The 288,358-nt window shown below is 41.2% G+C and overlaps 1 protein-coding gene and 1 long non-coding RNA gene across 3 annotated transcripts; one reads left to right on the top strand and one right to left on the bottom strand.

Annotated features, from left to right (window-relative positions):
- Nucleotides 1-931: 931 nt before the first annotated feature.
- Nucleotides 932-169,197, bottom strand: LOC125466439 (tumor necrosis factor receptor superfamily member 16-like). 2 transcript variants are annotated; one of them, XM_048560929.2, is made up of 6 exons: nucleotides 168,907-169,197; nucleotides 144,731-144,872; nucleotides 110,337-110,702; nucleotides 30,726-30,924; nucleotides 29,129-29,301; nucleotides 932-3,258 (listed from the first exon to the last, which is right to left on the bottom strand). In XM_048560929.2, exons 1-6 carry the CDS (start codon nucleotides 168,940-168,942, stop codon nucleotides 2,957-2,959), a joined length of 1,218 nt encoding a protein of 405 aa, XP_048416886.1. In that variant the 5' UTR covers nucleotides 168,943-169,197; the 3' UTR covers nucleotides 932-2,956. The 2 variants fall into 2 exon arrangements, with proteins under 2 accessions (XP_048416886.1, XP_048416885.1); XM_048560928.2 differs by having other exon boundaries at nucleotides 932-3,261.
- A 1,950-nt stretch (nucleotides 169,198-171,147) lies between these two features.
- LOC125466420 (uncharacterized) lies at nucleotides 171,148-202,077 on the top strand. The gene is made up of 5 exons (XR_007250448.2): nucleotides 171,148-171,356; nucleotides 176,112-176,245; nucleotides 197,128-197,294; nucleotides 200,340-200,415; nucleotides 201,380-202,077. It is a non-coding gene; the product is annotated as an uncharacterized LOC125466420 (long non-coding RNA).
- The last annotated feature ends 86,281 nt before the right edge of the window (nucleotides 202,078-288,358 follow it).

Below are 288,358 nucleotides of genomic sequence, written 5' to 3' on the forward strand. Positions count from 1 at the left end.
AACCTCAGAGCATCCCACCCAGACCCATCCTGCTATAACCCACTTAACCTACACCTCCCTGAACACTATGGGCAACTTAGCATGGCCAATCCACCTACCCTGCACATCTTTGGACTGTGGGAGGAAACCGGAGCACCTGGAAGAAACCCACACAGATACTGGGAGAATGTGCAACTTCCACACGGACGGTGACCCGAGGCTGGAATCAAACCTGGGTCCCTGGCGCTGTGAGGCAGCAGTGCTAACCACTGAGCCATGTCAGTTCAACGCATTTGTTGATGAAGTCAATGGAATGCCAGGCCTTCGGGAATTCCCGAGCTCGTCTCTGTTTAAACCATGTTATCATGGATGTGCTGTCCCAATCGAATTTGTGTCTTTCTTTGTCTGTGCGTATTGAAACAAATACAAAACCAATTGTCACTGGTTTCAATACGCACGGACAAAGAAAGATGCAAATTTGACTGGGACAACACATCCATGATAACACGATCCAAACAGAGACGTGACAGGCAATTCCCGGAGACCTGACATTCCAACTGGAACTCCATTCTACTGGACCCGTCATACAAAGCACTGTAAAACAGAACCAGAAGTGATGCCAATCACCCCAGCAAACTGAGGCATATAAATAACAAGCAGGGCAGAGCACAAACGCTTCACTAGAGATGCACTGATGAAGTTACCTAGCAGGGTGACAAAATGTCTGCAACCAAGCTCTCTAGCTCGGTGAGCTAGTGTACAATCTCAAATAAATGGTGACTTGGTGATGGGATACTGGCCTCTGAAGGGTTATTTATGAATGAGGAACCTCAGCACAAAACTACACTGACAGAATAAAAGTGAATAAAAGAGAATGTTCGAGCAAAATAAAATACGTGATTTTATATAGGTGTCAATTCATTTCTGTGATTAAAAATTCCAATAAACTAGCTTTATAATACTGTTAACTTTATTAATTAGTAAAAGATTTGACATTCAGCAATCTAAAGAAAATCATACATTTCTAACATGGCAATGGAGACTTTGCATGTGAAATATTTAACAACTAATTTGCAGAAATTAAGAATGTTTCCAGAAAAGGTGCAGCTCCTTTTAGCAGTCAATATTAACACCTTTTAACTTGCATTTGGTTCCCTGACATCTGTACAGATTTTTCACTTACAGGATTCTTCCAAAAGAATCTGGCAGCTTAATGGCATCTCTCAGCCATAGGATTGCATTACTGCCACATGTGGCTTTCCTAAGTATACCCAAGGATTAATGTTCAGCTAGTAAAGGAGTCCAATGCTCTCACACAAGCACAGATTGAAAAATTCTCCAATTTACATATTTTTTGAAATTGCCAGGGAAACATCAGTGGAACTTTCATCTTAGCCAACCGATATGGAGTAGTAGACACATCAGAGATACATTATTTTTTTAAAAATCTCTCAAGATGGGGACATCACCCATAAACCCAACATTTTACTGCCTATCCTTAGTTGCCCTGAGAGGGTTTCTGATGCAAATGAATGGCCTATTAGGTCATGTCAGGGGGCATTTTGACTGGGAGATTGAAGTTACATATAGGCCACTCAAGCCAAGGATAGTAGTTGGTTTCCTTCTTTCAAAGGTTATCTCCATGAAGACCTGGGTCTCCATGAGGCACTGAATCAAAGCCCTGTGAGCTGGATCCTTAATGCCAATGTCCAAGTACACCCAAACATTATTAATCTACTCCTGGTCACAGGACTCACATGTTACAGCTATATATGGTTTGAATATTAAAAGAAAACGGTATATTGGCAAAAGTGATAAAGCGAGATAATCATATCTGAGTGATGCACAATACCTTGGGCACTGCCTCACACTGGCATTTCTCAACTAATTTAAAATAACAACACAAAAGTAAACATTGATCCTGAATGAAAAGCAATGTTGGTCATGAGCCTTCTATTGGCCTAGAATCAGGAATAGTCACTAATTCTGTCAAGTGCTCAACCTACTTATTCTTTCAGAAATTTAATTATAGATTCATATTCAGAAGTACAAATTACTTAGAAATTAACATTGTGTCTGACCTTGGAATGGACACTGGAAAAATATTCCTATCTGTTTCAGCCCTACTTTTTGTAAATACAACCGAAATGGTTTCAAGGAGTGAATGGGCCAATTCCATAGTGTGATAAAATCACATCACATTGTCTCTCTAGTCATCAAGTTAGGTCCCTCAGCTCCAGTACATTTGATTTTTAGTGTTTCTCTTCACAATTGAAGCACATTGCAAAGATGTCCCAGACCTTATTAACACTGTGATTAAAATTGTCCTGATCATTTCTGTACTTCGTACGGAATCGCAAATTGTTAGATTATTGTTAAAAATTCCAAAGTCATGTTGCATTGCCTTTTCAGATAAAATTAATATATCTAGGGTTTAAGAGACGTCACAGTGAAAAGACACACAAACATATTGGGCTAAGGATTAGCCAGAACGTCTCTGGTACTTTGGACTACACTAGAATTAGTTACACAAACACTACTTGGATACATGCCGTGGGGTTGCTAACAACGTACAAGATTTGTAACATATTTTTCAGTTCAGTAAAGAGTGCTGAAATACAAGATACAATGTCCATGCTTTTACATTTACACATATGGCTTGTTTAGCACTCGGGTTTAATAAAACTTGGCCCATTTGAAAATGGACGCGTGGCATTTTTTTTCTAGTGGTTACAGAAAAGACAAAATTTGACATTATAACATGAAAGCGCTTTCTGCTTCTGCGGCACACAGTCACTTTGTAAAGGGGAGAAGGCAGGACAATACTGGAAGTTATGCACCAGTGCACATGAGGGTGTTCGTGAGCATAGGACTGAACACCCTTTTCCTTCAGACATTCTGTTATATCCACTCTTTTGTTTCCAATTTCAAAAAGGAACAGTCAAGAGAATTAAGGCTGTCGCTGATTCATTCACTCTCACACGGCGGATGTGGCTGTGGGCTCGCTGTTGAGGGTTTCAACGATGTCATCCCTTTTCAGTTTCCGTAGGGCAGTGCAAAGTGCGTCCGTGGTGGCAGCGTCCTTGGCTGCCCAGTCGGAGAGGAGGGCACGCACTGGGTGTTCTTCCTGCTTGAAAGTGTCTATATGTTCCTCATTATATCCCAGCAAACCAGCCAGGCTGCACCATTCTGCGTCTTCCTCACAATTATTCAGCAGCTGCTCTACCTCTTCCTGCTTGTGCGGAGGGAGAGCAGTGTAAAGGATTGGCCCAGCTCGTGCTGCTACAAACAGAACAGAGAAAGAGAGAGATCATTAAATGACAACAGTAATGAAGATACCTCAGCATATATTTACATATAAGTTCAAACACCTTGCAGCTGTTAGAAACAACAGATATGTCCGATGCAGAGGATAGGTGAATAAATTTAAAAAAAACACTCCCTGGTACATGCACAATCAATGAGGTTACTCCTTAACCACTTCAGTGTTTTAAGAGGCTAACTGGTCAAATCAAACATTCAAGACATCAATAAGCTGCAATACTTTAAGGCTTCCGTGAGACCAGCAGATCAAGTTGTGTCAACACTGTGAATCTGACTTTTTGATGCTATTATTTCAAACCACATTAAGCATCTTTTAATCCATTAATATTTATAAAATTCAATACTCATTACTTTCGGGTTTCAACAATTATCACCCAACATGAGGCACTCACATAGCTTCCTGGCATTGGTTGTGGTTAGTGAGGGTTCCATTCACGAACAAGCAAACATTGCAAGGGGAAGAGAGGAAGTCATTCGTTTACAGGCAGGGGTGAATGGGCAGAGTGGGACTGAAAAGGGATGAATGAGATTCACTAATAACGGACACCCAGGAAGTAAAACTAATGTTTGAGAAAGGTGGGCAGTTGAACGTGTTTCATACAAAGAGGCACAGACCCTTCAAAGTGTGGGTAGCTATAAAGCTATCTAAGAGTCCATAACTTTACTCCCCATGGTTGGGGAGTCTAAAACTAGACGGCTTAGGTTTAAGGTGAGAGGGAAGAGATTCAGAGGGGTCCAGAGAGGCAATGTTTTCACACAAAGGGTGAGAAGTTTCTGGAACAGGCTGCCATGGGCAATGGAGGAGGCAAGTACAATTTTGTCATTTAAGAAACATTTTGACAAGTGCATGGATGGGATAGTTATGGAGGGGTGTGGACTAAATGCAAGCAAATGGGACTAGATGAATTGTGAAAACAAGGCAGCATGGTCAAGGTGAGCCGAAGGGCCTGTTTCTATGCTGTAAACCTCTGTGACTCTAAATGCGAGGGTGTTCTGATTAAAATACACTGAAAATAAATCCAGACATTGAGGTCTGTTGTTGTAAATACAGCAAAAATAATGTATGTGGAGAAGCAAAAACATTCCTGTAATCTGGTTTTTTTTTATTGCCCAAGTTTTATTTAATTAGTGAGCGAATTTGAGCTGTATTGAACATTGAAAATTATACCTGTTTTGAATCAATTATCTTTGGCCAATAGTGTAATGAAAACTATCTGTTTAAAGTAAACAGGCAGGCAAAACAAAAAAATAGAGAGTCAGCTATCCTGTTTCAATGACCCATATGGTTTCTGTTCTTAATCTACTGCCTTATTTTTCATTAGTGCCTCATGTATAAGCAAGGTGATACGTTATTCCTAAACAAAACAAGAACAAAAGAACTGCAGATGCTGGAAATCAGAATTGAAAACAGAAATTGCTGGAGAAGCTTAGCAGGTCTGGCAGCAACTGTGGAGAGAAAGCAGAGTTAACATTTCCGAACCAGTCACCCTTCAAATGGACCATGAAATTTACTTTATTGTTATTAGCATTAGACCTGAAGCCAAAGTGTTACAGTGTTTCCATCTCCAACCAGCCTATGATAAACATTCAGGTGGAGATGGTGTTGTCATTGAATTGGTAATCCAATGGCCCAGGTAAATGCTATGGGGATATGGGTTCACATCCCACTACAGCTGTTGATGAAATTTGGACTTCATTAATAAAATCTGGAATTCAAAGTGAATAATGGTGACCACACGGTTATTGCCAATTGTTGTAAAAACCTATCTGGTTGACAGATGTCCTTTTAGGGAAGGAAATTGGTCATCTTCATCTGGTTTGGCCTACACTTGACTCCAGATTGAATTAACTGCCGTCTGGAAATGGCCTGGTAAAACATTCAGTTTAAAGACAACCTAAAGAACTGTGGTTGCTGTAAGTCAGAAACAAAAACTGAAGTATTGCAAAAGCTCAGCAAGTCTGGCAGCATCTGTGAAGAGAAATCAGAGTTAACGTTTCCGGTCTGGTGATCATTCCTCAGAACTGAGCCTTTCCAGTTTAAAGACAATTAGAGATAAGCAACAAAAGATTGCACAGAAAAGAAATTTTAAAACAAGTTGCGGGTCAAATAGCTTGAATTAAACTTGCAATGCATCAGATTTAATGAGAAACGGGGTCACGCAAATTTTCACCAACCAAGTATTCCCACCCTCTCTCTCCACGAGTGCTCTACAGTTGTCGTAGAGCAGTCTCAAGGGATTTGTTCCCATGCTAACTTAGGAAACAAGCGAGAGCTTCCCAAATTGACTGCCTGCTTTGGGACCTACACATTGGACAGCCTCAGTGTACTTCTTAATAAACCACTTCTCAGCTGAATGTTGACAACAGCTTCCTCACATCTGACAGCTCATTTTCTATTAGTAAGTAACCCGTTAAGAGGTCAGAGCAGGCCATCTGTTTTCAGTGCTTCATTACATGTGTTGGCATGCAGTAGGCACTTGAAGATTATAGAGTAAAAAGACAGCACAACAATTTAAATTGTAGTTAATCAGCATGATCCAATTCTTCCAGGAAATGCATTATTATCAATTGATGGGGTCAGAAGTATAATAAGGGCAGTTTCACAGAACGTCAAACAAACAGTCAACTATTTTGTTAATTACAATGCCAAATGGTGCGTATCGTTTTGTTTTCATTCATTCATGGGATGTGGATATCAATAGTCAGACCACTATATATTGCCCACCCCATGGATGTCCTTGAGAAGGTAGTGTTGAGTCGCCTTCTTGAACCACTGCGATCCATGTGGTGTACACACACCCACAGCAATGTTAGGAAGGCAGTTCTAGGATTTTGATACAGCAACAATGAAGGAATAGCGAAACGGTTCTAAGTCAATATAGTATGTAGTTAGGTGGGGAACTTGAATGTGCTACAGTGTTCCCACATGCCTGCTGTCCCTGTCTATCCAGGTTGGACAAGTCAAGTATTTGGAAGCCTGTGTCAAAGGTAAGTGAGTGTGTCAAGTCTTTCACTTCTAGTTACATCCTATTAAAATCCCTGAACTACATTCAGGAAGAACAGTAACAGTTTTCTTCCATTCTGCTCATTAATCAGACCCAAAAAGTCATTGCAACGAAGCGGAAATTCAGTACTAATTCTTTGCTCCCCTTTCTTTCCTGAATATTGTTGCACATAAACTTCTGCTATATCTTTTCTGAAGTCTGCATTTAAATTCTGTTACACAAGAAGGCATTGTGCCTACATTTCCTCGTGTGGAATTCGAGAGCAAACCATCTCTATAAATGTTTGGTACTTCTGAGCTGATCTTTAGCCCCTGTCAGCCTCAAGAAACAATCCATACCTTCAAGGATTTTTTAAAAAGTTTATTTATTTTTAAGAAAAATCTGAAATGCTTCAGGAATTACTGATTATTGCTCCCTTCCATTGCTCATCTTAAAGTACGATACTAAATACTATGATACACCATTCTGTTTGTAATCTAGTTTATTTGGAGGAATATACAAACAAACAGCTTTTACCATGTCACCTCCCAAACAATGTTCCTGTTTTCATACAAGTTAGCAATGATCTCCATTCTTGCTGATGTTATAGCTTTGACTATCCAATACAGCAAATTGTCAGGTTGCGGAATTCATTTCTGGGATTACTGTTCAAGTTAGAAGCTGGGCCACCTTTGAAGAAGCAGATTTAATAAGTGGATTAAGGAAGAGTGGTTAAAGAAATGTTGGAATGATGCAAATGTATGCAAAATAGGGCAACTTACTTGTATGCATAGTAAATGTATACAGACTGGTTAATGTATTTTAATCTCTGATGCATTTTCTAATATTTCATAACTATAATTCCATAACCACGCTCTAAGTGCTTGGCACCATGATGACATGTCTCATAATCTCCCCTGAAGGCAGATTGTGGAGCACCTGTTTTTGCTTCATTCACAATCTGGAACAACAAGCATCGTGGACACATTGACTAAGGAAGGAGAATTAATTGCAATGTAAGTACTGCATAATTAGTGTCAAAAGATAACAGAGTCAATAATAGTGCCCTGAAATGCATAAATGAAGCTGGTCTTGTTCTACGTTTTGTTTTAATTCATTCCTGACACATGGGTTAGGTCAGATTTATTGCTCATTACTAATTGCCCAAAGGGCAGTTCAGAGTCAATCACAATGCTGCAGGTCTAAAGTCACATTTAGGCCAGACCAGGTCAGGATTGGATTTTATTAATGAACCAAGTGGGACAATCACCCTGTTAATTCCAGATGTTTTTAAAGTGAATTCAAATTTCACCATCTTCCATGTTTGGATTTGAACATATGTCCTCAAAGCATTAACCTGACCTCAGGGTGGCTAGTCCAGTGGCATTACCACTACACCACCATCTCCCTATCTTCAGGGCAGCTGTGTGGCTGGTGTGTTTTCAGTGATGAAATGGGGAATTCTATTTCCCAGGCATGTTGGGAGATCTGGCACACATCTTATGTGGCTTAATCTAAGTTCAATTGCTACGACAGTCAGTGAGAAAGAAATAAATATCCATGTGTTGAAAGGGATTTGTAGGTGTGGCTGAAATGACCGTGTCCCTTTATTGACAAATCCTTTGGAATTTATTGTCACTGGATATCTAACTATAAATGTCTGGGCTTGTGAAATTGGGTGGTCCTAAATAAACTCACAACGACCCATCTGCTATGGCCAGATGGATATCCATATAAGCTGCATGTGATAAAATATCCATTTTGGGGTAGCAGATGGAAAGCAGCTTTAAGAAGCAGATTCCTTATTACTGAACTCAATGTGACTCTGCAGCAAAAAAACTGTTACTAGGGGACAAAAATGCCAAAGCAAATGGAAAATTTCTTCCACCACCCACTCCTCCACCCCCAACAAAATGAGCTCTCCCGAGGAACTGACTATGAGAAACATTGTACATGATACTGCAATACTGCTTTCACCCAGTCAGTGAGCATATCTGGAACACTGGGTCAGTGCCTTCAGAACTTTACGAAGTGTTTCCATAATTTAAGCTATTAATGGCTTTTACTGAGCTTTGAACACGTTAATGCACAAAGCACTTCCGCTCACACTGGCACAGTGTAAAATGCATGTCTTGTATTGCAGTATCAGCTGACAGATTGGGCATTCATGTGTCATTTTCTTTCCCTTAAGGGACAGAGCTTTCAAATTATTCCACGTTAAAAACATTGCAATTCTGGTCAAATTTTGGTGTCCAGTGATGAATAATGATTTCCATTTCCTTCATTTCTTCATTTATGTTCCCTCTCCACATGTTAATCTAGAGCAAGGACATGGGGTTTCAAAAAGAAAACCTGACTTACAGACTGTAAGGGGGCTGCAGCCTCTCATTGTGAGGATGTAAGTTGGCCAAAAGTGATTTCCCTGAATTGGCCAAGTGATGGAAGCTAAGGGAAGCCCTGCTGTCTAATTTTACACACTGGGTGGGCTCTCGAAGCTTTAAGAAGGTGGAGGGCTAATAAAAGGTGCCCAACCGGATGAGGAAGTAGTTCTTCTTTCAGGTAAGTGAAGGTGCTTCAAGCTTAAAGAACCAATTTATACTATCAATAAGATTTATTTGGTGCATAATAACAGGAAATTGAACATTTTGCCCACTTGAATTGTGAAAATGTTTAACGACATTGGAATGAGACTGTAGATTTTGATCTAAAACATTTATCTGGAGAGAGCATTTTAAGCTCTATGATGTTAGGTACTGATGGGTTTTGATCTATTACTCGTGGTGATAATGGTGGCTTCAGTGAGGTATTAAAGCATCATTTAAAAAGCAATAGCAAAGCACAATTCATAACGTTTTATCACATTGAGACATCTCAAATCATTTCAAACAACTAACCTTCAGTAAATGTCATGTAACCAAACTGAATTTTAAAATTGACTCCTTATTTTCAGGTGTATCTTTGAAAAATGTAAATTAAATTAAAAATTTTCATGTTCCAGAAAACTTAAATTATTCTTCAATCATGAGAAATGTTAAATCAGGTTACATCAGTAGAAAGACTTTTCAGAATAACCACTTGCTTTAATGTCATTTTTTGGCCCCTGTTTGACATTGTACCATTTTTTTTGTGTGATTGAATTGTCTGTAAGTCAATATCTGACTCTATTGTATTGAAGAACTTGTTGGATGAGGATTAGTTAATTGCATTAGTTCACATTGGCAGCTTACATGCCTGTTATTTTGGGTCAAATTATTGCAAAGCACTTTATCATCACACCTGGAATTTTCCTATTGACTTAGCACTAGCAGTTTTCCCATAAACTGTTACCAAATCACACACCAGTGATTAGAACATGTTATCTCAGCCAATGCTCCTTCAACCAATTTCAGTAAAATTGAAGTTGCTGGATACATATTGTATTTCATTGCTGTGAAAAGCTGTGCAAACACTAAGAATAAGAAAGGTGAAAGAAAGTGCAAATGGGCAAATTGCTCTCTCAATGGCTCAGTTCTAATTTAGTACATGACCAGCATTTTTCTAAAGATGTACGTGATGCAAATTATTTTAGAATATTCGGTATTTTCATAAATCTGAGAGAAAGGCAAAACTTCTTCTGAACTCAAATCTTGCCTGTGCTTCATTCGCGTTTGTAGTATCATAAAACAATGCAGCACAGCTGGCGGCCATTCAGCACACTGTGCCTGACTTTGCTCTTTAGCTCCATCTCCATATATTTCAATCTGCCAAAGTCTACTATTGTCTATTCTTCATCTCTCCTTTTAATGTTATTCCCCCCAAAATGAAATGCATTCATTTCTGTCAGCGGCTCTTTACAGTTGAAAACCTATAGATCCCATCATCGCCTGCTTTATTCTTCACTAAAATATTCTCAAATGATTCGACACTCTTTAGAGGATCACTAATCAAATAATTCTTATAACAATTTTCACAAACAAAAACAGAAATTGCTGGGAAATCCCAGCAGTCGAGTAGTATCTGTGGAGCGAAATCAGAGTTAATGTTTCAGCTCCCACAACGTCTTCCCACAGGTTCATAGTTCATAGAATCCCTACAGTGTGGAAACAGACCCTTCAGCACAACAAGTCCACACAGCCCCTCAGAGCATCCCACCCAGCCCCATTCCCCCTATAACTCACCTAATCTACACATCCCTGAACACTACAGGCAATTTAGCATGGCCAATCCACCAAGCCTGCACAACTTTGGACTGTGGGAGGAAACCCACGCAGACACAGGGACAATGTGTAAACTCCACACAGGCAATTGCCCAAGGGTGGAATCGAACCCGGGTCCCTGGTGCTGTGTGACTGCAGTGTTAACCACTGAATCACTGTGCTGCCCACACAGGTTCTGGCAGACATGCTGAGCTTTTCCAGCAATTTATGTTTTGTTTCTGAATTCCATCTTCCGCAGTTCTTTCAGCTTTTTATTCAACATAACACATTACATTTATATAATATGTCTAATACAAAAAAAGTCAATCTAGTTAACAAAAATTGTATCCACAAAAGATTTTCGACACCTAGCCACAGAAGGAGATAGTGCAAAAGATGACCACAGGATTGATCAAAGAGGTAAATTTTTAGCAGCAGCTTCATTGTTGGTAAAAGTAACACAGAGTGGACAGGAGTAGGGAGGAAACATCAGAGCATTGCGCAAAAGGGGCTAAAAGAATTGCCTCCAGTGGAGCAGCAATTTAAATAAAAAATGCATAGAGCCCAGAATTGGAGTAGTGCAGTTAAGTCAATATCTACAACATGCTGGTGGCAGAGGTTACAGAGATAGTGAGGTGAGGGCGAGATTTGAAAGTAAAGATGAGAATTTGAAAATTGAGAAACAACCTTAGATCACTGCACAGGGCTCTTGCAGTACAGTGGTATTTGGCATGGAAAGCCACACTGATGTCAGCTCCAGTTCAAGGGGCCACGCATTTCCATCTGTTCAGGAAGGTTGGGGTCTCTGACACTTCAATTGATTCAAGGATGGTAGCAGTGTTGGCGAGGTGGAACCAGCAGCAACTTTGATGTTGGTGGGTCTGGCACAGGTGGTGTCAAGACGTAAGACCCGAGGCGGTGGGTTCAGTAGTGGCAAAGCGATGGTTAGAGCAATGGTGACACAGTAGCGTGGTGGGTTCAACGTAGGCAACACTGGTGAGCCCAGCCCAAGACTCATGGTGGAGGCGGCAGCGCAGATGCTCCAGATGTTTTCTTTTCCTTTTGTTTTCATTTCTTTAACTTCTACTTCCATTTTTGTTTCTAACTATTGTATTCTAAGATGGTGCAAGAGAGTGGCGACTCTACACTTTGCACTCAGCTACGTAGGGCAATGAAATTTTTTTTAAAAAGCCCCATTAGGTGTCCCATTACCTGTCTGAGCAGGTTAATTAAAAATCATTTTTTTTTTAAATCGCTGCACACCGTGTTGTGAGCTAAGATTTTGGTAACAAAACTTTGGATGAGCACAAGTTTATACATGGTGGAAGATGGGAGGCTGGCCGAAAGTGGATTAAGAGTGTATTGTAAATTAACTGTAGGAAGAACATTTTTAAAAAAGCCATTGCTGTATTTTTATGGAAATAGAAGGTTTTTGTTTTAATTAACACATTGAGTTGGCAGGCAGGAGAGGACCATCTGGTCCAACGTGCCTGGCCCACACTGTAAATGGTGGAAGCAACATGACCAGCTAATGATGCACTTGCCATCCCTATATCTCTTAACCACAGCCATGTAATCTTCTTGGAAAATCAAGGGCAATCATAGGAAACAGTTCTGTGTAAAGCTGATCAACTATAGTCCCATAAATCACATTGACCACACATCTGATAAAAAGTCACTGACTTTTTTTGCTAAGAATTAGAGCTGCATAGGGCTGGATGAATATTCTTGCTCTGAATGTGGTTTTGTGTCACAACAATGAAATGATATTTGTTTAAAGTTGCAAATGGGAGAGCTGTATACCAATGCACCTGCATATTTGAGGGAGTATTTTGTATGTCAAATGTCAGGCCATTTAGCTATTATTATAGAACATATATTGCAGTGTTGCCTGAAATAGTTTGAATAGGTTGTAATGTAGAATTTACATTTCTGAATGTCTGAGCGCAAGAAGCAATCGCAATAAACAAATCAAACTTGCAGCAAGTATCCTGAGAAGCTGTCAACATTACTTTTAAACCATACAGGATGGAATTTGGCTTGAGGCAGATGATGTACCAACACTTCCAGGAATAGGCAAATGATTACATATTACTAAGCACTCTTTTGACAAAGGCATTCCTTTTAAGTCCACGCTGCCGCGGTGATTGTAACAAGGTCATCCAGGTGGACCTCATAGAATATGAGTTCACTGATTGGGGCTGCTAATCTGGTCTGATCAGGGAGCTCTAGCTGACAGATAGAAAGAGGAGCATCAGACATTCTGACACTCTGAGGAAGCTGGACCAGCGTAATTAAAGGGTAACTTGGTGATGGGATACTGGCCTCTGTGGAGTTTTTGCACCATGCTTTTAGAGTTACATAATCATATAAACATGAGTAGCAAAAACCTTGAATCTGATGTTAGTCATGTACTTTCTGAAATGTTCTGTTTATTTCATATTTTCCTTCCAATTGAGGAGTTCTTGTGGTGCCTTGAGTAGCATTCCTGCCTTTGAGAGTGCTCCACGTCCAGGATTTGATGACCAATGAAGGTGTGTACATAACATTGCCAAATAGGTTGAGTATCAACCTGAAAATCCAGCCATTGCATATATAAGCCTTCAACAGACAGTTCAACAGTATGTTGCATCTTGTATTTCAAATGATCAGGGAGATTTAACATTTGCAGGAAGTCTTATGAGGCAGTGGATAGCATTTGTATCTCTGGTTCAGAAACTCAAAGGCCAAGTCTCAGCCCAGGATTCGCTGATCATGTGAAAGCTTTTTCATTAAATAGCCAAACAGAGCGCGCATCAACTTGTAACGCCTTCCTATGTACAATAATAGCAGGGGAGTAACAACAGAAGGGTTTCTTGGTCAGCCAGGCAATGGAAAGAAAATGGAGTCTCTACCATCGTGCCAAGCTACAACATATGAACAAAGGCATATGTTGACACAGGGACTCAAGGGGCCAATTGGCTGGGTGGTCAGTGTGGGTCAGATTGGGTGCCAACAACATGGCAGATCGATTCCCTTTTCAACAGAGGTGGATTTGGGATCTGCCTCCCTGCCCATTGTGGAACTCATGACGCTGTACATTGGATCTGCCTTTGGGTAGGCAGCACAAGAAGAAAAGGACATAATGCTTCCCAGATCATGTACAGTACCCAACCCTTCTTTTAACACAGCAATGGTCTTTAACTGGCTCCATCAGCTCATGTTCCTACCCTGCTGATGTTCCTTTTAAAGGATAAAGGATAGATTATAATCCTGGCATTATCCATTATTATCATTTAGCTCTAGTCTACTGTGTTAAATTGACAAATTTTAACCAGTTCCATATTAGAATGAAGTATATGGTTTGCATTGACCAGATACACTGTAATGCTTTCTTCTAGCAAGTAGCTGCCAGATCAATTATTTAGTTGGATCTAAACAGAGACAATAGTTTTGTGAAGTCAGGGAGACTGCGAATATTTTAAAAGCCTTAGGATTTGAGGCATGTTTTATCTGGACAAGTACAGTAAGCCAGGAAACCCTGCTCAAGATTCCTACCTCAGTAGCGAAAATTCAAACCCAGATGTCAGTCATGTTAATTTCATGTCATGCACCATCCACTGTTTTGACTAATATGAAACTTCTTAAGAAATAAATCTGATTGGCTTCTAAAATTTCAGCTGCTAAACTATACTTCTTATGAAGAATTGTTCCTTATTTAAGTAAATCAGATCTGGAGACTTGGCTCAATAAGTGTAAATTTGAGTCCATTTTGTCTGTTATGTATCATGTTTTGCTGTCTATGGATAATAGGCCCTGGACAGTCTCAACCTGCACAAGGAACAGTTTTGAAATTGTTAATACTCATTCAATATGTCACAATGCCTGCCTAACAGTTTGCTATTGAAGTTCATTCAACAGATATAATTTTTACCATTTCCACTCCCCAGCTCATTGTTCTCAGATTTTCTGGGAGTTGTTTTATTCAATAAAGGATGTCATTGCTATGGAACTGAATGCATTTCAGTTTGGCCCAATATCATCAAGCAACTCTCGGTTAAAGATGACACATTATGATACAGTGTAAACTCCCCTCACTCTATTCAATCTAAGCGGCTGCCCCGAAACCTCAGGAAGAACCACACTTCCCTGTAATTTGGGATTGTGGCCTGATATTCTTGGCAGGGATTATATTGTGAAATCAATTTCAAAGAGATCAAATCTAAATTGGGAGTTACTAACGGACCAAATAAAATAATGGAAGCACGTTACCAAATGAGTACCTGCAGTTTTATTATGCTCTTTTATAAAGAATATGTTAACCAAAACTGCTTCAGCCTTATATGTTTTACTGCTGATGTTGTTCTAAATCTTCTCACTGGAAATATGGTACATTTATGGCTTTTCTGAATAGTTTTACACAGGTATCATCCAGTGTTTTTTTTTTAGTATATGTCTAGATGTCAGCCCTATTTATTAACTCTATGCTTCTGATTGTCTAGTTGTGTGAGGCTATACCCAGGATAAAGTTTACAGTCTCCTGGCATCCACTCTGTAGATCTCTGTAAGAATTTTGTATGTCTTCTACTGTGAAGATAAACACAAAATATTTTCTCAATGTCTACCCAACTTTTTCATTCACACATGACCCTCTCTTCTATCTATTTCCAAAGGGAGCAACATTTACCTTGGTTAAACTTTTTTTCTATTTCATATACTTGTACAAATTCTTACATTCTTGCATTCTTGGCTGGTGTCCTCTCATATTTTATGTCTTCCCTTCTTGTTGACCTTTTGTTGACCCTTTGCTGGTTTTCAAAACACTTCCTCAGATTTCTTGCTAAACTTTGCGAGATTGTAAACGTCTTTTCAGCCAAAACTATTCTTAACCTCTCTAGTGACCCACAGGTGGATCTTTCTGGTTAAGTTTTTACTTTTCAATTAAATATATTTTTCCTGACTATTTAGAATTTTTGAGTACTTCCCAATGTTTCTTCACTGCTATATCTTGAAGAGTATTAACTGATTCAATGTTAATCAATTCTTTTCTCATTTCCATATAATTATTTAATGTAATGATTCTTGTCTGGGTTTCAAATATCTTGTTCTCAAAATTGATATGGAATTCATCGGTATTATGGTTACTATTTCCCAGTGAAATTTTACAGTGACATTATTCTGACTCATTGGATAATGCTAGATCTGAAATAGCCTTATCTCTAGTTAATTTCACAAAGTATTGATCCAGAAAATTCATCTTTCAGGATATCTTTGCCCATTTAATAGTTGGCGACTACATGAAGATTAAAGACATCTAAAATTAATACATGTGCTTATTACATGCTCTACTAATGTTTTGCTTAACACATTGTTGAGCGGTGAAACTAGAGACCCTATAATTTACTCTGCTTAGCATTTTTGAACTCGTGGTATTTCAAATTACCATTTCTTGTTGGATATTTTCAACTCATTTTCATCTAGATAACAAAACTACATTTCCTTCCCTCAGAGTCTGCTGCTTTACACAAATCAATAATTTAAGAAATTAAAAGACAGCCAATGTGTCTTACAGAATTTCTTACATCCGAAAGACTCAGTATCATCCTGTAATACCAGACCAATTGTATGGCCCCAATCGCACATCAGTGATGTAGCAGCTGTGGTTTTATCTGGAAATTCATATGCCTTAAGAATTTTGAGTACTGGTGATGTGTAGTGTTAAAAGCCTTCCTAACATTCAGAAATGTAGTAACATGGGATAGCCCATGTTCTTGGGCTTGTTGCGGCCCCTCTAATATTGTCTCAAGTTAACACAAACGAAAGTTCAAATACCTTCTGTTTTGTATTAGCTGTAGCTCAATTACACTCACTGGAATGTACTTGCTAGTGAACCATCAGATAACATACATCTAATCACCTTCATTCATTTATTCTTAGCAATGTACAGCAGATTTCTCTGTAAATCTGACAATTGTAAAGAAAACTGACTTTTCTAATCACTGAATAGTTCTTCCACACCTTCAGAATGGTAAATCTACTGATCTCTTCTGGCCAGTTGGAAAGTTCCTTTGGTGTGAGGTTGAAACAGGCCTGTCGTACTGTAGGACCAGTAATAGTGAACTATGCTACCACAATAAAGTTCAAGAGTGCATGATGGCCTTTAAGGGGCAAAATTAATTTGCCTTCAGGCAGTTTTCAGAAGACAATTACAACATAATTTGGAACAAAAGATAGGGTGAGATGTTTTATCAGATTCATGTGCACAGAATATATGTTGTTACTTATGTAATTAATTCTTTAATTTAAAAAAGCCTTATTCCACTGTGTTAAGTTTCAGAAAAGCTAGTCAGAAACTATGCATGAGCAAAGGAGTTTCAGATTAAAGATTTTCTTTAATTTCAATTGGTAGGTCCAAATTATTGATTGAATTCTTATCTCCTTACAAAGCTTCCTGTGTGCAAATTAGAATGATGATTGGCTATAGATGCAATAGATTTTATTTGTTTTTTTATGTACATCAAAGTTCACATTGGGAAATGAAACAATTCCCTATTTCTGGAATGGATTTTCAGCATTAAATAGTTCCACATTAGGAACATTATAATCAACTATACAGTAAAGCACTCATATGCTGCAAACAATATGCTCAGCTCTAACGTAACAGTACAATTCAGCAATTCCCAGAATGACGTTTTCACTTCTCAAGGTAGCTACCCTCAAGGTTCTTAAGTGAGAGACCCAATTAATATTAAATTGGAGTCATTCTGCATTGTACTTTCAGGCCCATTTGTTGAAATTTCTCAATCAACTGTCACATAGGATTATTACTGGTACCAGAACTGGTACCCACCATGGGGAAACCTTCATCTTATTTAGTTAATTGGATTCAAACTGTGCCTATTCATTTTCAGCAACAATGTGTCAAGCCATTCCAACAATGATAAACCTTGCCTTACACACTTCACATCAACATTTTCCATTATAAAATCTTCCTTCCAGGTTTATGAAAGAAACTACTAGATGGAAACTTGTCACATTGGAATTATCTTATAGAATATGCACTGCAGTGCCACCAAAGGGTCGATTAACAGTGAGACAAGTTTACATAGTGAATTTTCATGATGGATGTGGACAATCAGATGTCTAACAGTTATAATGATATAATTCAGATAGAATGTATAACTTTAAAATGGGAAATGAAATTAACGTATGCATCTGTAAGTCCAATCTGAAGTCTACATTTGGCTCTGCAATATTAACGTCCATTAATACATAAAATTGGAGATGTGTATTGGACTGTTGGATCTGCACTGGCCAGTAATAAGTACTTTACAAGATACAGCAAGTGATTAAGATGATAAATAGAACATTGACTTTTATTGCAAGGGGAATGGAATGTAAGCATATGAAAATTTTACTGTAGTACTACAGAGCCCTGGTGAGACTACATATGGTGTGTGTTGTACAATCTTGATTTCCTTATTTTAAAAAAGGATATGATAGAGTTAGAAACAGTTCAGAGAAGGTTCATTAGATGCATTCCTTCAATGAAGGGCTCACTTTATTCAGGGTTGAAGACACTAAGCCTTTATCAATGGACTTTAGAAAAATGAGTGGTGATCTTATAGAGACATTCAAAAAAATGAAGAAACTTGACAGTGTGAATTCTGAGAAGAGGCTAGAACTTGGGGCGTAAGATTAGGTGGTATCTCACATATTCACTAGCCCGTGTAATATTTTTTCTTAATAAGCACTCATGAGTGGGTTATACAAGCATAGATTATTGATTAACAAGTAACTGAAGGTTAAAGGGAGGCAGATAGAAATATGGACCTGAGACTACAATGGGATCAGCTTTAATTTTACTGAATGGTGGAGCAAGCTTGAAATGCTGAATGAACTGATCTTACATTCCAATAAAATATTTGTGAGAAGGAGTTTGTATTTGTAGCAATTCTGTGAAGATTTGTGTCAATTCACTAGTAGGAGACAAAGCTAATTGTGCAACCATGCAAGCTTCTTTCTTGACATTCTTGAAGAACTCTGTAGATTATGCAGAATAGCCTACAACATTGCCTGTCCCCAATACACTGGCCTAGTCCACGTAACATTTGAAACAGCGCAATACAAACAAATTGCTCTCCTAGATTCTTCAATCTTGGATAGATTGGATAGATTCCCTCCCTATCCCTATCTGCCTTCCACAGGGACCGCGCTCGCTGCGACTCCCTTGTCAGCTCCACACTCCCCACCAGCCTCACCACCCTCAACACCTTTCCCCTGTGACTGCACGAGGTGCTACACCTGCCCCCTCACCTATCCCCTCACCTCCATCCCAGGCCCCCAAAAAACCTTTCACATCAAACAGATGTTCACCTGCGTATCCGCTAATGTGGTCTATTGTATCTGCTGTTCCCGATGTGGTCTCCTCTACATTGGTGAGAACAAGCAGAGGCTCAGAGACCGCTTCGTGGAGCACCTACACTCGGTTCGCAACAAACGACAACGTCTCCCAGTCGTGAACCACTTCAACTCCCCCTCCCACTCCCTGGATGCCATGTCCATCCTGGGCCACCTCCAGTGTCACAATGATGCCACCTGGAAACTGGAGGAATTGTACCTCATATTCCGCCTTGGGAGCCCACAACCCAATTGTCTCAATGTGGGCTTTACTAGCTTCAGAATCTCCTCAGCCCTGACCTCATCCCAAGACCAGCTCCCCCTCTCAACCCCACACATTGGGTTGACGGTCTTCTCACCCACCTATCCGCTCCTCCCACCTCACTGACCAATACCCACCACTATCTACCTACACTCACCTTTACTAGCTACATCCCCGCTTCCTTGACCTGTCCGTCTTCTCTCCCACCTATCCGCTCCACTATCAGCTATCACCGACACTCCCCACCCCTCTCTATTCATATCAGAGCCCCCTTCCCTCTCCGATTTCTGATGAAGGGCCCTGACCCGAAATGTCAACTTTCCTGCTCCTCTCATGCTGCCTGGCCTGCCGTGTTCCTTCAGCTCCACACTGTGTTATCTCTTCTTCAATCTTGGAATGTGAAATTGTTTTGTACAGGTATTTACTATCCAAAGTGGAGTAGAAAAGCTGGTTGGTTTTAATGTACAAAGTGCATTTTTTAAACTTGCTAGCCTCAATGAACATCCAATAGCGCTGCACAGACAGTAATAAGATTAATGATGAGTGTGATTGTTTTTGGTGACATTACGTGATTTTATCCAAAAGTGCTTTGATTAAATGGTACTCTTACAACAGACAGAATATGGTCTCAAATTCATGATCGATCTGAGAGATGGAGCCTCTGACAATTGATGGCTCTCCTCCTTTTGCTATTGGAATGTGAATTTATAGCATATTTGTCAGCTAGTGTTGCCACATGTGTCAAACTGAGAATGAACAATATCCAATAAAGAGGAATTGGTGAGCTGTAAATATGTGTGAATTCATTGTTAACAATAAACGTAGTTCCTGCATTTCTTCAGCCCATTATGTGTATAAGAGTGTTGGAGTCCTGAATGGATCTGCCCATGTCCGAGGAGATTGGTTTAGATGGCTATAATGCTTACAGATTAGACCTTAAATGATCTCCTTTCCATAGGTTGGGGTGAGATCTGCATTCTCAGCTGTAGGCAGATGTAGATTCTATGACATCAAACCAGTGCTGACAGCGGTCCCTATGAATTCCAAAGCAGAGATTTTAAAAATATTTTTGCCAAGAACTAATCCATGAGGCATAAGCTAACTACAGTGTAATGTGCAGGGTCATCTGAATTTGATACTTTAAGTAATTATTCTGGAAGTTGATAAATAGAAGGTGGCATGTCTCTTAAAATGAGATTAATGTTAATCTCTGATAATGGGAACTGCAGATGCTGGAGAATCCAAGATAATAAAGTGTGAAGCTGGATGAACACAGCAGACCAAGCAGCATCTCAGGAGCACAAAAGCTGACGTTTCGGGCCTAGACCCTTCATCACAGAGGGGGATGGGGTGAGGGCTCTGGAATAAATAGGGAGAGAGGCGGAGGCGGACCGAAGATGGAGAGAAAAGAAGATAGGTGGAGAGTAGTGTATAGGTGGGGAGGTAGGGAGGGCTTAGGTCAGTCCAGGGAAGACGGACAGGTCAAGGAGGTGGGATGAAGTGATAGGTAGGAAATGGAGGTGTGGCTTGAGGTGGGAGGAAGGGATGGGTGAGAGGAAGAACAGGTTAGGGAGACAGAGACAGGTTGGACTGGTTTTGGGATGCAGTGGGGGGAGGGGAAGAGCTGGGCTGGTTGTGTGGTGCAGTGGGGAGAGGGGATGAACTGGGCTGGTTTTGGGATGCGGTGGGGGAAGGAGAGATTTTGAAGCTGGTAAAGTCCACATTGATACTATTGGGCTGCAGGGTTCCCAAGCGGAACATGAGTTGCTGTTCCTGCAACCTTCGGGTGGCATCATTGTGGCACTGCAGGAGGCCCATGATGGACATGTCATCTAAAGAATGGGAGGGGGAGTTGAAATGGTTCGCGACTGGGAGGTGCAGTTGTTTGTTGCGAACCTAGCGGAGGTGTTCTGCAAAGCAGCCCCCAAGCCTCCGCTTGGTTTCCCCAATGTAGAGGAAGCCACACCGGGTACAATGGATACAGTATACCACACGGACAGATGTGCAGGTGAACCTCTGCTTAATTTGGAAAGTCATCTTGGGGCCTGGGATAGGGGTGAGGGAGGAGGTGTGGGAGCAAGTGTAGCACTTCCTGCGGTTGCAGGGGAAGGTGCCGGGTGTGGTGGGGTTGGAGGGCAGTGTGGAGCAAACAAGGGAGTCACGGAGAGAGTGGTCTCTCCGGAAAGCAGACAGGGGTGGGGATGGAAAAATGTCTTGGGTGGTAGGGTCGGATTGTAGTTGGCGGAAGTGTCGGAGGATGATGCGTTGTATCCGGAGGTTGGTGGGGTGGTGTGTGAGAATGAGGGGGATCCTCTTTGGGCGGTTCTGGCGGGTGCGGGGTGTGAGGGATGTGTTGCAGGAAATGCGGGAGACGCGGTCAAAGGCGTTCTCGACCACTGTGGGGGGAAAGTTGCGGTCCTTGAAGAACTTGGACATCTGGGATGTGCGGGAGTGGAATGCTTCATCGTGGGAGCAGATGCGGCGGAAGCGGAGGAATTGGGAATAGGGGATGGAATTTTTGCAGGAGGGTAGGTGGGAGGAGGTGTATTCTAGGTAGCTGTGGGAGTCGGTGGGCTTGAAATGGACATCAGTTACAAGCTGGTTGCCTGAGATGGAGACTGAGAGGTCCAGGAAGGTGAGGGATGTGCTGGAGATGGCCCAGGTGAACTGAAGGTTGGGGTGGAAGGTGTTGGTGAAGTGGATGAACTGTTCGAGCTCCTCTGGGGAGCAAGAGGCGGTGCCGATACAGTCATCAATGTAACGGAGGAAGAGGTGGGGTTTGGGGCCTGTGTAGGTGCGGAAGAGGGACTGTTCCACGTAACCTACAAAGAGGCAGGCATAGCTGGGGCCCATGCTGGTACCCATGGCCACCCGCTTTGTCTGTAGGAAGTGGGAGGAATCGAAAGAGAAGTTGTTGAGGGTGAGGATGAGTTCGGCCTGGCGGATGAGGGTGTCGGAGGGGGACTGGTCGGGCCTGCGGGACAGGAAGAAGCGGAGGGCCTTGAGGCCATCTGCATGTGGAATACAGGTGTATAGGGACTGGACGTCCATGGTGAAAATGAGGGGTTGGGGGCCAGGAAATTGGCAGTTCTGGAGGAGGTGGAGGGTGTGGGTGGTGTCACGGACATAGGTAGGGAGTTCCTGGACCAAAGGGGAGAAAATGGAGTCCAGATAGGTGGAGATGAGTTCGGTGGGGCAGGAACAGGCTGAGACAATGGGTCGACCAGGGCAGGCAGGTTTGTGGATTTTGGGAAGGAGATAGAAACGGGCGGTGCGGGCTTGGGGAACAATGAGGTTGGAGGCTGTGGGTGGGAGGTCCCCTGAGGTGATGAGGTCATGAATGGTGTTGGAGATGATGGTTTGGAGCTCGGGGGTGGGGTTATGATCAAGGGGGCGGTAGGAGGAGGTGTCGGAGATTTGGCGTTTGGCCTCGGCGATGTAGAGGTCAGTGCGCCATACTACCACTGCGCCACCCTTGTCTGCGGGTTTGATGGTGAGGTTGGGGTTGGAGCGGAGGGAGCGGAGGGCTGCCCGTTCTGCGGGGGAGAGGTTGGAGTGGGTGAGAGGGGTGGAGAGGTTGAGGCGGTTAATGTCTCGACGGCAGTTGGAGATGAAGAGGTCGAGGGAGGGTAGGAGGCCTGGGGGTGGTGTCCAGGAGGAGGACTTGTGTTGGAAGCGGGTGAAGGGGTCAGTGGAGGGAGGGTTATGTTCCCGGTTGAAGAAGTAAGCGTGGAGGCGAAGGCCACAGATGTTAATCTCTGCTATTCTACTATCGACCTTTCAGGAATTTCATTTGAATAAACTCTCATGATCAAAGCCAATCATTTGCAGCATTCACAGAAAGAAAGAAGACATTATAATCCCCAAAATACATGCAAAAATCCGGGAAAATGTTGTAATTCCATGTAATAAAAATACAATTTGAAAGATTTAGTTAACTGATACCAGTGGCCCTATTCATGAATGAATAGATTTATGAAATGTAATTCCCTACATTCCAAAGGAAATATTTGGCATTTTCATTGCACTCAATACAGGCTTTGATGATGATTCTGGAGTGGCCTGATCTTCTTTGCCGTTAGTCCAAACTATCGATTGACATCATTTAAATATTATAAACAAAACAGAGTTTTCTCGTAATATTTCAATTCCTAAAGTGAACTAATACTTAGGAAATTTACATAACGGAGATGTTTTTACAGAGCTTAAATGCAAAAAGATGACCTATACATTGATGCAGGTGATCATATTACATTGGATCAACATAACAACTCTGAAAATTCTGTGTCAAACAATCGAGGAGTTCATTCATTTTGGTCTGTTTTCCACAAGAACCATTAACTTATAGTCTTAACGCAACCAAAACCTTTCAATGGACAACAAACCCAGAATACCAGAAAAACACAGCATCTGTGGAGGGAGAAATTGAGTTAATTTTTCAACTTCAGTGCGAGTCTTCGTCATGTTGGACTCAAAATGTTAGCTTGGTTTCTCTCTCCACAGGTGCTGCCAGACCTACTGAGTTTCTCCAGCATTCTCTGTGTTTGTGTCAAATGTCTAGTATCTGCAGTATTTTGCTTCTCTTTTTAATGGATAGATGCTTAAAGATTCTAATTATTCACATTAATATTTCTCATTCTTGTTGCATACTCTCTTATTTTCAATGTTTCTTTGTTCTTAGACTTCCTTCCCTATGTTAATGAGCACCATTTGGCACTTATTCCTTAGAGCTGACTTAGAAACTCAATTCAAGTCCCTCAATTGATCAAGACTTTCTGAAGACTGTCTTTCCTGAAATTTTAAAGTTTGATGGCATATGCACCTGCATGGGCTCGGGGATTGAAAAATTGAGCTTGGATACATTTTTTTTCTTGCTTGGTTGAAATAATTCTTTCCAGGACATAAATATCACCAGCTGCGCAAACATTCAGGGGATGAGGCAACTGGATTTCTCAATTATGAAATGCTTAATCACACCCAGAATATTGAAAAATTAAAGGAATGTGTCCATGTATGGAAGAAAATATCAGCACAAGGGCAGGAAAAGCTGGCCACTCTTCCACCACTGCAGAACAGCAGAGAGCAGCAGGAATATGAAGAAATTTATTTTCATTGTATGGCTGTTGGAAATTCAGATCACTGAATGCTGCCATTTCATGTCACAATTTACAGGTAAGGGCACTGTTCTCCTTTTCTTTGTATCTAAGATACAGTACCATAAACACACCAAACACCAGAATATAAAATATGACCATACACCAGTGCAGGTCCCTGATGAGATAGGGATTTACACTTTTTTTTAATTCATAGAATCATAGAATCCCTACAGTGTGGAAGCAGGCCATTTGGCCCATTGAGTCCACACTGACCCGCTGAAGAACATCTCACCCAGACCCATCCCCAACTCTATCCCTAAAGCCTTGCATTGCTCCTGGCCTCCACATCCCTGGGTATCAAGTGCATCTTAATGTGGCCAATCCATCTAATGTGCACATCTTTGGACACTGGGGGCAAACTGGAGCACCCAGAGGAAGTCCACGCAAACACATGGGAAAATGTGGAAACTCTACACAGATAGTTGACCAAGGGTGAAATCAAACTCGGGTCCCGGGTGCTGTGAAGCTGCAGTGCTAACCACTGAGCTACATGCTGCACTCTATTCTTTAATGGGATGACAAACTCTCTGGCAAGGCCAGCATTTGTTGTCTATCTCTAATTACTCTTGATCTGGGTGGCATGATAAGCCATTTCACAGAGCAATGAGGAAGCGTCCACATTGCTTAGTATCTGGAGTTACATGGCAAGTGTATGACTATGACTATTTCCATTCTCTAAAGCGGATTAGTGAACAAGCTTCAAAATTCCAGTTTTTTCCTAATGTCCCACCAGTTGCAGTACGAAAATTTTAACCCATGTCCTGGGCATTAGTCTGGGCCTTTGGATTACTGCTCCACTGACATTACCATTATGCCACTGGTAGAACTACTCATAGCCAAAGAGAGAGTACACTTTAGCTTGTTCCATTTTAAAAAGGTTTAAATTGTTGAATATGTAAAAAGAGAACAAAAGTATGGAATAAAACAATGTGAGCAAGTGTTGCTGGTTCTGTACAGGGCATTGGTGAGGCTGCATTGAAAGTCTCGTGTACAGTTTTGCGGTCCTTACATGAGAGGAGCATTGCTTATACTGAAAGCAATTCAGGAAAAGTTCACTCACTCAATTCCAGGGATGAACCGTTCATCTTATCTGGAAAAGTTGACCAAATGGGGCCACACGCTTTGAAGTTTAAAAGAATGACAGGGTGACCCTACTGAAATCAAAAGGATTTTAAGGAAGTTTGACAGGTTGAAAGTTGAGAGAATGCTCCCCTTCATAGGAAAACATAGAAGTTTTCAAAAGTATAAGGACCCCCACTTACGACTGAGACAAGGGGGTTTTTCTGCTTTCAATAAGACCACAGAAATCAGGCTCATTGAATACATTCGAGACTGAGTTAGATTTGTGTTCTGGAGGTGCTGGCAGGAAACGAAAGTTGAAACCACAATAATATCAGCCACAAATGCTGGCACAAAGGTCCATTTAGCTTAGCCATGATCCTATTATGAACAAGAAAGCAAACTTTTCTCTTTGCACATAGCTACCCCTTGTCTAGCACCTTAATGCTTTCCAAAAAAGCATGTGATAGGGTGGGGTATTCTTGACCTGTAATTTTCACACTAAAAACCTATTGGTTTTCATGAACTTCACTGGCCTAAACAGCACCGTTCCACTTGCCTGCTTTTCACCCTCTCGCTCTGTTTATCTTGAGGTATTTGCCCCTTGTCATTTGCTTTCTCAACCTTACTACCTTCTATTCACTGACCATCATCTGACTCCCTTGCCGCTTCCTTCTCACCATCACCCTCCATAGTCATCACTCACAGCAAGAGCTCAGGACAGATGCAGGAGGGAGGAAGTGAGCAGAAGCAAGTGGCAGGGTTCAGTGAGGCAAGTAGCAGCCAACAAGGGGGTAAGGAGAGATGGGCAATGGGAGGGAGTGAGGTGGCCAAGATGGAAGAGAGCTGGGAAGGGAGCAAAGAGCTTGGAGGAATCAACAACTGAAACAATGAGGTCTTTAGAAAAACAGAATGAACATGCAGTTACAATTCTCGGCACTTGGCTGAATATAAAAATGGGGCAAGTATTGACAGCTAAGTTATGTTACAAACCATACTAAAATGAAACTGTAGAATGAGAAATTCCTTTAAACTGTGAATACCTGTATTTAAGAGCATCGGTTAGTACAGTTAGCTGAATGGCTGGTTTGCAACACAGAGTGATACTAACAGCATAAGTTCAATTCCTGCACTGGCTGAGATTATCATGAAGGACTCTCCTTCTCAACCTGTCCCTTGTCTGAGGTGTGGTGGCCCGCAGGTTAAACCATTACCAGCGTTTTCTCTCCAATAGGAGAACAGCCCAGTGGTCCAGTAGGGCTGTGGCAACTCTACCCTCTTACCTATATTTAAATAGGATTTTCACCCCAACTGAAATGTCTTGATTTTATTTCAGTAACTTTTAAACAACTACCAACCCATACATTGAAGAAGCAGTTGCTCTTAATCAAGTACAATGATCAAAATGATGCCAGCAATTAGGTCAATTAGATTGTTGTATTTTTGCGAAAAACTGTATCTTGTTTACATCAAGGCTTAATCGGGTGGCATTAAATGACAAGACAATTATCGAGAGACATCCCATTGTTATTAAACAGCAGTTTAATGGGCATAAGATTTATTTCTACTTATACATTTCTTGCTGTTGACATCCAACAATCAATTTGCAGACCATCAGGAAAGTTGCCGATTGCTTCCTTTATAAGTCATCCTGTCAAAAGCTCTAAAGATATCTAGCAACAGAAGAAGTGGATTTCTGAAACCAGCCAACTGTGAACATGAACAGTTGCACAGGTTACTAGTCAGGATACAATTGGTGGTAAAGCCAGTGCTAGATACTAACAACAGGAAAAGCTAACCACAGGCCAACTTAGTCTGAGCTGCAGGATTTACAACTCAATAGGACCATCTGTCTTTTATTAGCAATTTAAAATCAGATGATGTATAATCTTGAATTGATTGACCAGAAGGGATTAGTTTCTAAAAAAGACCTTGACCGCTACCACAGGGTGGAATTAGTTTAGGAATGCATTTTCAATTCAAACTTGTAATGTGACCATTGTGTTCTGGTATTGCATTGTCTGATCATGCTGATTCTATGTTTGAACAGAAGATTTATCAAATATAATGAACTCTTAAGGCTCTTCTGACACAATGGCAGTCTCCTAAACTGTGGATCAGACGGCCTGGGTTCAAGTCCCACCTGCACAGGTTGATTTTCAAAAAACCTACAATGAACTTTTGTAACCATGGAACCTCTCTGTTCTGACACAAAGGTCTCATGCTCAATCCAAATAAATAATAAAAATGCATACATGTAATTTCACTTGATCAATTTCAATTGTTGAATTGCCACAGGACTGGACTCCTGACCCAGATAGTTAAATAAAAAGTGCTGATCCACATGTAAGAGCCCCTATTTAATCACTCAATGCTCAGCAAACTGTATTTCGACAACCCACTACCTAGTCTCCACTCACAGCAGTAGAACGTCTAAAAAATATTTTTTTATCAACTGCAAGCAGACTTAACAGTAAAACCTCACCATATACATCCTTCATCAACTGCCTTCCTTAGCAACACCACCAGTATTAAAGGCAATCCTCTCCCCAGCAGCTCACGCTCAATCATGTTCCAAACTGTCTTCACGAGTTAATTTCCTTATCCCATCTGCCCAGCAGACAGCTAGCTGCAAATTGCGCCAGCTATTATAAAATATGAAATCAATTGAGTCTTTGTGAGTTGGAATAGAATAGTGATGTAACCCCAATGACAGAAACTCCCTAAGAGTACAACCGTTGCCAAGGGTAGACCATCGTGAATTTACCTTGCTTATTTTTCCTAGTTTTCCAACCCATTCTTCACATGAAATGTATTCAGCTTTTACTTTGTGAGGGCCAACATCACTACCGAAGGACCTGTGCCCCATTATTTTCATTTAAACGTATTTACAAAAGGCCAGATCAAATGGGATGGAGGCATGAACATAGCAGGATATCTTTTATGTTCACTCCACCATGCTTATATAGTTCACCTTGATCAACCAGACACATTCTGACAAACTGAATTGAGTTTGACATTTCTCAACACTCATTGGTCCAACTTATCTGTACTGAGCAGATATCCTAAACTTATCTAGTGATGTGTGCCAGCATTTGGCCCATTTCCCTCTGAACCTTCCTATTCATATACCCATCCAGATACCTTTTAAATGTTGTAATTTTCCCAGCCTCCACCATTTCTTCTGACAGCTCATTCCATACACTGCTCAGCAAGCTGCAGATATGAGCTGATAATTCTATCAACTGCTCAGAAAAATTCCTGGAGCATGGCTAGCCTTGAGATAGTTGTGGCTATTCAGCAATACTGATGTGAAATGTTAACAATTACATTTTAAAATCCATAAAGGTATGATTTATAATAAGCTCCAATAGATTCATCCTTTGAAACGTGGACATGCATTAATTTTATGACTATTACTTACTATTAGCAAAAGGAGAGCCAAATTTCTTGGCAAAATTTCAGAATAGTGTACCCTGCATAGGATATCTACACTAATATCAAAATTATTTTATGTTCATGGGCAACAAGCTTGACTACTTAAATATCTATGAACTTATAGGTGCACAATTTGAATTAATTGGAATCTCTCTTTTGATGCCTCCTTTTTCTTTAAGAAAAAGAGGTGGTGGGACTAAGTACAACTTTCAAAGAGCCAGAAGAGATGTGAATGATCTGTCTCTGTCCACCAAGCTACAACATTTTGATGGAGTGTGAGTAAAACAGGGATTTAGAAATCATTTTTTTTCACTTTGTGATGGTAGTGTGTCATTAGAATATAGAATTCACAACTAAATATCCATGACCTACCTTGGTCCTGTTGTTGCTGCTGTTGCTGTTGTAGTTTCTGCTGTTGCTCCTGTAGGCTCTGACTGTCTACTGAGATTCCACTATCATTGTGCAGTTTCTCACCCTCTGGAGATGGCGTCTGGTTTACTGTTCTGTTATTGGCTCCTTGCTTGTTTTGCTTACAGCTGTTCCATCTAAGGAAAACAAGCCACACGCCACAGTGAGCTGAGGAACTTTAACATCAACTTCATTGCATAAGAGTGGAAAAGAGAGATGTGACGAGTCACAGAGAAGGAAATACTTAAGGGAGCAGACTCACCCGTGTAAGGAAATGCAATATGAGACAAACTGTAAGCTGGGAAACTGTGCAACCAATTCATTTTGAGGAAAAGTACAAAGAGCAACAAAGATGAATCCAGCCAAGATGACTGAGCTTTGAAGACAATTTGTATTTGTGGGGGTTTCTATACAAAGGGTTCTGTAGCAAGGACAAGAGAATGGCTTTCAGCTCCAGCCCTTTCCCAAAATTATTGTCACTAAATTAGGAACGGAATGTCTTTAAAGGACATGGTGGGAAGGCTGTCCATAACCAATCAAAGTCTTTGGTTCTTGCTGCAAACCCTTCTCCTAATCACAGAGAATATCACTATCAAGGGGAGTGCCTGAGTCTGAACTCAGCTTGGCATCATATGTGACCCTGAGGTAAAGAGTGGATTTTCACAAAGTCAATGTACTTTGCTAATTGGGCCAGCACCTAATGCCCATTCCTAGTTGCCATTGAGAATGTGGTGGCTATTATTGACAACAATTGGCAGCCATGTCTTTAGCTGCTGAAGCACTAACCTCAGAAAATCACTCCTTAAATATCTCCATCTCTCAATACCTCTTGTCCTTCTTAAGAACTATATCTTGAACTAACTTTTGGTTATTTGTCCTAATATCTCCTCATGTGGGCCAACGTCATTTTCTTTTCGATAATGCTTCTGCGAGCATCTCAGAAAAACATTTTAAAGGTGTTTTATTAAACCTAGGCTGTTAATATTATTCTGAGCCAGAATTAAGAACATTGGCCCTCTAGCAATACTTCCAAGGTCACTTTTCAGGACCCAGAAAGAGGTCTGTATGTGAAAATTCTGGAATTAGTAAAGGAGAAGGTCAGGTATATGAGAGCGAATGGAACAAAACAAATCAAAGCAAGTGTGTACAACTGAACAGTTTGTTTTTCATGACCCTCTGCTATTTTAAATATAAGCACAAGATGATTGAGAGAGGTGTCTAAATAGAGTTATGGCCGTAGAAAGGGCAATAGGAAGACTGTGGGAAAAGCTGCAATGAATAAAGCATCAAGCCATCATCAGAAGACAAACAGTCAAATTATGAGAAAAGTAAATAACACAACTTAACAGAGTGAATAAACAGCATGACTTTTGAAATGCTAGTCCATAATTAAATCAACATTGAGCAAATTACAATTTCAAATGCAAAGTTTTAGATTGCACTGTGCTGCATAACCCAGTTTTGGCACATAATCCCCATTCGTTGTAAATTAGTGACCTACATTACATCACTTGTCAACTATACACGTATCATTAAAAATGGAGTTACTGAAAACACCAACCGTTTGAAAGCCACATAGGCCACTAGTCCCACTACCACTGCGGCCAGGATAGAACAATAAACAGGAATGATGTTGTCAGTGTTTCCTTGTCCAATAAACTGTGGGGAGCTTGGCACAGCCGGGGTGGTCATTATCTCTGTTGTTGTGATGGTTTTCGGAGATACATCTGTCTTTGCAGAAATGATTCTTGGATTGTAAGCTGTTTAACAGAGAAAAAAGGTCTCTTTACTTCTTTTTGTTTTTTTGTACTTTTTGTAGCACAATAGATTATATTTTATCTCAAAATGATTTTCTTTTGTAATTTCTATGCGTATATAGAGTAGCATGGTTGCTATATCCTATAATTAACAAATTTAAACTTTGTTAATCAATAGTGTCATGATTCTATCTACATCCAGGTAAATGTCACAATCAGCTGCAATCTTTTACAGACAATTTAATTCCAATAATACACCATTGAAATCACTTAAATAAAATTGGTGATATGATTCCAGCACTAAATTAAAGAAATTAGGAATACGTTGCAAATGTTCACAGCTCTTTATTACTACAAAATTGTAAGCAAGGATGACTTCATCATGGAAATTGACAATAATGTAAAATGATGACTGGGAGATAATGTCAATTATTGAATCTCACATTCAAATCACATTAAACTGAGATTTAGTTGTTTTCATGACTACAGCATCTTGTCATATTGTCTGTGATGAGCAGCCAACCTTTAGGATACAGTGCAAAGAGAGAGTGGACATCACAATAATAAATATTACAAGTTTACTTGGCTATGATTTTATTATGAGGTGTGATTCAGATTGCATAATGTAATAGAAAGAGGTAAGAAAATTATAACTGAAAAAATTCAGAATAAAACTAATATGGACATGAACATAAATATAATTAAAGATGAATGCATTTATTTCGCGCTTTCCTAATTTTTTTCTAATAGGACAAAAGATGACCTAACAGGCCCTTCATTCTGATCAGCTATCACATTCTCAGCTACAATAACACGATAAGAATTCAAGTCTCAACAAGCAGAGCTGCATTCTAGTACATTACAGAGTGAATGCTACACTGTCAGAAGTGCTGATTTTTGATGAAATGTTAAATCAGGTGTCCGCAGATGGACGTAAACACTCACCTGACATCACTTCAAATGAGAGTTAAGTGAGTTACCCGTGATGGCCAGGCTAATATTTATCTCTAGATCCACAGAACAAAAACAAAATGCAATCTTTTAATATCGGAGCTTGCCACGTGTAAATATTGTGCTACTTTTCCTGTGTTAAACAATGACTACATGTCAAAAATACATTTTGTAAAGTGCTTTGACTGTCTTGAGGTCATAAGAGGCACTGTATTTCAGTCTATTTCAGTTCTGAAGAAGAGTCACTGAACTTGAAACATTGACTGTTTTCTCTTCATAGATGCTGACAGACCCACTGAGTTTTTCCAGCAATTTCTGTTTTTGTTTGTTGCAGATCTCCAGCACCTGTAGCGCTTTGTTTAATTTCAGTTTTCTCTTATTCCAATGCAAACATGGATAGTGTTAACCAGTTTGTAGTGAGAACAGATTCAAAGCAGTTCCAAAGAAAAGTTACATTTGACTCAAAATATTAGCTTTTGTTTCTCTCTTCACAGATGCTGAGTTGGTCTCCTACTTTCTGGGCTTTTCTGTTTTGCTCAGTATCCACAGACTTGAATGTTGTATTATTAGGGTAACTGGTTCAAGATGGTGGCGCTTGAATTTGACAAAATGTTAGTATGGGTAGACAGTCAAATCATCATGGAATTCAATGTTCTGGAATTAAGTACTAGTTACACAAAATCATTCAATGTTTACATCTATTGACAAAAGGGGCTTCATTGCTGTTTTAGTAAAGATCAGAGAGCATGAGACTCAAACATTATTTTATATCTCACACAAGTGGAATATCGTTATAATATGAGTAACTTTATTATGCCACTCCTAGACAGTTCCAATTGAAAATTTGAAGCAGTGACATTTCAGCAGGAATGTTAAAATCCTTCATTCGTTTCAAGGATGGATCTTTTCCATAACTTTTGATTCAACTGGAAATAAAACGTAAGCAATTTGACAGCTTCTGTCCTAATCGATTGTGGTAATGCCCATAACAAAAATAATTATCCAGCCGCATTCCTAGGAGAGTAGCCACCAACAATCAAAATTCTGCTCTCCTCAAGTCAATACAGTCTTTCCCCCAGAATGCTAGCTGATCATTCCTGGTTATTTCCCTTTGAGATTTTGGTTTTAATGCACCTCTGACTGTTGTTCATTGTCTGGAGACTACATGGATCGTAATGTGACAAGACCTGAACTCATCTCATTCACTGGGATATTAGTCTGCAACAGATAGCAGATACTAATTTGGCAATCTCACTCCTAAAGACTGCCTAATGCATGGAAATACGTGGAAAAAAGCTCTCAAAAATTTGGACTATCCTTCTGACATTAAGGCACAATGCTGCTTGCAAGGGGAGGAACTTTTAGTCTGCTTCTAACCATGCTACATGCCTGGAAGTATTTGAGATTGGTCACAGGTCACTGCAAATAGAAGGTAATCTATTTTCCAAGCATACAAATTGTGATTTGTAAAATATAAATTAAGTGAAAGGCACCTGAGAAAGGGCCTTTGCTATATCCAAAGCCAATTATTTCAAAGGGAATGAAGTATGAAAACACAAAACTCTTGCTAAAACTATGCAAAACACCAATCAGACCTCAGCTGGAATACTGTGAACAGTTTTGGGCCCCTCACCTAAGGAAAAATATACTAAAAAAAAACCTCCTAACAGTGATCAAGACCAGGGGCGCAAGATGCACCGAGAAATAGATAGGGCATGTCAGAAAGGCAAGGTCACGGTGATCATGGGGAACTTCAATATGCAGGTGGACTGGGTGAATAATGTTGCCGGTGGATCCAAAGACAAGGAATTCATGGAATGTTTGCAGGATGGCTTTTTGGAACAGCTTGTGGTGGAGCCCACAAGGGAGCAGGCTATTCTGGACTTAGTGCTATGTAATGAGCCAGATTTTCTAAAAGACCTGAAAGTAAGGGAACACTTAAGAGGCAGTGATCATAATATGGTAGAGTTCAGTCTGCAGTTTGAAAGAGAGAAGGCAAAATCGGAAGTAATGGTGTTACAGTTAAATAAAGGTAATTACAGGGGCATGAGAGAGGAATTGACGAAAATCGACTGGAAGCAGAGCCTAGCGGGGAAGACAGTAGACCAACAATGGTAGGAGTTTCTGGGTGTAACTGAGGACACAGTACAGAGGTTCATCCCAAAGAAAAGAAAGATTGTCCGGGGTGGGATTAGACAGCCATGGCTGACAAAGGAAGTCAGGAAATGTATCAAAGAAAAAGAGACAGCCTATAAAGTGGCCAAGAGAACTGGGAAATCAGAAGATTGGGAAGGCTATAAAAACAGACAGAGGATAACAAAGAGAGCAATAAGGAAGGAGAGGATCAAATATGAAGGTAGGTTAGCTAGTAATATTAGAAATGATAGTAAAAGTTTCTTTCAATACATAAGAAACAAACGAGAGGAAAAAGTAGATATTGGGCCGTTCCAAATTGATGCTGGAAGGCTAGTGATCGGAGATAAGGAAATAGCTGAAGAACTTAAGAAGTACTTTGCGTCAGACTTCACAGTGGAAGACATGAGTAGTATGCCAACAATTAGGGAGAGCCGGGGGCAGAGTTGAGTACGGTAGGCATTACAAAAGAGAAAGTGCTAGAAAAGCTAAAAGGTCTAAAACTTGATAAATCTCCTGGCCCCGATGGGCTACATCCTAGAGTTCTGAGGGAGGTGGCTGAGGAAATAGTGGAGGCTTTGGTCGTGACCTTTCAAAAGTCACTGGAGTCAGGGAAAGTCCCAGATGATTGAAAAATTGCTGTTGTAACTCCCCTGTTTCAGAAAGGACCAAGGCAAAAGATGGAAAATTATAGGCCGCTTAGCCTAACCTCGGTTGTTGGTAAAATTCTAGAATCCATTGTTAAGGATGAGATTTCTAAATTACTGGAAGTGCAGGGTCAGATTAGAACAAGTCAGCATGGATTAGAAGAGGTAACAAGTATGTTAGACCAGGGAGAGCCAGTAGATGTTATCTATCTAGACTTCCAAAAGGCCTTTGATATGGTACCTCACGGGAGGCTGCTGAGCAAGGTGAGGGCCCATGGTGTTCAAGGTGAGCTACTGGCTTGGATTGAAGATTGGCTGTCTGACAGAAAGCAGAGAGTTGGGATAAAAGTCTCTTTTTCAAAATGGCAACCGGTGACGAGTGGTGTCCTGTAGGGTTCAGTGTTGGGGCCGCAGCTGCTCACCTTATATATTAATGACTTGAATGAAGGGACTGGGGGCATCTGGTGAAATTTGCCGATGATACGAAGATAGGTGGACAGGCAGGTAGCACTGAAGAGGTGGGGAAGCTGCAGAAAGATTTAGACAGTTCAGGAGAGTGGTCCAGGAAATGGCTGATAAAATTCAACGTGAGTAAATGTGAGGTTTTGCACTTTGGAAAAAAGAATACAGGCGTGGACTATTTTCTAAATGGTGAGAAAATTCGCAAAGCTGAAGTACAAAGGGATCGGGAGTGTTAGTCCAGGATTCTCTAAAGGTTACCTTGCAGTTAGAGTCCGTGATTAAGAAAGCGAATGTAATGTTGTTGTTTATCTCAAGAAGGTTGGAATATAAAAGCAGCGATGTGCTTCTGAGGCTTTATAAGGCTCTAGTTAGGCCCCATTTAGAATACTGTGTCCAATTTTGGGCCCCACACCTCGGGAAGGACATACTAGCCCTGGAGCGTGTCCAGGGGAGATTCACACGGATGATCCCTGGAATGGTAGGTTTAATGTATGATGAACGGCTAAGGATCCTGGGATTGTACTCATTAGAGTTTAGAAAGTTGAGGGGAAATCTAATAGAAACTTACAAGATAATGTATGGTTTAGAAGGGGTGGAGGCTAGGAAGTTGTTTCCGTTAGGCAGGGAGACTAGGACCCGTGGGCACAGCCTTAAAATTAGAGGGGGAAAATTTAAAATGGAAACGAGACGACATTTCTTCAGCCAGAGAATGGTGGGCTTGTGGAATTCATTGCCACGGAGTGCAGTGGAGGCCGAGACATTGGATGCCTTCAAGGCAGAGATCGACAAATTCTTGATCTCAGAAGGATTCAAGGGCTATGGGGAGAGTGCAGGGATGTGGCGTTTAAATGCACATCAGTCATGATTTAAATGGTGGAGTAGACTTGATGGGCCAAACGTCCTTACTTCCACTCTTATGTCTTATGGTCTTATACTGACACTGGAGGCAGTCTATAGAAGGTTCCTTAATTGTTGACATAAAGAGACTGTTTTATGTGGAGAGGTTGAGTAGATTGTCCATATATTTATTAGGAGTTTAGAAGAATGAGAGGCGCCTTATTGAAACATCCAAGATTCTTAGGGTGCTTGACAGGGTGGGCATGACAACATAGTGACCAGCCACTTACAGCCTCTTGAAGGCCAGCCCTGGACGTTGATCAGTGGCCCAATTCCATGGAGCTGACACAATATAGACCTAGCACTCTACCTGATCACACGGAGATGCAACGTCGTGGTCCGACCGAAGGGGGAACAAGACCACTAGGCAGCTCAAGGCTGCAACCAGGACCCTACTGGGCACACCCACTTACCTTCTCGAATAGCAGACAGTCCATTCTGACTCCTGGACACCTTACCCAGGAAATGTGGGAGACACACTGGCCTGCAGGTGAGCCTGAAACAACAGTTTCATGTTCCCCTGCCCCAACATACCCCTGGCAAATATCTAAGCCATTGAAAACAAGCTGGACTCACCTATCAAAGGGAACTGAGAGACTGCTGTGTGCTGTATTTTGCAGAGATATGACTCACTCCTGCTTCACCTGACTGTGCCATACAAACTGAGGGTTTCTCAATCCACCCAATGGACTGCATGGCATCCTCAGACAAGACATAGAATGGAGCGCTGTGCCTCCAATCAACACCTCTTGGCGCTTGGATGTGATGACGTTGGTGAGTTACTGCTCCCCAGGCCTAGAATACCTAACAGTGAAGTGCTGTCTCTATTATCTGCTGCAGGAGTTTAGATCCCACCGCATATGGAAGTGGAAAGTACACAAGATGAAATATACACCAGTGTAAATAGACTGGAGACAGAATACCCTGCAGCCTTGTTCCTTGTAACTGGTGACTTCAGCCATACCAACCTCAAGAATATGCTGCTAAGATGCCAGCAACATGCCTCCTGTCCCACTAAAGGTCCAAACACCCTGGACCATTGTTACACAGTCATCAAAGACGCCTACCACCCTATTCCTCACCCACATTTTGGTAAATTAGTCCATGAGACTGTGCTCCTTCTCCTGGCTTACAAGTAGGAACTGAAGTGTGAGAATCTGGCACAAAAAAACTGTACAATGCTGGTGTCAGGTAATGGACAAGCTCCAACATGACTGCTTGGAGTCGATGGATTGGTCCATATTCAAGAACCCTGACCTATACAGGAAATCCAGGTACAATCTTTGCAAAGCCATCAGGGATGCCAAGGGGCAATACCAGACTGGAGTCCCAGACCGCCTACAGGAACACAGTCAACTGTGGCAATGTTTATATGACATAACAGGCTATAAAGCGCAGTCAAATAAAGCTCAATGCATTCTATGCTTGCTTCGAAGGTGGGTGAAATGATGTCATGTACCCCAGAAGCCTGCACTTGTCAGCTTGACCTTCTGGAGGGCAAACTGATGGAAAGCAAATGGCCCAGGTGAAGTCCCTGGCAGTGCACTCAGATCCCGCAGGGGCCAGCTGGTATGATGATTTGCCAACATTTTTAACTCTTCTTACTACAATGGAAGGTTCCCGCCTGCTTCAAGAAGACCACTATCATCCAGGTGCTAAAGGAAAACCAAGTAATGTGCCTCAATGACTACCACCATTATGAAATGCTTTGAGAGGTTAGTAATGGCACATGTCAACTCCAGCCTCCCAGATTGCCTTAATCCACTATAATTCGCCTACTGTCACAAAAGGTCCACAATAGATGCCATCTCCTTGGCCCTACAGTCATCCCTGGAACATATGGATAACAAGGACACCTACTTAAGACTCCTACTTATTGACTACATCATCGTCTTCAACACCATAATTCCATCAACTCATCTTCAAACTCAAGACCTCGGGCTCTACTCCGCCACTGCAACCAGATCCTCAACTTTCTGACCCACAGCGTGCACTCAGTAAGGGTGAGCAACAACGCCTCCTCCATAATAATCTTCCACACCAATGCCCTACCAGGCTGTGTACTCAGCTCCTTAAAATACTCCTTCTGCATACATAACTGTGTGGCCAAATTCAGCCCTAACTCCATTTACAAATTTGCAGATGACACCATTGTAGTGAGTTGGATCTCAAACAATGATGAAACAGAGTAAAGGAAGGAGATGGGCAGCTTAGTGGCATGGTGTAAGGGCAGCAATTCCTCTCCCTCAGTGTCATTAAATGAAGGAGCTGGTCATCAATTTCAGGAAGCCAAGTGAAGGACATGCCCCTGACTGTATCAATGGTGCTGAGGTGGAGGTGGTCGAGACCTTCTATTTCCTCAAAGTAAATATCACCAACAAGCTGTCCTGGTCCATCCACATCGATGCTACAATTAAGAAAACATATCATCACCTCTACTTCCTTGGAAGGAAATTCAGCACATTCACAATGACCGTTTAGCAATTTTAATAGATGCACAATGGAAATCATCCTAGCCAGATGTATCACAGCTCAATATGGCAACTACTCTGCCCAACACCACAGGAAATAACAGAGTTGTGAACACTGCCCAGTCTGTCATGAAAACCCAGCCTTCCTTCCATTGACTCTGTCTACACTTCCAGCTGCCCCAGGAATGCAGCCAACATAAACAAACACCCCTCCCACCCCAATTATACTCCCTTTTACCCTCTTCCATGAGGGAGAAGATACAAAAGTTTGAAAACACATACCAACAAATACAAGAACTGCTTCTTTCCTGCTGTTATCAGCCTTAGGAATGGACCTAAGACCATAAGACCATAAGACATAGGAGTGGAAGTAAGGCCATTTGGCCCATCAAGTCCACTGCGCCATTTAAATCATGGCTGATGGGCATTTCAACTCCACTCTCCCCGTAGCCCTTGATTCCTTCCGAGATCAAGAATTTGTCGATCTCTGCCTTGAAGGCATCCAACGTCTCGGCCTCCACTGCACTCTGCGGCAATGAATTCCAAAAGCCCACCTCTCTCTGGCTGAAGAAATGTCGTCTCATTTCAGTTTTAAATTTACCCCCTCTAATTCTAAGGCTGTGCCCACGGGTCCTAGTCTCCCTGCCTAAACTTCCTAGCATCCACCCCTTCTAAACCATACATTATCTTGTAAGTTTCTATTAGATCTTCCCTATTCCTTCTAAACTCTAACGAGTACAATCCCAGGATCCTTAGCCGTTCATCATACATTAAACCTATCATTCCAGGGATCATCCGTGTGAATCTCCGCTGGACACGCTCCAGGGCTAGTATGTCCTTCCCGAGGTGTGGGGCCCAAAATTGGACACAGTATTCTAAATGGGGCCTAACTAGAGCTTTATAAAGCCTCAGAAGCACATCGCTGCTTTTATATTCCAACCTTCTTGAGATAAACAACAACATTACATTCGCTTTCTTAATCACGGACTCTACCTGCAAGTTAACCCTTAGAGAATCCTGGACCAACACTCCCGGATCCCTTTGTACTTCTGCTTTACGAATTTTCTCACCATTTAGATATATATCAGTTAATCTTCCTCTGCACCTTCTCTGTAGCCATAACATTGTGTTCTGCATTCTGTTCTGTTACCCTCATGTACTTATGTAAGCTACGATTTGCCTGGAAAGCACACAAACAATACTCTTCACTGTATTTGGGTACATGTGACAATAATAACTCAAATGTGGAAAGGTTGCCTCCCCTTGCAGGAGTGTCTAGGATTAGACGGAATCACCTCAGAGTAAGGCTCAACTGTTTAGGACAGAGATGAGGAAGGCTTTCTTCACCCAAAGGATAGTGAATCTGTGGAATTCTTTCCTGCAGAGGGCTGTAGAGGTTGATCGTTAAGAATACTCAAGACTGACAGAGGCAGATTTTTAATCAGTAATGGAAACAAGGGTTATGGGGCAAAGGCAGGAAAGTGGAGTTGAGGATTGTCAAAATAGCCACGATCTCATTGAATGGCACAGCAGACTCGAAAGGTTACTGAGTGGCCTACATGTGCTCCTGTGCCTATTGTCTTAGTTCTGAGTGGAGGATAAGATTTGTGCGGTTGAATGGCCAATTTTATCCATTACTTTTTGATTGTATCTAAATAATGACTCTGATTTGAATCAGTCTTGTTTCCTGTTGTTGTGGTTGTGGCAGTGCTTAGTTCTGGTCTTTAAGAAAGCCTTTACCAACCACAATAAAGTCCTTCTTGCCAGTACTTAATGATGATTTACCACATGTTAGTCTTACATTTCATCTCGCCATTTAATAAGACTGGGTTGACAAGGCACTTGTAAATCATTCTGAACATTTAGTTCTGTGAGAAAAATAGTTCTATGGAATATATATAGAATCCACTAAAATGATCTGGAACACTAACTTTATTACTAAAATCTTGCTTCCAGGGAGAAGTATCACTTAGAACATACTATCTGAAAAATCAACAATTATGAAAATAATAACTTTAATAATCACCACATGTGAGTATAATCTGTGCTTCAGGTAGAATATATTTCCGTTATTCTTGCATTCATCAAATTGAAAGTTTAATCAGATAGGAGCATAACTTCAAATTTGTTAACCTGAATAGGAACAATTGACTTTCTGGCAGATGGTTTCCAGAGGTTTGCTTCATAGAAAGTGTGTAAATGAGGTTCGTGAAATCATAGGATCTCTACAATGCAGATAGAGGCCATTCAGCCCATCAAGTCTGCACTGATCCTCCGAAGAGCATCCCACCATCCCACCCAGCTCCCTACCCTATCCCTGTAACCATAGTCAGTTCACCCAGCCTATACATCTCTGTAAAAAGTTAATAAATGTCTCAACATTCATTAGTTTGTACTCTCACGGTTTCCAATTCTCATCTGTCAAAACCATCAAAAAGACTGCTCAATTATTTACAGCCCACCAGGGCAGCTGGTGGCAATTAGATTCAATTAATAAATTCTGGAAATATGAAAGTTAGTCTCAGCTTTAAAACCAGATGTTTCTGTTGAAATTGTCCTTTGATTTTAGGGCTTAAAACGATAAGCATTTGAAAACTATCACCAATGCATATAGTACATATACAGTTGAGGGGGCCAAAGACCCACTGGTTCCTATTTCATACAGTTGACCCATACAGGTTGGGTGATAAATTGTTTGTATTTGTTAGAATCAAGCATTTGAAAAATTTTATCTGTCATGAAATTTTTATGTGGATGAAACTATTAAGCCTTGAAGTCTGAGGAAGAGTTATTCGATGGTTGAATTGGCCAAAACCATCTTTTGGTTGCAATGTTACTTCTTTCTTTATTTACTTGCAAATGATGCTTGAAAGGGCCTCAGCCCTTTGTGGAAAGAGGTACTTTCTTCAAGTCGTACTTTTGATAAAAGACAGGTTTTTGCAATAAAACCAACATGACAATGAGAAACATCCGTCTAATTTCCCAGTCTCTCCACAGGTTTGTGCTTTCTTCAAGGTCTAAGTCATTAATTGTATCCAAATTTACTTATAGCTGAATATCCTTTCATATATTTTAAAGAAAATCCCAATCCTATTGTAAATTTAAAATGGTCAGAAGATAACCATTCAACTTTTAACTTTTGAATTTTGAGTTTCTTTTGCAGATTTTAAATACAAGTGATTGTTTGACCATTCAAGGAAATAGCAGATATTTTTACTTGAGAGAAACATCTGGTCTGAAAAGCAAAGTGGTTGTAACAAAATCTGTGCGCTTTTATTTGCTTTAAAAGATAAAACATACTCGTAAAACTGCAAGAAACCACTGACAACGCATCAGAGACACAGCAGGGCTCTACATCTGCATCATAAAATCAAAAGGATTTCTTCATCAAGAAGGGAAAATGTTATTGAAATAAGTAGTTCCAACCCAATTAACGTGTTTAAACCCTACTGCTAACGTAAGGAATGCATTGTATACCTGACTGTGAGTGTGACAAAGCCATGAATGTTGTAAATTACATTTGCAGCTTAGTCTTTGTTTTATGTTCATTGACATCTTCACTGAATCACATTGAGTTCTTTGAGCTCATGCACCCTTCATTCTTTGATTTGCAGGCAACCATGAATGTTCAACTCAGCAGTAAGCACTTTGGAAGGGAAATGGTAAGTTAGTTTTCATCGTCAGAGGACTAGAGACTGGGAGAAACTGCACATGGAATATTCTGTGCAATTCTGGTAACCTTACAAATGAGGGACATCTAACTGATTGATTTTAGTGATGGAGGACCATTCTACAAGGAGACACTGAGGAGATAAGGCCTGTATTTGCTGGAGTTTAGAAAAACATGCAAAATTCTTGAAGAACGAGACAGATTAGATGCAGAAAAGATGTTTCCCCTGGCTGTGAAATCGAAAAACAGGAGACACAATCTCAGAACTAAAGGCAAGCCATTCAGGATTCAGATGAAAAAGAACGTCTTCACTCAGCTGGTTGTAAAGTTTGGAATTTTCAATTTCAGAGACCTGTAGAAATTCAGTTACTAAGTGTATCTTCTTTTTTACTAAGTCAGAGTTGTGTCATTTTTTAGAGAGTTTCTCATACTGTAACGCCTTGACTTTTCTCACTGCCTCTTAGTAAACTTGCCTCATTAAAAAATCTGAGTCCTGATGAAGGGTGAACACCTGAAACATCGACTTTCTTGCACTTCTGATGCTACCTGACCTGCGGTGTTTCTCCAGTTCTACACTGTATTGACTCTAACTCCAGCAGCTGCAGTTCTTGCTATCTCCTTGCCTCATTAATTACCGACTCCACCCTTGCAATACCTCGTAATCTAATCTCTGCTTATCTTAACATGCATTCCAAATCATGTTCGCAGAAAAACTCAGCGCTCAGTGGATATATTGGAATTCACCAACATTACTGCGTCCAAGCCTTTTTTAAAAGGCTGCTTTACATCAGGACAAGCAATGTCAGTCCAGAGCTGCTGTGTACAGTTGGAGAAATTGGAATCCTGCTGGGTGTGTGGAGTCTTGGGGAGTGCTACTGGACAAGGTGATGCATCGGCGGGTTTCAATTCCCTTATGACTAGGGATGGAGGATGCCACATCAGATCATGCCAGTCTGGTTCAAGGTTGCCACCCAGGTTCATGCAGTCTCAGCTGTCTGGTGAAATGCCCAATACTGTTGACAGTGAGTCAATGTCTTTCTCCCCTCCACCTGCAAGAAAACACAACAACACCTCTACTTCCTCAGGAATCCATGGAAAGTCAGCATGCGCATAAACAAGACTCTTCCCTTTTTTTACAGATGCATGAGAGTGAGCATTCTATCCAATGCATCGTGGCTTGGATTGGCAGCTGCTCTGCCCAGGACCGTTAGAAACTACAGAGGGTTGTGAACACAACCCAGCCCATTGCACAAGCCAACCTTCCAACCACTGACACCATCTATACTACTCACTGCCTCAGAAAGGCAGCCAACATTATCAAAGGCTCCTCCCACTCTGGTTATAATATCTTCCAAACTCTTCTTTCAGGCAGAAGATACAAAAGCATAAACACACAGACCAACAGATTCAAGAATGGCTTCTTCCCTGTGTTATTAGGTTTCTGAATAGAATTCTCAATTTTTAAATTTAATGTTGCTCTTTGTGCACTTTTTCTGTAGCCATAATGCTATATTCTTCACTCTATTCTATTCCCCCAATGCATTTTGTATGGTATAATCTGCTTGTACTGCATGCCAAACAAAACATTTTACTGTACCATGGTACATGTGAGAATAGCAAATCAAATCAAAGTCAAATGAAAAGAAAAACCAACCTAAGTGTCACCATCTTCTCTCCCGCATTTCACACTCACACTCTCTCTGCTATTGCATCCACCTCCTGCTAAGGCTTATGCACAACTATTCTCACTGCTGTGTGCAGCATCTTTCCAACCAGCCACTCACCCTGACCACCGACACCACCAATCCATCATGCCCTCTGCACTGCCTACTCACTCACTCAGGTCAACACTGCATTTAGAGCAACAGTAATAGCTCTGCCACTCAATGCTATATTGTGTAACAACAGCTTGTGTCTCATTCCATGAAGAAAACAGTTCACATAGGGCAGAAAGATTCAAGATGGGTGGTAGGCTGTCAGTCATTCAGTTTCTCAAGCCTCGACTATTAATGGAGATTAGCCTTATCTTACTGTTCTGGGATCCTCTGAGCGAAAGCTATCCCTTCACTTTACAGGGGCCTGCTGACATTTCTGGAGAAGGGCCCTAACTCAAAATGTCAACTTTCCTGTTCCTCTGAAGCTGCCTGGCCTGCTGTGTTCATCCAGCTCCACATTGCATTATCTCTGACTGCAGCATCTGTAGTTCTTACTATCTCTGCTGATATTCACAAGCATCCTGGTTTTTAAATTTTTGTAAATCTAACATCACTCTTGCTCCTGTATACTTGTTTCTGTAAAACGTCCCACTTGTGAAACGCATTCAAAACTTTTAAATCTCCTCGAACAGATCTCCAAAAAAATAGAAATTCTATACAGAACCAAATCAAAGGCAGCTAATCTTTTATTAGCCACTTCAACATGTTAATTGATCTGTGAACTCAGAACACTCTGCTGAAATAATTATAGCTAATGGCATAAATAGTAGTCATTCAGGAAATGTTAAGAGCACTGTTGACACTGCATAACCAGATAATAGCCTAGCCTGTACTTGCCATGCAAAGTAGTCCAACAGAGGTTTGCTCATTAACAGTTTGGCCTTTATTTTAAAGTTTAAAGAGCAGAGCACTTAAAAACCTTCTGATCAAAACCCTCATGTGAACATTATCAACCTTCCAATTGCATTTCAATCTACTCTATCCATTTGCATTGTTCTTATTAGATTAAGGTCCTCGTGATAACAAAATATTGAGTCTATTAGAACTTATCACTAAGTTGAAATAACTTGCTGAGTCTGGGTTTTCGCCCTGTGTGACTTGCACTGATCTGCCAGAAGGTGGGCTACACTTCCACGTCCGGGTCTTGTATGTCATTTATAAAAATGTCCTTGATGTGTCCTAACTTTGTAAAAATCTAGCTTCTAGTTACAACTTCCTAAACTGTTGTCTTTTTCTTATTGTCACCTGGGTGTCGTACAGCACAGTAGGTTTACCTTTCATTTAGTTTTCCAGAAAATGCATTCACTGTCTAGGCATTTTCTTTCAAATAACTCAGAAATGTAGCATTACTTGCAGGGCAAACAAAGGAAAAGTAACAGACAGAAAGCATTGGGCCAAGTCACACCATAAACCTTGATCTCACAACCTGTTTTACAGTTTATTGCTCTGCATAACAATACAAACTTCAAACATTTTACAGCATTTACTGAACCTCATTAATCTTGGAGATCCTTTCTTAACCTTTCTGTCTTATTTCTCTTCCAACCTTCCGACTGAGACAAATTACAATGCTTGTAATGTTAACAGAACAGACACACTGGAGCATCATACATTCTCCTATGATTTACTCCCCAATTTTCGAAGAATTTAGGCACCAATTTAACTCTAAATATGACAGTGATCCTGTCATCTCCAATTCTTCATATCAATTCTGTAGTTTATTTCAATTTGTCAACGAGGTGGACTTTAAGCAGAGTCTTAAAGGGGAAAGAAGGATATGGGCATATGAGGGTTTAGAAAGTAAATTCAGATTAGGGCTTTCAGTAACTGATGGAAAGGCTGTTATGAGTGGACCAAAAGGGAGGGTGGGGGTAACATTTAGCTAAGTGTGTGATTGAACTGGTGGGTTGGAGACATCAGAGTCTCACTGCAGAATTACCAAAAGACCTGTGTTGTCTCCTTGGGAAAGGCATACTGGTATCAACAGCCATTCAGGACAAGTACAAGCCTTTCCCAAAATTCAGGAACCCCCAAGCAGAATTCCAGCCTAATGAGAGGCTAGCAGAGGCCAGAAGTTGTTTTGAGTGTCAGCACTGTTTGATGAAGCCTTTATTAACATTGAATTGACATCTACTAGGGGCAAAGAATCGGGGGGGAGGGGTCGCAGGACTGTGGGCCGGGGGAGCAGGGGTCCATGAATGAGGATTGAGGGAACAGGGGCCCAGGATTGAGGCCTTCAGGAATAAGGCCACTATCTCAATCAAGCTATGTTTAAGGCACCTTTGCCCCTCCACAACATCACTTGGAGATCACAAACAAACCACAGTTTTACCTTTCATGCATAAGGAGTGTTGCCAGTCCAGAACCCCAGTACTGGATGGTGGCTGGATAAGAACCTTAAGTCATCAATAATTGGTTGTTTAAGGGTTGAAATTGGCATCAAAGCAGGAATCAGGCCTGCCCACTCCTGACTCAAATCCAGCAACAGCAGAAATCTGATGGGATAAGATTACATCATCCACCTAATGAATAGTCATCCCCATTTCCAAACACACCACAAGAGCAAAGACCATACAATTCCATCCAAGAGTAATAGGAGATGGAAACTGAAATTGCTGGTGAAAACTCAGTAGGTCTGGTCGAGTTCGTGGGAAAGAATTGAGTTAATGTCACCAGGCTCAAAAATAACACTGCTCTCTTCCCACAGATGCTGTCAGAAGCACAAAGTTTCACCAGCAATTTCTGTTTTTGTTTCAGATCTCTGGCAACCAGAGTTCTTTGTTTTAACTTATGAGATGAGTTGTTAATTTTCAAGAGATTATGGGCCTGGGATGGGTGTGACCATGAGAGGATTTGAGAATGAGAAATTTCAAATGGACACATTCAGTGAACAGAAGCCAGTGAATACTAAAAAATACAGAAACAAAACACTGCACATGATATGCAGAGCTTCAGATGAGCTGCAATTCTTAGAGATGAAGAATAGAGAGCTGCTTATAGGCACCAATTATTTACAGGTTATCATGTTTTAATTTATATTTTATCAGTCCCCATCTTCCCACATCCAGCCCTGCAAAATAGCCTGCAAAATAAATTTAGTTTATTTGAAGTCTCTAAATCTAGAAAACATAGAGTTTTTTCTGCCATCATTTTGTCTATTATTAAATTCAGGACACAGTTAACTCTCTGTACCGCCCATTCCTAGCTATGCTGTTGTATGAAAGGTCAGCATCTTAAAAGCTTTGCAGATCCACTTGTTAGTATAAACTGCAGTTTTTAAATACAACTGGAAAATGGGAAGATTTGAATTGCCACAAACCACTTTCAGACTCACCAACACACCACTAAAGTATTTTATCTGATAAACACTGTGTCTCCCTTTTCATCTCTTGTTACAGTATGATATATTATTGAGTTGGCAGAGCCAGATTCATCCGCATGTTTCTATTATAACAATAGTGTCCTTGCCCCAACCCCACACTCATCCCCATTCTCCTTATTCCTTAGATGCTAGAGATGCTCTACACAGTTTGCTACATATTTCTCCTTTCAAAGATTAATTCCACAAACAGCTATTTGTTGCCACTTCAAGAGTGTGTAGGAAACATAACGCCTCCCTAAACATTTTAATGCATAAAATTTTGACACATTCCAGTATTCACATCAGCGTCCTAATACCTCCAACATCTCAAAGTGTATACATTGTCTACTTTCCGTTATATAAGAACAGTTGCAGCCTTTCAATATCGGCCACTATAACTATCCAATTCTTTCAACATATGCCAGAGTACAAATGTTCGACTGAATTTTAAACCTTAGGGTATATGATGATCACAACATCCTCTGTATCTCCCATGCATTTCATTGAATAAAACATCACTCAGTGATTAAAGAACTAAGCACTCCTATTTTCGGCTAAAATGAACTCTGGATATGTCAGTGTTTATGAACTATCAGGGTCTCCATAGATTACAAAGTAGCAGACATTGAAATATCTAACATGTGGGAAATACTAAGAATGCAGATTCGGCCACTATTAAGAATGTAATAGATTGGAGTACTTAAAAGGCATTGAACTATTTTATACACTGAGAGCTACGGGTGTCATTGGGATATCTATACAGAGAGGCATTAGGCGATGATGAAACTCAGAATAGTGTACAGTTTGTGGGATACTGAGATATTTATCCATTGTGAAATGTTGAAGGTAATAAGATGCTCACAAAGTAGAGGATTTAATGGATTGCAGCGTACCCATACATTGATATATGTGAGAAACATCAGAGTAGAATTTGAGGGTTCTTTCTACTTTCCACTTTAAGCTTTTCAGAAAACAGGGAGAAAACCTATAGATTTATAGGCTACTGTGATTGCAGTATACTCGAAGATGTTTAAAAGAAAGAGGATAGTAATTTATCTACAGCTTTATTCTGAACCTTCACTTTCCAGAGGGACATGCCCCAGTCTGTTCAGTGTTTCCGATAGTTACTATCTCACAATTTTGGTCTTATTCTCGAAAGTCTTTTCTGCACCTTCACCAATGTCTCTAAACATTTTTATTCATAAACATTGACAATACATATCAGAAAATCATGAGTACCACTTGCACTACTTTCTAATATGAACTTTTACACTGAAGTTGCCACTTTGAAAGTTCAATGTTAGTAATGTTTTATTTCTGTCCTGCCATAATGAATATATTTAGAGACTGCATGTGATTGCCATGCCTGACTGTAAACTGGCATGCTGGCCAATCTAAATCACTCTGTCGGCAAAAGAATTTTTCCAGTTTAATACAGCGAACCCGTTCCAAATGGAAATTGTTTCTATTCTATTGGCCATTACACAATGTTCCAATTTTAGTCACTTTGTTGCGGAATCCTGGTGAAAGTTCATTTATTTATAACATGATACGACATAGAATGTTAAAGAGCATTATTACCTGTTTCAATGTGTCCCTGCTGAAGAAAGGGGTAATCTTCACTGCCATTGACTGTAACCTGGTGCTTTGGCTGACGTAAGACCAAGTGTGGAATTTATCAGCATATCAAAGAAACAATATGAATTTTTAAGCTTAAATTCCACTCCACAGTATACCTGCATCTGTATATCAGTATGTTTATTTGAGGCGATCAGTATTGAATAGTAACAATAACCATCAACACCATTGCCAAGAGAATGTTAACAACAGGGTGGCATGGTGGTGTGAAAGGATGGGCTGAAGGGCTAAACTGACTGATGATATTCGACAGCTGCATGATCTTGAATGAGTCCTCTGAACATTCCTGTACATGCCAAAGCAGACACGATCAACATGTTTTTCTGTAGCTACTTCTCCATGCCTTGTTGCTTGTTAACACTATATAAGAGAGACAGTCTTGTTCCAAGCTGCCGGACTTCACCTCAGACCGGGATCACGAATGATGTCACGAACAAATCTAAGTCTCCAGACCAACCATGACTGAGGAGTCCCCAGTGTGCAGGAGGGCATGAGGCTCACTGCTTTCTTTTCCTTCTTTTTCATGTTATTTTTACTTAATAGATGTTCATAGTTAAGCAAATTGCTATTGTAGAAGTCTTTTCTTAACTACATTTGATCAAATCCAAAAGAATCACTTGGATACATCTTGCAAGCCAAGACAGGTGGCTCAGTGGTCAACACCAGGGAGCCTGGTTCGATTTCAGCCTTGGACAACTGTCTGTGTGGAGTTTGCATGTTCTCCCTGTGCCTGCATGGGTCCCCTCAGGTGCTCTGGCTTCCCCCCACAATACAAAGACGTGCAGGTTACATGGATTGTCCATATTGTCTAGGGATGTGCAGGTTAGTTGGGTTAGCCATGGGAAATGCAGGGGTGGGATGGGGCTGGGTGGGATGCTCTTTAGGGAGTCAGTGAAGACTTGGTGGGTCAAATGGCCTGCTTCCATGCCGTAGGGAATCTATGAGTGATAGACTTTTGAACCTAATGCAAAAGCAATATAAATAATCTAAGTGTATTATACATGGGTCATAAATGCCTAGTTCATCATCTAAATTGTCAGCAGATTTACCCAAATTGAATGAATAATCATTCAGACTATGTTCAGTGATGCTGGAGCAGGGGTATAGTTTAAATTATTCCAGTTTGTCTTCCCTGTTGCACATCGTAGGATCCAAGGCAGTGCTAGGAGAGATCAATTTCCCTGTTATTCCACTCAATTTATTGTCTGTTCTGTCCTTAGTGTTGGAAAATCTGGCTCAAAGCATTTTAATTGAACAAATATCACAGCTGGAAATAGGAAGGATCCATAACTATGTCAATGCAACACCAATCCTGGTGAATGTGCAATTTAGTGACTAGTATTGTCAATGACATTCCCTGTCTAATTGTATCTGTCTTGGTGAAGCTTCATTTATTTCGAGCTGTCCAGGAAGTCACATTAATGAGTACTGCTGAATAGATTTGTGCTGCTTATCTAGTAACAGCAAATAACAGCTGCCTTGTTACTCAATCCAGAACAGAATCCAAAATCAAATATTGAAATCAAAATTTAATTGAGTCAGTTAATTTAACATTATTTTGACGAAGATGCAATTTGTCTATATTTCAAAATAACATTTAAACAACTGAGATTTTAAGGAGCATTTCAACCTCTCTTCTTAGTCCCTGGCTGAAAGGTTAAGAGATAATCAGTAAAAAGGAACAAATGTCCCTTGTTCAGAAATCAACAGAGATAAAGAAAGACTTTGATGGCTAGGATACCAGGTTTCAATGGATTTAATGTACACACTGTGACAGATGGGGATGAAATTTCTGTGGTCCTTCAGTAATTTTGAATTACATTCAGAATTCAGGCAGTGCTGTTATCCATAACTGATCAACAGTTAGAGATCTGTTGTAACAGGCTGGTGGATGACTGGCAGCATTATCACTAAGCAATGTGATGCCTAATACTATTAATGCTGACAGGCAGCATTACTTTCAATGTGCTTGAATTTCAAAGGAAAACAAATCTTTGCAGTATGCAGGGGTACTATTGTTGTCTTCAGTTCTGCATTTGGCAGACAATGGTCGGAGCTCCAAAAGAAATTAACATGCATAGCGACCATCACAGCCGGTGTCCAAGAGTTGGTGAGTTGTACAGCAAGAGCTAGGGATGCAACGGATGAATTCACTGTGATGTGTGATGAAACAACAGTTATTCCTTGACCCAAAATACAGGAAAAATTGTTTTTAGTAGTCTTGTCAATCATTATGGAAGTGTCATTTAGGAATAAGAGTTTTGTAACAATATGGTGCTGTTTTCCACTTGGCATTGATTATAAACCATGCTATTTAGCCCAGTAATTTTATGCTGTATTTGAATCTGCTCTCATTCAACTTCATCAACATAACCCTTTGTTTCCTTCTCTGTTAAATACTTATGTAGCTTCCCACTTAATGCATCTATACCACTGGGAACAACTGCTCCCGAGGCAGATGAGATCCTCATTCTCACCAGGTCCTTCGGAATCCCTGTTGTTCCTTAGTGGCTATTCTACATTTAGAGGCTGAGATTTTGCAAAGTCAAGAAGAATTTGGAGCCATTTAGAAATCATAGGCTGGAGTCAGTTCTGGGATTCCAATCCAATTCCCGGTCTTTGTTAGCACGGGATAAGGGTGCTGGAAGCATGCACAATACACACTGCAGGAATTCCATTCTCTTATCAGCTTAACCTACTTGTTCTGAACAGTCAAGATGAAGGTCAAAATCAACAAAGATCATTATCTTTCTTTTTATTCATTTCCATATGTTTTCACATTTCTTCCTACACCTTTGTCTCACAATGAGGTGGTGTATAGAATACATCAATTAGTGTAATTGATCCTTGGGTATCTCATGGAATCACAGAGTTCCTACAGCATAGAATGAGGCCATTCTGTGTAAGTATGCCAGCAGATACCTGAATCAGGAAGACCTGACTCTGAACTGAGTATCCAGTACTTTTACTGGGAGAGTGAACAGAGAGGACAGATTTGGAATTGTACATCGTTCCCTGGATGCAGCAGCCAGGTAACTCTGCAGCTACCTCCATTCAGTGTGATTTTGCTGATTTAGGTGTCTGAAATCTGAGATACACAGGTTAAACATAGCAGGTCTGAGCATTGTAGATTTGTTTAGCTGATTGGGTATCCTTTCGGAGAGGGGAATAAGGTCGTGGGATACTTCCAACAGATGTCAGGAGTTTGTTGGGGTTGTCAACAAGAGACATGAATGCGGGTGAGAAATGCAAGAACTTACTGGAAATGTCAAGGCTGTCAAGGGAATTAGCTTTGCTATGCTAAAGATTTCTTGATATTTCGTACTGTTAGCATAATCCTGAGGGCTTCCAATATTGGATTGCTACTGCAGAACTAATTTCACTGCTATCCATCAGCACAGTATGATGCCTTACTTCTCACAGTTTGACTGACAGCTTCAGGTGCTTTTAAACTGTTTTATGTGGGACTATCAATTCAAATATTATTAGCATTTGAATTAGTGTTTGCTGATATAGAGCTTTATCTTGTTGAAGAAACATTGATGACGTAAATAGGATTTTTAAATAATTTCTTTCAACATAGTGAAGTTTGCATTAGACATCTAGAACTTCATTTTATTTCTATTTTGCAATGGTGTTGACATATTCCCATGAAAAGTACTAGCTGAGTCAGCATGGTAGGGCAAAGAGAAGTTTTTGGGGGGTCATGGGCTGGGATTAAGTCAGCAAGGAGCTACAAAAGGGTTTGGGGGAGTGTAGAGGTAAAAGTTAGAGTTGCCATAGTCTTACCAAACCATAGGGCTGCTCTCTCATTAGAGAGAGATAACTGGCAGTGGTTTAACCAAAAAGGTCATCGTGCCTCAGGCAAGGGGAGACATTGAGAAGAGTCCTTCATGATAACCTCAGTCAGCACAGGAACTGAACCCACACTGTTATCATCCCACTGCATTGCAGACCAGCCATCCAGTTAACTGAGCCAGCTGACTCCCAATGTAGGAAGGTCTATGGTTTGGCATAAGGGGCAGTAATGGATCATGGGGTGGTATATACAGGGACATATTATGGCATGGGAGTAATGAGGGGCAAAGGAGAAATGGGCATAAAAATGGTATAATTGGGATATAGGATCTATGTGGAGGGTGGAGTGAATTCTAGACCTTTCATATTTTATTCCTTATTTTTAAAATGTTGGACACAGTGCCAGGCCCCTGAATCAGGCCTTCTGACCAGCCCACCTCTACACCCAGCAACCTCCACAGGTCTTCTGGTATTTCCAGATAATATAGCCTGCCTCTCTAAGTCAACATTTGGAAGTGTATGCAATTACTTTTAAAGGTGAACTTCATGGATTAGGGAATTCTCTCTTCTCTGAACACCCAACCTGGGACCCAGGATCCTTTCCTTAATTAACTTTGCTATTTTGACATCAAGATTCAGCTCCTGCTCAAACCAGTTAATTCCCTTGTTCTAAAGGTTCTCTACTGCACTTGATCTTTCTCTTACAATCTGTGTGCATTTATTATCAAAACTTGGCATCATCAAGGCAATGTATATGGATTTATGTTATTTGCTGTTATACTCTTTACTGTGGGACTTAGTCCTTCAGCTAGCTGGTTCTCAATTAAAATCAAATCTGATTGTACTTGCCATCATGAAGAATATAAATTATTCCAGAAACAACAGTAATTCATAATCATTACAACCATGTCATATTTTCTGAATATTTGACCTGTCCATAAAGTTAATTAAAACACAAGCAGGATTTGAGTGAATTAAGCAGCTTTTGCTTAATGTATGTTAACAGTCATCTCATAGGCAGTGGCTAAAAATCTTATAGCAATCAATTTATGATCACACTTCTTTCGAATATTGAGATAATCTAATTTTTTTTCAGTAATAATGGTTGAAGGATAAATTGCAGAATTATAGAATTGTTACAGCACAGACAGCATTGCATGGCTGAACCAGTGATTGGCCAGGAAGAGCTCTCTTTCCCATCATCTAATCTTTTCCATCTGAGATGCAAGACCTCAATTCACCCCCAACAATGTAATACATGGAACTGTTATGACTCAGACGAATACCATTTGGCCCATCTTGTCTGTTCTGTTAGTGTTGGTCTAGATTTTCTGTTCACGTCTCTGAATCCATGGCTTTGTGCCTCAGAGGAAAGAATGTTTACACAGAGCCATTTGACATTGAAATCAATTTAGTTTAATTTACATATCTTTTCTGATATAACTTCCAGGCAGAGATGTTGTTGGCTCATTCATTAATCTAGTGCTCAGCACACAGCTGAAAGAGGAAATACATCTTCAATAGCAATACAGATCTGAAAAATGTTATGAAGTAAAGGGTTGAGCAATCAGCCCAGTGACACAGCTTTGTTAGGTATGTGAATAATCTTCAAGTGCTTCTGACTCAGATGCAGCATTACAATACCACATGCTTGTACCCCAGGAGTCTTTCATACTGTTAAATCCAACTAATTTCAATCTTTTATTGTCACTTTCATCACACTAAAAATTCTGCGTTATTAATTAAGATCCAAATAAAAGTATTTGCATTTTGTTAAAACCATAAAATTAATGATCTAAAAAATATCTTCTGTTATTGAATTTTGTTTTCATGACGATGCTAATGTAGAAGAACTGCACCATGATGTGTACTGAAACTCCAGTAGCGTGGGAACTCTACCTGCAGAGTGTGATGCTGTGCATTGAAACCATATGGACTACATCTATTTACCAATTAGCACTGGGAGGTAAAAATTAGTAAGCAATCAGTGTGAACATTTCTAAACCATTTCCACCACTGGCCCAATTAATGCCAAAAACAAATTGCTCAGTCATACAGAATTTAAACATTGTTAAAGGGAGACAAGGAGTTAAAGTTTTTTGTTTCGGAACTAAGGCACAAGAAACAGACTTGGGATAGGGTCTAGGCCCGAAACGTCAGCTTTTGTGCTCCTGAGATGCTGCTTGGCCTGCTGTGTTCATCCAGCTCCACACTTTGTTATCTTAGACTTGGGATACTACTTGATGCGCAAACAAATTACAGTCAGTGTCTACATCTACAAATAAACAGGACCCTGCTTTATGGAGGCAAAAGGAATTTGTATGTACATTGCACTTTTTCTGATTACAAAGGTATTAGAGACCGTCAATCTCTGCTGCATGCTCATGGCATCATCCTGACCAATGAGAATCCACCTGCTATGAGAATTGAGATTGATAGTTAACTGTACTACCTCTGTCTCTATGCCAGTGATAACCTAACCAATCAACACCCTCTTCTCATGCTGTACAAAATGGTGCCCCTTTGTTCACATCTGTTTCTTGCATCCTACTTTTCATGGGTGTAAGATGAAAAGCTGAACTTCTCATCTCCTTTAAACGGTGTTTAATATCAAATTATATTTGCATAGTGCTTTTACGTGACTGCGTACTGTAAGCCTTTGGAATGAGAGTGATGCTGCTTATGGCAAGGCCTGCTTAATGTGGGGAAGCTGCTGCAGTGCAGTTATTCGAGATAATGGGAACTGCAGATGCTGGAGAATTCCAAGATAATAAAATGTGAGGCTGGATGAACACAGCAGGCCAAGCAGCATCTCAGGAGCACAAAAGCTGACGTTTCGGGCCTAGACCCTTCATCAGAGACGGGGATGGGGAGAGGGAACTGGAATAAATAGGGAGAGAGGGGGAGGCGGACCGAAGATGGAGAGTGAAGAAGATAGGTGGAGAGAGTATAGGTGGGGAGGTAGGGAGGGGATAGGTCAGTCCAGGGAAGACGGACAGGTCAAGGAGGTGGGATGAGGTTAGTAGGTAGATGGGGGTGCGGCTTGGGGTGGGAGGAAGGGATGGGTGAGAGGAAGAACCGGTTAGGGAGGCAGAGACAGGTTGGACTGGTTTTGGGATGCAGTGGGTGGGGGGGAAGAGCTGGGCTGGTTGTGTGGTGCAGTGGGGGGAGGGGACGAACTGGGCTGGTTTAGGGATGCAGTAGGGGAAGGGGAGATTTTGAAACTGGTGAAGTCCACATTGATACCATATGGCTGCAGGGTTCCCAGGCGGAATATGAGTTGCTGTTCCTGCAACCTTCGGGTGGCATCATTGTGGCAGTGCAGGGAGCCCATGATGGACATGTCATCTAGAGAATGGGAGGGGGAGTGGAAATGGTTTGCCACTGGGAGGTGCAGTTGTTTGTTGCGAACTGAGCGGAGGTGATCTGCAAAGCGGTCTCCAAGCCTCCGCTTGGTTTCCCCAATGTAGAGGAAGCCGCACCGGGTACAGTGGATGCAGTATACCACATTGGCAGATGTGCAGGTGAACCTCTGCTTAATGTGGAATGTCATCTTGGGGCCTGGGATAGGGGTGAGGGAGGAGGTGTGGGGGCAAGTGTAGCATTTCCTGCGGTTGCAGGGGAAGGTGCCGGGTGTGGTGGCGTTGGAGGGCAGTGTGGAGCGAACAAGGGAGTCACGGAGAGAGTGGTCTCTCCGGAAAGCAGACAGGGGAGGGGATGGAAAAATGTCTTGGGTGGTGGGGTCGGATTGTAAATGGCGGAAGTGTCGGAGGACGATGTGTTGTATCCGGAGGTTGCGAAACCCCGCCCACGGCCGACGGAACCCCGCCCACGGCCGACGGAACCCCGCCCACGGCCGACGACCTCATCGCTCCGCCCACAACCTCCACAGCCAGCAACCCCAGAGAAGATAGCCACACTGAGCCCTGCTGCACCTTCACCATCCCCCCAGATCTCCCACTGACTGAGGACGAACGGTCAGTCCTTAGTAAGGGGCTCACCTTTGTCCCCCTACAACCACACATCAACAAATACCAGTCACGGTTGGACATAGAGCAGTTTTTCCGCTGTCTTCGCCTCCATGCCTACTTCTTCAACCGGGAACCTAACCCTCGTTCCACTGACCCCTTCACCCGCTTCCAACACAAGTCCTCCTTCTGGACACCACCCCCAGGCCTCCTACCCTCCCTCGACCTCTTCATCTCCAACTGCCGTCGAGACATCAACCGCCTCAACCTCTCCACCCCTCTCACCCACTCCAACCTCACCTCCGCAGAACAGGCAGCCCTCCGCTCCCTCCGCTCCAACCCCAACCTCACCATCAAACCCGCAGACAAGGGTGGCGCAGTGGTAGTATGGCGCACTGAACTCTACATCGCCGAGGCCACACGCCAACTCTCCGACACCACCTCCTACCGCCCCCTCGATCATGACCCTACACCTGAGCACCAAACCATCATCTCCAATACCATTCACGACCTCATCACCTCAGTGGACCTCCCACCCACAGCCTCCAACCTCATTGTTCCCCAACCCCGCACGGCCCGTTTCTATCTCCTTCCCAAAATCCACAAACCTGCCTGCCCTGGTCGACCCATCGTCTCAGCCTGCTCCTGCCCCACCGAACTCATCTCCACCTATCTGGACTCCATTTTCTCCCCTTTGGTCCGGGAACTCCCCACCTACGTCCGTGACACCACCCACGCTCTCCACCTCCTCCAGGACTTCCAATTCCCTGGCCCCCAACACCTCATATTCACCATGGACGTCCAGTCCCTGTACACCTGCATTCCGCATGGAGATGGCCTCAAGGCCCTCTGCTTCTTCCTGTCCCGCAGGCCCGACCAGTCCCCCTCCACCGACACTCTCATCCGCCTAGTTGAACTCGTCCTCACACTCAAAAACTTCTCTTTTGACTCCTCCCACTTCCTACAGACTAAGGGGGTGGCCATGGACACCCGCATGGGCCCCAGCTATGCCTGCCTCTTTGTAGGTTACGTGGAACAGTCCCTCTTCCGCACCTACACAGGCCCCAAACCCCACCTCTTCCTCCGGTACATTGATGACTGTATCGGCGCCACCTCTTGCTCCCCAGAGGAGCTCGAACAGTTCATCCACTTCACCAACACCTTCTACCCCAACCTTCAGTTCACCTGGGCCATCTCCAGCACATCCCTCACCTTCCTAGACCTCTCAGTCTCCATCTCAGGCAACCAGCTTGTAACTGATGTCCATTTCAAGCCCACCGACTCCCATAGCTACCTAGAATACACCTCCTCCCACCCAACCTCCTGCAAAAATTCCATCCCCTATTCCTAATTCCTCCGCCTCCGCCGCATCTGCTCCCACGATAAGACATTCCACTCCCGCACATCCCAGATGTCCAAGTTCTTTAAGGACCGCAACTTTCCGCCCACAGTGATCGAGAACGCCCTTGACCGCGTCTCCCGTATTTCCCGCAACACATCCCTCACACCCCGCCCCCGCCACAACCGCCCTAAGAGGATCCCCCTCGTCCTCACACACCACCCTACCAACCTCCGGATACAACGCATCATCCTCCAACACTTCCGCCATTTACAATCCGACCCCACCACCCAAGACATTTTTCCATCCCCACCCCTGTCTGCTTTCCGGAGAGACCACTCTCTCCGTGACTCCCTTGTTCGCTCCACACTGCCCTCCAACCCCACCACACCCGGCACCTTCCCCTGCAACTGCAGGAAATGCTACACTTGCCCCCACACCTCCCCCCTCACCCCTATCCCAGGCCCCAAGATGACATTCCACATTAAGCAGAGGTTCACCTGCACATCTGCCAATGTGGTATACTGCATCCACTGTACCCGGTGCGGCTTCCTCTACATTGGGGAAACCAAGCGGAGGCTTGGGGACCGCTTTGCAGAACACCTCCGCTCAGTTCGCAACAAACAACTGCACCTCCCAGTGGCAAACCATTTCCACTCCCCCTCCCATTCTCTAGATGACATGTCCGTCATGGGCTTCCTGCACTGCCACAATGATGCCACCCGAAGGTTGCAGGAACAGCAACTCATATTCCGCCTGGGAACCCTGCAGCCTAATGGTATCAATGTGGACTTCACCAGTTTCAAAATCTCACCTTCCCCTACTGCATCCCTAAACCAGCCCAGTTCGTCCCCTCCCTCCACTGCACCACACAACCAGCCCAGCTCTTCCCCCCCCACCCACTGCATCCCAAAACCAGTCCAATCTGTCTCTGCCTCCCTAACCGGTTCTTCCTCTCACCCATCCCTTCCTCCCACCCCAAGCCGCACCCCCAGCTACCTACTAACCTCATCCCACCTCCTTGACCTGTCCGTCTTCCCTGGACTGACCTATCCCCTCCCTACCTCCCCACCTATACTCTCTCCACCTATCTTCTTCACTCTACATCTTCGGTCCGCCTCCCCCTCTCTCCCTATTTATTCCAGTTTCCTCTCCCCATCCCCCTCTCTGATGAAGGGTCTAGGCCCGAAACGTCAGCTTTTGTGCTCCTGAGATGCTGCTTGGCCTGCTGTGTTCATCCAGCCTCACATTTTATTATCTTGCAGTGCAGTTATTGCACAGTTCTGGCCAACCAGGGAACTCTTCTGGTCTTACTGCCTGTTATGGGTGTATTGGAAAGATTCATAGATTGGTAATCAATCTATTTAGTAATGATAACACTTATCTCCCAAGGCTATCAGGTCCCAGAAGGGGACTTGAATGCAGAGCTTCTGGCCCAGAGGTAGGAATGCTATAATTGCTTCACAAGGTGCACTTTAACTCACTGAAACAATAAACCATTCCAAAATTCTTCATGGGACATAAGGAAAAAAGTGATGCAAAGCAGAAATTTTAGGAGGCAGTCCATAAATTGTTGAAAGAGGTAGATTTTAAAGGTCAAGGAAATTGATAAGCCAAGCTGTGGACAAAGTCGTCAACATGTGTGTGAGACATAAACAGAAGGGATGTACTATGTGCTTTTCCATTCATTGTGCAGTTCAGAGATCTATTAACAGGTTACATGGGTTCAAATCTCAATCTGGAAAGCAAAACCTAGGTCTATACAATGAAACATTTAACCTCAAAGAAGCCATAATCATGACCAACATCTAATGTAATCTCACCAATTGAGTATCGATGTTCTCCTGTATATACTCAACCTTTCCCCATCCTGGTTCTACCAACTGTATGAAAAGCACAAGAAAAAGCTTTATGATAACCTTAATATACCAATGTGGAAACCAAACTGCACAGTAACTATTTACGCTTCATGAAAGGTGATGAATAATAAATAAAGCACAGAGGAAGCTATTGGGATTCATCCTTAGACTGTTGTTAGCCGCTGTCAAGACAGTATTTTGGTCAGGCAGTTAATATTAATACTTGTCTGATGCAGTACATTATATAATTTGCTGAAGGGATAAATGGAATCCAAGCAGGATTACCAGGCAGTAATTGCATCAAGGCAATCAGACAACATCATAAACTGAAAGAACTAAACCGCAACATTTTGTAATCAGCATGTGAATGATTCTGAGATTATAGCTTTAATGATGCGGACGGCAGTGTTGTTATTAAGTCTTGCTTATGTCACTTACAACCCTCATGGGCAAACTAAAATCCAAAATAATGGATGTTACTGAATGGCCATCAAATGAAAGAGTCCACTATTTGTAGCTTTTGCTTTGAATCAGAGCTATTGCAAATGGCACATGAATCAACAGACAAATGATACTAAAAATAAAAAGATAAATATAATTTTTATTAGTCATTACAACAAAGATACATCTTGTGCCACCATGGCCACAACCAGCCACATTACACACACTGCCATACTTGAGAGAGGAGCAGTTTGATGGGTAGAATCTTCTAGGTGTCTGAGTGGCCTGGCCTATGATAAAATGTGTGGGCAGATTCGGGCAAAGAGCGCAGTCAAGCCCATCTCACTCCATCTTTATGCCTTTTGACAATAAGCATGGTACAATTCTCACTTGACAGTGGTGAGATGTTAAATGCTAGTCATTATTGCGTGTTAAATGCATCATTGACACAACAATTTGCCTTACTCATATTCAGACTTCTTTCTCACCATGCACGCTCAACAGTATTGACAAGTGGGGAAACTTGACAAAGATGCCAGGGTGTAAGCCTCGAGTGGATACAATTCACACTTACTCCAAATCACCATCTTGTTGGAAATGGAGCACCAGCATCTCAGGTCACACTCCATGGGCATCAACAATATGCTTCCCATATCCACAAACATTGACAGCTGACTTACGTCAATCTCTGAAACTCTCATGTACATCTCTGATCCACTCACAGAACATTTCTGCACTTCAGTAATACTCAGATTGCATCAGCAGCTATCATGGTAAAGCTGTAGCAAGGGCACTCCATTTAGGGATACACATCCTGCAGCAGGCTGCACCTCTGGGCTCTTCATTCACTGTCATAGTATTCACTCACTCTAAGATGATCTGAGTGCTTACAGAATCCTGTCTTGCTTTGCTATACCTTTCTGCACTTGGGCCCCTCAGCTGCAGAAACCAGGATCAAATAGCTGCTGCCTTCCCATGCCATTTACACAGACACTAAGCCAGGAAGCAGGCTGTCATCAGGCCTCAGTCAAGTCCAGGGGAATAGCCTTTGCTCAGAGAATCCCAGAAAAGTGATTCAAGTATAGCCACACTTACCAATCCAGGCCCTGTTCAGGATTGGTCAGAATCTCCAATTCATTCAGGGATGAGGTGCTGAATGACAGGAAGCAAACCAGCCATCTTAATTTCTTCTGCTATTTGTGGGCTTTTGTTTTTCATGGAGTGAGAGAGAGGCAGATTATTATGGAAGTCAATATTGTAAATTGTCGGTACTGTTCTGCTTCCAGGTCAGAGGTCATCATAGTCACATGCTGGATCATTCACCTAGGGCATCATTGCCACATTAATAAAAGGAATGGTCCGTAGAAGTTCAAATCCACCATAGGTTTACTTGGTAACAGGAGGTGCTAAACACAACATAAGTTTAGTCTGATATTCCATCTTCACCCTCTGGCCAATCTGATAGAGCCAAATTACTCACTTGCTATACAATCTGCAGAATTTTCATTCCATTGATTCCAGGGCCACACTTTTGTTTCTATCCTTAATAATCTCATTGTAGAATCTTTGATGGAGTGTGCTTTTTGTCTGCTCTTCTAAGTTTTGACATTTAGCTTCTACCTAATTGCTGAGCTGTCATTCAGTTGTCACGTTGCACAAATATCTATCTCCACTTTAACTGTTGTTTAATCACATTTATCAAAAGAATCAAACTAATCATATTGTAGCTGTGAAGGATTTTCAGCAGAATATCCACGTGGCCCTTCGTACCTTTGTCTAATTGGATACGAAAAGCTTTCAATGAACGATATAGCTTTAAATGCTGGGATTTGTGGTATGGGTGGGTTATTACAGCTCTCTGAATAACCTGTACCAACCTGAAAGTCCATTTAAAGCATGTTCATGTAAAGGTGTGTTTATCTTCATGCTTGACAGCAGAATAAGACTAGCCTCGCTTCTGACATTCCAAACCTATTAAATAAAAACTAATGAAAAGGGAATTGTGAACAAACCTGGCTACCAGTGACATTTAACATGTTGACACTTCTGTAACATGCAAGTGTTCGGTTATTTCTGCATTTGTTCTAAGTTGATCCCAATTATATGTTTGACTCAGTGCAAAATTACTCAGTCTTAATGAATGCATTAGCTCCACTCAATAATTTTTTTGAGAACTTAAATTTGAAGGCGTTACACCACATTGGAGTTTCACATGAGAAATCAAACTTAAAAGTTAAGGATTTTCCAAAATATGCAGAATTCTCCAACTTAGACCCAGATAGACAAAAAGCATGGACCACACTTCTGACTTAATACAAAGAAACTGATTCTAACTGCAGATAAACAATTATGAACAACTGGCATATAACTCTGCTACTTAAATCTTTAACTCCTTATAAATTCATGCTCATACATATTCGTGTACGCACACACACATTTGCACACGCGCACACACACAAACACAAAAACATAGATGTTACGGTTCGAAGGGAAGACTGGGAGGGTGGTTCAATGGTTCCTGTCCACAGGGTTTACTGAGATGATCCTTTTGGCTTGTTGGGATGCTGTCTCCAGTTACTGTCACTTGCTTTCGGGAGTCTTGTTCACATTTATAAAAGTCTCTAACGGACTAATTACTTCCAACGTTTCATGAAATCTCTTGCCAAGGATTCTCAAAAATTGTGCAACTGATTCTCATGTTCAATTCTCTTCCTTTGCATCCAGGCATATAGCAAAGGAAATTCAGCCCTACTGTCTTGCCATTTGTGGGATATGGGGCTAAAACCATTCCTGAATAATGGTGGATGAAGTTCTCTATTTCCAGAGCAGCTGCAACACTGCTCACTGAGTGAAGATAATGACAGACTATTTTACAAGAATTGTAAGTTCACAGCATTCAACAATGACTTACTGCCATTGGACAGTAGAAAGATAGACAACGTAATAGGAATGATCCATAGTTGTGCTAGTGAAATGTGTTTTTGGAGGCAAAACAAAAGATACTTTAATTGCATTTTAATCTCAAGGCTATATATGGGAGTGCTTCATACTGACCTGAGGCAAGAAATTGTGTAAATAAGGTTTTTCATTTGTTTTGGGTGCCTAAGGGTATAAACGTAACTATTTTAATGTTACAAACCAAGTGCATTAAACAGTTTTGTATCAGTTATTAAAACATTTTGTTCGATAATTTTGTATTTATTAAAAGAAGCCTGATTAATTTGTGTTTATCAATTTCAGGTCTAATACAGGAAAAGCAAATGATTGGTCATATGAAGAACTGGGTAAAACAATTAAATTTATGTTGTGAACGGTGAAGTAGTAGGCAGTGCACTCCTCTCATCTCTGTCACAGCAGTATACACACTGCACTTATGTAAACATTAAAGTAATTGTAAGCATTAGTATTTTAACCTACGTAAGCATTTTTTAAATTCTGGCAGCTAATCTTATATATATCCTATATATTTCACATGCTTACCTATTTTGATACTTATTACATATTATGAGTGCAGGGTAAGTTGAAGACTTCATTATGGACTCAACTGGTCTGAGTTGTAGCTGCAATTTTCTCTATTAATTTTGATACTCAACTATTATTTTTCCATTTTATCAGTAAGGGATATCCATTCCAACTGGATAACAAAAAACATTTTGTGCAGTTGTTAGTGTAAGTTTTGCCTAAGTTGCACTTGGCTTCTTATAAATTTTCAATAAAGAACAGTTTTTGTTGTCGAGACTTGTTCAAATTGCCAAAAAGGAGGACACCTTTTCCTGTACAAACAAGGGGTGGCGTCTCAGGTCCATGTTTCAGAAATTCCAGACTGTGTCTACCCTTTGCTTGGCACCAGTTCTCCCAGATTTATCCAGTATCGACATCAACCAACTTATACAGGGGCTTACAGATGTGGCTGTGTTACATGCTAGAAGCCAGATATAATACTGAATGCATGTTGTGCTTTCATGCTCTATTTCTTAATGAAAAGTATGACTGTTGCCTAATGCCCACAAAATATCTGTGACCAGGATTTGCAGTGCTCAAGTGTACTGCCAAAAGAAAGCATTCAAAAAAATTAGAAATCTTTCAGACTGCATTTTATACCAGAGTTTATGCTGAATGCAGACACAGTGCTACATTGTAAGTGCGAAACTTAGAAGTGTGTTTTTCTAATTATGACCTCTGTGTGCTAAAATGATTGAGTTTAGCTCTGTGACCTACACTGTGTTTAGAATCTTTATCCATCCAACTTTCATTTAAACCTCCTCCAGATACAATGTTTCCTGATGTTGCATTAATTAATATGATAATATTAAGTTCTTTGTCTTCATTTTGTTCAAAAACTAATTTTTGCATGCACTAGACGAGGCTGAGAGTGCTAAGCCGGAAAAATGTTTCCTTCCCCAGGATCAGTACAAAGCATTCCCTGATATAGCACTGGAATGGAAATAAGACTGTAAGAGTAGACCGCCCAGCCCTTGAGCCTACTGAACCATTCAATAGGATTGAGCCAAAATTCCTCAAATCCACTTACCTGCCCTTTCATCATAACTCTTGATTCCCCTACTGATCAGGGATCTATCTATCTCAGTCTTAAATATACCCAAGGATACTTCCCCCACGGAACTCTGTGACAAGAAATTTCAAAGACTCACAATCGTCTGAGAAAAGAAGTCCCTCCTCATCTGAATCTTAAAATTGGCACTCCTATATTCTGAAGCTACGCCCTCTGGTCTTAAACTCTCCCGTGAGAGGAAATATCCTCTCAGCATTTACCCTGAAATCACCATTGTTCTGCGTAGAATCCCAACCTGTTTAGTCCTTGCTCGGAAGATAATTCCTCCAAACCAGGAATTATTCCAGTGAACCTTCTCTGAACTGCGTCCAACGAAATTATATCTTTTCTTAAATAAGGAGACCAAAACTACGCACAGAACTCCAAATGTGGTCTCACCAGCGCCTTGTACAGTTGCAATGAAACTTAGTCACATTAATACTCCAATTCCCTTGAAAAAAAGACTAATGCTCCATTCACCTTCCTGATTACCTGCTGCACCCTGTGTGCTAGTTTTCTATGTTTCACAAAGTGAAGTACTTTCTGTTCTGTTTTGCAAACAGCATTCCACTGGCACAAACGTGTACATTTCTGATGCAACGCCTACTTCTCTGGTGTCCTATGACAATAAATCTTTGTACGCTGTGAACTTACAATTGGTTTGCCATTGGTTATACTCACTTCAGTGAAAACCCATGCAACCATATAGAAACATAAGACTTCAGCACTATCATTCTGGGTGAGATTCAAACCTGGGTCTGACAAATGGGACAAGTGATTGATTTTCCTTTGCTGTGTGCCTGGGTACAAAATGAGGGAATTAAAAATGAAGATCCAGTGCACACTTTCTGAGGCTTTTTTTGGCTAGAGATCTCCAAAACAGCAGGGAATATTTGTATTACATCGGGTGCAAGAACACAATGAAGCAGGATGAACACAACATTATTCCAAACCCACATTCCTGTCTGAGGGCTGAATGGGAGTCCATTCGGCATGGCACAGAACAAAAAAATTGGTCCAGCCCCACTCTGGTCAGATGGCTTCAGGAAGGCAAGCAGCAGCGCAAGGGAAGAATGAAAAAAAATGAGTGTCATTTCTTTTCAAGATTCCCAATTAGATCCTTTGTGCATGAAGGCTTCTGGCTGCTATTTTGGACAGTTAGCAGGCTTTACAACCAACAGCAATGATATCCAGGGACAAGGTCTAGGCAAAGAATGAGGTTACACCTTAGGTTGTATCCAAGACCCAGAGACAGAGACAGATTCAGGTCAGGTGGAGCACATTTCAGATAACTGCAGAAATGAAGGATGCAAGTGACCAAAAACCACCCAACACGGCCTACAGTGGTTACTTATCATTCCATGCTTTTGGACCAAAATATACAGAGGATAATAGCTGATGACAATTAAATTGTTGACCTGTAATTCAGTCAGGCAGAAGTGATGATGCTACAAATAATGAAAGTGAAAATTGTCTGATGAATGTCAGCAGCAGTATAAGGTTAGGTTACTGCCATAAAACAAGAGTTATCTGTTTTCCATTTACAGAAGCAAATGGAAAAGTGAGGTGTCAGAGTTGTGAATTTGATATAGATAGCATGACATTGGTGAAAAGGTACAAATAACAGTGATTTAAACATGAATATATTGTATTATATAATAGATTTGAAAGGAATACAATTTTTGTCCACACCAGTTCATTACCGGGAAGCTTTTGCAACCTTATGACCTTAAAGTCTTATTATTGGTTTGTCCTATATTTGATTTATTAAAACATCATACATTACAGCTATTGAAATACAAGATACATTGTTAATTTGCGCTTTGGTCAAGGTATTTTACCAGGAGATAGAAAAAGTGTGCAGCCCCATTTATTCATTCATCAGTCTGACTTTTCTCTACAATTAATCGTCCCATTAGTGGCAGCTTAACCTGATTTTAGTTGAAAAGAGTAGAAAGAATGAATGGTAGCAGCAAGGGATTGAGAAGAAGAATGAAATGCAATCATTTGTTCTGAGAGGATTGAACCCAAAAGTCAGAGGATCCATTCATTTTGCATATGGATATCTGGGTTCTTATCACTGAGTTATCACAACTGATCATCTTATGTGGTGTTACAGTAGCACCATAATTAAGTAGACCAAGTTCTTTCTAAACTTTAATAAGTGGTGGCAGATTACCATTTTCTTCCTGGGTTATATGTGACAACAATCTTTTCCAATCATGTCATTTAGTGGTCATTTAGCCCCTTCAAGGGTTACAAATATTTTTAGAACAGTGTCATGAAAGACTGATTACCTTTGATTTCCTCGGCTTCCAGGAAATTGTCTGCAGCAAAGTCACATTGTCATCCTTCTATATCTGACTGTTGTTACATCTTTACAACATCAACAATGTTTCATTTTGTTTAAACTGAAAAACGGATACACACATGAGCCTGAGAGTTACATCCATTGTTTAGCTTATTTCCAGTATGCTACACAAGAAGTCATTTCAAGACAGCACTGAAAGATAATGAATAGCAATCCTAATTATGAAACTTGAAATGATAAATACCAGCATTTTCAAGATGTAACAGTGGATAGATTTCGATATCTGCCTGATTTACCAAAACATTGGTAAGTATCAATAGGAAATTCTGAATGACATGAGTCACTGATGAATCTTCTTTTTTCTGTAGAGAAACAGCAAGTCTAGAACTTGAAATGTTAGCTAGCTCTCTCTCTCTCTCTCCATGGATGCTGCCTTACCCACTGTGATTTCTAACATATTTTGTTTTCAGTACAGATTCCAACATCTGCAGTAATTTGCTCCTATATCTTTTCAGCCTGTCTGCTTAATTTCTGTCCCTGACAATTGAAGCATTTTAAGGTGTTGGCTGTATTTCTCTTTCTTACTTAACTTACTTACCCTAATAAACCTCTTTAGGCATGTTTTTACAGTCCTCTGGAGCAGGCTGGTCTTGAACCTTGGCCTCCTGGTCCAGGGGTAGGGGCATTACCACTGTGTCATAGTGCCCACTCCTCCAGCCTAGGCAGCTGTGGGGAGTTAAATGGGATCCAGGCTGTAGAACTGCTTGTCTATTATCAATGCAGCTAGAAGCATGCAGCCTTTGCACTATCTGGAAAAAGTCAAGTCTTAAAAATAATGCAGTGCCCTCCACTGGGGGCCAGAGTCTGCTATGTTCACCAAGCTCCGAAAATGAGTGGACACCTGACCTTGGCAATAGCCGCTCTGGTTCTAACCACCGAGAGTACTAGACAACTGGACTTTGTTCATGATCAGCTTTCTAATGAGGCAAATATTTCATCTGTTGCACACCCCTGTTCCCTGTATTTCAAGGGCATTTATTAGGCGAGTTACACCTTGCAGTCAGTATGCCTGCATGTTTTAAGAAAGAGGCTCCTGGCATCATCACCGCACCATAGCATGTGACCTCAGGGTATAAAGGTCCCATTCTCCATTGTGCCTTAGGATCATTTGAAGCTTGACATGCTACTATAAATATTCTGCTCCATTGTAATCAAATTTGTCTGCAGAATCCCTTCAATGTTCTCTTGGGGAGAGAATTCTACAAACTAATTACACTCTAAGAGAAATAATTTGTCCTTAATTGTTTTAAATTGTTTTAAGTTGTGTTTCCTAGTTCTAGTCTCTTCCATTTAGGGAAATATCCTTTCAGGAGCCATCCTATCAAGTCCTTTAAAGATCTTGTATGATTCAACAGGATCACCTCTCATTCTTCCTGGATCCACTAGATGCAAGTCCCACCTGTTCAATAGTTCCTCATAAAACAGAGAGACCTTTTCAAAGAGATCAAAGCAATGCACTGAACTGCAGATGTGATCTCTTCAATACTATATACAACTGTAGAAAAACTTCCTATGTTTGTATTGCATTCCCTTGGCAAATAATATGCCTCAATCTAATTCCTTTTATTCATGTATCTGGACTCCCAGATCCCTCAATACTACAAGGCTCTGCAAACTTTCTACATTTAACTGATATGCTGCTTTTCTATTTCTGCCAAAATGAATAAGTTCACATTTTTTCACATCATACTTCATCTGCCAATTTTTGCCCATTGACTCATTTATGTCCCTTTGTAGAATCTTCATATTCTCTAGACAACTTATTCACCTATCCATCATCAGCACATTTAGCAATATACATTTTTGAATTATTTATCCAAGCCATTGATGTAGATTGTAAACAACTGAGGCTCCAGCACTAATTCCTGCGGCACTCTGCTTGTTAGATATTGCCAACGTGAAATTTTTTTCTTCCCCTCTCTTTCCTGTTAGCTAACCAATTCTATGTCCATGCTAACATGTTATTCCATACCCCCCAAGCTCTCATTTTATGTAGTTACCTTTAATGTGGCACCTTGTCAAATGATTCTTGGGAATCCAATGACATCACATATAGAGGCTTCCTTTTATCCATGTATGCTACTTTCTCAAAGAACTATATTAACCAGTCAAACATGAATTCCCTTTCACAAAACCACATTGACACTGCCTGATGTCTTAAGATTTTCTCAGTGCCTTGATTTTCAAAGTGCCTCAAAATAATAGATTCCAGCAATTGTGTTTTCTGGCCTGTGGTTTCCAGTTTCCCAAATTTCTCCTTTCTCAGATGGGTGAATTGCATTTGTTATTTTCCAGTATGATGGGCTCTTTCCAGAATCTAGAGTAATTAAAACTGACTACATCAGCATCTACTACTTCAGCAATTGTTCTTTTAATGCATTCTTTTAACTCAATCACACATCCTTTTTTTAGTCCTTCTGCTCCTAAACTAGGTAGGTACATTTTCACTGAATTGTGGAGACTTGTGAAGGACTAGGTTCTTCTGTAAACGCAAGTGGAATCTAGACGTCCTGGGTGATTGGGATATCAGAAAACCTCTAGGAATTTTCAACCTGATGCTGGAGGTTAGATTACTTTCCAATTGGATTCAAATTTACATTTTGCTTCAACTTATCTTTGCAAGTGCATCAGCCTGTGTGTGCATTGTTACAGCAAAGACTTATCAGGCCACTTACATACTTTATATTATTCCTGTCAGTAACAATCAGAAATGCTAAAAGGGATCTAATGGTTCAAGCATTAATATTTCATTGCTGACTTGAGAAAGTAAACACTGATAATAAAGTAATTAGCTTGGAGTTTCAGGTTGTCACTGTTCAGATCTGATCCACAGCAGCTGTTTTTTTTTAATGTAGACTGCACAGAAACCTTTACATTGTTAACTAGAGAGTGATGATCTATCATCCTGAATTGATGTGGTTGACAGTAAGTCAGGAACACTTAATGCATCCAACTGGAACTCCTATGACATTTTCATGTAAGCATTTTCCATTTAACAAAAACACATTAAAATAATGGATGAAGGAATTTCATAGAAACGATTAATGTTAAGAACCGACATTTTCCACTTCAACATAGTCTATTGTGAAGGAGTTACATATTAGCTTTTAATTAAGTTAAACATCAGAATTCATGCTGTACAAGCTTTCTATCAGTGAAAGAACAGAGGAATGGGACTGTTTGAGCAGACTTTACAGAGTTCAAGCACATAACAATCTTCTATGCTGTCACCATCCTATGTTCCTGTAATTTTACACCCCATCCCATTCCCCAAAATATTCCTTTTTCCTGGTTGGATTTAATTCTGGGAAAATATGGGAGGCCTCAATTTGGATTCATTTTTACCAAAGCTGAATAAGTTCATACCCCAAGCTTTATCTAACATGAATAATACTGACAACATATCACAGAATTTTTCACTTTTCCATTTATGGTACAGCTTCAATTTAGTGGTCGGCTTTCTGGTTAATGGAACATGTGCATGAGCTAGATATTAGCTCGTGTTACAACAACCAAAAGTGCTAGAGAAACACAGCAGTTCTGGCAGCATCCATACAGAAAGAAACAGAGTTAACATTGTGCTTCCAGGGATCATTTGTGAAATTTCCTGGATATGCAATTCTATGCTTTATTTTAGCTTGTGATAAATTGGCAAACTACAGACCAGCATACTCACAAACCATGCTTATGTCTAGTGGACTTTACACAAATGGAATCAAGGACAAAATTAACTGGAAACTTCTTAGAATTTATCATTTTTCACTTTCACATGAAATATGTTTTCAAACAAAAGGGAATAGAGTCCAATTGATTGTGATCAAAATAGCTGAGACATAAAACGACCTCAGGACTTTGAAAGATTCTTTTAGAATATGTATGGTTGAGAGGTGGAAAGACAGGGTTGGGTGGGGGGTTGTATACAGTGGAAGCAAAGAGGGAGCAGGGTTTTGCAAAATGAACAGAGGACCCGTATATCAAAATTGGTATTCAAGGTGAGGTGTACCCTTTCCATGTACCCTTTCCATCAATTTCTAAGATGAAAGGTTCACACTTTTTTATTGGAACTTTCCATTTACAATGGCCTGTGTATACATCTGACAAAGCCTCATTAGCTCCATTTTTATAGCCGAGAATACTATTCCAGTCAGTGTGATCACAACAGCATGCTTCACTGTGCATAGACCTATTTTTGAGGTTGGTTGGCTCAGTTGGCTAGACAGCATATCTGTAATGCAACATAATTCCAACAGCATGGGTTGAATTCCCAACACCGGGTGAAGTTAATATGAAGGTCCTAACTTCTCAACCTCACCCCTTGCCTGAGGTATGGTGGACCTTGGGCTAAGCTCACCACTGGTTGTGTTTGTGTTTTTCTCTCTCTCTCTCTCTCTCTCTCTCTGTCTCTCTCTTTAATGAGAGAACAGTCCCTCTGGGATTATGGTAACTTTGCCTTCATCTAGATTGTATCAATGGAATAAATGAGGCACAGGAAGTATTTGCTCATTAACGTGTAGGAATACCAACAATTCTGATCTCTTAATCTGTGTGCAAGTGTATGCAAAGAGATATTTTGCTTTTCCATTATTGCATAGGCTGAAATGAACTGAACAGGAATATCATGAAGCTGACACTGCACGGTTGGCTGTAAGCTTTGTTGTATGTCTGCCCTCCCCACCTAAATACAGGACTGTACTTACTCTTTGAATATTTCACATTGAGGGTTACGTTAAATCATGGTAATAATTATCTCTGTCCTCTTATACACAGCTCCACTAGCTGATCTTACAGAGTGTAGCGAAGAGACATACTGGTTGTACTCCAGGCTCCAGAGACTCAGAGGAGAAAATGATCTGCTGTTCTTGCTGCCTCAATCAGCTAGTGATTGGTATGGATGGAAGCAGTATCTCACTGGCCAACATTCAAGATCAAGGCCCATACAGAGATAATTGACATTTGTACAAGATTCTAGAGGGCAATTGGTACTCATGTTATATCAGGAGCAAGAAACAGATGGAAAGATTCCAGCAGGACAGCTTGATTGTATTATCCATTTTCGGATAGGCAGACAGCCTCACTACTTAATGTCATACAGGATAGGTCTCTGAAAGTAGTCAACATCCAGCAGGGAGCACTTTAATCTTCAGATTAAAAACAAGAGACAACATGCTGGTGATTGCTGGTGTGTGTGGAGGGAGAGGAGGGGTAGGGCAGTAGATACCTTTTTAAAAGAATTTCTTTCATGCTTTGTATATCGTTGACAAGGTTAGCATTTGTTACACCTCCTTAATTTCATCTGAATCGAGTAGCTTGCTCAGTCATTTCACATAATCATAGAATCCCTGTAGTGTGGAAACAGCCATTCAGCCCATCAAGTCTCCACCAACCCTACGAACAGCAACCCATAAGACATCCCTACCCTAATGCTGTAACCCTGCATTCCCTATGGCTAATCCAGCTTGCCTACATATTCCTGGACACTGCAGGGCAATTTAGCATGGCCAATCCACCTAATCTGCACATCTTTGGACTGTGGGAAGAAACCACAGCATCTGGAAGGAAACGGGCATAGGGAGAATGTGTGAAGTCCACACTGACAGAGCGGTCTGTATGAGGAGTGATATTTCACAGGGCAGTCAAGAGCCAACTACATTGTTGTGGTTCTGGAGTCATACACAGGCCAGATCAGGTAAAGATGGCAAATTTCCATCCCGAAAAGGTCATCAGTGAGTCAGATGCATTCATGCAATGATCAATGACAGTATCATGGGCCTTTACCCAGAATAGCTTTCAATTCCAGATTTTATAAATGAAACTTAAATGATATCAACATTGTGGTGTATGTGAACATACATCCTTCTAGCATTAGCCTGGGCCTGTGGATTACTAGTCACATTGTGAGTATCCTCACCTGTTCTCATGAAATGAACACATATACATTGTAAAAATGTAGCAGAATTGGCAGAAGAATCAACCATTTGTCTACCATCATGGAGCCTTGAAGGCTGTAAGAGCTGCGACCATTCAAAGGGTTTCACCACTATCTTTTCTGGATAATTAGTAATGGATAATAAATGAAGCCTTGTCAATGTTACCCATATCTTATGAACAAAGGAAAACAATACTGAGACCCCCATGTTGTGTCTGCATCAGACAAGATTGTGCCATTAATATGGCAGTCGATATCGTCTCTCAATGCCAGCATACCGAAGGTGTCAACACTGTGGATAGGATATATAAATCTGTTTTTAAAACCAAAGGGTTTCATTGTTATAAGAAAGGTAAAGACCAGTCTCCACAAGAAGTACCTATTCTAGTTACAAATTTAGGTGCTAGGCACTTTCACACAGTTCCTTCTGCAAAGACCAAATCACCTCTTGCTATGATGCACCGTCACTTACAACAGGCAAAACCGGATTGGTCACTGCTTTGAGATTTTGTTTTGAAGGAGAAATTGTAAATTACAGCTCCTATAATTTTGGCACACTTTCAGGAGATTATCTGCAACTTAAAACGTGCATCTGCTTCTGGCATTTCTACTCAATCACCACAACAGGAAAGAATTCTAACAACACCTTCGTTCCAGAGCACTCCTATCAAAATGTTGTGAACTTGCTCTTTGCTTTGTCCTCGTGTTTCTCATTGACTAATGACTCTTTGACCCTTGCTTCAGGAGCTAACTGGACTATAGACTGAATTTTCCTGACTTCATCCACCTACATAAACCATCTAAACCAAAGAATTTGTTCAATTATTTAAATGTGGTACATTTATTATTGTGCAAAAGGCTTTGTTCACACATCCCAGTATTTCTTCATCAAGGGAGGGAGCAAACATAGGACATTAGTAGCTGCTTGAGCACACCTCCCACTGGCCAGTTTTGGAGTAACACTGCCTGCAGGTTCAGATCATCAACAAGGTAAGATCTCTCATGAATTGACAATTTTTTGGAGTGTTATTATATTATTTGACACAAACAAGTTCCTACTATAAATCCTTTGGTTTTTCACATACTGGGAACATCATAAATTACTTAGTACGACACAGTGGCTTAGCGGTTAGCAGTGCTGCCTCACAGTGCCGGGGACCTGGTTTGGATTCCACTCTCAGGCAACTGTTGGTATGGAGTTTCCACGTAATGCCTGTGTCTGCATGGGTTTCACTTGGGTGCTGCGGTTTCCTCCTATTGTCCAAAGATGTGCAGGCTATGTGGGTTAGCCATGGGAAATGAGAAATTACCAAGATAGGGCACGGGAACTGGTCTGGCTGAAAGAGTTGATGTGGACTTGATGGACCAAATGGCCTGTTACACACTGTAGGTATTCTATGGTATGATTCTACTGCCGAGCCTCTGCTGTTTTACATGCAAGACCTAAATGTTACCAAAGACAAGGGTTTCTGAAAGAATGCCTGCAATAAAAATCATTCATTGGAAGAAGGTGAGAGAGAAAATGGGTGATAAGGTGGGTGGAAGAGTATGATGAATGGATCGGAGGATTGTAGTCAGGGCACAGGAGGAGTACGGTAAGGTGGGAGATGCATGTAGTAACATGGGAGATGAGTGTGGTAAGGTGGGAGGAGGAGAATGATGAGGAGGGGAAGAGCATGGTAAGGGAAAAGGAAGGAATAGTGAAGATAACCAGCAGAAAATCCAGAACCAAACCTATTTCAGGTGATAACAAGGTGAAGAAGGGTCTAGGCCTGAAACATCAGCTTTCCTGCTCCTCTGATGCTGCTTGGCCTGCTGTGTTCATCCAGCTCCACATCTTGTTATCTCAGATTCTCCAGCATCTGCAGTTCCTACTATCTCTATTTCAGGTGATGATGCTTGTCCACGACCTTTATCTCCTGAACTGGTGTGTGTCTTTAATCAGAAGAAAGAGGCAGAACTCATTGTGATGTTCTGAAAAAGGATTATGCAGCCCAAAAGCCACATTGCAGTACACTGTGCTTCATAATTGTAATTCAAGTCACAGCATGGCTACCAGTACTGGGGCTATGGCCAGTCATGCAAGAAGAAGTTATGAAGACTGAACTAAAGGTATGTCTGTGTATTATCAGGTCCTGGGTGGCAGTCCCAGTGAGGTGAGTAAGAAACTTTGGAAAGCCAGGAAGTAGTTAAAAGAGGCTATTAACTCTGGGTAAGGGTAATGATGAGCATTGGTGAACCCCTCACCCACCTCCTTGGCAAACAGCAACCCGCCCAAAAAATACTGTCTGTGTACCCACATGGATCATCTTCTCCCAGTCATGAGGAAACAAGTGGTGGGTGAAGATAGGGCCTCAAGGCCACCCGTCACTTCCACTACTCTCCATAAAATAGGAGGATGGTCAGGGTGGCCTGGCCACATATTGCACTTCACTAGACCTCAGTTCCCCTGACTTCAAGTTCACTAGAGGAATGTAAAATTTACTCCAATATCTCAGCTCAGGACTAAGCAGTTATTGATAGAGGTTTAACACTGCTCAACGCCTGTATTTACAAAACCAAAATCTATGTATGATTTGTTAATAACCACATGTTACCTTCATCATGGCCTCAAAACCCTGTTTTCTCTTAACACTATTTTTCAATTTAGAAACACATTGAAGGCTGTGTGTATTTCTTCCTGCTAATTTTAGCAACAAAGGCTGAATTAAGAAATGATATTGGCACTAGGGACCAAAATGTTGAATCAGTCTGGGTGGAAATTAAAAGCAAGGGAAGATAATCCTTAGTAGGAGTAATTTACAGACCGCTGAACAATCCTTCTGAAGTAGGACATAATATAAACTAGGAAATAATGAGGGCTTGCGAGAAGGGCACAAGTGTAATTATGGGTGATTCAAATATGCATATGGATTGGATTAATCAACTTGGCAAGGGTAGCCTCAAAGAAAGGTTCATAGAACATTGTTTCTTAGAGCAACATTGTATAGAGCCAACCAGAGAACTGGCTACTTTAGATGTGGTATTGTGTATTGATAAATGGTCTTGTCATTAAGGATCCTCTGGGAGGAGTGACTACAACAAGCTAGAGTTGCAAATTCATTGGAAGAGTGAAGACAGAGTCATTTCCTGGAGTTTTAGTGTCAGATAAAGGTAATTATAGATGCCTGACGAAGAAGCTGGCCCAACTGGACGAAGCAAAAATATTAAAGTGCAGTACAGATGAAGTACAGAGGTAAATGTCTTGGGAGATACTAAATATCGTTCAATAAAAGGAGGAAGAGGTATTGTAAAACAGTGAAGAATCATCCATGGCATAAGCAGGAAGTCAAGGATAACAGAAAGGCAAAAACTAGAGCATACCATACTGCATAGGTGAGCGGCACTCTGGAGGATTGGGAGTAGTTTAAACATCAGCAAAGGGTTATTAAAGCAAAATCAAAAGAGCTAAGATGAACTACACGAGAAAATATACATACTGATACTTAAAGCTTCTATAATTATATGAAAAGGCAAAAGAATATCAAAAGGAAATGTTAGCCCTTTAAAGAATGACAATGGTAAGATGATAATAGCAAGCATGAAAATGGCAGCAGCACTAAATCAATATTTTGTCTCTGTTTTCACAGCAGAAGATAATAATTTCTTCCAAAAGACAGCAGTTAAAACAGGGGAACTTGGTGAAATTACTCTAACTAAGTAAAGGTATTGAGTAAAGTAATGAAATCAAAGGCAGATAGGTCCTTAGGGTCTGATGGCCTGCACTCCAGAGTATTAAAGGAGTTGGCAGCAGAGATAGTGGATGCATTAGTTATAATTTCCAAAGTTCCCTCGATTCAGGAAAGGTACCAGTGGATTAGAAACATGCTAATGTGACACCCATACTCAAAGAAAGAGTTAGGAAAAAAGTGGGAAACTATAGACCGGTTAATTTGATCTCTGTAGTGGGAAAGTTGCTGAAAGCAATCATCAAGGAGAAAATGACTCACCACTTGGAAAAACAATGCTTAATTTACCAGTGCCAGCACTGTTTAATGATGGACAAGTCATGCTAGACAATTTATTGGAGCTCTTTGAGGATGTTAGATAATGGGGATCTGGTAGATGTGATATATCTAGCCTTCCAGAAAGCATTTGACAAGGTGCTACATAAAAGATTGATCCAGAAGGTTTGATCCCAGGGAGTTAGAGGTAGAGTATTTGCCTGGATAAGGGATTGGCTAACTGATCAAAAGCAGAGGGTTAGGACAAAGCGTTCTTCTCTGGATAGTGAACTGTAACTGGTGGGGTGTCACAGTGTTCAGTTCTCAGATCTCAACTATTTACAATCTATGTAAATGATCTGCGAGCAGGGACAGTGTAACATAGTAAAGTTCATTCATGGTACTAAAATAAGTGGGAAAGAAGACAGTGATGAGGAGATAAAGAATTTACAGATGGATATGGCTAGGAGGATCAGCCAGAATCTGGCAGATAGAGTTTAATGCGGATAAATGTGAGGTTGTTCATTTTGACTGAAAAAACAAAAGGGGAAATTATTATTTTAAATGGAAAGCAGATTCTATGTGCATCAGTGCTGAGGGATCATGCCATTGTGCATGACTCACAGAAAGTGATAATGCAGGCACTGCATTTATTGTAAAAGGGCTGGATTATAAAAGTAAAGAATTGCTGTTATAACTACATAAGGCATGGATTAAAACAATATCTAGAAAACTGTGTCCAGTTCTGGTCACCTTAATTGAGAAGGATGTGGTGACAATGGAAGCAGTTCAGAAGAGATTCACAAGATTGATTCTGTGGCTGAAAGGGCTGTCTTATGAGAAGCTGTTGAATAGCTTGGGCTTATATTCGCTGCAATTCAGAAGAATGAAGGGGGATCTGATTGAGATATATAAAATGCTAAAGCGGAATGGTAAGGTGGACACGAAACTGATGTTCCCCCTTTGGGGATCATCATGAACAAGAGGACCTAGATATAGAGTGAGAGGAGGTAGGTTCAAAACTGATGTGAGGAGAAACTACTTCTAAGTGTTGTGACAGCATTGAACCAAACCTGCACAGAAAATGAATGATACAATCGCATGCCCATAAGGCATCCCAGACCTTTATACGCATCACACCAACCTGTCTCCAAGATCTCTTATAGGAAAAACTAATTTCTGCACCACGTACCTCAAATAGCCATCAAATGCCTAACCAAAGTAGAAATCCAATTGTTAGCTTTTCCACTCATATGAAAATTGGATTCTAGGTCTAATGTTAGTGACCTTAAATGAACGGGAAGATTTAAAAAGGTCAACCAAGCAGTACCAGTCATAAGATCATTGAATAGGAAGTGGATTCAGGTACAGCAATTGGTTGCAATAAAGAGTGTGGAAAATGCCAATTTTTAATTCATGTCTGCAAACAAAAAATGTATTTCTAAAAAACAGATATTTTTAAACAGGCTAAAGTGATTTGAACCTATATCAGGATTACCGACACTCATTCATATTAATTTTATTTCACATTCCAAACACGTGGAGAGATGTCAAGTCTATAAAACTCACCCGAGACAATAAACCCGACCGCAATGGGAATTATAAAAAAACTTCTTTCCTGCTTTATTGGTTGGACACCTATGGAAAACACCTAATAATATACAACCACTGAAATCAAACAGTCCAGAGATCAATGACAGACAAAAAAACCTGATTTTTTTAGCTAGCTGTCTGGATTAGATCTTTGAGTTATAAGGGGAGGGCTAATAATGCATAATTAGAGTATATTAACAGCGACTGGAAAGGCAGATCACATGACCAACCCGAGTACTTGGTGTGGTTTATACACGTCATTCTGAGCAGAACTGAGCCAACAGTGAAGGAGCTCAGTGGGGCTGCGGTGTCTCTCTCTCTCTCTCTCTCTCTATACCCAACTGGCAAAGCTTGAATCCTGTCTACTTTGTCTCCATTGTTTCAGTAGATCTTTTCTTAAAGAATGAATTAAACTACTAGGCAGCATTTCCAGGAGGCAGAAATATTAGTTACACTTTTAAACAGCTACAGCACTCGAGCTAGGACCACTGTATTTTTTGTATTTATTCATATTGTGGGATATAGGCATCGCTGGCTGGCTCGTACTTCTAAATGTAAGTGGTCATGTGTTGGAAGTTGCTGTCTGAGGATCTTTGGTGAATTTCTGCAGTGCATGTAGATAGTACACACTGCTGCGACTGAGCATCACTGGTGGAGGGAGTGGGTGCTTGTGGATGTAATGCCAATCAAGGGGGCTGCTTTGTCCTGGATGGTGTCAAGCTTCTTGAGTGTTGTTGGGGCTGCACTCATCCAGGCAAGTGGGGAGTATTTCAAAACGCTCCTGACTTGTGCCTTGTAGATGGTGGACAGACTTTGAGGAGTCAGGAGGTGAGTTACTCGTTTCATTATTCCTAGCTTCTGACCTGCTTTTGTAGCCACTGCATTTATGTGGTGAGTCCAGTTGAGTTTCTGGTCAATGATAACCCCTAGGGTGTTGATAGTGGGGGATTCAGTGATGGTCACACCATTGAATGTCATGGGGTGGTTGATAGATTGTTTCTTATTGGTGATGGTCATAGCCGGGCATTTGGGTGGCACAAATGCTACTTGGCACTTGTCAGCCCAAGCCTGATATTGTCCAGATCTTGTTGAATTTGGACACAGAATACTAGTGTCTGATAAGTCGTGTATGGTGCTGAACATTGCGCAATCGTTGGCAAACACCCCCAAGTCTGAACATATGATGGAGGGAAGGTCATCGATGAAGCAGTTGGAGATAGTTGGGCCGAGGACACTACCCTGAGGAACTCCTGCAGAAATGTCCTGGAGTTGAGAGACTGACCTCCAACAACCGTGGCCAGCTTTCCATGCGTCAGGTATGACTCCATCCAGCAGAGAGTTTGTCCCTTGACACCCATTGATTCCTGTTTTGCTTGGGCTCCTTGATGCCACACTTGGTGGAATGCAGCCTTGATGTCAAGGGCTGTCACTCTCACCTCACCTCTGGAAGTCAGTTCTTTTGTCCATATTTGAACCAAGGCAGTAGTAAGGTCAGGAGCTGAGTGACCCTGGTGAAATCCAAACTGTGCATCACTGATCATGTTATTACTGAGCAGGTGCTGCTTGATAGCACTGTTGATGATACATTCCATCACTTTCCTGATGATTGACAGTAGACTGATGGGGCAGTAAGTGGCTGGTTTGGATTTGTCCTGCTTTTTATGTACAGGGCATGCTTGATCAATTTTCCACATTGTCAGGTAGACGCCCGTCTCTCATAATATCCAACTTGGACTGACCTATGGCAAGTTGACTAAACAAATGTCAAGCAATGACCATCTTCAACAAGAGATAATCTAATTACCACCTCTTGATAGTCAATGAATTTACTGTTGCTGAATCACCACTTTCAACATCCTGGGTGTTACCATTGACAAGAAATTGTTGTGGACTTGTCATATCAATACTCTGGCCACAACAGCAGGTCACAGACTAAGAATACCGCAGCGAATAGGTCACCTCCTGAGTCCCCAAAGTTTGTCGACCATCTGCAAAGTGCAAGTCAGGAGCCCCCACCTTCCTAGATTAGTGCAGCTCCAACTATGTTCAAAAGCTTGACACCATACATGACACAACAGCTGCTTAACTGGCAGATCCACAAAATCTCAGTCCTTCTACCACCGATGTTCATTAGCAGTACTGTGTACGATCGAGGAGATGCACTACAGAACTTCACCAAAAGTCCTTAGACAGCACCTTCCAAGCCCATGACCATTTCCATCTGGAAGGACAAGGGCAGCACATATATGGAAACACCACCACCTACAAGTTCCTCTCCAAGACATTCAACATCCAGAATTAGAAACATACTGCTAGTCTCCAGTGCCATTAAGTCAAAATTGTGGAGTTCCTTCCCTAACAGCCTTGTGGGAATACCTACTCCAAACAGAGTTACATGATTCAAAAAGGCAACTCAAAACCAATTTCTTCAGGATAATTAGGGGTGGACAATAAATGCGGACCCAGCCAGCGATGCCCACATGACATGAATGAAAACATTCCTTTGCAGTCAGTAGAGGCACCAAGCCAAGAACTGTGAGCTTTGTATATTCTCTACAGACTTACAGACTACTCAGACTATAAGATTGATTTGCTCAAAATAATCTTCTCCTCCTCTGTAACTAGTAGTTTTCAGTGTGTGGATTTTGTACGTATGTGGACAGATTGGAGTGTGTATCACTTTAGGGAGATCACTTTTAGTGCAATAAGACTAACCTTTCTTTGTTAAACTCAATAAAACCTGTCTGTCCAGTCCTTTACCATTACAGAACTTTAATAGTTAAGTGTGCCCCACATTGCAAGAACATATTCATCGAGAAAAGATAACCTATTGCGGTCAAATGATTAGAGGGAAAAGAGGGAGCCCCACGATCCTGGTCATAACATTATGATGGAAAAGCCAATGGTTATACTGATCTAATATCCTCTGTTAGGTACAGACTGAGGGACAACATTCTAATGTACTGTCACTAACATAACACTATCATACAAATTACCAGATAAAATGTGTCTCTAATGCCTTATCAAAGCTGATGCTCACAATTTTGATTTTGTGAACAATGCAATTGGAATCATTGGTTTGTAATCTGACATTGCCTTGTGGAATAACAGAATTGGAAAGAAGTTATATTAAATTTTTATAACACCTTGGTTAGATTATACTTGGAGCATTGCTCTCGTCTCCATTTTTACAATAAAATTATTAACAAATTGTTAATTGCTGCAACAAAGTAAAAGAGAAAGTGCAGATATATATTTGGACAAATTCAGGACATCTCAAAGTGTTTTAGAACCAAGTAAGTACTTTTGAAGTGTAACCATTGTTGCAAAGTTTTAAAAAAAATGATTTGCATGCAGCTACCAGAACTAAAAGAATAAACTATCAGCAAACTCTAAACACTGTAAGAAAAGAAAAACCCAAAGCAAGCTCAAAGGTAGGTGTTTAAAACTAAGAAGGTGTGTGGCAGGGTAAGTGTAGGTTAAATGTTGTTGCTTGTGGGGATTGAAAACGGAGGATCATAAATATAAAAACAGTCATCAATAAATTGAGAAATGAAATCAGAAGAAACTTCTTTTTCTAAACAGTGAGATAATGGAATTAGAATGTAGAACACTTGGAATAGTTGGCATGAATATGCTTGCATTTGTGGGGAAGCTAGATAAATACTTGAGGAAGGAAATAATAGAATGCTGTGCTGATATGGTTTGGTAGACTATGATGAGCTGAGTCCCATAAGGACCATAAAGGCAGGCAAAGAAAGGTTAACTTAAGTGACCTATTTCTGTGCTGGAAATTCAGTATGACACTTACCCCAATGAAATGTTGAAATGTTCCAATTTGTTTTTGACTCTGGAAAGAAGTTTTGATTATTATGGTGTGGACCACGCTCAATTCTGCTCCTATATCTTATGGTCTTATAATCCCTAATAAAAGGAAGTAGCTCATCAAAATACAGCGCCCAAATTGTAAGATTTAGCATGCTATCATAGTATGTGGCTATGCTTAACCAGATACATAATAAAAATGTAGATGTAGAAATGGCACTGTATTCTGAGCACACTCTACTCACATAATTTACTGGACTGAAAGTGATACAGGCAAAATATCAAGCACATTGATCCCATATCCAAATTTCAGACACTTCCATTCCCACAAATGCAATTTACCCCTATTTACATGTAAACTTGCTTCACTCAAGTTGTGCTCTTTCCTAGTGGTTATAGTGATATAGCCAAGCAGTTAAAGCCTATCTACAAGGAACCATTATATTTCACCGTAGTGCTGAGCTACCTAAATAAATCAAAGTGCCTAGGGCAGCAGGATTGTCAATATTGAAGGATTCCTTTTAACATTTCTGATGCACAATATCACTAAAATGCATTTTTCTTTGAAGATGCAAACCTCAGTCTGATTAAGCCAATTAAGTAACAAATCATGACTGTTAAGACTGAAAATGCAGAATATAAAAGTACAAACAGAAGCTATTAGAGAGATCTATCATTCTAATTATCTCTGCCAAAACCATGGTCAAATCTTTTGTCAGCAAATATCTCTCATCCTCCTCAACAAAGGCAACTTATCCTGTCAGCAGATCCCTGCCCCTGAATCTGACCTGGCAGGACATGCCCTTCTCTTCCGTACCTATCAGATGTGGTTGAACCTGAAGCAGGTTACTTTGAAGTGGTGGTTTAATAGCACAGAAACTATTGAAGGTGACAGCTTTCCTTTAGCTCAAAAACTTTTGTGAATGGCACAATTAATGCATTTTGACAGAGCGGGTGCACTTGCTTTCAGTTCAGAAAAACACAGTTTAGATGTACCTACATGATGTTACTACAACATACCTTGAAGGTAACAAGGTGTGGAGCTGGATAAACACAGCAGGCCAGGCAGCATCAGAGGAGCAGGAAAGCTGACGTTTTAGGTCTGGACCCTTGTTTCATTTTAACTTTGACTTCTGAACAGGTTACATCCATTCATGGAGACCTTTAAGCTTCCAACTTCCTCAGTGAGGCATTTGTACTCTGCCGGGCTCACAAACTAAGCAACTCGTAAGTAACATTGTTGCTCATCTCTTCTCATTTGTAATCCTGGTCGCTTTTGCCCACTTTCAAACTCTTTGGAAGAGGTAATGACATTGTGATAATTTCACTGGATTAGTAATCCAAAGGCACAGATAAATGTTCTTGGATTTGAATCCAACTGTGAGGGATGGGAAAATTTGAATTCAATTTAAAAAAATTCCCTAGTAACCTTTTTGAACATTTTTTTAAAAAGCCATGTAATTCACTAATGTCTTGTAAGGAAGGAAATCTGCCATCTCTGCCTGTCCTGGTCTATGTGACTCCAAAGCCACAGCAATGTCTTTAACTCTTAAGCACCTTTCCTGGCAAATAACTCAGTTCAAGAACAATTGAGATTAGATTAGATTCCCTACAGTGTGGAAACAGGCCCTTCAGCCCAACAAGTCCACACTGCCCCTTGGAGCATCCCATCCACACCCATTCCTCCTATAACCCACACACCCCTGAACACTACGGGCAATTTAGCATGGCCGATCCACCTAGCCTGCATATCTTTGGACTGTGGGAGGAAACCGGAGCACCCGAGGGAACCCACGCAGACACAGGGAGAGCATGCAAACTCTGCACAGACAGTTGCCTGAGGCTAGAATCGAACCCGGGTTCCTGGTGCTGTGAGACTGCAGTGTTAACCACTGAGCCACCGTGCTGCCCTATGGGGATAACAATAGTCATGCTGATATCCCATGGAATTAGAGCTGGAATTATGTTTTATTGTCACATGTACTCAAGTACAGGGATACAGGAGTACAGTGAAACGTTTACAATGTCACCATTCATGGCACCATCTTAGGTACAAGGTATCTGGATACTAAATTTCAAGCAAAGAGTAGAAAAATAAAGAAATAAGTTAGAAGTTTAACATTACTGATCATGTCAGTATAAAGTAGTGAATAGGAAATAAAGTTAAAAGTTCCAAATTACAGTCATTCATTAGCCATGGGCCTGCAGTTACTCCACACTCAGCTCTCCCCATGAGGACTCGGTCTCTCCCACACTCTGGGCTCAAACTCTCTCCTGCGCTGTGCTCACTCTCTCTCTCCACCCTGCACGGGGCTTGGTTTCTCTCTCTCCCGTGCTGAGCCTGATGTCCTTCCCACTGCACTGGGGTCAATCTCTCTCTCCCTGTACTGAGCTCACTCTCTCTCTCTCTCTCTCTCTCTCCCCCCATGCTGGGCTCAATCTCTCTTACCCCCACCCCATGCTGGGTTTGATCTCTCCGTCCCCCCTCACAGGGCTCCATCGTTCTCAATCCCTGCACCTCTGCACTGTTGGTCTCGTTGTGGACTGCCAGCTTCTGTTTCCTGCACTGGGATCGTTATCTCTCCAAAATGTATTATCTCTCCAAAACTTGTTATAAGATAGTTATTTCAATCAATGTGTTCAGACATGTTTTGACATGACTACAAATCGAGGTGGGGACTTAAACCCAGACCTTCTGGGCCAGAGTTAGGAGAACTACCAATGTGCCACAAGACTCTGTGTTATTACATGATATAACTTGTCTTGGAAGCAGTGTGCAAAGGTTCTCCAAATCAATTCCAAGGTCAAGTGAGCTGCTGTATGACAGGCTGAGTAAATTGGGTTTTTAATCTCTGGAGTCAAAAAGATTAAGAGGCAATGTCTTTGAAACATGCAAGATTCCAAAGGGGTTTAACAGGTTAGGTACCGAGATCAAAATCAGAAATTGCTGGAAAAGCTCAGCAGGTCTGGCAGCATCTGTGGAGAGGAAGCAGAGTTAATGTTTCAGGTCCAGTGACACTTCCTCAGAACACAGTTGCTGCTAACTTTTTTCTAGCAATTTCTTATTTTGCTTCTGATTTCCAGCATCTGCAGTTCTTTGTTATTTTTTTGTTTAGACTCCAGGATACCATTTCCATTGGCTGGAGAATCTAGAACATAAGGGTACAATCTTAGGATAAAGGGCCAAATCAATGAGGCAAAATCTTCTTTGTCAGAGGGTAGTGAATCTTTAGAATTCACTACAACAAAAGATTTTGGCTGCGCCATCGTTGAAGGATGGGATGGACATATTTCCAAAATTTAAGGAAATGGAAAATGGAGGGGAGAGCCGAGTTTTGGAGTGAAGCAAGACAGCAGCTACAGTCAAATTGAAAGGGCAGGCCAGACTTTAGACCAAACAGCCATCCAACAGTCACTGTTTATGTCCTTAACCAAATCCAAAAGCCATTAGTTCTGAGGAAGGGTCACCAGACCCGAAGCATTAACTCTGTTTTTTTCTTTCATAGATGCTGCCAGACCTGTTGAGCTTTTCCAGCAACTTTGCTTTTGTTCCAAAAGCCATTAACTTGGCACAAAACCTTTCAGCGATTTCTCTAGCATTGTTTTTCTCTTGTGATTCACAAAGTCATGATGGTCATGCCATCTCACAAAACATTGTCAAATTAACAATGCTGATATTACTTATTTGTGAAAATTTCAACTGAGATTATGTAATTTGTACTTTCCCAGATTCCTACAGGTAGTCATTTGACTTTCTTGAATGCTGAAATTAAGCTTGAACTAATTCGGTGCAGTTTAATCTTTTCAATCCTTCTTTATTGCCTCACAGTCACATATTACACATGCATGGTACTGCCTTTGAATCAAACGTCTGTCAGGAGATCAAATCAAATTATTCTTGACCACATAACCCTCAAAATCTGAACCACGGACGTTATCAAGATCTTTGCTAATCTTAGTTCAAATGGGTAACTACAAAGCAAAAAAGAAAAACAACAAAAAATGGTTCACAACCAAGGAAGTCTTAAGTGCTACGTAAACCAAAGCCTCAAATCTTTGAAGTCACAGTTTGGTTATTCAATTACTTAATTTGTTGAAATCCCTCTTGACAACTTGGTACATCCAAGGACAATAGCAGATTTACTGTTAAATAAATGCGCCCCACATTCCTCCTTTCCCCACTCCCCATCAGTAACAGTCTTCCGTAAAAATTCCACTGAGACGTGCCAAGAATAATGCTAACTGAAATAATGGGAACTGCAGATGCTGGAGATTCCAAGATAACAAAATGTGAGGCTGGATGAACACAGCAGGCCAAGCAGCATCTCAGGAGCACAAAAGCTGACGTTTCGGGCCTAGACCCTTCATCAGAGAGGGGGATGGGGGGAGGGAACTGGAATAAATAGGGAGAGAGGGGGAGGCGGACCGAAGATGGAGAGTAAAGAAGATAGGTGGAGAGGGTGTAGGTGGGGAGGTAGGGAGGGGATAGGTCAGTCCAGGGAAGACGGACAGGTCAAGGAGGTGGGATGAGGTTAGTAGGTAGCTGGGGGTGCGGCTTGGGGTGGGAGGAAGGGATGGGTGAGAGGAAGAACCGGTTAGGGAGGCAGAGACAGGTTGGACTGGTTTTGGGATGCAGTGGGTAGAGGGGAAGAGCTGGGCTGGTTGTGTGGTGCAGTGGGGGGAGGGGATGAACTGGGCTGGTTGAGGGATGCAGTGGGGGAAGGGGAGATTTTGAAACTGGTGAAGTCCACATTGATACCATATGGCTGCAGGGTTCCCAGGCGGAATATGAGTTGCTGTTCCTGCAACCTTCGGGTGGCATCATTGTGGCAGTGCAGGAGGCCCATGATGGACATGTCATCAAGAGAATGGGAGGGGGAGTGGAAATGGTTTGCGACTGGGAGGTGCAGTTGTTTGTTGCGAACTGAGCGGAGGTGTTCTGCAAAGCGGTCCCCAAGCCTCCGCTTGGTTTCCCCAATGTAGAGAAAGCCGCACCGGGTACAGTGGATGCAGTATACCACATTGGCAGATGTGCAGGTGAACCTCTGCTTAATGTGGAATGTGGCCATGGGCACCCGCATGGGCCCCAGCTATGCCTGCCTCTTTGTAGGTTACGTGGAACAGTCCATCTTCCGCACCTACACAGGCCCCAAACCCCACCTCTTCCTCCGGTACATTGATGACTGTATCGGCGCCGCCTCTTGCTCCCCAGAGGAGCTCGAACAGTTCATCCACTTCACCAACACCTTCCACCCCAACCTTCAGTTCACCTGGGCCATCTCCAGCACATCCCTCACCTTCCTGGACCTCTCAGTCTCCATCTCAGGCAATCAGCTTGTAACTGATGTCCATTACAAGCCCACCGACTCCCACAGCTACCTAGAATACACCTCCTCCCACCCACCCTCCTGCAAAAATTCCATCCCCTATTCCCAATTCCTCCGCCTCCGCCGCATCTGCTCCCACGATAAGACATTCCACTCCCGCACATCCCAGATGTCCAAGTTCTTTAAGGACCGCAACTTCCCCCCCACGGTGATTGAGAACGCCCTTGACCATGTCTCCCGCATTTCCCGCGACACATCCCTCACACCCCGCCCCCGCCACAACCGCCCCAAGAGGATCCCCCTCGTTCTCACACACCACCCTACCAACCTCCGGATACAACGCATTATCCTCCGACACTTCCGCCATTTACAATCCGACCCCACCACCCAAGACATTTTTCCATCCCCACCCCTGTCTGCTTTCCGGAGAGACCACTCTCTCCGTGACTCCCTTGTTCGCTCCACACTGCCCTCCAACCCCACCACACCCGGCACCTTCCCCTGCAACCGCAGGAAATGCTACACTTGTCCCCACACCTCCTCCCTCACCCCCATCCCAGGCCCCAAGATGACATTCCACATTAAGCAGAGGTTCACCTGCACATCTGCCAATGTGGTATACTGCATCCACTGTACCCGGTGCGGCTTTCTCTACATTGGGGAAACCAAGCGGAGGCTTGGGGACCGCTTTGCAGAACACCTCCGCTCAGTTCGCAACAAACAACTGCACCTCCCAGTCGCAAACCATTTCCACTCCCCCTCCCATTCTCTTGATGACATGTCCATCATGGGCCTCCTGCACTGCCACAATGATGCCACCCGAAGGTTGCAGGAACAGCAACTCATATTCCGCCTGGGAACCCTGCAGCCATATGGTATCAATGTGGACTTCACCAGTTTCAAAATCTCCCCTTCCCCCACTGCATCCCTCAACCAGCCCAGTTCATCCCCTCCCCCCACTGCACCACACAACCAGCCCAGCTCTTCCCCTCTACCCACTGCATCCCAAAACCAGTCCAACCTGTCTCTGCCTCCCTAACCGGTTCTTCCTCTCACCCATCCCTTCCTCCCACCCCAAGCCGCACCCCCAGCTACCTACTAACCTCATCCCACCTCCTTGACCTGTCCGTCTTCCCTGGACTGACCTATCCCCTCCCTACCTCCCCACCTACACCCTCTCCACCTATCTTCTTTACTCTCCATCTTCGGTCCGCCTCCCCCTCTCTCCCTATTTATTCCAGTTCCCTCCCCCCATCCCCCTCTCTGATGAAGGGTCTAGGCCCGAAACGTCAGCTTTTGTGCTCCTGAGATGCTGCTTGGCCTGCTGTGTTCATCCAGCCTCACATTTTGTTATAATGCTAACTGAACATTTCTTTCCTTAATAGCTTGTAGCCATAAAGCAGAATGATCAATAAACATAAATAAGGAGCTTAGAAGAAATTCATGTTGATAATTCAATGGTAATCGTGCAGCATTTATAGAAACCTTTTTTAAATACAGTGCATTTTCTTACCTCTCATGAACATTTTATTGTGGCCAAATTCTTTACACAACTACTTTATTCAAATTAGGTTTTATCAAGTGTTTGTGAAAGCCAGTAACTTTGAGACATAGATTGATTGAAACTAAATAATAGGTGCACAAGACAGCTCCCAGCAATTACCTGCCTTTAGGTTTACTTTGTACAACTTTCAATCAACTTGTGCCAGAAGGGATAAGCTGAAACATGTTGTATGAAATAACAAAGTCATGTAAACTTCCTCAAGGTTTTTTGATGAAATGTAGCAAATAATATATTGAGTGACTTTACACGTCAGTTCCAAATCAGAAAAGCCCCAGAATCACAGGGACTAGCAACCTTGTCTATTCTCAGCTCACACAACCCTATGTATGTTCCTGCGTAACACTTGACTTGTATGGAGCTTGCTGTCCAGTAAGAATGTTAGAATTATTTCCTTCATACAAGATCAAGGCAACAGGAGACGTGTTCTTTATGCAATGAATCTGCATTCATGTTCATCATTACTATTTTCAGACAACAAGATAACTCTCAGTATTGCTTCAACATACAAACGGTTGGAGTTTTGCTCATTTTCTGATACTGTCTCCTGAATCATTCAGTCCCACACTCTGTCTTTCCGTTCATGCCTTCTCCTCCCAGATCAATGTCACGTTGCTCATCATTTGTTTGTTATAAATTCTGCAGAAAGTTATGCTTCCTACCATATCTAACTGACTGGAAGGCTTTGTGGAATGTAAGCAGCTCCCAATCTCAGGGAATGCTCAGGGCTAACTACAGTAAGTTCTTGACCAGTGTGAAGCACATGAAGGTAAATAAAGAAGATCACATTAAAGAAAACTTCTTTTCATACATCACTAAGTTCTTATGTAGATCACCAGCAATATGCTGATGCCAATGTAAAGTTTACATTAGCTATGTCTTTTCATGTTGTGCAGGCACATTTCTGCCTTGAAGGGATTTTGAGATTGACAATAAAAAAGATTGACAACTGGATGTAAAATACAGAGCAGAAGATGATTAAGTAATTATTTATGCAGTCATTGACTCTGCTAGGAATTAATCAGCCCCTGCGTGAAACTGAACTGCAATGCTTATCGTTAAAATTTTAGCACAGAACATTTAGGAGGGAAGTTAACTTGTTTGGCAAATTTAACGGGGGCCAATAGGCTTCCAGGTCTCAGGCAATCTGGGAAATTCAGTGAAGTAAGGAAACCTGTATGGAGACACTCATGGCTCTCTTTGGAAGTTCAGGGACACTGAAGGAGCCAGAAACAGTATTAACAAAAACAGATGGCAAGATATTGATTTTACCTTTTGGCTTCACAATGACTGTTTGGCTAAGCTTCAAGGCCAATGCTCCTATAAAGAGTAGCACAAATTGAAAAGCTCTTCATTTGCTGCACCGACATCGAGAGAACCTCTCCTCATAAACCGGATCCTCATTCTGTTCATTGGGGCTAGCAGGGAGTGCAGATGGAGCCAAGCTCACCATCCATGAATGCAAATCAAAGATGATCACAATAGCTGCCAAGTGCCAAGGTAGCCTGTATATTAGGTCCATTTTGATTCTCTGGATCTTCATACCAATTGTTTGCTCAAATTTTAGACCCCCTCACCCTCATTCCCCACAGCCCCTCATCTATGCCAACATATGCTAATTCACCCCACTTAACCATCCTTAATGGTCCCTCATGACACTCATACCATCCATGTCCCCCACCCTCCTCCATGGTCCCTCATCTCCCCAATACCAATTTAATACCAACTCGTGCCAACCCACCCACCAACCATTGCTCTTACACGCTCTATGCCAATTCACCTAATATCCATCATGCGTGGGTCTCAGGAGTTATGCTGACAGGAAATAAAATTAAGATCTAAATATCCTAATCATAAAGTCTCGTTCAAAACTTTTAAATCCCAAGTATTTCGACCCTTACAGAAAACAGTATATCATAGACTCACACCAAAGACAACTAAGCCTGTCATAAACCATTTGAGTTGCCCATTAAACTGTGAATTGTTGGGAAACTTCCCATCTTACTGTTCCATCTCAATGGGGGAAATATATTCCCTAGGGCTCTCCTTTATGAATGATACTTTGAGTAATTTCCACTGATGGATTATTTGAGCCCCAAATACCCCATAGTTCACATACTTCCTCATTCCACTATCTTTGCTACAACATAATTAAACTGTATTACACTGTTACCAATTCAAGCTTGTGTCCTTCAATTCAAGATTGTGGAACTCAACATCTCCCTCTGAGCTGTTTGTAGGTTTTGAAAACTCTAGGCTTAGCATGACCCTCACATCTTCTGAATTTATTTTGGTACCATTCATGCTTTCTTCAACATTGATGATCTTCTGGCTACAAGTGGCTTACTTCAGCATTCCATTCATACTAATAAAAAAAAGTCTCATAAGCTGTTCCATGACCTCCCAGCCTACATTCATTGCATTCACTAATACATCTGAAATCACAGAAGCCAAGAAACTATAATTGTATTTCATTCATCTGTGTTTAAATGCAAGAATTTTTAATTATTTCACCAGTGATTCAACCATTTTGTAGTATCAGAAAGAACTGAATATAAACAAACAGATATAAAAATAGAGCTTAAAAATTACACTCCAGTTAAAATTTGTGAATGGATTAGTTGCATTAACAATATTTAAGACATCTGATATTTAACAAAGAATGCTGATCATAGATATGTGGGAATAATTACAAGGTTAAGATCTAACAGCGGTTTCATGTAACATCGTAAACTGTGAGGGCAAAGATTGAATGGTTTATAGCCATCCAGTTACATTTAAGATTACCTTACAGTCTTAATCTGTCAGGGTGGACATGCATGTGTGTGTGTGTGTGTGTGTGTGTGTGTGTGTGTGTGTGTAGTTTATAAGTGCTTTCTTTAAAATAAAGATATCTACAGGTATTGCTTTTGCTAGCACAAACTATTATTGTGCACATTAACCAACTCTGACCTCCAGGTCTTTAATGACTCTTAGGTGTGAAATGTCATTAAAACATCAATACTGTGTCCATTACAGTGAGTAATGATTTTCTTAAAATGGATAATATTTTCACTGCTGAAGATTTCTTGGAAAAAAATAATCTACAGTTCACTGTTGGGAATTCTGTCTCGATAAAAAGCTAGCATTCAAACAAAAGTGTAGTATTTTGCAAACCTGGCTTAAAATTTAATGTAAATAAGCAGCTGAGTCCTTATTTTCTACAACTACACAGAAATAGTCAAGTTAATTTCAAGTCATTCCAATCCAAACCCTACTGAGTGCAAACGTACAACACAAATCCTAAGCACCAATTACTGCCAAATGGGCATTTGAGACGCCAAAAGGCATGCTGCTCTGAGAAAATGGGAAACAATATACTGGCTGCAACCTCACCCTGCTTTATGTAGGATTGGTCCAGAAGCTCAAAATGACCGATAATAAGACACAAAATTGCCAGTCTCCTTCAGGGACATTCCCAAAAAAGCTAGCACAGGTATGAAAAACATACAAGCTGAGGTAGAGGGTCTAAGGACAGTCACTGAATCAATTTGCAATCAAGTTGCATCACCTATTTTGTACTAACAATGTGCCATAAGTGGCCTCATTCTATGCATGATGCTCAGTGCTCAAAGTTTAACATCCTACTCTTGCTATAAATGAGCACCAGTATATGCAATGCATGACTGATCATATACTGAATGTTTGGATTAACGTCATGTCAACTTCTAAGTGTGTTTTCAACAAGAAGAATAAACAACATTATAATTGAGAAATGCGAGATATATATTTGCCATTCATTTGAACACCAAGACCCAACACTAAACTATAGTCCTGACTGCAGATTCCTTATCAGAATGAGTCCCATGTCTGGATTCATGAAAACAAGAAGTGAAGCTGACAGATACAATACAGTCATTCTTAGGCAACATTTCAGTAAGACCCAATTTTATAACTGGCAGCTAACAGTTGATGCATTTAAATCGCATCAGTGGACAAAGATCGCTCTTCAGTGACCTCTTAACCCAGAGAGAGCAATTTGGTAAGGTTATGTACCGCATCCATGCTGCCGCAGTAGATTTTAAAGAAAAGGCAGGTTATGCCAATTGATGGGAATTCAGCTCACAGCAGGAGCTTTGTCATGCAAAAATGATCATAAAATCAATTGGCCTTTACTTGAATAGGACAAATTAATGGCCACTCTAGATATGCTATGAGTGCTGTATATGCTACAGGACAATTCTACTCTTGTCGCATGTATCTTACAAACTGGTAACAATCTGCTGACACTCGAGACATCCTCGCATGTGTCCTATGGTGGGGAGTTCAACATATTTGCCACAATGAGTGACCATATGTTTAATGCAGATATAAATTGAGTACATGGTGTTTGCCGGACTAAAATTTTCAATTTCATGATATTTTATGGAATGTGAACTTACTTGAGCTGAACCAAACTGGCTTGGGTGTGACACCAAAATACGATTTTGGGAAGAAAGCGAGGTGACTCATTTTTATAATGTAAATAAAGAACCAGGCTTTGGGGTGATTTTAGTGGGTTCTGGTGACCATAATTGGGGAAGGTGAACATTCCAGTGATCATAACTCCCCCTGGTGGCTAACTGCCACAATATACATGCTCCCAGAAATAAATAAGGAGTCAAAATTAAGACTCAATCTCCCTTAAATAAAAACCGAAAGAACTCTAGATGCTGTAAATCAGGAACAAAAACAAATTTGCTGGAAAAGCTCAGCTGGCCTGGTAGCATCTGTGAAGGAAGAAACAGAGTTAATGTTTTGGGTCCGGTGACCCTGCCTCAGAACTCACTGAATCTGAAACATTAACTCTGTATTTTCCTTCACAGATGCTGCCAGACCTGCTGAGCGTTTCTAGCAAAACTTTTTTTGTTCAATCTCCCTTAAACTGTCCTCGAAATATATCATCCCTCAAACAGTCAAAATACAGACATAAAAAGTTATCATACTGGAAGAATGTGTATGAAAGTATAGAAACCTGATTTTACCCTTGGGGCTGGTTCCACCATTTAATTAGGTCCTAGCAGATCCAAGTGGCAAATTGGAAGATATATTTGCCTCTTTGTGCCTATTCCATTATTTTCTCAAAGTATAGAAAACCACGGAGCAAGCATTTTTTGATGGTCTAAGTTTTTTTAAACTTGAACTTCTTAACCAATACTGAGGATATAAATTGGAGTAAATGCACCATCTGATGTCCTATCCTCCTTCATTTTAGAATGTTGCTATTCCCTGTACTTTGTATTCCTGACAATCTTTAAAGTCAGTGAGTGGAGATTTCTGGAGTTATACGCTTTCATTCCACGAGCAGCAACGTATAAGGGATGTATTATTTTACTATCTGTTTAACCCAAACAAAACCTCTTTTGGAATTTCTGCTTCCTGACAAGAATATAATCAACATCCCCTATAGCCACAAACACCAGATCATCACTTTGGTTTCAATATGACCAGGATCTGTATGTATCCTGGACTATGTTTAAAACAAAAGTGGAAATCCTACATAAATGTTCTGATTCAGGCAATATTTGGCAACTAATCTCTCATAATGCTATTCAGAAGCCCTTTGGGATCACAAAAATGGCAGATACTGCATGAGTGGAGTCAAGTGTTAATTATCTGAAGATTTATCTTTAAGCCAAATAACTCAAAGGGACCGTATTAGATTTTATAACGTAATAGAGTAAAAGCACTGATACAGGTTTACAAAGTAAGGAAGTGAAGTGTGAACCGTGCAGTAAAACATGTCTGTTTTATAGAAAACATAAGACTATGACCAGCTGCTGCTGTTAATGATGTGCATGAGGCCCAGTCTCAGTAATCCAAGTTCAAATTGGGGAATCATGGTGCAATGTCAGTCTTGCAACCTGGAAGTTATGGACTGCCAGGGACTGATGTAAATGCACAGGTGACAATTCCATCCTTAACTTTAATATCGGGGGAAGTACCAAGGAAGGGATCTACCGCTCATTGTATCGTGAAATCAAACAGGTGACAAATTGCCTAGAATATTCCTTGCACACATTCTGGCAGGCAATAGAGCCGAGAAATTTAGGAACATTTCCACTTTCTTAGCCTAATGTGGAAACTGAAGGCAGCAAAAGGTAGAAACAAAGCAAAATAGAATGAAAAATATACCACAAAACTGAAAGATTTTTGAACATTTGGGTAACTGGTTTTGGATTAGAGCTTCTAGTGACAGCACTTAATGGTGATGCAAGTGATGTATCACTTCTTTAATGGTAATGGATCCATTGCCATTGCCTGTGCAGACAATTAAATTATTTCCAGCTAATTCATCAAGCAATCTTCCATCTCAAATATCCCATCATAATTCACAATTGGTAAGGATTTTTGATGGACAGTTTCACACACCCAGGCCTTTTCTTGTTGTGAATATGACACTACTGCATTACAGTGTAACGGATTTAGCTCGCAATCGTTCCTAATTGTGACTAATGTGTGGTGAATTTACTCACACCATAAGGCAAGGGAGATCTTTACAAAGACACTGCAGCAAGAGTTAGTAGTAGGCAGCCTTTTATGTTGTAAGATGATGATTTGAACTGTCAAAGTCAGTTTCTATGGCATTTGCTGTACAATGTAAGTTTGCTATTAGTACAAGAAGGAGTAGCTGTTCTTTCAATACTGTGTCTCTCAAGTCAGTAAACTGCATAAGATATTCTATGGCACTTCAAAAGGAAAAGCCTACTTTCTGAACTATTCTTCCTAATATTGAGAAAATCATACTTTAATTTGAGTCCATGCATCTTAACAAATTAGAAAATATAAATTATGCAATAGCGCAATTAAACAATAACAGAAGAAATAATAACCAACGATCTGTGAAAACCTATAAGGGACTTTTAAAGTGTGTCTACTGTTGCAGAAATGCAGCTGCCAAATAATGCAAAGCAAGATCCACAAACAATAAATTAATATCATAGTCATTATTCTGCTCCATTTTAGGAGTTCCTTTTTATTATACCATTTCCTGTTCAATGAGTTAATTATTTGCAACTAATTTACTAACAATGAGATTGTAGATATAGAAATATGTAAATAATCTCCACAACTTGCAGAATGTATGACTGTCACATTCCGTACAGTTGGCTTTAGTTAATTTTTTTCTAGTAATGCTCATGTGGAATGTTTATGCTAAAGGAGGTGTGAAAAAAACAATCCAGTTTCATTGTTGATTTTTTTTAAATTTTAAAAATCTTAAGTTAAAAAAAAAGTTCTTTCATCTCACTTCAGACAAAAATATCAGAACCTCTTTGGCCAATTTCTTGGCACAAAACACTGAGGAGACAAGTTCACTGAGCAAACAGCAAATCTTCCATTTGATACACTTATACATAAGACCATCAGGAAATCCACATTTCTATCTCCACTGTCCTTTGTCTTTTGATACAAAACTTTATCCAAAATGTTTGGGAATGAATAGAGTTTAAGAATTGATGAGAGAGACGGAAGGCAGTGGTTACTTGTGGGAGCTGAAGCACCATTGTAAAGATAGTCAAAATGTTCGCAGAACTGTGAGAATATAAAATACACATAATCTTGACCATTTCAAACTCTGAGACACATGAGAGAAATCATTGCTACCTCCAAAGTGCACATTCTTTTGCACCCTTGTCCGTCAAAGGCTAGCCATTGTGTTGATGTGAGACAAATGTAGTGCTCTAAAATCATATATGGTGGCTTAGATAAATGATGGGCGATCATTTTGAAACATATAAGGTTCTCATAGGACTTGACAGAGTAAGTGCTGAAAGGATCTTTCCCCTCGTAGGGGTGATCTAGTTAAGCACCACTTTATTAAATTATTTTCATACTGAGTTGAAGGGAAATGTCTTCTCTCAGGGACTCATTAATAAATGGAATACACCAACCCAGAGTGCAGTGCCTGTGAATATATTCAAGGCTCCATTGACAGAACTTTGATTGACAAGGGAATTATTGTCAGCAGATGGGAAAATGGAGTTAAGTTCACAATCAAATCAGCCGGTATCTTGTTGAATAGTAGTGCAGTCTTGAGGAGCTCTTCTGACAGCTCTTTCAAAGAACTACTCACTTCATTCCATTCCCCAGCTCCTTTCCCATCAGCCTGCCTTGTTTATTACCCAATGAAGAATTGATCAAATGTCCTTTCAAAAATTGTAACTGAATTGGTTTCCTCAACTCTTTCATCTTCATCTTCTTTCCGCAGAGGTATTTACGTTTTATGTATTTTTCCTTTGTTTGTTGATTAATATGTCTGAAAAAACTGCAAAAAATGTTTTGTGCCTAATATTGCATAGTTTTATTTGGTGCAGTTGATTGTTATTTGGAAGTTAGGAAGGTGGATCGTCAGTTGTGTGTTTATATTTGGAGGGGATTTGCTGGGAGTGTTAAGGTTTTTTTAATGTGGTTCACGTACATAACTGTCTAAAAAACACTATTAGTAGTGGCTAAAGTAGCTGTATCGGATCTGAGTTGCTTGTGAGTGCAATTGAGCAGTTGTAATGTTTGGATATCTGATTTGCAGGTAGACTAACGCATAGATTGACATTGAACCAAAAGTCTAAAAGTTCTGTATCAATGGATCATTTTGTTTGTAAAATGCAGGAAAGTGGTGGAGACAGGTATTAAATTGTCACATTTTCATTACACCCTGTTCTGTGAATATATGAAGCTCTGAACTGCAATATGGTTTGTCTTTGATGATTGTTTTTCCTACCTTTTATTTCTGTCATACTTCAGTTAAAACAAACTTGAAAAAAGTCAGAGCTCCTTCTCAGTGGGAAAAACACAGCTTTCCTTCATTATTAACCAACTCTAACTCCACATTCACAAACTTGGAGCACTGGTCTCTCAACCTCACAAAAGAATAATGAAGGTTCAAAACATGTAGCCAGTGTTACATTAAATACTACTACCATTTGTAACTTGCCTAGGATGATGAGACTTTGCTAATAGTGTATTTTTCTTTTACTTTCCTGTTTCCTTTATATTGTACGAGCAAATGTTTGTGAAAAAGTTAATGTTGGAGGCTGAAGAAAGCTCCATCCAGTCTTAAGGTATCATACAGTCTTGGATGGAGAAACTAGGAGAATCTCGCTAGATCTCATCACCTATCTCTCCTGATAGTCTTTGAAATAGTCTAACTAATTGATATACCTTGTACCTAATTGCTACCACGCGATTACCTTTCTAAAATCAGAACCTCTTCTTTAAGACTCACTAGCAACCATTCTTTTGCTAATGCACACCAAATAGCTCTGAGACCAGTCAAGAAGAAAAAAGCAATGGTGGCAGATTCTTCTGTATAAAAATACCAAATCTTACTCTTCTCTTACGAGCAAATTATGAAGATTTACTTTTTTTATGTCTTAGATAAGATCCAATGCCTTCTTTCCAGCCTTAAAGTCTAAATCTTGTTTAGTCTTTGTTCATAACAAAGGAATTTAACATAGGTTAAGTCTTGTAACTCTGCAACATACTGTCTAAACCTCCTTTGTGACAAGAATTAAATAGAGTGCCGTAGTTTACCTGTGGCCTCCTTCATCAGATTGGCCCACCTATTGTCAATTTCTCACCAAGGTACAGGTAGCCAAACTATGAATGATTCTGTGGCACTAGTTTATGTTACAGAGGGTCAATGAGTTCAGCTGGCTTGATGGCTACAGTGTGATACAGAAAGATGTTAACAATGGCTTCTGTGCCTTCCACCCCATACTAGCTGTGATTGTTCCTGGAGACATGTTGTGGAGGTGCCAGTGTTGGACTGGGGAGGACAGGGTCAGAAATCAGGCAAACTTAGGTTGTAGGTTTATTTGAAGTCACAAGCTTTTGAGGCATCTTCACCTGGTGTCATCTGTTTTCTGATATAGTTCCTGCAGGACTTTCCTTTTTGCATTTCTTAATTGATGTGGAATAGTGACTCTCAAAGTATACTCATATCAACCCAAATGGCTCTTGAACGGTGAGACATACGGTCAAAAGGTCTTTTGTAACTGATGGTCAATTACTAGCTTAAAATTTACTCAATTACAAAGAATGATTCTATGATTATAAATTATGTGCGATACAATGAAATTACCTAATTAATTTGCTATTAATTTCTTGCTTTCACATGATATTCCTAATTTTGCCAAACAATAAGACACATTTTGTTATGAGGATAATACTTCACTGATTATCCCACAAGGAAATGTTCAATCACTGAGAGGAAGTGCAGGATTTCCCGGCAGGAGAATTTATCGAGCTCTGAATAATTCACAATGTAATTTCAGTTGTCACAATATGTTTGAAGTTAATGTAAGTTAGAAGCTGGTCTCACTTTGAGAGGGCATTACTGTCATCGAGACCTATAAAAGAAACCCAAAGTTAAACTTCTACAAGTGAGGCATCAACCTTTTGTACCTGCTCATTCACTGTGAGGATTAGTATACAGGTTTACAGTCCTTCCTATGTGTCCATGTGACAAGTTTTGTGATTTCCTAACCGCTGCTCTCATCATTCACAAAATAACTTGCTCTTCTATTGATAGGGTACAGTAAATCATGTACAAATACCAAGGGGTTGGATGTAGTAAAATTTACATTTATTCTAGAGCCTAGGATTCATATACATGTCAATCATTGTCATTTCCTATTTGATAAAATGGCATTTGCAATAAATGCCATCTTTGTAAATGTGAGAATTACTTCCACTAAAGATCCTCCTCCATTGGCTGATGCCTGAGTTAAGGATATGTATCTTCCTTAACTTCTTTCTCCAACAGTAAAGGATTTTTTTTTACAAATCTGAATTGTTACATCTGGCCACAAACTATTGACTATGTGTATTCCCTGTGTTACTGCCATATTATTTTCACTCCTTCATGTTATGATTTTATGTTGGATTTTGCAAAGGTTATGCAAATAGGAAATCTGACTATATCATAAATGAATTATTTTGAATTATTTGCAAAATTCTTTCAAATGAGGTTTACATTCCCGTCTCAGCCAGTTTAATCCTAGGCCTACTATGTGAGTTGAACTATTAATAACTATTGGGATTAGTTATCTGACACGTTGGCATGATGATAAATGGACTGAAGTTTGAGAAAAAAAATGCAAATGCTTTTCAAGTTTAATCAATAAACTTTGGAAAGTTTCAAAATGCAAATGAAATTAACTGCAGCCATGGCCACTTCTTTAATCACATATTATTATCTTGGGGACTGAGTTTTTATTCAATAGTGTTACTGCCATGAATGAGCAAGTTTTTAAAAATGATGCAGCTGTTTGATTCTAAAATATGACAAAGAACTGCAGTTGCTGGCCATCTGAAACAAACAGAAACAGCAGCTACTGTAGAAATTCAGTAGGTCTGGCCACATCTGTAGAGAGAGAACACAATTAATATCGAGTCCAGTGATCCAAACAAAAAGAGCATTAACATTTTGAGCCCTGCGCCCTTTCTTCATTCTGAACACTCTGAAGAAGGGATATTAAATGTGAAACATTGTGTTCTCTCTCCACAGATACTGCCAGACTAACTGAGGTTCTCCGCAATTTCTGCTTTTGTTTGTATCAGGTGTTTGACTCATTCTGTTAGCCAATGACTCTGGGTTCTCATCCCAATCTAGGACTTGAGCAGAAATAAATTGAGTCTGTCACTTAAGTGCATTATAGCAAGAATGCTGCACTGCCTGAAATGCCATTGTTTAGATCAGTTCTCATTGTCCTCTCAGATGATAATAGAAGGTCCCACAGAAATCTTTTGTAAAGGAGGAGGAAAATTGACCCCAGTCATCTTGCCAATATCACAAAAATCAACAAATAGATCATTTGGTCACGATCACGTTGTTGGTTGTGAGAGTTTATACTGTGCAAATTTGTTGCTGTGTTTCCCACACTACAGTCATCACTATACTTCAAAAAACATGCAAGCTTTTATTTACTTAATGTGTTACTGTTCTCTTCTTTTGCATTTCTTCATATATTAGTGCTTTTCAATAAAAGTATCAAAAGTCATTCTTACTTGGAAAAACTAACCACATGTTACCTTGAGGAAGGGTCATCAGACCTAAAATGTTGACTCTGTTTTCTCCTTCACAGATGTTCCCAGACCTGCTGAGCTATTCCAGCAACTTTATTTTTGTTCCTGATTGACAGCATCCGCAGTTCTTTCGGTTTTTACACGTTACCTTCCTCTAAAAGCATAAATGCTGTTTTTAAAGTATCTTGTTATTAAGTTATTTATTCTGAAAGGTGTTTGATCAGTTGATTAAATTAAATTTGTTTTTGTAGGGGTATTTCTTAAGTGTCACAGAAACCTGAATGAATGATTTATTTATTGTCACTTTCATTTTACAGTGAATACAGAAGGAAAATACAGTGGAAATCTTCAACAGTGTCCATAATCTAGTGTCATTTTGTATAGTTTATGAATAAAAAGAATAAAAGATATGACAGAAAACAATAGTTTAAGGATAAAAGTTACAACTGAAAGAGAACCCTGAGCCCTGCACTGCCACACTTCTTCCAACACCTTGCCACCACCTGCACCAGACCCACCAACATAGGAATACAGAGATAATGGGAACTGCAGATGCTGGAGAATCCAAGATAACAAAGTGTGAAGCTGGATGAACACAGCAGGCCAAGCAGCATCTCAGGAGCACAGAAGCTGACGTTTCGGGCCTAGACCCTTGAAGGGCCTATGCTGGATCCCATGCTGAGTCCATACTTGCCACACAACCATGAGTCCTTTGCTCTGCTGCTGCATCGATGACACCTATGTGATCTTTCTGCACTCAGCTTCCTCAACAGCAGCAACCACAACAACACAACGAGATCGCGCGAGCCTGAGGCCCGGCCACGGCCAACACTGGTGCGACTGAGAGCTCTTCCTCATTCCGGCCTCCTCCTCCTCCCTGTCCCTTTCTCTGAACAAAACCTTATACCTACGGCTACAAAAGCATCAAACGTGCAGATTCATATGATGACCTTGGTTTCAGGCAACTGAGGATTAATAGAAAATCACCAGGGCTCCACTATTCACTCATCCAAAGCTGCTAAGCGTGCCTAGCAGCTGAGGTTTTCCAATAATACCTCTCCCCATCTGAACTGCAGCCAATTTGAAGGATCTATCCTTCTCTGCCAAACTGTACATTGTGATTATACCGTGACCGTTTCATGTTCTATTTTCTCAGATATCTAGAGAGCAATAAAAATCCTTCAATTGGTAACAAAAGACATCAGGACTGGCTCCTTACCCTCAATGACACTGCATTAATTATTAAATAAAACAAATGGCACACTTTCAGCTTCAACAAATTATAACGTCACTCATCATACTTAGTCTAACTTGCATGCACAGCTTTTTAAGAACATTTTCGATTTCCTTGAATTTTTTTAAATGGCTCAATAAATGATGCAAGATATGAGGTCACAGTGGACGAGCCAATGCTCGTCTCCTCCTTATTATTGGCTTACCGCCTCACTGTTTGAGAGTGAGAAGAAAAATCTCAGCCTGAAAATAGTTATCTATACATGCCATCTCAAAATGATATTGCACAGGTCAGAAAACATGACCGCACTCAGAAAACTATTCAGAATGTTTGACACTTAAACATCATCTAAGAACCACCACTAAATCTCAGTCTAGTCATGGTCATAGCATTCTGCTTAACCTATCAAAAGCAACAGTAACATTTTAGCATCTGACTAAGTATGAAGTTCAGATCATCGATTTCTCCAACATAGAGAGCAGAGTATTTGACTAACAGTCTCTATGGGAGCAATAGAGATAAGCCTGCAACAACATAAGTGACTTTATACAGACAATGGTTTATTGAGATTCAGTACTAGTAAATGACTCATGAAGAGTCAATGTTTTACTGGAGGCCAGAGATCATGCCTAATTAATGAAAGCAAGTTTTAAATCAGTATGTTCCTATCATATTTATTTCAGATCATTTCTGCCAATAACCTATCTTGAGAAAGAGTATTCCTGAGAAAACAATTCAAGAGTTCATGGAATTCTACCCGAGAGGGAGAACGAGACTTTGTTTTCTGCCTGTTCAATATCATATCAACTGGTTTTATTTTAGATTGGGGTCAAAACAGAATATCTGAAGCATGTCATTAGAGCTCAGCACCAATGTTGCCTCTGTGCTGATTGGCTACATGGCTGTATGACTCCTTAGAAGGTCCATGCATGTCACACAGTGTAGGCACATTGACTTCCAGTCCCAGACATTGCTGGTACTCTGTTCACATGGCTACTTGAACTGTGTGTGTCACTTCACATAAGGTCAGAAGTCGAGATGTTTGCCAATGATTGCTCAATGTTCAGCACCGTTCGCCATGCCTCAGATACTGCAGCAGCCCATGTCCAAACGCAACAAGAAACAAGATCTGGACAACATCCAGCCATGGAATGACAAGTGGCAAATAATATTCATGCCGCACAAATGCTAGGCAATGACTATTTTCAATAAGCGACAATCGAACAACTGTCCCTTGACATTCCATGATGTGACCATTACTGAATTCCTCCACAATCAACATCCCAGGGATTAGCATTGACCAGTAACTCAGCTGGACTTGCCAGATAAACAGAGTGGCTACAAAAGCAGGTCAGAGGCTAGAAATACTGCTGGGAATAACTCACCTCCTGACTCCCCAAAGTCTGTCCACGATATACAAGGCATAACTCAGGAGTGTGATGGAATATCCTCCCCACTTTCCTGGATGGGTGCAGCTCGAACAACATTTAAGAAGCTTGACCCACCATCCAGGAACGAGTAGTCTATATGATTGGCAGCACTAACATCATTCCCTCTACCATTGATGCTCAGTTGCAGCAGTGTGTACTATCTACAAGATGCACCACAGAAATTCACCAAAGATCCTTAGACTGCATCTTCCTAAACCCATGACCACTTCAATCTAGAAGGACATGGGCAGTAGATACATGGGAACACCACCAACTGTAGGATTCCCTCTAAGAAACTCACTATCCTGTCTTGAAAATATATCATTGTTCTTTCAGTGTTACTGGGTCAAAATTCTGGAATCCTCTCCCTAAGGGCTTTGCAGGTTTACCTACAGAACATGGTTCAAGGAGACAGCTTACCACCAGCACCTGCTCAAGAGCAACTAGGAACAAACAATAAATGCCATCCCAGCCAGTGACACCCACATCCCATGATTGAATAAAAACAGCATTAAAAACGATACATATATCATCAGGCTGGGCTGAGCTTCGAACCTACTCTGAGGGGTAAAAAGTAACCCATTCAGCCATGAGCCCCAATTTTCTAAAATATATTGTGTTATTTTATAGACAGCAAGCCCTTCAAAGATAACCCCAAGATTACATTACAATATAATTGTTGACTCATATTTAAGGTCTATTAGAGCTACGGTTCAAGACAAATGATTCTCAGCATCAATCACAATCTAAATAAATAATACATGAAACAAACACAACTAAATAGCATGTGAGGCTCAAAAAGCATCTCAGAAATCTTCAGTTGCCCTGATTTGGGCCCAAATCCTGCAATCATTTGCCAAGTCACCTGCTTTACAGCTTGCAAGAGATAGCACACAGCAACTACTATTGGCAGTGCTCATGTCATAGCAAGTCAAAAGGAAACAGAAAACTAACAAAGAGGTGGAAAACTGAGAAGGAAAGAAAAGGAGGAGCAAGAGAAATGAAGGGGATGAGATAAATGAAACTTCATGAGGTCAGAAGGGACTGATGTGCTATAAAAGAGAAATAAATGGAATTGAGGAAATTGACGGAAGGCAGGATTAGCCCTGTAGGGGTGGGATGCAGAGTTGGGCATTGTTTTCAGTGTGGTCAACTGTGATTGAATCTATTTCCTGGAGACTTTCAACATATGATCTGCCACCATGGTCTATCCATCAGTCAACCAACCCATCCATTCTTGTGATACATTGCATTGCCATGTCAATTAGATGGCAAAAGACTCATTAATAAACTGGAGAATGCTTAACTGTTAGCCTTTCCTTTCCCCATTTTAAATATTCCCCATAATGGGCAAGTAAAACAAAAAAAGATGCCAATCATTTTATTTGTCCCTTGGATTTTTCTTTGGAGTTCCACACAACAATGTCTTGAAGATTGATCTTCAATACTTGGAAACTCCAAGCCAGTCCTGGAGGGTTAGCAAGCCCAGGTCCTGAGCTAAACTCATGTATGAGGAGTGGACGTGGCTCCCTAAAGGCATAGATCAGACTCACAAGGCTGACAAGTTCTCAAAGCTGATGGACCAGACATTGTCTGGCTAAAAAAGAGGAGCAGATTGCAGTAGAAAGTAAGAAAAAGACAGAGATGCCTCCTTCCTACTTTATTAAAACTAAATTAAGCTTTTTGTAGCTAGGCTATCATTATTGGAAAATCCCAGTCAGAGTCTTTTAATTAGCCTTAATTGGGTCAATAAAATACAGCACACAACTAGGAGCTCTTGTGGTGCCGTAGTAGTATCCTTACCTCTGAGCCAGGAGGTCTGGGTTCAAAGCCAACCTGTTCCAGAGATGTTTGACAATATCTTTGAACAATCTATTAGAAAATATCAAGGATATATTCCTACCATTAAAAGAATTGAAAGATCTCACATATCTCAAAAACGCCTCAAGAATATTTTGCCTTCAGTAGATGGCCATCATTATATGGGCAACGCTGTGTGATTTTTCTACACAGAAGGATCCCACGAATAGATTGACAAGTTAATTCGTTTTAGGTGATGTTGACTGATGAGGACAGGTTGTCCAGATCTTTAAAAGACTTCTTTTATTCCTTCTTCAAAGAGGGCAATGGGGTGCATAGCAGCTATCAGAACCATGGTGAGAAAGTGAGATAGAGCCCTTCTTTAATATTTCATCGAATTATAGTCACTTAGACATTTATTATGATCATAGTGAAAATGGACTATCAATATTCAACTTTCATGTTGGACTTTGTTCCTGATGCTTTCATGGTCTAAAATATGGTTTAAAAAAGGACACAAAAAGGAAACTGACCTAAAATGACTGCTTTGATCACATGACAAGTGCAGGCAACCCACAGGAAACATACAAAATGGGTTGTATTGAGACTTTCATTTGAATCAAGTGGGACAGGAACACTGTGAGGCATCAAAAAATTTGCATCTCCTGCTTTATTCACCCTTGTACAATAAATTCACGCAATAAGAGATAAAGTGTTGCCTGCGACTAGCTACTTTTGGATAAAACGATGACACAGGCATCAGAAGACACAACAGCAGCCTTTGAGCAACAAAAGAAACAGGCAGCAACATTGACAGATAACAGCAATGCTACAGAAAGCTTTTCTCTCCCTGTTATTCTGTTCATTGTGCCTGGGAATGTATATGATGACACATTTTTATTCCTTTTCTTGAAGGTAGTAGGAAATAAAATTATTTTCCTTTCAATCGAGAAAACCTTACAATTGTATCCTATATTTTGATTAATGAAAGTGTGACAGCCACATGCTTCAAAAAGTTGTTGTGACTTTGCTGGAGAGGGTTAAGTATAGCAAAGCAGAACAACAGCCCTGCTCAACACATTATAATATTCCCTCAGGACTGCATTTGACACAGGCTCAGATAATGTGCTTAAATTTGAAGCAGAACTAAACTCCTGAATCAACTAAGAAAAATGAATATCAAAGACCTATTTGAAATTCAAGTGTCAATGTGTGGGAAACATTTGGGTATTGACCAAAACAAATATCCCTGGCATAGTGCAGTAACAGGTTAGGACTCTATCACACCTGCAATGATGTCATTTTGTGTGTCTTGCCTGCTCAGAGGAGATTGTAGGGAACTGTAGAGTAAGCAGTTAATATGGACAAATCTCTCAATGGCTGGCTGTTGCAGCTAAACTCTAGTCAATTAACTGGGGATTGCCAGAGGCCAGAGATGGCATAGCAAAACCATTCGTTCAAAGTGACCGTGGGCAACAGCATTCAGATAGTGTCAACTGCTTTTGTTGCACTGTGGCAAAAATAAATAGTCAAAAACAGGGCAGCATTCCTGTAGAATACTGGACTGGTGAACTATTCACCCAACACAGTACAGTCTCTAGAAGCAATATTGACCAGCATTAATATGTAGCTACTGCTGAGAGGGGAAAAATGTAACAGAAATGGAGATTTTTACAGAGCTTAATAGTTCCCAATATATGCTTGCCAATTCATACCCTCATGGTTCCCTTAATTCAGATTGAGGAACCTCATTGCAGAATCACCTTTTCTCTCTATCTTATTGAAGAATACTACTATATTATGACCATTCCTTCCTAAGGGACTGTACTCAGCAAGACTGTTAATTAATCCTTTCTCATTGCACACTACCCTACCTGTTCTCTGGTTCCTCAATGTATTAAAAAGAAAATCACATAAACATTCTATGGAATCTTCCTCCGCAATACCATTGCTAGTTTGGCTTATCTAAGCTACCTATAAATTAAAATCACCCACAATTACTGTTGTATACCTATTGTATGCATCTGGTTTCTTATTCAGTGCTGTCCATTACACCTCCACTATTGTTTGAGAGCTTACTGACAACCCAAAACAACATTTTCTATTCCTTGGTATTTCTTATCTCCACCTATACAGATTTCACATCATGATTTGCTAAGCCAGTATGCTTCCTCACTACTGCAATTTCTTCCTCCACTAACAACGCTACTTCACCCACTTTCCCTTCTTTTCTGAATAATGAATACCCCTGGATGTTCAGTTCCCCTCCTTGGTCACTACACAGTCATGTATTTGCAATCGCAGCTATATCATAACTGTTTATTTTTATTTGTGCTGCTAATTCATCTAACTTATTGTGAATGCTCTGTACTTTAAGACAATGAGGCCTTTAGAATTTCCTTTTTAACCTTATGAGCAATCTTAACTTTAGTTTACACAATACTCCATTTGTTTTTTTGCCCTTGTTTTTTCTGTCTTCCACCGTTGCTTTTTACTTTTTTATCTTTTGTTTCTATCCCTGTTTCTCCTTCATCTGTCTCCCTTCTCAGGTCGCCATTTTCCAGCCATTCTAGTTTACATGGTCTCTGACAATCCCAGCAAACAGCAACCCCTCCGCTACCCCTCTTCTGCATGATAGTGGTTTTAGTCCTGCCTGTTTGCACCAGGGCTATCATCCCCAGAACTGATTCTAAAGGCCTAGGAGTTTGAATGCCTCTTTCCGACACCATTTCTCCAGCCATGTCTTCATCTACTATAGCCTGTTACTTTTACTCTCACTAGCATGAAGCATGAGTAGTAGTCCAGAGGATGTGGTCTTTAAGGTCCTACTTTTTAAACTTACTTCCCTCTATTCTGTTTGTAGGTCTTCATGCCTTCTTTAACATTTATCAATGGCACTGATATACATCAGTAACAACTGGTTTTTCACCGTCTCCTCTCCGCTTCAGTCATTCTGAAGCATCATTGGCCCTGGGACTAGACAGTCAACATTCCATCCCTTTTTGCTGTTTCGTCTCTTTTACTGCAGAAATGCCTGTACGTTCCCTTTTACTATTGAATTCCCTATCATTATAGCCCTGCCATTTTTAATCCTCTCCTCAGGTAGATACCGTAGCGATAGGAATGAGGTCAGCCAGGTGGATCTCAGAGAATAGGAGCTCCCTGATTGGGACTGCTAAGCCAGTCCAGTCAGGAAGCCCTGGCCAACAGATATAAACAGGAGTTTCAGAGGTTCTGTTCACTCTGACATTTGGCTCTGATGAAGTTGGATCAGTGTCAAGGACCTTCACAATGTCTTGGGTGACAGGATACTAGCCTCTGGAGTTATTTCGGGCACAGCTTGTAGAGTTGCCACCACCATTCTCTTTCCTGGTGGAGATGTACAGGGTCTGTTAGGTCTGGTATAATAAAGGAAAACCACCTTGTGGTTTACAGAGAAAAGGCTCTGGTCTTAAATAAGATTAGTTTATATCTTGATATCAACTATTTATATAAATAATGTTACATTGATATTATAGACACTGTTGCAAATACTATGAGGATGATTTCAATGTTAGGTCTTATTCTATTGAGGTCCAAAAGATAACCATCAACCAGGGTCCACAGGCAATATCCTATTGGATGGTGCTTCATGCAGTCCACATCATTATTCCTTTCACACCCTTGTACAATAATAATTTCAGTTAAAATACCAGTTAGCCCATGACCGACCATTATTAAACTCCACATTGGCTAACACCTCCTGGTGCCTACACATGCCCAGTTCAACCAGGAAGTAACTAGTTGCCTTGCTCATCCAGAAGCTGTACTGTACTGCACCAATATCTCAACAAGAAGTTCAGCATTGTAATACAAGGAAGGATGACAATCATGAACTGGAGAGGCATAAAAATACAGAAACCATTCCAACTCGTCCAATCTTGTGCCAGGTAATTGTTAAAGATTTCACAGATCCTAATAACTGTCACACAACCTCTCTGAAAATGAAAATTAGTTCAAAGTCTCATTCTTAACAATTGTGATTTTAAAACACTTGTCAATTTTTTCCTTAAATATTTTCTTTTGCCTTTTCATTCCATTTACATCTCTGTCTTAATTTCACATACTGACACTGAGTTAACCATTCTAATAGATATCGCCTGCTTCAGGCTGTGTGCCTCATATTAACTGATTGGATAAAGAGATATAAAGTTGCTGCCCTGTTACACAGGTTCCTGATCCTCTGTAAAGGGCATGGTGTTGAAATGGTTTTGTAATTACTGGAAATTCCACTGTAAAAGTTCATAGAACCACTGTAGACAAGTGTAATTGCAATGAATGGCTCTTGACATTTAACTACTGCTGATCACAAAATCCAGCCCATCATTTAAAAAATTTCCAGTGAATGACACATATGATAAAATAGAAACTTGACTTACTGGTGCATGATGCATCTTTGATAGGCGTGCATTCTGAACTCAGCATTTCATTCTCTTCACAGATTGTGCAGGGGAGACAAGGATCAGCACTGCTCTTTTGGTCAGAATAGGTTTCCAGAGGGCATTTCTCACAGATGGTATTCTGTTTATCAGTACACAGTTGCAGTACCCCATATCCCTCTTCACAAAGATCACACTTAAGGCACTCTCCGCCCACATTATCAGGATCCTCATAGTAGCCGTCCATGCAAATGCAGGATGTATCAAAGTTATCCATACAAGGGATTGCAATGGTTCTTGTACCTAAACATTCTGTGCAAGGTTTGCAGGGTTCAGTGTGGCTTGAAATATCTGAATAAGCAACACCTAGGATAAGAGAAAAGCAAAAGTAAATAAGTGAAAGAATGTGTTGTCTTCATTTTTCATGCTCCTTACGTCGGTATTTATTTCCAAAACAGGCACTTTGCAACACCTTAAACCAGTTAGCAACAGGTGTATATTTTACAGCAAACTCTTTATTGTTCTCCTACATCAAGATACCAAACTTGGTGAGCAAATGGACCAAACAACAAATGGGCAGAGAGATGGCGGATGAAATGTAGGAAGGAGATGTTTACAGTGATACATTTAAAAGATCAACAATATGCAAGCCCTCCCTAAACATGTAGGAGAAACATGTTCATGTAAGGGTAACCCAGTGGTTCAAATACAAAACTTGATGAATTTGTGAATGCAGATGGATCAAGCCGTATAATATATTGACCTTTGTAAGTGGAGGCCTGGAGTACAAAAAAAAGAGGTAATGATAAACCTGCACAAAACAATGATTAGGCCATAGTTAATTGAACATTCGCAGTTTTTGAGTATACAGTATTTAAAAGAAGAGTTAATTAACATTTAAACTAAAAAAGGATACAGAATGTTGGGGTGAAAACAAGGCAGTTAGGTGAGATTTTAATATACCAGCAACATATTAGCTAACAGTTGAACCAAATAGTCTCCTATTTGGAGATCTGTACAGCTTACTCTTCAATTGTAAATCTTTCTCCCAAGATACATACTTCTGATTCACAGCCTTGTCTCATGCAGGTTACACTTTTGCCCTAGGCAGGGAGAGAGAGAGAGCAGCATTCCCAATCGGAGATGTTGCAACACAACAACTATGCACAAGATTCTGAGATAATAAAATGTGAGGCTGGATGAACACAGCAGGCCCAGCAGCATCTCAGGAGTACAAAATCTGACGTTTTGGGCTTAGACCCTTCATCAGAGAGGGGGATGGGGTCAGGGTTCTGGAATAAATAGGGAGAGAGGGGGAGGCGGACCGAAGATGGAGAGAAAAGAAGATAGGTGGAGAGGAGAGTATAGGTGGGGAGGTGGGGAGGGGATAGGTCAGTCCAGGGAAGACGGACAGGTCAAGGAGGTGGGATGAGGTTAGTAGGTAGGAGATGGAGGTGCGGCTTGGGGTGGGAGGAAGGGATGGGTGAGAAGAAGAACAGGTTAGGGAGGCAGAGACAGGTTGGACTGGTTTTGGGATGCAGTGGGTGGAGGGGAAGAGCTGGGCTGGTTTTGGGATGCGGTGGGGGAAGGGGAGATTTTGAAGCTGGTGAAATCCACATTGATACCATTGGGCTGTAGGGTTCCCAAGCGGAATATGAGTTGCTGTTCCTGCAACCTTCAGGTGGCATCATTGTGGCACTGCAGGAGGCCCATGATGGACGTGTCATCTAAAGAATGGGAGGGGGAGTGGAAATGGCTTGCGACTGGGAGGTGCAGTTGTTTATTGCGAACCGAGCGGAGGTGTCCTGCAAAGCGGTCCCCAAGCCTCCGCTTGGTTTCCCCAATGTAGAGGAAGCCACACCGGGTACAATGGATGCAGTGCAGTTTTCAACGTGTTTCATTGAAAATCCTGTAATACCAGCGTGCATCTGAGTTGACTCATTTCTAGATGGGGCAACTTTGTGTCAGCTGATAATCTGACCAGCAGTGGACGCTTACTTTGCAAATACACAGAGGCTGGAAAATGTTGATGACTACAATTCAATCTACAATCTAAAGAGGAAGATGGCAGAGGCATGGTGGCAATGTCACTGAATTAGTAATCCAGAGTTCCCGGATAATATTCTGGAAGCATCAATTTGAATCCCACTGGACCAATGGTGATATTTCAATTCAATTTAAAAGTATGGAATTTTTTTACGTAATCCTAACGATGATTGTGTAATTTCTGTTGTTTGCTGTATCTGTTTCATTATTGTACTTTAGGGAAGGCAACTGCCATCCTTACCTGGTCTGACCTACATATGACTACATTCCCACACCATTGTGGTTGCCTCTTAATTGACCTCTGAGTAATTAGAGATGGGAAATAAATGCCTGTCAAGCCGATATGCCAAATGCCATGAATGAACAATTTTAGAAAATCAGAATGACAATTCAGCAAATTATATGGATATATTTGTCGATGTTTGAGACCATCCTTTCCTCTCTGAAATTCTAATTTAGCGTTTGGAAAAATTTGTTACTCATTGCTATAGCTAATTTACCCTGTGACATCCTTGAATTGCACAAAAGAATAATTATTGGACATGAGAATCTCTGAAACTTACAAAAGATCTTAAAAAGCAGTCAAAGCAGAAAGTTGAGATAACAAAGTGTGAAGCTGGATGAACACAGCAGGCCAAGCAGCATCTCAGGAGCACAAAAGCTGATGTTCGGGCCTAGACCCTTCATCAGACCTCCTCTGATGAGGGGTCTAGGCACGAAACGTCAGCTTTTTTGCTCCTGAGATGCTGCTTGGCCTGCTGTGTTCATCCAGCTTCACACTTTGTTATCTTGGATTCTCCAGCATCTGCAGTTCCCATTATCACATTACCAAAGCAGAAAGTTTCTATCTCTTGAGTCTAAGCTGGATCTGAAACAAGACATGAAAGCCAGTACCCAATACACTGTGCTGAATAGCTAATTGGCTTGAATCAGGGAATACAGGGAAGTCATTTTTCTTTATCCAAAGTCTCCTAAAATGTGGAATTCGGGATTTCATGGTAAGGTGAATAACTTGGATGTATTCACAGGGAAATTAGACAAGCACACAAGAGGGAAAGGAATACAAGAATATAGTTTTATACGGGGAGATTCTTGTGGAGCAGAAACATGAAATCAAATTGGTCTGAATGGCAAGGTTCCGTGAAACTGAAGTTATTCCGCCTTTTTCCTCCTTAAGGAACAGGTTTTTTTTATATTATGGCTAGACAGAAATCTTATTAATTGTATCCAGCAACATTCATTTTCAGGTTTTGCCACAAGATTACCTACTCCCCCCTGACCCATACATAATGTGTCATGTAAGGAGAAGGAGATTTGTGGACATTTTTCCCTCCAATTTGGAATATCATTAGTGGTTTCAAGGATCTATTGTACACTGTGAGCTTTATTCAAAGCAAAATTAAAGAAATATTAACTCTTGCTGAAATACAACCCACCTTGAAGACCAGGTGAAATTTATCCCTGAATGGAAAGTTCAATCGCTACTTGCCCCAAAAGCTAACGTAGCCAATTCCATCTGAATACATTCCAAGAGATTTGAGCACTCAAGCATCATGTACATCATAAGACCCTGGTTTACAAACCTAAAGGCCTTTTCACCGAGTCAGACAGATATCTAGTGATTAAACCTTGCGGGAGATTGTGTCAGCCTTATAGTTATCAAAAATAGGGCAATTCATTGCAGCCTACTGTTCTAAGTCTGCACCATTCTTCAGAAAACTTTATTTATTTAGAAAACACTGAAACTAAAATGCAATCAAATCAGAAGTTGTAAGAACATTTTAGCATGAAAGCTGGCTAAACAGTGAGAGTGATCTTCTATCCCCTCTGTTAGCATGTTTGGAGGTTGGGAAGGACATTTCTTCAGGCAGGAATTGTGGGTTGATTACCCCACTGCTTTCTCACGTCTATCCCGGAACAGAAAGGCCCTTCATCAACCTATCAACCCACCAACAATTGAGGCATTTGAGCAGACAATTAATCACCGCTGAAGGGTTCTATCCCACCCCCACTAGTATCAATCTAGCTCCAATTGGACCTTTTGCCATCTATCATGCAAGTAATGTCATGCAGGCTAGTTATCATTTCCTCTTCCTAGGAGGAGTTGTTCCTCAGTACTTGCTCAGGGGGTCCAGTATCAGAGAAAGGGGGCTCAGTAAGAGCCACAGCCTCTGATCTTTCTGTGAATCCCCTCTCACAAAGTTTAGACTGAAAAACTTTTCAGCTATTGTTTAGCTGCAGCCTGAATCACTCTAGGATCCTTGGCCTCTCATGATTGTCTATCCTACAGGAACCTTTGCCTCCCCTGTGCCACTACTGAGCAACTGAAGTACCAGCCTCTGACTACCAGTGATACTGGGAACTGCAGATGCTGGAGAATCCAAGATAACAAAGTGTGGAGCTGGATGAACACAGCAGGCCAAGCAGCATCTCAGGAGCACAGAAGCTGATGTTTCGGGTCTAGACCCTCACTACCAGTAGCTTTTGGTTAGAAGGACCTCCACTCTTGCAATCTTGATCAATCCTTGTCCATGGTGGCCTTTCCCCTGCCTGATTAATTCCTGGTTCTACGGGATTTCCTTAGAATTGGCAGGGGTTGCTCACCATCTCCCCACATTGTAGGAGAGACACCATTACGTCCACAAGATTCCTCCTCACAATTTAGAACATACTGTTGTTAACTCAAAATGAAATCCAGCAACAGAATTAGCTAGTGAGTCTTGTATTGCTTTTGGCTGATACCCATCAGGAAATAAATTACTTTAAAAGTTTTTATTATATTTGAAAGCCAATGCCAAGAGTTCATTGTGGTGCATTTTATGGATGTCAATGCAAATAACTTAATGGTCAACTGCTGAGTAAATTAGGGCATGTAAAATTGTTTTATAAGCTGCTTTAGCTTTTTGAGATTTATGATATCAAAAATACTAGAGTAAAACCATTAAACTGGTTGCCAAATATTCTATTTGCTTATTCCTTATGCATTTTGTGACAGAAGATCATTTTAATTATTGAAGATAATCTTCAAAATAATTGCAGCTTTTAGCTTGGAGCTTAAGGTAGGCCAACAAAAATGGCTGTTTCACTGAAAATCTAAAGCTACCTCAGGGTAGAGATAATTGTAGGCACTAATATGTGAATTATTTTGCTACTTCTCTTGTTTTCACAGTGAAATTAGTGCTTTAGAATAAATGCTAAAACTGAAAGAGGGTATTCAGCTAACATGTTGAACAATTGTCCCGTGGCTTTGTGGACCGACACTTATTTGTCGCAAAACAAGTTCTTTTACTTTTAGGTTACATTACATTTGTTCTCGTGGTGCTACTGCCAGAGGCTCGTGTATAAATGTCTCCTGACATTTGACTTCTAAACTATTTCAGAGAACTTATATAGGATGGAAATTGACAGTTTGAAAAGGCTGTTCACAAGCTTCTCAATTTTGACTTCTAAAGTCACACCAATGGAATGAATTCAGATGATATAGATTCCATGATTCTGTCGTTTTACAGAAAAAGTGGCATTACATACTGAAATATAAAACACATTTTGATAGAATTTAATCAGACCCATAAAATGAAACATATCACCCAGGTCTAACGATGAGGTGGGCGGAAGCTTAAACATTAAAGAGGAGAAGAGGGCGCAGATGTTCAATGCATCAATTGAGGGGGTAACTGGAGGTGAGGACTGACTGTACATTACATAATAAGCAGCTGATTGGCAGAGTCAGTTTACACCAGAGCATCAAGTTTAAATCTATCTAAAGAACTTACAGCATCATTCAAATTTGGTCACACCAACGTTCAAAATGAATGTGGTTGGAATAAAAACAGAAAAGATTCCAAAGAAGAGTCAGATCGGACTCTTTGTTAATTTTTTCACTTTCCACTTAGATTAGACATCTGAAAACTCTGATGATGCCCATGTAATCATTGCCAGTTGTCATAAAACCCACCTGGATCACTAATGCCCCTAAGAGAAGGAAACTCCTGTCTTTACCTGATCTGGCTTATATCTGATTCCAGACCCACAGCAATATTGTTGATTCTGAACTGCCTCTAAAATAGCCTAGCAAGCTAGTCAGTTGTATCAACCAGTAGAAAAGGAGAAAAAGGGTTGAAGATTGAACAAGATCACTTGACATCAACTAAGGTGCAAGAAATGGGAAAGGTGCACACAGCCCTGACAATCCCGCAAAATTCTCCTTACTAACATTTGGTGGCTTGTGCCAAAATTGGGATAGGTCTCTCACAGACTGGTCATGCAAAAGCCTGGCAGTCATACTCATAGAAATAAACAATATCCCAGAACCTGGTCATCACCATCCTTGTTTATGTTGTGTCCCACTGGCAGGACAGACCCAGCAGAGGTGTCATCACAGTGGTATGTGGTCAGGAGGGAAGTCCTAGGAATCATCAAAATTGACTCCGGACATCATAAAGCCACATTGCATTATGTCAAGCAAGGGTAAGGAAATCCCCTGCTGGTTATTATGTATGGTTTTCCCTCAAATGATGATTCAGAGGTCTTCCATATTTAAGAGCACTTGGAGGCAGCACCAAGGGTGACAAGGGTGGAGAATGTGCTCTGGATTGGGAACTTCAATGTCCACTACCAGGAAAGGTTCATCAGTACCACGACTGAGCTGCTTGAGTCTGAAAGGACATAGCTGTTAGGAGCAAATTATTGCCCGTATCTGTTGAAAACAAAAAATGCTGGAAATCTCAGCAGATGAATCAGCATCCGTAGAGAGAGGGCAAGCCAGCATTTCAAGTCTAGATGTCTGGTGGTCTAAGGCAGGTTGTGGGGAAACTAACAAGTGAGAAAAATATGCTTGACTTTATCCTCACCAATCTGCCCACCGTAGATGCACCTGTCCGTGACAGCATTAGTAAAAATCACCAAGGCATAGTGCTTGTGGAGACAAAGTCTTGGTTTCACGCTGAGGATACCCTCCACCACCTTGTTAAATGCAATTGACCTCAAACAGATCTAGCAACTCAAGACTGGGTTTCCATGATGCACTGAGAGCTATTAGCAGCAGAATCATACTCCAGTGCAATCTGAAACCTCATAGCATATCCCCACTCTACCATAACTATCAAGCTAGGCATAAAACCCTGGTTCAATGAAGAGTGCAGGCAGGCATGCCAGGAGCAGTACCAGGCAGATCTAAAAATGAGGTGTCAACCTGGGGAAGCAACCAAACAGAGCTAGTTGTGCCAAACAGCTTTAGCAGCATGTGATAGGCAGAGCTAGGCAATTCCATGATCAGGTCTAAGCTCTGCAGTCCTACCACAGCTAGTCATAAATAGTGATGGTCAATTAAACAATTTCACTGGAGAAGAAGGCTACACAAACATCCCAATCCTAAATAACTGCAGCCTAGTATGGTGTTACATAAGACAAAGCTTAAGCATTAGCAACGATCTTCTGCCAGAAGAGCTAAGTGGATGATCCATCGCAGCCTCTTCCAGTGGGCCAGAATCATAGATGCCAGTGTTAAGCCAATTTTATTTGCTCCACATGATGTCAAGAAACTGCTGGAAGCAGTGGATACTACAAGGGCTATGTGAGCTGACAACGTTCTGGCAACAATACTGAAGATCTGTGCTCTATAACTCGCCATACTGCCAGCTAAGCTCTCCCAGTACAGTCATAATGCTGGAAACCACCCAACATTGAGGATCGGAGGAAAATTCTCTGCTGGTTGGCGTCTTATCTAGAATTAAGGAAGATGGCTGTGGTCATTGGAGATCAGTCATCTCAGCTCCAGGATATCTGGAGTTGGAGTCCCTCAGGATAGTGATTTTGGCCTGAACATCTTCAGCTGCTTCACCATGACCTTCCCTCTATCATAAGGTCAGAAATGGGGATGTATGCTGATTGTGCAACGTACAGCTCCATTCAGAATTTATAAAATGCTGAAGTAGTCCATGCATAATGCAGCGAGACCTGGACAATATCCATAGAAACATAAAAATTAGGTGCAGGAGTATGTCATTCAGCCCTTCCAGTCTGCTCCATCATTCAAAATGATCATGGTTGATCCTCTAATTCAATATTCTATCCAAACTTGGGATGACATTTGGTGTGTAACATTCATGGCACCCAAGTGCCAGGCAATGACCATCACCAGCAAGAGAGAATCTAACCATTACCCTTAGCATCACAGGCCTTACTATCACGGAAATCCCCCATGACCCATATCCTTGAACTTACCATTGAATAGAAACTGAACAGGATTAGCCATATTTAATATGGTGACAAAAGACAGGTCAGAGACACAGAATACTTCAGTGAGTAACTCACCTCCTGACTCCCCAAATTTTGCATACAAGTCAGGAGTTTGAAAGAATATTCCCCACTTGCCTGGACGGGCGCAGTTCTCACAACACTCAAGAAGCGTGAACCTTCCAGGAAAAAGCAGCCTGCTTGTTTGACACCACATGCACAAGCATTCACTCCCTCGCCATCAACACTAGCAGCAGCAGTATGTACCATCTCCAAGACATACTAAAGAAATTTGCCAAAACTCTGTAGACAGCACACTCTAAATCCAGGACCACTGCCATCCAGAAGGACAAGGGTAATGGATACATGGGAATATTTTGTGCATCAAGCCATTGACCATCTTCACTTGCAAATATATCAGACTTTATTCAGTTCTGCTAGGTCAAAATCTTGGAACTCCCTCCCTACTACCATTGTGGATTTACCCACAGTTAATTGACTGCAGCGGGTTGAAAAAGCAGCCCACCACCACCTTCTCAGGGCAGCTAGGGATGAGTAATAAATGGTGGCCAAGCCAGTGATGTTAACATCCCATGAATAAAATAAAACTAAAGTTCTGCTGAACCAACTAGGTTTTCTGAGTACTTCCTGTTTCTTTCTCATATCTCAAGCAGCTGCAACATGTTGCTTTCATTGAAATATGTTTCTGTTCAGTTAATCTGGTTCTAAGTATGAGCTAACGTCCTTTTAGATTAAAAGAGCCAATTTTTAAATAAATATGCCTAGTAGCCTTCAAAAGGGTACTGAATAAGTATTTGCAGGTATACAGGCAAAGAGCAAAGGAGTGGGGTTATCTAGATGCTCTTCTTCTATCACTGGATTATTGTAGAATTCTATGAGATGCTAATTATCGTCTTGACCTTTATCGCAGAAAGGGGTTTATGGATTATAGACCAATGAATGGGAGTCTGGTGCGTGGAGACAAAGGATTCCAGAGCTATAAATATTCTGATGTATTAAAATAGGGGGTAAAAACCTGTTTGACTGAGAAACAATAATGAAATATGATGTGCAGAAATTATTTTAAACCACTGCTTGTCAGTAACATGGCTTGTATTCGTACACCTGGCTGTGGGTGTTAAAACTTTCTGGTAGTTGCTAGAAGAGAACAGCCAGTTGATCCAATGCCTTCAGGCTGTCCGAGCAGGTTTCAAAGTGAAAGAGCCACCTCATCCTTTGGGTTGCCCTAGCACCACCAGCTCCACCCCCCCCACCCCGCCCCACCCCCAAAAGAATCTTTAGTTGATGGAGTTCCCTACATTACCCTAATTCTTGAATTCATTTTAGGGCTATGGGATTCCCTCAGTTGGGAAGCCAAAGCTCTTTGTTGCAGAGATAATCACTTCCTTCCTTGAAGCCCTGTGGGAAAGGTTATTCATTGCAAAGAGATCAAAAAATCAGTCTTTTTATCTGTTACCGGCATCTGAATTGACCATCAAAAGCTCCAGGTATAGATTTGGTTCAGCTCAAACACATTGTCATTGTCTACAGTGCTTTATTCAAGCTAACCTTTAAATCACTGGCTTTAGAACACAAGATGTAAAACCTAGAGTAGATAATAAAATGTGAGGCTGGATGAACACAGCAGGCCAAGCAGCATCTCAGGAGCACAAAAGCTGACGTTTCGGGCCTAGGCCCTTCATCAGAGAGCTCTCTGATGAAGGGTCTAGGCCCGAAACGTCAGCTTTTGTGCTCCTGAGATGCTGCTTGGCCTGCTGTGTTCATCCAGCCTCACATTTTATTATCTTGGAATCTCCAGCATCTGCAGTTCCCATTATCTCTGATACTATTTAAACCTAGAGTAGGCTGTTTTGTATTTTGAACCCCCTCTGTCATTCAATAAGATCCTGGATGAGCTCTTATGTCAACTCCATCTTCTTGCCCTATCTCTATTACCCTTAATCACCAAAGTATCCATCCCAGCCTTAGGTATTCTCAATGGTTAAGCATCTCTGCTCTCACTGGCTTAGAGAGTTCCAAAGATTCACAACCTTTTGAGTGAAAGAATTTTTCCTCCATTGGCAACTCCTTATTTTAATATACCTAGTTCCAGATACTGTAACCAAGGGACACACCCTCCCACTTCTATCAGAACAAACACCTCAAGAATTGAATGTGTTTTAATGGAATCTTCTCTCATTCTTCTGAATTTAAGGAATACTAGGTCCAGACAACTGAATCTCTCTTTATTAGATGAATCTCCTGCCCCAATCTAAGGTAAGTACCTCCTTCTTTTGATAAAGTATTCAAAACTGTACTCCAGATGGGTTCTCATCACAGACTTATAAAATCATAGAATCCATTCAGAACAGAAAGAGTTCATTGGGCCCATACCAAACCACCAAAAAGCATACCTCCTAAACTCAATGCTTCTCATTTCCATAACCCTACTTTTAGCACAGCTAATCCACCTAACCTGCATATCTCTGGACTGTGATAATGGGAACTGCAGATGCTGGAGAATCCAAGATAATAAAGTGTGAAGCTGGATGAACACAGCAGGCCAAGCAGCATCTCAGGAGCACAAAAGTTGTCGTTTCGGGCCTAGACTCTAGGCCTGAAGCATCAGCTTTTGTGCTCCTGAGATGCTGCTTGGCCTGCTGTGTCCATCCAGCTTCACACTTTATTATCTCTGGACTGTGGTAGGAAACTGGAGGACCCAGCAGAAAACCCCACAAATGTGGGAAGAATGTGCAAACTCCACAGTTGGACACTCAACTAAGGCTGGAATCAAAGCTGGCTCACTGTTGCTGTGAGGTGGCAGTGCTAACCTCTGAACCACTGTGCCTCCCATTTTAACACAGCAAGAAGAATTCTTTAGAGATGTACTTCAAAGTTTTTGTGATAAAGACTACCATGCCACTTGCTTTCCTAACTGCTTGCTGCACCTGGCTGTGACTTCAACATTGTGTTTCATATAGTGGAGCCCCCAGGTCTCTCAGAATGCTAACATTTCCTACTGTCTTACCATTTTAAAACATTCTGAAACAATTTGTTTCAGGGTAACTAAAAGGAATGACAAACTTGGAGCAATTTAACAGAATTGCTCTCCCAGCACAAAGCCTTGCTGGCAGGATTTTCTCTAAGGAATCTAAACGCTTTCTCCCCATGGTCTTCCAACCAAAAGAATGAGGTACAGAACTGCAAATCCTGTTAAATATTATGGGTAGGAGGTGTGTGTGTGTGTGTGTAAAAAGACTGATAAACAATGGGAAATCTGTTTCCAAAATAAATTCAACTTCTCTATCGCCTCTACAATCTTACACACTCCCTGAGTACAACCTCCCATCAAAGGCTTTGAATAGACGAATTAGCCTTCATACCCCACACCTTTCTTGGTCGGATAGAATGTATAAATAACCTACTAGCCAAAATCACACTTGTATCCCAATGTCTGCAACTACAAGCTGCATCACTTAGTTAGATCAATACCTACCAAGGAATAGTCTGAACAAAGACAGGTAATTGGCCAAGAGGATGAAACTGCATGATGTCTCCTTGAAAATATCTACTCGATGACTCATCTATTTCAGAGGTTCCTCTCAGCTGGCATCACTCAAACTTGGTTAAAAGCTGAAACTTCCCTGTCAGCTGACCATAACAGAACAAATCAGGCCCAAATAGTGAAAGACAAATATCCTGGCTACACTCTTGCGGAATGAGAATGTCAGTGAAAGAGAAGCTGTAGCAATATCTGTCAGCCAATCTGCTCAATAACTGCGAACCTGACTTCAGATGACTTAGCCAAACTGGGTAGCATTCAGAAACAGTAAAATAAGTAATTTACTTTGTAAACAAAATTCATGCCAGAATTCAGAGACTCCCTACGGTATGGAAACAGGCCCTTCAACCCAACAAGTCCACACTGATCCACAAAGCACCCACCCAGGCTCATCCCCCTATAACCCACCTAACATACACATCACTGCACACTTCGGGCAATTTAGCATAGCCAATCCATGTAGCCTACACATCTTTCGACTGTGGGAGAAAACGCAGACCACCCAGAGGAAACACGAGCAGACGCAGGGAGAATGTATAAACTCCACACAGACAGTCACCTGAGCGTGGAATCGAACCCACGTCCCTATCGCTGTGAGGCTGCAGTGCTAACCACTGAGCCACTGTGCTGCCCTCAATGACAACACTTGGCATTTTAAGAATTGTTTCATGGTTTGCTTGCCAAATTGTCTCAACTGGCATATCTATTGAATTAGATACACATTGTTTATCAGGGATTGAAACATTTGCTTATTATAAATGACTGTTTGTACTTTTACCACAATTTCTGTGCCAAGACTCATGAGGGAGCATAAGATAACACAGTATGGAGCTGGAGGAACACAGCAAGCCAGGCAGCATCTAAGGAGCAAGAAAGCTGATGTTTCAGGTCCGGACCCTTTTCAGAAATGCTTTGATCATTGGCGACAGAAATGTGGCTCTTCACATTTTTTACCAGTGTTATAGAATAGACTGAGATGACCAAAGAAGGATTACGTTGAAACTGCAGGGAGAGAGGGATTTGGTAAAAACATTGTTTGAGCAAATATTGTTTCTACACGAGTTTTCAGAAGCTTTCACAGGATTGCAATAAAGAAAATCTTTGCCCACATAACATATCACTGGGCTCAACAGACGTATGATCCATTATCTTAAAACGGAACTCAATTTTGATGGTATTGCATCTGAAAAGTATCCCATGAAAGTATTGGGTCAACTTAATAGACTTGACACATTTAATCATAAAATCTGGGAAAAGGTACAAATATATAAAAGCTATAACTAATTAGCTAATATATTATTGATTAAGAATTTTTGAGTCATAACGGACAATGACCACTTCACCACCAACATTATCATTTAATCCACAGATGAGAAACCAGTAAAACAAGGTATGCTAGTGCAACTCATCTTATTTATTTCACTGTGTGAGTCTGGTATGATCAGTGCATCTATCTCCAGATATTCATACTTTTTCATTGCTTTCTTCTTTCTTGTTTATATAATAGGCAAGCTACAACTTAACTCCAACTAGTTGCTTTGGTTGTGTAACAATTTAAATATTTGCCTAACAAAAATCTTTTGACATTTTCAATTGAATGAGCCGAGAAGCTTTAAAGAGAGAGAATTCTTGACTACCCACTTTTTTTTATTTAAGTAAGAGACATCAACATCAGTTTTTCCTGAAATTTAATCTTTTAAATCAGCTCATACATCTTGTTCCCTTGCTTTTAACCTGGAAATGATGGCTGAGATCTTTCAATAACTTCAAAAGGTTTTAATGTATTCTGCAATCTTTATTTTTACAGCATTTCAATGGAATGGCATTGTGGATGTCTAGCTGAACTCCAAGACTGCATAACCGATACAAGTTGACAGATTGAAATCAATTTTTTCTGAAGAAGGATCATTGGACTCAAAATGTTAACTCTGCTTTCAGTCCACAGATGCTGCCAGATTTGCAGAGTTTCTGCAGCAATTTCTGTTTTTATTTGAAATCAATTATTATATCTTTTCTTTTGTGGAGAAAGTTTATTGACTTTCTCAGCCTTATCCTTCTGTCCTACACCCCATAGCCAGTATTTTTACGCACAACCAGAAATAAAGATATCAATAATATGAGCAATGTTGTTGACCAAACACCAATAATAAATTTAGCCTGTCAAGGCTTATTGAGGCGATCATTTTATAACTACTAACAGGAATAGAGTCATGGAGATGTACAGCATGGAAACAAACCCTTCAGTCCACTTGTCCATGCTAACCAGATGTCCTAAATAAATCTAGTCCTACTTGCCAGCAGAGGAGTAGCTATCCTGAAGTGTTTTTGTTTTGAGTGAATATGTGCTTGTATTGAGAATTTCTTGAGCATTTGAAAAGCTTCCCAATGCTACAATGAGGATCTGGGTTTCTGTATGCTTTGGACACTGGGTACTTGGGCAAGTTAACCCAGTGGAGATTTGGAAGACCAAGATGTTCATGTAATGTGAGGGGAGCATGGGGATTGATCAGTGGGTGAAGGCAACAGGAAATATACAGCTAGGGGGCTTGACATTCAAAATAACTAAAAGAATTGATTCTTTTAAATTATATTTGCTTCATGATGTAATGTTCTGTAACAGCTATAATCAAAGCTTCAAAGTTTTATGAAATACATGAACTCTATCACAAAGTTATGTTAATTGTGAGACTTGAATCTTAATTATATTTTAAGAAAATGGCTTATAATGAACATAGAGGGGGCTTGTGGACCAAAGACCTCTATAACTATGGTACATTCCCCAGACCTTGAGAAGCCTTAGGGACCAGACATTTCTAATCTCCTGACAGACCTTGGAAAGTGTGACTTTCTTTTTTCCAAAATGTATCTGTAGCATCAATACTGACCCTTTATCCATTTTTTAGGCAGAATTACCATTTCTCAAAGAAAGAAAAGCATATACAAGCATTAGAAGTGGTAGACACTAAAGCAGACAGTTATAGAACATAGAAAAGTACAGCACAATACAGGCCCTTCGGCCCACGATGTTGTGCCGTGGAATAATCCTAATCCAAAAATAAAATAACCTAACCTACATTCCCCTCAATTCACTGCTATCCATGTGCATGTCCAGCAGTCGCTTAAATGTCACTAATGACTCTGCTTCCACGACTTCCACTGGCAAAGTATTCCACGTGCTCACAACTCTCTGGGTGAAGAACCTCCCTCTGAAGTCTCCTCTACACCTTCCTCCTAACACCTTAAAACTATGACCCCTCGTGGCAGTCAATCCTGCCCTGGGGAAAAGTCTCTGGCTATCGACTCTATCCATGCCTCCCATTACCTTGTACACCTCGATCAGGTCACCTCTCTTCCTCCTCTCCAGAGAGAAAAGTCCAAGCTCAGTCAACCTCTCCTTGTAAGACAAGCCCTCCAGTCCAGGCAGCATCCTGGTAAACCTCCTTTGCACCCTCTCCAAAGCCTCCATATCTTTCCTGTAATAGGGCGACCAGAACTGGACACAATATTCCAAGTGTGGTCTCACCAGGTTTTGTAGAGCTGCAGCATAACCTCGCGGCTCTTAAACGCGTTCCCCCTGTTAATGGAAGCCTAAATGCCAGATGCTTTCTTAACAGCCTTATCCACTTGGGTGGCAACTTTGAGGGAGAAATGCACTTGAACACCAAGATCCCGCATTTCCTCCACACTGCCGAGAATCCTGCCTTTAATCCTATATTCAGCATTTAAGTTCGACCTTCCAAAATGCATCACTTCGCATTTATCCAGGTTGAACTCCATCTGCCATTTCTCAGCCCAGCTCTACATTCTGTCAATGTCTTGCTGAAGCCTGCAATAGCCCTCGATACTATCAACGGCACCTCCAACCTTTGTGTCATCAGCATACTAACCCACCCCTCAACCTCCACATCCAAGTCATTTATAAAAATTACAAAGAGCAGAGGCCCAAGAACAGAACCCTGCGGGACACCACTCAGCACTGACCTCCAGGCAGAATACTTATCATCTACAACCACACTCTGCCTCCTGTCAGCCAACCAATTCTGAATCCAGACAGCCAAATCACCCTGTATCCCATACCTCCTGACTTTATGAATGAGCCTGCCATGGGGAGCCTTATCAAATGCCTTGCTGAAGTCCATGTACACCACATCCACTGCTCGACCCTCATCAACCTGTCTCATGACCTCCTCAAAGAACTCAATAAGATTTGTAAGGCATGACCTGCCCCTCACAATGCCATGCTGACTCCCTTTAATCACGCTACGCTTTTCCAAATAGTCATAAATCCTATCCCGCAGAATTCTTTCCAAAACCTTGCTGACCACAGACGTAAGACTGACTGGTCTGTAATTTCCAGGGATTTCCCTATTCCCTTTCTTGAGAAGAGGAACAACATTTGCCTCCTTCCAATCTCCCGGTACGACTCCCGTGGAGAGTGAGGAAGCAAAGATCATCACCATCGGGTTAGCAACCTCCTTTCTCATTTCCTGGAGCAACCTAGGATAAATCTCGTCTGGCCCTGGGGACTTATCAATCTTAATGTTTGCCAAAATTTCCAGCACATCAACTTCCTCAATCTCAATCTGTTCAAGTCTATTTTCCTGCTCCTCAAAGTTCTCATTCACAACAAGGTCCCTTTCCTGAGTGAAAACTGAAGCAAAAAACTCATTTAGGGCTTCCCCTATCTGCTCAGACTCCACGCACAAGTTCCCTACGCAATCCCTGATCAGCCCTACCTTCTCCCTGATCATTCTCTTATTCTTCACGTACGAGTGAAATGCCTGCCGGTTCTCCCTAATCCTTCCTGCCAAGCCTTTCTCGTGCCCCCTCCTGGCCCTCCTCAGTCCACTTTTGAGCTCCTTCCGACTAAGCCTGTAATTTTCTAAAGCTGCGCTAGACCCTTGCTTCCTCCACCTTATGTAAACTGCCTTTTTCTTTTTGACGAGAAGCACCTCTGTTCCTGTCATCCAAGGCTCCTTAATCTTACCCCTTCTAACCTGTCTCAGAGGAACAAATTTATGCATCACTCGCAACAACTGCTCCTTAAACAGTCTCCACATGTCTGCTGTGCCCTTTCTGTGGAACAGTTGTTCCCAATCTGTACTTCCCAATTCCTGTCTGATAACGTCATAGTTTCCTTTTCCCCAGTTAAATATCTTCCCCTGGTAACTGCTCCTTTGCCTTTCCATGGCTATGGTAAATGTGTGTTGGGAACCATCTATGAGAAAAGATTAGAGAAACTCAAACTCTACAGTCCTGAAAAATGATGACTAAGAGAGAGCTTCACCTATCTAATTTAATGAAAAAATCCTCAACAAGAATTTTACTCAAAACTAAGCAATGTTTAAAATCATAAGGAGATCCTGGCAAGCAAAAATACTTGGAAAATAAAAAACACGTAGCCCATTTCTTTAATGAGAATGTGTTAGAGAACTAGAGAAATGAAATTATCTTTGATGAGTTTGCAAGCCATTTACTTGTCCTTCAATTTTCTTAATTTCTTCAAACAGCATTACAATAATGTTCCCATTGGAGAATTAAGTTCATAAATGCTGTTACAACAAAGAGAGCACTTACTGCTTCAACCCCACACGTTATTTTCCAGTAACTGAAATAAGCACAAGGACAGCAAACAATGCAGTTTTTGGTAATGCAAGAAAGCATGAGTAATTAATGCCTCTGTGTATGGTGGGTGTAGCACACTGTGGGGTTAAGAAAAATGTTATAACTGCGCGAAGAACCAAACAAAGATTTTTGTATAACATAAATTAAAAATCCCAAGCCACTGTTAAAATTTTTAAATGAGATTGATTAATATTTTAAATTGATCCTATGCAGGAAATTAAATGCAAAATGAGGAAAAAGTATTTTTTTCCTTCATATAGCTTCAACCCAGAATGCATCTGTAGTTTATTGGATTATGGATTTTTCTCCCTTCACACATGCTGACTTTCTACTTTAAGAAAAATATCTTGCCAGGTCCATCCCCGAACAAAATCCTACTACCTTTGTAGCTGCATTTTGCTTCCCAGTATGTATCAATTCAGAAACTTTTACAATATGTACCAATGAATCCTGCACGAAATAATCTTCCCAGGGAATTGCTCACATATCTGCCATTCTGTGAAGAAATTATAATCGTTTCAATGAGCTCACCCTGACCTTTTCTTTCAGATGCTGTCTAAGCCGCTATATATTTCCAGTTACTTCATTTCTTTTATTGATAAGTAATAACAGAAAAATACAGATTAAATAAGATTGAGACGTGAGATTGCAATGCAGTACAAAGTCAGAGCCAGGGTGCAAGTTTTAATGATGAATAAGCTAGATTTAAATGGAGAGAGACTGTGATGTTTGTCTTTTTAGCTTTGCGTCTTGATTTTCAGACTTACAGTTAAACTGTTTATAGCTGTAATGTAATGCATTTCTTTTCCTTCAGTTCTCTATTCTGTAACTACAGATTGAACTTAGGCACCTTTGTGCCCAAGACTGCAAATCATAAACTTTTCACTGTACTCATTTGAGTACATGTGGCAATAAACCTAATTCAATTCAATTCAAAACTAAAATGGCTTTAATTTTGTTACATGAGTTTGGAGTCTGACCAATGTTGATATTTGCTTGCAATGCTGATGTGCCATCATGCTTTAAATTCAGTTTGATCTTAATCTACTACGGCTCAGTGAACTCCGTTAAAATAGAAATGGTGAAATGATGATTCTCCCATCAAGTAAATAAAATTAAATAGCAAGTCAGCCATTGTAGCCCACTAAACTTTCAGCAACATTTTCTTGAAAAGTCCCTTTCATGGACTAAAACCATGTTAATATCAAAGACTGACCTGGGATTGCTACCATGTTCATCTGACAACAGATTAAGGCAAGTCCAGGGACCCATATGAAATAAATAAAACTCTCTACATTGAAATTACCATCTTATAGAAAGATGTTAAAATGAAGCAACCATGTCAGCATCAAGAAATCTACACTTTCTGTTTTAGCTTCTTCTTGTATGATAATCTACAATATTGGACAATGAGAGTCTTACCTGGCAGTTGGCCAGCTTGGAAATGCATGGAAGCCAGGCTTGGGAATATACAACATACTATATTTCAGAAATTGGTGCTGAGATACCAATCTCAAAGGGGGAAAACACACACTCCATCTGTATCAACAGAGCTGAGGTTGAGGAGGTTGGGAGTTCCCAGGAGTGAGGATAACTGACAACCTGTCCTGGACCTCCCATGTAGATGCAGCTGTCAAGAAGACACAACAAAGCCTTGTCTTCTCCAGGTGGCTCAGGAAATTTGGCACATTCATAAGGACCCTCACCAACTTTTACAGGTGCACCACAAAAAGCATACTGTCCACGTCCATAATGGCCTGGTATGACAATTGCTCTGCCCAGGACCATGAGAAACTACAGAAGGTGGTGTGCATGGCCCAGACCATGTGGAAGCCAACCTTCCATCCATGGATAACAAAGTGTGGAGCTGGATGTACACAGCAGGCCAAGCAGCATCTTAAGAGCACAAAAGCTGATATTTCAGGCCTAGACCCTTCATCAGAAAAAGGGTGATCATCTGCTGAAGGGTCTAGGCCTGAAACATCAGCTTTTGTGCTCCGAAGATGCTGCTTGGCCTGCTGTGTTCATTCAGCTCCACACTTTGTTATCTCGGATTCTCTAGCATCTGCAGTTTCAATTATCTCTTCCATCCATGGACTCTATTTACGTGACTCGCTGCCGTGAAAAAGCTGCCAACATCACCAAAGACCCATCAAACCCTGGTAATGGTCTCCAACAACCTCTTCCAATAGCCAGAAGGTGCAGAAGCTTGAACACATGCACCAGCAGGTTTAAATACAGCTTCTTCCTTGTTGTTATTAGACTGATAAATGGAATCTCTAACTTCAAATGATGCTGAACTTGTCTGGTGCACGCCCTGTGTGATGTAATGCCTCTGCCCACCCTGAATGCCTCTGTCCAAGTTTGTTTTTCACCCTAGGATCTGTATGTCCTTGCTTACAATGATCTGCCTGTACTGTTCAAAAAAAAACTTTTCACTGTACTTCGGTACACTTAACAATCAATCAAATGAATTAAATTAGATACAAATAAAATAGATAAAGATAATGGACTGAAAACAGCAAGGATTGAAAGACTCTCTCTCTCTGTGTTTCTCTCATTGTTTCAGAAGACAGCACCCAGTGAAGAAGCAAACTGGGGAAACAATCATTCATTGAAAACTCAAAGACATCTACAACCATTGAGACTGTTGTGCGCGCCAGTTAATAATTAAATAACTGTGGTCTCAGGTTATGACTCTAACACTTCAAGGACTTTAATGACTTTTAAACTGTGTAGTCTTTATGCTTCTTCTCTGTACCAGACATTCTTTTCTTTTAAATAAAAACCAAAAGAACTGCAGATGCGGTATATCAGAAACAGAAACAGAAGTTGCTGGAAAAGCTCAGCAAGTTTGGCAGCATCTGTGAAGAAAAATCAGAGTTAGTATTTCAGGTCTGGTGACCCTTCCTCAAAACTGCATAGTTCTGAGGAAGGGCACTGGACCCAAAATGTTCACTGATTTCTCATCACAGAAACTACCAGACCTGCTGAGCTTTTCCAGCAATTCCTTTTCTTGACCATTTTCTTTTAAACATCTTACCATGATTTCTGTGCCTGTTTGCTGCTGCTTTTCATAGCTTTTTGTTTCCCCTTTGAAGTTGGTAAATGATAAAAATTTATCTTTCTTCCACTCAAAGAAATCTTAAAATTGGCTTTTTAATTTTGATCCACTTCATTGAATCTTTAATGGGATTGTGACAGGTGCATGCTGAAAAGAAATATTTGTTGCAAAAGACTGAAGGTGAAGAGTGGGTTAAAAAGAGAGGAAATGACTTACCACTGCTCAGATTGACATAGCAAAAGAGATTTTAGGGGGCACGGCCACTCATTGGTTAGCACTGCTGCTTCACAGCACCAGGGACCTGAACTTAATTCCACCCTTAGAGTTTGCACATTCTCCTGTGTCTGTATGGGTTTCCTCCTACAGTCCAAAGATATGCATTTAGGAGGACTTGCCATGCTAAATTGTGTACGATGTCCAGGGATGTGCAGGCCAGGTGGATTAACCATGGGAAATGCATGGTTACAGGTTAGCATTGGATATTGGGTCTGAGTGGGATCCTCTTCAGATGGCTGATGTGGACTTGATGGGCCAAATGTCCTGCTTCCACACTGTAGGGATTCTATGACTTTCAAGTGCTTTGTGAACCAATGCACTATGAACATTCTGTACAATACACTCCCATTACCCTCAATGCCATGAAATACTGAAAAATAGTTTCAAGGGTGCCATTCTCCCAGAGAATTCCTGCGCTGCCCACCTCTTGCTATCCTATCAGATGGCCGCTACTCATATTTCTCCTGTTCTCTCTGTATATGCAGACTGGCCATCTCCTGGAATGTGTGCCCAGGAAATCTTCATACTTCCTTACAACAGGAACCATGAGCTTGAGAGTATGCGGCTGGAGGCGCATCCTGCCTGTTCAGTTACTGAGTGGACACAAAACACCATGATATTCCCTGATGATCCAGCAATTCAGACATTTGGATCTCTGCTGTCCCATTATTTTGCTCTAGAAAATCCCTTCAGTTCTAATCGATTGCTCTGATTATTTATAGATTCGTCCTTCCTTGTCTGGCTGTTTCCAGGCAATGGAAGTTAATACATTGAGCATTGCCAAAAGCTTTGAATGTGGCTTGGTGCCAACGAAGTAAGACCTGCCATCACCAATGTCTTGAAAATTAAGTAAAGCAACCTTGAAATGCAGAGAAACAAAATATCATATTGTGGTAAATGGAGACTTCTAACTGTACATTAAATCCAGGCAATAACTGGATTTTGGTGCTAAGTCAACTGTAGCTCTGAGCAAATGTCAGGAACAGTTTCTCACTATTTCTACTAACTAGAATTTTCAAAAACATGATTAAAGCAGATTATAAGGTAATGCAAGTTAAATTATGAGACACATTGCATTAATTTTTAGATTTAATGTGAACTGTTTTGTTAAACCATCATAATTTTTCGTATCAGAGAAAGTAGGAACTGCAGATCCTGGAGAATCTGAGATAACAAGGTATAGAGCTGGAAGAACACAGCAGGCCAAGCAGCATCAGAGGAGCAGGAAAGCTGACGTTTCGGGTCTGGACCTTTCTTCAGAAATGGGGGAGGGGAAGGGGATTTTGAAATAAATAGCGGGGGGGGAGGCAGATGGAAGATGATTAAGGAGCAGATAGGTGGAGAGGAGATGGACAGGTCAAGGAGGCAGGGATGAGGCTGGTAGGTAGGAAGTGGGGGAGAGGGTTGAGGTGGGAGGAGCAGATAGGTGGGATAAAGGACGGATATGTTAGACAGGCAGGTATGAGCTGGGCTGGTTTTGGTCAGGGGCGGGGAGATTTTGAAGCTTGTGAAGTCCACATTGATACCATTGGGCTGCAGGGTTCCCAAGCGAAATATGAGGTACTATTCCTGCAACCTTTGGGTGGCATCGTTGTGGCACTACAGGAGGCCCAGGATGGACATGTCGTCCAAGAAGTAGAAGGGGGAATTGAAGTGGTTCGCGAGTGGGAGGTGCAGTCGTTTGTCGCAAAACAAGCGTAGGTGTTCCACAAAGCCATCTCCAAGCCCCCGTTTGGTTTCCCCGATGTAGAGGAGGCCACATTGGGAACAGCGGATACAGTATTCCACATTAGCAGATGTGCAGTGAACTTTCTGAAGAAGGGTGTCATCCCAAAACATCAGCTTTTCTGCTCCTCTGATGCCACTTGGCCTGTTGTGTTCAACCAGCTCTACATCATGTTATCTCAGATTCTCCAGCATCGGCAGTTCCTACTATCTGTTTGGTGTGATTGGTTTTCTTTGGGCCTGGGGTGGGGGTGAGGTGTAGGGGCAGGTGTAGCACTTCCTGCAGCTGCAGGGAAAAGTGCCGGGGTGGTGGGGCTGGTGGAGAGTGTGGAGCAGACAAGGGGGGTCACACAGAGAATGGTCCCTCTGGAAAGAAATAAGTGTGGGGAGAAAAGGTTGTCTTTGATAGTGGAGTCAGATTGCAGGTGGCAGAAGTGCCAGAGGATGATACCTTGGATCCGGAGGTTGGTGGGGTGGTACGTGAGGATGAGGGGGATTCTGTTTTGGTTGTTATTGCAGGGAGGGGGTGCAAGGGATGCAATGCAGGAAACATGAGAGATACAGTCGAGGGCCTTTTCAACCATTGTGGAGGGTAAGTTTTGGTCCTTGAAAAACGAGGGCATCTGGGGTGTCCGGGAGTGGAATGTCTCATCTTGGGAGCAGATGCGGCAGAGGCGAAGGAACTGGGAGTAGGTGATGGAATTTTTGCAGGAAGGTGGGTGAGAGGAGGTGTATTCTAGGTAGCTGTGGGAGTCGGTAGGCTTGAAATGAATATTGGTTTCTGTGTGGTTGCCAGAGATGGAAACAGAGAGGTCCACGAAGGAGAGAGAGGTATTGGAGATGGCCCAGGTGAACTTAAGGTTGGGGTGGAAGGTGTCAGTGAAGTGGAGCATGAGGCGGTGCCAACACATTCATCAATGTAATGGAGGAAGAGTGGGGGATAGGGCCAGTGTAGCCTCGGAAGATGGGTTGTTCCGCATATCCTCCAAAGAGGCAGGCATAGCTTGGGCCCGTGCGGGTAGCCATGGCCATCCCCTTTTGTCTGTAGGAAGTGGGAAGAATTGAAGGAGAAGTTGTTAAGGGTGAGGACAAGTTCAGCTGAATGGACAAGATGTCAGTGGAGGGGGACTGGTTGGGCCTGTGGAACAGGAAGAAGCGAAGGGCCTTTAGGCCAATAATTTCTGTATTTCCTTGAATGGCCCTTTCACTGTTTTCAAAATTCTGACATCTGCAAGTTTGCTCCTGTTCTTAAGGAGTTGTGAAGTGAATATTTCATAATTCTATTTCTTTGTTCAAATCCTATGCTTCTCTCGCATCTCCTTGTGGCCTTTGGCCAACTTCAGGAGTAGAAAATGCTCCTATAAGATTTCCTTGTATGCTTTAAAAGCCTGAGATCAGCCCTGATATTACTATTTGAATGTGATTACACAGTGTGGAGCTGGAAGAACGCAGCAGGTCAGGCAGCATCAGAAAAGCAGGACAGTTGATATTTGGAGTCGGGAACTCTTCTTCAGAAATACGGGAGGGGACATGGAGCTCAGAAATAAATAGAGAGAGGAGGAGTGGGGCTGGGGAAGGTAGGTGGGGTGGTGGTAGGTGAGTGCGGGTCGGGAATGGGGGCGATTAGTCAGTGGGATGGGTGGGGCAGATAGATGGGAGAGAAGATGGACAGGCTCTATCAGGTCAAGGAGGAGTGGCTGAGAGGGATGGTTGGACATGGGATGAAGCCAGGGTCGGGGAAGATTTTAAAACTAGTGAATTGCATTCTTAGGCCATCAGTCTGTAGGGCCCCCAAGATGGAACATGAGGTGTTACTACTCCAGTAGTTGAGAGACTGGAGGAGGCCCAAGATGGACATGTCACCCAGGGAGTGGGAGGTGTAGTTAACGTGGTTGGTGACCAGAAGGTGTTGTTGTTTGTCACCTAAAGAGCGCAGATGCTTTACCAAATGGTCTTCAAGTCTACGCTTGGTCTCACCAATGTACAGGAGGCTACAATGGGAGCAGTGGATAAGGTAGACCAAATTGACGGATGTGCAGGTGAATCCCTGTCTAAAATGGAATGTTTGCTTTGGACCGTGAATTGAGGTGTAGGGCAAGTATAGCAGGGAAAGGTGTCGGGGGCTAGTGGGGAGTGTGGAGCCGATGAGGGAGTCATGGAGAAAGTCATCCCTACGAAAGGCAGATAGGGGTGGGAAGGGAAATATCTCTCTGGTTGTGGGGTCGGATTGTAGGTGGCAGATGTGGCAGAGAATGATATTTTAGGTGTGGAGCTAGGTAGGGTAATATGTGAGGACAAGGGGGATTCTGTCTTTATTTTTGTTGGGGAAGGCATAAGTGAGGGAAATGCAAGAGATGCAGTTGAGAACATTTTCGATCACTGGAGGGGGGATGTTAAGATCCTTGAAATAGGAGGAAATCTGGGATGTGCGGGAATGGAACGCCTCATCTTGGAAGCAGAGCCGGAGGAGTTGGGAGTGGGGAATTGATTCTTGCAGGAAGGTGGGTGAGAGGAGGTGTAGTCTAGGTAAGCTGTGGGAGTCAGTGGGCTTGAAATAGATGTCAGTTTTGAGCCAGTCCCCAGAGATGGAGACAGAGAGATAGAAGGAGGGCGAGGGAAGTAATGTAGATGGTCCAGGTGAATTTGAGGTTGGGGTGAAAGGTGTTAGTAAAGTTGATGAACTGTTCAAGCTCCTCATGGGAGCACGAGGCAGCGCCAATGCAATCATTGATGTAGCGGAGGAAGACTACATTGGCCAAATATTTCCTCTTGAAATGTTTGAATTTAGGCAGAATGAATGCCAATTGTAGTCTCATTAATAGTTACCATTGCTCTACTGTAGATGCAAAAATTGAAGTTGAATTCATGTTTTCTGCGCTGCTATCAGATTTTTACATCCAGAGGACATTCAAAAGATGACACCAAAAACATCAGCAGACTGTGAAGCAGACAAAGATTTGTAAAAATACAATTGCACCTATCATTTAGAAAAGGACTCAATTCCTATGTCACACTGTCATTATGCCTTCCCTACTGAGCATTTGTTTTCATGAAACTAAGATCACTTAGTCAGCTGTGTCCCTGGCTTTTCCGTACCCAAGATATTGAGGAGTATTATTCTTGCCTCAAAAGTTTGATACTAACCACTTCTCTAAATAATACTCTTACAATTACTTCTCAAGTCAAACTACAAAACAAGTTATGTAAGGTTCAAACTCCATATAATCTGCTTTGACATCTGGAAACAAATTGTACTTGCCCTGAAGGAAAGGAGAGTGTCGAAAAACAGAATTGTTGGCACTCTCTATATGAAGACTGATGGACTGCATACCTGTATAACACTGAAGCTTAGGCAATATATATTTAAGAAAAAATAAACACCAATTAGGCCAATTTCACAGGCAAATAATCTGAAAAAACTTCACTTTGATCTTCTAAAAAGACTAAAACTAAATCATGAGATTATAGTGGCCTTGAGACCCATACGCATTACTTAACCTCCATACACTGAGCTACTAGAAAGAAATTGTCCAGCTCTCTAATAAAGTGTTGGAAAATATCTACACTTACCAAAATAGCTGGCAATATCTTCTTAAAACTTATAATAATTACAGAAAAATCAGTCAAGATCTGGTTAGTTGTAATTCTATAGGCTTTGCACATGCTTCCCAGCCCCTTTTGATTTTCCTAAATTTATCCAGCATTCCATACTTGAACAGACAGACATCTGTCCGTAAAGAAGCCACACTTACCCTGAACTTCAGCAGCAGGAGGGAGAATGCGGCGTCTGAGGAAATGTACCTGCTACTAGATTTAAATTTGCAAACCTCGAGTTAGTTCTTTCCATTTCCATGCTGAAGCAATTTAATCATTGCTTACCATCACTGTAGCTGCTTTTCTAATTACTTACAATATTTAGTGTTCAAGAATTTGACAAACTTTAAACAGTTGCTGTGCATGCATGAGGCAAATTGACAGGTGTGCAATTGTTCAATGTTTTGATTCAATGCCATGCCACAGGTTGTGAAGTTGTGTAGTTAGCAATCAGACAGAATCCCAGGAACTGACTGGAGAAAAGGTGTGATTTTCTTAACATCATTTAAGAGGATAAGAAACAGAAACTGGCTTAGGCCCGTCAGCCCTCTCTCCACCATTTAATAGGGTCAAGCTTGCTATGACTGGGCCTTAACTCTACTGTTACCAAGAAAATGTAAAATAATCAAAGTAGAAATGAATCAGTAACAACTTTATGCATGATACAATTGGCTTTGTTGATGTTCTGATACAAATGCTTGACATTTATTAAATGCACTTGTTTGAAGAGTCATTAACTCATTAGATTTAGGAGGAAAATTATTGTTTATATATAAGTGCATTAAGCAATGGCACAATAACATCGGCAATAGCGTTATGTGATTGTGATTGTTTTCAAATCAAGCATTTTGTGTATCACAACATGAAATCAAAACTAATTGATTTAAATTGCGCATGCTGAAAATACAATAGTTCTTTTTATGCATGGTCTGTCTTAACACTTGCTATCTAGCTCAGTGATTCCCACCCATTTCAGTATTAACGTACACTTCAATGTGACAAACAACCCTATGGCACATGTGTGTCCATGCATGCACAGTGTTGAATCTTCACGTATATGAGGGTCCGGCTGTGGCTTCCACATGCACAGTTGGTAGTGGGTGCTTGGTGTCAGGAGATACTGCCTTCAATAAAACGGCTCCAAAGCTCTGCAGGAGATCAGAAGCACGGATGCAGCCTCGATATGGAGCTAAAGTGGCTCTGCTTCACAAAAAGTTCACATCATGCTTTTCAGCCTGCCATCACACACCAGTGGGAAACCACTAAAGATTTTAGCTATTCCCAAGAATTAAAACAGCTGATGTGAGGACTTGTATGAAATTCTCGGCTGCAAGAGATGTACCTTGTAATGAAGCTCAGTAACATCTGCTGTTCCTGAACGGTTCACCCCCAAAATTATAAGCACAATCTCATAGTTAAGTAAGCCAGTGTCATTATGTGGTTATATCACTTCAGTCTCATACTTTGCACCACTGCAGTCAACTCTTTGTATCAAGTATCAGCTGGTGTGGCTCAGAAGGCTCACTCTGACATGTCCAGTGTCTGGTACATTTGTTGCAGAGAAAGACAGGGGCCAAGAAATGGCTCAAATTACTGATCTGTTTTCTCTGGGCCATTTTGTCAACAGCTGAGCTTTTCATTTCCGTTTTCCTCTCCCATCAGCCGCCAGAGGTCACAGCTGCCAGCGCCTGTCTCCCAGCTGCCTGTGTCAACAGTCCCCTACTTTAGATCTCACTTGAAAGTTCCCTTGTCAAGGAGGTACAGATGCCCAGGTCATGACCCAGTGGCCAATTCACCATAATGATTGTCTATGGGTGTAAATCATGATAGATGCTTGAATTAGCAAATTGCAGATGTCTCAGTTAGTGGACAGACGTTGTCCTGCCAAGAGATGCCAGGGATACAATTGAGACAGCAAAAGTGCAAATTGTTTAGCTATTTCACCTGCACAGTAGATACTGTCCAGGTCTCAAAGCAGCAAAGGAGTAAGGATGCAGGCTTGGCAAACTTGCCATCAGTCGAGTTGCTTCTGTTTCACACACTTTTACTCATCCTGGGAATAACTGCAAAAGCCTTTGTAATGCATGTCTAATGTCAGCATCAAGTAACAGGTTGCTGGTGATTGTAGACCTTAGACAGAGCTAGAAAGGGAAATCATGTACCCAGCTGTTTCCTCTGATTCCTGGCCTCATGCTTCCCATCACCCTTTCCTCCACTTTTAATCCTCAACATCTTCTGTTTACCACCTTTGTGATGCACTTTGGGTCCTATAGAATAAATTAATCTGGCACAGAAGGAGGCCACTCAGCCCATCAAGTTTGTGCCAGTTTTTTTAAGAGAAATCCCATCAGTTTCACCAGTGCCAAACTATCTGTTATAGCTATTATTTTCTCATAATGTACTTATCTAATTTCTTATTGAAAATGAATTTAATTCTGAATCCACTTCATTATCAGGAAGGAAGTGAATCCCAAATTCTAATCGCTGTTTGTGTAAAGATCCGTGTCCTGTAATTGAAATGTTTGCCAATTAACCTGAACATCTTATTATGAATCACAGTTGTAGCATTGTACGGCATGGAAACAGACCACTTGTTCCAATTGTTCATGCCAATCAATATCCTAAATTAAGCTAGTCCCATTTGCCAGTATTTGGTCCATATCCCTGTAAATCTTTCCTATTCATATACTCATCCATTTAAATGTAATTATGCCAGCCTCCACCACCTCATTCCATACACGCACTACCCTCTGCATGAAAAGGTTACCCCTTCGGTCTCTTTTACATCTTTCCCCTCTCACCTTACATTCAGGCCCTCTAGTTTTCAGTTCCATTGGAAACATTTTATTTTTGTTCCATTTAAATCATAATTTTGAATGCTTGCATCAAATTCTCTCAGGCTTATTGCCTCTAAGGGTCAACAGACCCAGCTTGTCTTCAGTCTATAATAAAACTCTTTGAAACCCTCTACAAATCCTTCAAATTTCATAAAAACTGAAAAACTGCAAATGACATAAATCAGGAGCAAAAACAAAGTTGCTTCAAAAAGCTCAGCAGGACTGGCAGCATCTGTGAAGGAGAAAAACAGAGTTAATGCTGGACCCAAAATGTTAACTGTTTTTCTCTTTCACAGATGCTGCCAGTCCTGCTGAGCTTTTCCAGCAACTTTTTTTTTTGCTTTGCATTTCATGTCCTTCTCATACCCAGAACTACCGACAGTTATAGTAAAGTTGAACTGCTCTAAATAGATTCAACAAAACTTCTTCACTTTTGCATTTGATGTCTGTTTTTATAAAAACACTGTCACAAACCCAGGTTATGGTTTGATACATTTTCCAGCCACTGCTTCGTCAGACAACTGAACTCAACTTGCTCATTCACATTGTGCAACTAGCTCTGCTTCTTTAAACCTGGTACTAAGCCTTTTAACCTGGTCAAAATAATATCTTTGAGCCTTCTTATTGATGCTATTCTTTGGATTTTATGGGCTACTTATTCATTCTCATTCGATCATCTATTGAGTAATTCAGGCACAATACTTTCTATAACTGAGTTCATGTTTGGACTCACACAGAAGTAAAACTAGAAGAGTTCATCAATATGCTCTATTATCAACCCTGTATTAAAATTAAAGCTACAAACACAAGGAATGTGTTAATGTTCAAGGCAACACATTATTTAAAATCGCACAAGATGTCAGGCATAACACAGGAACTGAGGTTTTTCTTTCAAAATAACAGACATACAGATAACCTCCTACAACCTCACCCCACAAACACTTTCAGCACATTGAGTGACTTTCCACTGCATATGTACAAAGCTGGATGATTTTAACCATGTAGTTACTGCCATATTTACTGCATCTCAGATTTCAAACCCTCGATTTAAATTTAACAATTTTCATAAGGTTCATTATAATAGCATCCACAACATTTTAAATACGTAGTAGTCGCTAAATATATATCACTTTAAGCTGGAGATTCCACATTCTTTTTCAAGCAATTCATTATCTTAACGATTTTGTGTCTGCTTAGCTTCTCGTTAGTTGGGTATTCCTTTGTGGACTATTAAAATTATTATCTCTCAACTCTGATTGATTGTCACTTGAAATAAGGTGTTGTGTTCTCTAAGCTTGCGTCCCTCTAATGGCACAGGCATAGGCTCCTGTGATTAGCATCAATACTCCCCCTCCAGGGTCTGAGTTGAGATATGTGAAGCTGTCAACAACCTCCTGCATCACATCTTCAACACTGACAGAAGATAGGGCTCTGATGTCTTACTAAACCTCAGTCTTAGATCTCAGGCAAGCAGAGTTAGCAGTTTTCTAACAGCTCTGTTCCGGCATGAGACATTGTCTCTGTAATTCATCTAAAGGCAGCAACAATGAGAAGAATATGCCAAAGACTACCTGTGCCAGAACATCATCCTGTTTGAACCCACTGCAGACCTCAAAGAATTCCAAAGCTCCGAGGTGTTACAATCATAGAATCTTAGAATCCCTACAGTGTGGAAACAGGCCCTTTGGCTCAACAAGTCCACACCAAGTCTCAGACTGTCTTGAGGAAACCTGTAAATCAATGCCCACAGCAAGTAGTCAATAACTTTGGAAAGTTTCTCCTCAGGGAGGAGGGTAGAATATTCACAGGGGATTTTTATGTTATGTTATGGTGGTAGATTTATCTGTAGATTACAACACCAGGTAGTGTTCCACCCTTGTCTCCAACTGTTTATTGCAGTGGGGATTGAGGTGTTTGCTTTGCCGATGGACCTGTTCCCATTTTCATCACCTACAATTCCCTCTGTTCAACAATGCATCTAAATATCCTGACAAAATTGTAACCAAAGGTTATTAGTGTATCAGACAGATTATTGGATAAACACCTCTCAGTGCATTCAGTTTCATCTTGCCTACACCTTTCTCATAATTAACAAGGCTGTTTGGATTCAATTTTAGGTACTGTCATAATGATGTTAGCAACAAACCAGTCAACACTTGTTCACTTCTACTTCTCACACGTTGAGAGTATGATATTGTAGATGACAGATCCAAGAGCTCTCCATTTCACTTCTGCACTGTGTGTGGAAAGCTGGAGAAAATGTGTTCAAACTGAGTCACAGCTGGTCTTTCATCTGGGTAGGCTGTATGACCAACATTGCTACAAGGACGGTATTCTACTTTGAATATAAAGACTTCATTTGCATTGTAAGCCTGGTGCACACCCGGGAGTGATCTGTATTGCAGTCAGTACAGGGGCTGCTGTGTGTGTTGAGAATGCTGTTCTGTAGGTCATGTTTGGTGATGCTCAGATCCGGTTGGTGCCAATGCCCTGATCTTAAGCACTTCCAGGAAAACCAGTAACGTGGTTTGTTCAGAAAGTGGCTACATATCCTGACCACCGTACAAGAGGGGCACTCTTTGTGGGGTAATCTGAGCTTCTCATCCAAAAGCTCTGGGCTGAAGTCCCACTCCAGAATTTGATGGCCGAAGAAGCCATGTTCACCCTATGGTGAAACAGATTGAGCGTCAATCCGCAAGTCCTTCCACCATACACTAATAGTGGGTGGTAAGAACAGGAGAGACCGCTGGTTAGACACGATGAAGAGAATTGAGAATCCCGATCATCAGTATCCACAGCTCCAGGCTTCAACATTAATGTAAAAGAGTATGTTGCCACAGAAACTTGGGCTCCTTGGTGGGGGCTGGGGGCATGGTTCCTGGGAACGAGGGGGCTTATCCAGTTGACTGGACAGCCAGAGTGGCTAAGATTGGTGCCAACAGCATGGGGTTCAAACCCTATTCTGGCTGGAATTGATTCGCGGCCTGCCTCTTTGCTACACATACAGTGTGGATCATGGGGCCGAGAATCAAACCTGCCCTCCAGCACAAAACTAAAGCACAGGAATATAATAATGACAGAAACTAAAATATAGGAATGCTCCTACATTTAAATTAGCAAGAATTGAATACTTTCAGTGCTGTAAAGACTTTTCAAAAGTGGAATCAGTTTCAAAAATGACCAGATTTTGTTTTATAGTTAATTGTGAGAAATACTAATAACTTCAAACAATACGTCAAAAGCCAACATCCCCATACTTCAGTGTGATAATCTGCTGAAAGTGCTGTAGAGACTGAAAACCTTGGCTTATGGGTTTGGATGTTGGTTTCATTTTAAGGATCAACTCAGGTTCATTAATGCAATGGAATTTCTGAACAGTCTCCAATTCAATAATATCGTTCCCATTGTAGGGCGACCAGAACTACATGCAATACTCTAGAAGACACGTCAACTCACCTCACCTCACCGCTCTAGTACTACCTCAACATATCATGCCAACTCCTCTACTGAAACGTCAAAGCAATGAAGTCAAGTGCGCTAAATGCCTTCTAACTCATCCTGTCTACCTGTACACAAGTAAGCAGAATCAAAGAGTATTCAAAAAGGTACCCAAAAATGAATGAGGCACCATGACAGTGATGAGGGCTGAGCAGTAGACATTGTTTATATGGACTTTAGTAAAGCCTTTAAAAGGTTCTGCATGGTAGACTAACTAGTAGAGTCAGGTCACATGGGATTCAGGGTGAGCTTGCCAATTGGATACAAAATTGGCTTGATGGTCGGAGACAGAGAGTGGTGGTGGAAGGCTGCTTTTCAGATTGGAGGTCTGTGACCAGCAGTGTTCTGTAGGGATCAATACTGGCTCCACTTCTGTTTGTCATTTATATAAACAATTTGAATGAGAATAGAGGAAGCATGGTTAGTAAGTTTGGGGATGACACTAAAATTGGTGGTGTAGTGGACAGTGAAGAAACTTATCTAAGAGATAAAGAGGTCTTGATCAATTGGGACAACGGACTGAGGATTGACGAATGGAATTTAATTTGGATAAATGCAAGGTATTGCATTTTGGTAAAAGGAACAGGGGCACAACTTATACAGTTAATGGTAAGGCCCCGGGTAGTGTTGTAGAACAGAGAGATATAGGGATTTGCTACATAATTCTTTGAAATTTGTGTCACATAGAGACAGGGTGATTAAGAATGCAATTCGCATACTGCTTTCATAACTCAGGCCTTTGAGTATAAGAGTTGGGATATCATGTTGAGGTTGTACAGGTGAGGCCTCTCCTGGAGTACTGCATGCAGTTCTGGTCACCCTGCTATTGGAAAGATATTATTAAATTGGTGAGGGTTCAGAAAATACTTACCAGGATTTTGCTGGTAACGGAATGTTTGAGTTATAAAAATAGGCTGGACAGGCTGATTCATTTTTCACCAGAGTGTAGGAGATATGGGGGTGACCGTGTAGAGGTTTATAAAATAATGAGGGGCATAAATAATGTGAATAGCAAGGGTCTTTTCCCTAGGGTTGGACAATTCAACATGAGGAGGCATATTTTTAAGGTGAGAGGAGAAGGTTTCAAAAACAAATTGATGGCAACTTTTTGTTACAGACAGTCATTCATGTGCGGAATGAACTTCCAGAGGAAGTGTTAGATGCAGGTACAGTTACAACGTTTAAAGGACATTTGGATGAGTCATCAATAAAAATGGTTTGGAGGGATATAGACCAAGCACAGGCAAGTGGGACTGGTTTAGCTTGGGAACATGGTTGGTGTGGAATAGTTGGACTAAAGGGTCTGTTTCCATGCTATTTGACTCTATAACTCTATGACTTGATGACACCCTGATGGAAGGAACTCAGAAAATCAAAGAAAATCTGGAAATGACACTAAAGAGGGTCTTGGCAAAAGTAATTAATCCTCTCTCAGTCCTCAGCTGGACCGTACTAGTGTGTAGCAAACAGGATTCTCAAGGAAGCTCAGGCATGACTCCTCACCTCAAATTCCTGGCAGACACAGAGGCTCCAATACTGGCCCATTTGCTCCCTTTCCCACACCTCCCCCAACTCCGGATCCCTATAACAACTTCCTTTTGTTCCATGCAGGAGCAGGAACCTGGAGAGACTGGATTTCTCCCAAATGTGTACTGACACAGCCTCTCACCTCCCCTTGCTGGTCCCCAGAACATTATTTCTGGATTTACTTTGTTTTGAAGCAAAGACTGATGTGTCAACCTTTTTATTTTCTTGAAACCATTACTTAACAAGAAATTGGAATTCGGATTGTGAATTTTTATTATTGTGAGCAATTATCAGCAATTCATTTTTGCATCATTTTTCCTCCCAAGTGGACAGTCCTTTGCTCAAGTATGCTGGGCCCCAGCAATAGAACATGACTGAATAAGGCATCAAAGTAGAGAGTACTTACTGTCCATGCACTGCTGACATTTCGTGTCCTCAGCTCCGCATGGGGTAACCACACCTTCCCCTGGAGGGCACATGGAACAGCATTTCCCATCATGGGTATATTGCCCGCTCTCACAGAACTCCTCGGCATTGTACAGAGACACCTTTATCAGAAGAAAAAAAATCAAAAGACATGATATAATGATGCACTTCACAGAATTCACCATTTCAGGTGTCAGCATATGTCATTAATAGCAATGAGTCAGGGTAATTCCCAAAATATTCCAAGAAAGAAAATATCAGAGGTGCTCAGGCGCATTGGCAGCATTCAGGGCAAGATGGTTCACGCTTCAGGGTGAATTCTAACGGACTGCCATTGATCGGAAATATTGAACAGAAGTTTGCCTTAGCCAGGGTAGCAAGCTCGAAGGTGAGCTGTGCAGACGAAGCAGGAAACTTGTGGGAGGAGCAGAGGTGATCAGCTCAACCAATTCTTTCTTGGCACTGTACAAGGTTTCCAGGTGTGGGCAGGATCAGGTCCCTGGGCCAGGGAGTCAGGCAACTATGTACGTATTTAAGGCTAAATTTAAAAAAACTAAAAGAAATTTGGATGATGGAAATCAGAAACAAAATCAGAAATTGCTGAGAAAAGTTCTCAAGAAGGGTCACTGGGAACAAAACATTAACCTCTGCTTTCTCTCCACCGACCTGCTGAGATTTTCCCCAGGGATTTCTGATTCTATTACTCATTTAAGGCCCCAGCTAGGGGTGATTTTCTGGCCTTAAATTGGTCCTCTGCCCCTGGAGCAGACACCACCATTTCTGGAGGCCGGCAGCTTAACGGAGGCGTCCATCATGCACAGGTAAGGGATGGCACTTCAGATCTACTCACAGAGGTCACTGGGAGGTCACTCTATTTCACCCCCTTCTAACTCCCAGTGGCCAAAACCATCCAAGCAGCCCACTGCCTTCCCAAAGCCCTAACCAAAATTTTTTTTTAATTCTTCTATTACTCTGTAAGTGACTTCAGGCTGAGGTAGTTTCATCTCTGATCTGCTTCATTAGCATCTACCTCTCCCAGTCAGGCTCCAGAGGCTCTTGAGTAGCCATCCCTCTGAATCCTTTGCCCTTTAAGGCGAAGATAGATTTTTGAGCAGTAAAAGAATTAAGGGTTATGGTGAGCGGGCTGGTAAGTGGAGCGGAGTCCATGAAAAGATCAGCATTGATTTTGCTGAATGGTGGACCAGTCTCGACAGGTCTGATGGCCTACCCCTGCTCCAATTTCTTATGTTCTCATGTGGAGCTCCTTAACTGATTTCTGATTAAATTCACTGTATGTTTACTTAACAGTCAAATCATACCTTTAAAAAGGGACACTTGCAATTTAGCAGAAGAATAAATTGAGTTTACAAAGCAACACATTGCTTCAATTAGCATGAGCAGAGCCAAAGGATATGTGTTAGTAATAGACTTTGGAACATTAAATGGGCACAAATTCACCTCAGAACCAGAGTTGCCTGATACAATAATAATTCTCACTCTAAGGTGCCATCCAAATTACCTTAAGCAATGTCATAATCCTATTTGGCCAGCATGCTGTATTGTATCAGAGGCATGTTGAATGGTTCATGTGATGTTGAGCAAACAGACAATGCTCTGAGTTTGTTGCAGAGTTTCAATCCAGCCACATATTATTGTAGGGGCAGCACGGTGCCGCAGCGGTTAGCACTTCTGCCTCACAGCACCTGGGACCTGGGCTCAATTGTACCTTTTCTGAAGAAACATCAGCTTTCTTGCTCCTCTGATGCTGCCCGGCCTGCTGTATTCATCCAGCTCCACACCTTGTTACCTCATGTGCTATTGTACTTTTTTAAGCTAATTATATGAGTAGATAGCATTGATTCATAAATTGCGAATTGTAGCCTCACTTTAGGACTTAAATACCTAACTTACAGACAGGAGTACTGTATTGGTATATTTTATGCTAATTTGGAGAACCTATCTACCTGCACAGCCGAACATAAAAAAATGCACGGCCCTATGTGAAGGAGAGTAGAAGGTCATTCCAATCAGTATACCTGCTGTATCTGCATGGCTATCGAGGGTGTACAACAAAAATGGTGCATTGGATATGATGTACTTTGAGATTTTGGGATATTAGAAGGAATTCCTCTTCGACATTTTCTGCACAATTAGGTATTTGAAAGCCTTTGTCTTATTTTTCCATGGCTGTTACACATTATTCAGAGACAAACTAAGAGACTCAATTGCAAGCAGCCATTCAGCAGCTTTATTTACACCTCCTCAACAGAGGGAGCTCAGAGGCAGAAGTAATACAAAATGCTCGGTAATTATGTTATCTTACAATTGGAAATTACAAACTCTGGGGCTACCCTATGATTCAGAACTTTAACGTTCTGTTTATTGCATCAATGAACGTAAACTGAACAAATCTTACTCTTCATTTTGAAAAGTTACTTTCTCATTTGTCCATGATGTTAAAACTATTTATGAGCAAATGGCATAGCAACCTCTGGCAAGAACCTACTGCACAGTTAAATACGAATATCCAAACTGTAGTGATTAGAATGAGGCTGACCAGATGCGTCATTGAGAAAGAGATCCCTGATTGGGGCTGTTAAGCTAGACCAATCAGGGAGTTCTGGCTGACTGATATAAACAGGAGTCTCGGTAATCTTAAGGTCTGGCTCTAAGCTAGCTGGTCAGAGTCCATGTACTATGCATGTGTAAATAAAGGATGTGTTGGTGACGGGATACCAGCCTCCATGGAGTTACTTCATAAGAATTGTCATCCGAGTTGGGTGGTACTGCTGTTAGCTTTAAGATTTTTTTCCTATCAGTCTCAGAATGGTGTCGTGAAGTTGCTGTATTTGCATGGTAGTCGCATATACAAGCCATCCCAGTATTCAGGCCTAATTATTAACAGGATAAGCACTCCATTTAACAAGTTAACAATTGTAAATTACTGCCAATCAACATCTCTGGCACAAAAAATTAACTTTTTTAAATATGGAGTTTTATTCTTGGGATTTTGAAATTTGGGAGCTGCTATTTCAAAAATGCAAATTGGATTTTTATCCACCCTCTCTCAGTACAGGTTTTTATTTCGTTCTCTGTTTTTCTGTATCTAATTTAATGTCGAGTTTATCCACTTTAACTCATCTCTCTTTTCAGTCCTCCTCCTGTTTATTTCCTAATCCTTCAGCTTAATGTTTGAAGGAGCTCACCTGTGCCTCAAAGCCCTGCAATGATATGAGCTGCCTTTTTTGAGATTGTAAAGTCACCAGTGTCCTGCCCTGTTATTAGACAGAGAGGCGTGGTGACAGTTTAACCTGAGAGTCAGTGAACCTCAGGCAAGGGGAGAGGTTGAGCAGGAGAGTCCTTCATGGTAACCTCAGCTGGTGATGTGAATTGAACCCATGCTATTGGCATCACTCAACATGATGAACCAGCCATCCAGCTAAGTCAGCTTACCAACTTCCAAATTTGTGAGATTATAGTGCAGAGAGGAGTCTGACTAGATGTAAATGACTCTACCGCAAAATTTTCATTATTACTCAACTTATACGTAGCTGCAAGTCGAGATTTGGATGTGTACACAAACCAGTAAACTACCTCAAACTAAAAGTTAAATTGGTGAATTTAAGAACACAACTTCGCAGAAACATCCTTAAAATGACTTAAAGGTCATTTCAATTGATTGGCAGCTACTACTGCAGCTACAGCTGGGAGAGCACAAAGAACCAGCAAGAGCTAATGACAGAAAGGCAGCCCGCAAAACAAGTGTGGGAGTGCAGGAAAATGACTGAGCGGGCACCAGACTGCTGTGCTGCTCAATATCAGCTGGCACGGAGGTGGTATTCCCTGAGACAGCCATGAGGTACATAACCCTCTGCACCTTAAAGGTGAACATGCATATGCTTTCCAATATGTGGAGAAAGATGTGCAGATGAAGATTTTATAAAAATTCATTCTTGCTATCACTGGCTAGGCCAACATTTGTCACCCATGAACGAAGTGACTTGCTTGGTTCAGTTTTGAAGTAGCCGTACCGTTGTGGCATGGAGTCACATGTAGGCCAGACCAAAGAACGATGACTGGAGATTTCTTTCCCTAAAAAGAAAATGATTGAACCAGATGTCTTCCTTTTTAATACATTCTGTGCTCATTGTCATGATCACCATTACTGGGAATAATTTTATATTCCAGATTTGTCGTCCCAAATTTTTTCGTCAGTGTCAGAAGCCCCCTTTCCAACACTAACCAGACAAAGGAACTGTCAATTTAACTCAGTCTGACATTTCTGGCCAATATTCTGATGAAAAGTCCTGCAAAACCCTTTCAGTACTGAAATCCTTGCAGAGGGCAAGTGCCATGCTCATTTGTCACAGTGAATCCATGTTTGTTGCTTCCAGTTGCTACTTCGCTGTGATAGGTTCATTTTTTTCCAATCACCAGAATCCCTCTGTGTCTTAGCTTTTGTATTCTAGTAAGTTAACAGGTGGGGGTACCTAGAACATCTCTGAGCATTAGTGAGTGAGTGTTAGTTGGGTAAGGTTCAATGAGGTAGGTAGCAAGTAGGTCAATAATGTTGGAAGGAGATGTCAGGCAGGTGGTGGAACAAATTCAGTTCATCCTGGGAGTTTGTGGATGTGCAGGATGTGAGTTGCTTTGTGAGCTGTACTCAGTCAGAAGGTTTGACTGGGCTTGTAGGGTGATGGGGTCTAAATCAGGTTGTGCTAGTGGTGGTTTGGAGGAGGAGGTGGCAAAAATCTTCATCTCCACATTTTTCTCCACATATTGGAAAGCATATGCATGTTCACCTTTAAGGTGCAGAGGGTTATGTACCTCATGGCTGTCTCAGGGAATACCACCTCCTTGCCAGCTGATATTGAGCAGCACAGCAGTCTGGTGCCCGCTCAGTCATTTTCCTGCAATCTCACACTTGTTTTGCGGGCTGCCTTTCTGTCATTAGCTCTTGCTGGTTCTTTGTGCTCTCCCAGCTGTAGCTGCAGTAGAAGCTGCCAATCTTTTGAAATGACCTTTAAGTCTTTTTAAAGGTAGTTTCTTCCATGTTGTGTTCTTAAGTTGGCTTCACCAATTCTTGATGGTAACTCAGTTAGTGAAAACTAACAACCATCTATAAATATTTAAACTATGTGCAAACAGAGGCTTCAGCAAAGCATCTCTCGAAGCTTCTACACTCAGGTTCCAGCTCTATATGATCTGATATCCCTGATGATGCAGACTGACAATTATCATATACAGTCACTATTAATCCCATTCAGGCTGCCTACTCAGCTTCGCCAGTGTCAGGAGGCCAGGAGATCTCCTGTACTCAGCAGTAATACAGGCAAGATAGTTGCTGAACTCTGTACTATACCAATCCAAGGCCATGGATTGAGGAGGGACCCAGGTACAGGTGAGTGACGTTGGACAGGAGGTCTCAGCTGCACATGCAGGTTGTAGCTTTCAGCAAACTGCCTCCCCAAACCCTTTCTGGCATAATTCTCTTGATTAGGCATCAGGTATTTTCAGACAAAGGCTTTCCCACCTCTGGGAGACCACAAGCAAACATGCCAGGATCACAACCAGCAGTGGTAGTACGTGACCTTTAAGTAGGCAGGCCTGACAATGGGTAAGCCATCCTTCGGCCACTGATTTGATCAGAGTTGTGCCAGGAAAGTGGTAGAGTCCCCCATGGCCCATCTTTCCAGCTGATTTAATGGTCTCCTATACCACAGGGTAAATTCCACCCAAATGTAGGCAATGAATCAACATTTCTCTGGCCTGAGGGAGAAGCATCTGACCACTGTTAACATTAATTACATATCCCCAGTATTCATTCAGTTTCTGTTACCGCATGTTTAACTTTATTTTTTGCAAAGCAATGAAAAACCTTACATTTAAATCGACAATGATTTCTTTTTAAACTAATTTAAATTCCATTAGCCATTTAGGTGCATCCTCTGCTTCTACTTATCACACAATTTTAACACAGTTAAGCAAACCTAACTTTTCACAGTTGACACACTGGAATACACTCAGAGTGGGATTTTTGTGTTGCAGTTGTAGAATCCCTACCTTTGAATCAGGAGGCCCAAGTTCAAGTCCTACCTGCTCCAGAAGTGTGTAATAGCATCTCTGAACAGTTTGATTAGGGAAACACCTAGCCTCAGAAAGGATTTGAAAACTAGCTGCTGAAACTTCGATGCTGCATCTTAGCCTGGCAAAAGACTTGTCCTGAATGCTCACCTGTTTCTTATTTTGTATCCAGCTTGCAATCCTGCTTTAAATTTGAGACTGCCGAGGCTTTCAGTTTAATTAAAAGTCTTTCATGTGGAATGCAGCTCTAAGTCTCTGATAGGGATATTAAACATTTGCAAGTATGAATGGTTGAAGTGGAACAGAAATATTATCACACAGGGCCATGCTTGTAAATTGTTAATTTTACTAGACACAAGTGATTTGTTGGTGGTTTAATTAAAAATAAATTGTCACACATTCACTAAATTTAGATTCCATAAGCCAAATTTTACCAGAAATTGGCCAAGTGCCAATTTTGCTGAGTTTCATGGAGGGTCTCTCTCCCTGAGCCCTAGTGAGATTCCTCACACTATCTTTCAAACTTGTCTTATACACCACATCCTTTGGCATCCCACTTGTCGTACCTACCCGCTTGCCACAGGCAGAAGGGCTAGCCACTGCTGAGACCTCACAGGATTTTTGGTACCAGCACTGCTTTTGAAGCCCAGTCATGCACTTGGTCAAGAGCTGGCAGCCCTAGGTGCTCTGCATGATTCGTGCCAATTGCCTCAAACATATTGGGCTGAAGGAAAATGGCACTCTGTTTTGACAATAGAGAAACTGACCTCCTGGTGCGAGGGTTGGGGTAATTTGGAATGTGCTGTACTTAGATTTCCAGAATGCATTTGACAAGGTGTCACACCTAAATAAAAGCTAATGGTGTAGCAGGTAACATATTAAGTCAGACAAAGGATTACTCAGCTAACAGGAAACAAAGCACAGGCATGAATCAACAAAGTGTGAAGCTGGATGAACACAGCAGGCCAAGCAGCATCTCAGGAGCACAAAAGCTGACGTTTCGGGCCTAGACCTTCCCATTATCTCTCACAGGCATAAATCAGTCATTTGAGTTGCCGAGTTATAGCAAATATGGTGCTATAGGGATCAGTGCTGAAGCTTCAATTATTTAACATTTGTCTCAATATCTTGGATGAAGAAACCATTTCATTTTAGGGGAGAGAGATGCAGAGCTTGAGATACAGAGGTTTCTGGATATCCTTGTTCGTAATCACAAAAATTAGTTTGCTGGTACAGCAAGTGATTAGGATGGCAAATGGAATGTTCTTTATCGCATAAAGCAGAGAATGTGAAAGGTGGCATGTTTTGCTACAAATGTATTGAGTGTTGGAATATTACATCAGGAGTACTACATACAGTTTTGGTCTCTTTATTTAAAGAAATCTAATAAATGATTTTGAAGAAGTTCAAAGAATATTCACTCAACAGCTTGCTCAAATGGGGTTGAGGTGATCTTACAAAAAAAATGTTAGCCCTGTATCCATTCAGTTTAGAAGAGCAGAGTTGACTTATTTGAAACTCAAATTTGTGAGGGGATTAGACAGGGTGGATGCTTCCTCTTGTGTGACAGACTAGAACTAGAGGACACAGTTTAAAAATCAATGGTTATTCTTTTAAAGGTGGAGATGAGGAGAACTTTGTTGTTTGCTTGTGACGGATCTATGGATCTTTCTTCCCCAGAAAGCAGCAGAGGCAGATTCACTGAATATTTCTAAGACATAGATAGACAGCTTCTTGACTAATGAAGAAGTTAAAAGGTTTCTGAGGTCGGTCAGAATGTGGAGTTGAGGCCACCAGCAGACTGGCCAAGATTGTATTAAATGCCACAGCAAGCTGGAGGGACCAAATAGCCTTCATTAGTTTGTAATTGATTTGCATGTTTGTATTGATACCACTCCATCCCCCAAACTTTAAAGCCTCCTGGACAGTCAAGTTCTGAATTTCTGAGATGGACTCACAGGAGAGCTTTACATGGCAACAGCTCATGTCCGAAAACTGGGCATGCAGTCTATGCAACTTGGCATAAAGACAAAAAATTAAGAGGACCACAAGTCTGATTTCTAAGTATATCTTTCTAATAAGCGAGATTCCCCACTGAGGGCACAATTTCATAAAATGAACCTGATGAATCTTCTTTCGTGTTTCTCCAATCTTTCTATGGCATGTTCCAGATATTTCAATTAATTTCCATCTGTGCTAGTCAGGTATGGTTCTATAATCTTTAAAACCTCAATTTCCTGGTGCTGTTAGTTGGCAGAACATTGTGTCAGCCTTTGATTATTTCTTAGTTCATGTATTCCGAGTTTGTGCTTACATTTTCTTGTTAGCTCAGTCTTATGTAATTCTCATCCTTCCTCTTGGAAAACTTCCAAACTTCAATTATCCATACTTAAAGTCTTAACACTTTCCTCTCCATATTTAGTTTGAGAAAAAGAAAGGTCAATCCCTTTCACTGTTTAGGTGAAAAGATTTTACAAGTCCCTGGCCAGAGCAATGTAGCTCAACCACTCTGGGTATCAATTGGAAAATCATGAGTCCATTGTCCGGGACTTTCCATTTATAGACTTCAATGGAAGAGACATCCTGTTCAGCAACTTGTATTTTTCTATCCAAGATTCACAATTGTTCAGTGTTTGAACAATCTAGCAAATCTGTCAGATCCTGCCCAATGTAGATGCATCCCACTTTTCCAGTAATAAGCACAAAAACTTCAGACCTTTTAAAGCTGAAATTATCTTCCAGGTACTCATTATTTAGTCAAACGTGAGATTTGACAATTGATTAAATAAATTAATCAGAGCATTTCTAATATCCAACAACACATTATTGCCAAAAACCAAGTCTCTATCCACCCAAATCTCAAGTGAGCTGCTTTAAATTGTTTCTATTTTCTATAATGATATTTTCACAAAGAAATAAAGATTTAATTGGAACTAACAACAAGGGGCCATGGTGCCCAGAGCAATATAATGCAGTGGGTGTTCCAGGCTCCATCATCATTCTTATAATTAATCCAAGTAATTTATAGGAACGGAGACATTGTAAAGCAACAGATAGGTTGTGAAATCTAGAAATAAAGTTAATGGATGTTTCACTCGACAGGGCTTTGAATGCTTTTATTCTTCAGTGTCAAGCTAACTCTTTTGTTACAAATGAACTCTCGCTTTACAAGGCAATAGCCAAGTTGGCAGCGAGTCGAAATGGCCAAGCCAAAAGAGAACTGGCATGTCGCTCTCGCTATTTCTATTCAGCTTGCACCTATCAAAATTACCTGTCTGAAAATGTAACAATACTCTGTATCAGGTACCTAGGTGCCAAAACTGATGATAAATTGAAAGGAAATTCTTAAAAGTAGAATCCAGCTGGCATCAACTTCGAAAGATTAATCAGTTATATCTGGTGTTACATCTCTCAGTTAGTATGAAATATACTTTTTAAGGGACATGCTCAATAGATCACTGTATCATGGCATGTGACTTGATGATACAAAGGTCTCAATCTCCATTTTACTGTGGCCATTTGCAGTATGACACACTCAGAGAAGCGTGCCACAATTTGTAATCAAATTGCTCAGTACAAGCCGAGACAGGGCAGCCATGGTGCCTAAGAAACTAAGTGCTTGACCTAAATAGTAAGAAGTTAGGAGCTATTGATGATCATAGCCATTTAAGGTTGGAATTCATGAATCATTAGAAGCTGACAGACTAAAAAAATTAAACTAAAAACGCAAAGGTTAAGAGACTTCTGGACATTATTTTAAGGCTGCTGCCAAAAAAGGGTGTAAGTTATGTTGCAGCTGTGTGGAACACTGTTTAAACCCTATCTGGAGTTTTGTGTTTAGTTCTGGTCATCATAAAAAAGATAAATTGGCATTGGATTGAATGCAGTGCAGATTGTACAGAGCAATATTGGGCTGAAAAAGTTATCAGGACATGTTACACAAAATACGCTTGTATGTGACTTGAATATTGAACATAAATGAGTTTTTAAGGCTATCATAAAAAGTGAATAGATTAGATGGAGAGAAAGCATTTCTTTGGTGGGGACATGTCAGTTCAGCAGCATTAACTTAAATTTAGCTCAGTCATCTGAGCAATATCTGAAAGAACATCTTCGTATAAAGGGCAGTGAAAATCTGGAAATATTGAGGCCATGTCAACTGCAATTTCAAAACTGAGATTGTTAGATTTTTGTTAGGCAGTGATAGCTAGGGTCACAGAACCAGGGCAGGTAGTTAGAGTTAAGATTCAGCTCAGCGATGATGCAAGTGAATGGTGAGAATGGCTAGCTCCTGATTATGTGCGATTAAAAATGACTTGCACTTATATATCATCCGTTGAAGTCTGAGGTATTTAAGAATACTTTACTCTTTACAAAGAGCTTTAAAGTTTAGTCAGTTTAGTAGGAAAGGAAGGAACCAGTTTGAACAAAGCAAACTCCTGCAGAAAGCAATAACATCATTATCTTAACCAGATGATCTAGTTATGTGATGTAAATTAGGAAGGAAATATTGATCAAGATGCAACAGAATCTTACATCCACCAGTCGGGGCTTTGGCTGAATATTGTATCTGAAAGATAACATCTCCCTCAATGTAGCATTCCTTCAGTATGTGCTCAATTGTCAAGTCTACATCAGTCACAAATGTTTCTGCAGTGGGATTACGATTCCACAGCTATCAAATCCAAAGACAATACAGCACAGCTGACAGAACCTGGGTCCTTCAGAAAGCAGAACTGGGAGTTTGTCTTTCAAATTAATTAGTCTAATTTTCTTTTTAAGGAATCATGCAACGTGCTGCCATATCTACCCACACAACGAGAGGTAATTGTATTTCAAAAATGATTAATTAGTTACAGATTGCTTTGGAGACATGAGTGCACATTGGAAAAAATAGTGAAGGATTGTGAATGCCATCTGAAAGAAATATATGTTTGTCTAAGTCTTTTCTTCAATAGGATGATTGGAACAACAGATGATATGTTGGAAATGTTTAAGGTTATGGAAGGATCCTGCAGAGTCGATGGAAGTAGACTGTTCACTGTAATTGAGAGACTTAGAACTACATACAAGTGTTTACTGGAATTCCAAGGATTAATTTTAAAGGAGAGATCAGGCAAACAAAAATTGTATTCCTTTGAACATAAGGGGTTAACAGAATTATATGATTAATGTTTTCAAGATATCAAGGAAAGTATATAGGATACAGAGAAATTATTGCTGCTGGTTGTGGAGTCTACGACCAAAAGGCAGAGGGCAGAGTCTTGGTGTGTCAGGGATCTCTCTGACTGGCTAGATAGCCATTGACAGGTCCATTCTGCCTCTTTTCTCAAAGACCCACCAAATCACAAGTCATCAGGATGAGGCAACCAACGGCCTTTGCCTGGTGTCAAAAATCCCAGTAGTGGGAGTCTCACCCAGCGACAGCTGCTGGCATTTCAATTTGTCGAGTTTTAAAAACATATACATAGCATTGATTTCACAACCAGTCTTTGGATTGCAATCAGCTTCATGGTTTAAGGCAATTTGAAGTTGCAAGAGTGTACATAACCTTTAACTATTTCAAATTAAGTGTCAATTATTTCTAAATATTTTTTGAAGTTTTTAACCACAGCCATGAATGTTGAATTCATTTTGTGCAGTAATTTTAATCCAAATGACAATGTCTCCATTTGTTCCTGTTAACCTGTGGTGAATGTGTAAAACTGTAAATCCAAAAATCATGTACATTCATTTTGGTCAAATGTATAGCATCGATGCAACTGTTGGTTTTGACTGTCTAATAAAGTGAGGACTTGTTGTTTATTCAGAAATGTACATAATATTGTAAAGTGTTTTGCTAGTTCAAGCATGACGTGAATACATGACAATAAGTACAGAAAATAAAACCTAACAGTCACTTTGCTCAAGCATAGCAGGATTTGTTGGTCATTGCTGTTTAGTAAACTAACTTGTTCTAGTAACTGTGTTACTGGATATAAACATGTTCCCAAGTTTTTAATGTTTGTTAGAATCAATTCAGACAGAGATTTTCTCAAACATGTCTTCACAGACACTTTCGGAACAGTGGAGAAATGGTAGAAAGGTTCCACAGCTGATTATCAGCTCTTTCAATAACATCATCAGTACTCCTTTCATGCCCAATAAATCTTGGGACTTGAAATCAGAGCTTCTGGACCAGATATGGGGACTGCATAACTAAACTTACATTTGTAATTATACCTCAAAACAAACTCATTGAATACTCAGACTCAGAGCATCCCGTTCCTCCCATGGTGGACATTGAGGTTCAGAAATCCAAAAGGGAGATAAATTGCCATGTGGGGCTGGTGTACGCTTTCCACATTTCTGCCTCAGATCAGCTCAAGCATTCGGTAAAATTGAGTATTTTTAAGAAATTTTAAGTGGGGTGACAAAAGCAATTGCCTAATTCAAATGGAACATACAAAACTGCAAAAATGTATTATTCATCTGTTTTGTCTTGTTTTTTTTTCTTTTTTCTTTCTACCAATGGATTCACCAGCTGTAGCTCCATTTCAATATTTTGTGAAAGGTTTACTGGAACCACAAAAAATCCTTTCTTCTTGCTTCTCTAAGGCAGTCTTCATCAGAATGCAGTACACACAGCGATCACTTTTAAAACCTAATAGCTTTTTCATATATTCCATGAAGTGTTATTCCACTGGTTAAAATCTCAGGATCCAAATAAGAAGGTTATTGTGCACAAAACCTTGCCCATGAAAGCCTATTTTAATTCAAATAGGAATTCTCCATTTTTGGCAAAAACTGACAAGATTAAACCAAGATGACACATCATTCATTGAAAAATTAGCCATTAAATAATCTATTAAATGACATACCTGCAGGTCTAATATCAGCAAAAATTTGAATTTTACTTGATTAAAAGTGATTAAAGGAAATTGCCAATGATAATTAGTGGTAACTATCAGGCTAACCAACTGACATCCACACTGTTTTGTCCTTATCACACCTCTTGATGTAATACACCCACTGTTAGAATATACCTTCATAAGCAGCCACTGAGCCTCAGCATGTCATTCCATGTCACTAACCAATGAAAACACTGCTGCTCACTTTTAAATGAAAGTGGTTGATTTACAATGTTATGAATTCAAGTTCCTCTCTTGACTGACAACAGCTCGTGATAAGGGGAAAATCTCTGTGACCAACATTTTGATTTTGAACCCAAACAGAAAGCAAGAATGGCTGGATGTGACGAAAGAGAAAATTAATGTTCCAAGGGGAAATATAAAACAAAACAGAAGTGAAGAAGAGTGTAACGGGGTCTGGGTAGTGAGGTTGAATAAAAGCCACTTGCTTCACCTTTGCCATGCAGGCTGCACTGTAGGGCAGAGAGATGGATGTAGCAAACTGAAAGCGTTGTGTTGGGACAGTAGAAAGTGCTCTACTGACATGTTGGCTGCAGTCATTTGATTCAAAATGCAACCAGGTTTGGTGTAAACATTTAGGAGTCCTATTTGCAGTGACTACTTTTGAGAATCATGAAGAGGCAAAGAGCTACTCACCACAATCTGTAAAAATTTCATTCAAATTATGGAATATTCACTGTATCATAATGCAGAGCTTACCTGGCATTGTATCATAGTCAACATCTGAGTACTTCTCAAGTTGCTTTGATCAATCGTTGGAAAACAGCATTGTTTGCAATCAAGGCAGAAAGGTGAAAGCTTTTAACAATGCAGATTAAAACACCTGAATCATATTCAGCTATAGTTCTGTGCCATAACATCTTCAAGTTCATCAACTACAACATATCTAAATATAGTACTACAATGTTGTGCATTTTATACTCCAATCCCTCATGAATCCAAGCCAATCTTCAATTTTTAACCAATACTCTGCACCTTATGTGGTCATCTCCTCTGTTTGTCACATTCTTCATTTACAGACAAAGAAATAAAATTTATAGTAAAGTTTCTAAGTGAACAAAACAGACAAAACTTCTTTCTAAAGATATGAGGTAGCAATTTAATATCTAAGAATCTTCTAAGACCAAGTCTTTTTGTGGCAATGATTGCAAGATTTTTCTGAATTAAACTGTAAGTGAAGAGATTTTTCCCTGATAATGTATTTCCTGGCTATGTTTTTCACTTGTTTGCAAGAACACAAAAACATTGCATAAATAATTTGAAAGGCACCCAAGCATAAATCCTTTGGCTCCACTTTGTTATCAAGCAAGAAGAGACTGTCCAATAGCATTTCTATACAGTCAGTATTTTTAAGTCTCCTTGACAATATATGATCATATAACATTCGTGTCTTTTTCAGTCCAAATGCTATAAACTTCCTGTAACCCCACTTCCATATCAATACTGGCAAGACCACCCTGATAACTCATACAAAATATGCAAAATGATTAATGCCCTAGGTATCTATGTCAAACATATTAATTTGCGCCAAATTCAGGACAAATATGAAGAAAAGGGGATAAAGAGATGCCTGGTTTGTGTCTTTTAAAGGTCAACAAAAAAGCATATTCAAACTTCTTTTTAAAAAGCAAAGCATTTCTGGGAAAATACGTTGTTACAAATAACTACTGGTCTTGAATGCTGAAACTCTCTTCAAGAAAAGCAGTTCACCATTTTATCACGAGGTTTAAGGTTGCTCTTTTCTAACAGTGTTTGCAGGCTTGGAGTCTGTGTTTGAATTTTCAGCTAAGAAAATCTGCTGCTGTAAAAATGCTTAGTTTATGTCTTCTGCCTTTTAAATACTGTTGCTGGAAGAATAAATGACTATTGTCTTATAAGAGCAAGCTGTGTCTGCCAAGACTCCAGAGACAACTGTAAATGATTAATGGTTTAACCACACATGCAAGAATACCAGATCAATTAATTTATGAACATTCTACGCCTTTTTTTGCCTTTAACAATAAGCACCATTAGCCAGAAAGGGGATTTTTAAGTAAATCTCTGCAGAAAGAAATCCATTTTGAATCCAGTATCTGAAGAATAAGTCTGTTTGTGTATGTGTGCATTGGGTTATATAAGAGAGGTTAATATTTATATTTTAAGTTACAGATTATGTGTGCTAACCAATTCCGCATCGTATTGAATGTTTTCTTTATTATAAAATCAATAATTTTGTATCTACTAAAGAAACTTGATTGATTAATCCTTTTATTGAAAGTTTATTGCAGAGAAAACATACAATTGACCATATTGAAACTTGTGTATATTATTGTTGATTTACACTGTGACTCATGGAGTTGTGGGATTCGATCAACAGTACACTCCAGTCATTTCAGATATGAAAATATTTAGAAAGTTGAAAATGGGAGAGTGATTATTAAAAAAATTGTTATTCCCTGTCAGTTTTAATTTTAATTCCAAAAATAAAACTTTGAGTATGGGATAAGTGGGTTGTAGAAGTGTCTTATATGGTAATCCCAGAGCAAAATAATCTTAAAACTTCTAATTCTAGGGACAAGCAAGTTATCTGCTTCAATTCGTTCATTTAAATATTTTAATGAGATCATGCGCCTTAGATATTATCTCCATTTTAATTGTAACTTTTGACAACTGGGTTTCCCGTGTTTTGGGAAAACTGTCGCCTTAAAGGTGAGAACTGCTGTAATGAACGGAGAAGTGTTTTTTTAAATACTGCTATTTGTTGGCCAGCATAAAACAGAGATATTTCATCCACAGTGCTTTATCCTCAAGTTATGTTCTTTCCCTTCATATGATAAAACCCCACCCCCAACATGAAGTCCTCTCCCAATCACTGACTCCCCTACCTCAGCTTCTGACCTATCTCCAACTTCAGCCCCAATCACCCCCCCAACCTAACAAGTCACTCTGTTCACATCCAAACCATCTACACAAAAGTCCCTGCTGTAAAATCTATTGCAGCATACCCTGCTTGATAGAAAGTCAAGTCCAAAGTGGGGCAGGGAATGGTGGGAGCTCAGGTAGGAAGGACAGAGTTAGGTAATCCTGTTTTTAAAGAAAAATAATGTGGAAGCACATCTTCACAACACATGGAGAAACATCACATTTCTGCTTTCCATTTCTGAAAATCTTGCCTGAATAAATACTGGGTAATCAATGTCAGCTACTGTCATCTGTTTTCAGACTACAGGCAATGAACAGTGTGCAAGCTTAAAAATCATCACTGAACAATGTGTCTTGGGTCTAGATTATTTGATAAATGTGTTGATGCTGAAACATTGTTTATGAATACATTTTATTGGACCAAGGGTAGAATTAATCCAAAGCAAGTCAATGAAAAGGCAACTTCTGAGGAAAGAAAATTAAATAAACAAAATGATTAAAGGGTCATTTCCTGGACAAGACAGATGGAGGTCATCACACCTCTGTCAGATTTCTGGAAATGCTACCAATTAGCCCCAATCTCCTGCTTCTTCACATGCGTTTCTGTTTTAAGCGTAGATCCATGATAGCTAAAGGTAATAAACAAAATTGTAGTAGAAAACATGTTGAGAGATGCCACAAAATACAATAACTCTTATTTAACCAAGATCTATTTCCAAAGAAAGAATAATCAACAACAATTTCAATTTTTACTGGGATCAAATAGGAATTATTTGTATAAAATATATTTCAATGTCTTCTTTCAAGTTATAGTTTTAGCTGTTTCTCAACCCTACCTCTCAATGAGTTGACAAATACTTCCCTTGTATATTTCTGGGTAGAATCAATCTTGTTAGCATAGCACTTGTTAAATAAACTGTTACATCATGACATTTGTTTGAAAGTATAGTTGTTAGAAATTAGATCTGATTCACCTTTAAGTGTAGCTTCAGTAAAGATTTGTAGAATTTATTCAGTTTGTGTGTGCAATTTGATTTTACTAAGCCAAAAGTGGCGAGATTGCTGAGGTAGTCAGAGCAGTGTAAACACCAAATCAAATGATATTTCTATTTTGGTAATTGCTTTGAATATTTACAAATTTTAAATGGATTTTAACAGATTTATCTTGTTAAAAGAAATACCTTCAATGTTTCCAGAATGGTGCTGTCATTTGTGAACTAATAGTCAGGCACACTATATTTTTCACTGTCTCTCCTCATTCCCCATACACATTCTCGCATATCTCTTTCCTAGCCCAACTTGGCATGTTCTAGCTTGGCACATATTCTTACCAGTGCAATCCACTGGATTTTTTTTTGGTATTTTACACAAGGACAGAAAGGAAGGAAAGGAATTTTCAAGTTATAAATTCCTTTTTTTAAAAATCAAAGATACTGACTTGATGTTCTGTAGCTCAGTATTCAATTGGGAGTCTTTCAGCTGGGTGATAGTGGAGCAATTTCTTTTTACGCTGAGAGCTAAGATACAGGTGGATGGCAGTCAAGGGTACCACAATATGGGGATACAACAATATTCATGGGAAGGCATGGGCTTAGTCGTATTATCAGTGGACTGTTTTTTCCCAGAGACATAGATGATGTTCTGGGCACGTGGGTTTGAATCCTGCCACAGCTGATGGTGGAATTTGAATTCAATAAATATATGGAATTAAGAGACTAATGATGGCCATGAATCCATTGTTGATTGTCAGGAAAAACCCATCTGGTTCACTAAGGTAATTTAGAGAAGGAAGCCATCATCTTTATCAGGTCTGGCCTACTTATGACTCCAGACTCATAGTAATGTGGTTGACTCTAGGGATGGGCAAGAAATGCTGGCCTAGAGAGAAAGAGAAATGGGGACCAAAACTTCTGGCCGTTAGGGACTAGAGTTGCTTTTCTTGTGACATTAAGACAGCAATTGAAGTCATAAGTCAAAACTGTGCACTTAAGCAATTGAGCAAACACAGTTCCCAGTCATAGGACAGGGTGGTTTCTGCTAAGCCATTCAAAGGAGCAAGGTATTTTACTTTCCTTCAAAATGGCATTGTGAGGTGAACAGGTACCTGTAAAAATATTAGTGCCAAAGTCACATAATGAGTCTTTACATTTTCTTTTGTTCAGCAGACAGCTCATCTCCATGACACTTGAGTCAGCTTTAGTTAGAATACCAATGCAATATAGGGGGTTCGGAAACTTTTGTAACTGTGGTAATTCAATCAGCCTCAGCCATTTTAAAAATGAACAACATTGGTGGATTTAAAAAAAACACAATTCAAACAAATGTAAAATAAATTTTTCTTTGAGATTTCTCTGCATGCCATCCAGCCACGACAAGCACATTAACACTGAATTAACACAGCGCTGACAAATTAAATTTGGAGAGACACAACACCGGCTTCAATTGTTTATACACTGCCAAGAGCAAACTAGCCTAAAAAATTATTCTTCTACCTTCCAGATATTTGCTGTATCCCCATTGCATTCTCATTAGTTTTAAATTACAAACCAAACAGCCATTGTCTGATCAAGGCACTTATGTGACAAAGGGTATCCAATTCGCTCAGGTCTCACATTATACAGGTGTACTAGATTGGTAAGTAGAACAAGTGTTCTAATTTAATTTCATTGTCTTTGCTCATGGTAACAAAGGCTTGGAGAAGAACCAGTGATTATATCTATATTTGCATGTTTAATTGCACTTACCACTACTGTACCTCCCTTGAATTTATAAATTTAGGTGATCTGGAGGTTTCTGTATAGTTTAATTTCTACATATTGCATGGATTTTACATAGTTAAACTCTTACAATTGAAGAAATCCTGTCCTACTTAAGAGTAGAATTCCTCATTTTAAATTACGTTTAGGTTTTCTACTATTTGACATTCCCTATATTGGAGAGTTGTTTGTAGAACACATTTAATCGAAGCGCTATGCCTCCTAGACTATGTAGCTGCACTGTTGTCAGCTGTAGACAGTCTTCTTAACCATGACTATCTCATGCTAATAGTAACACTCATACAGTGTTTGAAATTCATAAGATGGCCATTACATAACTATCTGCTTGCAAAATGTACAGTCCCATTTCCCCTTGAAACACTTTCACTTTTCTTCTGTTGTAGATTTTCACACCTCACAGTGTTGGTGGCTGTTTGATTTCTTGCTTTTCTGAAAATGTATCCTGCTTCTGCATGTTTTCTGAAAGTGTGATAGACAAAGCATCCACTTTGCTGGCTATTAAATTGTCTATTCCAGTGAGATTTCTTTGCTCCACAGAACGAGAAAAGGATTTTAGTCTCTGGCACCAGCCTCGTAACTGCTGTACTGCTTTCTTATGTGCATCATTTGTGGTTTCATATCTGAAGAATCAAATGAACTCCATTGGCTTCCTGTGCCAAGTGAATAATTTGCTGTTAAGATTGATCTGCATTGCTTCCAGACTTTGTTTCACTCACAGTCTAAATGACTTTCTCTAGAGTCAAGATTTCTTTGGGAATAATAAATCCAATAAGAACTTATTAGCAATTCCTACAATTCTGTCTAATGAATTCTGATTTGGAACCATGATAACCACCTTTCTCCATGAACCTCAAGATATCAACAATGAAAGCATCTACCAATTTTCCTGGATGCTGTACTCTTCAATTGAATCTTGTTCTTTCAAGAATTTCTTTAGTTTTGAGGTTGAAGTAATTGTCAAAGAATTTCACTGCCTCTTCTCCTAGTTTTGTCTAGAAGTGTAATTACTTGTCCATCTTCTAATTTAGTACTTATTTTTGAAGCCGTTCTGTACCTCAGAAATTGTTTTCTCCAAGATATCCAATTTTCTGTTCGATTTCATTGCACTCTTTTAAAGTTTCCCCTGGTCTGTCAAGGATATTAAGTTTTCATCACACAGCCTGTAATATGCATTTGCTCTTCACTAAACTCAGACTTAAGATTGTACCTATAGGCCACCACCTCATAATACAAACTGCATCTGCTTTCCAGTTACAAATTATCTTTCTCTGTGGAGCTGGTAGTTTTCTTGTTGCAGCTCATCTCTTCCAAGGTCTGAAAAGTTATTATAATTCACAGCTATTTTTTCCCTACTGAGGACTGGCTTGGTGATTTCTTCTGTAGGGTTCTTGCACCTTCTGCTGACTGGGCTGTATTAGCAGGTGGCTTCGAGCAGAGCCTGAAGATCTGCATGTGTTGTATGAACAGTCAAATCAAGTCTGCATTGGTGCCAACGATGTTGTATGGACATGCCAGCTTAATACACTGGGTGACTTGCTGCTTGTGATGGAAGTTGCTATAACCATCCACTTTAACTGTAGGAAATGGTAAGCCTGCTTAGTCTAGTATGGAAGAAGAACACCATTTTCTGGTCCAACTAGAAGAGTCTCTTGTAGTTAACAAGATATCGTTTATTGCATGTTAGCAACTGGTTCCAGGTTATATTAATATGATGGGCATTGCTACAGATGCTTTGAGGAGATCCAGATGTTTGATTTTATTTTTCTTACAAATAAGACCATAAGAAATAGGAGCAGAATTCAGCCACTCGTACTTTCCAGTCTGTTTCACCATTCAATCATGGCTGATATGTTTCTCAATCCTATTCTCCTGCCTTCTCCCCATAATCCTTTATCCCCTTACTAATCAAGAATCTATCTGTCTCTGCCTTAACAATGCTCAATGATTTGGCCTCCACAGCCTTCAGCAGCTAAGATTTCCATCAATTCACAACGCTCTGGCTGAAGAAATTCCTCCTCATTTCAGTTCTAACAAGCCATCCCTTCACTCTGAGGCTGAGCCCTCGGGTTCTAGTCTTTCCTACTCGTGGAAACATCTTGTCCATATCCAGCCTCTCAGTATTCTGTAAGTTTCAATTAGCTCCCGCTCATCCTTCTAAACACCATCAAATACAAACCGAGAGCCCTCAATCGCTTCTCATATGACAAGCCCTTCATCACCAGGATCATTCTTGTAAACTTCCTCTAGATCCCTTCCAATGACAGCACATCCTTCTCTAGATATAGGATCCAAAACTGCTCACAATATTCCAAACTTATCCTGACCACAGCCTCAGAGGTACGTTTCTGCTCTTGTATTCTGGCCCTCTTGAAATGAATGTTAACACTGCATTTGCCTTTCTAACTGATAACAGAACTGTATGTTAACCTTATGAGGATTCTGAACTAGGACTCCAAAGTCGCTTTGTCCTTCAGATTTCTTAAACCTTTCCCCACCCAACCTGTTCTACCTACAAGTCCAAATGACATCTCCATAATGGGTGGTATTTATGGCACTCCTCAATATTAACTCAATCAAGACCCTACCATAACAATGACCAGGCAGCTAAGAGCACTTCGGAAGAAGGGACCAAAAAGTTAATTCTGATTTCTCTCCTCAGATGCGGAGCTTTTCCAGCAAATTCCGATTTAGTTTCAGTTAAGCTTATAAAACGAATGTAGATGCAGCTTATGATTTTTCGGAGATGTTCTTCAAAAGGGCAAGGAATGTGTTGTTTCAGAAACCGTTTTATTTCAATGTTTCCAGTGATTCCTACCAACTCGCAAAAGAATCTTAAAACGAGGTCATTTGAAATTGCGCCCCTTGCCGGTCAGATCAGTAATCGCGGGGATCGGAGTGTGCACGACTTAAAAGAACAGACCAACGCAGTTGACCCTTCCCAGAAATGTTCGGGACCTGATTCCGAATTATGAGATCAAGGAAGCCGAAACATGACAAACTAGATAGATCTTACTACTGTAAAGAGAAATCTCGGAGCAAACCCTGCCTTCTTTCTATCCTGCATTGTGACTTCAGGTTTCGGCTGGCATCAGGTTTTACTGTTTGGTCTCAGCTCTTTCCCCTTCGTTTACTTTCGATCTCACGGTGTCGCTGAGAGTTGAATTAACCAGTCAGCTGCACTTCCCTTCGTCCGAAGATATCACATTTCTTCCGGACTGTGAAATAAGCTAAGGGACTGGAATATTAAATGATGCGCCGGGTTGTTTTGTTTTAGCACGCCTGTTTCAGTTTCCACTTCAGAAAAGACAGCGCGCCGACTCAGTTTCTGACTCCTTGATAGTGTGAAAGTCCCTGTGACCATCCTGCCTTGCTTTTCGAACTGGACAGTCCGCCGAGGCGCGACCACAATTCAGATACAGCTTCCTACAAGAGCTTGAGATCAAACCTGCTTTCCCAGGGCTCCCACTGCACTCTTCCCCTGCACCAGTTGAATGCTTGCATTTTTATTCAGGCCAATACATACAATGCACCTCCCAGTCGCAAACCATTTCCACTCCCCCTCCCATTCTCTTGATGACATGTCCATCATGGGCCTCCTGCACTGCCACAATGATGCCACCCGAAGGTTGCAGGAACAGCAACTCATATTCCGCCTGGGAACCCTGCAGCCATATGGTATCAATGTGGACTTCACCAGTTTCAAAATCTCCCCTTCCCCAACTGCATCCCTCAACCAGCCCAGTTCGTCCCCTCCCCCCACTGCACCACACAACCAGCCCAGCTCTTCCCCCGCACCCACTGCATCCCAAAACCAGTCCAACCTGTCTCTGCCTCCCTAACCGGTTCTTCCTCTCTCCCATCCCTTCCTCCCACCCCAAGCCGCACCCCCCGCTACCTACTAACCTCATCCCACCTCCTTGACCTGTCCGTCTTCCCTGGACTGACCTATCCCCTCCCTACCTCCCCACCTACACTCTCTCCACCTATCTTCTTTACTCTCCATCTTCGGTCCGCCTCCCCCTCTCTCCCTATTTATTCCAGTTCCCTCTCCCCATCCCCGTCTCTGATGAAGGGTCTAGGCCCGAAACGTCAGCTTTTGTGCTCCTGAGATGCTGCTTGGCCTGCTGTGTTCATCCAGCCTCACATTTTATTATCTTGGAATCTCCAGCATCTGCAGTTCCCATTATCTCTAATACATGGAGCAGCGCGGTCACAATGATGAGCCAGTGATTTTAATAATAGGGGTCTAGGCCCGAAAAGCCAGCCTTCCTGCTCCTCTGATGCTGCTTGGCCTGCTGTGTTCATCCAGCTCTACACCTTGTTAGCTCTTGGAAATTCGGCTGGATAATGTGAATAGCAGAATCCCAGTTCCTGAGCGAGAGGCCCCATCAGTCAGTTCTTCACTGCTGAAAGTCAGCAGTATGGTTGAGTATAAATGTACAGTCAAAGTTTAGGGTTCACTGGACTCCGTTTCTCTTTCTTCCTCCCCCAACACGCCCCCCCCCCCCACCACTCCACTGCTACCAGACCTGCTAAATTTCTCCAGCATTTTCTGCTTTCGTTTCAGATTTCCAGCACCTCCTGCTGTCTCTTTACACAAATATAAGCATTATCCTCTGGCCGGTATGAGTCAGCCCGCGGGTGGTGGGACAGGGCAACAGAGAGGCAATTTCAGCAGGACTTGTTCTTTGTAAATACCCCCTTTCCCCAAATGGAGCACTGAGCTGAATTGGAGGTTCGAAGGGACAGCTCATAACTTGCTTAAACTTTTCCAAATATTTCCGACAGAGGGATTTCAGAATCTGGGGAGAGAGACGATTCTTACTGTCTGTTGATATTGGGTATAGGACGAGAACTGCTTTTTTATTTTTTCCCATTTGAGCCCACATTTTAAATTCACACACCCCTCCAAACAAAACAAAAAGCAAGCCGATAACAGCGGGAGTTGGGATTATTCAGATCTCTCGGTTCAGTCTGAAGTAGGAAGCTGAGAGTGGGCTGCACTGTTTAAGAGCGAGGGGAGGACTTGCTTTCTCATCTTCAGTGAGCGGCTGGATTTCACTGTCAGATCCCCGGCTGCCGGGATCGCCCTGGGTTTTGTTTTCATTCAAGAGAACGAGCGAGCGAGACTCTCCCATACACTGCGCCAGCCTGCACCGGCCCTGGGGGGTAGGAGTGAGGTTCAAAAGAACACGGCTGTCCCCAGTTAACTGGTCCATTTTCAAATGTTCCCCCTGAAAATGTAATAACCATGGAATTGAGTACGATGTGAAAAGTCTGCTGTCTTAGCAGTTTAAGTGGCTGTATTCACAGGTAGGAGAAACACACTCTCCATATAATGTCAGCTTCCAACATTTACGCTCTAGTGCAGTTAGCAACCCCCAGACCGCCTGCCTTTCATGCAATTTTACCTTGAGCTGCTGTAGGGAGGGACAGCACCTACAACACAGTCAGGATAAGCTCTGAAAAAAAATCTCACTTACCACCGCTAAAAGCAGAAAGAGCCGTGCAGCTCCCATCTTTGCTAAATTCCAAGCTGGTCTCGCTATTTTCTCACTGACCAGCTGCCGCTTGGCAAAGTACGAGGGTCGCTGGCGATCCGGTTATGACAGTCCCATTGCTGAGAGCTCGGTCAGTAGGTTGAAGGGGAGGGGAGATTGTGAGGGAATAAACAGTAACTGACTTCAGGTCCCAAGGCTGCGCCTCTGGGTTGGGACTAGCCGCTTTTACATTGAAATAATCTCTTGCAGCTTGCCCCTGGTTGGCTGCCTAGAAACCACATCCATCCCCAACCCCCAACGCCTCCCCCCCTCTCCACCCCGCCCACAGCGAGCTGGCAGATTGGAAACTAGATCGTCAGCAACTACCTCCGGAATGAACGGCTCTGATAAATACAGGTTACTCGAGCACCGGCAGTCTGCAAATGGACAGACGTGTGTGTTCTGTAGAGAAAGACATTATTTATTTATTTTCAAATGAAGCAGTGCCGAGATGGGGGGGCTGTCAGTTTTTTTTTGACCGAAGCTTTCTCTCCGCAGAACATTTCACATTGAGATTGGGCATCTTTCGGTTGTCCATGCTACCTCGGGGTAATGTTTAAGCTGAACGAGGTGTTCAGTATCATCCTGGGCTCTACACGGAGTGGAGAGAGGTTCAGAGCTCCTGACGGGATCAGAGGGCGGAGATTGAAAATAATTTGGCGATATAAGTAAGACGACAGAAAATGGTCACAGGCAATGTTTAATGTCAGAGATGCACTGCCTGAGATTGCGCGGGAGGCAGTCTCAATCAATGCATTCAAGAGGGGATTGGACTCATCGGCTAACAGGGTCTCAGGGAGAAAGGTAAAGGCTTGAGTTATGGCAGTGCCCCCCACTTCTGGATCAGAATCTGAAGTCGCACGACACCAAGTTATAGTCCAACAGGGTTTATCTGAAACCACAAGCTTTCTGAACATCGCTCCGAAAACTTGTGATTTCGAATAAACCTGTTGGACAAGATATAAAAAAAACAAAAGAACTGCGGATGCTGTGAATCAGGACCAAAAACAATGTTGCTGGAAAAGCTCAGCAGGTCCTGCAGCATCTGTGGAGGAGAAAACAGAGTTAACGTTTGGGGTCCGGTGACCCTTCCTCAGAACTGATGGCTTTTAGTCTATAATCTGGTGTATGGCTTCTGAATTTGTCATCCCCAGTCCGACATCGGCACCTTCACATCTGGGTCCGAAGGCCCAGCTTCAAGTCCCACCTGCTCCAGAGCGTGTGTAAAATTTGCCCACAGGAAAACAGCCAGAGGAGAATGGTATCAAGTACATTGTTAATTTCGAACGGAGGTCAAAGGGGGGGAAAAACTGTGGGTGCTGAAGGTCAAAACCAAAAACAGCAAATCAGCAGGGCCTGTGCAGAGAGAGCAGGGTCCAGTGACTCTTACTTATTCAGGAGCTGCTACTTTAAATAATGGCTTTCTGCTCTGTAAGAATGATGAATTTGCCCCATGTTCACAGGAGAGCTAAGAATATAATGCAGTTCATACAAATGTTAACAAATATGTTAATCGAAGCAATTAATTCATAACTCATTGGATGAGAGCAGGGTCCACGTGGAAGCGGATCACTCCGTCCAGTTAGACCGGTACAACTGACTTCCACTGGGGCCACTCTACGGTGGGATTCTCGCTGCTCCGTGGGGTTAATTCCACTGAGTACACAACCCATACATCTCTCGGTAAAGTGTTAAACTGGGATCTCGTCTGCTCTCTCAGATTGGCATGAAGGTAGTGGAGGAGGGGTTGAGAGATGGTGAAAAGGGAGGGACGGTGGGCTGGGCGCAAAGGGAAAACGAGATGCTTGAATATAGACTGGAGTGTTGTCAGTCGCTGTGTTGCGGGTCAGTACCCCCGGGGACGAGTACCGGCCAAGAGTGCCAGCAGATTCATTCACCTGGGGTGAAGTATGGGGTCCGGATAAGGAGAGCAATGTGCAACCAGGGGTCGGAGACATTGCCCGGCGAGCGGGGCGAAGGAGACAGGTGTTACACCGAGAGTTCGGTTTGTGTAGATCTCAACATTTCCAATATCGGAAAACAGGAGTACATATTAACTTGTGAATGGCCCTTTAAACAGCCATCGTTTTACACAACAGAGTTCCCTCCTCCTTCTCTCTTAACAGCCTGATCGTCTTGATGATCGAATGAAGATTCAGTATTGCGTGCGCGTTGCGGCTCTCCCCATATTGCAGTGGTTGATCGGGTCATCGTTCATGTCGCCTGGGGCTCGACCCGTATAAACACAAAGAGTGCGGCTCGAAATTGTCCTCTTCAGATCATTCTGAAGCAGGAGAGGACGGGATGGTGAGGGCTTTATAAGAATCCCCTTGTTGCACTGCAGCCCCGATTTCTCTCCTGTCCAGCGCCCCCCAGTTCACTCCGGTCTATAGGTGAGTGAGATTAAACAGGGCACTAGTCATTTTCAAACTTGTACCTGTGCCATGTAGTAAGCACTGGTATCTCGTTTCCGGCGCCAAGCACAGACATTTCACTCGACAAGCTATTTTATTCCGGCTTCCGGGTAACCACACTATCATTGTGGGAAGCGCAGACCCTCTCCCTCAGTGGAAAGGGTAACACCGGTGTTTCCAGTGTTGTACTGGCCGGGAAGTGGCGCTCAGGACTCGGTGCTCTCGACAGTATTGATTCGCTGTTGGTCATGGGACTCGGGTCATAATGAGTTATAACAGGGCAGTGTTTAAATGCCACAACGCCAAGGTTAAAGACCAAGTAGGGAGGAAGTCCAGCTGGAGAGATGTGTCATATATGTTCATTGTCCATAACGATAAACTGCTGAACCCGAAAGGCATCACATTAGGAGTATTTCATAGGAACATTGGACTGAAGAGCAGGGGCAGGCCATTCGAGCCCGTTCTGCCATTCAATAAGATCCTGGCTAAAGTGGTTATGTTCTGCACTCCATTTTTTCGGCTGGACCCCATAACCCTTGACTTCCTATTGGATCAAAAATCCATCCGAGGAAATCCCCACAATAATAACCAAAACAGGATCCCCCTTGTCCTCACATACCAAGTCACCAACCTCCGGATCCAACGCATCATCCTCCAACACTTCCGCCATCTGCAATTGGACCCCATCACCAAAGACATTTTTCCCTCTCCACCCTCCCCACCCTTATCTACTTTCCAGAAGGACCTCTCTCCCCATGACTCCCTTGTCTGCTCCTCTCTCCCCTCCAGCCCCACCACACCTGGCATTTTTCCCTGAAACTGCAGGAACTGCTACACCTGCCCCTACACCTCCTCCCTCACCCACATCCCAGGCCCCAGGAAGACTTTCCACATCAAGCAGATGTTTGTCTGCCAATGAGGTATACTGTATCCGCTGTACCCATTGTGGCCTCATCTACATCATTGAAACCAAGCAGAGGCTTGGGGGCCGCTTTGCAGAGCACCTAAGCTCAGTTCGCAATAAAGAACTGCATCTGCCTGACGCGAACCATTTCAACTCCCCCTCCCACTCCTCAGACGACATGCCTCCTGCAGTGCCACAACGATGCCACCCGAAGGTTGCAAGAACAGCAACTCATATTCCGCTTGGGAACCCTGCAGCCCAATGGTGTCAATGTGGATTTCACAATTTTCAAAATCTCCCCTCCCCCTACTGCATCCCAAAACCAGCCCAGCTTGTACTCGCCTCCCTAACCTGTCCTTCCTCCCACCTCAAACCCCACCCCCATCTCCTACCTACTAACTTCATCCCGCCCCCTTGACATGTCCATCCTCCCTGAACTGACCTATCTCTTCCCTACCTCCCCAGCTACACTCACCTATACTGGCTCCATCCCTGCTTCTTTGAGCTGTCTGTCTCCTCTCCACCTATCTTCTCCTCTATCCATTTTCTATCCGCCTCCCCATTTCTCCCTATTTATTTCAGAATCCCCTTCCCATCCCCCATTCCTGAAGAAGGGTCTAGGCCCGAAATGTCAGCTTTCCTGATCCTCTGATGCTGCTTGCCCTGCTGTGTTCATCCAGCTCTACACCTTCTTATGTCAGATTCTCCAGCATCTGCAGTTCCTACTATCTCTGCGGAAATCCATTTCAGGCTTCCGTTAAACCTGTTGTGAAGAAATGGACAAACAGAATGAAAAGACACTCAGTTTACTACAGAAGTAAACCAGATTTCTTTTATTTACAGACTTCAGCAGAACTCTGCAAAACATTTCAAATTATTTTTATACAGTTGACCCTTTTCATCCAACCTGTTTTGAAGATATAACATCTATATTCTGAAATGTTTGGCAGACTTGACCAGAATGATAGACTCTCCCAATAAAAGGCTGGGAGTTGAAATGTTAACTCTGTTTCTCCTTCCTCACATGCTGCCAGACCTTGGAGTGATGAGTATTCTCTGTTTTCAATGGCTTTTGGAGTGTGGCTATTAGATGGTTAGTGTGGACAGGATATTGACAGTCCAGGCTATTGTTTTTCTACTGTAGATAACACAGTTTTGTGCTGGAAGAACACAGCAGGCCAGGCAGCATTGGAGGAGCAGGAAAGTTGACATTTTGGGTCGGGACCCTTCTTCAGAAGGGTCCATTTTCTGAAGAAGGCCCCCGACCCAAAATGCCAACTTTCTTGCTCCTCTAATGCTGTTTGGCCTGCTGTGTTCTTCCAACTTCACACTGTGTTATCTCTGTCTCCAGCATTGGCAGTTCTTACTGTCTGTTTGCTCTTCTTCTCCCAGTTTCTGGACATGGACAGGAACAACTTCTTGAAATTCCCTTCCAGTGCACATTCCAACCCAACTTGGATGGCAAAATAATACAAATGCTGGAGATCTGAAATAAAAACAGAAAGTGCTGGAAAAACTCAGTGGGCCTGGAAGTATCTTTGGAGAGAGAAGCCTGCTCACATTTCAAATCCAATATAATTCTGCTATGTAGCCCTAAGTTTGAATAGCTCCTTCACGTCCAACAGCAACATGGAGCAGTTTCACTGTACGGACTGCAGCACTTCAGAAAGATGGCCAATGTCAATTTAAACGTGTCGAGTAGTCAATTTGGCAAGTTACTTTCCCACAACACGCGTACCCTCGGTTAAAGGGCAGTAGTTCTCTGCAACCAGTTACAGCCATGAAATTGCAGATAACAAAGTGTGAGGCTGGATGAACACAGCAGGCCAAGCAGCATCTTGCAGTTAAGTGGACAGCGAATTTGGTCAGAAACCTGACCTATTTCTTTTTAAGAAAAAGATAATTTGAAAATTAGAAATACTGAACAACTAAGCAAATGAGTTTGTGGAGAGAGGAGGATAACATTTATTGTTCCCTGATCCCTAGAAGCTGTCTGGTCTTGCTGATCCTTTCTGGGGATTTCTGTTTATTTGCCTCAAATTTACATTACAATGATTACACGTTGTGTAGTGTATATATTAAATGAGAAAGCATCTCTGAAAGCTGAACAAAGAGACCATTTATCTATTGTGCAGTTGACCTTTAAAGACCAAACATATCTCAGGCTGGCTGGCTGATTTTGTTTTCATAAGAATTAATGATTCTGAACAGCAGAGAGAGGGAAAAAAAGCACCATTATGCCCATCCTTGTTTAGGAATCAATCTCACTTACGAGTTTTGTCATCATACTTGCACAATCGTATCTTGCTTCAGAAATTGTCACTTGATCCCAATTACAGTGTCCTCTTCAACATCCTTCTCTGTTAACTTAATCTCTGTAGACAATTTAGAGGTAGAAGTCCCCAACCAGATTGCATGTTTTGCCCAACTCTGAGCTGCTGCCATTCTCATTTACAAAAACATATTAAAAACCAATGAAAGGTCACCAACCTGAAAATTTAACTCCATTTTGTGTACATGCTGCCAGGCTGATCAAATATTTCCAGAATTTGCTGTTGTTATTCCAAAAAAGTTACATCTAATTAGATTATGTTACCTTAATACCCCTGAGGACTGTAAAACACGCTGAATGGATTGACTAACTGTATCAGCTGTGACCTTCTGCGGAATGCAGATCAATTAAATTCTACTACCTTACACTACAGTTTCAAACCTTTCAGAGTTCCACTTGTCTTTTCATCAGCTAATGGCGGAAATCAAAACACTTAGGACATAATTTGAAAAATAATCTGGTCCTTTGAAGTCTGCCTGATTTTAAATGACACCACTTCCCATCCATTAATGTTAGCTCAGCATTTGAAAGATTGCTGCTAGTATCTTTTAGAATATTCACTGGATTTTTTTTATAAATCATCTTCAGATTTAGAGTAAGTATGAAAGCAGCTGAACTGAGAGTTATTCAATCTTTCATGGAGCTGAGATTTTTTTCAGTTTGCTTCTCTGTGTCTCTGGGATTTTTTGGGAGTCAAACAAACCATTGCTTTCACTATGCACAATTTGGCAGGAATTGATTAAAGTTCTGCTTGGCCATTTAGAAGGCTATTACATTTAATTTTCATTTTTTGTTTTAGAATCCTTTTTTGACTAAAATTACACTTAGATTGTATCCCATTTTAGGATAACTATGCTTCAACATGCATGTAAGAGAGGTTTAATTTTTGTTTGAATTGTAATTATTATAAATTTGAATATCCTTTCAAACCCTTCTGCTCTCCGATAAAGGGATTAATCAAACCATAAAATGCTGAAGCAGGAATAGACCATACATCCCCTCAAGTCTGCTTCACCAATAAATGGGTAGATCCTGACTGATCTCATAATACTAAACTCCACTACCCTGCCTTATCCCTTTAATCCTTAATTCCTTTCCTGATCTATCTCACCCTTGAACATACTTAAGGACCAAGGCTGGTTCTCTGCAGTAAAGAATTCCACAGAGTGACTGCTCTCTAAGAGAGAAAAATATTCTCATCTCTGTTTTAAATGGGCAAGCCCTGAGACTACACCTTCTGGTCTGAGACTCTCCCACAAACTGGAAACAACCTCTCCACATGTGCCCTATCAAATCCTGTAAAACTGCATATGTTTCAATAATATCTCCTATCATTCTTCTAAACTCTAATAAGTACAAACTCAACCTACCCACCCTTTTCTCGGGAAAAAAACTCCTACCATTCCCAGAAATACACAAGTGAGTCTTCCCTGGACTGCCTCCCTTCTCATAACTTGGAGCAGTGAAATGTAGTATGCCTTTTTGTTTTATTTTCCAGGATTCTCTCTGCATTTCAGTACTCCCATCCAACCATTTCAGAATGGGATGAAGGAGCAAATCACATACTAAGCAATGAAGCAAACCAATCTGCACTCAACAGCACTGACACTGCATTCTGGATATTTACCCCTGGTATGTTTGTGATTTAGATTATTAGTCTGTTAGAAATAAAACTTCACCCATTTAGATAAAATATTCTTTTGGAGACAAAGGAACATAATAGCAATTTTGCTTACAAAAGTCTTAAAAATATGTTTATTTCAAAGTGTGAAATGATAATAAAAGGTTTGGCACATCTTTTAAAAATCTTAGGAGATGATGACTGGAGTACTATGTTATACTAGAGTCCTCCTTTATATGATACCAAAAGTAATCCATTTCATGCCCCAAACCAGCTAGGATTATGATCTCGCTGAGTGAAAATGCCAGTCAGTGGACTGCTGTCAGCTGGAGACTGCATTGAAACATTCCAATTTCACTTAACACAGAGCTCATTAAAGTGCCTAAAAAAGAAATAAAAACAAACTTAATCCTGCAAAAGTCTAGTTTAAATTTCCATCCCAAGCTGGATAGACAAAAAATGTGGGTAACCGAGCCCGTTGCCTAAAATTTAACATTAACTAGATTTCCTTGCAAATGGATTTCCTAATTATATTTTGTCTTCATTTTCCAAATATTATTCCACAAATAATAACATTCAAATGGAGTCTTCATTTAATATTATCTCAGCACTTGTACAGTTTCCTGTTTGTCCAATCCATCCATATGTATTAGTAAAAGTAAGACATCCTAGATAGTGAGTGTAATTTACTCTTGGAATTCAAACAATATCCATACATCATTGACATCACAGTATGCAAACATGATAATAGTGGCATAAGATTTATTTATATATTTGCACGAAATGAATGGGACAAAGTTGTCATCTATTACATACACTCATTGTTTTATTGAATTTTTTAAAAAAACTACAGTTTTAACCTTGTGGTTTATTAAATCATCGGAAGCTCTTGAGTGTTTCCCAGTTGCAAAAACACACAACCACTCAGCTTTAACTGTATACCTAATTAGGAAAGTGCAGTGAAAGACAGGAATTGGTTGAAACCATTAATTCAACAAAATCTTTCAGTCAAGTACCCACACATTCTACATTACTTCCACCTTCACAATCCTTAATTTAACAGTTTGAATATCATTTGCGCTTAACAAAAAATAAAGTCAAAAGTATAAGAAACAGGAACAGGAGTAAAATCTGAAAGAACTGCGGACACTGTAAATCAGGAACAAAAACAAAGTTGCTGGTCTGGCAGCATCTCTGAAGAGAAAAACAGAATTAACGTTTCAGGTCCGGTGACCCTTCATCAGAACTGATGGTGGCTGGGAAAACATCAGCTTATTTGCAGAAAATAGGGAGGTAGGTGGGGTAAGGAGTAAACGATAGGATACAGCCCAAAGAGAGAGCAAGACAGTTTAACAGATAAAGGAGTTGCTAACGATCAGGCTGTCAGGATGAATGGTTTTTGCCGTTTGATTTACTGAGCCTGATCCAGCAATCAGTAGAATGATCGAATAATGACATTTTCTTCACTCTACTGTTTGCACCCCATAACTCTTGACTCCTTTGTAGATCAAAATCTATCTAACTCGGCCTCGAACATATCCAATGACTCAATATCCAGTGGTCTTTGTGGAAGAGAGTTCTAAATAGTAACAATACTTTGAAAAACTAAATCCCCCCTGTCCTCTGTTTTATATGAGAGATCCTTTCTTTAAAACTTACCTTAAGTCTACATTCCCTCAAATTTTGTCAAGCCTCCTCAATTTTATATGTTTCAATTAGATCATCTCTCAGTATTCTAAACTCTAATGAGTGTAGACCCAACCTGCTCAACCTTTCCTCATAAAACAAAACGTTCATCTCATGAATCAGCCATATTCCCTGAACTGTTGATAATGCAAATATACACATCCTTAAGTATGGAGGCAAAACTGCACATCATATTTCAGCGGTAATGGGAACTGCAGATGCTGGAGAATCCGAGATAACAAAGTGTGGAGCTGGATGAACACAGCGGGCCAAGCAGCTTTTCAGGAGCACAAAAGCTGATGTTTCGGGCCTAGACCCTTCATCAGAAAAGGGGGATGGAAAGAGGATTCTGAAATAAATAGGGAGAGTGGGGGAGGTGGACCGAAGATGGATAGAGGAGACGATAGTTGGAGAGGAGAGAATGGGTGGGGAGGTAGGGAGGGGATAGATCAGTCCAGGGAGGACAGACAGGTCATGGGTGGGATGAAGTTAGTAGGTAGGAAATGGAGATGTGGCTTGAAGTGGGAGGAGAGGATGGGTGAGAGGAAGAACAGGTTAGGGAGGCAGGGACAAGCCTGGCTGGTTTTGGGATGCACCTCCCCACCTCTACTCTCCCCTCCACCTATTTTCTCCTCTATCCATCTTCGCTCCGCCTCCCCCTGTCTCCCTATTTATTTCAGAATCCTCTCCCCATCCTCCTTTTCTATTGAAGGGTCTAGGCTTGAAACGTCAGCTTTTATGCTCCTAAGATGCTGCTTGGCCTGCTGTGTTCATCCAGCTCCACACCTTGTTATCACCATATTTCAGCAACAGTCTCACCAATAGTTTGCACAGTTGTAGCAGGACCTCCTGCTTTTATATTCCATCTCACTCACAACAAAAGCAAACATTCTATTTGCCTTCCTGTTTACTTGTACCTGCATATTAATTTTGTATGATTCATAAATAAGAACACCCTGATCTTCCTGTACTGCAGAATTGTACAGTTTTTCCTTAGTTAAAAAAAATTGTCATTTGATTCTTCCTGCCAAAGGGAACAGCTCCATATTTTTCCACAATATAATGCATCTGGCAAATTTTATGCCCACTCACTTAACCGATCCATAGTCCTTTTTAGAGTCTTTGTATTCTTCACAAAATTGATTTTCCTACCTATCATGTATCATCAGCAAATTTGTCTGCGCTACAGGCTGTTCATTTATCAAAGTCAGTAATACGTGCTAAATAGCTGAGGACCCAGTATTGGTGCCTGTGGCACTCCACTAGTTACAGTTTGCCAACCTGAAAATGACTCATTTACCCCAACAGTTTCCTACTCTATCTATGCTAATGTATCATCCCCAAATCCACTCTTATCTTGTTCAGTACACTTAGCAATTGCCTTTTACAAGTCCAAAACCACAACATCCTTGATCTCCTTTCCCCTTTATCAACCCTCCTTTTTACTGCCTCACAAAACCTTTAGTAAATAGTAAAACACAATTTGACTTTCACAAGACAGGTTGACTCACCCTGATTCCATTTTGAGTTTCTCATTATTATGCTATAACTTCATTGATAACAGATTCTAGCAATTTCCCAATGACAGATATTAGGCTGCCTGGTCAAACGATTTTGTCTTCTGCCTCTCTCCTTTCTTGAAATTAGATATTACACCTGTAGTCTTCCAGTTCACTGGGACTCTTCCTGATTCTGGGAATGTTGAAAGAATACAACCAATGCAAGCACTGAGATAAGCATTATCTCTGCAGTTATTTCTTTTAAAACCCTAGGACATATCAGCCTTTAACTGATCGCTTTATTCTCATGATCACGACTGTCTTAATTTCTTCCCCTTTCTCTTGTGATTTCCTCTCATTCTTGAGATGCGATTTTGTGTCCACTCATGTGAAAACTGAAAGACAGTATTTGGTCAAAGCCTCTGATATATCCTTGTTTCCCATTATAATTCCTCAGTCTCACCCTCTGAGGGAACAGCATTCACTTTAGCTGCTGTTTTGCTTTTCACATACCTGTAGAAATATTTGCTGGCTTTCTACCTTTTGCTAGTTTTCTCTCTTACTCTAAGTTCATTTTTTTTAAATTCAGCCTTACTGTTTCCTAAAAGTTGTCTAATTTTTTTGGTCTACTATGAATCTTCACAGCATTGTACATCTTTTCTCTCAATGTACAATTTTATACCATCCTTAACTTACTTAAGGATGCAGCATCTTTTCATAGGGCCTTTCTTGCTCAATGGAATATATCTTTGCTGAGCATTACAAAATACCTCCTTAAAATTCTGCCACCACTTGACTCTCATTTTACATTTAAACCTATTTTCCCAATTAATTTTAGCCTACTCTGTCTTCATATCCATAGCCTTTATTCTTCAGCCTTAAGTTGAAGGCTGAGGACACTGGTTCTCAATGATCACCCTCAGATTAAATTTAATTTTCTATCATGTTATAATCATTCTTCTTCCAAGAACCCTTCTCTTTGAGTTTGTTAATTAATCCTATCTCATTACGCATTACAATCTTAAATTGGTCTGTTCCCTAATTCGTTCCAAAATGTATGATTTTAGGAAATTGTTCCAAACACTTAACACATTTGCAGGCCAATTTAATTCATCCAATCAAAATGAAGATTGAAATCACCCATGTTTATAGCAGTACCTTTCCTAAAAGCCTTAATTATTTTTTCTTTTATGCTTTGTCCCATAATGTAACCACTGTGTTACCAAGTTATTGCCCATGACAAGTTATTGGCTCAACCCAAAGAGAACAACAGTCAAGTCTAGAGATAATGGGAACTGCAGATGCTGGAGATTCCAAGATAATAAAATGTGAGGCTGGATGAACACAGCAGGCCAAGCAGCATCTCAGGAGCACAAAAGCTGACGTTTCGGGCCTCTCTCTGATGAAGGGTCTAGGCCCGAAACGTCAGCTTTTGTGCTCCTGAGATGCTGCTTGGCCTGCTGTGTTCATCCAGCCTCACATTTTATTATCTAACAGTCAAGTCTATATCACCCAAAAACTAACTTTATTAATTTAGTTAAAACAGATATACAATTCACACCGTTTGGTTAGGAAAAGGTTAACAGCAATTTATACAAGGCTAAAAGCTAGGTGCACACCCATTGGTTTCCATGATATTCCCACCTGAACAATCAACAAAAATAAAGGCTAAAGACCTGAGAGTAGAAACTCAAGTTGGCCAGGTGATTTCTCCCAGATCTCAGGCTTGTGTCCACGTTTACAACCATTGATCCGCAACTTCATGAAAGTTGCTCTCCGGCATTTTGGCTGCTGGCACACTGAAATTTTTCATGTTTATCCATTTTCCTTATCTTCCCGAACTGTGGTGTCTTGTCCTTGTTGTTTCGTAGCTCGTCTGACAAGCTGGTGTCTTTCCAATTTAGGATCATTCGAGGAAACCATTGGGATTACTTCATCATTCTTCCTCCAAATAAGGATCCGCTCCTTATCTCGTTCTTTGGAGCTGATCTGGTTCGAGCCAGCCAATGCCATTGGCTGGGGATTTGGTAACTTCACAAGTGGCTATTTTTATGTGTAAGCAGCTCCTGGCCAACCACTAACTGTTTATACTCACCTGTAGACCAGCCCACCAATGACTTTTTTCCTTTGTTATTTCTTATCTCCACCCCAAACTGGTTCTACAACATGCTCTGCCCATGGAGGTTTTTATTGTTTTCTACTCTTTTACTTAATTTTTCCCATTTTAAGACCATAAGACATTTTACCAAACATAGGCCATTCAGTCCATCAACTGCATTCTGCCATTCAGTGAGATCACGACTAATCTGATAATCCTTAATTTCAATGTTTTGCCTTATCCCCTAACTTCTATTCAATTTTGCTTTACTCTTCTCCTTTATTTCCTGATTTACGTTGGGATATAGCTGTACAAATAATGTCCACCATCTGTTACCTTGTCCAAGTGACCAAGAAGACTGTCCCCTCCCTAACCCTAAATAGATTATGAAAGTATGATCTAACTATAATCACCTTACCAAATAGAGACTAGGTTGTGTTTCAGATCTCGCTGATCTTTAGAGCTCAGCATCACAGATCATGATGCAATTCCCCACAGAGCCATCATTGAACCACTGATTTAAAAGATATTTATTCAGCTTCTTAACTCCAAAATGCCTAAAATGACCAAATAATATCTACAACTTTCAGTTCGGCACAGAAGATTTGCTTTCTCATTTTTCTGACTTTTTGGTCTAACATCATGGCTAAGGTTTGCTTCAAAGACACATTAAATTAATCATTAAAGCACCTGTGGGGTCTGAAGTCTCAACTACACAAACAGAATACTTGCATCTTTTCATTTTAGTAAAAATATTTGTTGAATATTAACATAATCTGGAATTGTCATTCATCCTCACTGGTTGAGTATTAGGGATGGGGTCGGAGGAACAAGGACTATCAGACAGTCACATTTATCCACTTGTTGTACCAGCTGCTACATTTTCATTTATGCCATGAGTTCTATAAAGATGTTAACCATTCTGTTGCCCAGGCTCTATATGGACACATGTATATAGGCACAGGGATGTATCTGCTATATGTTTGTTTATTCCAAAGCTGGAATTCTGGTTCCAGTCCTTGTCAAAACATTCTGCATTTGATGAAAGCACTAGATGATATGGGAACAAAATTTTCAATTTAGTGATAGCTTTTTGAGTGTTTAGTTCCAAACTTTTATCAGTTATTCTTTGCAATTTGCATTTTCAACCACATGCTTTTGCATGACACCAAGTGGAGATGTTGAATGATCGACTGAAATGTTGATTTAACATATTATCATGCCCCTAAACTTTATTACATTGCATTTCCATTGGCGTCTTCAGTTTAATGATGCTTTTTATGATGTAACTTTACATTACGTGTAGGATCGCATTTCTGTTCTAATTCATCTTAAGTGCTTTTATTTCTTCAGGTCTGCTTTTCCTACTATCTTACCACTGTAATTATTCGCAGTACTAAGTTTCCTACAACAGAGCCAAGTCACTTACAAGGGTTAGTGATGTCTAACTGGGATCCATACTGTAATACACCTTTCCTGCTTCTTGTGCATTGTATCTATAACGGAAAGAACAATTGAATGTCAATAAAGCTCAAAGAACATTTTAGATCAATCTGACTACAGTATCCAAGTGCACTGAGTGGTATATGGTGAGTTTGCACACAATCTGTTTGCTACTTAAACCTAAGTTCCAACCAGATGGATAGACCGTGCAAAATGAAATTTGAATGTTTAATGAGATCGGGAAATGTGAATCGAATTAAGTGTTGTTCGGTCCATTTATGAAAGATACTAACTACAATCAATTTGAAATCAGACTGGCAGACAGTAAACAGAATAGCAAGGGTGTTTTGTATTGCTGGAGATAACATTTTGGAAGGATATGTTAAACTAAAGCATGGTCTATCTATCACTAGTTCAAGTGGATGTTGGAGATCTCAATACTCAATTTGAAGGGCAGGGAGTATTATTAGTATCTTAACCAACATTTATCCCTCAACCAACAGCACAAAACATGCAATTTATCATCCCTCTAGTTTTTGTTACATGAACCGGACATTACTATGCTCATATGGCTATACAATTTACCTGCCTATCCACATGGACTGTACTTCAAAGCATAACACTTCAGGTAATGCACAACTCCTGTGTTAGTTCACCTGATGTCAGCTGAGTCCAACAACAAGCAGACTGCAGTTGATTATTGAATAAGCTAAAAGAGATTCACCTTGATTTACAGATTACTGTCTCCTGAAACCTTCCAATCTCATTTCAGCTCTGATCCACTTTCTAGACCAACGTTGTAAAGATAAATTTGAAACATATTGTTAGGAGCTTTTGTTGTGTCATGGTCGTGTCTCTATCTGAATCAGAAAGTTTGGATTAAAGTCCCACCTACACCACAGAGGTACAGCATTACATGTCCAAACAGGTTGATTAAAATAATTTCATACATGTTGGGAGTAGAGTAGCAGAAACATTATCCAATATCTGTTTTTTGCACGAAGTCACAATTTTTCTTTACTATTGTGTCCATTGGTAAAAATGATCAACGTTACAGGTTTTTCATAATTTTCCAACGCTGAGATTTAACATCTTGATATTTCTTAGGTGCTTGCAAGGCATTCAACCATGAGTGGAAAACTGCTAAAAACAAAGTGTCCCTTCTTCAGAACTGGGAAAATTAAAGCTTGTCAGGAAAGAAAGAGTTTTTGAGGCCAAAGCTAATTTTCTACTAAGTATCTGTAGTAGCCTAATCCATAAAAGAAAGGTGAGAACTCATTTACTGTAGGGCAAATAAACCTCTGACGGAGTATTGAAGCCATGACCGAAAAATTGAAGTTAATAATTTGAATGAAGTTATCATATTCATTAAAGCTTATTTGACCAGTACTCCACAAACGCCTACTTGTAAAAAAAACATTCACTGACATCAGTGATTAGCTGGAACAGTGTTCTTAATTGGCTGAAATGTCTTCTACTGCATTATTGAAAATTAACCACAGTGGGGCAGAACAGCTTGAATCATTATGCTGAGTAGTCAGCGCTATGCAGGGTTTTTAGGTCTGATCTAGTTAAATAGCCACAGAGTTTGGTTTGAATACTTTAAACCGAGGAGCCCATATTATTCAGCTTGATCCGAGTAAACGCGTAGCTCAATTGCTCAGAAAGATTTTGCTGGAGTTAGCATTTCTACTAACTACAAATAAAAACAGGCTGACAATAGATTTCTATCATAGCATGTTCAATAATTTTACTCAACTATTCCACTAAACTTTTGAAGAACATAACGCTATTTCCATGTGTTTAGTGCTTTCAATGAATAGTCTGAAAGATAATTAGTGAACATTGTACTTTTCAGTCAAAGCTTTGCAGTTTTTTTTCCACACTAACAGACAATTAGCCATTCATATTCTTTGTTTGCATTGAAATTTAGCAGCATTCGGGTGTGTCTGCATCTAGACCTGTGCTTAATGTGTTTGCTATACACAGTTTCATATAGTGAGCACTTCAAAACTGGTATTACATCTGAGCACTGCTGCACCTCTGCAATATAGCTGCTAAAATTTATGTAATTAGCACTCTAAAACTTGTCTTGTTCCTGTGCATTACCCTAAAATAATACTCACATCAAATAGGAAGGCATGTGCTAGCAGAAGTCCAAATGCGAAGGGTAGAGGTGGAACTAATATAGCTAATAGACAGCTGAGGGATATCAGTTTCTTAAAGTCTGTCAATCCATGACACATGCCAGATTTCAGATGTAAATAAACTATTGTATGGAATGTGGGAGAGGAGACCATTTACATTTGGGCAAAGCTCATGTGTAAACCAGTGAGTCAGTCTGGATAGAGATGAGAGATAATGGGAACTGCAGATGCTGGAGATTCCAAGATAATAAAATGTGAGGCTGGATGAACACAGCAGGCCAAGCAGCATCTCAGGAGCACAAAAGCTGACGTTTCGGGCCTAGACCCTTCATCAGAGAGGGGGATGGGGGGAGGGAACTGGAATAAATAGGGAGAGAGGGGGAGGCGGACCGAAGATGGAGAGTAAAGAAGATAGGTGGAGAGGGTGTAGGTGGGGAGGTAGGGAGGGGATAGGTCAGTCCAGGGAAGACGGACAGGTCAAGGAGGTGGGATGAGGTTAGTAGGTAGCTGGGGGTGCGGCTTGGGGTGGGAGGAAGGGATGGGTGAGAGGAAGAACCGGTTAGGGAGGCAGAGACAGGTTGGACTGGTTTTGGGATGCAGTGGGTAGAGGGGAAGAGCTGGGCTGGTTGTGTGGTGCAGTGGGGGGAGGGGATGAACTGGGCTGGTTGAGGGATGCAGTGGGGGAAGGGGAGATTTTGAAACTGGTGAAGTCCACATTGATACCATATGGCTGCAGGGTTCCCAGGCGGAATATGAGTTGCTGTTCCTGCAACCTTCGGGTGGCATCATTGTGGCACTGCAGGAGGCCCATGATGGACATGTCATCAAGAGAATGGGAGGGGGAGTGGAAATGGTTTGCGACTGGGAGGTGCAGTTGTTTGTTGCGAACTGAGCGGAGGTGTTCTGCAAAGCGGTCCCCAAGCCTCCGCTTGGTTTCCCCAATGTAGAGAAAGCCGCACCGGGTACAGTGGATGCAGTATACCACATTGGCAGATGTGCAGGTGAACCTCTGCTTAATGTGGAATGTCATCTTGGGGCCTGGGATGGGGGTGAGGGAGGAGGTGTGGGGACAAGTGTAGCATTTCCTGCGGTTGCAGGGGAAGGTGCCGGGTGTGGTGGGGTTGGAGGGCAGTGTGGAGCGAACAAGGGAGTCACGGAGAGAGTGGTCTCTCCGGAAAGCAGACAGGGGTGGGGATGGAAAAATGTCTTGGGTGGTGGGGTCGGATTGTAAATGGTGGAAGTGTCGGAGGATAATGCATTGTATCCGGAGGTTGGTAGGGTGGTGTGTGAGAACGAGGGGGATCCTCTTGGGGCGGTTGTGGCGGGGGCGGGGTGTGAGGGATGTGTCGCGGGAAATGCGGGAGACACGGTCAAGGGCGTTCTCAATCACCGTGGGGGGGAAGTTGCGGTCCTTAAAGAACTTGGACATCTGGGATGTGCGGGAGTGGAATGTCTTATCGTGGGAGCAGATGCGGCGGAGGCGGAGGAATTGGGAATAGGGGATGGAATTTTTGCAGGAGGGTGGGTGGGAGGAGGTGGGAGGAGAAGTCTGGATAACTAACTTAGATCAAATAGGCAGTGGACCTCTGTTGCATTTGCCTTATGTGCCTTATTTGTGTGACTAGATCCAATTTTAAGTGATTGGAATGAGGTCAGCCAGGTGGGCCCATGGAATATGAGTTCCCTCTTTGGGCCTATTAACCTGGTCCAATCAGGGATCCTTGGCTGACAGATAAGAACAGGAGTGTCAGGGATTCTGTTTGCTCTAGGAAGACAGGCTTGAGCTAGCTGGGTCAGTGCCAAGCACTATGCATGTGTAAGTAAAGGATGACTTGGTGGCAGGTTATCTCACATGCAGTTGCCAATGCTCGTACTCTATACAGGTAGCTCACTGACTGGAGAGGAAGATTGGTGGGTAATTGCTACTTCAATGTAAGAACACAGTCTTGTGAAAAGAAACTGTAACTTTCAGTCATGATTAGGACAAAATGATTTTCTGCAGCAGGGCCAATAACTTCTTTGATGCACAGGTGGAGATACTCATGAATTAAATTAGCAACAGAAAGATGCTTTATTTCCTTTTAAAAGGAAGCACTGAATATAACAATGTAAAGTTAAATAAATAATAATAATAAATAGAATAATAAATAAATAAATATTCAAAATGGCACAGTGGCTCAGTGGTTAGAATGCTGCCTCACATTGCCAGGAACCTGGGTTCAATTCCACCCTTGGGCAACTGTCTATGTGGAGTTTGTGCATTCTCCCTGTGTGTGCTAGGGTTTTCTCTGGGTGTTCGGGTTTCCTCCCATAGTCCAAAGATGAGCAAGTTAGGTGGATTGGCCATACTCAGTTTCATCATAGTGCCCAGGGATGTGTAGGTTAGGGTGAACTGGCCATGCTAGATTACCCCATAGTGTTCAGGGATGTGTAGATTAGGTGGATTATAGGGAGATGGGGCAGGATGGGATGTTCTGAGGGTTGGTGTGGGCTTGTTGGGCCAAAGGGCCTGATTCCACCCTGTAGGGATTCTATGATCTTCTATGATCTATGAGTTATGCAACAAACTGCCAACTATTATCATTTTTCAATATCAATATAATGATACGATAGAACAAATAAATGCCATCAATGTTGTTCCCAAGTTGTAGTGCAGGGAAAAAAGAAAGGCACCATGAAGTTTGCCCCAAGACCAGATTCTCTCTTAGGCTTTCACTTTGCATCACTGTACCCTGATAGCTTTATCTTCAGAACCCTTCCTTTCTCCTCATTCTCCTCTTTCTAACCAGACTAGCAATACTTTCCTGCATCCCCTTTTGTGTCCATTCACACACCCAAAATCTGCCATCGTTCCCTTTCCCAGCCTTGTTGTGTTTTTCCTTTATACTATACACTATGCTAAACTGCCTCAAATATTGTCAACACCTTTCAAAAGCTTGGAGACTAAACCTACTTCTACTTTTCTTTGCAAGAATAGCTGATACACACAGGTAGGAAGTAACAGAAGTTCCTGCCTCTCCACCGATCCTGATGCTGTTGGAAGAGGTCACCATCATATTTGGCCGAGAGGGGGAATGCAGTATTGGAAATGGTCAGGCTGGAAGCCATTCACATCAGTAGCTGAGTAAATTCTCTTCAATTTCACATTCAGTGTAATGTCCTTGCTCATACTTGGGATGACATTGTCTTTTGACCACCTGCTGCTCGTTACCCCTGTTATTACACAAATGTGAAACAGTCCAATGTGTGAGGGAACTGGCACATAGCATCAACATCTTCAAGTACATCATGGAGTATACTTACCCAAATGCTAAGTAATTCTGTCCCAGTTATAACTTCTAAAACTTACCACAACATCAATGCTTAATTGATGGGCTGCATTTGTCAGAATTATTGCTCTGCCCTTTTATGAACAGGGTGTGACATTTGTAAGCCACCAGTCTCGCAATCTTCTGGCACCAACTCATTTACATGGAAGATTTTAAAATTGCAGCCAGAGCTTCTACAGTTAGATCATTACTTTCCCACTAGTACCTTGGGATGCATCCCAGCTGGACTGTGTGACTGTATTTCGAGGACTGCCAACCTTTTAAGTACCTCCTCTTAATCTATTTTTATCCATTCAATGTCATTACTGCTTCCTCTTTTCTTGCAAGTTCAGCACATTGTCTTCTCTAGTGAAAGTATTTATTTCACATCGCAAACAAAAACAGAAATTGTTGGAAAGGTTCAGCAGGTCTGGCAGGATCTGTGAAGACAAATCAAAGTTAACGTTTTGGATCGAGTGACTGTTGCTCAGAACTGGTTTTCTGTTTTAATTTATTTCAAATTTCTGCATCCACAAAAAGATATTTTTGACCTTAAGTAGATTCCACCTTCCAATTTACTGTGTTCATAAAAATATTTTATTATGTCATATCATTTTTCTTATTTGGGCTGTTTGTCCTTCTCATACTGTGCCTTTTCCACTGTATCTGTACTACCTGTTCTTTCTGTATTCAGCTTTCTTCTTTAATGTACAATGAACTTCGCAAATGTTACAAGCTTGGGTTTTCTGTTTCATTACAACGGTTGCATTTTCCATCATTTGAAGTTTATACTATCCTTTTTCCCTCATAGGAATGTGTGTACTCCGTACCCAAACCCTTTGTTCTTTGAATGCTTCCTATGTATCATTTACTGTTTTTTCCATGAAAGTATGATTGTAAACCATGTAGGCCAGATTCTTTTTCAACTAGATAAAGTTAGACCTCCCCCTGTGGACTACGTTTTTATAATCTTGAATCTACCAGGTTCCTTCCATTAAATACTCTAATCTTTATGATATTATGATCACTGTTTCCTAACTTGGTCCCAACAAAATATACTGTACATGCCCCACTTCATTCTCCAAAAATGAGACCCAGAATTTCTTCCCTCTCCATTGAGCTAGAATCACACTGATCAAAATTGCTTACTTATACACATTTAAGGAGATCTCCCTCCCACTCCTCCTTTTGTTCCTTACACAGTACCTTTCCCAGTCTATACTAAGATTAACCATAATAGTTATGGATTACTCCACAGGAGTGCTCTTCACTGAGCTGCTAATGAACATATCTTGCCGCAGGTCAGTGTTAAGATTTTTTTTTCCCTTCATTATCTTCCATTTCTTCAGTTTCATTTGGCTTAAAATGTGGAATTCCACCCCCCCCCCCACCCCCCCACCAACCCCCCATAGTGTACAGTATATTACCTCTATTGAAGGGTTTGGCAACACTGCAGACTCAAAACTGTTGTTATTTTTTGCTGAATTAGAGGAAGCCAGTAAGTTTGCCCAAGCAGCTAAATTTACAACGTGTAGAGCTGGATGAGCACAGCAGGCCAAGCAGCATCAGGCCCGAAACATCAGCCTTCCTGCTCCTCTGATGTTGCTTGACCTCCTTTGTTCATCCAGCTCTACACCTTGCTATTTCCGATTCTCCAGCATCTGCAGTTCCTACTATCTCTCTCAAGCAGCTGAATTGTTGCACAAAGTGGGTTCTGTTTGAATATCAAACTTGATTGTCATACAGCTTGATTGCTGAGTACGGGTTCATGAGAAGTGTCATGAGCAAAATGTCCACAGATCATTCTTGTCTCCGAAGTTTCAATCCCTCTCTTATATCAGTGGAAAGTGATAATTGTGTGCAGATGTGATACGGCCAGAGAAAATGATAAAAGAGAGACAACTGAACAGCACTGGGAGAGAACGGAACAAGTATCTTGGCTTGAATAGGTAGAAGCTGACTGAAATCTAATACTTACTTGTTAACAGACAGGAAGGGCGAGAAAGAGGGGTATGGCAAATACTGTTCTGTCCTGTGACCAAATGGGTAACATGTGATCTGTTTGATCCTGTAACTAGGCTCAAATATGAAAGGAACAGAAAAGAGACTGTAAATGTATTACTATTCGTCAATGTTGAGTTAAATTTTGGCCAGACCAGAGGCCAACTCTGTTGACCATAAAAACCTGTTTTGAGCACCAGCAATATTTTAAAATAGCAGGTGGCTTCCTGGTGTAAGCTGAAAGGCTGGTCTTTCTGGCTTCACTGTGAGAAGATATCTTAGACAATATACACCAGGGACACCGGGGAAATGCAGACACAGGGCTCAGTCATCAGTATGGTGGCCAACGATCTCAAAAGAGATTTGATGTCTCATAGCTGACCGTGAATTTTGCCATTCACAAACTTAACCATAGATAGCTACCCCTTTCTCCAACAAACTATGAGAACAGACTTATTCATATTGGACAGGAAGTCATGTTTTATTACTGTTTGCTATTTTTCATAGCAGATAGAGGTGAAAAATTACACACCACCACTTTAGATTGTCAGAGGATCTTTCATGAAGTGGTTGTAAGGCAGGTGATATTGTAGATATGGTTGTGTCGGACATTGGACCATATTTCACTATCGAGTGCTTCAATCACTCTGTGGCCAGTCTGCGTTTGAATTTGTCACAGACTTGCTGAGATATCCACAGTTGAATTAAAAAGTTATTTGTGGGGTATAGAGAGTGAAGTCACTTTGAAAGAAAAATGCTGATGTTTATACCGCATTGCTAAATTACTGATCTGTCCTACTCCAGAGTGGTTCCACTGTCAGATGGGTAGAAAGTTACTCTGTTACCTATCCTATGTAAAAAGTTGACCCTGTATTTACACCCAATGGTACTATCAAGATGTATATATGAAGGAACAATCCTAATTTGAGCGACAGGTCACTCCCTGTAATAGACACCACTGTACACAACATTGACACATTAGGGCCAAGGACATCAAATGCAGATATGGGATCCAAACAGGAAAGGTACAGTCACTGTTGTGGCTGCAGACAACTTTGTACATTGTATATTGTTTCAACAGCTGAGAGAGTTGTGTGATGAAACTGCAGGGACATCTTTCAATTCCAGATCAATTAGCCAACATTACTTGATTGGGATGAACCCAAAGAGGCATGTCATAATGTAAGTAACTTATAAACCTCAGAATGTCGACAGGAGATTCAAGGTTAATGGCTTTCAATCCAGATATCTTTTATTCTTCCACATTTAAGAGTACATGTTCAGGGAGAATAATGAAGTCTCGAGACCAGATGTATAATGTTAATAAAAGGGAATAATCTTTGTGGAGGAGTTATGCAATGACCTGAAAAGTTGAATGTTGAGGGGTGCATTAAGCACAGCTCAATACATGATGTCACATGGACACAGGTGGGACAGTCTTCTGACTCTCAGTGGAGTAAGAACAAATATCAAGGTCTCCCTCATTACGACTATGACAATGTCTATCATACTGACGTGATTTATACTTGAATGCTATCCTGCAATAAACTAGATGTTGTTTAAGTAAAAAGATTTTCCTGATCAGACAGACAGGTAGTTTCCCTTACCATGATAGACCAAGCAGGCCCTGGAGACCCCTATGAGCAAAGAGACGGTGGCAGCAAATCTACCAAATAAACCTCATCTCATGATGAACTTTAATGAGGATTTATCTTACAACAGTTCCATTTGACACTAAAAGATTGACACCAGTGACATACAGATAAGACTGAATGATTTGGAAGTTTTGCATCAGTCTTCCTTCTTTAGGACTGAATCACTCCAAATGTCACCTTTTAGTTGCTAGCAGTACTTTACTTCCATTTTGTCCCTCATCGGCTCCCTCTTGAATACTAAGGCTTCACCAGCTAAGTGCAGCTTTTGATCATACTTAACCACTCCAGCTAGTCAAGAAACAAAGATGTGGATGCAATGCCTTAAGAAAACCCTTGAATTTATATAGTACCTCTCATAACCACTGAATATATCAGTATCTTACAATCATCAAAATACTGTTAAAGAGTAGCCATTGATGTAATGATGGAAATACAGCAGCTAATTTGTTCACATTAAACTCTGACAGAGAGCAATGTGATATTTACCAGGATTTTTCTGTAATGTTGCTCTGTTCATCTTCAAAATAATGCCATGAGATCTAATGAGAGGGCAGATGGAGCCTTGATTTAATGTCTCTTCTGAAAGACAACACTTCCTCTGTACCTTTCCAAATTGTTATGCTCAAATTGTGGAGTAGGACTTCAACCACAGCCTTTGCAACTCACAGACAAGAGTGTTAACAATTGAGCCATGATGATGCACTTAAAAAGCAACAGGAAAATCTTCTCCATGAACTTCAATGTTCTTAATCCACTCCCAGTCTACACCACTACAAGAAGTCAAAATATTAAAATTCTCAAAATAATTACAAAACCATTATGTAATCCAAGCCGACTACTTGTCAAAACCTTTCAGCATTTTACCTGGGGGCAGCAGACCAGTTTAAATAACCCTCGGAATTGCTTCTTGACTTGGACTGCCTATTGTATTTGAAAGGAATCAGCAACTGTTGGTATCAACGCAAGTTTTGCAACACTGGCTTTGGGAAACATCAATTAATTCCAATTTGTCTACGTCCATTAGCCTCCACTTCTTTCTGGCAGGGGATTCGTTTTCCTAAATCAAGGAGTGGGTCAGCAGCAGTGATAATGGGAACTGCAGATGCTGGAGAATCCAAGATAATAAAATGTGAGGCTGGATGAACACAGCAGGCCAAGCAGCATCTCAGGAGCACAAAAGCTGACGTTTCGGGCCTAGACCCTTCATCAGAGGGGGATGGGGTGAGGGTTCTGGAATAAATAGGGAGAGAGGGGGAGGCGGACCAAAGATGGAGACAAAAGAGATAGGTGGAGAGGAGAGTATAGGTGAGGAGGTAGGGAGGGGATAGGTCAGTCCAGGGAAGACAGACAGGTCAAGGAGGTGGGATGAGGTTAGCAGGTAGATGCGGGTGCGGCTTGGGGTAGGAGGAAGGGATGGGTGAGAGGAACAACAGGTTAGGGAGGCAGAGACAGGTTGGACTGGTTTTGGGATGCAGTGGGGGGAGGGGAAGAGCTGGGCTGGTTGTGTGGTGCAGTGGGGGGAGGGGACGAACTGGGCTGGTTTTGGGATGCGATGGGGGAAGGGGAGCTTTTGAAGCTGGTGAAGTCCAAATTGATACCATTGGGCTGCAGGGTTCCCAAGCGGAATATGAGTTGCTGTTCCTGCAACCTTCGGGTGGCATCATTGTGGCACTGCAGGAGGCCCATGATGGACATGTCATCTAAAGAATGGGAGGGGGAGTGGAAATGGTTTGCGACTGGGAGGTGCAGTTGTTTATTGCGAACCGAGCGGAGGTGTTCTGCAAAGCAGTCCCCAAGCCTCCGCTTGGTTTTCCCAATGTAGAGGAAGCCACACTGGGTACAGTGGATTCAGTGTACCATATTGGCAGATGTGCAGGTGAACCTCTGCTTAATATGGAAAGTCATCCTGGGGCCTGGGATAGGGGTGAGGGAGGAGGTGTGGGGGCAAGTGTAGCTTTTCCTGCGGTTGCAGGGGAAGGTGCCGGGTGTAGTGGGGTTGGAGGGCAGTGTGGAGCGAACAAGGGAGTCATGGAGAGAGTGGTCTCTCCGGAAAGCAGACAAGGGTGGGGATGGAAAAATGTCTTGGGTGGTGGGGTCGGATTGTAGATGGCGGAAGTGTCGGAGGATGATGCGTTGTATCCGGAGGTTGGTGGGGTGGTGTATGAGAACGAGGGGAATCCTCTTTGGGCAGTTGTGGCAGGGGCAGGGTGTGAGGGATGTGTTGCGGGAAATGCGGGAGACGCGGTCAAGGGCGTTCTTGACCACTGTGGGGGGAAAGTTGCGGTCCTTGAAGAACTTGGACATCTGGGATGTGCGGGAGTGGAATGTCTTATCGTGGGAGCAGATGCAGCGGAGGCAGAGGAATTGGGAATAGGGGATGGAATTTTTGCAGGAGGGTGGGTGGGAGGAGCTGTATTCTAGGTAGCTGTGGGAGTCGGTGGGCCAGCTTCAAAATCTCCCCTTCCCCCACCACATCCCAAAACCAGCCCAGTTCGTCCCCTCCCCCCACTGCACCGCACAACTAGCCCAGCTCTTCCCCTCCACCCACTGCATCCCAAAACCAGTCCAACCTGTCTCTGCCTCCCTAACCTGTTCTTCCGCTCACCCATCCCTTCCTCCCACCCCAAGCCGCACCTCCATCTCCTACCTACTAACCTCATCCCACCGCCTTGACCTGTCCATCTTCCCTAGACTGACCTATTCCCTCCCTACCTCCTCACCTATACTCTCCTCTCCACCTATCTTCTTTTGTCTCCATCTTCGGTCCGCCTCCCCCTCTCTCCCTATTGATTCCAGAACCCTCACCCCATCCCCCTCTCTGATGAAGGGTCTAGGCCCGAAACGTCAGCTTTTGTGCTCCTGAGATGCTGCTGGGCCTGCTGTGTTCATCCAGCCTCACATTTCATTATCGTGGATCAGCAGCAGTTTGGCAGTAGTTTGTGTGTGGTGCCACTAAAGCAATTTTTGTAACCAGTGCAAAAAAGCAAAAAGAAAGTCAGCTTTGATATCTCACCATGTCCACAGGTGTTTAGGTACATGAAGAACATGGCAAAGAATTAGTAAGTATCAGCAATTCTCAATTTAACAATTCATTGACCTGAGCTGACCTGGACTGGAGAAATAATAAACAACAGATGAAGGGGAGATGTAAAAGGAAATTAATGAGCAATTAGAAAGCAACACAGGTGAGTAAGTAGAATCCATTCCTAAAAACCTAAATGGTATACAAGTTTTGACAGCAGGCATGCATTAGACCAGTTAAGGTTCAAGGGTGGAAGATAAAAGCTGGAACTTGAGGAGGAACGGAAAGAATTATCTCCTTAAGCAGCTTTTCCTTTCTTCGCCATTCTGATTATTCTCTTTTGCTGTCTGTGGCAGTCTATGTTGTTTTCTGCTGCGGCTATATTTCTGTGAACCATTTCTGTTCATTTCTCTCTGCCATTCCTGTTTTGTTTCCTCCCTTTGTCATTTTCCTCCTTTAGTTCTCTCATTTTCCCGAGTCTTCTTATTCCCCTCCTGTCCATTCAAGCTTGAGGAAGTCACTGCTGAGGGATATTTCCACAAGATTATTAACCCAGAGATAAAGGTAATGTTCTTGGGACTAGGTTCAAATCCTTCCGTGACAGTCGATGAAATTCAATAAAAATCTCAAATTAAGCAGCTAGTGATGAATATTGTTGATTGCTAGCAAAAACTCATCTGGCTTACTAAGATTTTACCACCTGGTCTTTTAAGGAAGGAAACTGTCAGCCTTATTTTGTTTGGCCTTCACATGACTCCAGATTCATAGCAATAACTCTGAGCAGTTAAAGATGGACAATAAATGGCCACTGATGCCTATGTCCTCTGAATGAATTAAACAAAATTTCTATGCAATCCAATTCCTTGTCCATTTACCTCTCATGCTTTAGGCAATAGTGCTAAATTGGAGCTGTTTGTTGAGGGAGATGTGGGAGCAGCAAAGTGGCCTCGTGGTCAGCACTGCTACCTCCCAGTGCCAGTGACCTGGGTTCACTTCCAGCTTTGGATGATTGTCTGTATGAAGTTTGCACATTCTCCCCATGTCTGCATGGGTTTCTGCCGAGTGCTCCAGTTTCCAAAGATGTGTAGTTTAGTGGGTTTGGCCATGCTAAATTGCCCACAGTGTTGAGGGATGTGCAAGTTAGGTGGATTAGCTCTCGGGATGGAGTTGGGTTTGCATGGGATGCTGTTTGGAGGGTCAGTACAGACTCAATGGGCCAAGAGGCTTCTATCTGCACTGTAAGGATTCTTTGAGACAGTTGATAAGTGGTCAATCTGTCACCATCTATTGTTGAAAGTCAAAAAAACCCTAAGCTATGGCCTGAAAGCATTTTTCTTGCTCTTTAATATCCTCTTGTGCCTGGAGATGTGCTGCAGACTGTTGTGATCTGTTTTCCCTTTTCTGTGCTGCCCAGTGAAGTTCTACCATGGACCCTCCATTCTCATGATGTTTTATGCTACTAGCTGGCTTAGCTCATGACGGTGATATCTTTTAATAGTGTCAACAAAGCCCTTTTTCCTTGTCAGATTTCCGTGGTTTAGCTCTCTGAGTGTTCTGCTCTTCCTCTTTCCTCTAAAGACCTCCAACCATTCATAATGTTTTATTCACCATGTCCAACTAAATTGTTCATTGCTTACAAAGTTTACCGCTATGGCCTTCCTCCTGCCCTTTTTTTACTTTTTGTATGAGCTTTCCTCTTTGGGGCACAGTTTCTATGTGGACCTTGGACTCAGTTGCTGTCTGCTTTCTTTTTCTGCTGTGTTTCTCTTCAGGTTTTTCATTTACTTTAAGGGCCAAGATTTAGTGTCTCATCTAAAAGACAACACTTCCTCTGTACCTTTCCAAATTGTTATGCTCAAATTGTGGAGTAGGACTTCAACCACAGCCTCTACAACTCACAGACAAGAGTGTTAACAGTTGAGCCATGACCAATTGATAATGCAGTTAAAAAGCAACAGGAAAATCTTCTCCACGAACTTCAATGTGTAGACTCAGTTACTGTCCGCTTTCTTTTTCTGTTGTGTTTCTCTTCAGGTTTTTCATTTACTTTAAGGGTCAAGAGTTGCTGGGTTGTCCTTGTCCTTCAACTGTAACACTGTCCTATCAGTCGGCTTCCCATCATGAGCACCTTGTTGCTTGGGTTCAATTTTCTGGATCTGGTGACTGCCTGCCACCATGTAGTAAGACCAGTATGAACTGTGGTAAGTGAATATTTACAGGCTCTTTTCAAAGTAATTACATACAAGGGATGTTGAGAGAGACCATTTTCTGGAGTCTTACAAACCCAGATCTGATGTCTCTCTGGCATGTGCAAAAGAGGCTGTTGTTGGCGTAAAGTTTCAGTTGACCCTTTACTCCACAGTTCTGCAGCCAGACTGGAGATGATGATGTAGTGGTAATTTCATTAGATATCAAAGGCTCAGGTTAATGCTCTGGGATCATGGGTTCATATCCCATTACAAAAGCTGGAGAATTTTCAATAAATAAACTAACTTTTTTCAAAAAAACCTGGAATTGAAATTTTGCCTTAGTAATAGTAGTCTTGTAACCATATTCACCTGTCATTTTTGAAAAAAAATGTATTGGTTTACTAATACCCTCCAAAGAAGGCAATCTGCTATCCTTACCTGGTCTGGTCTTCACGTGACTCCAGACTCACAGTCATGTGGTTGACCGTTAACAGTTCTTAATGACAAGGCAATGGATATTGGCCTTGCCAGAGACGCTCACATTCCATGAATGAACTAAAAAGAAATGTCTTTCCAATTGCCAATTTAACCTAATTTCCCCAGGTTTGAGATGGCACCAGTATTCACTGTCTTGCCTGCACTAGTGGCTATGTTCCAAAGCTGTCATCTGATGTCTGTGCACACATATGTCATCCTTTTTATGTTAAAGTCTGAATGAAATGTTATTATAATTGGTAAATTCAGTCTTTTGGGTGTAAAAAGCTTGGAGAAAATATAAAGACAGTTTCTCATCTCAACTTATGAAATGTAACCCAACAACATCATTCAGCCCAGTTACATAAGCTAATACAGAATTTTGTATTGATCATTTCCATTTCCATTTCCTTCCTGCCTTGGCAATGATCCCATAACTCTTTACTCTCCCTTTATATTACAAATATTGTTGGTGACAGTCTGTTTCATAAATTAACAATAACCGAGAGTCATCCTACTGCACCAGAATTCAGTTTCTATCATAAGGCAGCTTTGTGCTAAAATGGGACACCATGTCCCTTCTTCTCATCTATGAACCTTAACACCATGAATAGACAATGATTGTTTCATCCAGGGGGTTTAGAGATCTTGTAGGACACTGTCTTTGAACCATATTGCATGTCCCTCCATAACCAGCAGTCACTGTTCTGATGAAAGGTCGCTGGAATAGAGATGCCTGTTGTTATTCACTTTATAGATGCTACCATACCTGCTGAATTAATTACTGGGAGATATTTCTGAAAATCACCGTCATATTTTATATAAATGTAACTAGGGTTTTCTAGCTTTTCATTTAGCAGTTGGTGTAAAAGCAACCATTAAAAGTAACATATTTATTCAGACTACAATGTCAAGTGTCAAACCCTTTTAATAGAGCAATTGTCATCACAATTTTCGTCCCTCAGTGCAGAATCATTTTGTCAGAACAGCATCTTGTATTATATCCCAGAGCGCTGATAATAAAAGTCACATATTATTTGGCATCACAATTATAAAAGTCAGAAGTATTTCAAATATAAATGTATCAAGTGACCAACATTTCTTATGACTTACACTGAGTCCCACCCAACAGCTATTTCTGTCATGCTCATATCATTGCAAAACACTGGCATTGACACATATATTTGTCCCTCAATATTTTTCCTGCACCATTTGTGCATTTACAAGTTTCTATCACAAGGCTGTTTCCACAAGTCAGGGAAAATGAATGTTGTAACACAGTATAGTGAAACTAAAGGAAAGGCTGTTCCTGGAGGAATTTGCCATTACAGCACGGGTTAGTATTGCAATGCATTCTAGCACAGACCATGAAACTATTTCCCTCAGAACAATGAAAGGACACCAGCCTGAAAGATTGACACTGTTTCTGTCCACAAGCACTGCCTGACCTTACAGCATTCTTTGTTTGTGTGTCTTCTAACTTGGATCCCTGGTTTGGCTGATAGAAGTCAGACCTTTAAGGCCCACAATAGGATGTAATTCAGCTCCCATTTCCCTACAGATTGGAGAACTGAGATAATGTTGTTGTGGTCTCACAAGCGTGCTGTAAAACCAAGATGCTGAACGAAGGAATAATGTGGCAGTGTTCTAAATAATGCAGCTCCATCGCTCAATCTCACAGGAGAAAGATTAACTGCTTTTTCATCTCATGTTCTGTGTGAGATCTTACTGTGAGCTAATTGGGGGCTGTTTGTGTCTTTATAACAACAGATTATGTTTCAAAAATAGTTCATGGAGTATAAAGCAATTTGGGATAACTTCAGAATACCAGAAGGTTGTATTTAAGTACAAGATTTTTGTTGTTCAGAACATTTACAAATGCTTTCTTTATTCAAATTACTCAAACAGGAGACCAAATACTGACCCCTAGAATGCTCCAATAAGAAACTTCCGATGTGGTACCACATCTCTCACAAGTGCTCAGTATTTCCTGTGATTAACGAAGTTCTTATCCAGTCCTTCATTTTACCCAAGTTTCTATTCTTTCAGGAAAAGAAACATTTACATTTCTGTCATAACTTGAGGATGTGTTTCACAGCAAATGAAGTATCAGCCCAAGTGTCATGTATATATACCTGAAGTAGGGTTTAACCCAATGATTATCAGATTCAGAAACAAATACATGGCCACTAACCTTATCTTCAAAATCAGAAACAAATGTGCTACCATTAAGCCACAGCTGACATTCAATATACTTGCACATGAGATTTCTTTTCACGTGAAATGGATCTGACCAGAAAAATATTTATTTATTTATTTTGAATGCCAAGAATGATGACTAACAGACCAAAGTAATGAAAGGATTTCACCCAAGACAAGATTCTATGTCTCTAAGACATTTAAAATAACACAATTTTTGACGACAATGCTGAATGATATCAGTGACAGATTTCAGCAGATTTGATTAAATTATAGCCATCTCTGTATTGTGTTACATTGTTTAAAAAACTGTAAATGCATTATGCATATGAAAAACAGAGTCAAGCAAAAATCACTAATTGCTATTACAAATTTAATTCATAGATTCACAGAATTGTTACAGTGCAGAGGGAGACCTAGTGTGCAATAACAGGCTGTTACTGTCTGCGACATAGGCTGGGTGAGTATTATTTTCCCTCCAAGAGTGGCATAAAATATTTGGAAGTTCAGGCCTTACTAGCGGCATTTGCAACAATCATGCCTCCACTGATTCAGTGATGCCAGCATCTGTCTTTAATTTGCACTTCATCATCAGGTCGTTTATTGTTCAAGAATGCAAATTTAAGAATTATAGCCTCAAGCAAACCACAAGACAATAAGAAATAGGAACAGGACTATAGCCTTAGGTCCCTCAAGCATGTTCTGCCAGTCTGTAGGATCATGGATAATGCAATATTCCTTGCATCCACCTTCCTGACCATTCCCCATCATGCATGATTCCCAGTCTGATCTATCTCAGCCTTAAATATACACATGGATTCTGCCCCAACAGCTTTTGTGGCAAGGAATTCCAAAGACTCTCAAAACTCAGAGAGAAGAAATTCGTCTTCATCTCAGTTCTAAATTGGCACCGTTTTGTTCTGTAAAATGACCTTGCATTTGTGTGCTTTCGTTGTTTCTTTGTCTCATTGGCTAAACTAATTGTAATCAAACAGGGCACTTCAATGCAGGACCTGAAGTTTCCATTTCACAAACACATTTCAAAGCAAGCCCTGAAAGACATTACTTCAGAGCTGTCACATTCACACACTAAATTTTAGTTACACTAGCACACATTCTGTGTTGTGGAAGGGAGCCTTGTCTTGCAGAGGGACGTTGTTATCATGATGTTCTACTTGCAGAAATCTTGTCCCCAACACTCGTCCCACTCTGCCAAAATGTATCATGAAAGCATTGGATGTACAATTTTTTTGGATAGGGTCACATACCTGACAGCTCTTTATGGAGGCATGAGAATGACCATCTAGGGAATCTTCCTTGCCATGCTTTTTGTGAGGGCATAACAAGAGGCTTTATTGTCATTGATGTGATAGATCAGGAATTTCTTCAATAAAATTGAATTATCTTTCTGACATTTTCCACAGCATATCTACTCATATATTTCACGTCTCTATGAGAGCTCAGTGACTGGAGTCCTTGTGGCCTTGTTCCAACCACAAAGGCAATGCACAATGATATAGCAATTCTACTTCATTAGCAAGTCCAGCAATAGCAGCAACCTGCTACATGGCCTCCAGAGGGAGAAGTAGCTGTTGAAGACCCAACAAGAAGGTGGAGGAAAATGATGAGAACTGTCTGGAGGAGACTACAAAAAAACAACTTAAGGATGTCTTGCGTCATCATCACAAAATTGTTGTCTGCTGAAACGGGACTTGCACTGTGAAGGAATGGATGGTAATCCCATCCCAGTGGTCACCAAGGCCTGCATTTTTTTATGTTAGCAGCTCCGTTCAGGAGCAACTGGGGACCTGTGTGTTATCTCCCAATTTTCAACCCATAAATCCACCTGATTGAGAATCCAGCAGTTCAAGGAGTAGGAATGACCAACATCACTGTCTTTCCCTGCTGCAGGCGCTATCAACTGCACCTACATTGTTTAAACAATGCCCTATCACTGAGGTGTAGTGTCAATCAACAGAAAAGACTTCCACTCCATCAATTGTCAAATTATATGAGACCATTGATGCTAGGTTTTGGTGGTCTGTAGTAGAGATCCGGGAAGCCCTTAAGGCTCTTAAACACTAAGTGGATGGATGAGAAGTTAATGGGGGGTGCAGGAGCAGGAGAGGTGGTGGGGTGCCCCAGCGGGTGAGTAGGAAATGCAGAGGGCGGGAAGGGATAATGGGAAGGTGAAGTGGGTGAAAGCCATTGAGTGGAACGATGAGAGTTATAGTCCACGATCCCCAGTGAGCTACCTGTGCTGTGCCAAAGTTCCAGTGAGGGATGGCCTTGGACATGTGAAGGAGCAGAGAGAAGTTGGTGTCACCTAACCCTGCGAGTCACAGAAAACTATTGACCTTCTTCCTGAGTCAATTAACACAGCTGGTCAGACAGCATCAAAGGAGCAGGAAAGTCAATGTTTCAGGCCAAAACCCTTTGTCAGGACTGGGGAGGGGGAGGGGAGCCCAGAACTAAATAAAGGTTGGGGGATAGGGCTGGGAAAGTAAGGTGGAATGGTGATAGATGGATGCAGGTTAGGGGTTATAGTGAGAGGCCAGTGGGAAGTGTGGAGCGGATAGATGAATAGCAAGATGAACAGGTTCGGACAGGTCAGGGAGGCCCTACATTGAAGAAGTTTTCCTCTTCCCTCTGAAGAGAACTCAGTAAGTCTCTCTCCCATGACATCCAGTCCAGAAAACTCCATCCTCCTGGATAACCCCTCCTGGCCTCCTACCCTCCCGCAAACTCTTCATCTCCAACTGCTGCTGTAACATCAATTGCTTGGATCTCTCCACCATCCTCCTTACTCCAATCTCTCCACATCGGAACACGCAGCCTTCCACTCCAACCCCAACCTCACTGTTAAACCCACCGGTAAGTGGGGGCATGGTGGTGGAATGGCGAACTTACCTCTACATCATTGAGGGCAGGCGGCAATTCTCTGACACTTCCTCTTAACGCCCCCCTTGATCATGACCCTACCTGTGATCACCAAGCCAGCATCTCTTAGATCATCAACAACCTCATCACCTCAGGACATCTCCCATCCACAATCTCCAACTTGATAGCTTCCCAACTTCACACCGCCCATTTTTATCTCCTACCCAAAATCCAATATAAGGGTCCTAATCATTTGCCATGAGCACATCCAGTATAATAATAGGGTAAGTGTCTTCTGCAATAACCAGAGCAAAAACAACTGAACCAAAAAGTGTATGAAATAGTAATTAAACAAACCAGTATTGAGATATAACTGACCTCTAGTTCTCGGGTTAGTAAGTTATCTCAATTTCTTTTTTTATTTATCCCTTCATATATTCTTCCAGATTTATCTCAGCATCACACAATTACTCATAAAATGGTCAACAAGCTGTTTTCTGAATGACCTAAGTCTTCTGCATCACATTGATACAAAGGGAGATATTTTTGAGGCTGGGACAGATGTCTCGCGTCGAGGCACTGTAAAAAACAGTGTTTGCATTTTATTTGCATTTTACCCATAACCTGTAATTGTATGCTGTTGACACTGCGAAAATAATCAATAATGCTTTATTAATATCTCCAGGTTTAAGAACAACAAAATGTTTTTAGAAGTATAAAACAGGAAATACAGATTCCATATTAAAAAATGAAACATTTTAACTACTTGGAGCTCACTAATGTTTAAATTAATTTATTATCATTTGATCACATGCATATATCTTACTTAACTTGATATAAATTTGGCTTTGAATGGTTGTTAAATGTATTTTTCAAACAACCTTAGAACATAACCCATTGTGCTCAACTGGTCAGCAAACAGTGACCTTGAAATCTTCTTGGGAGAGTGATTAAATTACTACCCATGTTCTTTTAGCAATTCATTTGCAAATAAGGTGGCAAAGGTCATTTTAAAATATGTACAAGTTCAAATAAATACATGTGCTGTTTTGTATCAATTTGCATATGTTCCTGTTTATAAAAAGCAGAGTAATTTGGAAATGAATTCTACTGGCTTTGTTATCTTGTATTTCCACATGGTTGGCCCCTTTTAATTAAAACACAGTAATAGTGCTTTTTGGAATCAGAACCCATTTGAAAGCCAGCACTGTGCAAATATTCCATGAATAAATTTGAAACCGGTTAACCAATTACTGCTTTGAAGTTGAATTACTTTGAAACTCACTGAGGTAGCTAGATGACTGAAAACCTCTTTTTGGTTTCTGTTTCATTAAAGAAAGAGTTGGGCTCAGGACCCAGGAGATTGGAGTACCTGAGGGCTCAAAAACTAGAGCCTGGGGCTCTCGGTGTCCTACAGGGCTGAGGTCAGGGGCAGGGTCTCTGGCCCAAGACTAGCCAGCACCAAAGCGCATGAACCCTGCCCTTGTCTCTACTTGGGCTTGCATTTATATATCTTTCACAACCTCAGAATGTTTCAAAAGCCCTTTACAACTAATAAACTACTTTTCTCAAGTGCACTCTCTCTTATGCATTTGGAAATACAACAGCCAATGTCTGCACAGCAAGCTGCTATTAAGAAGCAGCTGGACAATGACCAGATAATGATGTTAATTGAGGGATAAATATTGGCCAGGATACTAGGACTAGAACCTCTGTTTTAATCAAAATAGCGCCATAAGACAGTTTATGGGAGAGGGCAGATAGCACCTTGGTTTACAATCCTATCCAAAAGACAACATCTCCAACAGTGCAGCATTTCCTCATCACTGCATTGAAGCATCAACCTTGATATGGCTCAAGGGTCTGGAGCAGGACTTGAACTCCCTGACTCAAAGGGAGGCACTTGATTAATTGGAGATTTTGAGATGTTCGACATTGTGCAAGGGGTCTATACAAATGCAAAGTTTTCTTCAGTAATTCCTAAATAGTTGTTCATTCCGTCTATGTAAGAGGAAAATCAAATCTTCCCCAGCTGTGGTTATACAAATTACTTGCACAAGTTGGAGTCAGCAACTGAGGCATTCTCATTGTTGTCAGAGTCATATATTGACAAAAATGCAGGTGAATAGCAGCAAACACTGTGTGTGTTAAATACTAAATATGGAATTCTTTAATAGTTATTACAAAATCACCATTTCCGTATAACTGCACTTACCCAATGATGATGGAATGTGTGTCTCTATTTAAATTGAGCATTCTGATCTGCAGTCATTTAGTTGACTTCAAACAGCGGCTCTTGTCTGTCATGTTCTTTGAAGTTGTTAATGCATATTTAGAGCATTTCCTGAATAATCAATCTTCTCTTCATGGGGATAATGGAATTCAATAAACAGAAGCCTATGACAAAGACAGATTTACAGTTAAGGAGTACACAAAAGCATCTGGGAATACCATTTTAACCTCAAGGATCATGTGCAAAATGCCTCATATTTTGAGGCTGCATTAGGTGCTAGGATTTATAGTTTTGTGTACAGTACGGATATTGTGCTATACTCTCAGTGGATTATCAGGATTCATATGTAGTGTTATGATAATATGAGGCCATATCAGATTAAGTAACCAAATGTGCTAGTTTGCATTATAGTTTTGATGCTAATGGCAAACCCAATTGCATTGATAATGCTGTAATGTACAGAAGGCAGCACCACAAAACTGAAACAAGTTTTCCAAGATTTACGTGGAAGCAGCACTGAGACGTTCTTGGGAAATGTAAGTGGCTACAGAATGCTGTTTGCTTCATTCAAGCATGGTCAGAAGTTTCTGCCCAAGCAAACAGACCCATGATATTGCTGCAGGAGTGATAATGGGAACTGCAGAAGCTGGAGAATCCAAGATAACAAAGTGTGAAGCTGGATGAACGCAGCAGGCCAAGCAGCATCTCAGGAGCACAAAAGATGACGTTTCGGGCCTAGGCTCTCTGATAAAGGGTCTAGGCCCGAAACGTCAGCTTTTGTGCTCCTGAGATGCTGCTTGGCCTGCTGTGTTCTTCCAGCTTCACACTTTGTTACCTTATGTTATATTGCTGCAGGAGTCTGTCCAAGCAGTGTCTCAAGCACAATCATCTTCAGCTGCACTATCATTGACCTTTCCTTCCACTACAACTTCAGAAATGAGAATACTCACTAAGAATGTCTTCTTGGATATGTACATGATAGATAACAAAGAAAAAAATTCCACACACAGTGACAAAACTTAACTGAAGGGATTTGGTTATCTGCAATGCAGTACTTGAAGTTTGGTTATGGTTCGTGGAGACGGTCAAAGCTATTGCAATCACATACACCTTTCACTTCACATTGTCAAACCTTTAGTCATGTAAAAACATCACAATTTTTCTTTTACTTTTCTTATTTTTTGGTTTGGAACTGAGAATTAAAATTGACCTTTGAACAGTCAACAAAAGCTTAATTTAAAAGAAAAGAGAATGAAGACAGAGTTTTCCATAAAGAATTGGCCCAGGAAAATAATCCAGTTGAAATACTGATCTGCATACCAATCAATACGTTGTTGCTCTGCTCAGGGTTAGTAACTAGTTGGATCTTGATTTGAAAAATCACGATTTAGCCAATTCTGTTTGAGTTTGGCAATGGACCGTTTGATTTTTGGAGACTATTTACCTGCATTTTTGAAGACGGTGCTGTTTGGTTTTTCTCTCTGTCTCTTTAGTTTCTCTGCAGTTATTGAATTGTTGAAGGTGCTGAGAAAAGAGTCAAAGTCTGTAAGAAATAGGTAAATATCTCTAGAAATTTGCTGAAGCTGTTTGCATTAACCAATGATTTTGGAATTCAGCAATATATACAGTTCTACTAGCCTGTATACAACTCATTTTTTGAGGATTTCTTGAAGGTTTAGATCAATAATTGGAAGCAATTTATTTATGAAATTACAATTCTTTTATCTTCTTTCTTAATTTATCGCTTAACTGTTTCTGTTCTAATGAATGTTATGATCAAAGAAGATTGGGCTTTAGATGATAGACATGAATTTGATTAAATTCTTTATTTGTGTTCTGCTAAAGTAACATTATTATTAACAATAAATTGTGAATTTTTAATTTAATTATAAACTTGATGTCCATGATCTGTTATTCATAAAGTTTGGTGAGGAACAACTAGGTAGTTTGATGGTTCATTAACTGTTTTCGTTTCACTGTGTTGTGAATCCAACAATGTAAAAGCTGATTTGGTTTGTCTTGCTATCCCCATGTTGTAATAAATGTAATAAGACTTAAGTAAAACAAGGTATTATATCAAAAAAAAGGTGAAGCAATGTATTTTGTCTCAGAAATGCCATTGGCTAGATAGTCTTTGCAGCAGCATAGACTGGAGGGCGATACTGAAATCTCAACTCAGCAGACTGCAAGGAAATTCCCCATGAAATTGAAATTGACAACTGTCTATACTGTATCTAAAAAGGCCCCTGAACAGGTCCCTTAAAGGTATATATTTCATTTAAGCTTAATAGTTACCTGGGAAAATATAGAGGATTAAAAATCTACTCTAAGTCTCGGGTACCTGTTAAACTCAACCTTCAACTCAGCAGTGATCAAATGCCTCCTTTTCCCCACAGCAATGCTAGAACATGACACATCTGGACCAACTGGTCCAGTCCGGGTACGGTAAGTGATGGCCTAGTTGTATTATCACTAGACTATTATTCCAGAAAACCCAGCTCATATCCTAAGAATCCAGGTTCAAATCTCAGCATAGCAAATGGTGGAATTTGAATTCAAAACACTTTTAAAGAAGTCTGGAATTAAGAAGCTGCTTGCCACCATGAAATGATTGCCAATTGTCGGAAAAACCCTTCTGGTTCACTAATGTTCTTCAAGGAAGGAAATCTGCCACCCTCACCTGGTCTGACCTACATGTGACCCCAGACCCAGAGCAATGCGGTTGACTCTCAATTGCCCTCTGAAATTGCCTAGCAAGCCACTCAATTGTACCAATCGCTACAATATCTCAAAGAAATGAAACAAGACAGATCACCTGGCATCAAGCTAGGCACTGGAAAAGACAACGGCTGAACCAGCCCTGTCAACCATGCAAAGTCCTCCTCACTAACATCTGGGCGTTTGTGCCAAAATTGAGAGAGCTTTCACGTCGACTATTTAAGCAACATCCTGACATAGTCATACTCACAGAATCATACTTTACATACAATGCCCCAGACACCCCGATCACCATCGCTGGGTATGTCCTGTCCCACCGGCAGGACAGACGCAGCAGAGGGGGGCCGCACAGTGGTATACAGTCAGGAGGGTGTTGCTCTAGGAGTACTCAACATTGATTTCACATACCGTCCTCCCTCAGCTGATGAATGAGTACTCCTCCATGTTGAACAACAAGCAGAGGAAGCACTGGGGATGGCAAGGGCTCAAAATGTACCCTGGGTGGGAGATTTCTATATCCACCAATAAGAGCGGCTCTGCAGCAGTACTACCTTCCCACCTTCACATTGAGAATAATTTCCATTGTGTTGTGTGGCACTATCACTGTACTAAATGGGACAGACTTTGAACAGATCTAGCAACTCAAGAGTGGGCATCCATGAGGTGCTGTGGACCATCAAAAGCAGCAGAATTGTACCCGAACACAATCTGTAACCTCATGGCCTGGCATATACCCCACTCAGCCATTACCATCGAGCCAGGGGATCAACCCTGGTCCAGGAGGACATGCCAGGAGCAGCACCAGGCATACCTGAAGATGAGGCATTAATCTGATGAAACCACCTAACAGGACAACATGCGCACGAAGCAGCAAAAGCAGCAAGTAAGAGACAGAGCTAAGCGTTCCCACAACTAACGGATCAGATCTAAGCTCTGCAGTCGTGCCACATCCAGTCGTGAATAGTGATGGACAATTAAACAACTCACTGAAGGAGGAGGCTCCACAAATATCCCCATCTTCAATGATGAAAGAGCCCAACACTTTAGTGCAAAAGTTAAGGCTGAAGCATTCGCTGCAATTTTCAGCCAGAAGTGCCGAGTGGATGATCCATCTTGGCCTCCTCCAGTGGTCCCCAGCATTACAGATACCAGTCTTCAGCTGATTCAATTCATTCCACGTGCTATCAAGAAACGATTGGAGACCCTGGGTACTGAAAAGGCTATGGACCCTGACAACATTCCGGCAATAGTACTGAAGACTTGTGCCCCAGAAATTACCTCTTCCCTAACCAAGCTCTTCCAGTACAGTTACAACACTGGTATCAACCAACAATGGGGAGCATTGCCCAAGTATGTCCTGTACATAAAAAGGAAGACAAATCCAACCTGGCCAACTACTGCCCCATCAGTCTACACTCGATATCAGTAAAGTGATGGAAGCTGTCATCAACAGTACTATCAAGCAGCACCTGATCAGTAATAGCCTGCTCAGTGACGCCCAGTTTGGGTTCCGCCAGGGTCACTCAGCTCCTGGCCTCATTATAGCCTTGGTTCAAACATGGACAAAAGAGCTGAATTCCAGAGGTGAGGTGAGAGTGACAACCTTGATATCAAGGCTGTCTTTGGCTGAATCTGGTATCAATGAACCCTTGCAAAACTGGAATCAATGGGAATCAGGGGCAAAATCTCCACTGGTTAGAGTCATTCCTGACACATAGGAAGATGGTCATGGTTGTGGGAGGTCAATCATCTCAGCTCCAGGACATCTCTGCAGGAGTTCCTCAGGGGAGTGTCTTGGGGCCAACCATCTTCAGCTATTTCATGAATGATCTTCCCTCCTTCATTAGATCAGAAGTGGAGATGGTTGCCGATGATTGCACAATGTCCAACCTCATTTGTGGCTCCTGAGATACTGAAGCGGTCCATGTTCAAATGCAACAAGATCTGGACAATATCCAGGCTTGGGCTGACAAGTGGCAAGTGACATTCGCTGAGCGCAAATTTCAGGCTATGACCATCACCAATAAGAGACAATCTAACCACGGTCTCTTGACAGTCAATGGTGTTAGCATCACTGAATCCCACACTATCGACATCCTGGGTGTTATCATTGACCAGGGACTCAACTGAGCTCAACACAATGCAGCAGCTAAAAGAGCAGGTCAGAAGCTAAGAATACTGCAGTGAGTAACTCACCTCCTGACTCCTCAAAGTCTGTCCACTATCTACAAGGCACACATCAGGAATGTGATGGAATATTTCCCACTTGCCTCAATTTGTGCAGCTCCAACAACAGTCAAAAAGCTTGACACTATCCAAGACAAAGCAGCCCACTTGATTGACGCTACATCCACAAGCATCCACTCCCTCCACCACTGACGCTCAGTAGCAGCAGTGTGTACTATCTACAAGTTACACTGCAGAAATTTATCAGAGATCCCCAGACAGCACCTTCCAAACCCACAACCACTTCCATCGAGAAGGACAAGGGCAGCAGACATTCGGGAACAACACCACGTCCAAGTTCCCACCCAAGCCACTCACCACCCTGACTTGGAAATATATTGCCGATATTTCACTGTCGCTGGGTCAAAATCCTGAAATTCCCTCCCGAATAGAATTGTGGGTCAACCCACAGCAGGAGGACTGCAGTGGTTCAAGAAGGTAGGCCATCACCACCTTTTCAAGGGCAACAAGGGATGGGCAAGAAATGCTGGCCAGCCAGCGATGCCCACATCCCACAAATGAATAAAAAAAACTCCATTCACCCACTGACCTGACCCTACTTCCTCCCAATGTGACTTCTCTAGACCTAACCTCCCTCAACAACCTAGCCAGAACCAACCCACTTCCCCAACCTAACAACCTCTCACAAGGTGGCACCACGCTATTGTACTAACATCTTTGGAGCGTTGGTTTTTGAAGGGCTCAACATTCAAATAGGCCATGTAGCTAGATGTTATCACATGACCACAGTCTGTCTCTGGTGCACACGAGGCACAGGCTCTTTAGAAATTATTCTGGACTTTGTATGTAGGTTCCTTGTAAATAAACCCACCAATGATCTATAAGTAAACATCATTCATGTTAAGTTTAGATCATGCAAGAATATTATTACATAGAAACTCTACAGTGTGGAAGTAGGCCATTCAGCCCTCCAAAGATATTCCCACCCAGACCCAATCCCCTACCTTATCTTATTCTTGTAACCCTGCATTTCCAACGGCCAATACGCCTAACCTGTACAACTTTGGACTATGGAAGGAAACAAAAGGAAACCCATGCAGACACAGGGAGAATGTGCAAACTCTACAGAGACAGTCACCCAAGGGGGAGGTTAAGCCCAGGTCCCTGGTGCTGTGAAGTGTCAGTGATAACCACTGAGCTATCCTGCCACTCATGATGCACTGCTGGGGTTTCTTTCTTTAAATAAAAAGCAAAGAAGAAATAAACCTTTCAATTTTGAAGGCCAAAGGGAGTAACAACTAAAATATGACGGCAATCCAGAAGTTCCCACAGTAAACAAAACAGGAGAAGGTAAGATTTCTTCACAAATTGTCAGTATCTCTGAATTGTCTATCTTTTTGCAAGCAACCAACTGATTCAAACCAGTCCTGTCGAAAGACTGTATCAAATTTGAATACCGTTGTGAACCAGACACCACAGTAAACTATTACAAGTTGCAACTAAATTTAATTAACCAAAAAATACATTAGCATTCAGGAATAGTGCAGTGTCAACAGAAAAAACTACAAAGCAAGTTTCAAGTTAAAAAAATAAAAATGAGGCCTAGGTATGATGCTGAAAACGCAGAGGAAGTGCACAAAAATAAATATAAGGTAAAAATACTAAAGAACAACAGAAGGATGTGCTAATTCCTCAGCATGAACTAGAAAACCATCAAACAGTTGTCTGAGTTCCAATTTTTTAAACAATGGATTCAGCTCTGCTTGTAGTCTAAGAAGTAGCAGAACCACTTAAACAATCTATTAAGATACCAAAAGCATTTGGTAACCAGGAATAGCTCAGAGTCAATTCTCAATGTTCATTTGAAGAGAACTGGCAATATCCCACAAAAATATGAGATATGCTCAAGGACCAGCTTAATTTAAGAGATGACTATAGAAATAATTACTTAGAGCTAATGTCCTGCAGACAAAAGCCATAGGAATCAAGAAGGCAATTTGTCAGTCAACACCATAATGAGGACAATGAATAAGATTTTTCATTGTCTGAGTTGTCTGAGTGAATAATCGAGTTGACGATTGCCTCATCACTTATCAACACATTTCAAACAGACTTCTTGGATAAAAAGAAAAATCATGCATTGATTTACTGCTAATAAATGGCAGAAAATATGAAACCATTAAAGTCAGACAAAGCACCTGCAAACATTTAAGTGCAGCAAACAGTATTGATATTAAAAGCAGGACACAAAAGACAAATAAACAACATGGCAGTCACCATAAAACTGTTCTATATTCAGGGATCTCTACAAGGCATGCAGTACAAAAGGACACCGGATCCTTCTATACAAGAAACCCGGCTTCAAAGATGCAGCGAGTGGCTACAAAGGGCACAACCACCAGAAGGCAGGCCCAGTAGTATGGCAAGCAGCAAGGAATCCAACTGTGTAAATGTAAGTTCAGACAGATCTGAGTCAAAACCCCAAGTGGAACAACTTCCTACCAGAGGACAAAACAACCTTACCACACTGTGAGTGTAATGCAATCTGCAGTAAATCGATTAGTAGCTCTCACCATGATCAAATGGCAAACAAAAACTCAAAACCAAGACTGACACTGGAGCCAGTGCAAATACCCTACCAGTCCAAATTCTGAAGGGCATGTATTGAGGTTGTTGGAACTCACCATTCATCTGGCAGCCACTAAATTGGTTGCATACAATGGGTTGCCAATCTCTGCTACACTAACAATGCAGCGCAACTGTGGAAATCTATCATGGAAGCCATCGATATTTTACATGTAGACACGAGTTAACTAGCCATGGCAGGATGATCAGCGTTTATGGCTTACACCATTGTCACAATCCAGGGTTTCACAAAGGTAACAGTAATGGCAAGGAGGTGAGGAATACTCACATTGAGTTTAAGGAAGATTTGTAGCAACTGTACCCAGACAGGCTCAACACTATCAGAAATTTTAAAGGTAATGTTGTATTGCACTTCAGAAAAGATGCAACTGACTTTTCAGAAGTGTACAATATTCAGATATAAGAAATGTTGAAGTGAGAGGCATGCCACATTTACCATCGTTAGCAATGTAGAGAACCATTATATCGACACAAGATTCAATTAATCCCTTGGTCCAAAATGACCATAATTTACTTACTGGGAACAAAGAGGGCTTCAGCTTATTTGTCGGCACTGTTGCCTCACAGCACCAGGGACCCAAGTGCGATTCCAACTTGGGTAACTGTCTGTGTGGGAGTTTGCAAATTCTTCGTCCGTATGAGTTTTCTCTCAGTGCTTTGTTTCCGCCCACTGTCCAAAGGTGTACTGGTTAGATGGATTGGCCATGTTAAATTGCCCTGTAGTGTCCATGGATATGCATGTTAGGTGGATTTGCAGACAACTGCACCTCCTCCACGATAACCCTCAACACTGGAGCCCCACAAAGATGTGTTCTCAGCCTCCTGCTGTACTCTCTGTACACCTACAACTGTGTAACCAAATCCAGGCTACACGGCCAAATTCCAAACGAATGCCAGCAACATGTTTGCTGACAATACCACCATGTTAGGATAGATATCAAACAATGAAGCGTCAGGTTACAGAAAGGAGATAGAGGGCTTGGTGACGTGGTGCAATGAAAGCAACTTCTTTCTCAATGTTGGCAAAACAAATGAACTGATCGTTGACTTCACAAAGAAAGGAGGAGGCCACACCCCTATTCACATCAATGGAGCTAAGTTTGAGAGGGTTGAGATTGTCATGTTCTAAGGAGGGACAATAAATGACAACCTGGACTTCCCAAATAGAGTTAATGGTCAAGATGGCACAACAATGCCCCTACTTTCTCAAGCAACTTAAGAAATTTGGCACGTCCATAATGACCCTCACCAACTCTTACTGATGTGCCCCTGAAAGCATACTGTCCAGGTGCATAATGGCCTGGTAGGGCAACTGCTCTGCCCAGGACATTTAGAAACTTCAGAAGGTGGTGTGCTCAGCCCAGGCCATCACAGAAGCCAAACTCCCAACCATGCATGGCATTTACATGGCTCGCTGTCACAGAAAGTCTGCCAACATCAAAGACCCATCTCACCCTGAAAGTGATCTCCTACAATCTCCATCAGGCAGAAGGTACAGAAGCTTGAACACGCATAGTGCAGCAGGTTCAGGAACAGCTTCTTGCCTTCCATTATTAGACAAATGAATGGACTCTCTAACTTAAAATAACGTTGATCTTGTTAATGTTGATCTTGTTTTGCATGCCTCCTGTTCAGCATAACCTGTATGCCTCATTCTGTCTCAGCATCTATATTGTCCTCGCTTACTATGATCTGTAATGATATCAGCCAGCTGGGCAACAGAATGTGAATTCCCTGAGTGGGGCTGTTAATCTGGTTCAATCAGGGAGCCCTGGCTGACTTACAAAAGGGGTGAATGTCAGAGATACTGACACTCTGGAACCTGACTCTGAATGAGGCAGTACTAAAGTCAAAGTCTGTTCATGTGTAAATAAAGTGTGACTTATGGACAGGATACCAGCCTCTGTGGAGTTGCGTCCATTTCAACAATAATTTCCACTAGCAGCAAAATTTTCTTCTTCATCTGACTACACTCTATGTGAATCACCATGAAAGAAGAATGTGTTTAACAGAATCACACAAAGTCATTTCACCATAATGTGTTTTTTTTATTGATTGTGCCAAGTTTTGGAAAGTATGATATTCTCAGCATCAGCCAAGAAATTCGTAACAAATAAATTTATTTTCCCTCTTCTCTGAGCAGATGGTTTTATTTTAAATTTGCTATTGCAGAAGGACAGAGAATCGGTTGAGTTTTCTAGTTGATATGTCTTTGTGATCAATCACTTATTACCAGTGAATTATTAAGTGTGATAGAGTCATCCAGGAGACCATGGAGCCCAGTGTCACCTCTCTCTGCATGAGAGAGTAAACCATCTCCCCACAGAACCTGAATTGCTGATCCTATGTGAAATTAAAGTTTACTCTGTGAGAAAAACTAGGTGTAAGCCTGAAACCTGCAATCTTGTGCTGAAGTATGCAGATATACCGAGGTAGAATAGTTGTGTCATGGCATTTTTCAATATTGGTATCAGTACATATCAGACAACAGGCAACTGCCTGAAATGAGAGTGAGTGGAACAACAAAGGTTATCAGATGAACGCATCAAACAAGTTGAGAGTTATGAGTCATATTTCTCCTACTCAGAGTTTAATATTCCAAAACAAGATCCATTGGACCAGAATGTTTACCTTTCATACATATCCATAAACCTATCACATCATCAGTCTCAAATAAGACAGCTTTGTACCACTAAAATAAATCAGGCTTGACGTAGGTGTAGTCCTTTTAGCAACTTGTTGTTTTAATTGTAGAAAATGGATGTCGCCAGTTTATCCACCCCTATTTGCCCTTGAGAGGGTGGTGCTGAGCAGTCTTCTTGAACCAGAGTAGTCCATGTGCTGAGACAGACCCACAATTGCCCCAAGGGGGAGAACTCCAGGATTTTGAACGAGCAACGGTAAAAGAGTTTCCAAGTCAGGATGGTGAGTATCCTGGACGGGATTGGGCAAGTGGTGGTGCTGCCATGTTCTGGTGCCCTTGTACTTCTAGATGGAAGTGGTTGTGTGTTTAGAAAGGCACTGTCTGAAGATCTGTGGTGAATTTCTGCAGTGTATCTTGTGGACGGTAACCTGCTGAGTTCGGTGGTGGAGGAATTGAATGCTCATGAATGTGGTTTCAGTCAGGCAGGTTATTTTGTCATGGGTGGTGTCAAGTCTCTTCATTGTTGTTAGAACTGCATCCATCCAGGCAAGTGGGGATTATTCCATCACACTCCTGACAGCCTCTGGGGAGTCAAGAGGTGAGTTATTCATTGCAGTATTCCAAGCCTCTGCCCTGCTCTTATAGCCTCTATGTTTATGAGGTGAGTCCCAGCTGAGTTTCTGATCAATAGTAAGCCCCAGGATGTTGCTATGTGACATTTGGTGATGGTACTGTCACTGAATATCAAGGGGTAGTGGTTATATTGTCTCTTATTGGAGAATTCCCATTGTTCTAAAGGCTCAATGTCACACCGTAACCAAATGGAGTAATAACAACAGTTAGTGCACCAACAGTACATACCTGAGGAACAACACACGTCAGGGATTTGGAGTTGGTCTCACACTCTCATCAACTCCAACTGTGTGCTGAAGACCCAAAAACAAAAGTTGAACCCAGAACCTTCTGACTTAGAGGTCACAGTGGTACCAACTGGGAAAGTCAATATTGTTTCAGTCATTAGGTTTATAAGAATTCAATGTTTTGGAATTGTCTTTAAATTCAAGGCAGAATAAAAGGGATTATTTAACCTGCTCTGAATGCTCCTGACAGGGAAATTGAGTGAATTAATGGTTAGAAATCAAAGGAAAGCTTAGATTACTCTACTAGGAGAAGGTGCAGGGTATTTACCCTTGGCAACTGTTGTATTATCCAATATCAACACAACCAGCATGCCATATCATCTTATAGCCAACCACTGGTAACACGTGGCTGGGATAGCTCACTGCCCCCAATGCTCCTCTCTATGCTGAGTACAAGGGCCTGTCTAAGTATCAATGTTGGAGGATATACCACCAGACAGTCTTAACAAGAAGAGGCACTTGGCTTACGTAACATGATATAGTGCAGTGCATGATAAAGAGAGATGTAATTAAGGTGAGCTAACTAAATGTATTTTGTGCTATCATGAGCCATGGATGTTACATCTGACCCGATCAGGAGCTCACTCAAGACAAATCACTTCTCCATCCAAAAACTGTGACATCATCATGCAACTCCAGTATTAACCATTTCATAAATGTTAATTTATACTAGAGTAACAACAGCTTCTGTATTAACAGTGGAGACTGTAAGTTTCCAGAGTCCCAGAAAAGTCATGCGAATGTTGAGTTGTAAACAGTTGTCCTTAAATCTGCCCATTTAATTCAAAGATAAAATATAGTAAGGTTCTTAAGATAGCCAATTAGCAATTCTGCACTGATACCAGATCCATGTAATTCATGGTATCACGAGGAGAGATACGTTGCAATCTTTCCTAAAATATCACTGTATTTGGGAACTATCTGGATCAAGAGAGATTTTGGAGCTAGAGGTCAAAACCTCCCATGATTCGCGGAGTATGAGTATGTATCAAAGCTCACATTGGGATTAAAGAATGTAAATTTGCATAGAGTTAAAACATTACTAGAAGATGCACTAGGCTTGGGCTTGTATGAGTGTCTCTAGAGGAAAAAAAAACCTGACTGTAACAGACAGTCTAAGAATGCAATTTATCAGTCGAAGAAAACAACGGAACAGGAATAAATCTTTGAACTAGGAACCACTTTGCACTGTTTCTGAGGTGACATCTTTCGGATGAAGCATTGAACAAAGGTTACATCTATTATAAACGGGGTAATCTCAAGTTTATCCTTGCCTTAGGGTAACTGGTGTGGGGAAATTTCTCAGCTCTATCATCACTGGCTTTGAGAAATACATGTATTACTATAGAAGAGTAAAGTGAAACAGCCTATCCATCCATAGCCTCAGCCCATCTTGAGCCTGGTCTAACGGAGTGCTACTCTTTCCTCAGTGCCTGGTGTAGCCCAAGATGTTCCCATTGTTCAAGGGTGGGACTAATATAAACAGGAAAGCCTTCAAATGGTTCAAAATATTCACTTTTATTCCAGATAAGAAAAGACAAGCAAGAAACAGACAGAAAGCAAATAGGAACAGCGTACCTTACAAGCACCAACACACTGTCTGTCACTAAGTGATCACCGTCTCCAGCCTACATCTACTGGAACTGAATGTTAACTACATCTTGTCTGGTTTGTTGGGCCTGATGCTAATGCACTGTGTCACGCAGAAGGTGATGCTCCTCCTGCTTAATGTTCTCACCCGTCTCCTCGGAACTCAGCTGCTGCTCTCTCAGCTCTTTTGTAACCAGCAGTATCGCACCAACGCACCCCCCCCACCTCAAACACCCCCGCCAACCTTTACCTGCTTTAGTGTTCTAGAGTACGGTATGGTAGGATGCTTCAGCGCATTGTCAGGAGTATATTGCAAGACCCCAATCAAGAACAAGAACAATGCATTCATCAGAACGTCATGTTACACATGGCTATTGTCTACTCCACAATAGTCCTGTTTACAGAAGGTTCTGCATTGTATCTATGCTGGGCCTCAGGCAGGGATTGTGTAATGGTTTCATTTGCCATGGTCGCAGAGGGTAGTCCTTGTCTCCCAGCAACCATCCAGTTGTTGAAATGAATCAGGAGCATGAGAATATAGGTACCGTAGCAACTACTAGGATATCTAGTTCAGTCCTCTAAGATGAGATTCCAATGATCACAGATTACAAAGAAAGGTGCCAGTGCTCAGCACTGAAGTGGGAAACTATTTTGCAAGTGGAACAGAATTACTCTGTGATGGTGCAGTGAGAATGGTGTGTGTTGGATGACCTCTATGGATGGTGGGATTGCCTGGTCACTGCCTGTAGAGTGCGCCTTGAGATGCTTTGAGTGGGGCTCAAATTCCACGACCAGAATTGAAAACAAAGATGGGGTGACCCAGATAACTGCTCAGAGTTTCATATTGGGAAATGTCAGTATTTAGCTTCCATCAGATGGTTGGGAGAATAGGAAATTGCATAACTATGAGCCAAAATGAATTAATAATGAGATTGTAAAACATGCTAATGCATGAAAATGGACTTTTTGACTTGCTGCGCAACCCTTGGTTGGAAAATGGGACTTGGTCATCTCAATAATGAGAAATTCCTCGCTTACGATCTCACGTTATTTTCTCAACTTACTTGCCATTGTCACTGTTCATCCCAGTGTCTGGGAAGATTCTACCCATCACGCTTATTGTTATATTTTATATAACAAATAAGACAATGATGCAAAAGTGTCCAAGCTGTACAGGGTCGAACGTCTTAATAAAGCATTAACACATATCCACTGAGGTTACAGTAACACAGTAAATACTCATTAAATGATCACATTGGTGTAAAATGCAGACTATTGATTTCTGCATTCCATTATCTGCTTTAGTCCCTGGGACTTTTGTGGCCAAAATGCATTGATTTAAAATATTCACAACCACCATCTGACAACACAAATGGCCAAGCTTCAGGGAACCAACACGGCATTGAAAATCGGCAGCAATGCTAAAATTAACACTTTATTCAAAGACAATGAAACCAGAGAGCAATCGCAGCTGAGAAGGTACAGAAAAGGTCTTCATCTCCTATCTCCATTTACACCTTTATGAATACATTCACATGTTGGAGCAGGAACCATATCAACCACAAATATGGAATACGCAAGTAACTTTACACTTCAAGATTTTTTTTTGGCAGAGAGGTAGGTGAAACTAAGGATATTAAAAAGAATAACTTGGTAGAATCTCCCAGTGCTCGCATTTACAGTGGCATGTTCAGTTAAAAGTTAACATTCATACAACTCAACATGAAGCAAGCTGTTGCAAAAAATGTTGTTGAAACAAAACTGCTCCTGGTGCATTTTCTCCCGTATCTTCCCTTTGATACTATCAGTTTCTTAACATGCCATACTAGGCAAATTAAATATGTTGCAGCTCTCTCACATGGCTTGAGTTATCTTGCCATAATATAGTCATCTTCTCAAAAAATTGTGAGAGCCCTAAGTGTATATGTAGTGCAGTGGTGGTGTGCCTACCTCTGGGATATAAGATGTGTGCTCAAGTCCTACCTGCCCTGGATGTGCATCGTGACATATCGAATAAAGATAAACTCCTGTGGATGCTGGAAACCTGAAAGAATGCTGGAGAAACTCAACAAATTTAGCAGCAACTGTGGAGAGAAAATAGAAAGGCTGTGACCTTTAACATGAGACACTTTTTTAAGGGTTCTTTGGAGAGTATGGGAGAATGTTGCAACATCTGATGAATTACATAGTTGCAACTTTTCAAGAATATTTCCACACTTTACTTCCTGATTAGTATTCCTTTGAGTGAGATTCCCTGTTAGATGCAGAGTATTGCAGTGACCAGTGTCCCAGTTTCAAAGGACATGATAGAAATATGTTGGATTTAACAATCTCTGTACCATTAAATGGCTTGTTTAGCAATATGACTCCTGTCTTTTCATTTGAGACTTGCATGCAACCTAATGCTTAACATTTAGCAGGTATGATACTTTATTTTTTTCATTTTAACGTTCATTAGTATTTCCTTTTGCTGCGTTGGTCATTTTAAGAGGAAGTTGCTATCTTTAGCTATGCTGTTGTAAGATTAAAGTCAGCAAACCAAATCATCAAATTTTAATGACCCTAATTTACTATCCACTGTAGGCTCAGGATAATATTAGGTAAAGTGTGGATACAGCAAGAAACAACCTTCATTTCAAATTAAATTAAAGTCTTCTTTTTTCTTAAAGACATCTTAAAACGAATTAGAAATAATTTAAATATCCCCTTGTTTCTTGTCTATGCCTCCCGATTGTAACAATCAAATAATTGGAGAATACAGCAAAGTTTACCAAACAACTGCTGTGAAGAGGTTGGATGATTAAAAGTAATGGGGCACTTTTTAGTGGACAGTTAGTTTTCCATCCCGTTATTTCAAAGTTATAAGTAAATACCCCTTTACCTGATTTGTCACGGAGGGTTCATGAGTGGCTTCATGTTCTTTGAATTATACGCTGCTGTAATCTACCAAATAGGGAGAAAGACTGAGATGTTTATTTTGTTTGAATAAAACAAAAAGCTCAATTTGTTCAGGCTGTCCCAGTAGCTGTGGAACCGTATTAGCAAGATTAAAAGGAGAGAAAGTTTGGAACAAGGAGCAATAGAAATTTCTTTAGTCAGGCCATTGTGCTATTTGCTTTTAAGATTTGTGGTTGAGGCAAAAGCTATAGGCAGGAATTTTGAGGCCTTCTGAGATTGGGAACAGAAGTGTACAGTGCCTGAAAATACTCGAGCCAACCAGAGTGCCCATTTCTTGACACCAATCCCAGCTCTGGCCAATGTAGGGGAGGCCATTTTAAGGCCTGGCAAGGCTGCCCATCCCCTTGAGGCAGTTAGCCAACTCGACTCATTAGGAACCTTGTTAAAGGAGTGTTTTACTCTCAGAGGAGGTTAATTAGAATTTTCCAGTCAGACGCTACTGCACTAATGCATCAGGGAACAGGTGGAGATGGTCACCTAGTGGCAGGCCATGGTGTGTGCACTCTAGGCGGACATAGATGTTCCTCTATACCTCCTCCACAGTAATGTCCTGGCTGTTTTCCTATTATAATCTCCAAAAGGCTAATGAGAGGGCAGTTGTACGTTGAAGTGCCCTCACAATTATTTCTCCTTAACTATAACCTGCCACTACACCAAAGTAGAAAGGCCTCTGGCATTGCAGCTTTGAGAATCTCCCAGACCCCTTTAAGTTATCAGGGGCCTTGGTTCCATGCCAAATAAGCAGGTATTTTGGTTAAAATTCAAAAGAGTGACTTCCAAACGATAAGCCTGTCTGGAAAGCAGAGGAAATATAAGTTAGACAAGAAAGAAATGAGGTAGACAAGAAACAAATGGAATGCTTCAATGCAAGGCACCTCAGCAATAAGATAGACGAGCTGACAATATAGATAGGCAAGTGGACATATGATACAATAGCTATAACAAAGACCTGGCTGAAAGGTAGGAATACAGGGATACAGGAACAGGAGTAGGCCTTTCAGTCCCTCGAGCCTGTTCCACCATTTAATTTCATCATGGCTGATCTGTGGCCCAATTCTATATACTGGCCTTTGGTCTATATCCCTCAACACTTCCACATAACAAATACTTATCTATCCCAGATTTAATTTAGTAACTGATATAGCACCCATTGCAATTATGGAAAAGAGTTCCAAACATCTACCACCCATTGTGTTAGAAGTGCTTCCTACATCTTTCCTTTGCGGTCAGGTCCTAATTCTTAGACTCTGCTCCTTCGTTCTAGAATCCCCAAACTGTAGAAGTAGTTTAGCTTTATCTACCACATCTTTTGTTAATATCTTGAAAACTTCAGTCAGATCTTTCTTTACCCTTGTAAATTCTGGAGAAAATAGATCTAATTTGTGCAATCTCTCCTTGTAACTTAACCCTTGAACTCCAGGTATCATTCAGGTAAACCTACATTGTACTCCCTGCACAGCTAATCTACTTTTCTCAAGTGTGGTGCAGATTTCTGCTCACACTTCGCAAAGTGGGATCTAACTAGGGTTTTGTATAACTGCAGCATAGCATCTGCATCCTTGTACTTCAGCCTTCTCAATAAGAAGGCCAGGAATCCATAGCTTTCTTGATTACTTTTTGTACTCATTGGTGACATTTTCCCAGCCACGTGAGTAATTTTCCCTCAAGTCCCTGAGTTGATAATCTCTTATGTGGGACTTTATCAAATGCCTTCTGAAAGTCCAAACAAACAACATCCAAAGACATTGATGGACAGTATTGGCAGCCCAATATTCTCAGTTATAGGATATTCAGACGAGATAGAGAACAGTACAGAACAGGAAGGGAGGATGAAATATTGATCAAAGAATTGTATATACCAATGATGAGGGATGATCAAATGAGGCCATATAGATAGAAGTAAAAAGTACAAAAGCGGAAAACATACTTTTGAGTGTGTATTATAGACCACTGAATTATCAGAGGGAGATAGCGAATTGAAAATGCAATCACGTTTCTCAGAAATTTAAGAGTAATAAGGTAGCAATAGTTGGAGATTTTAACTACCCAAACATTATCTGGGATAGTTTTAGAGTGCAAGGATAGGGACGAAACAAAATTCATCCTGTGCATCTACAAAAATGTTTTTAATCACTAAATAGAAATTCTAAGAAGGGAGGGAGGAGTTCTGGACCTGATTTTCACAAATGTACCTGGGCAGGGAAAGGCATATTAGCAGGGGAGTGCTTTGGAGATGGTGGCCATTACTCAATTAAATTCAGGATAGGTATGCAAACAGATGGACTAAGCATAAAAGTTTTAAACTTGAGAAAGGAAAATTTTATTAAAAGAGGTTGCTTTTCTTTTATTCACTCATGAAACATGGCTGGGCCAGCATTTATTGTCTGTTCCTAATTGCCCTGAAGAAGATGGTGGTGAGCTGCCTTCTTGTCCACACACAATAGGTTGACCCACAACTGCTTTAGAAAAGGAATTCCAAAGTTTTGATCCAGTATCAGTGAAGGAACAATGATATATTTCCCAGTCAGGATGGTGAGTGGCTTGTAGGGGAATGTACTGGTGTTGCCATGTATCTGTTCCCCTTGTCCTTCCAGAAAGAAGTAGCAGTGTGTTTGGAAGGTGCCATCTAAGGGTCTTTGGAGAATTTCTGCAGTGCACCTTGCGGGTGAAACACACTGCTGCTACTGAGCATTGGTGGTGGAGGAAGTGGATCTTGTAGATGTGGTGCCAACCAAGTGAGCTGCTTTATCCACGATGCTCTCAAGCCTCCTGAGTGCTATGGAGTTGCACTCATCCAGGCAAGTGAGGAAGGTCCCATCACATTCCTGACTTGTGGCTTGCAGACAGACAGGCTTTGGAGAGTCAGGAGGTGAGTCACTCACCAAAATGTTCCTAGCCTCTGATACAGTCCTGTAGTCACTATGATTATGTGATAAGTCCACTTGAATTAAAGGTCAATGGTAACCCAAGGATATCACGAGTAGGAGATTCACTGATGGGTAACACCATTTAATGTCAAGGGAGAGAGGTTAGATTGTTTCTCATTTGAGATGTCATAGCTTGGCATTTTTGTTGTGTGAATGTTACTTCCCAGTTATCGGCCAAAGCCTAGACATTGTCCAGATCTTGTGCTTGAACACGGACTGCTTCAATATCTGAGGAGTTACAAATGGTGCTGAACATTGTGCAAACATCGATGAACATCCCCACTTCTGACCTTATGATGGAGGGAAGGCCATTGATGAAGGAGCTGAAGATAGTTTGGCCTTGAACACTACCCTGAGAAACTCCGACAGAGATATCCTGGAGTTGAGATGACTGAGCTCCAACAAACACAACCATCTTCCTTTATCCCACGGATGACTCTAACAGATAGTTTTCTCCTGATACCCAATTTTGCCAGGGCTGCTTCATTCCACATTTTGTCAAATGCAGCCTGGATATCAGGGGCTGTAACTCTCACCTCACCTCTGAATTCAGTACAGTTCTGCTGCTGTTGATGGCTCAGAGCACCTCATGGATGCCTAGTTTTGAGTTGTCAGATCTGTTAGTTGTTAGTTAAGAAGAAGTCTTGTTGATAAATTTGATCAAACCTTTTGAGGAGGTAAAGCAGGAGTGTTGATGGGGCCACAGCATTTGATGTGGCTTACGTGAACTTTAACAAGGCTTTTGATAAGGTCCCTCATAACAGCCTGTTGAAAAATTAAGATGACACAGATGACATAGAAACTATTAGAGTCATAAATCGTGAGAAGGATAGCTGAAAAGTGCAAGAGGGTAGTAATAGACTGGTCAGGTGGGCAAAAGAATGGCAAATGAATTCAACCCAGAAAAGCATTTTGGGGTGGGGGATGTACTAACAAGGCAAAGATCGACATTATCTTTAGTCAAACACTGAAAAAACACTGAAGAGGGATATGGGTACGCATATCGACGGATCTCTGAAAGTTGCAGTACAGGTAGATAAGGTAGCTAGAAAACATGTGGGATACTTATCTTTAATCAACAAAACATAAAATATAAGAGTAAAGAGGTTTTGTGATAGCTTTGTAAAAACAGTGGTTAGGCCACAGCTGGTTTACTGTGTGCAGTTCAAGTCACCTCATCATAGGAGGGATGTGATTGCACAGGGGAGGTTAGAGAGGTTTACCAGGACTGGAGGGTCAGAGCTATGAGGAAAAATTAGACAGGCTTGTTTATTTTCCTTAGAGCAGACAGGTTGGAGAGGAGACCTAATAAATGTCCCCAGGATTATGAGGGACACGGATCAGGTACGAGGAAGGCATATTTTTTCATTATTAAATAACTCATCATACATTACTGGAACTAAATATATCTGTAAATAGAGGCTGTATCCACCACTACATTTGGATTTTGTAGCCAGAAGTAGTGTTAAAAAACAGACTGAATGTTAGCAACAAATTACATTTTTACCAGACCGATGCAAGAGAGTCTAGATACTTCACATTTCCAAAGGCTGAGAGGATGTGGGATTGGGGCTGGGGTTTGGGGAGTGGTGTTTGGGGAGGGTTTGTTATTTGGTATGTGATCAATCCATTCAATTTAACTTTAACAATTGACTTTTCTGTTTCTAGACAGAGGTTCAGTCTTCATCTTTGGAAATAAATAAACTATTAGCAGCTCCAGATTTTGATGTTAAGCTTCTATGGCCCTGGTCGGACCCATTGTGCATTGTGTGAGATAAATGGTGAGCTAGTGTTGCCATTTCAGACATAATAGGTTTCAATCACTCACCTTTATTCTCTGACCCTGCTGGAGAGACATCGTGTCTACTGCTTTTATGTGCCTTTTGACTATAAGGTTGAAATGCAAAGATGTGGGATTTTAGGAAGATGTTTGTTTCATCCCTGTCCCAGTAGTTGCTAAGTGGAATTTTTTTGTCAATGCATGCTTTCCTGAGAAAACAAAGACGTAAAGAGGTATACATTCATTTTCCTATTCTCTTTTGAAAGCCAGACACACAACTAGCACATGCAAGGTCAGTTCCATGATGGACTTTGAAAGCTTACACATGGGATAATGTATCAGCAGTGATATTGCTATCTCCTATGATTGATTTTTAGGTTATAAATCTGCAAGCGTAAACTCCAACAGAACAATCTGCTTAACGCTTTTCCAAAATTGTGAAAACATTGTGGTCTGTGTAAAGCAGGATGGCTTTTAATTTTTTGGAATGCCTCTATTCACACAAGCTGTGATCTTTTTCCCTTCGTTGCTGTACATTATTAGTCATCCAGGTACGCCATACAATTGCTGAGTCCAGCTATTACTTGTTTGTCAGCCTCTGAAGATAGATGGGGCACCATTAATTCAAAGTGTAAGATTTTCCACTGGTATTGTCTTTTCAGAGTGACAAAGGCTGAGATTTCTCTCACCCTTAGGGTCACAAGCACTTACCTTTTTAAAATGTAGGTTTTGCTGAGGTAGGCAGAATGGTCCACTTTGTCTAGACACTTCACAATACACGGGCTTGGGTAGGAGTCCGGTTTGATCACTGTGTTTATTTCCCAGAAGTAAGAGTAGAGTTGTGGTAATCTGCCCATCGTCGGATCCTGTGCAGTGTGGGAACTCCATCTGCTCTGGCTAGGTTTGTTGTTTCACTTCTGCTAGAATTCCCTAGTGATTTGTCTCAGCTTGTCAGGACTAAACTGGTAAGGCTTTTGAATTGTTGGCGGAGCTTACTGTGCCTCGTTAGTTATGAAGGGAGATCAGATAGACTTTTGTTGTATTCCTTGGAGTAGAGCAGACTTAGTGGGGGAGACAGGATTGAGATGTCTAAAATTATGAGCGACATAGGCAGAGTGGGCTGGAAGAAATATTTCCCCTTGGAGAAGGAATGAATGACCAGGAGCATGGAGTTAAGGGACGGAGTAGGTCGATTAGAGGAGATGTAAGAGAAAATGTTTTCATCCAAAGAGAGTGTGGTGGGAATTCTGCGCTTACCGACTGTAAGGGTAGTAGAGGCAAAAATTTTTTTAATTTAAGAAGCATTTAGAAGTGCACTTGTGATGCCAAGACACACAAGGCTATGTGCCAAGTGCTGAATAATGGGATTAGAATAGTTAAGTGGTTGTTGTACACTGGCACAGGCTCAATGGGCTGAATGACCTTTTCCTCTACTGTAGGCTTCTATGACTCCATGACTCATTATGGACCCCCTGCGATCACTAACCACTGCGCCAACAAATTCAACAGGAACAAAAAAGACTGACCAAGAATGTGTTACCATTCATCAGTATTGTGTTGAAGAATGATCAGACCAAAAGTCCTGTGAGTCAACTGAGGACAAAAGCTTTGAGCACTGACAGCATTTTGCATTCATAGATGACTTGCTGGTGTATGTTAAAAGACTTGTCATTCCAGCTGTCTTTTAGGAAGATGTATTGAAAAGGATGCACGGCAGGCATTCAGGGAGCTCGAGGTGTATAACGGGGGTTCAGTCATCAGTGTGGTGGCCGGAGATCATAAGGAAGATTAAAGTACCCATTCTGTAATCGTAATTGGGCGAGATTTTTATGTCTAGAAAATAGCCCCGCCATCAGTACAGAACTTTCAGGTCACAAAAGCTAGCAGCTTTTGCAAGAAGATACAGATGAGAAGAAAGAAAATGAGCAGTGCAATGTACTCGAGCTCATCGATCACTAAAATTCTTCTGGTATCAGCACAACCTGGTGAAGAAATTCAAATCGTAATTCAAATTGGATGCAAATGATAGAATAATATAAGATCAAGAGAAAAGCTTCAACTTTTCATCTTCCAAGGGAGAATGATCTATATCAGTGATGGAGCTAAATCAGCAGCAGTCCTAAAATTGCATGTTTGAGGATGTGAACATTTCAAGTTCACCACTATAGACCTGTGAAGTCAGGCCCGCATTGCAATTTGGAGCAAGTGAGACATGAAACTATTAATTACTTCTTCTCAACAGTTCTGTTCCCTTCCCCAAGATGTGTTCCCGGTGCAGTCCAAGGGAGTCTTAATTAGATTTCTATGGGAAGTAAGCTGATGCTTGAGAAAGTGTTCTTTTAAAGTTGTTTCAGTCAGAAGAAGTTGCAGTGCATTGCATCGATTACATTGCCCTTGGCCTCTTTGGGTTGAAATTCAGCTATTTGTATATTAAAATTAAAGAAGTCAGCACTTTGAATTAGAATATTTCTATGAGGCATTAATTGCTCAATACTAATGCTTATAAAGTCCTTCGTCAACCTACTTAATATTAAATTCACCCAGAAAGCCAAAGGATTACATATTTTTAATTTCTTATTGCTATATTGGATCTTTGATGATAGCAAATTAGACAGTCTTTATCCATGTCTTAGTGAAAACAATTGATGACCACAGTCAAGGCTGCGGTCCAATTCAATTTGGATCCTTATTAACTTGGCAGAGTTTCAAGAGCAAGAAACAGAGGGAGAGATCGAACTCGAGAGGCAGCACTGGGGAGGGCAGAGCTTTTCACCCAGCCGCTCCTCAGCGTTTGCAAGACAAAAACCCAAAAATGACTTTCTGTCTTTCATCCGAATAAGTGTTTTTACACTCAAGCAAATCATTCAGTCAATAATCAATCACATCCTCGAAAGCAGTGCGGTTATTGGATGAATTATGCTGAAGGGCAGTGACCCAGTCTGTGTTTTAATTTCTTACAATTGTTAAAAGGGCCAGGAAGCTGCTTCTGAAAGTATAGGATATCCATCTTCATATGGTGATTCTTGCGTGTGATAAAAATCAATACATTTTAAAGGATTTGAGTGGAACAAAGCTACAGATTCTTTTTACACGGCGTTCTTAAACACTGGAGCATTTAATTCAAATTAAGTTTTTATTTCATATTTGCCATTAACCTTTCATAATCCTTAATGTTATTTCTATCTTTGAAATGTTTTCCATCAAGAGAGCGTAAAATAAAATCTTGGAATAGTTATAGCATAGAAGGAGGGTATTCCATCAGTCATGTTTGTACTGACCTTCTGCAAGATCAAATTAATTTGTGCCTCTTTCCTGCATTTCCCGCTAACCCTTTCACTTTATTCTTGTCAGATAATGATCCAATTCATTTCCGAAAGCCACAATTGAAGCAGCCTCTACCAAACTCTTAAGCAATGCATTCCAGGTCCTAACATAAAAAGTTTCTCCTCTTGTCAGCATTGCTTCTTTTATCAATCCCCTTAAAACAATATCATAGAATCCCTACAGTGCAGAAAGAGGCCATTAGACCCATCAAGTCTGCATTGACCTTCCACCCTATCCTTGCAACCCACATTTAGCCACTTAACCTACACCTCCCTGGACACTATGGGCAATTTAGCGTGGCCAATCCACCCAACCTGCACCATCTTTGCAGCTGTAGGAGGAAATTGAAGCACCCAGAGGAAACCCATGCAGACAGAGGGAGAACATGCATACTCCACACAGACCCAAGGGTTGAATTAAACTTGGGTCTCTGGCACTACAAGGTATCAGTCCTAACAACTGAGGTGCTGTGTCCTCTAATTCTTGATCTTTCAACAGTGGGAGAGATTTGTCCCTATTTTACCCTAGCCAGACCTCTCATGTTCTTGAACTCCTCTTTCAAATCTCCTCTTAAGGCTTTCTTCTCCTCTCTTGCTTAATAAGGCCAAGGAAGTTAGCACTGAGCCCCTTGAATACCTACCAACTGCTTGCCAACAATGGTTCAGAGATGTTGTAATCTAAGAGAAAAATCTGTAGAATAAATTTAAAAAATGAAAAGAAACTGAGAAAAATTGGTTCTGTTAAACCCATAGATCCTGGAGAATCCAAGGTGTATTGCAATGTGAGGGCATGGTTTGAAAAAGATACGACTGCCTCACTACTGCTGTTAATCCAAAACCTTGGCCCACGGTCTGATTACCAGATGAACCCATCAGATCCCTGGGTATGGTGTATTTGAAGTTTTTATGTTACATAGTTTTGACCAAGAGATACGTACAGTCCAAAAAAATCATTGTTATTTTTCCTGAAGATCCTACTGGAGCATACAATTCTACTTCCAGAATAAATCAACACTGGAATCATTATGCATCAAAATTTCCCATCTGTTTAATCCAGAAAATGAATATAATCTACATATAAAAAATCTACACCAGATATTCCCCTTAATTTCTCTTCATTCATTCATGGGATGAGGACATCACTAGCTAGGCAGCAGTTATTTCCCATCCCGAATTGCCCAGAGGGCAGTTAAGAGTCAATCACATTGCTGTGAGTCTGGAGTCTCATGTAGGCCAGACCAGGTAAGGATGACAGTACCTTCCCTAAAGGGCATTAGTGAACCAGGTGGGATCTTCCCCAACAATCAACAGTAGATTCATGGTCATCATTAGACTCTTAATCTGAGATTTTTTTGAATTCCAATTCCACCATCTGCCGTGGTGGGCTACACACCTGGGTCCCTAGAACATTATCTGGATCGGTGGATTAACAGTCCAGCAATAATACCACAGGCCACCTTCTCCCCAGTTCATTGTGACCAGGTGGACTCCATTCCCCTATTACTGCTCAAAATTTATCAGCTGGAATCTGTACTACCAAAACAGATACCACACACAGGAACTGAACATTTTGTGATTTGGTCACTGGGCAGGGAAAGGAGAATATAACTTTGAGTGGAGCAGGTAAGGGGTTCTAGCAGACAAACTGCGGGAACCTCAGCCTTAGCAATTTTCCAAAACCTTCTGCTTTCTTTGAATGGCTGCAGGCTAGTTGTATGAACTTACCACAGCACCATGCAACAGAAAGTCACTTGGGGGGAGGATATACTGGTAACAGAGAACAGTGTAGTGAGAGGGATGGATACTGCCCTCTGCAAAATAGAGTAGGCAGTGGTGTTGCCTGTTCATTGCCAATGTTTAGGACATCTTTTCATTATGGCTGGAGACAAACTTAGAGTTGGAGGGACAGAATCCAGTCTTTTTGATCCACTTAGAAATCAACAACATGGGCAGGACATAAAGAGACTCTGTCGAGTGAGTATGAGGATCTAGACACCAAACTAGGTAGCAAATTGTCAAAGTTAACAATTTCTGGATTATTACCTGAGGCAAAGGCAAATTAACAGGACAAGTAAGATTAGAGTATTGAAGACATGGCTCAAAGCCTGGTGCAATGGGTGTATGGGCCACTTGCTCTGATATTTGGAAAGATGGGATCTATACTCTTAGAATTATCTAGAAATGAAATGTGCTAATGATGGTGTTTTGGGAGCTGCATAACTAAAGAATTAGACAGCCTTTTAAACTAATAACAGAGAGCAAGGAATCCAATTTGGGAAGATGTGCTTAACCAATGAGTAGGGAAGAGGCAAACAAAAATGCATAAAACACAGGAACAAACAGATTGACAGGAAGAAATAAAAAGTATAAACCTAAGACTGGATCAACAGATCAGGTTAAAGAATACAAAAATAGGAAAGCGCTAAAGCTGGATGCTCTGTCTCTGAATGCGCATTATTACAACACAATTGATTGAGCCCTATTTTCCCACAAGCCATCACAAATGCATGAATGCCAATTAAACCATCAAGGTGATCAATTTGCTTGATTGACTGCGATCCAGGATAAATGTAATTTACAACAGGTTTTGTTATTAACAGTAAAATAAAACAGGTGACGAGTAATTGTATCCTTAGCCATGCTCCTGATCAAACTGTGAATTTGTGTTTCTATCTGACTCGTCTGATTGAACAAATGGATACACGGATAGTAACTTTTCTTTCTACAAGTCAGCTTCTGACTAAGACTCCTTCTCCTCCCAGAAATCATCTTCTGGACTGACGGCAATGACTAGACAAGGGTTCAGAGAGAAATTTTCAAATTCTTTTTGCCCCTGGTTGATCCTTAATTCTTATCTAGTTTTTTGTTGCATCTCCCAGAAATTAGATGGTTGGTTGTGGGGATAGGGGCATGTCTGGTTGATGATAATAAAAAGTGTCTGATTCTAATACACTGATTATCGTAAGTGTGAAATAATTATTTTGGACAGCCTGGTCTTTTTGTTCTAATTCATTCTTTAATGTTCACATGTTAGGACTGTTCTAGCCCAGCAAAACCAATGTCATGGAGTCATTACAGTCATAGACTTGTACAGTGTTGTTTTTGGACCAGCCTACACTACCTCTTCTGGCACCACTCTCTGCATGAAAAAGTTGCCCCTCAGGCCTCTTTTAAATCTTTCCCCTCTCACCTTAAACCTATGTCATCTAGTTTTGGACTCCCCTCCCCGGGAAAAAGAAACATCTTTCTTATTTACCCTATCCATGGCCCTCATGATTTTATAAACCTCTACAGGGTCACCCCTCAGCCTCCGACACTCCTGGAAAAATAACGCACTCTATTCAGCATCTCCCTATAGCTCAAACCCTCCAACTCTGGCAACATCCTTGTAACTCTTTTCTGAACCCTTTCAAGTTTCCCATAGCAGGGAGATCAGAGATGCATGTAGTATTTCAAAAGTAGACTAACCAGTCTCCTGTACAGCCACAACGCGACATCCCAAAACATATACTCAATGCCCTGATAAATGAAGGCAAGAATGCCAATCACCTTCTTCACCATCCTGTCTACCTGTGACTCTACTTTTAAGAAACTATGAACCTGTACCCCAGGGTCTTTTAGTTTGGCAACACACCCCAGGGTCCTACCATTCACTGTATACGCCCTGCCCTGGTTTGACTTACCTCACATTTATCGTAATTAAACTCCATCTGCCACTCCTTGGACTATTGGCCCATCGGCCCATCTGATGAACGTTCCGTTGTACTCGGAGGTAAGCTTTTTCACTATCAACCACACTATAATTTTGACATCATTTGCAAATTTACTAACCATTTCTCCTATATTCAAATCCCAAATCACTTAGATAAATGACAAAAAGCAGAGGGCCCATGTGTGAAAATGCGCAGAAACTAAATCATTATCCAGAGTCCTCTCACTCATGAGTCAATAGTATATAAAAGCAAAGTCCTGCAGATGCTGGAAGTCTAAAATAACAACATAAAGTGCTGGAAAAACTCAGCAGGTTTGACAGCATCAGTGGAGAGGAACACAGAGTCCAGTGTGAATCATCCTCAGTCAAATTGAACTTGGAGCACTAACTCTGTTTCTCTCTCCACAGATGCTGCCAAACCTGGTGAGTTTCTCCAGTAATTACGTTTTTTTTTGTCAATGACATATTTTGAGATATGTCAGCTGATAAACTCGGTAACAGTATTCAGATCTGAGGGACTGATAATAGGGTTCTTGAAATAAATATTGAAAATACTGAAAACAAACAGAAAAGCTGTACTGTACTTCTTGTTCTAGAAATATCGCAGGAGACCGCATAAAACGCATCGCAGCAGTTTGACCTAAGCTAGGAACAGTAGCTCTCTGAAAAGCTTTCTGAAGTGTCTCAGTGGAATAATCTGCAACTACAAAAAAACTGAGGGGATTCCTTCTGGCAATCGACCATGTGCAGAACAAAAAAAAATGATTCTGCTGAACCGGAAACATCTTACAGTCTCCTGAGATTCTTTCTGTTAGCTTGACTCATATTACATGCTCTTCATAATACGACACAGGGCATACATTCACGTGCCAAAAATAAAGCTGAGGTTTCTTGTTCATTCTGTTAAAATGAATGCCTCATAATCTGTCCAGTCCACTGCTGATAATTCTAATGATTTTTTTTTAATTGTGCATGGGCAGTGGGCACAGCTGACGAGATGAGTGTTTGCTATCCATTTCTATTTGCCCTTTAAATGAGTAGTTCACCTCACAGGATGGTTAAGAATCCAGCACACTGCTTTGGAGTCACATGTGAGCTAGAGCAGGTGAGGATGGCAGATCTCGTTCACTGAAGGACATCAATAAACGGGATGAGTTTCTCTGACAAACAGAAACGGTTGCTATTAGAATGTTTTTGTTTTAATTCCAGATAGTAGTGGTGGGATTCAAATTCATGTCCCTATCACAATGGTGTGGGTCTCTAGATTACATTCTAGTTACATATACTTATATACTTATACATAAGCTTATTTCAGTTCTGAACACAGGTGAGTGGAGGCGAGTTTCCATCAACAAACACATTGATTTAGAGCCAATCTCCCATCCCCTGAGAAAAAGAACAGGAAATGACCTCACCAATGCAGGAAATGACATCACCAACCCAAGGAAACCTAACGAGGTAAATAGAAAGCAGGACATAACACCAGTGCTTCGTCGGAGGCTCACTGATGATGTTACTTAGAGTGGTGACGAAATGTCTGAAAACGAACCTTCCAGCTCAGCGAGCAAACTCACATTCAGAACAGGTGAGTGGACTCAAAATGTTAACTCTGTTTGCTCTCCACAGATGCTGCCAGAACTGCTGAGTTTTTTCAGCAACTTCTGCTTTTGTTTCAAATTTTGAGCGTCTGCAGTTCTTTGTTCAATTTCAGTGATCTGTAACTATCTTCTTTTGAGGTTACGAAGACTTGGATGAGGTTTTCATTGGAATGTAAACTGAGGCCAGGGGATGGCAACAGTGTGTTGCAGAAGCAGAAGCGATGGAGATGATTTAGAGTTGAAAGTTCAGCTTGTGACTGAATAGGAAGTTTAAATTTGAACACTCAAGTTCACGTAAATTCCACAAACTAAACATCGAAATGCCAATATGCTTGTAACCATGCATCATGTACCACACACAGCATGAGAACTGTTTGCATTTCTTGGGCAGTACAAGGTCCTACAAAGTGTAATCACAGGGAACAGTTGATGTAACCTTATGGATAGCAGTTAAATGTATGTGATTGGTGTAACTTTATCACCGCCCAGATGCAATACTTAAAACATTGGCAGAAAATTTACAGCAGTTTGTAGATAATTATTTTTTAAAACTGCATTTATCAATTCCAACAGTTTTGTCTGAGCCAAGCCACGTTCCTTCTTCGTTATAGAATCTCTACAGGCCGATCAGCCCAACAAGTGCACACTGCTCCATCGAAGAGCTTCCCACTCAGACCCATCCCCCGACCCTTTTCCCTGTAACCCTGCATTTCCCATGGCTAATCCACCTAATTTACACACCCCTGGCCACTACATGCAATTTAGCATGGCCAATCCATCCAACCTACACATCTTTGCACTGTGGAAGGAAACGCACACAGACACAGTGAAAACGTGGAAAGTCCACACTGACAATCACCCAAGGGAGGAATCAAACCCAGGTCCCTGGCATTGAGAGACAGTAGTGCTAACTACTGAGCCACTATGCCGCCCTTATAAATACTTGTAAATTATAGGCTTCAGGATTCTTGGTTTGTACCCTTAATATATTTTAACACTGTGGTGATTGCTTTAAAGTACAGCTCATAATGAGAAAAAGGTTTAGCTCTTGGGATTGTGTTAACATCAGGGTGGGCAACAGAAACATTATGCATTGTAGGTTTATAAGATTGCAGCATATTCAATAATTAAATAAAACTAATTCGACATCATTGTTCCCTGCTAGAGGTGAGCCCTTAAGAATTTTCATACTTATTTGCCACTTAAAAGTGATCAAATTTGCTCCTTTGATGATTTCCAGATTAAGGCAATCACAAAATATCTGCATTTGTTGACATTTTTTATCCATTATCTTAAGCATGGTTGGGGCATTTTGTTGACTAAAAGTAAGCGAAACAGGCTAGTGGCTTGATTTATGCTGCCCTTAAGGCACTCTGTTCACTCATGATAGATTTATGTTTTCCTGTTTCAATACATATATGACTAAGATATTTTAAAACCTCCTGTCTTTGCCATTTTCAACTTCTTCTCTTCTTAAAACACAAACTTCGACTGAGCAAACAATGATTTTCCACCAACATCCTTGAACATGACATTTTAGAAACAGAAGCAAATATGTTTTGTTCCTCATGACTTTTGGAGCCCACACATCCCATTGCTGCCAAGCAATGCCCTTGTATATTTACTCACTCCAGGCTTTGTTTGTTATAGAGAGTTTTTAGCTTAAGAATAGGCACTGCTAACTGTAAGGGGAATTAAATTGAACAAAAACTTAAAATAGGGCCAGAGACTCAATGCGAGGTTAATCCATCCTAGCTTATTATGTTGCTGGAAAAATTGTAAATTCATACTGCCCTGAAAACATTCATGACTGCTGCTTGCAACTAACATGTACCAGTGCTGTTCATTGTCTGTAGGCATCAGCAGTATCACTAATAGGTAGAACCGGTTAAAGGTAAGCCTCCGAGGAGGAGATCTGTTGTGCCTACAAGAAGTAGCCTGAGTCCATGCTGTAAAAAATGAGGAACAACCAAAATGCAAAAGTGAATGTATCATTTGCAATTAAAGCACTGGAAACCTCAACAGAAGAAGTGAAAAGGAGGAAAGATGGCTTGTATCCAGAGGGAAGCAAAGGCCAATCTAGATGCATGTTCAGGAGACAGGGTTACAAGACATTACTAGGAGTTCAGCACCAGTAATGTGAATGCAATGCGGAATTAAGTTTGATGATCTCACGTATTAGGAAATAAGTTAAAGGGAGGAAGTGAAGAGCTGTTAATAATGGAGGTGAAAGGATCCAAAAAGACGGTGCGAAAACTCCAAAAGAGCACTTTATCTGAATGCTCGGAGTATTCAAAACAAGGTGAATGAGTTGACGGTGCAAATCGTGGCAAATGGGTATGATTTACTGGCCATTAGAGACATGGTTGCAGGATGGTCATGACTGGGAGTTAAATATCCAGGGGTATCAAACTGTTTGGAAGGACAGGCAGGAAGGTAAGGGAGTTGGTGTCACTCTGATTTTTAAGGATGATGTCAGGGCAGTAGTGAGTGATGATATTGGCTCTACTGAATAAAACGTTGAATCCATTGGGTGGAAGTTAGGAATAGCAGGGAGAAGAAGTCACTGATAGATGTCGTCTAAAGGCCACCAAATAATGATATCGTGGTGGGGCGAGCAACAAACAAAGGAATAGCTAATGCTGTAAAAATGGTACAGCAATTATCATGGGGGATTTTAATTTACATATCGATTGGTCAAACTAGGTCAGTCACAGCAGCCTTGAGGAGGGGTTCATAGAATGCACCTGCGATAATTTCCTTGAGCAATATGTAATGGAACCTACAAGGGAGTAAGTTATCCTAGATCTAATCCTGTGTAAGGAGACAGAAATAATTAATGATCTCAGAGTTAGGGATCCTCTCGGAAGGAGCGATCACAGGGTGGTCGAATTTAAAATACAGACAGAGCGTGAGAAGTTTAAATCCAGTACCTCTGTCCTGCGCTTAAACAAAGGAGACTATGAAGGAATGAAGAAGGAGTTAGCTAAGGTAGAATGGGAGCAAAAACTTTATGGTGGGTCAATTGAGGAACAGTGGAGGACTTTCAAGACACTTTTTCACAGTGCTCAGCAGAAGTATATTCCAGTGATAAGGAAGAACTGTAGGAAAAGAGAGAGCCAGCCATGGATGTCTAAGGAAATAATGGAAAGTATCAGAATGGAAAAAAACACAGACAAAAAAGCAAAGAGTAGTGGGAAACTAGTAGACTGGGAAATCTTTAAAGGCCAACAGAAAGCTCAAAAAAAGTGATAAAGAAAAGTAAGATAGATTATGAGAGTAAACTAGCTCAGAATATAAAAACAGGCAGCAAAAGTTTCTATAAGTATGTAAATTGTAAAAGAGTGGCAAAGGTAAACATTGGTCCTTTAGAGGGTGAGGAGACCAATTTAGTAACTGGGAATGAGGAAATAGCTGAGACAGTAAACAGTTTTTTCGTGTCAGCCTTCACAGTGGAAGACACAAATAACATGACAAAAACTGTCGGCAAGAAGGTTATAGCTGGTGAGGACCGAGAAACTCTCATTATCACTAGGGAGGCAGTGCTGGGCAAGCTAATGGGGCTAAAGGTAGTCAAGGGCCCTGGCCCTGATGAAATGCAACCCAGGGTACTAAAACATGTGATGGGGGCAAATAGCGAACACACTAGTAATTATTTACCAAAATTCACTGGACTCTGGGGTGGTTCCCACAGATTGGAAAACAGCCAATGCAACACTACTCTTTAAAAAAGGAAGTCGACAAAAGACAGGTAACTATAGGCCAGTTAGCTTAACTTCATTAGTGGGGAAAATGCTGGGAACTAACATTAAGGAAGAATTTGCAAGCCATCTAGATAGAAATTGTCCCATCGGGAACACCCAGCATGGGTTCATGAAGGGTTTAATTAACTTGGTGGAATTATTTGAGGACATAACTTGCATGGTGGACAATGGGTAACCTATGGGTGTGGTGTATCTGAATTTCCAGAAAGCATTTGACAAGGTGCCACACCAAAGGCTGCTACATAAGATAAAGTTGCACAGTATTACAGGTAATGTATTAGTATGGATAGAGGATTGGTTGGTTAGTAGAAAGCAAAGAGTAGGGGTAAATGGGTGTTTTTCTGGTTGACGGTCAGTGGCTAGTAGTGTGCCTCAGTGATCAGTGTTGGGACCTCAATTGTCTCCAATTTACATAAATGATTTGGAGTTGGGGACTAAACGTGGTGCGTCAAAATTTGCAGATGACACTAAGATGAGTGGTAGAGCAAAGTGTGCAGAAGACACTGAAAGTCTGCAAAGCGATATAGATAGTCTAAGTGAGTGGGCGAAGGTCTGGCAGATGGAGTACGATGTTGATAAGTGTGAGGTCATCCATTTTGGATGATGGTAGTGCCTTGGGATGCAGTGCTGGGATTACCGCTGTTTCTAATTTGCATCAATGACTTGGATTAAGAAAGTCAATGTAAATTAATCAAAGTTGCAGATGTTTGTAAACCAGGCAGGCTGCTGAAATCGGAGGAGACAGCTCAGAAATTACAATGTGATTGGACAAAAATTTTCATGTGGGCAGAGCAATGGCCAAATAAATGTAATGCAAAGTACAGCTGGAAGGAGAAGCAGACAGTGAACAGATACCAGGAATGGCAGTTAAATGGCTATGCATGAAGTAGATTGAGATCTGGGAATCTCATTGAATTTAACAAATCACACACCTAAACAATGCAAAACAGCAATCAACAGAAACTTTAGAATACTGAACTACAATGGCAAAAGAGTCAATTTAGTGGAAGTTGGGATCAAATTATTCCATCTTGGTCAAATTGTACCTTAAATTTGGGCAGAACGTTTTCTTCTTAACATGGTGGTGACCCGTGTCAGATGGGCAAAGAAGAGTTAGGTAGCACCTGACTCCTGGATTCCAACACAAAAGTGCTGACAATTTTGATAGACGAGTGAACGGATGCAGACTCAAATATAGAAAATCACAAAATGCCTCAATATACTGTTGCTCATTACATGACAGCAGTGTAACAGTAAATATGGCACTTTGGATGTATATCTGCATATCAATTCATTCCTAGATCTTACAAACAATATAACAACATTACAATGTCTATGGAACATAAATTAGACTGCATTGTGTCACTTGGTCTGTAAAAAGGCTACTGTTTTTGAGACAAACCCAAGTGCTTCTGGAAAATATCGTTCCAAAATTGGCAAAAGTTAATTTAAAAACCATTTTAAAAATGACTGGAATCTCTGGTAAACTATATAGGCTGCATTGAAAAAGATGTTTGATTGTCTCTTCGTTCATATTTATCTTGTGCTCCTGTAAGTATCAAGGTAAAATATGGTGTTGATGACAAATGTCCATACCAAATTGTCTCAAAGTATATCGACAACAAAGTAAAGGATATTTAGGGAAATTAAGAGTTTCTGTATTTTTCTGATGATCATGTTACAATGAAGTGCATCAGTAGTGAAAACTGTACATTTGGTTCTGTTAGTGTTTTAAAATATTAATAATGCTTCCACTGAGCTCTGGCCCAAATACAATCTTCTATGATAACAGCAGTATTTTCTGCAGTCTATGAATTCAAACTACCCTGCTATCTGTCTGAAGATTGTTGCAAAAATCAAGCTCTTCTTTCTTAAAAAGAAAACAACTTTAATTGCATTCATATTCAATAACGCTCATGCCAGCCAGCGCACAGTAAATTTATTTTCAAATAATGTACAAATATCCGTCCGAGATCAAAATTGATTTCATTGGAGCGTTGAAGAGAGAATTAAGCCATACTGCGAAGATATGTGTAATACTTACAAAAAGAAGTTCACAGACAGTGAACAGGAGCCAATTGTCACTCCTATCATTACAAGGCCACCACAAACTTTAAAGATGTGTGGCTTGATTCTAATGAGAATTATTTGTTAAATTACTATTTTATTTAGATTTATTCAAGACTTTTAATTCTGCAATGAGTGTTGTTTATGTTCTAAACACCATGCAGTACATCCAGTACAATGTGTGTGAATAGACTATGACAGAAAATTACTGCATCTCATGAACTAATAAGACTGATTAAGATTAATACAGGAAAACAAAATGTCACATTTGGAGCAAAATCAATGATAATGCAGAACATGCAGGGAAGAGTTATGAACTATATTCTAACAGTAAATAGTTGCATCAGGGAGAAGGGCTTGAGAAACATGGCTGTTTTGAAAATGATTGATTAGGAGATAGAAATATGCGTGATCGTAAATAGCAATGGTAAAATTAATCTGCAGCATAGCATACACCAGTTTAGTAGAAACAGGAGGTATTTCAAAACCTGCACATAGTAAGTTCAGCAGAGACCAAGAAGAATATTTTCAACAAAATGTGTGCCTTTGAATGTATTACAGTGTTAAAAGTAGTATCTAGATAAGGGGGAGTTGGTAAGCTCAGAGGTGGGATGGTGGCTCTGTGGTTAGCACTGCAGTCTCACAATGCTCGGAGCCCTGGTTCAATTCCACCCCTGGCCGACAGTCCTGTGTGGACTTTGCACACTCTCCATTTCTGCTGAGTGCTATGGCTTCCACCCAAAGATGTGCAGGTTAGGTGGATTGGCCAAGCTAAATTATTATTAATATCAAATGGTGTGCAGGCTAGGTGGATTAGCCATGGGAAATGCTTAGTTATGGGGAGAGGGTGGGTCTGAGTGGGATACTCTTCATAGGATTGGTGTGGACTTCATGGGCCAAATGGCCTGCTCCCATATTATAGGGATTCTAAGGGCTGTATGAACAACTGGTTTGTGATGCAGAGTAATGTCAGAAGCATCATTTCAATTCTCTCAGCAGCTAAAGTTATCACAAAGGGCTCGCTTCAACCTTTTCTCCACATCTGAGGTAAGGTGACCCTCAGGTTAAACTGTCATCAGTCTCTAATGAGACACCTACCTTAAGATCCAGTAGGACTACAACAACTTTATCTTTACAGATGTTACTTGTTGCTGCTGTCATTGATCCACACTTGGAGTGACTTTCTGTGTGAAACCTTTGGATTATTGCAAGAGTAAATGAAGATAAAGTGGTGGGCATTTTAGGTTATTTATTGTGATGTTATGAGCTAAAAATCAAATGGCCTCCCAATTATCTCATGAGCATAGAACATTGTGGAATTAAAAAAATGCAAGTAGCTCAGAGACACCAATCTCTTTTCCACAATTTAATCATGAATATTAAAATTGAATAACATTGTCATAGTAGGTGACTTTAATTTCCCCAGTATTGACTGGAACTCCCTTAGAGCAAGAGGCTTAGACAGGGTGGAGTTTAAGTGCATTCCAGAGGGTTTTTTGAAATGGTATGTGGATGGTCGAACTTGAGGAGGGGCCACACTGGACCTTGTATTGGCTAATGTGCTTGGCCAGGTGACTGGCATTTCAGTGGGAGAGAATTTTGTGAACAATGATCACAACTCCTTTAGTTTTAAGATAGCTACAAACAAGGATAAGTCAGGACCTTGTAAGAAGGTACTAAACTAGGGGACGGCAAATTGTGTCAGAAATAGGTAGGCGCTAGGGAGTGTTAATTGGGAGGAGCTGTTGTCAGGCAAGTGCACATTTGACATGTAGGAGCTGTTGAAAGACCTGCGGGGGAGAGTTTTCAAGACCAGTATGCTCCAGTAAGGAGGAAGGACAAAGATGGCAAGGTGAGGAACCGTTGGATAACAAGGAAGGTTGTGAATTTAGTGAAAAGATGAAAAGAAGCAATTGTAAGGTTTAAGAAACTAAAATTGGAAGGGGCCCATGAGGAATATAAGGAAAACTGGAAAGTTCTCAAACAGGGAATTAGAAGAACAAGAAGGGGCCATGAAATGACCTTGGCACGTAGGGTTAAAGAGAATCCCAAGGCATTCTATAGATACGTTAAAAACAAAAAAATGACTAGTGAGAAGGTAGGACCACTCAAAGGTAAAGGAGGAACTTATGCTTGGGGGCAGAGGCTCTGGGTGAGATCCTAAATGATACTTCGCATCGGTATTTGTTCAGGAAAACATATGAAGGATTGTGAGATTTATGTGGAGCATGCTACTATGCTAGGGCATTTTGAGATCAAGAAAGAAGTGCTGTTGGATCTCTTGAAGAGCAATAAGGCGGATAAGCCCCTAGAGCCTGATGATATCTACCCCAGGTTATTGAGAGAGGCAAAAGAGGAGTTTGCGGGAGCCTTGACCAGGATTTTAATATCCTCACTAGGCACTGAGAGTTCCTAGAGGACTGGCAACTAGCTAATGTGGTTCCTCTGTTCAAAAAGGGAAATAGGGATAATCCAGGAAACTACAGACCAGTGAATTTCTCATTGGTGATTGGAAAGCTATTGGAGGAAATGGTTACGGAGGGGATTTATATACATCTGAAAAAGCATGTCCCAATTAGGGACAGTCAGCACAGCTTTGTGCAGGGCAGGTCACATCTTACTAACATGATAACGTTTTTCAATGTGGTGACAAAGCTGATCAATGAGGCTAGTGCAGTGGATCATATTTACATGGGTTTTAGTAAAGCTTTTGACAAGGTTCCTCACATAGGCTGTTGCAGAAGATTAAGATGCATGGGATCCATGGTGACTTGGCCACGTGGATTCAGAATTGGCTTGCCCATAGAAGTGGTGGAAGAGTGTTTTTCAGGCTGAATGACTGTGACTAGCGGTACAACACATCTGTCATTATTAAACGCAACAGACTAGAAAAGACTCACCACCTCATCAACAACATATTCGTGGGGATTAAATTCACAAGAGAAGAAGAAAGCAACAATCAGCTTCTGCTTCTGGATGTCAGAGTTGACCCCAATGACCACAAACAAAGCTGCATTAGGACACCACTCACTGCAACGTGCCAGAACTACAGAGGAAAGAGGAAGAGCACCTAAACAAAATCTTCACTCTGAATGGATAGCCCTGCAACTTCATTTGCAGGTGCCTACTAAATAGACAATAGGAGGGCACAGTACACCCTAACACAGTGACCACACTGCCCTACTTCAAGAATATATCAGAACTGACAACGAGACTCCGAAGACCACTAGGAATCATGGTGGCACACAAACCCACAGCCACTCTATGACAAGCACTCACAAGGATTAAAGACCCCATCCCCACAGCATGCAGAACCAACATAGTTTACAAAACACCCTGCAACAGCTGCCACAAATATTACATTGGACAGACAGGAAGGAAACTAGCCATCAGAATACACAAACATCAACTAGCAGCAAAACGACACAACAAACTTTCCTTAATATCAGTACACTCGGATAATAAAGGCCATCGGTTTAACTGGGACAAAGTAACCACAGTAGCCCAAATCAAACATAAACATGTACGAGAATTCCCAGAGGCATGGTTCTCAACCCAGAATGCAATCAACAAACATAAAGAATTGGACCCCACATACAAATCCATACAGAACAAAACCAGCAATGACATTACTCACCATAACAGACCAGACGGTAGAAATTCTGAGCGGAGTAGAACAACGTCACTTCATCAGAGGCTGCAGTTATGATGCTACCTAGTACAGTGATGAAACACCTGAACAAAAACAAGCCAGCTCCATGAGCATGTCAACAACCTCACACTCAATCCAAGCTACAGATCTTTGCTCAAACCCTAAAGTTACCTTTGACTTTTTCTTCACAGATGCTGCCAGACCTGCTGCAGTTCTTCCAGTTTTTATTAGAGGAATGAAGTGAATGTTGATGATACTAAAAGCTTAGTCATCTGTGAAAGCTCAAACAGCCAGCCAAGCATTAACCTGAAGAAAACTGTAAGTGCACAGTTAAATGAGTTTTCCCATTTTGAATTGCAGAATAGTATGTTATGCAGTGGAGAATACAATGCAATTCATCAAAATATATTTCCAATTTCACAATGTTGTTTCATTTAATGGTTTCTTCTCGTTTTTACAGCAAAGCTTTAGGATCAATTGTTGAAGCAAAAATGATATATCAGATGTTAGAGTATTGCATAATGACATATGACATTTGCAACAAGTTTTGTATTGACTTGTCCTATATTTCCCAAATCCAAATCATGTTCGCCACATGATTCCTAACACCGCTACGCTAGAGTGTTATCTTTTAAAGCTGGTTTGACTCCCTCAAATATGATGAAAGGCCTGAAGTGCCAAAGTCTACATTGCAGCTGACAACTGAATATGAGCTTATGACCTGCATCCCTTCAGTCTTCCATCAAAATTGTCAGCACTGGGGATTGTGTTGGAACCCAGGAGTCAGGTGCTATCTAACTCTTCTTTGCCCATCTGACATGGGTCACCACCATGTTAAGAAGAAAACGTTCTGCCCAAATTTAAGGTACAATTTGACCAAGATGGAATAATTTGATCCCAACTTCCACTAAATTGACTCTTTTGCCATTGTAGTTCAGTATTCTAAAGTTTCTGTTGATTGCTGTTCCGCATTGTTTAGGTGTGTGATTTGTTAAGTTCAGTAAGATTCCCAGATCTCAATCTACTTCATGCATAGCCATTTAACTGTCATTCCTGGTATCTGTTCACTGTCTGCTTCTCCTTCCAGCTGTACTTTGCATTACATTTATTTGGCCATTGCTCTGCCCACATGAAAATTTTTGTCCAATCACATTGTAATTTCTGAGCTGTCTCCTCCGATTTCAGCAGCCTGCCTGGTTTACAAACATCTGCAACTTTGATTAATTTACATTGACTTTCTTAATCCAAGTCATTGATGCAAATTAGAAACAGCGGTAATCCCAGCACTGCATCCCAAGGCACTACCATCATCACTTCCCTTTACAGGAAACTCAATTCTTAACTTACTGGATTAAGTTGTTAAAATAGGAATTGACAAAGGTAAGAACTTCCATTGCCATGGGCATACCCATACCTATTTAACCCTTACAGAGCTGGCAGCTCCAATGAATATTCCAGCCCATGCTTATTGTTAGAAGTTTAATGCCCCTGAAGGTCACAGTGTTAATACCACCAAGTTATTGGAGTAGATTTATTGCTGCAATGCCAGTGCAGTGGTCACAGAATGTATATTTTCAGGCTCTATTTAACTTTGCCTTTTTCTTCTAAATTCATTTCTCACTGGAGAGGGTGATTTGATAACCACTGCTAGATCATTTATTCTTGTTGAAATTCAATGAGACTTCAATGGGGGGCCGATAACCACATCAAACTCATTCAAGTCACGGATGAACACAATGACTAGCACAGGGCAAATTGAAACTGATGTGTGATTGAGTATTCTGTTAAAGTTACAACAGCAGACTTCTGCTTTGATTTAAAAAGTCACTGCCCCCAATATCAAATTGGCTGGTTTCTTTCAGTAAATGCATCTTGTTAGGGAATGTGGTCAGAAATGGCCCTTCATTGAAGACAGGTTCAGATGTTCCCCTGGTGACAGTGTAGCTGGCCAAAGTAGGATAGAAGTAAACATTCCTCTGTGTCAAAGTGTCCAGCAAAGGTCAGAAGTGACTGATGATTGCACATTGTCCAGTACCATTTGTGACTCCTCAGATACTGAAGCAATATGTGTTTCAATGCAACAAGATCTGGACAATATCCAGGCTTGGGTTGACAAGTAGCAAGTGACATTCACTCCACACAAATATCACGCTATAACCAATACTAATAAGAGACAATCTAACCACCACTCTTTGACATTTGATGGTGTTACCACCACTGAATACTCCACTATCAACATCTTAAGGATCATCATTGACCAGAAACTCGACTGGACTCACCACATAAACATGGACTACAAGAGCAGTACAGAGGCTAGGAATACAACAGCAAGTAACTCACCTCCTGACTCTCCAAAGCCTGTCCATCAGCTTCAAGGTGCAAGTGCCTCAAATTTTCCTTCTTCAAGGAGAATACACCTGACTTTTCCAAGCCACCCACTGTGGACTGCAGCAGTTCAAGTAGGCAGCTCACTACCACCTTCTCAAGGACAACTGGGGACAGGCAACAAATTCTGGCCAGCCAGCAGTGCCCATATCCCACTAATAAATAAAAGAGAGCAGCGAAAGGTTGAAGGCAAAGTTGTTATTGGCACCCACAACCACAGGTTGCAGGAGCAGTTGGGAACTTGATATTTGGACTGAAATGTTCCTGGGGACATTATTTACTAACTGTGATGGAGGTGATTACCATAGCAGGTATTCTATAATCATTGTGCTCTAAGCACGATGTGACACCACCGTAGGACACACTAATATTAACCTTCTCATCCTTTGTACTTTCACTGCCACATTCATATTGCTCAAGAGTTTAACCTTAAAGCTGACACCTAAGAATGTTTTAAATTGCTTTTCACTGACAGTAGGATCAGTAATCAAAGAATACGGATTTAAGAAAATTGGCAAAACATCAGAAGAGAGATGAGGAAACATGTTTTTAGACAATGAGCTGTTATATGCAATGTTGCCCAACAGGGTGAAAGAAACAGATCGAATCATGTATTAATCCAATGTCCTTTTGAAAATGTATACTTTTTCTGGGCTACTCAAATAAAGTCAGGGAGTGGCTCTGAATGGATAGTGTTTTCCAAGAGCCAGTAAAGATATGATGGACCAAACGTCACCTCCCCACCCAGTTCTAAAATTCAACATCACGAACAGGTTCTGACAATACAATCATTCATATTTTCCATGGTATCACAATACTTAGAGTCAAAGAATCCCAACAGTGCAGAAGCAGGCCATTCGGCCCATTGAGTCAATGTCATCCCTCAGAAGAGCATCCCACCCAAACTCACTCCCCTATCCTGGAACCCTGCATTTCCTGTGGCTAATCCACCTAGCTTGCACGTCCTTCAACATTATGGGCAATTTAGCACGGCTAAGCCACATAACCTGCACATCTTTGGACTGTGGGAGGAAACCAGAGCACCCAGAGGAAACCCAAACTGTCACAAGGAGAATGTGCAAACTACACACAGTCACCAGACGGTGGAATCAGACTCAGGTCGCTGGTGCTATGAGGCTGTAGTGCTGACCGCTGAACCACTATGCCGCTCTTGAGTATTCTTCGGAAATAGGTGCTTCAGAATGCATGGATTATCTGCCAAAACCAGCAATGGTCATCTGTCTCTCAAGAGGTGGATACGATGCTTCTCATGGGTGAGAGCTGAGCATCTGTCACATTACCTAACCTACCTGACCTCCATATGTAAATCATCTCTCCCTCTTCCACAAACCTCGGATGTATGGATTCAAGTTAAGAGAAACAGTGCAGCCAGAACTGGTGCTGGGATCTTAATTTTAAAAAAACAGGCTAGTTTCTCACACGCTTGTGTGATGGTGGCTCAAAATATTGGTGGGTAAAGAAAATACCAAAAACAGCCCAAAAAAAGTGAAAAACTGCAAGTCGAATTTACATAATTCGATTAATGATCTGTTCATTTTTTTTGATTTTGATTTTGTTTTGATTTGATTTTTTTTATAGCCACATGTACTTTGGTACAGTGAAAAGTGTTGTTTTTTGTATGCAATACAGGCAGATCATACCACACAAAGTGCATTAGCATGATAGAACAGAGTGAGGAATACAATGTTATGGCTGCAAAGAAGATACACAAAGAGCAAGATCAACATTAAGTTTAAAATTTGAAGGTGCATTCAGAAGAATAATAACAGTAATGCTGGACACCTATTTTAAATGACCATCCTTTCGAAGCAATATTCCCAACGTTCACTAAAGGCAAGAATTTGGTGTGATGTCCAAAGGTGGCAGCAAATTTTCTAGGTGTCAGTGTATGTGCATCAGGAAATTTTATTTCGCACACATCGTTAGCTTACTCTGACATCAATTTTGTCCAAAGTTAGCAGGGTGATGACACTGGTAGCAGATGTAATTTGGAGATGACCACATGTGGGAAACCGTGGAAAATATTTCCAAGAAGATGAGGGGAGGGCTTGGTGTACCTGACCTAGTTTAAGTCTCACTGCAGATAATATAACAGCTACACCCCAGCGATTTAGGCCAGGTCCTCACTCTTCATAAACAACTGGCCTTCCTGTGCCTGGCCTTAAACACTTCAAATGGAAAGCATGTGATCCTCTCAGAGTGAAGGCCTTTATCAACAGTCTACCCACCAACTTACCCAGGCACACCCGACTTGCCCACTTCAGTATCCAGGATTAAGATGTAATGTCCAAACCTAAGGAATTATTGAAGGATATAACTGCCCATTTAAGGTAGACTAAACTGTAAGTTCCCACAACTTAGAACATTTGGTGCAACATATAGTGGCTAGAGTTCTGGCAAGACCCTGCCCCTTTTTCAGTTCGTACACCCTAGAGACGGGAGCAGAATAAATCAAAATCTCCAAGTGCCTTCTGCACTGCATTTAAATTACCAATGTTCAAAAAAATGTGATTCATTGTCAATCACTTGTCTTATTCAATTTTAATGAAATCTCAAAGAAAATAGATTTTATAAAATCAATTAATGTTTTCAATGCTAAATCACCTATGTACTTTGCAGTAATCATTTAGGGCACTAAGCATACATTAGAGGCAAAGGTTAAGCTCAAGGCAAAATATAAGGGATAGTGCTCCCCTCTGTGTGCCCTTCTGCCGTTTGACCTGTGAAAAGCAACTGCATGAGTGAGGACAATATTTGCTAGAGTTTAGAAGAATAAGGGGGGAATATCAAAGAAACCTATAAAATTCTAACAGGACTAGTCAGGGTAAACACAACATTGATGTTCCTAATGACCATGGAATCCGGAACTAGGGTCAAAGTTTAAAGATATGGGGTAGGCCTTTTAAGACTGAGAAACAAAGAATTTTTTCACTCAGAGTGGTGAGCCAATGGAAGTCTCTGTCACAGAAAGTGGTTGATATCAAAATATTGAATGTTTCCAAGAAGCAGTTAAATATAGTTCTTATAGCTAAAGTGATAGAAGAAAGCAGGGACAAGGTAATGAGTTGGGTCACCAGCTATGATCATATTGAATAATGGAGTAGGCTCAAATAGCCAAGTAGTCTTACTCCTATTCCTATTTTCTATGTTTCTATGGTTACAGGATATCCAGAGAAACATGACTGTAGAATTTGTTCCTATTTTGTCACTTTTTTGGAATACACAAGCAAACAGATTCAAGAACAGCTTCTTCCCTGCTATTATCAGAATTTTGAATGATCCTGTCAAACATTAATGTTAATGTGTCTCTATGCACCTTCTCTGCAGCTGTACCACTGTATTCTGCACTCTGTTCTGCTACCCTGATGCACTTTGTATGGTACAATCTGCCTGTAGAGCACACTAACAAATACTTTTCACTGTATCCCAGTAAATGTAACAACAATAAATCAAATCAAATTTATCAGCTCATCTGCTGTTGAAATGCTCATCAATGACTTTGTCACTTACTATAACAAAGTAAACTTAAGCTCATTAAGGGCCCTGGCTCACATCAACTCATAATCAGCCATCACTGTGTTCTCAATGACTCTGCTTCCTGTAAAACAAAGCCGTGATTTGAAATTTCGCATGCGCTTTCAAGCCATCCACAACATTGTCCTTCTACTTTAATACCTCACCTCTGCCTATCTCTGCAATCATTTCCAACTCTACAAACATCCAAACTGCCTGTCCCCCTCTAATTCTGACCAATGTTAATTGTTGCACCATTAGTGTCTGACACCACTCACCGCAGCTGCCTTGGGTCTAAGTTCTGGAATTTCTTCACTAAACCCCTTTTTTCCACCTTTAAGACATGATATAAACACCATTTTTGACCAAGCTTTTTTCCTCTGGCTTAATATCTTCTTAGGTCACTCGGTGTCAAATTGTGTTTTGATAAACCTAATGTTAAGTGCCTTGGAACATTTTACAATATCAAAGGCAATACATAGATGTATGTTGTCGTTATTGTTCAACAAGTTCACATATTGGTGTCACACCCAGGCTCTCCTGTCTTTGCACTTCGCCCGTGCTCCCTAATGAAATGCTGACCTAAAACAAACAGAAAGCTCATTTAAATAATATATGGAAAGGAAGATGTCTTGCATACCAATTCCCAAAACATTAATGTCGAGGACATTCTTTCTTAATTTCAATCTTGGTAACTGGGCAACCAGAAAGTCCAAGGAGACTGAAGTTAATTTAAAATCCGCTAGGTAAATATTTCAGTTATTTCTGATGATTTTTATTCATATATTTTCATGTCACATTTAATCAGCCACTATGGCAGATGTTTTGTCAATAACATAATTAGATTTAGATTTAGTTTTTGGATTTTATTGTCACATGTACTCAAGTACAGAAATACAAAAATACGGTGAAAAGCGGATAATGTCGTCACTGAGGTGACAAGGTACCCAGGTACAAAAAAGGCTTAGGTACAAAATAGTAACAGAAATGAGAGTTAAAAAATTAAGCATTACCTCATAGAATATTAGAAAAATAAAGAAATAGGCAATAGTTTCCACCAAAGCCTTTCATAGTTTAAACTTGGAAAATAAAGGAATAAGCTAAAAGCTCAACAGTCTTTGATGAGTCGTCCGCTTATGTCATTCTGCTGCCTGTTCTCGATGCTGAAGCCGCAGGTACCATCATCACTGCTGACACCCCTCCGATCTCTTCCGGTACCTCAAGAACATGCCCAGGCAGGATCCACTTGCATGCCGAGCCCTGAGCCGCCGAGAGACCAGCCGACATACTGCTGAGAGAGCAGATTGAGATCCGCTGAGGGATCAAGCTGGGACCCGCCACCCAGCCAAGAGGCAAGGACAGGATTCACCACAGAGAGACCAGGCTGAGAACTACTGAGAGACCAAAAGTGGATACAAAGAGAAAAGGAAAGCTAGGATAAAAGAGAAGGACACAGAAGGAGTGGAGGAGCTCCAGTTGGAACGTCCTGGCACTCTCAGATTTCCCATTGGCAATGACTCCTCTATGAAGTGTTTTGGACAGGATGAAGGGAGATACGCAAATTGGGTTACACAAGTGATATTCCACGCTGACCACGGATTTGCATGATTGCAGAGGTCTAAGATATCGGATAATCAGACGTATTTACTCCTGTTTCTGCCTCAATGATGTTTTTGCTTAACATTGAAATGTTAACAAAGAGATTTACCTCATAAACCACTAATTTAGAGCAGAAGTAGTTCATGGAGCCATTTGAACTTCAATAGGTTCATGACTGCTCTGATTGTGCCTGAAAACAATTCAATGACCTTGCTTCTTCCTCTGTCAGAAGAGAATTCCACAGATTCATGATCCTCTGTGAGAAGAAACCTGACTTAAATAGAAGACTCCTTATTTTTAAACGATGCCCCCAGATCTAATATTTCCCCGTGTGCATTCACCCTGTTTTTATATGTTTCTGTTATTACTTATATGCGAATGAACAATCAATAGTCCAAGCTGTAGGACAGGACAAAAAGTGAGTAGAATAAGACATAAAGTTTAATGAGGACGTAATAATTTGATAGCTAACATAGTTTGCAAGAAAACCTGAAGATTTGCGATGGAATTGCAGACCAGGTGGAGCAGGGTGGGGCTGGGAATAAAAATTCCCCTTAATTTTGAGATTTTGGGAAAGGCTGGGTTTCAGTTTCAACATAATGTCAATCTGCAGTGAACACGGAGTCACTGAATTTTCTCATATTAGTCATAAATTATGAAGAAAGCCTTTGTGCCAGAAAATCAAGCAGAAGGCATTAGATATTCATGAAGTACCCTTGCTTTTTTCAGTTGTCTTACAATCTATCTATTTAATCATAAGTAGCTTCAATTTGAAACATGATATTAAGCAGCAGCAACATTGCAGTTCATCACCACATTCTCCAGGCCAATTAAGGATGGACAATATATTCTGGCCGAGACAACCATGAACAAATATTTTGAAAAAGCTCTACTATTACTTCTTTTGCTCTCACCTTGTACTCAAGGTAATTTAAACAGACATTTGTGCATCACAGTTGCTGCCAGTTTCAACTGGTATAACCCAACCCATCCTTGGATCCAGTGTTTTGTTTCAGGCAGATGAAGAATTGCCTTTAGTTCCTTCACCTTCCAAATGGAAGCAATGGCTTTAATTGCCTTGGCCCTCATCATGGAAATCCTTTTCTAAGTCTCTCTGCTTGCTCATCCTTTAAATTGTTTCATATAATCTAACTATTTCTTCAAGCTTTTGGTACATGCCTTCATGCTCCCCTGAGCTCAGTGTCATTTTTTTGGAAATATATTCTCCTGAGTGTTTCCTGTGTCCAAAACCAACCTCTACCAGCTAATGGTTGGGGTAGAGTGCTTCCACCAGGGTAGTGGGCACACACCTCCAGGAAGTAGAGATTGCCCCAGCATTAATCAGATGGAATCTCTCCCGGCTGATGAATTTCATGAGGCTGTGATACAGTCCTCTCCGTGCCACAGTTCTATAGGTAACCTGCCTCTGGGGGAGCTCAATTACACTCCCATACTCTACTATCCGGGCTGGTCATTCAGAAAGTATATGAACTGGTATAATTTTGCACAGGTCAGTCACTGTCCTGACACATTGTGGGAGCACAACTGAGTAATCCCACACAGGTCACCTAGGGTGGGAGAGGGGTGGTCAGCTCTTCAGAGGGTCAATGTGGACTCAATGGGCTGAATAGCCTGCTGCTGCACTACAGGGATTCTATGATTTGATACCTTGTCCTTCTCAATTCCTGTGCAGGAAAGATTTTTTTTTGGCTTAATCTTTCTGTGTGTGGTTGTATGTATGTTAAGTTATTTAAGAATTTGCAAGTTCAAATTTCAAACTATGTGCTGATCAGTGATACAACTTTGTTGAATAAACCTTGTTATAATAAATCAGTAATTTGTAAAATAAAGAATCCAGGTTGATGTTTCTTTTTACATTCTGAAACTAATGTAGAAAAGTATATTTTTGGTCAAATCAGTTACGGTTAAAATATTTAAATACACATTGTGACCAGTGAAGTGGTGGAATAGGAGAAAAGGAGCCCATATAGGTATCAGAAGATTTCAGCAGGCAGATAGGCAGCTGAGATAACTGATGATTAGAAGATTGGCTACAAATTCAAACATTTCTTCCATCAAATCAACAAACCCAACAAGGGTAGAAGGTAGGACAGTGAAAAGAGGATGACTGCAATATACAATATAACACAGCACAGGAACAGGCCCTTTGGCCCACTAAACCTAAGCTGATTCCTATTGCTTATTTAGACCCACTACTTATTGCCCATGCATGGTATCTATCCCTCTGTTTGCCTCATATTCTCGTGTCTGTCAAGGTATGCCTTAAGCGTTCCTAAAGTGCCTGCTTCCACCACCTCCATTGGCAGTGCCTTCCAGGCACCCACTGACCTCTGGGTGAAACATTTACCCCACACTTCTGCCCTCAACTTTCCCTCACTCACCTTGAATCTGTGACCTCTTGTGGTTGACCTTTCCACCCTTGGAAAAAGCCTCTATCACCCTATCAATGCCTCCTATAATTTTGTCAGGTCGCCCCTTACCCTCTATCTTTCCAGTGAATAACCAGGGATGAGAAGGGACAGCCTGGAGCTTCTCCTCAGGCCAGAAAGAAAGATGTTGAGGGTGAAGGTGAAACCCAAAAGTTTCCATCGCCACAAGGAGGACACCTTGGTGTGGATGGCCTGCAAGTTGCCCTGATAAACCAATGGGACGTATTGGTACACAAGGCCTATGGAGTGGCCCTCATGAGAGTATGACAGAATATGTTGTGGTTCTGACTGCAGCTGGTAGGCGAGGGCACCACTGTGGGAGCAGGAGAAGTGTACAAGCTACCTGAGGGTTACAGAGAATTCTTGCCAAAAGGAAAAATGACTCCTTATTTGTCAAGTGAGGCAAGTAAACTCTTAGCTATACATAGGAATATGAAAGCTACCCAAACTCTTCTACTGGGTAAACGCATAGTTTTTCTACCAAAGAATTAATAGAATACCAAACATTAGTAAATGTTATTAGTGCAGGTGTATTTCCATATCTCTGTATTGAGTGTGATCTATTGTTTGGAACTGTAACTGTAAGGGGGTAGCCACTGTTTGTGTGTAGACAAAGTTCACCCACATCTGGGAAATGATTTGTAGCTTCTCCACGGGTGGTGCAAGATCATAGAATCCCTACAGTGTGGAAGCAGGCCATTTGGCCCATCAAGTCCACACTGACCATCTAAAGAGCTTTCCACCCAGACGTACCCCTCTCCATCCTATCCCCATAACCATGTATTTCCAATGGCTAATCCACCAGCCTGCATATTCCTGGACTCTACGGGCAATTCAACATGGCCATTTCACCCAGCCTGCACATCTTTGGGCTGTGGGAGCACAGCTGGAAACCCACACAGAAACAAGAAGAATGTGCAAACTCCACACAATCACCTGAGCCTGGACTCCTACCCATGTCCCTGGTGCTGTGAGGCAGCAGTGCTAACCGCTGAGTCACTGTGCCACCCCATGGAAAGGCTAAGTGAAGTCAAGCAGTCAGAGAAATTGCAGGAAAAGATTCCAAATCTTCTGCTTTTTTTTGTGTTGTGTACATTTCTATGACTCTGTGACCTAAGAAATCTTCAAAAAAAGTCTATCCATTGAGGTCAAATTGACCACACAGACAGAAATAAAATCAGAAATTGCTGGGGTATCTCAGCAGGTCTGGCAGCATCTGTAGAGAAAAAGCTGAGCTAACGTTTTGGGTGATCCTTCTGCAGAAGGCAGGCAGAAGGGTGACAATCTGAAACTTCCTTTGGGAATGTGGATAATCCAAACAGGATGCTCAATAAGTTTACTCTGACCAATGCTCAGAGCAGCAAACCAATCCAGAGTTAATCAAAGTAGCACAATTGTTTCAACTGAAGCTGAAACAGAGGCTCTGCTGGAATTTTATTGCATTGAAAATGGAATTCTAATGAGAAGTGGAGCCTTCCTCATGAACCTGTAGATGAAGAGTGATCTGTGGGTCACCGGAAAGTGGTGCTGCCCAAATATTTCTAGAGATATTAAGGAGAGCTCATCTAGTGACTATGGTGTGACATACAGGGATCTACAAGACGCGAGAATGTATAAGTCACCATTTTCAGCAGCTAGAACTTCGCAAGGATGTAATGCAGCCTTGCTAAACATGTCGAATGTACCAGATTTTGGGAATGCTGCAGCTACAGTCAAACCTGCACGTTTAGCTCCCAAGTAAGTCTTGGGCAATCATGAAGTAGATTGTTGGTAGACTTGGGGTGTCCTTCGCTGCAAATAAAATTGAGACACCGCCGTCTCCAAATATGACAGTCAATAGTTTACTTTCAAAGTTCACTCACAGTTGATTCGTGGGCAAATGTGGCAACATGTTTGAAATTCGGAATTTCCTTAGGGGCATCAAGAAAGAAACAGTGAGTCCACGGTATGTTTGTAGCAAGATATTTTCACACAAATCACTTTCAGAAGAGTTAGGGGATTCAGAAGAGTAGATTCAGAAGAATGGTTCCCCTGGCTATCAGTTCTAGAACCAGGTGACACAGTCTCAGAATAAGAGGCAAACGATTTTGGGTTGAGATGATGAAGAAAGGTGATAAATGTTTGGAATTCTCTACCCAGAGGGAAGCTTAGTCATTAACTAAGATCAAGACAAAGATTGATAGACTTTTAGTATCTAATGATACCAAGAGATAAGCGGGTAGCATCAGAATATGTATGTAGATAGGTGATCACCCATGATCGAGAATGGCAGAGCAGGTTTAAGGGGCTGAATGGACGACTTCTGCTCCTATTTCCTAATTCCAAGGAGCCGAAATTGAGGATTGCCAGAGATGCAGAACAGATATAAAGGAACCAGCCATCCACTGTACTCTCCAGCTTTTACTCTTTTCAAGTCAGATGAGATGTTTATCATGTGGTTAATTTACTGTTACCAATCTTGCTTTCTACCAGCATTGAATTTCATCCCCAGGAGTCCAGTTGTGGAGTGATGATAACTTACAGAAACATCAGATGTGCTTCATTGACAACATGCTGGGATGTCCATTTTGTGGACAGCAAAGGGTGAAGGATGCAGCTTTAGAAAGGGAATTGATCGTATATTTGAAAAGAAAAGATCAGCAGGCCTATGGGGAAGGAGCAAAGGAGTGGGACTAATTTGGAAGCTCCGGACCCAATGATCTATTTCTGTGTAGTGTGATTCTCTGAATGTGAACAGTATTTTGGAAAAACATGATGACATTTTATGTGAGAACAGCCCGAAAATAGAAAGGTAAAGCAGCTTTGCTGTACTCCAGTGTAGTAAACAAGAGAATGTGGCTAAAATAAGCCCGCAAACCACTTTGTGTATTGTCTTTGCTTATATTTAAATGCAATGTTGCCCCTTGTCTTTACAGCAAATCTTAGCCATCACAGAACGATCCAAATGAGCATTATGGCTTGACCATTTTTTTTATTGGCTGTGACTCCACAGTGGTAGTAAATAACATTCTTAAGGGAATATCATATAGAATTGCCACAGGATTTGAAAATCCGAGCAATGAATTTTTTATTTTGTTCACAAACTGCTTCTTGTCCTTGTGGTTGACTGGTGAGTTTTTCGTCAGTCATGATGAATCTCTGTGTTTGCTCAGACAGCTCCGATAAGCCCCAAGTCTGAGCAACTTCTTAGATAGAGCTGTTCCAGCAGGCCTAAGCACATCCACCACAGAAAAATCATTCGAGGAATAATTGACTTGTGTCTATTCCTGGAATGAATTCCCCAGGGTGGAAGTTCTTAGCCACAGCGCTTAGCACTGCTGAATGAACTAAGATTATATACCTCTCGAATGCAGACGTCTAATTGAACCAATGGAGTACATTGTTGATTTTTTTTTCCGATTTATAAGCATCTTGACACATTGGTACAAAATGTTTTTGCATGTTGGACTTAACCCACATATTGAGCTTTGAAATGATAGAATAATGTTAATTTGAAATGCACAAAAACTAAATAGATTTTGATTGCCATATTGACATTATAAAAGATTCAAACATAGTGCTAGTCATTTCAGATAATTATGTAATTAATAAATCATTGACAGAAGCAGCAATTTTAAGAAACGATCATGCTTCCTTCTCATGTTGTCTCTTGTGATTTCTTTATATTTAATGTACAACGTAGGGCATAATTTATTACGAAGGTAATGACGAGGCTAGCATACTAACCACGCTGAATTATAGAATCATTGGTACAAAAAAGTCTTGTCAAATTCTTTTTCATGTAGCTCTGCAAATGATTTCTCTTCAATTAATTAATTTATTATTATTTCTCATTTATTTCCTTACAATGTCAAGAACTGTAATCTTAAACTTTTAACTTATTTCTTTATTTTTCTATGATTTTATACTGAGGTACGTTGTACCTTAAATGGTGCTGTGAATGGCAACATTGTAAACTTTTCACTGTATTATCTCTGTGCTTGAGTACATGTGATTATAAACGTAATGCTAAAAATTCTAAATTCAAATTCTCTTTTGTAATATGAAGCAAATAATTTATAAGAACCACAAATGTTAGAATAATGGTAGGGACAGCTAAGTGCACCATCAAAGGCATAAGTTCAGAAATTGCTGTCCAATATGCCCCTTTCTAACATTAGCTTATGAAAGTGGAAGCCTTATTTGATTTGTTTTAAATAGTGTTAAATTGCTGCAGCAGCACAATATTTATGCATTAAACTCTGCCCAGAGTGTTCAACTGACCAGATGTGGTTTAAGGCAAGTGCTTTGGAGACAGTTGAGATCTGCGTACAGTACTCAGAATTCGAACTGAATGATCATAGAATCCCATCAAGTCCACACTGACCCTCCAAAGAGACCCACCCAGACACAGCCCCAAACTGTATCCCATAACCATATATTTCACATAACTAACCTACCTAGTCTGCACATCTTCAGACTGTGGGAGGAGACCAGAGCACTTGGAGGAAACCCACAAAAACATGGGAAGAACATACAAAGCTCACAGATAGTCACCCAAGCATGAGATTGAACCCAAGTCTCTGGTGGTATGAGGCTACAGTGCTAAGTGCTGAGCCATGTGCTGCCCTATTTTATCAGCAGTTCTTTTACTGATGTGCTAATTGTTAATTACCACCACTGAACCTCTCTGACTCGTAACATTTTCCATTTACAAATGGAAGGCCTCATTCTGCTGTGCTTTAATTGTTTAGGTTTTGGCTGGCAAAGCAAAGAAGTCCATTGTTTCGCCAACAATTTCTGTTTTCGAATCAGATCTCCGGCATCCACAGTTCTTTGTTTATTCTTAGTGTTTAATTCACTGCTATATCACTTGTACGTATGCCCACCTTGAAGAAGTTCTGCCCCTTTCTCCAATAGGATTTCAATTTTAACCTTTCATTTTGCAGGGCAGTCTCAGTGGTTAGCACTACTGCCTTAGAGCACAAGGTTTGTGGGTTTGATTCTACCCTCAAACGATTGTCTGTATGGAGTTTACGCATTCCCCCTATGTCTCTGTGGGTCTCCTCCAAATGCTCTGGTTCCCTTCCACAGTCCAAAGATGTATAGGTGAGGTGAATTAGCCATGGTAAATGTGGATTTCTGGAGATAGGGTAGGGATGCTGCATCTAGGTGGATTGCTGTTCAGAGGGTCACTGCAGACTTGAGGGGCTGAATATCTGTTTTTGATACTGTAGAGATTTTATGATTCTTGTTCACCATCATTTCTTTCATTTTCCATCCTAGGTTACCTATCCTCCCACTTTTCCCTCCCATCTCAAACGTCATCTTCAGCATAAATGCCACTTCTACTTAGCTGCTCTGTTTAGAGAATGCAGTTGGCAGTTTGACGTCAAAGAATGCCCAGCAGCAACAAAACAGGGATCTGACTTGACAGGCCAAGGCAGAAGAAGGCAAATTTTTTTGTTCTATTCATTTTTATCACAAGTACATACTTTGAAAACAAATTGGCAGAGCAGTACTTTCAGTAGAAAATAAATCCCTACGGATTTATCAACGTCATTTTATTTGGATCTTTTACCTTGCTTGACTGGTTCAGATAAAGTGTCACCAGATTCGAAACATTAATTCTGCCTTTTTTGGACTAATGCTGCAGAGCTGCTTTGTCCCGTCAGCAATTTCTGTTTTTGTTAAAGAGGAAGTCAAACTGGGAGCTGTAGGGCAGAATGGCTTTTATGATGACACAGTTCAACATTCTGGCCCAGCTCACATTCAAATATAATGGAGTCAGACACCTCTATAATCATTGCTACCCTGTGAGTAATAGAATGTCCACAGGCCAGGCACTAAAATGTAGCCCGTAGGATTAAGCATGCATGCAAATATCAGTTTATGCGAAGCCTTTGTATATGCATGTCAGAGCGTGCCTAAGGCACACATTCAGGTTGGTACACGATAATGTACCACATATTTAAACTGTTAGGCGTAGTGGTTAAAGCTTATTGTAACTTCTTTGGCAGTGCATTCTTGAGAAGTACAGCTGGTTGTTTTTTTTCCCATGGACCTTCTAATAACATTTAAATTATGGAGTGCTACATGGTCACGCACTAAGTTGTAGGATTGTTCAATGAATGCTATGCATCCATTGTAGTTCATTTTCAAGCTTCCTTTTGTCAATTCCTAAGACATAGTCCTTCCTGTGGCTCTCCATCTAAAGCAGAGTTTCAACATCAAAATCTATAAAGTGGTAGGCAGTAGTCCAATATGTTTAGACAAAGTAACTGGCAGTTTGAGGTCAAAAAATGTCAGCCGCAACTATCAGGGACTTGAATTGATATGCCTCTACAGAAACAGTCTGCTTTTTGTACAGTAGAATTTTATTATAAACACATATTTTCAAAAACACATGTAGCAGAGGAGTACTTTCAGTAGAAAATAAATGTCCATGGATTTACCATTCTCTTTTTAAGACAGAAATTGCATTTGGATCATTTACCTGCCTGACTGGTTAATGTAAAACGTATTGATGTTGTAATTTCTAAATTTTTCATCAGTAGCTTTGCAACAAAATCAAAAAATAATGCAATAAATTATGCATCAGAGAAGCATTATTGCAAGATTTGTATAACTCAGCGAAAGCAGGAAATTAGATTCATTACTTTCCTATAGTGAACCTATTTTTGTTCCCAATAATTTCAGCTCTACAGAACTAACCTGCACAGAAAAGATGGAATCAATAATTGTCAGGGTTTTAGCAACCTACAATGGTACACATAGTTCCTTCTGAATGGCTGTGATTGCATGTAAGATCAATATATTGCTCTGCGGCTAATTACCGATATATTTTAGAATCCTCTAGTTCATTGAGCAGCAGTTAATTCTTGGAAGCTCCTCAACGGCTGGTCAATAACCAGTTACATTTTGCTAATTCCTCTAAGCTACTCAGCTATGCTTTCTCAGCTGAGTACCTGAATCATAAAAAGAAATAGGTTCGAAATGAATATATGCTCTTGATTTATGGATGATTTTAAAAAGAACTTGATTTCTGCTGGAGTACACAGATTTTTCACTACAGCACAATTGATGGCAATTGCCCGACCTTTAAATATCATTTTAAAGTGATTTCTTTTCAGAATGGAAGTGGGTTTGTTACACTGATGAAATACTGTTTCAAAGCTACTTGGATTGCAAGGTATTGTACTGCCCCACCCTCAATTTTCTCTCCCTTTTCTCTTTATTGGGCATCAATTTGGCTCAACTTGGGTATTTTCCATGAATACTAACTGCCCTCTGCTGCCTCAGTAATGAACAGAGAGCACCCATATCATCCAAATGTCCCACATCTCAGACTCAACACCAGTGGAATGAGCATGTTACCCATTAAGAGAGGACATAAAAGCCGGCAATGCAGAACTGATGGGTAGAATTAAGAGACAGAAAAAGATTTAATACACATTTTGTATGTGCCCCATGGTAGGAGTTGCAAAATGATAGATTGCATGAATACCAGGATTAGGCTCGCTTCCAGTAAAGACACCGTGCTTTAAATGGGAGATTTTAACCACCACTTCCATGGAATGAGCCAGTGTCGGATGCTGGAAAATTTAATACACATTCAGGATAGTTTTGTGCTAATATAACTACAAAATTTGAACACATAGTGACTCTTCGAACAGCATTACAAAGGTCTACGTGGCTTTTCAGGGAACAGCTATGTCAGCGCTGCTACCTATGACGCCTGGGTGCTATTCTAGAGAGATACAGATACAGACAGGTATGCTCTCTGTTGCATTGGCACTATCCTGACATCACACAACTAAACCAATCTCAGAAAAAAAAGTATGAAGGAGCAAAGTGGGCACTGCTCTAGTGTTATTTAAATGGTAAGTTAAAATTTTGGATTTGCTTCTGCTGAAATATTACTCAGAGTTGTTTCTGGACATGTACTGGCGTTTTACTGCATTTGCCAGAAAAGTATCATTGGGGTGACGGAGGAGAAGGTGACCTGTGCAAGCAAAGGCTACACTGGGGAGGGGGGAGGCAGCTCTGGATCTGTAAAATAAAAATACAGCAGGGGCTGCAGAGTGGGAAGGTTCCATGCCCTGTCCTATGCCAAGTTTGAGCCAGACTGCTTCAAGTTCTTTGTCTGGCTGGCCAACTATTGCACCCAGAAGCTCAGTGTATACGCCCATTCAACACTTCCCTGCCATTGAAATCCTCATGTGAGTCTTCTCTTGTAGCATTGTCCATCACCTTGGCTTTAAGAAAGCTAGCAAATAAACGGTGTCATCAACATGGTCTGGCTGCAGCCCACTTGTGACCATTGACTCACCACATCAGCACAGAGGCTCAGTGGTTAGCACTGCAGTCTCACAGTGCCAGGGACCCAGGTTCGATTCCAACCTCGGGTAACTGTCTGTGCGGAGTTTGCACATTCTCCCTGTGTCTGCGTGGGTTTCCTCCGGGTGCTCCGGTTTCCTCCCACAGTCCGAAGATGTGCAGGCTAGGTGGATCAGCCATGCTAAACTACCTGTAGTGTTTAGGGGTGTGTGGATTGTAGGGGGATGGGTCTGGGTGGCTGGTTAGCAATTATAGAACATAGAACATTGCAGCACAGTACAGGCCCTTCGGCCTTCGATGTTGTGCCGACCTGTCATACCAATCTCAAGCCCATCTAACCTACACTATTCCATGTACGTCCATATGTTTGTCCAATGACGACTTAAATGTTCCTAAAGTTGGCGAATCTACTACCATTGCAGGCAAAGCGTTCCATTCCCTTAATACTCTCTGAGTAAAGAAACTACCTCTGACATCTGTCCTATATCTTTCACCCCTCAATTTAAAGCTATGCCCCCTCATGCTCGCTGTCACCATCCTAGGAAAAACGCTCTCCCTATCCACCCTATCTAACCCTCTGATTATTTTATATGTTTCAATTAAGTCACCTCTCAACCTTCTTCTCTCTAATGAAAACAGCCTCAAGTCCCTCAGCCTTTCCTTGTAAGACCTTCCCTCCATACCAGGCAACATCCTAGTAAATCTCCTCTGCACCCTTTCCAAAGCTTCCACATCCTTCTTATAATGCGGTGACCAGAACTGTACATAATACTCCAAGTGCAGCCGTACCGGAGTTTCGTACAGCTTCACCATAACCTCTTGGTTCCGGAACTCGATTCCTCTATTAATAAAAGCTAAAACACTGTATGCCTTCTTAACAGCCCTGTCAACCTGGGTGGCAACTTTCAAGGATCTGTGTACATGGACACCGAGGTCTCTCTGCCCATCTACACTGCTAAGAATCTTACCATTAGCCCTGTGGGCTGCTCCAAGGAGTGGTGTGGACTTGTTGAGACGAAGGGCCTGTTTCCACACTGTAGGGAACCTAATCTAATATGCTGGTCCTAGCTTCATGAAAGCATCCAAGGTAAGTGCACTTAAAGTACCTTCAGCTGATCCTGATAGTTTCAGGAGATTTTCTCATGTGTCACCTTGGGTGGATAATGAGGGGAGGGAGGAGCTGTTCAGGTGTGAAGCAGGAGGTCCATGATCACATGACCTCATCTTTCTCTTCATGCTTGATTGTGGGAAGAAGATGTGCCAAGAGCCAAGAGAGGCACAAGGTAAGGACAAACTTCTCAAGAATGTTAGATGCTCCTGACCCATCGTAACCTGCACCACATGCAGTAAACAGCTACTCTGGAGGGAATCTTGTTGAGTAGGCTTTTGAACAGATGGGAAATTCAGGGTTATGAGGAAAATGCAAGAAATTGGACATGAGGGTCAGCCATGATCCTGTTGAATGACAGAACAGACTTGAAGGGCTGAAGGCCTACCCCTGTTCTTACTTTTTATAGTCCTATAGTCTGAACCACTGACTGGAGAGCTAAACATCCCTTGTCACCTCTTTTCATGAGGACCCATAATTTCCTGTAGCACTCAGGCAGTCTCACTGGGCCAAGTCCCAGGATCAAGTACTGCGTGTCTTTCAACAAGGAACTCTGGAATTGCCACCATCCTCAATGTTCTCAAGTGCAAAGTGTGCCAGCTGAAAACTGAGTGTGGTAACATTGTAAGTGACCATAAAGAACGTGTGAACATGTTATATAATTACTTGGTGTCAGTACAGTAGGAAAGGGAATAATAGGCATTTCATCAGTCCGTTCAGACACACGTGATAAACCTTTGAAGCAGGTGGACCTTGAACTATGTTCTCCTGGCCCAGAGGTAAGGACATTACCACTGCACCACCTGGAAAGGAATAAAATGGTGAACATCACAAGGAAGCTCATTTTGAATCACAAACAGAGATGCCCCCTAATAACTGAAGGAAGTTAGCAACAAATTAAATGACGAAAATAAAGACACTTAAGATCAATAATTGTCCAGGGTCAAATGATTTCTAATGCATGGTTTTGAGGAAAACATGTGAGAACATCTTGTATATTCTAACTTTGACCTTCCACAGTTCTTTCACTTCAGGAATGGCTCCTTTTGGTTGGAAAATTGAATGCATCATTCTGCAAAATAAGAACTGGTAAGGAGCACAGCTAATGAATAATGGACTAGCTGGCCTCCAACTGAGAAATAAAAGAGTTCATCAATAAGGTTTGAATAAGTGAAAACCTTGAAAATGTGCATGTCCAGCAGTCGCTTAAATGTCACTAATGACTCTGCTTCCACGACTTCCACTGGCAAAGCATTCCATGCACTCACAACTCTTTGGGTGAAGAACCTCCCTCTGACGTCTCCTCTATACCGTCCTCCTAACACCTTAAAACTATGACCCCTCAAGGCAGTCAACCTGGAAGGTATGTTGCCTCCCAGGTGCCAGGGTCTGGGATGTCGCCGATCGGGTCTACAAGATTCTGAAAGGGGAGGGTGAGCAGCCAGAAATCGTGGTACATATTGGCACCAATGACATAGCCAGGAAAGGGATTGAGTATCTGAAAAGGGACTACAGAGAGTGAGGTTGGAAGCTGAAGATCAGGACGAGTAGAGTAGTGTTCTCAGGTTTGCTACCGGTGCCACGAGATAGTGAGGTGAGGAACAGTCAGCGAGTGCAGCTTAACACATGGCTGCACAGCTGGTGCAGGAAGGAGGGCTTCACATACTTAGACCATTGGGATGGTCTTCTGGGGAACGTGGGACCTGTACATGAAGGACGGGTTGCGCCTGAACTGGAGGGGCACAAATGTCCTGGGTGGGAGATTTGCTAGAGTGGTTGGGGAGTGTTTAAACTAGTTTGGCAGGGGGGTGGGAACCAGAGCTGCACATCTGAGGGGGAAGGGGGCGTAGTAGTAGATGAGGCAATAGTAGGATGCAGGGTTACACACTGTTAGTGTCAGGCCTTGACTATAAAGTAGACGCTAAAACTCAAGTTATGCTGTGGCCTGCAATTTCCACTTTCAGAGGAGAGATCTACACTGTCAATGCTTTTACATACTGAGGGAGTAGATCTCTGGAAGTATTTTTTTCCATTAACACAGCATTCAGAATCATTCTCTTTGGCCTAACATTAAATTGACTCAATTACATATTTTCATCATGTTCAAAAGCTCGAGCTCATCACTTGAGTAATGTTAAATCCATGTTCCTGACAAATGTGTGGGACATAGACCATTTCCTAGAGGACACATCATATTGCTTGAGATAACAAGGTGAAGAGCTGGATGAACACTGCAGGCCAAGCAACATCATAGAAGCAGGTAAACTGATGTTTCAGGCCTAGACTTTTCTTCAGAAATGGGGGAGGGGAAGGGGGTTCCGAAATAAATAGGGAGAGAGGGGTAGGTAGGTAGAAGATGGATAGAGGAGATGATAGGTAGAGAGGAGGCAGAGCGGCCAAAGAAGAGGGGATGGAGCCAGTAAAAGTGAGTGTAGGTGGAGAGGTAGGGAGGAGGTAGGTCAGTCCAGGGAGGACGGACAGGTTAAGGGGGCAGGATGAGGTGAGCAGGTAGGAGATGGGGGTGGGTCTTGAGATGGGAGGAGTGGATAGGTTGGAGGATGGACAGCTTAGCAAGGAGGGGATGAGCTGGGCTGGTTTTGATACTGCAGGTGGCCCAGGATGGACATGTCGTCTGTGGAATGGGATGGGGAGTTGAAATGGTTTGCGACTGGGAGGTGCAGTTGTTTAGTGCAAATCAAGCGTAGGTGTTCTGTAAAGTGGTCCCCAAGCCTCCCCTGGGTTTCCCCAATGTAGAGGTGGCCACACCGGGTACAGCAGATGCAGTATACCACATTAGCAGATGTGCAGGTGAACATCTGCTTGATGGAGCCTGGGATGGGGGTGAGGGAGGAGGTGTGGGGGCAAGTGTAGCACTTCCTGCTGCTGCAGGGAAAAGCACCTGGTGTGGTGGGGCTGGAGGGGAGTATGGAGCGGACCCCTCCAGAAAAGCTCCGTGGGTCTCTCTCCCACGTCAACTCTCTCATAATCTCTTCAGCTTGGAAACTGCTTGACCACCTCCTGAAGCAAACCAGGTACGACAGCCACATCACCTTTCTTAGTACCTGCCTAAGGAGCTAGATCATCCCCAATGGACTACAGCCCACATTCAAGCCTTCCCAATTTGGACCCAACCGTGTAATTATCGGATATACCAAGCGGAGGCTTGAGGACCACTTTGCAGTACACCTACACCTCAGCTCGCAAGAAACAATTGTACCTCCCAGTCATGAACCATTTCAACTCCCCGTCCCATTCCGCAAATGACATGTCCATCCTGGGCCTCCTGCAGTGCCACAATGATGCAACCTGAAGGTTGCAGGAACAGCAACTCATATTTCGCTTGGGAACCCTGCAGTCCAATGGTATCAATGTGAACTTCACAAGCTTCAAAATCTCCTCTCCCCTCACGGCATTCCAAAACCAGCCCAGCTCGTCCCCGCCTCCCTAATCTGTCCTTCCTCCCACCTATCCCCTCCTCCCACCTCAAGCCCCACCTCCATCTCCATCCTACTAACCGCATCCCAACCCCCTTGACCTGTCCATCCTCCCTGGGCTGATCTATCTCCTCCCTACCTCCCACCTACACTCGCCTTTACTGGCTCCATCCCCGCCTCTTTGAACGGTCTGTCTCCTCTCTACCTATCGTCTCCTCTATTTATTTCAGAACCCCCTTCCCCTCCCCCATTTCTGAAGAATGGTCTATGCCTGAAACGTCAGCTTTCCTGCTCCTCTGATGCTGCTTGGCCTGCTGTGTTCATCCAGTTCTTCACCTTGTTGTCTCAGAATCTCCAGCATCGGCAGTTCCTACTATCACTGTAACCATATTCCTTGGATTTGCTAGTTGGCTCAGGACAATGGGAAGGAATTTCTTAACTTTACAAGTGTGAAGTTGAAGGACAGTGTGTATGTACTTGGTGCAAGATTTGGTTCCATTGATGCTGAGCTGAAACAGAGTGCCTGACTTCATTACAAGTAGTTGCCAGACAAATTAGATTCCATTTGCGTTGATTATACATCAGGACAGCGCATCATTTAAAATGAATTCCACATGGTGAGAAAAGTAGCTTTTATTCAAATGCAATAAACACTTTTTAAAGTTAGCACAGCGGGCAAGCTGCTCAGATGTCTATTTCAGATTAAATTGCTCTTCTGAGATCTTTTCATGTCACTAGAATTCACCAAAATTAGAATCACTACCATCGAGTATGACATTTTAAACACAGTAATAGCAGTCTCACTGTAACATTTAGATTTTGCATAAGCTTTGATGTAATACACATTGTCTACAGCTGCTTCTCTTAAAGGCACGATGATGCTTTTTAAAAAAAGTCTATTGTGTGCTTTTGAACCTGGTTCTCAAAAAAAAGCCCTTCAACTTCTCCTTGAGATTGCAGTGGGCTGTGCTCTAACATTTGTAGACAGTAATTCAGCATCATGAACATGTTATACTTGTTCAATGGAAATGCTGAAATGGAGGAGCACAGGAAATGGGCCATCAATTCCTTGCACTGCCTTATTAATGAAAGGCTGAGGCAGTGATTCAGAAAGAGCACTTTCCATTTAGCTGTTTTCCCAGTCAAGCGGCATTAAAATGCTTTGTTCCATTTTACCGCTACGTGTCCTTTCTCTACTTCAGTATAGATTGTCCAGATCCTTGCAGGGCCAGGAGAGGATGAGAATCCTCCATCCGTTCAATTCAAGTCTCTGCAGTTTGATAGATATATTACGCCTTTTTTGCTTCCCCAAATTACCCTGTTTGCCAACCTGAACTGTTGACCTCTTAATAGCTAACGTGACCTGTTTCATGGTGCCTTTTGGACCACTTAGAACCCTGGCTATTTCCTGAGTGTCAATTGTGTCAATTGAAATTAAATGTGGAGACTGCCTACTACACAATGATGGCTCTCTACAACCAGTATCTGTCAGAAAAGCTCATTATCATACAGGTTGAAGATACTATAATATCATTGTAAGAAGACACTTCCTTCATTCTCAAAACACTGTTATCTTAACTGTTCATCCAGCTCTACGCTTTTGTTATCTCAGATCCTCCAGCATCTGCAGTTCCTACTCTCTCTGATGCAGCCATCAGCTGTGTCCAATGGCTACATTGTCAGAACCAATTTCTCCATTCCTGTTTTTGGAGAAATGTGTTTGAGCATTGTATTCTATGAGCTGCCATGGTCATGCAGCGTCTGGTGTAGTTACTTTTTACCAGTTACCTGCACATGGAACATGACATCAGCTGCTAAAATTGTCTGGATTTTGAGAGCTGTAGGACAATCTGTTATGTCTGAAAAGTGAGGATTAATTGGAACGCAGCCTATGCATGGTGAGGTTTCCAGTCATAGGATCAAGGATTGGCCATTCATGGGTTATCATCCGTACCACTTTCCCACATTATCTCCATATCCCTTGATGTCACAACTTTCCAGAATCTATCAACTTCTTTTTGGACCATGCTCAAGAAGGGGCAGTATGATGGCTCAGTTGTTAGCAAGGTGGTTAGCACTGCTGCCTCACAACACCAGGGACCCAGGCTCGATTCCACCCTCAGGAGCTGTCTGCATGGAGTTTGCACATTCTACCTGTGTCTGTGTGGGTTTCCTCCGGATGCTCCATTTTCCTCCCACAGTGCAAAAACGTACAGGCTAGGTGGATTGCCGATTGATTAGGTGGGATGAGTCTGGGTGGGATGCTCCAAGGGTCAGTGTGGACTTGTTGGGCCAAAGGGCCTGTTTCCACACTGTAGGGATTCTATGCTCAATAGTTGAGCTTTCCACAGTTCTCTATAGTAGAGAATTTCAAAGATTTACCACCTTCTAGGTGAAGAAATTCTTCCTCATCTCAGACTTAAATGGCATAGCATCTATGGTATGATTACTTCCTTGAAGTTCTCAACTCGCTAATCACTTGAAATCTTGTGTCCATCCTGTCCACTGTCTTAGAATATTGTAGGTTTCAGTAAGGTCATTCCTCATTCTCTGAAATGCTAGGGAACACAGAGTCAGTTTCCTCAATCTCTCTCCAAGAAACAATCTCGCCATTCCAAGGAGTAATTTCATGAACCTCCATTGCAGACTGTCTATGGCAAGTATATCCACCCTTAGATTAGGAAACCAAAACTATACTCATTGCTGCATACCTCATTAAGACTCTATATGACTACAGCACTACACACTCATCTTCTTAATTTCTTGCTGCACCTGTATGCTAACTTCCAATGATTCAGGAACAAGGGTGCCTTAATCCCTTTACACACTTATACTTTCCAACCTCTCACCAGTTAAAAATGATCTGCCATATTGTAGCCCATTCACTTGGCTTGTCCTAGTCCTACTGAAGCCTCTGTGCATCCTCCTCATGACTTACATTCCTACACAGTTTTAGTGTCATCATTTAATATTAGAATCAGTTTCCATATTCAGATCATTTATATAGATTGTGAATAGCCGCGGGCCTAGCGCTGTTCCGTATGGTACCAGCCTGCCACATACCAGAAGAGATTTACAGCGATTTACCTAAGAGCATTTCATTATTTGACTTATTACAAAAGTGTTTTTGCAGGATGTCTTCTTGGTGATTACCATTTCAAAGCGGATGAGAGTGTGAGACCAACTCATTCTCAGCTATGTCAAGTCCAGCAGAAACAAAAGATGTAGGAGCTGGGCATAATTGAGAAAGTGACAACTCCTAGAAACTAGATTAACTGCATGGTGACAGTGAATTAATCTGGAAAGATAAGGCTGATCACTGATCCAAAGGATTTCAGTAAAGCTTTGAACAGGTCTCATCACATGGGTGTAATTTTCCCAGCCAAATGTTTTCAACACCTCAAAGGAGAGTAATGAATACCAGCTAGTGAAGCTTAACAAAACATTTGGGACTGAATCTTACAGGGCTCTAGATGATGTGGCAATGGGAAGTAGATTGGAAGGATTGTGTGAGAAATTGAGTGAGGCCTTTCTCAACACCGGGAAAAGCATTTTGTATTTTCAAAAAGGGTTCTGGATCTCAAGACAAAGGTGTCACTAGTTAGCAATGAGATGTCATTAACAAGAATTATTGCTTGTGGTTAATCTATTAACTGCAAATCACCTGTCCTACCAGCCACTGGGAGGAAACTAAACATTGACAATTGCCGACATGAAGGTCAAGGAGGGAACCTGGTGACTCCAACATGATGTTGCTCCTCTAGACTGACATCTTGGCCATCAAAGGACACACGCATGAGTACTCACCCCCCCCCCATCCATGTACCCTGGCATCTGAGAACTACCTGTCTCTCAGGACCCTTTATGATCCACTTAAAGGACACATCTGGACTTTAAAATTATATTTTGGGATGTCCCGGTAGCTGACATTGCAACGCTGTTGCAAGGACAGTCTGTATAAAGCAATAGGTACCCAGCTCAAAGATTGGGCCAGGTTGCATCTCAATGCTGTTCACACGCTGTCTTAGCACTCACTCACTTTTAGCCTATTCAGATGCTCACAACATACCTATCTTGACGCACCTTCCCTTTTTGCACTTTTGAACCTCATCCTCAACACAACTGGGCCAGCATCAGAGAAGAGGGGTACAATAGCTGTGTGGTAGGTAGTTAATGAGGCCAGCCTGAGATGAGAGCTAGAACTCGTAGAGTGAAACCCTCCACAAAACTAACACTTTGCCACAAGCATGACTATTTTCATCCCTTGGTCTCTTCCATTTACATGGCGTAACCTTGAATGATTCAAGAATGAGCCTGCCCCGCTACCACTAAATTTATTCTTTTTTCTTTTGTACTTGTACATTATCAACTCAATATGAGGCCACCTGATAATGAAGGCTATCACAGTTTAGAGAGTTAGCCAATATATTTATTTATAGGTTTACTGTCGTCAGTGAATACTTGACTAGAGATTTTCAAATCTGATCAGTGAGTCGGCCCATCAGGAGCCTGGTCAAGAAGTTCTTTTGAGGATAGTTTCAGGAGGGCATATCTTAATAGGAAGCTTTTGGGAGAGTTTCCTATCTCGTCCAAATGCACAGGCCTATCATGGATTCAGTGAAAATATCAATTTCAAAATTATATTAAAACCAGAATGTGTTTCAATGGGAATGGCATTGCCAATAATGTATTAGCTGAATCACATCTGAAAAATAGTTACTTGTGTTGCAAGCATTCTTGTGCCACTGTACAAGGTACTTATTGCAGATATGATAGATTTCAATCTGTTTCCTCAGCAGCTTGTATATAATAAAGCCATCCAGTTCTACTGAGTGAGTAATAAAATCCTCATTACTCATGTTTATCTGAGAGCCCAAATTCATAAAAGAACTGTTGAATTTATTCAACTGACATAAGTTAAGTAGTTATACTAAGTAGTCTATTTTGTGATCTCTTTTGTCAATGTCTCAGTGTTTATTTTTGCAATTTTTTGACATCTCATGTATTTGAAACCTCTGATATTGATATTTTAGTTTATTTGACACTTGTTTGGAGTTGTAGAACAGTACTGTTATTTTCAAAAGAAATTTTGTGAGTCAGTTTTTTTTTCGCATGTGCCAACGTTTTTATATGGTTCATTGGTTCTGTACGCAGTTTACACTGGGTGGATAGAATGTGTATATGAGGGATCATTGGAAGGTGATAGAAGGGACATGAGTAAACATGAGGGTGAGTGGGAGTTGGTGTTGAGGTTAAGAGGGCCATTTCAGCTGCAAGCCATGTTTGAACAGTCATGAGTTTATATTGAATTAGTATGGATTGTGGAAGGGACCATGTGGAATCAGTGGTGGAAGGGGAGGTGAGGTCTAACAGCTTACACTGCAATTGGGATGAAATTCCAAAAAAAATCAAGGCTGTTGCGTTGTAACCACTACAAGTTGCTTCAGCAGGTTGGGTAGTTACTGGAACAACTATGTCCTGCACCTACCTCTGAAAATCATATTTGGAGGCTTGCTATCTGCAACAGGAGGGTTAGGGTCCAGTGAGTCTTGAACCATCGGTGCAGTCATTTACCACTCAGAAGAAGTGAAATTCCTTCTCTCCCAAGGTTTATTTATTTTTGGAAGATTGCAGACATTCATTGATTGAGTAGTTTGAAGGCAGGTTTGATTTTTTTGGTGCATTGATTTTTTTGGTGCTCAGGAAATTACGAAATATAGGGCAAAGAAGGTCACCCATGGTTTTGTTGGAAGGTGGACCAGTATTGAAGTGCGAAATGAACTACTCCAACTGTTATTTCTTATGCTGTGTCTTGTACTATCAGAAAGATATTATTAGGACTCACTGCCACCAAATTCCTCACAATTCCTCAGGACAGGAATTTGCTTTGGACTTGATCTGTCATGCCCAAGATACACAGCTTTAACAACAGGATGCATTTACTGTTTTCAAAGATTAGGTTCAATTTTATTTTAAAATCAGATTTCAAAATTTAAAATCAAACTTACTAAGCCATGCCTCTAACTTTCTTCTGCACTCTCCATTAGATAACATTTATGTCATTGTCTGACTAATACTCAAACATTATATATCTCCCCATTCAGACTGTGCAAATGTTAGGAACCATTTCAGATTGTCATTTTTGGGAAATTGGCCTTTGCTCTGAGCATTGACCTTTGGAATCATTTAAACTGATTGATCTTCTCACCCAGCTTCAGACAGATCCTAATGTAAGTTGGCACTGGGACAAGAGATACGTCAACCTCATTGCAAGGAAACAATGAATCCTGCTGCATTATGTTGAATTAAATTACAATTTTACTGAAATTCTCAGGGTTATGATCATTGCACTTGGACCTAGAAGGTTCTGGATGGTACCCTTGAGAAAAAAAGTTGTCTACACAAATGCATCTGTTTATATGCTAACAAGGACAAACTGAGGATGCCCAATTAAATCAAATATTATTCACGTCAAGTCTACAAAACGGTTATGGCATTGAATTTCTTTGATATTGTAGCTTTTAAAAATAACTATTTAAACCAGAATACAAAATAAACACAAACGAGAATTCAATAAAAAACCACGTTGCTATGCTTTTATTTTAACGTGGAATGACTTGCTCCATGAGTGTGGATTGAATGATCAAAACTGACAGCACCAGTTTCTGGGATTCAATTGATATTGCTTTCTGAACATACGGCCCTGATCACTGCAGGTGCAGGAATAGGGTTGTTAATGATCCAATATCGAGAGAATTGATAAAGACCTAGATTGTTATGAGTGCTGGGGGACCACTCCGTCACTTAAAATCCTATAAAATCTCATTTCAGTGCAGACTATTTAGTAATGATGAATAAAGCACTGTAATATGGAACCTATGGGAAAATAAATCAGATTGGCAAATGGGCCAAAGCATGGCACACGGAGTTTAATTTAGATAAATGAGAGGTGTGCATTTTGGTAAGGCAAACCAAAGCAGGACTTATACACTTAATCATAAGGTCCTGGGGAGCGTTGGTGAGAAAAGGGACCTTGGGTACAGGTTCATAGTTTAGTCACAGGTAGACAGGGTCATGAAGAAGGTGTTTGATTTGCTTGCCTTTATTGAGTGCATCAAGTATAGGAGTGGGGAGGTCATGTTACGGCTGTGCAGGACATTGGTTAGGCCACTTTAGAACATTGCATTTAACTCTGGTCCCTGCTATAGGAAAGATGTTGTGGAATTTGAATTCAAAAAAGATTTAGAAGGATGTTCCCAGGGTTGGGGGATTTGAGCTAGAGGGAGGGGCTACTTAGGCTGGGGCATCGGAGACTGAGGGGCTGACCTTACAATACAATACAATATACACTATCCTTTTATTGTCATGTCTGCATCATTGTAGGAGTACAGTGAAAAACTTTTCTAATATCTGCCTTCTTATGGCAATATCTTAGATACAAGTAACTAGGTACAATTCTTGGATACAGCAGAGGGATAAAAATTGTTGCTTAATTACATTGAAAACAAGTTAAAAATAGGAATATATGAGGGGGTATATTAAGGGATTAACATTACAGTGTTCTAAGGTAAGGATATTCCCCTCACGCCGAGATCTATCCAGGATTCGCTGCCTGCACACTGCTCTGGAGGCTGCTTCCCATCTGCTGCTGTGGGGAGCAGCTTCAGGCTCATAGCCCATGCACTGCTACAGGGCTCACTGCTCACGGTTTCTGGGGCTCACGGGTCGTGCCTGCAGTCTCCCCGAGCTCAAGGCCATGCAGAGGGTGATGCATGTCTGGAATGAGCTGCCAGAGGAGGTGGTGGAGGCTGGTACAATTACAGCAAGTAAAAGGCATCTGGATGGGTACATGAATAGGAAGTGCTTAGAGGGATTTGGGCCAAATGCTGGCAAATGTGACTCCATTTATTTAGAATATCAGGTTGGAATATCAAAATGGTTCATGACTCTCAGGCTGACTCTGTCTGCCTTGGGACCACAGAAGCTTGCTGCTTTTCCAAGCCTGACCGTGCATCAAAGCAACTTTATTGTAGACACCCGATGTTCAAGAGATTGCACGATGCATTCTGCAGGTAATGAACACTATGGTGTATTCTTGTTTTTTCTTCTTAGGCAGTCCGTTGTGATTGAGAATGACTCACTTTCATTTTGAAAACGACTTCTCAATTGACTGAAAAGTCCAATGCCAAATTGGCAGTTCTTTTCACAGTGATGCAAATGATGGTTAGTGGAGTGGAATGTTTGGGTTGTCGCACACTTCTTTCCCTGTCAGCACTTGACTTCAGTTTTCCATCTGTGATTAGACTCAAAGTGTACAGGCCCTTCCCTGATGCTTTTCCTTTACTTTGGGTAGTCATGAGTCAAGTCATCAGTGGTATAATATAAACTGTGGGTTTTTTCTATATAATTTTTAATGTTAATGGCTGTAGGCTCAGTTTTCTCATTTTGTGTTAGAATCTGGGAGGATTTTCAGAATGTCTGACATTAATTAACGAGTAAGCATTTCTGGAACCAATGTGATTTTGTTTAAATTAAGTTTTTGTAGCCTAATTTGAACTAATGAGTTTTAATGTACTTTGTTTAAGGATTTACAACTGAACAAGATAAACAAGCTTCGGTTTAGAAAATCAGGAGAATTTTTTTAAGCCTAAAGGAGACACCAGTAGTTGAGAGAGAGCGATTTTGTTTTCACTTTCAGTTTTAGGTACTGTTAGTCCTGTGACAGTATTCACTCTAGAAAACGACAATGCTGTCGAGGAGAATACTGAGATACAGGCTACTAGACTAGGTGGGATTGAGGTTCACAAGGAAGAGGTAATAGAAATCCTACAGAGTGTGAAAATAGATAAGTCCCCTGGGCCGGATGGGATTTATCCTCGGATCCTCTGGGAAGCCAGGGAGGAGATTGCTGAGCCTTTGACATTGATCTTTAACTCCGCATTGTCTACAGGAATAGTGCCAGAAGACTGGCGGATAGCAAATGTGGTTCCCCTGTTCAAGAAGGGGAGTAGAGACAACCCTGGTAATTATAGACCAGTGATCCTTACCTCAGTTGTTGGTAAAGTGTTGGAAAAGGTTATAAGAGATAGGATTTATAATCATCCAGAAAAGAATAATTTGATTAGGGATACTCAGCACGGTTTTGTGAAGGGTAGGTCGTGCCTCACAAACCTTACTGAGTTCTTTGAGAAGGTGATCAAACAGGTAGATGAGAGTAAACTGGTTGATGTGGTGTATATGGATTTCAGCAAGGCTTTCAATAAGGTTCCCTACAGTAGGCTATTGTACAAAATGCGGAGCAATGGGATTGTGGGAGATATAGCAGTTTGGATCAGAAATTGGCTTGCTGAAAGAAGACACAGGATGGTGGTTGATGGGAAATGTTCATTGTGGAGTCCAGTTACTAGTGGTGTACCGCAAGGGTCGGTGTTGGGTCCACTGCTGTTTGTCATTTTTATAAATGACCTGGATGAGGGCGTAGAAGGATGGGTTAGTAAATTTCCAGACGACACTAAGGTTGGTGGAGTTGTGGATAGTGACGAAGGATGTTGTAGGTTACAGAGAGACATAGATAAGCTGCAGAGCTGCGCTGAGAGGTGGCAAATGGAGTTTAATGCGGACAAGTGTGAGGTGATGCACTTTGGTAGGAATAACCGGAATGCAAAGTACTGGGCTAATAGTAAGAATCTTGGTAATGTAGATGAGCAGAGAGATCTCGGTGTCCATGTACACAGATCCTTGAAAGTTGCCACCCAGGTTGACAGGGTTGTTAAGAAGGCATACAGTGTTTTAGCTTTTATTAATAGAGGGATCGAGTTCCGGAGCCAAGAGGTTATGCTGCAGCTGTACAAAACTCTGGTGCGGCCGCACTTGGAATATTGCGTTCAGTTCTGGTGACCGCATTATAAGAAGGATGTGGAAGCTTTGGAAAGGGTGCAGAGGAGATTTACTAGGATGTTGCCTGATCTGGAGGGAAGGTCTTATGAGGAAAGGCTGAGGGACTTGAGGCTGTTTTCATTAGAGAGAAGAAGGTTGAGAGGTGACTTAATTGAAACATATAAAATAATCAGAGGGTTAGATAGGGTGGATAGGGAGAGCCTTTTTCCTAGGATGGTGACGGCGAGCACGAGGGGGCATAGCTTTAAATTGAGGGGTGAAAGATATAGGACAGATGTCAGAGGTAGTTTCTTTACTCAGAGAGTAGTAAGGGAATGGAACACTTTGACTGCAATGGTAGTAGATTCGCCAACTTTAAGTACATTGAAGTTGTCATTGGACAATATGGACATACATGGAATAGTGTAGGTTAGATGGGCTTCAGATTGGTATGACAGGTCGGCACAATATCGAGGGCCGAAGGGCCTATGCTGTAATGTTCTATGCTCTATGTTCTATGTTCTATGAAGTCCTTGGATGAGGATTGCTGCACAAAGTGGTGCTCTCAAGAACGGAATGTTAGACACAGTAACCTCGTTTATCATGGAGTGTTAAGTTGGTGGTATTTACGCATCAGAGGTGGTGGGATAAAGAAAGCTGAAGAGTTTACTTAAAGCTGAGCATGCTCACGTGTGAAGCTTATCCGTATGGTAGCTTAAGGAAGAAGCTATCATGGTCCCAGTCTAAAAGATGAATTTGCAATTGACTTAAACCTATCAATGTTAGGCACAGGAGCCCTGGTGTGACTTTTATAAGGTGATGCTTTAGGAAGTCTATTAATGAAGCGTTTTGGGTGCTTTATGAAAGCTATTTTGTTTCTTTTCAATTGGTAATAGATTTTCTGGATAAATAGGATTATAATTTTAAAATCATTGAATATTTATTAGAAGCAGATAGTTTGATTTATTCAATTTTATGTTCATTCCTTTTGCATTAAATTTTCAGTTTCCTGTTAAAGCAAAATCTACTGCACTGTGCAATTATGTTTCAGTGAGATGCCACTTCATTAAAACCAAAACGATCTATCAAACCAGGTTTCTGAATGGGATCTGACTTCTCTGATAATAACATCAGCTGGGAACTTAACAATAGCAACATTGCACTTTTTTTAAGGAGACTTTGAAAGTATCCTGGGTTCATTTCCTCTGCCCTCCTGATGCTTGTTCACTCTATCAAAATTTTGAGTGCAGCATTTGTTTCTGGAGTCTTGTGTCAGGCTTGTGGAGGATGTTACCCACCCAGCTGAGCAGTTCAAGTGCGATCAATGGCACGATGTTGGAATTGATGGCCTGAGCGAGAACATGGACTGTTGGGCATATCCTGCCAATACATTTATAGGATTGTTCAGAGGCGGCACTGGTGATAACTCTCCAGGGTTTTGAGGTGCTTGCTGTACATTGTCCACATCTCTGAGCCACATAGGAGGGCAGGTATCATAGAACCGTAGAGTCCCTACAGTGTGGAAGCAGGCCATTCAACCCACTGAGGCCACACCACCCCTCTAAAGAGCACTCACACAAACCCAAACCCCACCCTAACCCTGTAGCCCTGTATTTCCCATGGCTAATCCAACCAGACTGCACATCCCTGAGCACTGTGGGCAATTTAGCATGATCAATCCACCTAACCTGTAAATTGTTAGGCCGTAGGAGGAAACTGGGGCAACTGTTCTGTAGCCAATGAGCTTGGAGCCAGGTTGGAGGTTGGAAGCCTTCAAACACTCTCCTCCTCAAGTGACTGAAGATTGCACTGACACACTGAAGGCAGTGTTAAATCATGTCATCAATGTCTGCCCTTCATAAAATCCCTACAGCATGGAATCAGGCCCTTCAGCCCAACAAGTCCACAACAACCCTCAGAGCATCCCACCCAGAGCCATCCCCCTATAACACATCTAACCTACACATCCCTGAACACTACGAGTAATTTAACGTGGGCAATCCACCTAACCTGCACATCTTTGGGCTGTGGGGGGAGACCAGAGAACCTGGAGAAAACCAATGCAGACACTGGGAGAATGTGCGAACTCCACACAGACAGTTACTCAAGGCTGGAATCGAACCCAGTGTTGTGAGGCAGCAGTACTAACCACTGAGCCACACCCTCACCTGCTGGAGTGGACCTCTGCAGAACAAATGGGACCATGTGAATCTCTGCAATCTGAGGCTAATCCAAGTTGTGTCATCCTCTGTCATTAATCTACAGCATCTGCATGCACTCATTAAGCCGTGATAACTGCAGGGTTACAAAAATAGAGTAGCGGGGTGGGTCTGGGTGGGATTCTCTTCAGAGGGCAGGTGTGGTTCCACACACTGATTGTCAATAAAATTCTATGAAATTCCAGCTTTCTGCCTCCATCACATTTTGAATAAAGGAGTTACGCTCAATATTTTTCAATTTTGTGGGAACCTACCCAAATCTAGGAAATCTTGAAAAATTAAAACAAATCTATCAATTATTTAACTAGACATTTCTTTTCAGATCTTAAGATGAGGCCCATCAGGTCTCCGCACTTGTTAGCCTGCAGCTCCATCAATGCTTTCCTGGTGATTGTAATTTGCTTGAGTTCTTCCATCCTTTCTATTTCCTGATTTTAAAGCTATTTCAGCGATCTTACATGTATCCTTGAGAATGAAAACTGATGTAAACTACTTGTTGAATGCAGAGTGGCTGTTCCATTAGTCATTGTGCGCCCTTTGTCAAAAGAGAGGACTCCTGCGCATGATACCAGGAAGATTGCCATCGATTCCATTTTAAAAATACAACAGCTACAATTAACATCAGCATTTACTTTCCCGTTGAATTACTTGCAGTAAAATTTGTTCAAAGTGGTTGCACTGATGACATTGTCTGGGGAGTCAGATTCAACAGAGAGACTGGGCTCAGCATTGCGAGAGGAGTGAATTAACCAAAGAGGACAGGAGAATTCATTAACAGGGCACTGCAGCTTTATTTCTGTGTTAGGATTAATAATTCGCCTAATGATTGTGAAGGCATGATTTAATGACACAACCTCCCAGAAGAAGGAAGGGTCAATGAGATAGGCCTAATCTTTTAATTATTGTACATCTGCATTTCAGATTGTAAATTTACACAATTTTCTTCAGACAATTGGGATTAAAGTAAACCTTTCTCACTGCAGATATCAATCTTACTGGGTCCCTAACTTACCATTAAAATAAAGCTGCCTACGTAGGGTCAGTAATGTTCCTCTCTGTGTTTTCCTGAGTTCTGCACAACATCCAAAAGACAGAGATGAAAACTCACTTCATTCCAGTCACTTACTATGTTCAGGCTTGCAGGACATTATTTATTATTGAAATAATTGTATATTTTTACATTACTGACATTCGTTTCCATTAACAAGACAACAAAATGTGAGGCTGGATGAACACAGCAGGCCAAGCAGCATCTCAGGAGCACAAAAGCTGACGTTTCGGGCCTAGACACTTCATCAGAGAGGGGGATGGGGTGAGGGTTCTGTAATAAATAGGGAGAGAGGGGGAGGCGGACCGAAGATGGAGAGAAAAGAAGATAGGTGGAGAGAGTATAGGTGGGGAGGTAGGGAGGGGATAGGTCAGACCAGGGAAGACGGACAGGTCAAGGAGGTGGGATGAGGTTAGTAGGTAGATGGGGGTGCGGCTTGGGGTGGGAGGAAGGGATGGGTGAGAGGAAGAACAGGTTAGGGAGGCAGAGACAGGTTGGACTGGTTTTGGGATGCAGTGGGTGGAGTGGAGGAGCTGGGCTGGTTGTGTGGTGCAGTGGGGGGAGGGGACGAACTGGGCTGGTTTAGGGATGCAGTTGGGGAAGGGGAGATTTTGAAACTGGTGAAGTCCACATTGATACCATTGGGCTGCAGGGTTCCCAGGCGGAATATGAGTTGCTGTTCCTGCAACCTTCGGGTGGCATCATTGTGGCAGTGCAGGAGGCCCATGATGGACATGTCATCTAAAGAATGGGAGGGGGAGTGGAAATGGTTTGCGACTGGGAGGTGCAGTAGTTTGTTGCGAACTGAGCGGAGGTGTTCTGCAAAGCGGTCTCCAAGCCTCCGCTTGGTTTCCCCAATGTAGAGGAAGCCACACCGGGTACAGTGGATGCAGTATACCACATTGGCAGATGTGCAGGTGAACCTCTGCTTAATGTGGAATGTCATCTTGGGGCCTGGGATAGGGGTGAGGGGGGAGGTGTGGGGGCAAGTGTAGCATTTCGTTTCCATTAATGTTTGTTTTTCGTACTGTACCCAGAAGTGCTTGGTTATTAACTCCCATTGCAACTTATTCTCTTTGGCCATGGCTTCAATAGGCTGAATCTTGTCATGTTTTGACTAAATATCAGTTTGGTCAAGTTTCATGGAGGACTAATCTCCATGAGACCCAGTGAGATTTCTTACCATATTGTTCCAAACGCACCTCATTAACCACTTACTACAGCTGTGTGGTGACAATCACGTCCAATGCTAGACCAGTTTGATCCCTTACTGTACCCAGAAGAACTATCCACTGTGTGAGTATCCTGGAACAGGCTGACATAGTGCCATGTTTGGAAGGGCATTTGTTGGACAGGTGCTGCTCGCCCATGAAAACAGCACGCTTGTGAACCGGACTTATCTGTGTCCCAGTCACTGGCTTGGGCTGTCTTTCACCAGATCAGCTCAGCGGGATGACATAAAGTGCAAATCCTGATTTGGCGGAAGAATAATGAGATAATCCTAACAGTGTCCTTGGATTGAGCATACGCTGGAAAGATACCAGCTCATCAGATGAACTAAGAACTGACAAGGACAAGACACCACAGTTCAGGAAAATAAGGAGAAAAGATGAAAATGAAGGATTTTGATGTGCCAGCAGTGAAAACTCTGGAGAGAAAACTTCATGAAGTTGTGGAGCCCCTAATTGGAGGTGTAGAGATAACCCTAAGAACAGGAAGAAATTGCCTGGCCAGCATGAGCTTCTATTTTTGTGTATTAGCTTTTATTTTTGTTGACTGTTCATGGAGTGTCATGGGACACCAGCAGGTGTGTGCCTGGTTTTCAGCCTTGAGTGAATTGCTATTAATTTTCCTAACCAAACAGTGTAAATTGTATAGATAACAAAGCGTGAAGCTTTGATGAAGGGTCTAGGCCCGAAATGTCAGCTTTTGTGCTCCTGAGATGCTGCTTGGCCTGCTGTGTTCATCCAGCTCCACACTTTGTTATCTTGGATTCTCCAGCATCCGCAGTCCCCATTATCTCTGAGTGTAAATTGTATGTCTGTTTTAACTGATCAAATAAAGTTTGCAGGCAGTTGATACAAGCTTGTTTCTGGCCCTTTTAGTGCCGAGCCAATAACTGTTGTCGAGGGTGGTAATTGGGTAATACATTGCACTCCCAGACAAGCACTGTCAGTATGGAGCTGCCCTGCATGGTGACTGACATTTGCCCTGGGCATGGCAGAAAACAGGAATATTTTATGCAATTCATTCTCCAGTATCTCCAGCACCATAAATTGCAGCAAGTATCATCCCTACCTCACAGCTGGTATAATATGATTTGAGTCCCACCTTAGGACTTGATGGCTAAGGAATGTGCATTCATAAATGGGCCAAACGGGTTGACTATTAATCTGCGAATCCTTCCTTCATGTGTCAGAGGCAGCCGATAAGAGAGGGAAAAGTTCCCATTTGGCCACGTAGTGGAGAAAAGGTTGGATCCTTTAAAATCACTGCCCATAGGCCCTATCTACAACCTGCATGGAAAAGTGCAGATTACCACAGCAATCCAGATTCCCTGAGTGAACTGTAACACACCTTTCGCCTGTCCAATATTTACTACATCAAAAAATAAATATGTGAGAAAGAGAGCTAACTGTTTAGTTGGAAACTGCTGCTACATTTATTGGTGTTTCATGTTCATTAGCTGATTTGTGCAGTTGTATATGGAGACATTACTCTATAAATGTTCAAGATGTTATCATAGCATCAACATCAAAAGTGAGCCTAATCTGGTGTGAAAATTTATATTCCCATCGATACCATCCTATAGAGAGTTGTCTTCTGATTTTACTGCAATTGTAAAAAAGATATAGTTAATTTTAATTCATGTCAGTCCTGAAATCTATCTTGAAAGCAAAGCTTTGTTTGGATAATATTTCTTAGAAAAATTGAAAATGGATTAATGCAAAGGAATTCTCAGCGTGTGTTGGATTTGAGGCCTAATTCCAAAACCAGGCAGATTTCTAGCTCAGAATCCGAAACTGCCAGTAGCTGGACTCTGGGAGCAATGGTTGAAGAAGCGGCCAAGTAAGTAGCTGCTTCCTACTGCCCTTTTCTGATGGAATATTATGGTCTTGTTCCCAAGGTAGTGCCAAGGTGGGTACCTTGGGAGGGCACCTCTAGATGTGATACCAAAGTCTTCTTAAAAATTTAAAATTAGTAAGAGGTCATTGCAGTCTGGACTTTGATGCAGAAAGGAACACCCTCTGCATGGAGGTCCATGGGCAAATCTACTGGAATCGTTCAACTGTGGCCATGGGATAGGGAATAAAAATGACGGAGAGAGTGCGGGGCCCCAGACTCTGCCACAGGGATTCCTCCTCAGCTGGGAGTCCAACAATCTACGCATTGCAGACTGGAAAATTCCAGTCACTGTTTACTGTTTAAGAAGCATAATTTGTTACCAACCTCTTGTGGGTGGTTAGCTGCCACAATACCATCAGCCCCCTACCCCACCAAAGAAAGTAAGCTCAAGGCAGGCACAGATTGGCACCCCAGGCCAAAGGTTGCACTGTAGGTAAAAATAGCAACAGTATTCTGCTTTAGTTTGCGTGATTACTGCTCTCTAGCCTCCATTCTTCCAAAATCACCTCATGCGACACATCTTGCTGCGTCAGCCCTGAGCACCACCAATCTCTGAAAAGATTTAACAGTTGAGTCAATCTGTTTTATGTACCTGTTCAGAGATGTCATTACATTCCTCGGGACCAAGTGGGATTTGAACACACGCCTCCTGGCTTGGAGACAGAGACACCAAGATTGCACCTCAAGAACTCTAAAGTAGCCTGATTGCTGGTTATATTATTCTGGAAGCTGTGCGAATATACTGTATGAATTATGAAGTGAACCTGCTGGAGATTTGTGTAGCACATCTATTCCTTACCAGACATGCACTTTAACAGACTAAACCACAACGTCGCTGACCTAGTAAGTAGGTCCTGTGGTTTACTAGCCCAGTGATATTAACAATGCAATGCTGCTGGCACCTCCACTAAGTATGTTTGAGGCATGGAGGGCATAGACAAACTGGAACGAGTGGACAACCCACCCCAAACTGTCCCTGTAATCCAGTGGGTGGGTAAGAGATTTGCTGTCCTGCCTTCCCTTAGGCCTATTAAGGACCAGTTGAGGGCCTCAATCCACCCCCACCTTCAGAGTACAGTGATCAGTGTGAGATGGAAGTCAGTGGGCAGAACATATTTTCACCAACTCTGCTGCCAAGAAGCAGGGCTAGCCCTCTCAGAAAAACCCACCTGGCTCACTGATGTCCTTTAGGAAGGAAATCTGCCATCTTTACCTTGTCTGAACTACATATGATTCAAGACCCACAGCAATGCGGTTGACTCTTAACTGCACTTTGGGCAATTAGGGATGAATAATAAATGCTGGCCTAGCCAGTGACACCCACATCCTGTGAATAAATAAGGTTCAGCACACAACAGAGTTTTCTACAGTGAGGCCAGACAGCAGAAACGGTTGATATGCTGCCTGTAAACTTCAGCCCAAACCATGAGAAGTACATTTAGTGTCTTTTTTTATCTCTGAAGAGTGTTCCCTTTTGTCCCTTCATATTATTCTGTGATAACCCTGTGCCTGAACTCAGAACAGATTTATGGCAGCAAAGTGAAAAGATTATTAGAGTTGGAATAAATCTCTTTCAGTCCCACAAGAAGAACACCTGACCTCCTGCAGCTTAATTCATCCACGATCTAATCCCCATACAGCAAACTGTCTTCTTCAGCAGCAGGCAAAATATTTGACGCAAAAGGCACTGTATTACAGCAATTCATTCATGTGCTGTGACTCATCCGCAAAAAAATACTAAAAGTGAGAAACATTCAATGTGAGATTAGGTTTTCCATCACTGCCTTTGAAGCTGAACAATTCTATTGTAGCGCTTGTGAAATGATCTGTGATGCTGGAAAATTGGAGATTTTTGTTTGTGAATCCTACTCAGCTCTTCATGTTTCAGATGTTCTCTGTCAGAACCATTTCTATCCCTTGCCTTCCAGATGTCCATTCCCGTAAAATCCACTGTCTATTTTGACACATGAAAGAGAAAAGATTGAGTTCTCAGCAGATGTTATTGACTTTTCGGCCAAGAAGCATATGTTTGTCAATGACTGGAGGAAATTTTAGTTTGGGTAAAACTGATTGGATGTCAGATAGATTACTGGAGTGTTGCCCAGTTCTCCCAGCAGTCTCACACTCTGTTTCCATTGATTGGGTTCCAAGACTCCTCACATAAACTGAAATATAGATACCACCATCTGCAAAATGCCTGTTTTAAATGTCGATTAAGACCTCTGACCCAGCAGTCAAATGAGAAACTGGGATCAACTGTATCTATTTTTCCCTTTTTTAATCTATCCATTGCTGACTATGGATACAATTGACTTCATCCTTCAGCCAGGAGGACTCCACACCAGGACAACAGAACTTTGTCTCATCACTGACAATTGACTTCCTGACCTATTGAGCAAAACCTTAAATCTGCTCTTTCACTCCTCAAAGATGCAACTAACTATGTCACAACCAGACCACAGGTGATGTTTTCCCAATGTATTATAGTCCCAGGCGGGATACTTCATATTAAGCTCCCAGGTGAAAAACGGCTACCCTTGTTTATTCACCCACCATCTTGGTTTATTGCAACAAGTTTAACTTTTAAAAGAATATTTCCCCTTGTGGATATCTTTCTCCTCAGTTCATGCTTCAAGAAGAGCCAATTTAACCAGGCTTTGTTGAAATAACATTAGAGTGAGTTTATTGACTACTAAGTGTGAAAAGAAATGATAATGCACTGATTGTACTTGCAGATTGGAGATAAGAGGTGAGTCTCAAAGATGACATTAAAATAAAGGGTAAGCAGATCTCTTTCTGAATTGTTTGTAAACAGCAGATACGAAGATATTGCAGTCGTTATTGGAAAGCATCAGTAGCATTGAGTATGGCAAGTGAACAGTCAGTTTTGAGATTCTTGATTTTGTAGGTTGATTGAAATTCTTTTGTTCTGACTCCTTTCAAGTTCACTGGTGGCACTCAGTGAAAAAGTGTTTCCCTTTGTGTTATCTGTAGGCTACTGAAAGTGACTTCTCAAAGCACGACATGTTCACTCACATAGACTAGTTTTGTGGTCAGTTTGCAACCCTTGCTTTTATTTATTCCTTGAGAGTAAAACATACATGTCCACAAGATGTAGCTTTCTGCTGAGAGGTGGTATAATCAGCCCCTCATTATCTCTCTTGTTAAGCCACTTCTTGTTTGAGATTTCTTTGACACCTTACATGCACAGCATTCCATAGACTATGCATAAGATTTTGCCATATAGTCACTGCGTTCATATCTGCAGTTCTTTATCAGTTATTCTCCTTAATAAAAGACTCATTTTGGAATTATAAATAAAAGCTGTCTATAAACATGTTGGGCCTCTGACCCTTCATCATAACAACTGCTAGCATGTATTTATCTATTTAGTTTTGATGAGTTCTTCAGAGCTAGCTACAGAGTAATATTTACATGGAGATCCTAAAATGATTATGGTCCTAACATAATTCAGACTTTGAAGTCATTTTTAATATGTATATACAATATGCATTTTCACCTGGAGTCTCAATGTATGGAATATTGTAATTTGTACTAAAAAACATTTTGGCAATTCCGTTGTATGCTTTCTCACCATCATTACTCCTCCTTTTCAGGCCCTTGTGTTTTGTTTTATAATTGCATTAAATGGATTAAAGAAAAATGTGGTGTTGTTCTTTGGTTTTGAATGTGGGTGATTCTTCTATCTGAGGCTGCTTGATGCTGGTAATGGCCACCTGAGCTGTGAGTTCTGTACCCCATTTCATATCCTTCACCTTGAGAAGAAAGAACGTTGGATTAATAAAGGACTTCAGTAAAATGAGAATAAGTTTCATTTAAATAAAAATTACCGAGTTGGATATCTATTCTTAGAACCCTTTTCAGTGTGTTCTTTTAGTTCGATGCTGAGATGGTGTAGGCTAGTGACAGATGACCCATGTCTGATTATACACCTATTAAGTCGTCTCAAGGGATTCATCCATTTGCCACCTGTGACTTTGATGTACTGTTCGGGTGTAATATGATCAGTGGCGATTAGTACGCTGACAGAAGTGAAGACACAAAGCATTTTTTTCCAGGTCACACTGAAATCTGTTACCTTTTCAAGCATTCAGAAGCTTATGTTCTCTTTGGAAAATTACTGCTACAGAATCGAAGTATTGTGGCTCTTTGAAGAAACTTACAATAATGCATCCCTCAATGTTGTGTGCTTTTATTTGGAATGACAAAACCTAGATAAAAAATATCAGGGTCCAGATTTGACTGGGACCTACAACCAAGTCTACGTTCAGCAGTGCATACTCGAAATAAGAGACTTAGCGATAGCTGGAAATCTGCCCATGGACTTCGTTAATGTGTTTGCAGTGAGCTCCTCCACGGAGCAGCTCTCAGGTAAGGCTGGGAAGAGTGCTTAAACGTGGGCTGCAATAGGGGTAGGAGAGTTAGTAGCAGTTCCTGTAAGGTTGGGGAACGTGCTTTCACATGAAGGATATCATTCAAATTCTGAAACAGATGTTACCACCGGCGGCCGCAGATATCACTGGAGAGCTCTAGGCTGGGACTGGATGCGACCTGCATCGCTCACTGATGAATTTCAGCAAAGTCTGATCCATAATTAATATATTCAAGACATCTCCTACTTGTATTCTGCTTCTGCATAGAACAACATAAATTTAGCAGTGAGATTATCACCTGCACAGATTGGGCACAGGCTATTCAATTATTTTCCATCCATTTTACATACAGAAATAGTTATTACAAGTATCAACTTGTAATAACATCCACATATGTATTCTCTATGCCTTTAGATTCCTAACCCAGCTCTGCTGTTTCCTCCAATGCTTTCCGTACTCTTCATTCAATTGATGTAACTAAATCACCTTCAGTAGTTTTTAAGTTTTGTTTTTAAAATCCTTAGCCTGATACCCAAGAATATTCAACTTAAAGGTCTCTTTTGGCTCCAGAGTACAAAACAGTTGGGGTGATTTTTATTTTAAACTACATTTTCAAGAGATTTCAGATCTTTCCTGCATCTTGTGTACTGCGCACGTTTATGTATTTTTACTTTCTACTTAATGAGCAGCCAGAAAGTGGCTGCACATTCTCATTTGTGGAGTTCTTTCTTCTTTCAAAATCATATCACTGCAACAAAACTTGCTTAAAAATGTTTCCACCTACCAACCCTCACGTAACTGTTTCACATTTTATCTGGACATCTGCCTCCTCCCCATTCAACTTTAAGTGTTCTTATTGAATGAATTTATAGACTTTTTTTTGTTTTAAATAACAGTCATAACATTTCTGATTAATTGGAGGATCCATTTTTTTCTCTATTGCACTGATCTTAAATGTTTCACTTTCAATAATGAGCTCCAATGCTATCAGCAACTTTACTGGCTTTGAGGACTTCATTAAGCAGTGAAAAGATAAGATTAATAGCAGATGGCAAAGTCTCAATGATCCAAAGTACTTTGTCAATTTTGCATTTCAGTCTTACGTACTGATTATCATGCATACACAATCTGCTTTAGTATCTATAACTTACAAAGTGGCTTAGCCATTAATGCCATGTTACAGATCCCATTCTAAACCTCCCATGAGACTCAACTCATTGGACTCTCTGCTGTCTGTGTCTGAGCCCAAAGAGGTCTTGCCATGCATTGTCCATATGCTGTCTGACTTGTATCGGCTCGTGGTTCGTCAACA

The sequence above is a fragment of the Stegostoma tigrinum genome, chromosome 31, assembly GCF_030684315.1.
Source record: "Stegostoma tigrinum isolate sSteTig4 chromosome 31, sSteTig4.hap1, whole genome shotgun sequence".
Taxonomy (NCBI): Eukaryota; Metazoa; Chordata; class Chondrichthyes; order Orectolobiformes; family Stegostomatidae; genus Stegostoma; species Stegostoma tigrinum.

Coding starts and splice junctions, on each gene's coding strand:
- LOC125466439 (XM_048560928.2), bottom strand. CDS start 168,942: ATGGGAGCTGCACGGCTCTTTCTGCTTTTAGCGGTG. Junction 144,873..168,906: donor TCTTTCTGCTTTTAGCGGTG/GTAAGTGAGATT, acceptor CTTCTGATAAAG/GTGTCTCTGTACAATGCCGA. Junction 3,262..29,128: donor GCAGCAACAACAGGACCAAG/GTAGGTCATGGA, acceptor TTCTGTTTGTAG/CAGCACGAGCTGGGCCAATC.